This window comes from Dermochelys coriacea, chromosome 2 (genome assembly GCF_009764565.3).
Source record: "Dermochelys coriacea isolate rDerCor1 chromosome 2, rDerCor1.pri.v4, whole genome shotgun sequence".
Classification (NCBI taxonomy): Eukaryota; Metazoa; Chordata; order Testudines; family Dermochelyidae; genus Dermochelys; species Dermochelys coriacea.
Genome location: NC_050069.1, coordinates 215,025,848 through 215,314,205, shown reverse-complemented (window position 1 = coordinate 215,314,205; position 288,358 = coordinate 215,025,848). Strand labels below are relative to the sequence as shown.

The window sequence follows — 288,358 nt, the reverse complement described above, 5'->3', positions numbered from 1 at the left end:
ATTAAGCAATCAATTTGAAACATCTAGATCAGTGTTTCCCAAACTTGGGACGTTGCTTGTTCAGGGAAAGCCACTGGTGGGCTGGGCCAGTTTGTTTACCTGCTGTGTTCACAGGTTCTGCCACTCGGCCGAACCTGCAAATACGGCAGGTAAACAAACCAGCCCGGCCCGCCAGGGGCTTTCCCTGAACAAGCAACGTCCCAAGTTTGGGAAATACTGATCTAGAAGATAATAAGGTGATAGGTAATACTCAGCATGGATTTTTCAAAAACAAATCTTGTCAAACCAACCCGATAGCTTTCTTTGACAGGGTAACAAGCCTTGTGCATGGTGAGAGAAGCGCTACACCTGGTAGATCTTGACTTTAGTAAAGCTTTTGACACTATCTCACATGACTGTCTCATAAACAAGCTATGGAATGAAACCTAAATGGAAATGCAACATAAGGTGGGTGAAAAACTGGTTGGAAAACCATTCCCAGAGAATAGTTATAAGTGGTTCACAGTCATGCTGGAAGGGCATAACAAATGGGGTCCAATTCTGTTCAATATTTTCATCAATGATTTAGATAATGGCATACAGTGTACACTTATAAAGTTTGTGGATGATACCAAGCTGGGAGAAGTTGCAAGTCTTTTGGAGGATAGAATTAAAATTCAAAATGATCTAGACAAACAGGAGAAACTGTCTGAAGTAAATAGGATGAAATTCAATAAGGACAAATGCAAAGTACTCCATTTAGGAAGGAGCAATCAATTGCACACATACAAAATAGGAAATGACTGCCTAGGAAGGAGTACTGCGGAAAGGGATCTGGGGGTCATAGTGGACCACAGCTAAATATAGGTCAACAGTGTAACTCTGTTGCAAAAAAGCAAACATCATTCTGGGATGTATTAGCAAGAGTGGTGTAAGCAAGACACAAGAAGTAATTCTGCTCTACTCCACTCTGATTAGGCCTCAACTGGAGTATCGTGTCCAGTCTGGGCGCCACATTTCAGGAAGGATGTGGACAAATTGGAGAGAGTCCAGAGAAGAGTAACAAAAATGATTAAAGGTCTAGAAAACATGACCTACAACGGAAGATTGAAAAAACTGGTTTGTTTAGTGTGGAAAAGAGAAGACTGAGAGGGGACATGTTTTCAAGTATGTAAAAGGTTGTTACAAGGAGGAGGAAGAAAAATGTTTTTTCTTAACCTCTGAGGATTGAACAAGAAGCAATGGGCTTAAATTACAGCAAGGGAGGTTTAGGTTGGACATTAGGAAAAATCTTCCTAACTATCAGGGTGGGTAAGCACTGGAATAAATTGCCTAGGGAGGTTGTGGAGTCTCCATCATTGAAGATTTTTAAGAGTAGGTTAGACAAACACCTGTCAGGAATGGTCTCGATAATACTTAGTCCTGCCACTAGTGCAGGAGACTGGACTAGATGACCTCTTGAGGTCACTTCCAGTTCTATGATTTTATGCCTGTGATTTGTCATTGAGTTGTGGGTGGGATAAGGACCCATAGTTGCTATTGAAGCCAAGGGCTGCAGAAGCTGCCACTGGGCTGCTCTACAGCTTCTCTATTAGAGCTATGTGAATAAACAACAAAAAAGTGTGGGGGGGGGAGGGGAGAATTCATTTCGAGCTGACAAAATAAAAAATTTGTTTTTACTTTTTGGTTTGCAAAAATAAATATTAAAAAAATCTTTGGGGGTGAAAAGCTTTCATTCAACCAGAAATAAAAAATTTACTTTTCAGGAGACTTCAATAAAATAAGTAAAATTGAAAATTAAATGTCATTTTGAATTGGAAAAATCAAAATGTTTTGTTTAAAAATGTTGAAACAAAATATTTAGATTTTTTTCAGAATTGTTTTTTCTGACGAACAATTCACCAAATAATAACATGAATTCAGAAAGTGTCTTGGTAAACCTGGGTCTGCATTTTTCACCTGAAAAAAGTTTCATCTGGAAAATGTCACCCAGCTCTATTCTCTGTAGCTCTGGGCAAAGGCTTTCCACTATTTATGACAAGTGATAGAATAGTCCCATGTTGCCAAAAGTGTGCTAAGGTACTTTATTACAGCCTATTGTTAGTGACTAGATAACTAATCAAGAGATAAATCTCAGCACTTCATTTTTCTCTTCCTAGTAAAATAAACCTTTTCCCATTTGGCAAGAAGCAACAGAGCATTGATCCAGGCTTCTACATAAGGTGTTGATTTGCATTTCCAGGTCAATGAGTATTATTTTTTTAGCTGTCATTATGGCTTTTGGGAAGCATTTCTTTCTTCCTGTATTTAGAAAACGTAAAGCACTATTATTTCCAAGTTTAAGAGCAAACAAATCTCAAACCACGCTAATCCCTGAAGTCAAGAAAATTCTAACTTCTTAGAAAAAGTGCTAAGAATACCAATGACTTTCTTCCTCCGCTTAGAATGATGCAGATTGATAGACTGATGACAGTTGCTTCTGTTTTCTTTTGTGAGTGAATTAATGAGCATTATGCCAAAATTGAATTATGGGCTTAGCATTTTACTCTTTTTGTCAGTACATTTACATTTTTAAAAATAAAATATTTATGTACTTCTTGAACTAAGTAAAAAACAAGTCAACTGCAAGCCCTAGTAGGGTACTCTGTCTAACCAATCTACAATTTTCAAACTTTCATTAACTATATTTAAAGAAAGTCACTGCAAATACTCTGAGGTAGAATATGCTGATGAAATTGTTTCTGGAACTGAGTGAAAGGGTCTACAAACTTCCCATCATTTAGATAGGAAGACTATTAGAAAAGGGTTTGTGGATTAATATATTTTGGTTTCCAAGTACTCTCTAAAATGGGGCACAATCATCAAATGAGGGTGTTTCTTAGGGGGGCTCCACAGGGACTGGTGCTAGGGCTGATGCAATTCAACATTTTGATCAATGATTTGGAAGAAAATATAAAATGTGAGCTGACAGAAAATTTTGCAGAGTGGTCAATAATGATGAGGAGAGGGCAGTTATTTAGAGCAATCTGGATCACTTGGTAAATCGAAGCCAAAACACACAAAATGTGTTTTGAATGCAGTCAGACATAGAAACAAGGAATTTAGGCCATACTTGCAGAATGGGGATTGTATCCTGAAAAGCAGGGATTCTAGAGAATTTGGGAATCAGAGCGGACAAGCAACTCAACAAGCTCCCAGTGGGTTGTTGTGGCAAAAAGGGTTAATGTGATCCTTGGATGTATAAACAGATGAGTAGCAATAGGTGATTTTACCTCTGTACACACATACAGCATTGGTGAGACCCCTATTGGAAAACTAGGTATAATTCTGGTATCAACATTTCATAAAAAATGTTGAAAAACTGAGAGGGCACAGAATATTTTTTTTTTAAAAACAGTGAGGGTGATTAACCGACCATTCAAAACTGCCAAAGGAAGTGATATCTTCAGATCAAGATTGGATGCCTTTCTTGAGATATGCTTTAGCAAAACCACAAGTTATTGGGCTCAATACAAGAATGCATGGGTAGAGTAGTTCATAATCAATCAACTGTAATAACTTCATTCTCCAAAAAAAGTAAATTAAAAGAATCCATTTTACTAAATATGAATCACTGAGGAGTTCAGCAATATTGTAATGAAAAAGAACATTCCTCCCAACCCCTGCACACACTCCAGTGCTCTTGGCTACGAGTTGGGACTAAAACTGTTCATCACTTATTTATATTACAATCGCATCTACATGCTTCAACTGACATCAGGCCCCATTACACTAGGTGCTTTATATACATAGCCAGAGACATTCCCTGCCCCCAAACAGTTTACAATCTAAATAGATGAGACAACGAGTGGAAAGTAAACAGAGGCACACAGAAATTAAGTGACTTGCCTAAGGTCACACAGTGACAGTGGCCATAGCAGGAATAGAACCCAGGCCTCTTAACTCCCAGTCTAAGACCACACTGCCTAAAAATGAGCCTGTGATTAAGCGTAACTCCAGAAGCTATCTACCCCCGCCAGAGTGGAGAATAAGCAAAAAATTCTTCACTGTATTCCAGGATATCTTCACTTCCATCAGAGAGTAAATAAGATCCTTCTTACATTCACATTTGAAAGATTGTTGTACATCCAATGAAAACAGAAGTTGAAGCCTACTGAAGAGTACTTTTAATTTGAGAGAGTCTCTGAAATGTCTGGGGAAATCTGCTGTCTATGAATGACTGCATAAATCCTGCTGTTGCCTTTTACAGTACAGCAAAAAGAAAAAAGTTACCCAGCATCATTCACAGCAGGAAATACTTTCAACCTATTCCTACCCACAGCCAACAATTCATTAGTATCTGCCCCTCCAAGCATTTCAAATTGTATGCTTTATATGGTGGTCTGGTAAGAAATGTGTAACCTCCAGAAATGGACTGTGTGATCGGTACTATCTCTTCAGGAATTGTCTTCCTTTTTCTATTGATCTTGTTTACTGTATCATAGATGGATGTTTGGATTAAAAAAAATTCTATGTTATTATGGTTAAAGGAGATTTTCTTGAATCTCCTTTTTAACTTGATTTTTTTAACCAAGCAAAGACAGAAATATCCCATGTACCCACTAGCTTATCTCCACTCCAACCTTACTCAAATCCATCCCATCCACCCAGATTCAATCGTCAGACACCGATTCCAGTCATTGAATATGTCAATAGACATATTGGCTATAGAACATAGGGGCAGAATTTTCAAAAACTGACCACCACCCTAACTTTGTTCCCACTGAAGATTACCATGACTTCTCACTGGAGCTATTTATCAAATGTGCCATACAAGGTTGGGTTAAGGATACTCTTGTCCTAACCAAACATGAAATAGAAGGTGTACCAACATTCCACCAGTCATCTTCAGTTTCTCACAGGTGTATGATTAGTAGATAGTCAATGGGACCAATGTATATTTATATGGTGCGTGCGTATTAGATCCACACCCACACCCATACAGAGACATACATTTTACATATTTGGTTGTGAAAATTGCATTTATCATCCCCGTTTGACCACCTCACTTTCAATCTACCTAATGAGGATTTACCAGGCCTACTAACATAAATAGCCAAATCCTGAGGTGATTTAATGGAGCTATGACAGTTTACTCCAGCTGAGGGTCTGGCCCCAAATCTCTAAACAGTTCAAAAAGTTGTCATTTAAAACTTACCAGAAAGATATCCATGTGATAAGCATGAATATAATGAAAAACGCATTAGATAGTTTGTAAGTCCTTTTGGATTCTTTGGGATGAAATGTGCAATATAAATGACAGAAGATATTATTATAGTGCACTTTCTCTGTGAACTTTGTAAGACCTCTCAAAGACAACACAAAAACCACAGGCTAAAAGATAGAACACTTGATGCTATACATTTGAGTTGTTTGGACAATTATGCTAAAAATGACTCATTTGAAATACTGTCTTGTAGTTTACATTTTAACATTAGTTTAAGGATTACGCATTTCTGGAGCAGACAATATCCACTCAGGAAGAGATCACCATAAAAAGTCTTTTATATGAAAAACTGGAGAGAAGTATGAACGTTAAGCTCAAAGCTATGTCTATTTTAACCATGCTGACCCAATCTGTGCTTAGTGCATCTAGGTTGAAAGCCTTGTTGGATTTGAAAAATCAGAAAGTGTAGGGAGTTATTCTTTATGGACTGTTTTGTTGCTGTTGGATGTTTTATCATACAAACTAGACTTTGAAACTGCTCTAGCAAATAGACCTGAGAGTTTTAATATATAAAATCATATACTCTGACTTAAAAAAAAAAAAGTATCTCAATCTGTAATAGAACCCTCTAAGGATGATTTTCCCTTATTTGTTCGGATTTTGAGTAACTGCCTGTTTGATTCAGGCCAAGCAGCCACCACTCCCAGTTCCTGGGCCACAGCCAGAAGTCTCAGTCTCATTCACAATTCCAGCACTAACTTTCCACAATTATTTTATTTCCTTAATATTCTCAGTTGCTGGTTCTGCCCCAGGTGGGCCTCCCTTTACTCCAAGTTCAATAAGACTGAGTCTCTTAGTCCCTCAGGTCTCCATGTCCTCCAGTTCTGACTTTTGCTGGCTGCCTCATGGTATCTTTTCTCTTTCTTTCTCATGCACACACCCACCCACATCGGAAATATCACTATAATTTTCAAAAGATCAGCAAAAAAGACAGACAGTTCTCCCACAGCTAGCAAAGGGAGAGAAGTAAAACAGAAGATGCAGTAAAAAGGAGGTTTCAGGGAGAAGGCAAGAGCAAAAGAAGTGAAAAGTGGAGGCAAAAAAACGTAGAAGGGTGCAAATCCAGCAGCCAGTAAACATTAACAAAGCATTACCAAACAGACTGAGGAGGAGGAGGAGGATGGGAGCAAGGGATAATAGAAAGGGACAGAAAAATTAAAGGATGCATAAAAAAACCCCACTAGCTAGCTTTGTTATCTTGTAATTTAATAATTTTTGTCTACATATGAACTTACGATATTTTCTTTTCTGGTTGTTTCACAGTTTTGTAACACTCCAAAAAGTTAAGCATTGGGCTTTTTTCCCCACAATATGTAAACCTCAAATGTGATGTAATTATGCAAATATCCTGGTTAGTCTATCAGGCCTCAACTCAGCAAAATATTTAAGTAGGTGGCTTACTTGAAGCCAGTGGGACAAAATGTGTGCTAAAATTACACTCGCGCTCAAGTGCCTTGCTTGCTGAATCAGAGCCTTGATAAGAAAAAATTATAACCCCTCATAATATTTTGTGCATCTAACTTTTTACAATATTATCTATTTAAAAATTTGTAGTGGTAAGAGAAGCAATAATGTTGGATATTACAAGAAGAAGTAAGGTCACTTAATTTAAAAATAAAATGTTAATCTAATGTGTCATACTTAAAAGAGAATGGAATTACAACAAGAAAAAATGGTAAATGACACCTAGGACTGTTAATAACAGCAAGATCATTTATGTGCTCAAATCACCATTCACTGTGCTGGAAATGTATTCCTAGGTGTCACTAGTTTATGCACAGCCATCTGTATTTTGTCAACAATGGTAACTCACTTTTTAATGAACATTTAAACTCTCAACTCTCACAGGAGCAACAGCTATTGAGAAATCGCTATTACTGAAAGAACTAAAATTCAAGGAATAAACGAAATATTCCAGAGAGATAAACTGGAATCAGTGATCTCATTACTCTGGAAAATATCTCCTTTTGAACCAGAAGGAAATTTGACAAAGTGGAAAGATTTGATCTTGAACAATGGTGTTTCACAGAAATTCTGTTCTTAATTCTGTGCTTTGCTTTAGCTTGGTTGAATCTTTATTAGAAAAGGACCAGAAATAAAATACAAATATTAAAACATACCAGAACTTCTAAGACATTTGGGTCCAGATATGAAATGTGCAGCTCAAACCCATTACTAATATGTCTGGTTCTCGAAGTTGTACATATCTCCCCTTTCTCCTTGTCCTGGGGTCATTTTTTTAAAAAGGAAAATATTTAAAATGGCAAATAAAATTTCAGTCTTAAAATATTTATTCATTCACTGATTTTGTTTGCTTTTGTTTAAAAGAACAATGTGAAATAGGTTATCCCCCAAATTTTCCATCTTTAAAATTATTTTCTTAGCCATAATTATTCCTTTATCTGCCAAATAAAATCAATAAAAAATTTCGCACTATAGACTTTAGCACTCTATGGATACATGTTATGCTCTTGTCCTAAAGTGAAGGGATTTCCTTTTTTTGGGCATGAATTATAGTTTAGTGTCTTGCTATCAGACATTGTGAGCTGCACTGGATTACTGAGTTGTTGGACACAAAACTGTATAAAGCAGGAGATGTCATTATTCCAGCGACAGTGGAGGAGAAAATATCCAGTGCTGACAGGCCTACTCACTCACAAGTCCACTGGTGTCAACATGCAGAGCAGTAGAGTCAGATTAGCTTAGGAAAGGTTTGCTACATCTGGTAAAAAGGAAAATGTAAGAGCTAAAAGGGAACAATATACTGTATGTCAATATTTGCCCTACCTAGGAACAGCAGACTCACACTGGATCTGAAAGATACCATATATAAAGTAGTAACTAACCACATGTATTATTTCAGCCTTGTGCCCCAGCTGTAAAACATTATTTGAAGTTATAATGGTTGCACAGCTGTGGGAAGGGTGGGGGTCAGCCATTGTACATATTCTAATTAGGAATGCAGTACTCCTGGCCCAGAGCAGCCGCACAGCCGTGAAGTAAGCCTGAAAGAAAAGCCAGTCATGGGAACTAAGGGAGTGCCTTTCCTAATTACTCTTAACTTTTTAAGACACTTGATTACCCAGAGATTTTCACTCCTTAATTGGTGGGTCCTCAGTCTCTGCAGACGTAATTCTATATTGCATCCTGTTATGGTAGAGGAGACAACAGGAGGCACTAGAGGCCTTTAAAATGGTAAATACTACCTTAAAATAGGAGAGGGAGAAGAGAAAATTCAATATTGTCACATCAAAATTAACTGCAATTAATGAAGGATAGATTCTTCCACCCTTATGCAGGCTGAGCAGTCCCTTACTCATAAGTAGAAGTTTTCCCCTCCATTAAGATGTCATCGAGACTGCTTGGAGAGTAAAGGGCTACTCAGCCTGAGTAGTGGGACACAATCTGGTCTCTAATTTTTTATATTAAACTAACAGTGGGTCTTTTTGAAAAATAAGAATACATTAGAGAATCATGAACTTGGAGCTCCTGAGTCCAGTTTCAGAGAGGAAGCATTGGCAGTCATAGCCTTGTAAAAAGAAAAGGAAAGTTTTTTTGTTGCCTAAAGTAAACAGTCACTCAACAGTAAAATTGTGTGAGGTGTGATCCTTTCTGAACAGTTTTTATTGTAAAAGGTTATTGCTGGAGCATAGAGTTGTTACTTGTTCTAATGAGATGACAGGTGATGGTTCAAGCTTCACAATTCTCCTGGTAACTACCCTCTAATAGCTTTACTAAAGTTGGCAATTAACCTATGAAGTTACCTGGTGTTCATATTGACAAAACGTTTTACCACCTATAGAAAACGATAACACCTAGGACGAAGCAAAAGAAGTGGTCACTGAGATAACTTTTGGCTCTAGCCCATTCACCTTTGAAAATAAAAAAAACCTTGAAATTGACTCAGCTGATAACTGTATGTATAGTAAAATGCAAAGACCCCTGGAGATGCGCTCATATTGCTTAGAAGCTCATTTACCTGTGCAAATAGCTACATGTAAATGTATGACCTGTATGTACAATTCTATATACCTGTTCTTGCTAGATTCACAGCAAAATACTTCTATACTGGAAGGTGTTAATGGTTGCCATCAGTCGAGTCTTTGATCTATAGACAATCAAGGACCAATGCGTGTGCTAAACACTGTTCTTTCAGGCTAAATGGAAGGAGCAATTAAGCCTTCTTATGTAGTAAGATATCTGGAAATAGTGGAAGTCACCATCCAAGACAATGGGCCTCATAGCAAGACCTGATCAAAAACTAAGCCATGTGGTCTAAGGGATCCCTGAATGCCAACACAAGGATTGGCAGATTGACAAATTATGTGGGTTAGAGGCAGAAAAGCCTGAAGAAAGTCAGCAGATAACAAGAGAAGTAGTCATGACTGTGGCCCTGAGAGAGAACAGAGGGAGAAAGCACCTCAGAACACAGAGCTGACTGGAGGAGAAGACTTGGAGGCCATGAGCAAGGACTGCTGCTTTTCTACTGTGATCATGGAAACAGAACTTAATGTACAATCTTTAAAAATAATCAGGATTGCACCAAAATACACTTTATATTGGACATTTCTCTTCCTAATGGGAATAAACCTTCAAGGTCCCATGCTCCAATATTAGCTAACCACTCTGGACAACGAGGCAACAATACTGAAGATTTATGAGATTCAGACAACATAAATAAAGGGTGAAATCCAGGCCCACTATCCAGTCTTTTAGGTTCTTATCCCAAACAAAACTCCAAACTTTTTGAGGTTTGTCTATCTTATCCAGAATCACAAGAGATCGGAAAGGAAAGGTGGGCGAGATAATATTTTTTACTGGACCAACTTCTGTTGGTGAGAGAGACAAGCTTTCATGCTTATATAGAGCTCACCTTTGCAGGTTATTGTCAGGTAGGGAAGCCATACATAAAAAAGGAGAAAGGATTATGATTTTATGACCAATTAATTATATTTTATACAACCAGGTGGGAAATGGTTTTCCTGTCCTACAAAGGTCTCAAAAAATTTTCCTGTTTCACATTGGGATGAAGTCAAAACCTTTGAAAATTTTATTGTTTTTTGGGGGGGTTTGCACAAAAAGAGAGAGAGAGAGAAGTTAGGGATGTGGGAGGCCCAGGTTCAAGTCCTGGCTCTGCCATTCTCCCACATGTCAGATAGATGTCCTAATCACTAAGCTATTGGCTATTCTGAGGGGAAGAGGGATCTCTTTGTATAAATAGTTAAATATTCATTGGAGCAGGTACTTGCATCTGGGCTCCTACATCCCGGGTGAGTACCCTAAGCACTGGGTTACATAGTCAGTCAGTTTCCCTCTCTCAGGCTTTGTGAATATTAAATTACATATATATAGTGGAAGAGCTCCAGCAGGAGAGATTGAGCAAGACCGACTGTGATGCTATAGCCTGCTAGTTAGGACACTCATCTAAGTTGTGAGGGATGTACTGGCTGATTCAGAGCAGCGACTTGACACTTTTACATCCCAGCTGAGTGTTCTAACCACCTCTCTGTCAGTTATTCCGTGTGTGAGTTCTCTATCTCCTGTCCTCCAACCCAAGAAGATCCATACTGTACTTGAGAAAGCCACCCAATGAAATTCTGTCAAAATTCATACAGTCTGGTTAAAAGCTTGTTTTGTCAAAAAAAATTCTCCAACCCGTTCCAGTACGGTAAACAATAAACTGAAGTAACAGTCTCAGTTCAATCAGCTCATTGCTGCAGGAGCTAGAAACCAATCTCCCTTCCTACATCAAGTACATTATTGACTTGACCAGGGTACCCATCTTCTGTTTAGCACCTACCGGCAACCAGCTCCTCCCCTGCTCCCCCCTCCCAGGGCCTCCGACCCACCGCGATCAGCTGGGTGGGGAGGAGCGGGGAAGAGGCAGGCAGTTGGGGGGGGCGTTTGTGGGGGCGTTTGGGGGAAGGGGTGGGGCCTGAGGCGGAACAGGGTTTGAGCACCCTTGGGGCAAGGAGGAAGCCAGCACCTGTGTCTTCTGGGGTTATTTTTTAACCTTTTTCTGAAGCATGAAATTATAGACTACTACAAGAAAATATGCGGCAGGGCTGGTAGACTATTGATCCAATCTAGTATGGAAAATGTGGGTTTTTTAAACAATAAGGAGTTTGTCTGTTTTAATAAGCCCTGAAAGCCCAGGCTTCTGGTGAGTTTTTGCCATAAATGAAGAGTTTCATTTTATAAAGTGGGGGAAAAGAGCATCTTGCAAGACCAAAAAAAAAAATCTCTATTTTGAAAAATTAGTTGAAAAGTTTAAAAAAAAAAGAGAGGTTTCATTCATTAGGGTAGAATGTGTGTAAAGAGGTCACAGCTCTAACCAGCACTAGCCGTTAAGGCTAATGACTAGTACTTAGAGGCTCCTGAACTTACTGGAGTTTACATCATGGATTCAGTTTTCCTCCTGTGCGTGGAAATTCCTGTGGGGTTCAGAATGAAGAGCAAAGCAGGGGTTGGGGGAAGAAAATACAGAAAGCTGCGCTACCTGACCAGCACCCTCCCTCCTCCTGGCTCCCTCACTGCTGGGAGCCAGACACTTGGTGAGCAACGCCAGGTAGCTCAGCATCCTCCCCACCCTTGGAGTCTCTGGCACCCTCCCCCCACCGCTGGCCAGCAGGAAATTCAAAGTGCATCAATTGTAAGAGTCCAAAGAGCTGTTGAAATGTAAGATAAGATTCAGAAGGGGATTACTGTGTCCTGAATGTGATTTTTTTATTGAGAGGGCAGTGTTTAAATTACATTTTTATGAGCCAGCGTGGCATGCCATCACTTTTTCATTTTACTGGGAAGCTTGCTGGTATTTCTCTGGTTCACAGCTGCAGAGCAACTTAATTTTATCCTCTCTTAAATGAGAGGTTCAATCCTACCATGGCTTCTAACTGGAAAGCAGCTTGTTCCCGATGACTACATCATCAGATAGAGAGGAAGAGAAGAGTGGGCAAGAGTGGACCAAGCATTAAGGTGTTAATTCAGCAAAACAAACACTTAAGCATAGGTTTAACTTTAAGCATAGCTCTTCAGCCAAATACTAATGGAGAACCAGATTTACAATGGTGTAACTCCACTGACTTGCACCAAGGATGAATTTGGCTCTGTGTTTGGGCCCTGATTTAGCACAGCACTTAAGCATGTGTTAAAGATAAGCACATGCTTAAGTCCAATTAACTTCAATTGAAGTTAAGTATCCTTAAAGCTAAACATTTGCTTAACTTTAATTATGGTCGATGGGACTGTAAGCACAAGCTTAAGTGCATGATAAATCAGGGTTCAAACACAGCCAAATTCATCAGTGGTGCAACCTCATCACTGTAAAACTGTTCTATCCCCATAAATCTGGCCCTCTTATTTATTTTGGGTATGCATTACTAAAAAAGCATGTAAAGTAGTGTGTGAAGAGAGGTATGGGTTAAATGTGAATTGAGTCTTAAAAATAAACACTTTGTTTAACAGACATGTCTAACAGACTCAGTCTGTTTCAGTGTACAATCAGGGGCAATTACACTAAAGTCAAAGCCAATGTAATTAAGATCAATCAGGTCCTAGAGAAGGGAGTTTTCTAAAAGTACTGATAAAATGGAGGAAGGAATTAAAAATGGAGAACGAGTCCCCAAAGAATATGATAAATGATGATGAGTTAGAAAATCTAGACCTGCTTCCAAGAGAGACTTACTCCTCACTCAAGAGTAGATTTAATGCCATGAAATTAACTTATTTACTCAGAGCTTCAAGAGCATCAGATACTTAAAAGGAAAGGTCACATAGCCACTGAGGACTAATGACTACATCCCTTCCTGCAAACACAGAGAATCAGAAGAATGCTAGTGAAGCAACTAACAATGCAATGTTTCCAAAGTCAAATCCGTCTATAAGGTGTCTACAGTCACACCAGCTTTTTGAGCGTTTCCTTTCTATTCCAAATTACTCTCATTCAATCCCTGTGTCTCTGGTGCAGTTTTTCTATTGTGCTCAGCAGAAGAATCTCTATAACAAACCTGACCTTTGTGATAAGATCATCCCAAGCCAACTATGTCGTCTCAAACTACCAAAACCTGTGTGGTTACTGCAGAATTGTAGAAGGTGGCTATAATTTAAGAGCAGGGATTTTCCTCCCCTGCCCTCACTGTAGTGGTTCAATGTGTGTTGTATATGCACGTGTGCCTCAGTGCAGATGGAGATTCAGATGAATATCAGACTCTTTGGTGTGAGTTCAAATATCCTGAGGTGTTGGAATGTCTGTAAAACATCAGATGCCCTTTAGGTTGTTGTTGGGTTTTTTTTCTAAATACATTTGAAAAATGTGTTGGGGGAAAACATGACAGCATACTAAAAAAGCTATTGTGGAAAAAAGGCTGAGAGTCTCTGGCAGCTACCTACCTTTCTTAAATAAAGCCACCTAAGTTTTCTATAGCCATGAAAGAGCCAGGTTTTCTTTGTGCTCTCTCCAGAAAGTAAGTTCAAAATATGTACATTACTCCAAAGCGTTTTTCCTTTTATTTTTATTTTTTTTAAAAAACCCAAAGATTATTGATGGGAGTAGATGACCATTCTCATCTTTCTTAAGTTTACTCCTCATCTTCAGGAATCCTTTACATAAAGATTGAGGATAGTCTCTCTCTTCACCCCCTTTAATGACTAAAAAAGCAATTAGTTACCCTGTAACTGATTTGGTTTTGAATGAATTACATCCATTTTTGAAGAATAAAGGAAACCTTCCTGGCCTGTGGTCCTTATAGCAGTGCACAGCCTGCTTTGGTTGCTGTCAGCTGCCTTCATCCCAAACCTGAGGTGTAGTGTGTAGTTGACCAGTCAGCACCCTCCCTCCACCACTGGCCAACAGGTGCCAGAGACTCCCAGTGTGGGGAGGATGCTGAGCTACCTGGCTTTTCTCACCAAGTATCTGGCTTGAGCCAGTTCAAATCAGTTTAGATTATTTCAGTAATCAAAGTGAGATTTAAACTGGTGTACGTGAGTCTACATTGGAGTAGACAATCTTTTGTCAAGATTTATTTAAATCTAGTTAAACTAGTGTAGTTTTCTAAAGTAACCACCCCTAAAATGCTGCATTCCTGCTTGTTTCCAACAGATGCACAAATGAAAAAATAAAACATTTTATACATAATGTGAGCAAAACCAATGCTGAACAAACCTTTGTCTTAGATACATTCCTAAAAAATAGCAATAAATTCATCAATACATATATAAACCAAATGTATCTTTCTACAAAATATACTTCTAAACTCATTTTGTCTGAGAAAATACTCATTTTCAAATATCACATATTTCATTTGCTACAAAAAAGGATGGACTGTAATGTAAGGTGAGTGGCTTCTCTAGAAGAAAGAGAAGCAATTTAACATGGTAGATCTATCATCCCTCTGCAATACCAAATTTATCCCTAAATTTTCAAAAGGATGCATTGGAATTTAATCAGATGCTTCAATTAAAGCCACCAGTGCCTGCTCTCATGTGGTTCATGATGTCACCAGAACTTCTTGATGGACTTATACGTAGTGTTGCATGGTTGGTTATCTTTTATTTGCATCACACACAGCTGGAGCCTTATCCAAAGCCAGTCAAGTCAATAGGAGACTTTGCAATAATTTCAATCTGCTTTAGCCCAGGTCTTGATTGTGGATGTATAGATATTTGGATGGATGGATGGATACATGAAAATAAAATTACTAAATTGGTGCTAATTAAATGGCACATCTTGATTTTTAGTATACTTCATATTTCTGCATAGGTATCTCGATGGAAATAATTTCTTCCGTTGGCCTTGTTGGATGGGAAGAACACTAGGGAATGTTATTTGGAGAAAGAACAGGACTTGCTGTGAGAATGCAATCTCAAAGTAATTATTTAGAGTCCTAGACCTATTACACAGTGTATGATATACAGTATGCTTGAGAAATAAATGTTTTCTAGTGCACTATTATCTGTATATTTAGATTGTTTGTGTATTCACTGGGACAAATACTTGATGATCATCTGAAGAAAGGCACCCATTTTAAGAACATAAGAATGGCCATACTGGATCAGACCAAAGGTCCATCCAGCACAATATCCTGTCTTCTGACAGTGGCCAATGCCAGGTGCCCCAGAGGGAACGATCAGAACAGGTAATCATCAAGTGATCCATCCCCTGCCACCCGTTCCCAGCTTCTGGCAAACAGAGGCTAGGGACACCTTCCCTGACCAACCTGGCTAATATTTGATTAAATAAATTGAAAATGCCATATTTTAAAGTGATCTGTCATTGATACAACTGCCTGGCATATTGATTTTATTAACTATCTCTAGAGTTGCACTAGGAATACTACTAGTAATCTCTATAACTACCATGAATTTAAGTGCCCCCACGGTATGCTTATTAAACCTGGATTTATTAGACCCTTTCCTAAGTGACAAACAGCAATTTTAGTTATTAAAATAAGAAAATGATTTTCAGTACATTTCAGGGGGGGCGGGATGTGTGCGCACACACACTTGTTTGATTTTGAGCAAGTGTTTGAGTGGAGTTTCACCTGATGACACCTTGTGTGAACTGGGTGACAGACAAACCTAAATCTCTTGGAAAGCCATGTAGTTTAGTAATATGGAAGTGTAGTAGTTGACATTGAAGGATAATTTGCAAATGAGATGCAAATATATATTCCAGTCATATTTATATTCCAAGATCCTACTACTTAGCTGTTGTTCAGACACTTAAATACAAATCTTTGAATATTAAACATATGCAGTAATATATTACATTTTTCTCCTGATTTATAGACCAGAGAGATTCAAATAAGCACCAGAACTTTTTGATATTCTTCAAACATTCAAGCTTTCTTTGTATTGTTCTTTACAGAGGTTTACCTGTGACATCATTGTGAAGATTTAGTAACATACCATTATAGTTCTTTTTATGCAGACACATTTTTTCCATCAGTTCTGATTGGCTGAAATATCATATCATGTGATCCCCAAATAGTTTTCAGTAATACTTAGTGGCAGGGTGCGCAGTGTTTAACAAAAGAGGTATTTGATACTGTCAAGGTTCCTTCCCCACTCTGAACTCTAGGGTACAGATGTGGGGACCTGCATGAAAACCCCCTAAGATTATTTTTACCAGTTTAGGTTAAAACTTCCCCAAGGTACAAACTATTTTCATTTTCCCTTGGACTTTATTGCTGCCACCACCAAGCATCTAACAGATATATAACCGGGAAAGAGCCTGCTTGGAAACGTCTTTCCCCCAAAATCCTCCCCAGACCCTACACCCCCTTTCCTGGGGAAGGCTCGATAAAAATCCTCACCAATTTGCATAGGTGAGCACAGACCCAAACCCTTGGATCTTAAGAACAATGAAAAAGCAATCAGGTTCTTAAAAGAAGAATTTAAATTAAAGGAAAAAAGTAAAGAATCACCTCTGTAAAATCAGGATGGTAAATACCTTACAGAGTAATCAGATTCAAAACATAGAGAATCCCTCTAGGCAAAACCTTAAATTACAAAAAGACACAAAAACAGAAATCTATATTCTATTCAGCCCAGCTTATTTTCTCAGCCATTTAAACAAAACAGAATCTAACGCCTATCTAGCTAGATTACTTACTACGTTCTAAGAGACTCTATTCCTGTTCTGTTCCCTGCAAAAGCATCACACAGATAGAGAGACTTTGTTTCTCCCCCCCTCCAGCTTTTGAAAGTATCTTGTCTCCTCACTGGTCATTTTGGTCAGGTGCCAGCGAGGTTATCCTAGCTTTTTAACCCTTTACAGGTGAAAGGGTTTTTCCTCTGGCCAGGAGGGATTTTAAAGGTGTTTACCCTTCTCTTTATATTTATGACAGATACCCTTGACTGAAATGACATGTGACCAGCTAGAAATCTCACAAGTATAGAATTGGCTGAAACCAGGAGGCAAAGAGCTAAACAAGTATTAGCAGTTAGTAGATAGCTGGCTCTTATCCTTGCTGAGACCAATCACAAAAGGGAGACATGATCATTACTTTCTATTCTAGCCAGTGTGTATTACAACAGCAAGGGAAGTGACATAGGAAAGTGATATTTTTCTATATGTCACAGTCTACATGCACAGATATTTTTAAATTTTTTTGCTGAATGGTCCTGCTATAAATACAATATGGAATATATTAACAAACATCAATATGGAGGACAGGCTGATAACCATTCAACTAGAAATTGTTTTAGGAGCAAATCAACACTCAAACAATGAATCTTGTAGAAGAAGAACATGGAAATTCAAATCTCATTGCTGTGGTTATCACATTTTAGCTACTCAAAATGAACTTCAGTGTAAGATCTTCAGTTTGTAAATGCATGCAACCTACATGCTGAAAGAAAAATTACTCCATAACTTTCAAGAGGCCGAAAGAAGTAGAGATAAAAGACTCCTTTTCTATTATTCCAAATCCACGCTTCCCCATAAAATTCAGCTACTTTCTTCTTATTGAATATTTTTAGTTAATTGTGTTTCTGGTTAATTAGAAGCTCAGAGTAATGTGTATGTGGAAAAAGACACATATGATGTTTGGAAATGGGTTCCTAGAGAGAGTGAAAATAGAGCTGATTTTTACTAGTCAGTTTTAGAAAACTAGTGGAGAAAAAATATTATTCTTAAAAGTACTGTAGATGAGGGGAAACCATAGCCTAGATCTTTATATTAAGTTTGAATTTGTTCCATGGCATTTTGAACTTCTACACTATAGTAGTTATAGTGGGCTTTGATCCTGGAGAGGTTGACAGAAAAAAGCAGAGGAGTGAATTGAGAGGCATATAGTATCAAGCAATAGAATAATCCATTGTTATGGGTTTATTGATTGGAAATTCAAACCCCTAGAGAAAGGAAAGGAAGCAGGAAAGTGGAATCAGGAAATGGCAGGGATTGGTTCCAAATATTGTTTGATATTCCTACCTGGAGAGAAGCTTGTGATGATCTTCCTGTATCTGAGCCATAACCAATGTTCTAATAAAATTGATGTTTTGTTTTAAGATCAAGTTCTTTCGGTTTTCTCCCAGCACAACGAAGAACACAAACACCACTTGTAAGCTGGTTGAAAAGACTCAGGCTATTTATTAGCGTAACATCTTTCTCTATCACGTGTTTGCTGTACACCTCTACTGCCTTGGTCAGCTCTTTTGTAAGTTTATTCTCCTCAAATATACTAATCTGAAACAGACACTTGTAAGGCTTTTGAGTCCATAGATTAGCTAACATTTACTTTCAGGAGTTCTCCCCTCTGTCCTACCATCAATCACCAACAACTTGTTTCTCTGATTCTATTTTAAAAAGTATTAATAGCAATCATTCATAATATGTGGAATCGCAGTCTTCCTTATAGGAGAGCTGTTTACTAAACAAAAAACAGTGCAACTTCTACAGACACAAATAAAATTACTTCTGCACTCCTTGATTCTGAGCTTTGTCTCTTATTTATCAAATACCGCACCCTGTCTATATAACATACACCTAGTGACTGAGTAATACACTGTACACAAAAGATATGGTTAACCAAAAGGACAAAACATACATGACACAATGACAGTAGACTGAGAAGTAAAATAAATAATACCATAGTGTTTTTATGTCAAAAGAGCAAGCCCATTGATTTTCATACAGGTTTAAGAGTTGAGATGTTGGGGCAGGTGATGATATTTTCCCCTTTTGCTAGAACTGCAAAATATCTGAAAGATATACTTCATGTGATTGCATATAGAGTAAAGAAGAGGAGCTCTCCCCAGTCTTTCTGCAGCATATACAATAGAATTCATTGAAAACGCTTTTCAATATTGTGTAGTACTAGACAGTAAATCAACCTAATCTGCATTTCTGCAGTAGCAGGAAACTTTCAAATGATTACTGTAAATGGAGCACACTTTTTATGTATAGGTTACTATTTCTGGCAGTTCATCAAACCTCTTTGATCTGTACACAATGGGATTTTATCCAGTGAGGACAAGAATAAGAGGCCCAGATGCTCTCCAGTGCCAAGATCCATTCAGAACTGGAGAGAGGAAGCCAGTTACAGTCACCCAATTTCCTGGTTGCTCCAGTGTCAGCTTGAGCCCTGGCATAAGTTAAAGAAGTTTAGGGGATTTTGGCTACTCTAATTTATGCGAGCTAGTTATGGCTCCTGTCATAAATATAAAGGGAAGGCTAACCACCTTTAAATCCCTCCTGGCCAGAGGAAAAACCCCTTCACCTGTAAAGGGTTAAGAAGCTAAGATAACCTCAGTGGCACCTGACCAAAATGACCAATGAGGAGACAAGATACTTTCAAAGCCGGAGGGGAGGGGGAAGGGAAACAAAGGGTCCTCTCTGTGTGATGCTTTTGCCGGGACCAGAACAGGAATGCAGGTCAGAACTCCTCTAAAGAGTTAGTGAGCAATCTAGTTAGATATGCGTTAGATTCTGTTTTGTTTAACTGGCTGAGAAAATAAGCTGTGCTGAATGGAATGCATGTTCCTGTTTCTGTGTCTTTTTGTAACTTAAGGTTTTGCCTAGAGGGATTCTCTATGTTTTGAATCTGATTACCCTGTAAGGTATTTACCATCCTGATTTTACAGAGATGATTCTTTTATTTTTTCCTTTAATTAAAATTCTTCTTCTAAGAACCTGATTGTTTTTTCATTGTTCTTAAGATCCAAGGGTTTGGGTCTGTGTTCACCTATGCAAATTGGTGAGGATTTTTCTCAAGCCTTCCCCAGGAAAGGGGGTAGTGCTTGGGGGGGGGGATATTTTGAGGGGAAGACATTTCCAAGTGGGCATTTCCTCTGTTATTTTTGTTAGACACTTTGGTGGTGGCAGCATAAAGGTTCAAGTACAAAAAAAGGTAAAAGTTTGTACCTTGGGGAAATTTTAACCTAAGCTGGTAAGAATAAGGTTAGGGGGTCTTTCATGCAGGTCCCCACATCTGTACCCTAGAGTTCAGAGTGGGGAAGGAACCTTGACAGCTCCTGAGACACATCAGTTAAAATTCGCAGAGTGCAATTACACTCCATCCCACCTCCTAGCCATTCCCACATGCTTCTGACTGACCCCATGTGCCAGGGGAGGGGATCAGTTGGAGCAGGAGCTGTTTATGCCACTTTACACCATCTGAAAGGTTCCGTGAACAGGGAGAATTCTCAGTTGGCCAGTTAATCCCGCACTTTGCACCACCTCAGCAACACAAAGTGATGGAAGAGGAGGAGAGGCTCTGGTCTTCAAAATCGAGAGAGGGAGATGAAAAAAATGGAAAACCAGGTGGCACTCTAAGATTAAAAAGAAAAGACCAGAAAGAAAATCCATAAAATAGAGTAGGTAACTTCCTGGCTGCAATGGGAGCAGAATTCTAAAACTCTAGTTGGTTCAGAATACTGCTGAGCAAGATAGGCCAGGGAGAGCATTTCACCCAAGTGCCAGCTCTCTGAATACAAGGTTAAAGTCAAGAGCTGGGTCTTCATCTTCAAAACACTTTTGACGGCTTAAGTGAGACTTTCAGTCCATGGGCTAGCCTTCTAGAAAAGAGTACATTTCAGCCTCAGTGCACAAAAAGAATGACCACAGTTAGCTGCATTGCCATTTGAGGTAGCGCACTGGGATCCATAGGACTGGGTGCTCACATCCATAAAAAAATCAATTCAAATCACTTTCAATTCAGTCAATTTGAATTAGATATTCAAATATCTAATTTGCCTCCTAAGATATCATAGCAAAGTCACCTTTCTCGCTCTGAAATGCATTACATTTGTGGCATTTATAAAATGCCTTTTCATTAGCCCTCCTTCAAATTATTCAAACTCTGAAATCTCTCTGTTGTCCAGAGAGACACAGTAATGTTCAGCAATAACTATTGTAAAGGTGTCTGGCTGCTGTACATGAAAGTATGGGTGCTGTTTGCTGGCTGGCAGCTAGCCCAGCATTTAACCCTGCTGTTTTAGAAAGTCATAAAATAAGCACTGTTTAATCTTTTGAAACCTTTTGGTCAGGGACTGATTTCCACAGAAAAATGACTTCAAAGAAAAGACAGGCACTTTTGTTGATACCTTTTAAAGCAGTCATGCGTTCCAAAGTATTTTTTTAAAGGAAGCAGAAACCTCAAATTTTATAACACCTCCTTGGGGTTAGATGCTGAAGCAATATGTAGACAGGGCTTTAAAAACCACAAACCCATGATCCTGTACTAGTGATGAGCTCAGAGTGATAGAATTAAGAAATAATGTCAATGGAAAAGAACATCACCACAGGTAATGGTCTCCTGCTGCCACATAAATGCAAAGCCTTTATTTTATGAAAAAATACCAATATGAAACCAGGATATTTTCAAAGCAGGCTGTATGGAAAGCATTCAGTTACAGTTGCTGTATTTCCACTTTGTCAAGGGACAGACGTAGATTTAACATTTGTACCTTGATGTACCAGTGTAGTAAATAGGGGGTCAAAATGCCACTGTATATTTGATGAATCCTGTTTGAACTATTAAAAGACAGCTTGTCTGTGAGAGTGCTGTTCATTAAAAGTATATTAAACTTATTAATAAGCTGCAGGTTTATAACTTGCTGAAGAATTGCTGTTTGAAGTTTAATTTGTGGGCAACTGTCAGTCATCTGATGGTTTGACAGAGATTTCATTTGACCTAAATCAGGGACCATGGAAATATGTAGGTATCAGCGTGCCTAGGGAGAAAATGACTTCTTAGCTCTGTCAATTCCAATGGCATTATATCATATACGGTAGAACCTCAGTGTTATGAGCACCTTGGGAATGGAGGTTGTTGGTAACTGAAATTTTCGCAACTCTGAACAAACGTTATGGTTGTTCTTTCAAAAGTCAATGTTCCATTGTAAACTTAATACAGCTTTGAAACTTTACTATGCAGAAGAAAACTGCTGCTTTCCTTTCATTTTTTTAGTAGTTTATGTTTAGCACAGCACTGTACTGTACTTGCTTTTTATTTATTTATTTGTTTATTTATTTATTTATTTTGGTCTCTGCTGCTGCCTGACAGAGTATTTCCAGTTCCAAATGAGGTGTGTAGTTGACTGGTCAGTTTGTAACTCTGGTATTCGTAACTCTTGAGGTTCTACTGTAGCAAGAGATAATCATAGCCAGTTTTCCAAAATGGAATCAAGGAGAGGAAGATACTCTGAAAAATTTACAGTTGTTCCCATTTCTGGGAGCTGATTTAAAAAAAAAACGCACAATAAAACACATTAGAATGTCTCCTGTTTGTCTGAACTAGAAGACAGAAGACATGACAGCTTGGTTTGACACTGGCAAAACAAAGCAATATGAACTGAGATATAGATAAGCCCTCACATATCTTCCAATACTGCAAAGAACTGTTTGCATCTTTGTGGCAGAGTTTTTCTGTTGTTTCACAATAACATGAAATCTCAAATTATCTTTTGCTTCTGGGATTGTGGTCTCACTCTCTTTGAGCATTTGTAGGGTATTCCTTTGAATTCTGCCCTTTCACCCAAGCATTCTCTTGGTGGAGCTGTTGACAATGAGTGATTGGGAGGAAAGGATATAACTGCTAAATAAAGCAGCTCCCTAAAGAAATAATCAGGAGGCAGAGCTCAATATGTAACAATCTCATGTAACCATGAAACTGGGTTAGCCAAGTGGAATTTGTTTGCGGAAATTCCTTGAGAACAACAGATATGATGTTCTTCATTGAGAAAGGTTCACTGGGCCAGAATTTCAGCTGCTATAAATTGGGTAGCTCCTTTGAAATCAATAGAGAGTTACAACAACTGAGAATCTTGCCTGCTCTTTTTAAAGTTCATTCCAAACCTAGAAGAAACAATACCAAAAATATCACTCAAATAATATTGGTATTTACACCCTGGGATACTGGTTGTCATTATCACAGCTTCTGATATATTTAGTCACCATCACTTTCTGCTAGGTTAACCAATCACAAACTTAAAAGTAATTACTCGAATAGAAACCACAATAAAAATATCATTATTGTAGAATATTGTAATATTATTTGTAAGCAGACCTGTAATTCACTCAGACTCAATACAAAGCTCTTCATCCCACTCCTAGGGACAAATCCTGCTCTTAGCAGACCATCCGCACCTCCCTTTCCACTAAGGGCATGATCCAATTCCCATTGCAGTCAATAGACGGACTCACATAGACTTAAATGAGTTGGATCAGATGCTAAAATGAGAATCATGTGCATCCTTATGCAGAACAGCCACTAGTATTTATTTATAGGGCCTTCTAGTAATGTTCTTCCACTAGCACCACTAACTGACGAATAACATGCCTGATGGAGTCCTCTAGAACAGCTTAAAGTCCTCATCCAATCCTTCCTAACAGTTCTGCAAAGGCAATATTTACCACTGTGCAGAAGGCCAGCACAATTCTCATGCACCATTTAAGTAACTGAGCTGGTTATTTGGAAAGTCAATAGATTTCTGAGGGCTGATGGAAAGAATGACATTTTTAATATAGAATAAAAAGGACAACAGTAATTAGTAAAGTAATAAGGCTTTCAGGGTTCTGGTCATATTTTCTCGTTTCCTGGAATGAGGTCATGAAAGCAACTGGCATATTCATTACATTGCATCTATACACTTGTGGTGGTAGTTGGTGTCTAAACATTACTAATAAGCCTCTAAAAGTAGGAATGGGAAGCAGAGATCGTTGGTTATTAACTACTGGCTAACAATGCCTAGGGCATTATACAATTCTCAGATATACTGTCATGTATTTGAGTTTTTTTCCCACCCCCCTCTCTTTTAAAACAAAACTTTAAAATGAAAAAAATGTTACAATGTTCTATAGTAATAACAGTGTTACCGTAGATCATGGGACCAATAGCGTAGGATTTTGTTGAAAAATAAGTGCTATTACTTTTAAATATGTAGATTAGGAAACACACCAAGAAGCACTAATGACATGTGATGTGGTGACCACCTCGGTCTTCATGACAGACTGCCATAGCTGCAGTAAGCAGAGGAACTGAAGCCAGATCCCCCTTACTATAAAAGAGAGGAGAAGGCTGGCAAGGCATTCTTGGAGTGCACCTAGTCTCTGGAACTTTCTCCCTCCCCTTGTCCATAATAACCCAAATTTGGTGACCTTCTGGGCATGTTGCGAAAATGGTTAGAGAGGGGTTTTGGAGCGGGCCGAGGGTGTGCTTGCCACATTCATAAAGGGATAGGAAATGAGCTTCTGTAAGTGTCAAGCTGGCTGAGGTTCCTGTTGGAATGACATGTTTGGATTTCATTATATCGTTAGTGAAGGTATTGGGGTACCTAAAGCCTTTGATAGGTGCCTTTTTAATAGTTTTAAATCCAAATTAAAATGTTAAAAATAGTCATAGGTTTTAAGTAGAAAATATGGTTTGCATGGAGACAGTGTGGCCTACTGGTCTGAGACTCAAGAGACCTGGGTACTGTTCCCAGCTCTAACATGTGGGCCAGTCACTTCACTACTCTGTAAATCCCTGAGATCTATGGATGAAAAGCACTATTGCTAATGAGTAACCCTGTAACAATGTATATTGTGACGGTAACACTATATAAGAGCTAAGTATTATTATTATTTTGTACATACAAAAAGCCAAACCTCTGCTAAACTGGAGCCCAACCCAAAGTCTACTGAAATCCACTGAAAGATATCTACAAATGTACATGGACTTTGGATCAGGTACTTGATGACAGGAAACAGAAGATTACTTCTACACTAGAGTCTGTCCACTCTGAGTTTAGAAGAAGGGCTGTCCCTGCCTTTGGTTAAGTCCACTTTTTAATTTTAAAAAGGTTTCCCTTTTATTTTCCTAGTACAGGTTCTCCTCCCTACCCCCAATGTTTTACAAGAAAATACTGAATGTCCTTATTAGCTTTAGGTCATAAATGCCACAAAGCAGATTTGTACACTGAAATAAGCCCAACATAAATGCTTACTATTGGTGAATATAAGGCCATACAAAACAGAGCAGTAAAGTCACCATACAATATCAGGAAAACCATTAAAAAAAAATCTGGAAAAGCATCAATATGGCTGGCCTCTTTGTAGTTTCAGCCCAAAAATTGAGCCTTATTTCTAAATATTTTCCCTGGTGGTAAATAACAGCTTGAAAATAATCCCAGATGTATTCATTTGTGTAACATTTTGCGGCTTGCAACATATAGGCATGGAAAAATTATTGAAGGTTTCAATTCTGGACTTGTATTTTAAAAATGTCAAGCTTTTGAAAAAACAGCATATTTTTTTTTCTTTAAAAGCTATTCATTTACCTGGAATGTTGGCCAGAAGGCATACATTATGGACTTGGTTTAGCGAAGATTGAAAAATTGCCCAAGGCAAAAAAAATGAAGTAGGCAATTTTTGGGGATCAAGCTAAATACTAAATTCCAAATACAGCAGAGTAGATTTCTGCACTAGGGTATAAAACTATTCCACAAGAATGGAAGACTAAAAGTGGCCAAAGGTTATCTGAATTCTGTAAATAAAAAGATTGATTTTAAATAGGACAATAGAAACAAAATCTCTACCTTCAAATGCAAATAGTTAGCAAGCTTTTTTAAATGGCTACTGAAAACAAAACAAAGATACAATAAGTGCCTATAATATCTAAATAATAGTTTGCATACAGGGTCAGCTGAAATATGTTTCTATTTTCTTTATAGAGAAATTCTTTTCTAAAATGTTTGTTCTTTTGGATAAAAAAAATACTAAAAGCTGCAGGAAGATTTTTTGCTAAAGGAAGCATATTTTTCCTTTGCATCATACAGTCTTGACTGTGGGGCTTGAAAAGCTATTTGGCTGTCTGATATTTACAGTCCACTATTTTCCATGACTCATTTTCTATGATATACAGTAAGTAGTCTTATAATATAGGCTATTATAAATCACTTTAATGGGAAGGACCTATCAGTTTCTTTTCCTGCTGTGTGTGTGTGTGAAGTCTTTTAAATAAATAAATAAAACAAACAAATAAATAAATAAAAAATTAGAGCAAAATTCTGGCTTCGTAAGCCAGGGGCTTACTGGGAGTAAGCAGTTATAGTACCTAATTGTACACTGGCTCTAGAGGACTCAAAATCAGCAGGTTCACCAGTTGCCTTTCTACCCTTTGAGGTCCTGATTCAGCATTTAGGCACATGCTTAAGTCTGCCCCTGTTAAGAATAAGCACCTACCTATGTGCTTTGCTGAAGCTTGTGCTTAAGACCTATCGAAGGTTTTTGCTGAATTGGAGGACCTATTTCTGCTGCCACTGAGATCAATGGTAAAATATCCATTGATTTCAAATGGAACAGGATCAAGCCTTAACAAAAAACAAAAAAAACCTCAAACCCATACACACAATGTGCTCTCTCCTCTTGATATCTAGCATGCTTACAGATAGCAGGACCCTACTAATGCTCCTATGGTAGATGGTCATGCCCTCTTTGGGGTGTTGAGCACAGTTGGCCACACTATCCAGCACCCTCCTTGCACTCAGAGGGCTAACACAAGATCTAGGTGCTATTTAAGTTCTGGAAAGAGAGAGTGTATATAGGGCTTGAGTGGCTCATAGGGCTTTTGCTGGCCCTCTACAGAAGGGTAAATTTCGCCCAGACAGAACAGTCGTGTTCTGGCTGCCGACCGCTTTGGTGCGCAAGCTCTGTGTTCATTTAGGTGTGCATGTAATGACTCCCTGTCCTCTAACCCCCACATCACACCTGCATAGGGGCAGCCACAATTTTGCCCTGAAGGTTTTTAAAAGTTTCTGCCTTCTCTGTTCTCTAGTGAACAGGGCGTTAACTGCAGTTCAGCTTCCCCTTGACTCGCAAAGGGGCTTAGGAAGAGGTAGATAAGAAGTTGACTGCTTGTTAGACAAAGTAGGAAGGATGTCTTTAGGAACAGATGGTGCTACACTCCTAGGTATGACTACTTTTTCTGTTCATGCTAGACTATTTTATCTACTTAGTGGAAACATCACTTTTAAACCCTCAGGAATAAATCTTAGGAAGAGAGCTTGCTAGTTTCTTTTCTGCTGAACTATTCCTCTATCTTACATGCAATTAATTGGGGGGGAGGGGGAATGTAGTAAAATGATGTAGCTATTAAGGGATTGATCTAGTGGCCACCAAAGCCAATGGGAAGACTCCCACTGACTTCAGTGGGCTTTGGATCAGGCCACAAAGGCCTGATTTTTAGGGGGTGCTGAGCGTCCACAGTTCCCATTGATTTGAATGGAATATGCAAGTGATCAGTGCCTCTGAAAAATAAAAAAAAAAATAAAAAAAATCAGACCAATAAATGTTCTAGACAGTAAATTAAAAAATTGAATTTACAAAGTATTTTTGCCCCTCTGCTGAGCAGTGGCATATATCTGGGCTCTTGTACGTCAGTTTCTCAGGGCAAGAGAAGTCAGTTACACGAAGTCTGGCTATATTCTAAGCGTAATTCATTTCACTTAGATATAAAACACCAGCCCCAGAACAAAAGGTGATCAGACAGCATGCAGAAAATCCCTGCTTTCAGGAGTTTCAGCTCAACACCAGTACCTTGATCCTAGGGTGCAATTCTGCTTCAAAAATTGAATCTATTCAGACCAAGATACAGAGCAAATTCTCTTGTCAACGCACAAAACCTTGCATAGCCAAAACTATCAATAGCACACATTCTCCCAAGACAGAACACTGGCTTACATACTAAGAAGAACTTGGAAAACTCTAATAGTACCAAATGGTGCCACTTGGCATAACAACACAAGTGGATGCAGTCTGAGGTCTCTCTGATAATGAGGCTGCACTTCTTCTGACTTTACGTTGAGTAGGCCAATGTATGATAATAAAATTCTCCGAGAAAAAAGTAAAGCCTTGATTAGGCCAGCAATTTTTTCAATTCCGTTTACATTACTTGCCATGAAGATAGTGTAGAATGCAATGCAATTTGGTTTATGCTTGAAATTTCTGAATGAAGTTATATACGAGACTTTCCTTGCTCAAATTTATAGCTCAGACAATTGAGCTTACAAGTAAAAATTTATGGGGAAATAGCAATAAATTAGAATTGGATAGAAACATAATTTTAATCCTCCAGCTGCTTGTACAGTTAGATTTAACACAAAAAATTGAGTATAATACTAACTTGTTAATAAAGTGAGTACAGTGCTGACATGTAAAAACAGTTTTATAATTGGTTGGTCCACTCCGTTAGCCTTGTTGACAACAATAAATTTTCAAACCGCTACCTTGGTAACATTAAGCTAACATTATAAATGCAGAAAGCTCATAAATGCATACAACAGAAATTCATTTGGTCTTTGATTTTTGTGTGTCTGTCTTTAAAGTGAAAACTGTAAAATTACCACATCATAAAAGCCAGTACACTGAACACTAATTGCCCATTTATAAAAATCTCTTTTCCTACCATCAAGAAGGTGTGAGGCATAAACTTCTTGGATTTTACTGAGTTGCTATTTATATTTTCAGTTCTGCTTCTCTCCATTGCATTTCATCTTAAGCATATAAACTAAGAATTTGATTTTATTAATCTTCATCAGCATTCACCGGACATTAAGTCTATGAAGATCCCGGCAGGGTTTTAATTGTGACTGAATTGCCAACAATAATTGGGCCTCCTACTAGCCACCGAGACCAGCCCACCCTGACTGCTGGGCACAAATGCTAGTTTTAAAAAGCTAAACCCAGTCACGATAGCCCAGTTTGTCAGCTGCCTGGAGGGAAGTTGTCAAGTCTGGGATCCTGCTGCTTTATTCCTATAACTATGTTTTAGAAACACCTCACAAGTGGAATTGTGGTTGCCTCATCCAGAAAATGTGGAAAGGATTAATGTGGCATGTAAAACAAATCACTCCTGAGCTCAGCTGAGAAAGTGGGTATTAAAAGCACTCCAGTCAAAAGAGCTTTAGTGAAAGGGTCATGGTGATATACAGTCAGCACATGTTGTGCTGGTAAAGCTGCAGGGTGTTTGGAAATGGTAATGGTCCATGGGTGTAAATTCTTTCAAGAACTCTTAAAGACACATGTGTTTCTTGAGCATGTTCTCCAAACAAGGACCTGTTATGGGTTAGATTCACTGGAGCTTTTAAACTTTATTGATTGGTTTGTGGTATTCCAAGTTCACTTGCATTTTTTTTAAAAAAATGCTGTTGATAAACACAAGAAAAGATCCTGGTTGAGTCTAACTCTTATACAAAATTGATAAAGTATGTGGAATGTAGCCATATTTTTCCTTTATGGCAGTATTCACTAGAGTTAAGAATTTATCAATATTTCATTTATGAATGTAGGTTGAAACTTTTTTGCTTTTGAGGTTAAAAAAGTCAGATCCTTAACTTTAACATCATTGTTGGGTGTTTATGTTGATTTTAAACACACAACATTTTGTAGCATTGTTAAAAAGATGGTTTGAGGCAGCTTTTCTTATAAAGTTGAGATGACCTAAAGTGCTTAATTAAAAGCTTTATTTTACAAATTGCACTATTTCTTGCAAAACTATGCGGCACTCCACAGAATCATAGAATATCAGGGTTGGAAGGGACCTCAGGAGCTCATCTAGTTCAACCCCCTACTCAAAGCAGGGCCAATCCCCAACTAAATCATCCCAGCCAGGGCTTTGTCAAGCCTGACCTTAAAAACTTCTAAGGAAGAAGGAGATTCCACCACCTCCCTAGGTAACGCATTCCAGTGTTTCACCACCCTCCTAGTGAAAAAGTTTTTCCTAATATCCGACCTAAACCTCCCCCATTGCAATTTGAGACCATTACTCCTCGTTCTGTCATCTGCTACCACTGAGAACAGTCTAGATCCATCCTCTTTGGAACCCCCTTTCAGGTAGTTGAAAGCAGCTATCAAATCCCCCTCACTCTTCTCTTCCGCAGACTAAACAATCCCAGTTCCCTCAGCCTCTCCTCATAAGTCATGTGTTCCAGTCCCCTAATCATTTTTGTTGCCCTCCACTGGAAGCTTTCCAATTTTTCCACATCCTTCTTGTAGCGTGGGGCCCAAAACCGGACACAGTGCTCCAGATGAGGCCTCACCAATGTCAAATAGAGGGGAATGATCACGTTCCCCTCCATCTACTTTCTTCAGAAGGAACTTCATTGTTATTTAGTATTATTAATAAAAATATAACATTTGTATAGTGTATAGCTCCATTCTTCGCAAAGAAACCATTATGCACGGTGTTCACAATTATCAAAGATGCTGAGCAACTGCAGCTGTTATTGACTTTTATTGGAGTTGGGGGTACTCAATAATTTTGAAAACTAGACCCTGGATGTAGGGTGTGCTTTATCCAAAATTGAAATGCAGCCACTTCTGAGGAGAGCTGGTCATTTTTTTGTTTTGACCAAAACTCTCATTTCACTCTGTCAAATTAAGAGTTCTGCAGAAATGTTTTGCTTTCCACAAAAGTGGCATGGGGAAGTTCTCAGGTTCACAATAGAATTTCTGATCGAAACAAGAGTAAGGAGACCAGCTAATAGTTTGGTGGTTAGGGCATTTGCCTGGGAGGTAGATATCCCTGCTCCAAATCTGGCACAGCAGAACTTCAACTTGTCTCTTCCATTTTCCAGGCAAGTGTCCGAACAATCTGGCTGTTGGGGGAAGGGGTATCTCCCTTCCCCCTCCCACTTGTGATAAATTTGGAAAGGTCTCATTTTTGTTCCACATTGGAATGAAAACAAATTTCAAAACTGTGAAGTTGTTGTGAAACAGAACTGTTGTTTTCCAGCCACCCCTAATTCAGAAGCTGCATGCCAGGTGGTTAATGGCACACAGCAATAGTTTTGGCCCGGGGTTGAGAAGTGGAAGTGAAAAAAGAACACCGTGTCCAGTTATTCATTCTGTAAGGGCAAAAACTGTGAGGTTACATTATGGTTCCCCCCCCAAACCAGTTATTGAGAGAGAAAAATGCATCCCCATTACAACTGGCCCAAATTCTGATCCCACTGAAGTCAATGAGAGGTCTGGCACTAACTTCAGTGGGACAGGATTTGGCTCGGAGTGTGCAGCTCAGCTTAAACACATTACAGACCGATTTGATTTTTCAGCCTTATTTATGAGCATCTGTGGTACTGCATCTATACAATGCAGGTAAAAACCATTTACCCGGCCACTTAGATGTATGTTAATATGAGCATGAATTATATCAAGGACCTTGAGAAATTTGTACTAGGGAACGTGAAAGTACGAGCAAAGGCTGCAGTTAGATGAGGTATGCAGCAAATGTATTTGTATTTAAAATCACTGATGGGTTGTTTCTATTTTTGTTTTCCTATTTTGTAGACCCTCAGGACTGTCAAGCATTCAAGCTGCAGTTAAATGATAAAAAAAAAAAGTCTACTCAGCCATGTTAAAAACAAAAACAAACAAAAAAAAAATGTATGAACATGGAAAGGTTTGGGTTCTCTTTAGGTTCCAATTCAGTGCCTTGGAGTTTGGCTCCAACTACAACCATGACTACAAATATTTTTTTCACCAGCTTCAGCAATGACACCATTTGTTACCTCTGCTTTACTACAGTGCTGGCAAAAGTTTAAATCAATCATCACTGCATGGTGGAAATGCTGCAGGAGGAAGTTACAGTCAGAAAGGGATGGGACACATGGTAGATATGATGTCACTGTCTGGCACCTATATAAAATATCATAAAACATTGGAAATGCTGCATTTTAATCCTGAGCTTCCTGTCCTCTTCCTTCCAGGAAGGTAGAAAGCTGGTGTGTTTGTAATATTTTGTAACAGATGTCCTGTGGCTAGTTAGGTAAATGGCCAAGATACTTTTTAATGGACTGTGGAAAGATCTATACATGAAGTCTGAAAGGGACTCAAAAATGGGTGGAAGGCTAATAAGAGGTTTGTTGTTAGAATGTCATTGTTCCACTTTGCAAAAATGTACAGGAAACTGGATAACATTGTAATCTGTAAATCAAATGATTGGTTTTCTGCCCAAACATTTTAAACCAAAAACTATCTGATAGGACCAGCCAAATATGCTAAACAGAAGTTTAGTTGTCCCATTTTACTTTATTATTATTATTATTATTATTATTAATTCTGAGACCCAGGAGATGATTGAGTCCAACATGAAAAGATTTTGAAGAAAATTTAAATATTCCTATTAAGAACGTATAATTGCTCTTTTAATTTAAGCATAAAATGTTTTCTGACCTTGTTTCTACTTTGATTTTCATTTTGTAACAGAGTTATAGCCAACATTACTATTACAAATGTATTTGAGCATAAGCTTTCGTGAGCTACAGCTCACTTCGTTGGATGCATTCAGTGGAAAATACCTGAGGTGCCACAAGTACCCCTTTTCTTTTTGCAGATACAGACTAACACAAGCTGTTAGTCTGAAACCTGTTATTACTATTACAATGTCTTCTCAAATGGCCACTTGAAGCACCAGAGACAACTGGGTAAAAGTGAATTTAATTCAGGGCAGAATTTGCTCCCTTGTCATTTTAGTCAGAGAAAATTCTAACCTGATGCAGGAAAGCGGGCCTAGAAAGTCTAGATTCAGATTCAAAAAGTCATGCCAGTAAAAATCTGCTATGCCACTCAAAGGCTTAAACTGGGCTAAGAGATAAAGGATCCTAGCTTTCATTTTTTTAAATGATGCAAGAACCTGCATTACACTAATTTAACACAGTAACTTGATGGAGGCCATATGTATCTTTCTCTTGTGAGAAAGATAACCCTGAATATGTACAACTATAAACTGATATATACAGGTTAGTAGAGTTTAACATTTGTTGATTTTTCCCGTAGAAATCCTCTCTTATTCCTGGAGAACATATTACATTCATAACATCAATCAAACAGAGTTCTTAGCAGGGCAAGGCAGTCCAGATTAATCACTATACACTACCTAAGAGAATTCATTTGGACGGTTCCTCATTCACAACTCTTCTGTGCACCAGACTAGACACATGGCTGGGGAGCCCCGTGAATTCTGATGATTTTCTTTACAAGATTTTTTTCTGCACAGAAGAGGTCATGGCTAAACCTCAATGGGCATGTAGAGCAGAGTATGGCAAGGAGAAAGCTAGAGCCTCCTCTAATTTGTTTATATTGTGACATTGCTCAATAGACCCAATCAGGAATAGGGCCTCCCATTATGCTAATCACCATACAAACTCATAAGAAGCGGTCCCTGCATGGAAGAGCTTACAATTTTAATATCTAATAATATCAGTTAATGAGCTGATAGACCCTTAACTGGAAACGAAACTCAAATGAGGAGATCACACAATGTCATAGGGTTTGTTAGTCTCTTAAGCAACTAGCAGACGGACTGCAGCACTGTAAATGTAGAATGGCCCTTCTACTGCCTTGTACAAGATGAGGATCAGTGTACCAAGAGATTGAGCTCAGTTTCTGAAATATTCAGACAAGACCCCAGAATAAAGTTGAGTGGGTGGCTAGCCCAACAAGAGCTCTCAGAGCACAGAGGTGTATGGTATTCAGGGGGAGAAAGATATTGCAAGAAGAAATGAGAGAAGAAAGGAGACGAAAACTGTAAGGCTTCAGGCTGAGAACGTAACATGGGTGGGTGGGCCAGGGGAAGACATATTTAAGAAGGTGGGTGGAGAGAGAAGGAAAAAAAGAGTAGTGTTGCTCATATGTTTTCTGAATGAACAATTAAAAAAATGCTGATTTGCTGAAAATCAATACATCTCAAAAGGAACATAGATTTAGTGAAAGTTTTCAACCAAAAGTTATTGAAACCTTTCATTCTGATAAGATCAAAGTGCTTTGTTTCACTAAGGTCACAGCATGTCAGTTTGACTTTATATTATAATATACATTCAAAACAAAATTTAAGATTGTTTTTATTTTCTCCCCAACTCAATGTTCCTTTTCCCCAAGCAAAAAGGAAAAGGGAGAGGAAAAAGTGCAACACACCTCAAAACCTTAAATCTTCACAAAACTAAAACAAAATTAAAATGTTAACATTAAATAAAATTAAACAAATCTTTTCATTTATGTTGGTTAAATTTGTGGACAAAAAATGAAGATACCGTTTTGTTTCTTTTAAAATCTTTCATGAAATATCCTTACCACTTTCTGCCCAGTTTTCTTACAGAGTTAAGCAATCCAGGACACAGGAACATCATTGCCCAGTCTTTCTTCAGAGACCCCACATTTTCTTTAACATCTCTTGTTAAAAGCTGCCACATGATAGGACTGCAGCGTCAGGGTGCCTAATCTCAAGAGTAGTAATCTGCAAGGGCCACACAGAAAAATAATTGTAACTCCCCTTCTTTTATCTCCTCCACCACAAACCATCATACTTGGGTTGACAGTGAATGGTTGAACCACTGTCAGATAAATCAATGGACCACTCATACTTAGGACTGGGCATGTAAGTACCTTGCTGAATCAGTGCCTCAGTCATGACACTGGATGTGACAAACATTTTACAGACCTTGTTGGATTGTTTTTGGGGTGTTGGCTGGTAGTACTTTACTATTCTCACTAGTCCTAGAAAAGTTTGGGGGCAGGGACGAGTCTTGATTCTCCCATTCAAATCCAAAAAAACCCAACCACCACAAATTCAAGTCCTTTTTATAAATATGATTTTCATTGTTTTGTCATGAGAGAAGCACCACCAACCTCTGCTGCAGGGCTAGTGCAGAAAATGTAACATTTGGAATGCCCTCTAATGATAGCTCATTATAATTCTTCTTAGTACAAGAAATGTGTATTGGATTACATTATCCAGATTCCTTGAGATGGAGTAAGCGGTATCCATGTTTGGACATGGAACAATGGATTTTTAGCAACACCAAACTTACAGACTTTTTCCTTATTAAAAAAAAATAACCCATGTGTGTACAATATGCTACAATGGGGACTGTGAGGTGGGTGACACCAAAGATAAAAATCATACCAGACCCAAACATACCCAGCTGAGTTCAGAAATATTTCAGATTCAATGCTAGGGCTGTCTAAATCTCTATACCGTTTCATGAAGGATATGGACACTCATACTGGGCCGGATCCAAAACCCACTGAAATGAAAGGGAGTTCCCCTGGCGACTTTCATGGGCTTCCGGTCAGGAACAAAAAGGGCAAGGCACATCTTCATGTTCTTCTCCTCTCTGCCTTCTCTTTTGATACTGCTGTCACAGGTCACTTTCTGAACATTTTCATTGAGTGCTGCTCACCCAGGATCTCATGAAGAATACAAACACACATCATTTAATAAAATAATCACAGATCTACTCTTTTGTCTGCCTACTTTTGCCATACTGCTAATCTTCCGCATTCTTCCCTCCCCATCAGACTTCATGTTTACCTGACCAGTGCTCATATTTCTGAATATTCCCTACTAACAAGACCTAAGAATTTGACTAATCACAATCCAAATATGTGAATGAAATTCTCAAAATGGTATTCCCTACATCGCATTAGCTATGGATTTTCTCACTGTAAGGGCTAAATCATAATTAAGATTAAAATATAACAAAACAGAAGCATACTATACACAAAAATATTTTAAATTAGCACACTAATTGTAAAGTGCTCAGAATCACAATTTCTATTCTCCATTCCCAGTTTTATATTTAAAATCCTCTTTTATTAGATGGCTGTTATCAAGTAACCTGAACATGATATTCATCTTTAAAGGGCAAATCAATAATTTATTATTGGTCAGCTGTACTAATCTCCCTACAGTTCTAAAGCTAAAGCATCGATTCACAGAAACCTGGTAGATGAGATGGAAAGAAAGTGCAATATGTGCACACCTGTACAGCAGATGACTAAGTGATTAAGCAGAAACAAGCATTTATTCCTGCTTGTTTTACTTTTGCATCTTACTCCTTTATATGTCTGCTAGAAAATCTTTTGGGCCAGAATCTCACTATTCCTATTGATTTGCAGCAGTATACCTACTTCAAAATTTAGCAGTGATAATTATTAACTTCAAACACCACCTTTCTGATGAAGTGATCTGTAGCTCACGAAAGCTTATGCTCAAATGAATTTATTAGTCTCTAAGGTGCCACAAGTCCTCCTTTTCTTTTTTAGACTCCAGGCTATTCTTATCATAAAACTTCCCCCCAGTTTGTTCAAATGAGATCGAATATGAAAACACTGTGCTGGCTGATATTTAAACTACAGCCCAATGCAAATTGTGCTTGGGAGTGTAAATATTAGGATGAAATCTGTATTGTTAAATTGAGACAGAATCAGGTTTATAGCCTAAAGGCAAGTTGTGAATCCCATAAAGCATTGTTTAAGGGACCTGGTTAGTGTTCTGTACACCTGCTTTATGTTTTTTCCCCTCCTTAGTCACAAAATGTCAAACTGCTCAGTAACGCATTGGGGTTTGAATGACAGCCATGCACTAGAGCAGCAGTTATGTTTTTTCACTACCAAATTGGACCATAAATGATGAAAAAGAGGTTAGAAAGGAAGTATGGAAGAATACAAATTTGAAAGGGGAAACTGCTAATAGCCATAAACCCTGTGCAATCAAAGGACTGGCAAGTCATTGTGAATTACCAGCTCCATGAATTATTGAACTAACTGCATTATGATATGGAATTTTCTAACTCCTTTCATCTGTGGTACCATGTTTTTTTAACAACTCCCAGACCAAAAGCAAGGCTCTGCCAGCAAGATCGGGGGGAGTGGGGGAGGGTTAAATCCATTGAGTTACATTAAAATACCCTATTTGTTAAAAAATGTTATATACAGGATTTGTTATTTATTGATTGGATGTAATGTAAATATAGTGCTTATCAAAGTTGAAGTAACAAAATAAAATGTGTTGCTTTTGCATAAAAGTCAAAGAAGAAAGAATACTTACATGTACACATTGATGGCTTTAGATAGCTGCACAAGCAGTAAGATACAGAATAAACTTTGGAATTATATAAACAATTAAGTACTTTGGAAGTGGAAAATAGGTTATAAAGCATATACTGCTAGTGCTATTTATTGTATAAGGACAATAGGACAGTGTGTACTTAACAATAGTGCAAGATTAAAGACTATTCATTTCTAGGAGTATCCAGTATGTGCACCTGAGAACCGAATCTGGCCCATAGCTTCAATGTCACAACAAGTATTATTGTTTAACTGAACGCAGAAAATGTTGGCCAGAGCACCAAATATTAAAAGAAATTCTTACCACCAACCAAACTCTTGAAAAATATGGTTTTGTGGCTTTGTGGGGAAAAAAATTGAAGCCTCATTACTTTTGCAAAAATTAAATGCAGTTTTTGCAGGCAGATAACCATTTTTCTTTAAAAAGCAAGTTAAGTTCTATTTGGGACAGGATTATGATTTTGCTCAGAGGTGGAATTGTGAGCTCATTTCGATATGGTGACAGAATGAACAGTGAACATCTCCTCCATACCAGTCATAGATAAATGTAGTTAGAAATAAACATTATGTCTGATAGTTTGTAAATGCTCTGTAGACAATTAACCCCAAAGCAAAAGCTTATATGAAATTACCAGCCAGCGTATTGTTAACTTCACCTAAGCATCCCTCAGAGTTGCAACAGAAGGACTTAAATTTAACCTTCCAACTGAAAGACAGTGAGCCAAGTTCTTCCCTGGCTTATTGTCTATACAACAAACATGGGCTTAGACCGGGATGTTTGGGACACTGAAAATACCTGGTTTCTCTTGAAAATGGCCTATGTTTCTGCCAAGTTGGAGGAACAGCTACCATTTTAAAAATTTAGTATCTCATGAACCACCAGGGATAGAAGTGAATGCTAGGGACCATTGGAAAGTGAGGAATTCCAGTTTTGCTGGCTCTGGTGATTCACAAGATAGCAGACCTTAAAAATCAGATCAGGCATCACTTTGCCTTGTTCATTCCCACTTCAAATCCAATCTAGTTTTACCAACCATTATCTAGGCAACTATTAAAGCTAGAAACAAAGGTGAACACTGTTTCAAAGTGTGTCCTTCCAGTTTTCAAACAGAAGGAAGTATTAATCTTTGTCTTCAGAGGATAAATATTGGCAATTAGAACTGAAAGAGGGGAGGAAGATTTTATTCAGAATAGTCAATGTTTAAAAGTGGACATTATGAATTTGTTATGTTCATATTCAATAGTGTGCTAACATAATAAGAGGTTTCCATTTTCATTTTCCAGAGAAGCCACAACTAACTGTACAATGAAGTGAGAAAACGTTTTTACATACAAGAAAAAAGGAGTGAAATCCTCTTAAGTTCATTGGGCCACTGCAGGTCCACCTCTGTTTGGAAGCAGTTTATGATGCCCAAGCAGCACGGTCATGGGACCAAAATGATCTCTAATACTTTCCTGGGTGCAAGAGTCACCTATAGGACAAATGGTAAAGGGACAAAATCAACTTAAAATATCAATTCTCTGATATTCTCTGTGTGTGTATATCAATCTCCCCTCTGTTTTTTCCACCAAATGCATCCGATGAAGTGAGCTGTAGCTCACAAAAGCTTATGCTCTAATAAATTTGTTAGTCTCTAAGGTGCCACAAGTACTTCTTTTCTTTTTGCGAATACAGACTAACACGGCTGCTACTCTGAAAATGTTCATGAAGTGTGATACTAGTTAACATGGGAAAGAGCAGCGAGATTGGGCCCTAGATTATTCTTTTGATATTTGTTTATATTGCATGTTAATTATGCAAAAGACGGCTTTAATAGGTGTTTTGAGGTCCAAATGTGCTTTCTGGCTCTGTAAACTTTTTACTAAGTACTGATCCTAAATTCAGTGCTTATGGACCAGCAGTCCCACCCATCTGCATCCACAGAGCCGCACTAGACCTATAAAGCACACAGCAGTGACAGCTCTTACCACTATTACCCCTCTGCAGTGAGTACCACACACCACTGCCAGTTGATGAGGTGGGTGATCTGTCTGAAGGAAGGAGGAGAATGTTTAACCAGTCACCAGAGCATGTTGCATGGCTCACTGGCCAGCTTGCAAGTGGCTGGCTGGAACAAGGCGGTGGAGGGAATAAGGAAGAACAGAAAGGGGGATGAAAGGAGAGAGACTTGTAGAAAGTAAAGAGGGGAAAGAGGTAATGAAAAACACGGCGGGGAAAGGGATAAGTAGATGTAAGAGGAAATAGAAGACACCAGTGTAGAAAGAGCAGAAACAATATAGAGAACCGCAAAGCCCCCACAACACTGTATTATAGTAAAAGTTACAGAACCAAAGCAAAGCGGACTATCCCCTCCATCATCACAGAAGCTAGAGTTGGGCCTGAAATAAACCCCAAATTACCCGTGCCCAATGTTTGGGGGCAGTTGGATCTGAACTTTGTATCTGGCACTGGTGTCTCTGCTCAGGCACTTAGAGCAAATGTAAACACCCTCAGAACTACCTTTGACAGGAACACTGGGTGCCCGGCTCACCTCTTATTCACTGTCAGGTCTTCCAAGTACCTCTCAGCCTAAAACATTCTTATACAATATATCACATATATACACCATACAATGTCAAACATTTTGTACTGTGCAGGTTTTTTGTAACAATTTGGCACCAAGAATTTCATAAAACAATTTAAAAAGATTAACTTGACCTCTCCTGGTTTTTTTTGCTCTGCTCTTTATCTTTGCTTGCCTTTTCTACTTCTTTTTGGCTACTGGTCTCTTTTCAGCCCCTCCCCCCGCTGTTGTACAATCTCTTTTCCCTCTGATTAATGTTTCTTTTCCACTCTTCTCCCCTCTGTAAATCTCAGGAAAAATACTTTGGTCACTGACAAAAATATTCTAGTTCAGATTTCATAATAAATCTCAGGTAGCCTCACCTTTACACACACACACACTTTGGGGGTTTAAATGTTTTTAAAATAGTCTAAAATTCAGGAAACGACACATACTATTTTAAAGTTTCCCCAAGGGAGACCCCACAACCTAGTTCTCATGAATGATAGTGACACATGTATACATATGTGCCTCTCTATTTTGGCTTGGATATCTCTGTGCTTGAATCTATTGTGTGAGAGACTGTTCTTGGAAAGCAATATAAATTCACACATGCAAATAATTGTGCTAGAAGTGTCTGCACAATTATTCAATCAGGAAACAGAAATAACTTCTTGTGAGATTTATCTGACCAATCACAACTAAGAACTCCCTCATTTCCTTTGTTTTTTTTAAATTTAGTCTCTGCCTGTCTTTGTTTTCCACCCTTGACAAGCTCTCTCCTGATTCAGCGTTGCTTAGTGAGGAGTCATAGGGTACATCTAGCTGGAAGTTTAATTTCTGGCTTAGGTGATGTAGGTATGCTAAGTTAGATGGAACTAAAAATAGAGTACCCATGGTGGCACAGGCTAGCTGCCCGAGACTGCACCTAGGGTCCCAGGTGGGCTCGTATTTATTCGCTAGCGTAGGCCACAACTACACTTCTATTTTTTAGCCAACTAGCCAGGGCCAGATTTACACCTTACACACCCCTAGGCACAGCATCTTCAGCACCCCCACACTCTGCCTACAGTGGACCTTCATGTTGCACACAGTTTTAGAGAGCTAAGGAACCCCTAGGCATGCGCCTAATTGGAAATCCGGCCCTGCAACTAGCTCGATCAAAGTTAGCGCACAAATGCCTACCCAAGCTAGACTTTACACCTCCAGCTCAAGTGTACACAAACTCTATCTATAAGGGGAAGGTCAGAAGGGACCACCAGATCATTTAGTCTGATCCCCTACATATCAGACCATTAAATCCTATCAAGTTACCTCTGTATTGACCCCAAATAACTTGAATTAAACTAAAATATTACAGCCCTCAGGGGACTGAGCCAGCATGTACCACAGTTTAACAGTAATATTTATGTTAAATATTGAAGCTATGGGCCAAATTCTGTTCTCAGGTGGATATACTGGATACACACATCAATAGTCTTTAATCTTGCACCTATCGTTAAGTACACAGTGCTTTTCTTTGTAACCTTATATAAATGAATAGCACTATCAGTATATATTTAATTGTTTACAATGTAAAGTATTTTGGGTGACTTGAAGTCAAGGTCATACTACACAGAGGCAGCCATTTTGTAAATCTGAGGCGTTTGTGGAGCAGGTTGTATGGAGATGGCTGTGTGATCACCAATTTTGGCCATCCAGTTGTGCAAGCATCCAGCTGAAGGGCTTTGATGAAGAAGACCCTTATCTATGGGCAGCAGCCTCATCAACAGAGCATCCACTTTGCTCAAGCTGTTAGGAGTCTTTTCGGAGATGGGAATCTGCACTGGCTTGTGCATCTCTTAAGGCAGGGCCCATAACTTTTTTTATGTCATCCTGAGTATCTTTGTTGGTACTTAAAAATAAGAATAATTTTAAGTCACCGTGTCTATGCTGCCCTAGTATGATCACACAGGCTTCCTAAGTCCTGGCCTCGTTTGCTTAACAGTGAATTCTTCTGACTTGCTATAACAGGCACAAAAGACACATTTTTACACAGAGTGTCTGCTTCAACCTCCAGCAGTTAGTCTAATGATGCAGTTATGAGCAACACACCCCCCCCCCCAAGAAATGTGCTCACAAATATGAGGTGGCTTCTTTGCTTATGGCTTCACCAGTGTTTTGGTCAAGGGCGAAGAAAGCAGCATTTTGGCCTATGTCACAATGTTATCTAGCAAAAGCATGAAGTCTAGTAAACTTAAGTGAGACTTGGAACCCCTTCATAAGGAATACACAGGAAAACCAACACCAGCAACAACAACTTTAGCATCAACAAATGCAATTCATGAGAGCCATGTCCATCTCTGACCAAGCTCAAAAAAGGTATCATTTAAGGTGAGTTGCCACATTACATAGGCCAAGAGACCTCATACAGTAGGACAGACTTTGATTTTGCCAGCTGCAATTGAATGGTGAATAATTGTAGGGAAAACTGAGGCAAACAAGCTCAAACCCATACCACTCTCCAGCTACACAGTGAAGTGAAGGATTGAAAGGATAGCAGCAGATCAGGAAAACACACTGGGGGGGAGCATCTGAAAAACATAGATGCTTTTGCTTTTCAAGTTGAGGTGAGCACTTGGGATCATGATGCACATTTCTTGCTTTGTGAAATACACCCGAGAGGATGCAATTCTTCCCAAACATGAGACAGCATAATGGAATGGAATGTGAATGCATGGTGGGCTACTGCACACATGGAGCTTCATCTACCGAAGGCCACAACACCAGCCTGCGTGCCTTCATAAAGAAAGTTGCTTCATCCCCTTTGTGCACCCACTGCCTGATTTACAGAGAACAGTTGGCATCTAAAACTCAGAACTCGAAGTTTTGCAGCAGGTCTCATCTATGCAAACTACATAGAGACCCCGCCTCTTCACACAGTCATGACATGTTGTTCTACACTGAAGCTTGAGAGGAAACGTTCTGGGATGATCTTGGAAACCGAGAGACAACCTGCATGCCTATGCAGCAGACTGCAACGAGTGTGACTTCACTGATTTTCTATGTGGCCACAGGAAGATATGCCTTCTTGCGTAGGTGCCAACTCTGTGGGTGCTCTGGGGCTGGAGCACTCATGGGGAAAAAAATTGTGGGTGCTCAGCACCCAGCAGTTATAGCTGTTAGGTGGGGTTGCTGACCAGCTGTTTGGGGAGGGGGAAGGGCTTTGGGGAGGGTAGAGAGCAGCAAGTGGCAGGCAAGGACTTTGGGGAAGGGGTGGAGTGGGGGCATGGCCTTGGGGAGGGGTATGGACTATCCCCAGTGAAAAAGTACAACTCAACACTTATGCCTTCTTGCCTATGTCAGACATATCTGGGAAACCGAATACAAGCCTTCAAGGAAAGAACACCCACATCCTTCAGCAGAGTGGTCAAATCACAGGCTTCATGAAGAAAAATTGTTTTCTGGAAGAATAATCTATTGAAGACAAACTTTGAATCCTTCCCACAGCCTTGCAAATTCCTGGCTGACAAAGAAGTTATTCAGCCTCCCACACAGGTGATCTCAGCCAGCTGGAGGAACAGTTTGTCATGTCCAATTTGGGGGGAAAGGATACAAAGTATGATTGGGTGCAAAATCTCTAAGTGCAAGACTGATGCCATGGATTGGCCAGCAGCTGAAATCGAGCAATTCTTGCAAGAAACATCTGCCTAACTTTCTCTCCCAGAGTTCTGATTCATTCTAAAAAGAATGAATATCTTGCACTCTCAACACAAGCTTTGAAACTGATGGTGCCATTCATGAGCATGTACTTGTCTGAAGCTGGATTCAGTGCACTTTTGTCCATCAAGTCTTGGTATCAATGTACTGTTGATAGGGCTGGCCTTACCATGAAGCGAACTGAGGTGACCACCTCAGATGCCAGACTGTGGGGGGGGGGGTGCCACTAGTACTCAGAGTGTAGAAAATTGTGTCTGCTGTTGGTGCATATGTATTCTCTCTGTTCTAAATGCACAGAGATGGTGGAGTGCTGTGCTGGAGGAAGGAGGGCATGAGATATAACAGGCAGGCAGGAGAAAAGGTGAGAGGGAATAACGGAAAGCAGCAGGAGCTGCAGGGAGAGAGAGAGGAGGAGGAGCTGCCTTTTATGTACCTCTCTAGCACCCCCAAGAGCCTGGACTGATTAACACCAGCTTCTCAGGGAGCGTCCTGTTTCCTGCTGCTTCCCTGAACCCATTTGAGGGGAACAGGCAGTCAACTGAAGTAGAAGGAGCCAGGTAGGCCCTTAAGACTCTGATGTCTTCCCTCACTCAGGCCCCGCTACCAGCCTGTTTGTTTGTCCCCTTCAACTGAGTTTTGAGAGCCACTGTAGCTGGCACAGAACAGCAGTCATGAGTGAAAGAAGAAAACGCCCCTCTGGGGTAGCATTCAGAAAAAGCAAAGGAATGCTTTTCTATCTAAGCATGAAGGAGCTTTCCTGAGATACACAGACACAAATGTTCACGGTGAGCCTGCTGGCCCCAGTGAGGATGTGAGTGGTGAGGAGATGCCTGATCTTCCAGTTAGTCAGAGTGCAGGTGACCTGGCAGCACTGCAGCATCCATATCTCCATCTCAAATGGATGCAACCATGCACATTCCTGAAGAAAACTGTAGATCAGAGAAGAATGTGGTGGAAGCGCAAGAAAACAGCTGCTGCTGAGTTTAGTTTCTTAAGTCTAGATGATCCAAGACTGTGGACCCACTTATGCAGTAGCCTGACTGACTTCCTTGTACTGCGTGGGCCACAGCAAGTGAAAGACTTCTTGTTCCCCAAAGACAATGAAAATAGAAGTTTCCATCCAACACATTACTGGCGTGAAATTCCCAATGGTGACAAAGTGGAGAGGCCATGGCTAATGTTCTCAAAAACCCAGAATGCTGCATATTGTTTTTGTTGCAAACTCTTCCAGTCTAATGTTCCATCCACATTGGGTTCTACAGGAACAAGGGACTGGAAAAATCTGGCTAGAAATCCGGCATGCCATGAGAAGGCAGCAAATCCCGAGAGCATTCCATTGGTGGAAAGAGCTTGAGATGAGATTAAGGTTAAAGGCCATCATAGATGATCAGCATCAAGAGAAGATTGCATCAGAGTCCCTTTACTGGCAAAATGTTCTGAAAAGGCTTATTGCTGTTGTGAGAATGCTTGCTACCCAAAAATCTAGCATTGTGTGGCACTTCAGATCACCTTTATGTGCCAAATAATGGAAAATCTTAAAATTGTGGAGTTGATGGCTGAATTTGATGCTGTACTCCAGGAGCATCTAAGAAGAGTCACCACCCAAGAAATGTACATACACCACTGCCTTGGAAGAACAATTCAAAATGAGATCACACAGTTACTGGCAACAAAAGTCAAACAAGATTGTGGCAGATCTGAAGTCAGCAAAATATTACTCTGTTATTCTGGACTGCACACCTGACATCAGCCATACAGAACAAATGACTTTAATGGTGTGTTTTATAACAACAGAACCTAGTGAAAATGTCCCTGCAACGGTGACTGTCAGAGAGCATTTTTTAGAATTTATTGACATTGATGATACTACAGGAGCTGGTATGACAAACGTGCTTCTTAAAAAACTGGAAGATACGGGAATTGTGATAGCTGACATGAGAGGTCAGGGCTACAATAACGGTGCCAACATGAGAGGAAAGAACAAAGGAGTGCAGACGTGGATCCGAGAGTTAAACCCTCAAGCTTTTTTTGTCCCATGCAGTTCTCATTCATTGAACTTGGTGGTTCAGCTTCTAGTGAGGCTGCTGAATTTTGTAATGTAATTCAAAGCATTTACATATTTTTCTCTGCCATCAACCATTGATGGCAAATTTTAAAGCAACATCTGGGAACATCCTCTCTGAAATTGAAACCATTGAGCGCCACATGATGGGAAAGTCGAGTGGAGGCGATAAAGCCAAACACAGACTAAACTGGGAAGATAGATGATGGAGGATAATGTTATGACAGGAACTGTTCATGGGAAAACAGTGGCAGAGGGAAATGGAATCACCAGAAACATACATCACTTCAAATTTCTGTGTGGCTTAGTGTTGTGGCATCACATACTGTTTGAAATAAATGTTGTAAGCAAGAGAGACTCCAAGGTGTTGACCTTGATATATCTGGAGCAATGAAACAACTGGACAAAGCAAAGTCATACCTACAGTCTTACCGGTCAGATGAGGGATTTCAAAAACGTTCTGAAGAGTGCACAGAAGAAGTTGGCAGAGGAACTTGACACTGAAGCTATTTTCCCACCCATTCAAGAATACAAGAGTCACCGAAGACTATGACATTTTGATTACGAGGCATGGGATAATTCCATAAGAGATCCCCAAAACAATTCAAAGTTGAATTCTTTAGCCAGTGCTAGATTGTACAATACGGTCAGTTGAACGTTTCATGCAGTTTAAGAAACACAGCTGTATATTTGGGATGTTGTATGATATCCCCAAATTCCTCACCATACCTGAAGACGACCTACACCAGCAATGTAGGGCACTAGAGACAGTGTTGACACATGAGGACATGTGCGATATTGATGAGAGTGATTTAGGTGATGAACTGAAAGCCCTTTCAAGCAGGGCCAGCTCTACAGTTTTTGCCGCCCTAAGCAGTGAAAGACTGCCGCTGTGGATGGCAAAAGGGAGAAACTGCCACCGATTTGCCGCCGGGGCCAGCGGAATGGAAAAGCTGCCACCGAATTGCTGCTGCAGCCAGCGGGACAGAGGAGCTGCTGCCGAATTGCCACCGCCGCCCCTTTCTAACTGCAGCCCCAAGCACCTGCTTGGAACACTGGTGCCTGGAGCCAGCCCTGCTTTCAAGATATATTCCAGAACAGTCTTTGGAGTTGATCCTGCTGAAATGTATGTGGCAAATAAGATGACCACCCTCTTTCCAAATGCTTTTGTTTATGCTCCGGGCATAATTCTAACACTTCCTGTAACATTTGCCAGTGGAGAACACAGGTTCTCCAAGCTGAGGTTAATAAAAACACATCTATGCTCCACAATGACACAGGAGAGGCTAGTTGGCCTTGCAACCATCTCAGAGCATGAGCTGGCCCAGACTGTGGACCTTCAGGAAGCAGTTCAAATCTTTGTAACCAAGAAGGCATGTAAAGCACCACTTTGATTATTCGAACAGATAAAAACGCCAATGTTGACTACGCAGACAAGGGAAGTTACATTTGCTGTTCAGGTGTTTGAAAGTTAAGTGTTACTTACAATTTTTGAACAAGGCATTTGTAGTTGTTAGTTCTCCTTTATTGGTGTAGGTAGCAGAGCAGTGCCATGAGAGGAGAAGAACAGGAAGAAGGCAGAATCGAGACCTTTCAAAGTTTTGGCCCAAGTGAGGGGAAAAGGGGCGTCATTTGAGCTCCCCACCTCAGGTGCCAAAATGTTGTGGGCCAGCCCTGATTGTTGATATCACAGTGATTAGATGTGCACTGGACTTTTGAGAAGCTGTGTTGCAACACACAAGTCCATGTGTCACATTAGAGGACATTAAATGTACTTAATGTGTAAATTCCTTGGTCATTATGTTGATTTGTTGCTACCTGGAGTCACGGGAACTAAGTCTCAAAATGGGGTCAAGCATGCAAAAAGTTTGGGAACCCGTGAATTACACCCTGAACATATATGACCAAGACCCACCAACCAAGCATCTGAGATTATGGATATGTTATTTCTCAATTGCCACACAAAGACTTGGGATTCTAAGCTGTTGGAATGCTGTTTTGATACAAAAAGACCATGGAAATTGTTACATCTTATTATAAGCATTTCCCTTCTATGCAAATTCTAAAGAAGATACAGAGAAGAGCTATCAAAAGGAAGATCTCTGAATAAAAGAACAATAGGAAAATATGGACACTCCTAGAATAAAAAAAGTGAAACTGGCTAGACTCAAAAATAAGTCCACCTGTCAAAAGATGACTAACTAGAATTGCTCAGGGGAACTCAGTTACCACCCATACTGCAGAAAGCTGAAGGATCCAAGATGAACACATCAAAACAGACCTGACCATGACCTCCCAGTCCCAACACTCCCTTTGGCAGACTTCCTCTTCACCCTGCTCAACCACCATTTGCTATCTTACATGAATTCAGCCCCCCCAAAAGATCACATGACTATGGCCTTTTCAGTTTAATTCCACTTATGCAAGCACAATTTTAAAAAAAACATAAAATCAGGCCATTTTGATCAAGCAGAAGAATTAATCATCTGCTGGATTGTTCAACATTTCTTTTGTAGAAGTCATAGATCTCATACAGTACATATGCACACTTAAGGCAAAATTCTGATTTCTGTTATGCTGTGATAAGTCTGGAGTAACTCCATTTACCTTAATGGAGTTAATCCGTATTTACCTTGACAAATGAGAACAGAATATGGTCTCTAGCATGAGGTGTATCAGACCCTTCCAAGCACATTCCAATTAAGAGAACCCTGAGAAGATAACAAAAGAAGTTTAGCATGGTCTTTTAATCACTGTCACCAGAAAATCAAAAAAGAAAAAAGGAGTATTTGTGGCACCTTAGAGACTAACAAATTTGAGCAGAAGCTTTCGTGAGCTACAGCTCACTTCATCAGACGCATTCAATAAAGTGAGCTGTAGCTCAAGAAAGCTTCTGCTCAAATTTGTTAGTCTCTAAGGTGCCACAAGTACTCCTTTTCTTTTTGCGAATACAGACTAACACGGCTGCTACTCGGAAACCTGTCAGAAAATCCAAGTGTCTTTTCCATGTGCCTCTAGAAATTGGTGTGCATTTGCAAGTTCCATTTTAATGAGAGGTACTGGACCAAACTGTATACAGCCCTGTTATCTGCAAACACACACACACACACACACACACGAGAAAAATAATAGTGAAGTGAATACGCCTTGCACTCAAATTTACGAAGTGTTTTCATATTGCCTGTCACATATTTGATGTGTAGAAACAAATATATTATCCATGTTTTTCTAGCACAAACATTATTTTCCACATGAGACCAGACTTAAAAGTGCTTTTAAAAAGGAGATGCAATAATCAGTCTTGAAACTTTCACTTGAAATTCAAAACAGAACCTGGAATAAGTCTTCTGGGATATTCCTACATGCTAAGGAATGTGCACCTGCCGTTACCTAAAGCAGCCAATGAATGGCACCATTGCCTCACAGAAATACAACAGAAGTGCCTTTATTTTTTCTTAGCTGTAGTAAACTGGCCAAAAGTCTAATACTGCACTGGATTTGAAAAAAAAAAAAAAAAGCAAAAAACCAAAAAGCCCCTGTGCTTCCATTTCTTTCTTGAATCAAGTCCATGGACAACAGTAATGACCACACCTCTCAGCCATCCCTCTTCTCTAAGGATGTCACTCATTTTAGTCTCAAAGTTCCACACAAAATTTGGTGTCCCTTCATGCTTGTGGTTGAGGACTATTTACATCAGAAATACAGAATCATGAAACGGGGATTACAGAAAGCGTCACTTGGATTCCTTCCTTTAGTGTAACAACAATTTCCTACATGATTAATTTTTTCATTTCTCTCATTTTGGGCCTTTATCACACATTGCACTTCACAACTGGGCCTTAGTAGAACAAGAGGGACAGAGATGGCTAAGAAGTACTCATGTGGCCAATGAAGATAGAAGAGTTACTCAGCAGTACGGTGGGTTCTTCATTAGTTTTCCCATTGTATGTTGCCACTTGCATTACCACCTCATACCTCCCCATCTCTCACCTCCCTAACACTGGTGTCCTTTGGTTTATTAGAAGTTTCCCAGTCTCCATTGGGATCAAACAAGTACCTAGTCACAGCACTGGACCTTCAGAACATTCTACAATATCCCAGGGTCCTAAAGAGAGTTGAACTCCAATGAAGAGAGTAGGGCAAACAGGTAGTGTGAAAATGCAGAGGCAAAACTCTCAAAGAAGCACAGATACTAGTAACTTTTTGTTCTTTGATGTGGCCTTTGTATATTCCCATTGTGGAAGTCTGGTTAGCAGTATAACATACAGGGAGGTAAGCTGAGGAGTTCTAATTAAACCAGTCCTTGTATATCTGGGGTCCCAGATTGAAAGGAGCTAGGAGAAATATTTACCTACCACACTACTTGGACTGAGACACATCATTAGTCACCACCACAAGAGCACAAGACACCCACCTTGGTTCTTTATCTCATCAGATCGAGACAAAGGGGTAAGAAAAAGGAAGGGGAGAACATACATCAAGGGCTCCTTCACTATACCTTCCAAACAAGGAGTGAGTGCTTGCAAAAGTTTGTCTCTTAAAAACCTTCTTCTGCAGCATCGAGATGTTAAAAGTCATTGGGGATTGTTTTAGCAATGTGTCACAGCAAGGGCTCCGATAACAACCTGAACCTGCATGTGCCCCCATATTCCAGTGACCTCAATGGGAGACAAATTTGCTCAGCACTTTGGACATTCAGTCCCTAAGTGAGGTTGAATAGTTCCATCTGTATAAGTGTAGTCTCTATTAAACAAGCAATATTCATTGTGCTATGGTATTTGACTTCAGCGCAGTGTTTCCTATAGGAGTAGCAGAGCTGGGAACGTCTAGAGTGCTGTCAGTTCTCATTGTAGATCTTGATCCAGCAGAGCATTTAAGCACATACTTAACTTTAAGCATGGTTTTAGTCCCAGTGGGGTTAAGCATGTGCTTTAAAATTTGTCTACACCTAGTGACAGGTGCAGTTAAAGTAGAGTTAGAATGGTAGAAGAGTGACAAGAGAAATGCCTTGCTTAATTTTGATCTGCCCTCTCTCCCCCTAATTAATTATCTTGCAAAAGGAACAGTATTGCCCCAGACCCCCCTAAGCTCAAGCTATGTATAAAATAACCTCAATTTTTTGTTATGATTCATTTAGAGTGAAAATAAAATAATTCAGAGCTTAATGGGCCAGGTTCTGTCGTCACCTAAAGTGGTGCAAATCTAAATCCAAACTAACTCCCTTAGCCTCACCAGATTTGCACCAGCATGCATGAGATTAGAATTTAGTCCAAGGTTTACCAATTCTATTTTCATACATCTGTTATGCTGTAGCTGAACCCAAATTATGATTATTAAAGTATCATTATTGCATTCAAATAACTAAAAAAAATCTGGATAATCTTGACTATATTGAGATTGTTTCTTTCAAAACCCAAATGACCTACTTTTGCAGTCACCTTCATAGATCATTTGAATGTATGAACCAAGTGACAGTGCAGATTAAAAAGTAAAACAAGTTCCCATTGTGTATATATGGGTGTGTCACAACTACCACCACAGTTGGTCACCTTTTTGGCAGTTTCAATGGAGGAATGTCATGGAAACAAACCTCACAAGGCTGAGAGATTTGGTTTAGAGAAGTACATTATATAACATAATATTGCCATAACATTCCACCTTTGATCTCTCCATGTAGATATAGATTATAGGGGAATCTGGTAATACTACTTAAGGTGGCCCAACACTTTCCATTATCAAACCCTGTTTTCAGTTGCTTGTAATTCTGCCAACTGTTTGGGCTGAAATTTTCCATCTTGGGTGTTTTCCTCAGGCTGAATGTTTTTGGAAAATTTCAGTCAAAACAGTGCAGCTGTTTCTGAGAACAAAGCTAGAAAGAGATACATTGTTCTGCCCATGTTAAAAAATTCTTGTGACCTTCCTTTGAAAAAGCTCTAGCACTGGTGTGCTTTGAAGCAGGGGCTTGACATGTTGCAAGGGGTTGGACTTTGTGTCAGGGATCTGCCTATTCCTGCCTTCATGAAAATCTGCCCGAATTATAAAACGTTGTTCGGGGTGGGCGGGAAAATCATCTTGCACATGCTCAGTAGAGACTTAGATTATAGTAGCTAAATTCCCTGAATATTCCATTCCCACCAGGCATGCTCCAGTCTGGGGTGAAGCAAGGACACTATGTCCTGTGCTCTCAATGACACATGTATACACTGGGCCCAGGCAGCATGGAGGACGAAACTACCCAATTCAGCTGCACAGGGGACAAGAGCCAGAGGAAGTAGACTGGAACAAGGAGTCTGGAAGGGGCAGAGAATGAGAGTTGGAGGAGAGATTGGGACTGGCTGGTCAAGCAGACCAAGGCTTGGGGGAAATGAGGATTGACTGGGAAAGGAAGTTGGGGCTATCATTTGGTGGGGAAGACTGCAACTGGATGGGCAGGGAGTCAGAGTTTAAAGGCCAGAAGCGATCACTAGATTGTCTAGTCCTACCTCCTAGGGCCACCACCACCACCCACACATGAAACTCAACAACCAAAATAAGACTGGGACAAGGCAATTGCAATATAGCCACTGCAAGTAGTGCCATGAGTGGGGAAGAGATAGGAGTGGGACAAGGATAGGTTGGAGAGGATGAGGCAGAAGGGGCCACACTTGGAGGAATGGGCAGAATCATCACTTGAGTACACTGCCCTTTACAGCCTGGAACAGTGGGCTGTTATTTCCATAAAGAATATGAAGTATGCTTATACTATGGATATGACATAACAGATATACTTTATGCAAGATGGGTCTTGTAAGGTATCATTGGGAAGGTTATGATTTACTGAATGTGATTATCCAATTTGTATGCATGTGTCATTTCTGTATCTAAAAGTTAGGAATATGGACTATATAACAATTACAACTGGGTGTATATTGGGAAGACACCCACCAGATGACAGGCCATCAGATTTGACGGGCCATCAGGAAGGAACAACAAGACCATGAAGAGACTAATCTCTCTCTCTCTCTCTCCTGGGAGGTGTCCGATGTAGTTGTGATTACTACTAGGTCAGGTGGTCTTGTCACCTGATAATAAACATTATCCGGGACTTCTTGTAACTTTCCACTGGAAGAGAAGGAAGGGGGTCAAGTTTGGGAAACAAAGGATTTCCGCCTTATGTAAATATTACATATAGAGGAAGGCAAATGGGACTCCTCTCCATGTCTGTCTGCCCAAGAGAAAGATTGCTAAAGACACCTGAAGGGAAGGTAGGTGGGGAGTCCAGACTGAGACAGAGGTCTAGTCTGAAAAGGAATACAACCGGAACTCTAAACCACAGAAACTTTGCAATCTGCCTAAAATAATATTTAGAGTAAGAAATTATATTTTGTAACCTGTATCTTAAATATATACAACTCAGCTTGCGTATTTTATTTTGGTTGCTCAGTAATCTGCTTTGTGCTGTCTGTTATCGCTAATATTCACTTAAAATTCACCTTTCATAGTTAATAAACTTATTTCTTGTTTATAACATAACCCATGTGTACAATTCATAATTGTGGTGGGTTAAGAGGCTGTGCATACCTTCCTTCACATTGAGAGAGAAGGTGGATAACATAATACACCTTTGGGTCTGCACACAAAGGGAGGTGGACACCTGTGTGCTGGGGCAAGACCCTTAAGTTGAGCCTTCCCAGAACTGATCGCAGTTTCTATTTAGTTCTGCAGTTGGGTGTGGCCCTGCCTGTGTGTGTGCTGGAGGAGGCTTAATAGTTTGCTCAGCAAGACAGGTAAAAAGGGTGTCCAGGATGGCATAACTGACAGCCTCAGTGGTATCTCAACACATCAGGTGACGTCCTAAGGGGGGGGGGGGCAACCCATCACAAACAGAACCCAAGATTCCTGAAAAAAGAAAAGGAGGACTTGTGGCACCTTAGAGACTAACAAATTTATTTAAGCATAAGTTTTCATAAGCTACAGTTCACTTCATTGGATGCATTCAGTGGAAAATACAGTGGGGAGATTCCCAAGTCTCACCATTCCTCTGCTGTCAGCAAATATCTATGAAACCCACTGGCAAAAAGTGTCCCATCTCCTTCTTGTGCTGGTCCACACAGAGGATGACAACCTAGTATGGATAAAAGATCCTCTGAAAGTTCCAGTGGCAGAGGTCTGGGCTGTGAATGTAAAGATTCCAGTCCTGATAATGACCCATGTGAGTGCCAATGTGATGCCACATGATGAATTTCTGGGTGTTTTCAATTTGCTTTTTAAAAATTTCTGTGAAATTATGGACCAAAAACATTACTAAAGTTGCAAAGTCAAGTAGTAAAAAAATTAGTGCCAGAACTAAAATTTCTTGCACTTCACTGTCCAGTGCACTCAGTTCTGTGCTTTTCATGAGCACTAAATTCACAAACAAAAAAATATTCAAGAGACTAGAAAAAGTCATTTCACCAAAATCTCTAAGGTCTCTTCGTAAATATGGATAATAATGTAGGAGATTCAAGGACAGTGAAATATTCATAGCAGAAAGATAGCAGTAATGAAGGAGAAGAACAGTACTTCTCTTTTCCATTGTCTGTACATCTCTTGAATGAAAATGGACACATTTTGGGCCATTTTATGCATCTGATATTCCCATGAAGCAAATTAGGTCTCCTACCATTGGACATTCTACACTATGGAAGACAGGCATCCACTTTACTGCCCTGACCTCCCCAAACCACCACATTTTGACTGTCTAGACCCTTGCAGCCTTTCCCTAAACCAGCAATTAAAGCCTAATTTGAAGCTGCACTTGTGAAGTTGGAACTTCCATTTTATCATTTTTGAAATCAGAGAGGTGTAGAATTGTAAAAATTCTATTTTTGAGGCCATATAAAGCACATAAAACAATAAAAAACAATGACCATCCCTAGATAGAAACAGTGCCCCAAATTGGGATAAAACACAATCCACAAATATAAAGGAAGAAAGGAGAAGCAACAACAATTCACTCTTCTCTAGGAAGTTTGGCACTCTGGTTCTGAGCACACGGAATGAGCTGCAGAGGAAAACAAAACTAAACTAGAGAATATGGAAAGCAGGAGATGAGATCATCCCTCAACAACAATGCTTCAAATTCATAGACACTTGTGGATTCATGAGGTGAGAATGACCAGCACTGAGGACTGTAAAATTCATTTGTAGCTTTAGCATTTGTTAACATACTTTCACAATGTGTCCTTCTTATAGAAGGGAGACCAGGAGCTGCACTGGTAAACAGGGACTGAGCAAAGTAACCTTTCCAAAAACACTTCTTCAAAAGAGTGACACAATAGTTTGCATCCAGACATTCTCTTTCATAGCAATGTACACCAGGCTAGATAAAAGTTACCTCTATTTTTTAAACTTGTCACCAGTGTATTAGGATTTTGTAAAGACCAGATCCCGCAAATGGTTCCTCCCAGGTGTATCAATATTCACATGTGGAGCCCATTGAAGAGAATGGAATTCAGTACATGAGTAACTATTTGAAGGACTGAGCTCTTGAAAGGATTTCTGCACATGAGCGGGAGTTGTTCATTTGTGAATATATTTCACTTACATGTAGGCAGATCGTTTTATTCACACAAACAAAATGGAGAAAGGCCTATGCCAAGGTATCTGTAGAGAACACCCTGAACTTTGAAGATGCTTGAAAGTCAAACCCAGATCCAGACCAAGTTTTGCAAACGTGCTCTGTGTTTGTAAGTCCCACACCCAGAAATTGCCAGCTGTTTAAAATATGGCAGTGAATTTTGCCATTTGAACCATCCTAAATAAAAGCATTAGAAGAAATAGTTCAGTACGATACAGAGCAGCATTCCCCTCCACACCCACACCCACACACAAAAAGCCTGTCCTTGTACAAATAAACACCAAGAATTTGAAGAGTGACAAATGATTTTGGATACTTTGGTTTTTGGAAGCCCAACTTGTAACACCTTAAATAGGCCTAATTTTTAGAGAATGAATGCTATATGTTTTCTAAAAATCAGGCACATTTAAGATGTCTTGGGCATCATCCTGGTCCTCTCTCTTTTCTAACCACAAGCTACTAGGAGATCTTCTCCTGATCAAACCCCTCTTTTTTCACCCTGTTCTCCCCATCACCCTTACAAACTTGTACAACTCCATATTTACAATAGCATACACCTCTTAGCTCACCCCAAGGAGGGGAGAGAGAGAGTCGGTATCTTCCCCCTGAGAGATCTCTCCTGGCTCTGACTCTCAAAAGCCAGCCGGTCTCTCTTCCCCCAGCATTTCCTTCCTGTGCCTTTCTACTTTCTGGGCCAATGGGTTAGCCAGCCTTGTAACTTTCTCTAGCCTATCCCCAATCTATTAATTGGGTACAGCTTTGTCTCTCAGGTTTACTCCAGGGAAATTTAATAGGGGACCCAATGATCACAGTGCTGGTGCAGCAGCTGTTACCCAGCCATAACTACTTCGAGTGTACCAGGTTGTGGCTCCTCCAGAACCTTCTCCTCAGGTTCTGGTTGCACTTTTCCATGCAACTTCTGATTTATGCACACCCTGTCCATGGCCCCACAAAGTCATGAAACCTTCTCGTCATCCTCCTCCTGGCCATCTACCATACCAGAAGGAGGATGTTGGATGGTGAGGTGCTCTGCAATTGTGGGGGCTATTTCTGCTCCTCCCTTTGATCATGTATCCAGGCAGAGTTCCTCTGAGCCATGTCTGCTGGCTCCCTAGACACCTAGAAGAGCAATGGGCACTGTCTGGGGTTCTCTGCTTGGTGTCTTCCTGTGGCTCCCTGCTTATGACCCTCACTCCTGTCCCATCATTTGTTTCCCCCCAAACTTGCTTGAGGCCTGGGTTCAGAAGCTCCTCCCCTTAGGTTGGGGAGGAGCCTTCAGCTGAGGGCAGTCTTGTGCCTGCCTGCTCACCTCCCCCAGACATCAATAGGTGCTATTGCCCTGCACTCTGGCACACACCTCCCACCAAAGTTTTTTCTTATGCTACGCTTTCCCTCCCTTACTGAAGGTGCTTCTTTGTGGGGTTTTCCCTCCATCTCCAAGGTGATCATCTTGGCCCTTCTTATAGGGTCCACCCATTCTCCACAAATCATACTTTGTGGGTGGAGGTTGCCCCAATTCTGTTTTGGACTATAGGTTCTCACACTATGGGTATCTGGAACTGGTGATCTGTTCCCATGCTCCTGCTCACTTGGAGTTATTGATTCTCCTAACCATATGAGCAGTGCCTGAACTTCCCCCCCTTGATGCCAATGAGGGAGGGAGGAAATGCTTCTGAGGGCCACTCAACCCCCATTAACAAGTTCAGGTTATCCTTATTTTCCTTCCTCCCCCCCCCAGCCTCTCGGGGTTCTTCCCTTACATCTTGGCTTGGATTCTCCTGTCTAGTAGTATCCAAACCTTCTACCTCATTTTCCTTACTCTCCCAATCAGTACCTTGGGGAAATTCTTTTTCTTACTTCTCATTTGGCTTGTGTCTTCTTGTCTAGAGGCATCTACCTCAGGTTTGTCCCTTCCTTTCCCATTTTTCTTCACCTGAGGCCCCCAACACCAACTTGTTTTCCCAATGGGAAGGGCCTTTAGTTGGTGCCCAACACAAAGGAGTAGGGTAACCTATCCATTCCCCTTACCTGAGGGATTCCAAATGAACCTCCCCGGACGTCCCAGGTACCTCTGCCATAGGGTGGTGCTTTTTGTCTCCATAGACATATTCTAATTTCAAAATTGCTCCTGGAATCATCCAGTGGGGTTTTACCAATTCCCACTATACCAGAGAGCAAGCTGAGGTCATGTCTACCAAGCTCTTTGACACTTCCTCCTGCCATCAGAGAAATAGTAGACAGTTTCCTTTCTTTCCCCAGCCCACAAGTCCTGACCCAACTGATGACTTCAGCAAAACTCCACTCCATATAAGGACAGTCTCTATTTATGCATCCCTCTCACCCACACTGGTAGTCGGTAAGGGTAGAAGTCTCTGTTGGAGCTCCTTTTCCATATGCCCTTCCACTGTCTAGATTCCACCAATCTGCTGTCCTGAATGGTCAGCCCTCTTTCCTGAGAGGGTCCACCTATGGGAATGCCTCTGTCAGTTTAACTGGTGCACCTAGTTACATGGCTGATACCACCTGATCCATATGTTCTTGAGGAGGCTCTGGAGGAACCACTCCAGAGTCAAAGTTTAATAATCTTCCCCAGTTGGAGTGTCCAGTCTCAGCCACTAGGTGGCCAAATCTATCAGGTTTGGGGCAAATGTCCAGGACTGCAAACTCCTACTTCATCTCATGGCTCAGAACTTCTCTGTCTACACTGTTCAGTGGGCAGAATCACCTCATCCAGGATGGCCACCTTAACTGCCTGCTCATCATTTAGAGCCATATAAGCCACTTGGGCTTCACCAGTCAAATAGGCTAGCCACAGTGCCCAGGCTCCCCTGTCCCAGCCTGCAGTCATAGCCACCCTCTTGAAGGCGCCCAGGAATGCATCAGGGTTATCTGTAGGGCCTATCTTACAGAGGCCCAGACCCTGGGCCCAATTACCCTTCCCCTCCACGAGACTCACCACCCTTTGTAGTAACTGCTGCCGCATGTTTGCTTGTGCTCACAAAGTTCTGCAAACTCTTTTGCTGTGCCGCCTGCCAGGCATACAACTGCCAGTCCAGGTGGTGTTGCTGCTGGAAACGTTGCAGAGTCGTCTTGCTGTTTCACTGGTACTGCAGGTCTCCTCCATAGTCCAGGCCCCCAAACTCTTGCACCAGCTGTGATCCCAGACAAGCTCCCACATGCAGTTTGTTTACCTTTGCTCTTCCCATCAGCTTTCTGATCCATACACCATAATTATTTACAGTTTCAGTTTCTCCTCAGTCCTCTCAGGAAGGACGAGAAGTGATCACTCTATCCAGAGAGCTTTCCTGGTTCTGGCTCCACTAGCCTGCTTCTCTATCCCCTGCACTTCCTTCCTGCACCTTTTCTACTTTCTGGACTAATGGATTAATTAGCCTTGCAACTTCCTCCAGCCCATCCCCAATCTATCAGTTAGGCTTTGCCCTTCTGGTTTACTCTGGGCCAATTTAATTGGTGATCCAGTAATCCAGGTGCTGGTACAGCTGCTGCCCAGCTCTCTGTCACAGCATCCAAAAATTGAAGTATCCAAAATCACTAGTCACTTTTGAAAATCTTCGCCTAAAACAATATTTAAATAAAAACAAACCCAATGGTGCAGAAATCAGTTATTCTTACACAAACAAAGAAGGACAAAAAGGAAAACAAAAAAGCCAAAAGAGGATCATTTGGGGGAAAAGAGGTGAATATGGTCAGACAAATTCACCAGAATAGAACAATTGTGCCAGGCCTCGAAAACAACAAGTGGATTCTAGTGGGCACAGTAAGACAGTGAGGAAGTTCTTTATATAGAACTCATAAGTTAAAAAAAAATTCTGCCTATGCTAGATAGAACATCCTGATAATCAATCCAGTCTTCATTCTTCTTGGAAAAACATAAAGGAAGGGATTTGTCCAAGTGATTTGAATATTTCTTTTATACATTTCTAGAAGATAACTATGTAGTGGCTTAATCTTTCATTTTCATTTTCTTCAAATGAAATATTAATCAACATAAAAGATGAAAGTGCCATAGAGACAACACATGCATAAAGTATTTACAGTTTTACTCCTGGCAATGGCCAAACCCAAGGCTTCCTGGTTCTTCCAGTCTGGCTGAACTGTGTTCAGTGCATGATTGTGGGCAGAGAAGGGGCTTTATCCCATCTTTGTCTTTTCTCCATCCTGGGGCTAGCCACGGGGGATGATTTCAGACCCTTCTGTAGCTTCTGTCCAGCAGCTGAGGCTTATGGATATGTAGAGGGGCCTATGCTGTGCCTCCTTTTCCTTGAACAAGGACCCTAAACATATTCCAGCTACTACTCAGGAATTTCCCTCTATACGGTACTTTAAGAATTCTCAATGCATGGGTTAAGCCTCATTAACCCCTGTATCATCAGAGTATTAGGGTCAAAAGTCCGGTCCACACTCCAATAGGTTTAGACTTGGTCATATGCAGCTGGTCAATTTTTTTGCATCCACACAGAATGACACTAAATTGGATATTGCATGTAAAGGGTGGAAACCCAAGGGCTTGACCCAAAGTCCACTGAAGTTTGATGAATCTTACCACTGACATCAATAGGCTTTGGATCAAGTGATATGTAGCCCTTCTCCTCTCCCTCTTCCTATTCTTCTTCCACCAGCCCTTTCCCTTCCCTTTTTAAAAGTGGCTAATATTTCTCTCCCTTCCTTTTCTTTATATACAGGGCTAATTTTGGAGACAATGCTAATTTATACCAACTGAGGATTTGGGCCAATATTCCAAAAAGCATTTCAGGCTCTCCAGCAATAATATAATCCATAATCATTGTCTTTTCTTTCAACAAATAAATCGATTAAATACTGGGAAACAAAACTGCCTCAAGAAATACAGGTCTCTACGTAAAAGAATAAATGGACACAAATCAGATGTCAAATGAGTTCAAGGTCTCTTTAGGTGACCCCTTTGTAACCTGATGTCTCTGTGATACATCTTTGTAAGTTGGAGCATCAGGTTTTATCTTTGTCCGCAGGAGTCATGCTCTACAAAGGAAGACTATTTGCAGAACCTATTAATTCATTCTCATACTGACTGCAGAAGGCTGATGTCTCTACTGAGAAGGCATGTACTATTACTGGTTAGTTTATTTTTAAATTTGAAAGGGAACCCAAATAGACTTTTATAAAGCACAATTTGCTTTTACATTTTGGTGTTACGCCTACAACTGTTTATAAAATCATGCAAGGAAGTAATCTCTCTTAACCAATATGGTTCAGACATATTTGCAATGTTAATTACACTGTTGGTCTGACATTTCAAATGACAGTCCTTCATTGTAATCAGCTGAGAGATGGTTCTTTAACTTACTCAGTGCAGGTATAAACCCCTCCAAAGTGCATGTAACAAGTCTGGAAATTATAAACATAGCAAGCAGTCATTTCCCCAGAGATCTTGGATTCTGACTTTCACAATGAGCTCTCGCTTATAGTAATAAAATGCTGGAATTCTACAGGGCAATTATCACTAAATTATAATTACAATAATGGATGTGCTAGTCACTCTAGCAAGACCAATATCCTGAAAACAATCACCTAAAAGGACACAACGCAATTTTTGCTCTGACACACTGAAAATGTTCAAATATGCCTCTGATTTTTTTAAAACAGTAATATGCATTTTTGGTATTTTCTAGAGAAGCACTTGTTAACCCAATAATAACCAAATGCTTGTTATTCTATGAATATTTAGTATACTGCAGCATGGCCCTGTGCACTGGAATCTCATCTCTGAATTAGCTGCCTGGTGAGCAGTTGCATGAAGGCTTTTCAAAAATATATTTTTGGAAGTAAATTTCCCAACATGAAAAACAGCAGTCGTAAAATGTGTTGTGACAAAAATATCCCTACGTAATGCCTTTTTAATAAATATTCCAGGCAGCGTGGGAAGTAATGGAGCGATCAGTTTTAGTCTAGCCCGGGTCACATTGCAGTATATGTTCTTTATGTTTAGGATGTCCATGTGTAATTCATTTTTTCCTATTCCTGTGCATATTCTAGTTTTGTGCACATTTGAACCCTAGGGGCTCAATTCAGTACAAATAGTCTGTTCCAGACTCCTTGCCTATGCTATGGCAGATTCAATGGCGGATTTAACTGTTTAACCAAATCCCAGTTTGCCGGTGACCCCCTGCAGACAGCATTAAACAGTGTGCCATGCTGTGTCCCATGCACCTTCCACTCTGAAACCTATAAGGCTTCTCATCCAGCAGTTACTGAGGAATGAACCTGGAGAGTTACATCATATTCAGGGGCTGTCCTGAAATCCTTCCACCCTGGTGCAATCCCCTCTTGACCTTTCAAAGGAGACAGCGATGACAGTCAGCTGAGACAGTTTCAGAGAAAAAAAAAAGATGTCACAAAAATACTGAAATTAGACAGGAGAGAGACAGAGACAACTGGGCTGTTCTCAAACCATTCCAGGCATAAAGAGCCTTCTTCCAGATCTTCACATCTATCAACGTATTCTTCTCTAATTTAGACTTGTTTTAAGCAGGTGTAACTCCTTTGACTTCAAATGAGTTACATCTGTTTTATACCAGTGTGAGTCTAAAAGAGTCAGAGTCTGAAAATTGTAACAAAAGGCAAACAACCCTTCAACAGAGAGGAAAATGACCTCCTTGTGAAGAAGCAATGTTTGTTACTAAAAAAAAGATTTTGTATTTGGGCTGCCAAACCTAGACCCTGTTCTGGTAGCTGTACAGAGTAATTACCAGAGCTAAAAAAAATTTGATGCACTGCTCTGGAACATCCATTAAACTCTCTGTTGATTCAGGTATAATGCTAAACAGGCTAAGGTGATCTTATCATTCAGATTAATGCAACCCAGATTCACAACCCCACAAAAGTGTCTTCCGTAGGCTGGCCAATCTTGATACTAAAATACGTTTATTTGCAAGAAAGCAAAGATTTGAGAGCATTCGACACACACAGAAGTCCATGGCTATTTCTACTGGATTGAGTCACCCTGTAAGCATGTAACAAAATGGTTATCACCATTAAAAAGCAAGGAAAACTGCATGAATTTGTACCACCAAGATAATATCTTAGCAACATGATAAAAAGCTATATAGAGGTTGACCAGTTTTTGGTGACCACTTCTTAAAATTAGTTGCGGCTGTTGATGTAATCACCATCTGTTCTAATCAATGGGCATCTAAGCAACTAACTCTGTAATTGCCTGAAAAAAAAAAACACTACAGCTGTTTGCTACCTGAATTAATTAGCATACAGTCATAGTTTAAGGCCAAAAGCAACCACCAGCTCAACCAGTCTTCCCTCCTGTATATCACAAACCACTACCATCATTGAGCACCTGCACTCTAAACCCAACAAGTGAGGGTAGATCAAAGTATTACAGCCCTTGGGAGATTAATCAACAACTTCACTAGTATTGGCATTCAATTGACAAATGTTTAGCAAACATAAAAGTATTTTTAAAAAGTTGGGGTGAGTGTAGCTTTGCACAAAAATTAAAAGAAATCATCTCTTAGCTGAAGGATGTTGCAGATTTAAAGGGTATGCCTACACTGCACTCAGAGGTGTGACTGCGCCACATATAGACATAGCCACTTTTGACCTAATTAGCTCAAATAACAATAGCAGTGAAGCCGTGGCAGCATAGACAGAAACATGCGTTAGCTGCTCAAGTACATACCGAAGGTGTCTGATCAGTTTGTACAGCCCAGACTGCGTCTAGTGCTGCCGTGGATTCACTGCTATTGTTATTCGCTCTACATCAAAGCTAGCTACGGTATGCGTACACATGCTGCACTCACACCTCTGATTGCCGTGTGGACATACCCTAATAGAGTTTAAGGCCAGAAGGAAACTCTGGGACATCTAGCCTGATGGACATCATTTAGACAAAAAGAAGGGACCAAGACATTAACTAGTGTACATGCCAAAATGATTCCTTCTCCTCCAAAGAAACCAAAAACCTTAAAACTGAAATAAAAAGCTTTTCAATTTTAAGTTTTGCCCCATCCTTTACAGGCACCATAGTTGTGTAGTTGATAAAAACCTGAAGTGTCTGTCCGGATCACATTACAATGAATAGGGGTCTGTGTTATTCCATTACAAAGATCATTCAGGAAGGAAAAAGTCTGACAGTGCTATATAGTTATTAATTTTAGTTTGTAAATTAACTAACTAATTTTCTTGTAAATTCTCAGAAGATTCATTCTGTACTCCAAGAGTATGTGCTATCATTTTTGGGAGGATACACTGCATGCTTCATACTTAACCAAGGGTTGAATCACTACTTTAAGTTCAAAACTCATCTCAACCTAAACTCTTCAACCACCATTGGTGTAGTTCTGATGCACCATTCCAGGCTTCTGTTAGACTTACTTGCTCAACCCCTCCATGACATGTGGTGCATAATCCTGATAAGCTTAGCGAAATATGGGAACACATTTCACAGTGTTTCATCTCTATGTGACAGGCTATAGAACTAACATTTTCTTCAGGATTATTTTATGCTTGCTCTGAAGAATACAGTGGGATGTATTCTTACCCCTTTGCACCCAGTATTAACTGCTTCTCCCACTTCCCAGTATTTGAGAAAGACATCCAGACATGGGCATGTACTGTAGCTTATAATAAGTGCAAATTCAAATTCATACACCGGTAGTTTCAGTGCTACTTTATATCTTACTGTCAAATTCATATCTTAGAAACTATAAGTGTCATCTACATATAATGCTGCGAGTGTTGAGACAGTGAGGAAAAAAAACAACAAAAAACCTTACCCCTCTGCTAAAGAAAAAAACAAAACAAAAACAAAGACAAAAAACCAACCTAAACCAAACATGGCCATAGGCAGCAACAACCCCCAGTGGATATTCACTGCTAAGGACATCCATCAAACAAGCAGCAGTGAAGTATGTGAACAGATTGTTTTTATGACACGTCCTTTCCTGGCACCAAAAGTAAGAAGTCTTCATCAGATTGTTGAACTATTTGTTTTAAACTGCAGCTAAAATAGTTAAATTGAGTTTAAAGTGATAGGTCAAAAAAGAAAAAGAAAAAAAAAGGCTGCTGTGTGTGTGATTTGTAGGCTTAGCATAGTAAGGGGTAAACATAAAGGCCATTTGTCAACCAGCATGTGGAATCACTTACATGAAATCCAGTCATCTACTCTAAATGGGAAGCACTATCCTCACACTTTCTGAATTACACTCAAATTGCAAAAGCATGCACATGGAAGAAATAAATAGACAGCAGCAAAAACTAGACCTGTTCCTCTTTCATCAACTCCTACATTTACACCCACAGCTCCAGCAGAACACAAGGCTTCCCCAGTTACACAGCCACACCAGAGAGTCAAGAGTCAGGAATCAGAGGTCAGACTAAGAAACACCTATCTCTGTACTACAGTTGTTTCAGTGTCAGGGAACAGCAAGTTCCACTTTCCCAGTTGCCAGAAAACTGAGTGACCTCTCCTGATGGAAGTGATAGACAGAAATTTACAAGCCATTTTCTTTTAGCTAACAGTTTTGTTTCCAAACATCTTCTGCAGTTACTGACAATACTATCTTATTGCTTTGAACTAATTTCAGCCACAGTAAGTTCCCAATCATGTAGGAGAGGTTAGAAAAATTAAATCCAGCCTTTACCAGTAGTTAAAAAGTGGTTTGTTGCTGACAACTAGAGAAACATTAATATAGATACTTCATAGCTGCCCTTAAATAGGATGCTATCAGAAATAGATATTCAGGGTTCTCATGGATTGAGTTCCTGTCAGGAAAAGATTTGATACAATAAATTTTAATATATCTAAGAAGAGGACAGAAAAGGTGAATTCTCTCTGTTAGTTGTTTATTATTTGAGCCTATCAGATCTGTTGGTTCTTTCATATTTGAACATAGGATGTTTTGCTACATACTTCTGAATGTATCTAGTGGTGAATAAACAATTTTGCTTCTTAATAATGTTCTCTCTTAAAAATCTTCCACTTACAGACTTCAAGATTGTTGATCAACTATGCCCCATTATAATGACCTTTGCATATGTAACTCACTGGTCTCAAAAAGGAAAGGAGTTCTTTTGGCACCTTAGAGACTAACAAATTTATTTGAGCATAAGCTTTCGTGAGCTACAGCTCACTTCATCGGATGCATTTGGTGGAAAATACAGAGGGGAGATTTCTATACACACACAGAGAACATGAAACAATGGGTTTTATCATACACACTGTAAGGAGAGATCACTTAAGATGAGCCATCACCAGCAGCAGGGGGGGAGAAGGAGGAAAACCTTTCATGGTGACAAGCAAGGTAGGCTATTTCCAGCAGTTAACAAGAACATCTGAGGAACAGTGGGGGGTGGGGAGGGTGGGGGGGAGAAATAACATGGGGAAATAGTTTTACTTTGTGTAATGACTCATCCATTCCCAGTCTCTATTCAAGCCTAAGTTAATTGTATCCAGTTTGCAAATTAATTCCAATTCAGCAGTCCCTCTTTGGAATCTGTTTTTGAAGTTTTTTTGTTGAAGGATAGCCACCCTCAGGTCTGTAATCGAGTGACCGGAGAGATTGAAGAGTTCTCCGATTGGTTTTTGAATGTTATAATTGTTGACGTCTGATTTGTGTCCATTTATTCTTTTATGTAGAGACTGTCTCTCGTCTCCTAATGCCCCTACTTTACCTGCGCTACATTGATGACATCTTCATCATCTGGACCCATGGAAAAGAAGCCCTTGAGGAATTCCACCATGATTTCAACAATTTCCATCCCACCATCAACCTCAGCCTGGACCAGTCCACACAAGAGATCCACTTCCTGGACACTACAGTGCTAATACGCGATGGTCACATAAACACCACCTTATATCAGAAACCTACTGACTGCTATTCCTATCTACATGCCTCTAGCTTTCATCCAGATCATACCACACGATCCATTGTCTACAGCCAAGCTCTATGATATAACCGCATTTGCTCCAACCCCTCAGACAGAGACAAACACCTACAAGATCTCTGTCATGCATTCTTACAACTACAATACCCACCTGCTGAAGTGAAGAAACAGATTGACAGAGCCAGAAGAGTACCCAGAAGTCACCTACTACAGGACAGGCCCAACAAAGAAAATAACAGAACGCCACCAGCCATCACCTTCAGCCCCCAACTAAAACCTCTCCAACGCATCATCAAGGATCTACAACCTATCCTGAAGGATGACCCATCACTCTCACAGATCTTGGGAGACAGGCCAGTCCTTGCTTACAGACAGCCCCCCAATCTGAAGCAAATACTCACCAGCAACCACACACCACACAACAGAACCACTAACCCAGGAACCTATCCTTGCTACAAAGCCCATTGCCAACTCTGTCCACATATCTATTCAGGGGACACCATCATAGGGCCTAATCACATCAGCCACACTATCAGAGGCTCGTTCACCTGTGCATCTACCAATGTGATATATGCCATTATGTGCCAGCAATGCCCGTCTGCCATGTACATTGGTCAAACTGGACAGTCTCTATGTAAAAGAATAAATGGACACAAATCAGATGTCAAGAATTATAACATTCAAAAACCAGTCGGAGAACACTTCAGTCTCTCCGGTCACTCAATTACAGACCTGAGGGTGGCTATCCTTCAACAAAAAATCTTCAAAAAACAGACTCCAACGAGAGACTGCTGAATTGGAATTAATTTGCAAATTGGATACAATTAACTTAGGCTGGAATAGAGACTGGGAATGGATGAGTCATTACACAAAGTAAAACTATTTCCCCATGTTATTTCTCCCCCCCACCCCCCACTGTTCCTCAGATGTTCTTGTTAACTGCTGGAAATAGCCTACCTTGCTTGTCACCATGAAAGGTTTTCCTCCTTCTCCCCCCCTGCTGCTGCTGATGGCTCATCTTAAGTGATCACTCTCCTTACAGTGTGTATGATAAAACCCATTGTTTCATGTTCTCTGTGTGTGTATAAAAATCTCCCCTCTGTATTTTCCACCAAATGCATCCGATGAAGTGAGCTGTAGCTCACGAAAGCTTATGCTCAAATAAATTTGTTAGTCTCTAAGGTGCCACAAGAACTCCTTTCCTTTTTGCGAATACAGACTAACACGGCTGCTACTCTGAACACTGCTCTCAGTATGTATTATGTGTTCCCCTCTAATGGTTCAGCTAAATAATAAAGTAAGTACCTACTATTGCTACTAGCCAACAGAATTGCTCCTTGAGCTCAAATTGTTGAGGCCTTTCTTTTTAGTGCTGAAAGTCCAGGAGTCAATCCACACTGATGACCCATGATGGGGACCATCTATTTACAGTGTGTATAGTTTATAAGCATAGTGTTATATAATGCATGTAACCAAACTGAATGCTCTCTGGATGTCTTAAAAGTGTAATGTTTCACTAACAGTCACATTCTTGAAAATCACAACATATCATAGGTGCTAGAACTAGGGGTTCTGGGGATATTGCCAGATCCCCTGGCTTGAAGTGGTTTCCATCATATACAGGGTTTACAGTTTAATTCAGTGGCTCTCAGCAACCTCACTATACCAATTGTTCCACCAGCCCTCCAACATATAGTCGTATTCTGCAAGTACAGCAAGTGTCATTTGTCCACATTGTGTCTAAGTACTCAGGCAAGTCAATCAGAAACAAAGAAGATGCAGACTTCCTACAAAGCCCCTGCAAGAGGATGCCATGTCCTAAGTATTAACACCATTAATTTAAAGCATGTGCTGTGACATACATGTACCACCAAATAAGTTTTATTAAATACTACACCATCTGTTTTGGGATGCCAATGATGCAATACAAGGAAAAGAAATCAGATAGCTTGCTTGTTCCTTGAGACTTTTAGATGAGACAACCAGGAAGCCCAGGGCAATGTTAACTTATACCAAGAGTCTGCAACTGTACCAGAGTGGAATAATTCTAAAGCAGAATTATATGCCAAAAAATAGTGTCTATAAAATCCATGGTGTTTTTTAGCAGAAATACATTCAAACTACAGGTGTATTTTTCAAGCCCAAGTGCTATGTTATTGCCACACTGCTTGGCCATATTATTTACAATCTTTGCCTTAACTGAGGGTTTTTTTTAATATGTCATCTGAGGCCAGGAAATGATGGGCTAATAAATCAGAGAACTAAACAAAAGCAGCTAGAAGCATTTGATTTTTTGAGAAAGACACTGAAGCAAACTCATGTTTGCACCAGAACAACTCAATTAAAACCTATTTCAACCATTTTAAATAATTCAATATGCTACATTGTCAGTTTTCCTGAATGATCACATAGCTCCCCTCTTCTCACACTCCCATTTCATTGCTTTTTTTGGCGTTACCCCATCACTTTATCACATATGATATTAGATTGTGAGCAATTGGGGGGGGAAGAGATTTTTGTTGTGATTTTAATGTGCTGAGAAGTGCCCGGCACAATTCTGGCTGCTGTAAAATTAAAAGCTAAGTACTTTTCTGTTATTCAAATCATTAACTGATGAATGGATTATTTTTTCTTTTTTGGTGAGATTTTATTGTTCTTGCTCCCTCACTGCTCGGCATCTCTGCTTAGACTGCACATTAATGCTCACTCTGATGGTAACTTTTGTGATGCAGAGTAGGACCTGGACAGATTCCACCACCTTACTGCAAGAAGGCCTCTGAACAGCAATCAAATAGTAATGACATTTGGCTGCTGTTCATCTGAACTGGTGACGTAGAGATGAAATGGCTCTTGAGTCATCAAGTCCCTCGCCACTAAAAGATCTTAATCTAATTTTCCAAAACAATGCGTGTCTTTCCAAACACAAATTCATATCTACACAGAGTTACAGAACACTCTTGAACTACTAATACTGTAAGGACAGGCTCCTGCACTCCCACCGGCAATGCAGTAAACAAAGGGCCAGCCCCTTGTAGCATCCTCATTGAGTCCCGTTTGAATATTATTGCCAAGTTCCTTTTTTGTTACCCATCCAAATGCAAGTAAAAAAGAAGGTACCAACAAAAATTCAAAACATAATAAACAAGTTAAAAATACAATAAAACACTTGTTGGCATAAAAATAAACAAACTTAAATAAACTTGCTTTAATTTATCTAAATAATTGCAGTAAAATACTTAATTGCCAAATAGTTTTTAAACACTGTCCATTAATATCCTTGATCCCACTTGTACATACAAATTCCTCTTTAATGCTACTCTGCTGATGGAATTTCATCAGGGATGTATTTGTCCCCTGCTGTTTTCCTTTGGAGCAGTTTTACAGCTGGACACGAGGTCATAAAATTGTGTATGATTCTTAAAGTTATCACTCACTATTAATAATACTTAGTGATATATCAGTGCACATCTTCAAAGCACTCTGCAAATGATAGTCCTCACAGCGTCAGTATAAGGTGGGAATATATTACAGTATTAAGACCATGTTACAGCTGAGGCTGAGAGATTAAGTGAAATTACTCAAGATTACAGAGGAAGTCAGTTCTACTCTAGCTATGTGCATATATAACTTATTGCCATAGGATCTGACCCTATTGTAGCAGGGCATGTTCCGCTCCCACCTTTTAGCATTACAGAAGGCAGCTCAGACACTATTGGTTGGGTGAGCACACCATTCTGTTTGTTTATGTTCCCTCCACCCACACCTTTACCATTCCATACATCAATGCTACTTACAACATCCCTTGTATCCTCAGCCCTTCTGCCATGGTCAACAAGGAAAAGCTATCTCCCTTCCTGGAGATTGCTCTGTCTCTGAGCTCAACTAACCTTATTCCTCTACCTTGTGCTTCCTTTCTGTGCCTTTCTAATCAGTCCTCATTTGATGGGCTAATTAATCCTTTAGCTCACCCAGCCTGCTATCCTGATCAGCTGATTACATTTCATTCCCCAGTCAACCCTCTCTGGGGAAGCTAAGTAGTCAGAGTGATCAGAATGAATGCTCAACCTGTAACTCACTGCACTGTAAAAAGAAAAGGAGGACTTGTGGCACCTTAGAGACTAACAAATTTATTTGAGCATAAGCTTTCGTGAGCTACAGCTCACATCATCGGATTCATTCAGTGAAAAATACTGCACTGTGTCACAACCATATGTTAAAAATGGAGTTCTAATTCTCACATCACCTTAGTGTAACAGGGAAGTAGGATAGTCATTTTACAGATGGGAAACTGAGGCACCGGGTAAACTAAGTGATTTACCCAAGGTCATACAGAAAGTCTGCCTGAGCTAGGTACTGAACCTAGGTCTCCTTTGGCCTACTTCAGTGTTGGCCCAGAGTAGAACTCAAAAGTCGCTGACTTTTAAAAGTCCCATGCTGGTTGCTTACACCTGGCCCTCACAAAACTAGCTGGTTGTCCCTGGAGAGTTGTCTGGTCACATAGTGCCGACTCTGTGCCTTGCTTCCAGCTACTCAAAACTCTACAAATAAATCCTTTCTGAAATTATTTTTTCATAGAAGCAATTGTTGCCGTTTCCAGAGGGATGGTGTACAATTGCAAATGGGAGAAAAGGTAGTTTGTGTGGTTATGAATAGCAGAAGAAATAGTCCACAAGACAAGCTCTCTATTAAGTTGTGCTCCACACTATGATACAGTTTAAGAACCCACAGCTTTCTCACAGGATATTCCTAGTCATGGCTTTTGTTATTATAACGACATACAAACAGAGAAGTTAGATAGATCATAAAATACTTTTTCCAGAAGTATAGAGAGTAACACTGCTTTATTTCTTACACTCCAGAACCCTAACATACAAGAACCCCAAAGCAGAGAGGCTCAATTTACCCCATCTTGCTCTAAGCTGTCTCTTTTCAGAAAGGCTGCTGAAGAACCAGATTGCATCAATTTGCATGCTTCCCTACAGAGCCCCCTAACCTGCAAGCAGGACCCAGAAACTTCTTACACTTGAAGTGAAAGCTTGTAGTTTTAACACAGTTTTCAATACACCACACCTTTCAGTGTTATTATTTTCCAAAAGCCTCTGTTAATCATTATAGGACCCATGCTATCATGCATTTGAGAAATATAACATTATAGTACCACTACTTATGAATGCAGGTAGATCCCAACATGCAATTTTACCTGATCTGAATTTTACCCAGTTTGCCAGACAGCTCATTCTGGTTAGTCCTACAAACTGAGAGCTCTAAGGTGCCTCTCAGTGCTACCCCGTTTGTGATTTGTTTGCAGAGTTACAACTGGTTGCTGATGTGGCTGTTCTTCAAACAATAGCATGTGTGGAATCAAGCAGTGGGTTCCCTTGTCAACAGACTTTCATAATCAGTTTCTCTGATTGTGTCTCCCTTTTGTTCCATGCTTTATGCTCACTCTTGCAAGGTCCTGCATTCCAGCACGAGGCCTGCTCCACCAAAGCATTGCAGCATACAGGGGGAAAGGATGGTCTAAGGCACAAGGTACTGCACTGAGCTTGGGAGACCTCTGTTCAAGTCCCCCCTGCCAAAAACTTCCTGTATGACCTTGTGTACATCATTTACTCTCTCTCTCTCTGCCTCAGCTCCCCATTTGTAAATTGGGAAAATACTTCCTTACCTTCAGATGGTAATGGTGGATGAAAATCCATTAATGATTAGGAGGATCACATATGAATAGATAGTTCAATTTGATGGGAGTATTCATGTGCCTAAATACTGTGCTAGATTGGAGCCAAAGTGCTTAGCATTGTACAAGATCAAGCCATTAGATTCCTTTCAAGGGGTTCTAAATTTTCTTAAAGGGAGGCAAAGAGTTCTTTAATCCTCTGTTTCTGTGGTTTTCATGTAACTGCATTTCTGTTACATACTATCCACTTTTTGGGGGGAGCAGAACTCAAACTCCCCCTGCATTGCAAGCACTACCCAGAAGAAGCTAGAAATAGAAAATAGGGCTCTCTAAACTCGCAATGGAAGTGGCTAACCCATGTTTCCCATCTCTGTTGGCTTTCTCTTTCAGCCTTGCAGCATTTCTTTTTCATTTGTACCTCCCTAAAGCATGCAATAGAGAGAACAAATATTCTAATTATCCAGGAAAGGAGATGTAATGAATTACAAAGCTGTTCACTTTACAAGGAAAGTTCCCTGTAGTAAAAATGGTGTGCTTTTTAGATGTTATATCAAAATACATTCAGATCTGCTTTGTCAAAATATAGGGCCAAATCATTTCTTCCACCTTTAGGGGCAGAAACCACAAAAATCAAAGGCCTCTACATATTTGGGGTCACCTGGTCAGAGGCTGACCTACGAGCAGGAAGATCTAGGATTGATAAGTATTGACTTCCAACAAATCTTGCAAGAAACTTATGTGACAATCACTATTTTATTATGGGGGAAGGTAAACATCCAATATTCAATTTTCTATCTGTAAGGCATATATAGAAATAGATATACCTATATGTATTTCTATCCATAAGCCTCCTTTATTTGAAAGGTGAATTAGAAAAAAGCATTAATCCAGTTTATCTGCTGGAGGGAATACGTAGAAGCAGGAACGCATTTTCGTGCTCAGTGGGAATGTGATGTTGTCTAGTGCTTCTGGAATCATACTTTAAATGTGATAGAGCAGATGATTGGAGTGTCCCTAGAAACAGATCAAAGGTTCAGCTGATGGAACTGAATGGTGACCTGAAACAAGCTCTTTTAAGGAGAATCTAAATGTGGTTGCTCAGAAGGCCCACTCAGCATGACACACCATTGCTATAGTCTAGATATTGGTATCAGGGGACAATCGGTGGATTAGACAATTTTATTACTGTAAATGATATTTCTTCAATGGATAATGTCAATCTCTACTTGAATGGGGTTTTGGTCACATCACATTGGAACAGGCTTGAGTAACCAAAGGAACAGCAGAATGTTTGAGCAGCAACACAAATTGCCTCAAGGCCCCCATTGGCTTCCCAAACATGAATCCCACAGCACTTATTATAAAGGGAAATATTTACAAGCTGGGAGGTGGGAGACACCTGGGTGGAATGAAATTTGTAACAGGAATAAGAGCCTTAGCTTATAATCAAGCTTAGTTACAGTGAAAATCTTTTATCCAGAAAGTCCAAACAATAAGACATTAATAGAAACTGTGCTCAGGAGATTTCTCTCATAAGTATGACAGTATAATAAAGAAATAGCATCATTAATGCCAACTGGCAATAAAACAGAAAGACAAAGAATGGTAGAGTATTAGAGATTGATTTTGAAAAAATACCAATTACAAGTAAGAAATATTAGGTGAGATTCTCACACCTGCTCCAGCCCCTTTATATGGATATAAAGGCCAGAGAAGTTTAAAGGGGCTCTAAAAGCTCCAGATCTGACTAGGGGAGGATTCCCCTATGTAGGCACTGCAGAGACAGCCCAAGACTGTCCTTCCAAGGACCTCCTTAAAAGCCCAGATGTAAGGTATATACCAGAGGTATGGCAGCAGCACATAGCATTGTGAAAATCTGGGCAGTGCTGTGGCCCATAGACCAGGCAACCATTAGACAGGGTTCCAGGGCTGCGTAAATTAATCTGGATGCTGCTTCAATCCTTAGACTATCTTCAAATTGCAAGGGTGGAAAAGTGAATTAAAACAGCATTAGCTCCCCTCCCACTGTCACTGTCAGGACTGTCAGTTTGGTGCTGCAACTCTGAGAGTTAGGGGGGTCTCACCCACTGTTTATTCTCTGCACAGGCAAGATCAAGCTCTGATTAAATGGGGTCTATACAGGGAGTCCTCAGACTTACAACCCCCCAACTTACGTTGGACGCCGCTTACAACACTTTTCAATTGACTGCCCGTTTGGTCCTTACGATGCTCGATTTGCATTAAGTTCACTTGAAATCACTTCCTGGTTGCATTATACTGGTATGGAGCTGGAAGGGGTCGTTTCTGATTGGCTTCGAGGTAGCAGGGTAGCTTGTTGCCCAGTAAGGTTGTCACTTGTTTTTGACTGGCTCCCGGCCCCGGGCTCAGCCAATCAGAAAGCTTGAACAGTGATTGGCTGAGGCTTAGCATGTGCGGCGTTCTCCCTGGCTGTCTGAGTAGCATATGTTAGTTTATATGTTTATTTTAATGCTGTTTACTGTCGCTGTTAGCAGGCTGGCTTGCAGCACAACTGAGACAGTTGCTGGTAAAAGCATTTTATTTCTGATTATACAGTCATATATATATATATATATACGATAGTTGTTTATCCTTTTTACAATTCATTATCCAATGTCCTTATCTTAGTGTTTCATTATTCTGCTGTGCTGGAAACTAGAAGTCGCTTCTCATGCTATTAGCTTTGTAGTGTAGCCAAATTCCCAACCTGTATATAATCTTGTTTACTTCGTTACTCATGACCCGTGGGGTAGCTTTATGCTCTGCCAAATTCTGCTATCTTCCATTGACAAATTCTTCCTTAGAACATTTGATAGTCTCCATCTCCCACACCTCCCCCTTTTTGTTTTTTAAAGGCAGCAGAAACCATGTGAGATATAGCCCAACGCATACATTGGATTATACAAGGACCACATAAGCAAAAAATACAAATACAAAATCCCATTATTATTATAATATGCAACAACGAAGTTAGCCAGCCGGGCCATCCAAATTTAGACAACCAATCCCATAAGGGACTGGTTTCCTTTGCTAATTTATGAAGATTTTGTTCTAACCGTGCTAGTAATTCATGGATGGAATGAGAATGGTCAGACAAATTAAAGCAGCACATACCTTCAAAATCCTCACATCCATGCCCATGGGCTAACAGCAAAAAATCAATTGCAGCACGATTTTGTAATACCGCATGACGAATACTATCTACACCCATTAGTAAAGCAGTCAATATTTCTGAGGTTAGATTAAATTGCTTAATACTCCAACAAGCCAATTTCTCTAAATCAACTAAACTCTTTTCACTAGCAACACCAGGGGCAAGAAATGCCGCAAATATTTTTGAAGGAGTATCCCAAAAGGTTATTGTATCCTTACAATCAGGAGTAAAGTCCTCCAATGCTCGCCTAGTGCGATGGCTTTGGTGTTTAATCATATTACGGTTAGGTGCATACAGTGTCAAGCGGCCTAAATAACATGGCCCTCCCATGGGAAAACTAGGGATACCCTGCCATGCGCGATTTCCGCAAATAAGAAAAGTCCCTGGTGGTAATGCCTTTGCTGATCCATTATTCCATATACCCTTTTGCGGCAATTGTAAGCCTAGGTTGGCCCCTCCTTGCTGACAATAATTTCCCGCCACAAAGGAGGCAATTGGCGTAATATTTTGCATATTAGAAAACACAGAAGCATTCATTTTCCACCCATATTGAGAATACAATACATGGAATTGTCCACCTAATTCAATGCACCCCATTGAATGATTATGAGTATCGTTTATTGTTGCGGGTAAGGATCCTAATAATGTGAGTTCTTGGGGTGGGTTAAGCAGTGATTGATTTAATAAATTTATTAGCGTTCCTTGCCATAAACTCCAAGCAACCCCTGGGCACTGTTGCCCTGGTGTCCCATTATATAATCGATAACAAGTATTATTAATATTAGTATCATTAAAATCACTTGAGCGAAGAACACTATCATTGCTAACGTACTCTCGATATCCATTTAAATCTATACTCGGATAACCTATAAGGCACGTACTAAAAGGGTCCGCGGGTGTTGCCATAGATAAACAAAATGAAGATTGCCCTGTCTGATTCGTCCAGGTGACCCATACGTTCTGACGGGGATCAATGCGTGTAAGCAGAGAAGAGACTAGCCATAGCGGCCATAGGATTATCCATAGAAGCAGTAGTTTCATCCTTCGTTGATTCTGTAATACAGGGCCGGACCCACTTTGCGGGTATCCACCGAGGACCTGCGTCAAGGGAGACACAAGCATAACCCCGACCCCAGGTTAATAACGGTACCGGTCCTTTCCACTGTTAAGAGGCATAATCGAACCACTTTACCTTTGGTTTTTCCTGCTCCTTTTCCATCCCTGTTCCCCCTAAATGCTTTTGTATTGGAACATTATTACCGTTATCAACAGCGTTAATAGGTTGGAGCCAGTTCAATACATATATAGCCTTTGCTAGTCGCCCACCGGGAGTCTGCAGTATAGCATCCTCCCCACATCATGATTGCTTATCTAACATTCCTTTTAAAATAGCATGAGTGCACTCAACAATGGCCTGGCCTGTCGAATTCCCTGGCACCCCTGTTTTATGGTTTACTCCCCACAATTGCAAAAAGGCTTGCGTACGCCTAGCAAGATACCCAGCTCCATTGTCTGTTTTTATTGTTTTTGGCACACCTAGCGCTGCAAAACATGCCTGCCAATGTTTGATTACATCTTTGCTACTGGTGGAAGCATGGGGCATGGCCCAAATAGCCCCAGAGAAAGTATCTATAGATACATGAACATATTTCTGTTTTCCAAACGGATGATATTGAGTAACATCTGATTGCCATAATATTAATGCTTCTAAGCCTCGGGGATTGACCCCAATAGGAAAAGCAGGGGCTAGTTTGTTACATTCTGAGCATGAGGCCACAATACTCCGGGTCTGAGATATGGGTAGGGAAAATTGTCGAGTAAGAGCTCTTGCCGACTGATGGAAGAACTCATGAGATAGACAGGCTTGCTCAAATTGATTCGGTACCACCACGGATCCTACTAGTGTGTCTGCTTGCTCATTCCCTATACTTAAGTATCCCGGTAGGCCCGTGTGGCTTCTTAAATGCCCCACAAAATATCTGTCCCTTCTCCCATCAAGTCGATGCCAAAGGTGCAAAAGTATTTGTTGTAATCTAGGGTTGTGAATTCTTCCAAGCATCGCTCTCTCCAACTTATTCACCAAGCCCACAGCATACTTGGAATCACTTATAACATTGAGTGGTTCTTTGCTCCAATTTTCAAAGGCCATAGGTATGGCCAAAAGTTCTAGTATCTGCACTGATCCTTCACTAATAATCTTTTTATGGGCCCAAACACATCCATCCCACCATACCATCCCCGCGGTTCCCGTTCGTCCCGCCGCATCAGTGAACACCGTTATTCCTTTTACCGGTCTTTTCTGCTTCATAAGGTGTCTTTCTAGTTGCAGAGGGGAGGAAAAGAGACGGTGGGGCGGGTAGTGACAGCTCAATTGGCCTTGATAATCAGCTAAGGCAATGGCGAACATAGTATCATGCATCAACAACTGTGTAATAACCATTTTGGAAAAGGGTAACAAAATCTGGTGCGGATCAGTCCCTGTCATGGTAGTTACTCTTTTTCGTGCTTGCATTATTAACAAAGCTATAGCTTCAACTCTGGAAGTCACCGTCTGTATATTTTTACAGGGTGGAAATATCCATTCTAACCCTATCAACGAATCTCTATCCTTTTCATCCCATTGAAATAACAATGCTTCCAATACTGAATCCAAACTAAAAACTGCTACCACAAAGGGCAGATTTTCTTTGTATCTGCCCGAATAACCATTTCCAACCTTTTGACCAATTCGTTGTAATGCCTCCCGCTGTTGTGCTGATAATTGTCATTTATCCCCGGGACTTCTCCCCCCTTCTAATAGAGGAAGGAGAGGGGCTATATCATGATTTGTGATACCACAAAGTGGGCAGAGCCACTGAAGTTCACCCAGTAATTTCTGAGCATCATATAGTGTCTGGACTTGAGGTGAAAATGTTAAATGTTGAGAGCGTACTGTACGATCAGTAACCCGAAGACCCAAATATAAAAAGGGAGGTTGGGTTTGAACCTTTTCCGGGGCCACTACAAGACCTGCTTGCGCTAATTGGGAAGTAATCAATGTAATAACAGAGGGTTCAAAGGCTGTAGGAGCCGCAAACAAAAGATCATCCATATAATGATATATTTTCCAGTGGGGATACCTTGTTCGAATAGGGTGAATAGCCCATGCAACAAAAAGTTGACAGATTGTGGGTGAATTTTTCATTCCTTGAGGCAAAACCTTCCATTGGTATCGAAGGGCAGGAGCCTCATGGTTTACTGTCGGGACAGAGAAGACAAAATGTTCTCTGTCTTTTGGGTGCAAAGGAATGGTAAAATAACAATCCTTTAAGTCAATAACAAGTAACGGCCATTCAGATGGGAGCAAAGACGGGGCAGGTAGGCCAGGTTGTAAGGAGCCCATATCGACTATGATGGCGTTAATGGCACGTAAGTCCTGCAATAAATGCCATTTCCCTGATTTTTTTAGAATAGTGAATACAGGCGTATTCCATGGACTAACGGAGGGTTCCAGATGGCCGAGATTTACTTGTTCAGCCACCAATTCTGTTAACGCTGCAAGCTTAATTGTTGGCAGCGGCCACTGAGCAACCCAGATCGGCTCATCAGAACGCCAGGATAATGCAAGGGTTGGCCGCTCCTCAGTGGCCGCTACTAGAAAGGCGGAGAGCTAATCGTGACTCCCCACTGACTTAAACAATCTCTCCCCAATAACCAAATAGTTGTATCAACAAGATAAGGGCGAACCGACCCCATCAATGTATGGTCAGTGACATCAGTAATGTTAATAAAGAATTCACTCAACATGGGATTACGTTGCCCACTGATACCCTGAAGGAGTGTGTTTACTGGCTGCAGTGGCCATGCCGATGGCCATGCATGCAGGGGCAACACCGTAACATCCGCTCCTGTATCAATAAGAACTCGGTGCTCAAAGGAAAAGCCATCTTGGCCTCTGAATTGAACTACACGCGTAGGACGGTCCCTTCCGATTGATAGAACAAATGCTGTCGTCAGTGGTGTAGAGTCTGAGGACCCAAACCCACTGGTCCCTCTCACCTGAGGTAATGCAGAGGGAACAGTTGCACAGAAAGGTATTAGCTGTGCAATTTTCGTTCCGGCCATAATCGTAATGGGCGGGCAAAGTGCCCGTACCATAATCCCTATGTTCCCTGTGTAATTGGCATCAATCAGCCCAGGAAGCACAAAGAGCCCCCTAAGGGAAGAAGATGATCTGCCAATCAATAACGCACTTAGCCCATGCCCCAGCGGTCCAGAGGCCACAGAAGGGACAAGTTTTACCTCATCATTCTCTAATGTAAAGTCGGTGGCGGAGGCCAAATCAACTCCGGCACTGCCGGCGGTTGCCCCGCGGAGGCCATCCAAGCAGCCGGAGTATTGTTTGTCCTCACACCCTGCGGTTGGCGCTCCGCGAGGTGTTTCCCGCCCCCTGCAATGGGGTTCCATCCTTTTTAAACAGAGAGCGGCATTCCGTGGCCCTGTGGCCGACTTTTTCACATCGATTACAGGTCCCAGGAAAAGGGGCAGGGGGTGAGCCGCTTTGCGTTTGTGCCCTTTTCTTTGGGCAGTTTCGTTTTAAATGACCCATCATACCACATTGATAACACGCCCCCTCCCTTCCCTTTCGCCAATTCGGCTTGGAGGTGTTCAAGACTACCGCCAAGGCGCGTGCATAAATCTTTGCCTTATCCTCCTCCTCCACCAAGGGGGCACGAGTGCAGGCTTCAATCATATTGACAAGGGAGGCCGATTTTGGCAAAGTCACCAATATCTTCTTACATGTAGGATTAGCATTTTGAAGAGCTAAATCTAATCCTAGCGCCGATCGGGCTTCCGGTGTTAAATTAGGGGCCCTATCCAATGCCGTTCTTAGACGATCCAAGAAGAGGGCAAAGGATTCGCCCATACCCTGCGTGATTTTTAAATATGGGGGTGAAGGGGTGCCCAAATCAGGGAGCTCCTTAAATGCCTCCAATGCTAGAAGTTGAGACTGTTGTAATATTTGGGGTACCAATCGCGCCTGTACCTGAGGATCTTCAAATCGCCCCTCTCCCAACAGCATGTCTAATGTTGCTGCCTGGAGAGGGTCGCCTTGGGGTTTATCTAAATTAGTCACTACCGCATGCTAAGCCTTCTTTTTCCACAAATCTTTCCATAACAATTTCTGTGTGGGTGTTAATAGCATGTCAGCAAATTTTTGTGCATAAAAAGGACACATAGCCTGCCCCGAAAACATTTGCTCCAATAATGCTTGTACATAAGGATTTTTTAGCCCATATGCCATAATAGCCTTTTGGGCTTCCCTCATTAGTTTCCAATCTAATGGTACCCATGTTCTAGCCCCGGTCTGTGATACTGAAACTGGGAACGTAGCTGGCATAGCATCCAAGAACTCCCCTTCAATAATAGCATCCTTTATCAACCCATGCCACCTCTTAATCGGATCAGGGGATCCTTCTCTCCTTTCTCCCTCTGTTCTCCAAATCACCCCTCTCCCTCTGTCCCCTTGTTCTCGTTTGACCGGAGAGTACTCAGGCGGCGGAGGCTTTGCCTTTGGTCGGACCGGTCGCGTAATAGGATTCAAAAGTTTACAGTAGTCTTCCTCTGCTGTTGTCGTCAAGGCTCCTTCCTATGTGAGATGTTCCGTACAGTCATAATATCCGCATAATTTGCAAACATAAGGCCACTGCGAAGGATCTGGTATGCCTTGATCCCGTAGCAGTTTCAATAACTGTGACTGTGATGATCCCGCTGGTCTACCCTCCTTTCGATCCAGTTCATCCATTATCTGCTGAGCCTTACTGCCCTCCTTGTACAAACGGCGAATTATTTGTTCCTGCGTCAGGTCACCAAATTCTCCCCCTTCAGGCAAATCAGTAATCCGAACCGGTGCAACAGGGGCCGACGGTAAAACCGAAGGATGCTCTACTGAAGGATATAGCCCGGATCTCTCAGGCACAGAAACAACCTTGCCCTGGGGAGATTGTCCCTCTGAAACCGATTGATCCACTGCCATTGGTTCTTCATTACCGGAGCAATCGCCATCTCCAGGTAGTGGCACTTCACCAGCCTCTGGGGGTGCCAAGGGGATCGTGGGTGTTGTTTTCCCAAAAAAGTCTCGCGCCCGGCCGGGAACACCCTTTTAGGGGGCGACCCAAGACCTCACGTAGCGCGATATGGGCTCCAGCCTGAGCCGCCGCATTTGTAACGGCTCGATGAACTATTCGCCAGGTAGGGCTTAACGCAATAGCCTCTTTATTCCCAACACCCACTGAATCCCACATGTCCTCCCCCAACGCCTTCCATACCGAAAAATCAAATACATTCTTCGCAGTAACCAAAAAACCCTGTCGCCTTCCCCACCGAAGCAGTTTTTGAAGAGCTTCCGGGGAAAATTTTTCTTCCTGGTTACTGAGCAGATTGCTTAAGACCTTGAATACGGCCTTCTCATCTGCAGATGCTGCGACTCCCATTATGAGAGATGTCCCCCGCCGCTCACCTTTAATAGTGGGGAGCTCCCTCGCCTCAATTGGGTGTCCCGGTTCCTCCGTTAAATTGAGGACACCGGCAGCGGCGGTCCCTGCTGTTTCTTACTCCGGACGAGGTGCCGAACTCACGGAATTCCTATCACGTCGGGGTCACCATTTGTCACTGTTAGCAGGCTGGCTTGCAGCACAACTGAGACAGTTGCTGGTAAAAGCATTTTATTTCTGATTATACAGTCATATATATATATATATATATACGATAGTTGTTTATCCTTTTTACAATTCATTATCCAATGTCCTTATCTTAGTGTTTCATTATTCTGCTGTGCTGGAAACTAGAAGTCGCTTCTCATGCTATTAGCTTTGTAGTGTAGCCAAATTCCCAACCTGTATATAATCTTGTTTACTTCGTTACTCATGACCCGTGGGGTAGCTTTATGCTCTGCCAAATTCTGCTATCTTCCATTGACAAATTCTTCCTTAGAACATTTGATAGTCTCCATCTCCCACAGTTTACAAAATACAGTGTACAGTACATACATTGATGTTGCAACATTAGTCATCTATAATTCATTTAGTACAAAAATCTGGGTTATTGTGGTGAAAATAGTGTATCAAGCCTTGGTTCAGGAACCAAGCCCCTCTTCATACCATTGATTCCTATGGGAAAGGCAGTTTCAGCTTACAATGTTTCGACTTACAAATGCAATTCTGAGGAACGAACTGTGTCGTAAGTCTGAGGACTCCCTGTGTAGTGTTCCCTTTAAATTAAAGAGTGGGACTACTTCTTAAGAACAGAGACTAGAATAGTTGGGCCAGAAGCTACACATGCAAAGGAACGTGTGTCCATATTCTAACAGCCTGTGGAAGTGGAAGTGTTCAGGTGTGACTCATTGCTTAGTAGGGGTGTGTGTGTAAGTCTAACTAGAACTCAAAAGAGCTGCTTGGCCAGAGAAATGATGTTGACCAACAGTGTATGCTTACACCTCAGGGAACTGGTGTTGTCTTCAGCAAAACCTTGCTGGAAAACTAAGTCCTTAGAGAAAATTTGGTAGAACAGTAGAAATTCTTCTAGACCACTCTTCAACAGAAAAGGGATGTGGAAGAACCTCAGGATTTTAACCGAGTCTCCTGGAATGCAAACAGGGCCATTCTTTTGTTCTAGAATATTTATGTGAAACCATAACTCAGCAAACATTCCCATGTGCTCTACCACCAGACTGACTTGCATCTGTTGTTATAACAGTCCAGTGACACAAAGCTCCCCTTTAAATGATTCATATCTTGAAGCCACTATGACAGAAAGCTTTACTTAGAGAAGGATGCCTATCAGTTTGTCCAAGCTGGTTCTGAGATACTACAGTGATAAGCTCATTACTGTTGCCTAAAACAGAAAGAGAGGGAGATGGATTTGCTCTGGTTGACTCTCACTTGCAGAAAAAAGAGTTGTGAATCTGAAGCCAGAAGCAAGCCAAGGAGCGTACCTGGAAGCAGGATATAAGAAGACTAAGCAACTATATTTCCTGTAGGTCCTGAGCACTGGGGGATTTTCCCAAGGTGTATCTGCTGGAACAACATAACATAGTTATAGACTTCTTATATACCAGGTGAAAACAGAATATCACTTTAAAAGTTGTGCATACATTTTTTTCCCAAGGCATGTGTTGTTACTCTGTGTTGGAACAATTATTTTCCTGGAAAACTTAAGTTTAGCCTAATTCATCACAGGGGCAGCAGCCCCCTCAGCTTTAGCTCCTTTGTAGAAAGAGAGGGCATTAGCTTGAGCTGCTCAGTCACATTTCACTATGTCACAGTTAGATCTCTGAAAGTCAAATGCCTAGCCTCTTGCGGGCAGTCTGTTCTACATATTCAGGTTCATTTTGACCCATATTAGGAGCGGTAATTACAGATGAATGTGAGGTAACCAACAGGTCCAGGTTAGTGGTATATGGAAATCTCTCAGTGGGATGAATAAAGAGTTGATTTAAAGCATGAAGAAGTCAGTAAGAGCTTTTCCATGGACGTCAGTGGGCTTTGGATCAGGACCTCAAATTGTGGTTTATGATATTTATGGAAACAATAGAAGATAGAGGAATTATTTGTTTATTATTAATTAGCCCAGAAGCTGCAATTAGGATCAATATCCTGTTGTGCTAGCTGCTGTACAATGCTCCATATACTGAAGAACTTACAATTTAAAAAAGAAAAGTAGGAACAACTTTAGCTTTGACTGGTGGTGACAAACAGACTTTATCCTTTACTGTCATCTTCTTTTAATCAAATGCCTCCTTAAACTTTCACTTAAACTTTAAATGCCTCCCCCTTTCATCTAGATATGTTACACTTGGTGCTGGTATTACTTTTTCAGATAAGCCAGACAAGCCTATACTACTGAAGACCAGAGGCAGGCATGCAACATGTGCTGACAGGTTACCCCAATGATGATAATTATCACATCCACAATATTGATATGCTAGTGAGGTTAAGCTGACATTATCAAGGATAAGGAGTACCGGTGGCACCTTAGAGACTAACAAATTTATTAGAGCATAAGCTTTCGTGAGCTACAGCTCACTTCATCGGAAAGCTTATGCTCTAATAAATTTGTTAGTCTCTAAGGTGCCACCGGTACTCCTTTTCTTTTTGCGAATACAGACTAACACGGCTGCTACTCTGAAACCTGTGATTATCAAGGATAGTTTGTGTAGTGTTAATATGACATATAATCCAAGAGAATCATACCATATTATAAACTTTATGTATGAAGCACTTGGAAAACCTCTTTGCAACCTTCTGATCCAAGTTTACTATTAGTGTGGTGATCCTTTTCTCCAGAGTTATTTTATAGTATGAATATACTGTAGCAGCGGTAAGACTGATCTGGTATGATGTGTACTTGCATTTTGTTGGCTTGGATTTTTTTCTATTCATTTTGTAGGACAGGCTTTTGTATGTATTTAACAATAACACCACTTTTTAGATTTCTGCAGTGGCTGAGATAGTGTCTCAGGCAAAGACCTATAGGATTAAAACAAAAATAGCAAAGGGTTCAAAATGACATCATATTTTATGCATTCAAGACGTGACCACAAATAACCTACAATAACCTTTAAAATTAGTTTTTTCCTGACTTCATAAAACAATATTTTATTTGGCAGGCCCTTGCTGGCAAGCACTTTGAACAGTTCTATTTGTTTTCTGTAACCAGGAAGACACAACCAGTGTTTTCATATAGGCTTCCTTTAGAACTGTGGTTTTGCCATTTTCTGCCTCTTTATTACTGCCTGCTGCTGTTGAATGTTTTTCTTTGGGATGTTTATTAAGAACAAGACTCTGAATAAAAACACCCATCCATCCATATAACAATACTAGTGGGTTTTTCCCACTGTAATATTTCTATACTGAAAACACAGAAATAGATACTATGATCTAGAATGATCTAATTGCTTTATTCTGAAGTTATGTAACAACATACAACTGGGTACATGTATATTATGAGAAACTGGTGAAAATAGGGTCCTTTGATGCATTAACCAAAACCAAGATTTAGAAATCCAGAATAACTTACAATACTGTATGAACTGGAGAAAAAGATTATATCTAGTCACTGAAATGAAAGACAAAATAAATAATAAGAGCTTGATTTAAAGAAAATTAGGACTGTCACAAATAGCAAGAACCACACTTTGTTTCTAATGCAGTCCAATCTAGAATTTGTTAATATTTTGAATTGCCACCAGTGGTTGTCCTTATATTGAGAACCACAAATGGAAGGCTGTGTGTTTGATAGTGCCTCCTGTTAATAAACATGTTTGCATACCCATGAATGAGGATGCTCTGAATTTCATTGTTGTGGGCTCTGCTAGACTGAGGCTGAGGGGAATTTTACAATTAGCTGAGGAGGTGTCTCGCTTTCACGAGTGCTCTGGGTATTTTAATTTTTAAATTTCACACAATATTTTTATTCACTACATTTTGAGATATTAAATCATTAGCATTTCCCAGTATAAATACCATAATATAGCAAACATTTTCCCCAAATTATTATATTTATGAAAAGAGGGGATATATTTAGTAAGGAATATCAAATCCATCCATTTACTAAGGATGAAAATTTCAGCTACTGTACACAGTTCTGACTTCCTAGTAATTTCTCTTTCTGACGCACAGTATGCAGCTTGAGCGAAAAAGGAAAGTTCCAATAATTAAACTTGCTCTATTGACCTAACCAAAATTAACTGGTTATGCAACAATGTAGCTGTCCATGTAAAAACAGGAAGTCAGATTTCCCCAAGTAATCCTTATTCACCATGAGGAAAACAGCTGGTGCTCTCCCCTTACATGCAAGTCTGTAGGGCATGGATAAAAGGATGTATACTTCTGATATCCTCTTTTTTAAATGGGTGATTTTTTTCCAATGGAAGTTTTCCAGCACTCAGTTCCTGAGAGGTAGGGCCCCAAGACAGTCTGGTCAAAATAGTTGGAATTATATCATTTTAAGGAGAAGGCTGTGAAAATGAACAAAGAAGCTACATCAGTGTAACATGAATAACACTCCCCCACGTCCAAAAAGAAAAATAATAAAGGAAGCATATGCTTTTTTCCCCCTAAGAAGGATTTATAAGAAAAATACTCCCTAAAAAGCAACAATACCCACCATTTCAGAATCAGAGCTTTTGTGTCACCGTTTTTCAGTAGTTATGCTACATTTCCCCTGGTCCACTGTTGGGATTTTTTATTTTGCTACGCATGCTCGCACATCTGCTCCACATGTGTGATCAGCGACTAGATTTTTTGAGCTGAACGTCTTGTTAAATGGACAGAGTGGGCAGATCAGTCCTTTGAGAGCAGAGAATCTGCCTCTGGTGGGTTGCCGCCAAATGCAATGGTGTAATAAAGAAAAGAAATCTGCTTATTCAAATTGCTCTGAAATGAACTGTGTCCTCTCCTAAAATACCATATGGTTATGATCCCTAGAGGCATAGTCCATAACACCTAAGTCTGGCAGACTATGTCTGATGGCTGTAAATGTCTCTGCAGTCAGACTGTGGGGAAGGCAAGATAATTAAAGAGAATGAGAGGTGAAACAATTGCACTCTCCTAGTCTTTAACCAAGTGAAATCTCATTGTGATAGACAAGGAGATTGATCATTTTGTTGTAATTGACAAATACTCCTCTGCTATTATTTAAAAAAACTGTCTCAGGCATGAACTACAAAATAATATCTTGGTACCTGATCCTTGGCGGGTATAAATTGGCTGAGAGCCACTGAACTCAGTGGAGTTATGCTGAGTGCACCAGCTGAGGATCTGGCTCTTTGTGTTTTATTTTAAGTAGCAGGAAGAGATGCTTTGTAGTAAACTGTATAAAGAAGATGAAGTGTACTGTGCAGTACATATGCAAGGCAAAATACAGGTTCCTTAATCAAACCACACCAATGGTTGCTAACAGATGTATAAAGTCACAAGAGAAATTAACAGATGCTTCTCAGTTTTGGCCATTATCACCAATAAATATCATAATTTCATGTGGTCCATCGGCCATGCTAAAGAGTCTGTGCAGAAGAATAAGGTTATTTTATGGTGTTGCATTAAAAATATAAAATAATGTAATGTTTTTGTTAAGTGACATGCTACTATCCTGTTTTAGGCATAGAAGGGCAGGGCCAGCTCCAGGCACCAGCGTTCCAAGCAGGTGCTTGGGGCAGCAGTTCCTCCGGCCATGGTTGCAATTTGGCAGCAGCTTCTCCCTTTTGCCGTCCATGGCGGCAGTTTTTTTCACTGATTGGGGTGGCAAAAACTGTAGAGCCGGCCCTTTAGAAGGGGGAAAGTGAATAGCTAGTTTTATAAGCAAAAAGCACAGCATTGATATCACCAGTTTAATTCAATTCATCTCTCTTATTGTTCATCATAACTGTAAAGCAGCAAACACCACTAGTCAGCTCTAGCTAAACACAGCACTTCATTTTAATTTTCTTTTTAAACTTTCAAAAATATCTTTAACTGGGGACAGTTTGTTTGGACAGGTACAAATCCTACCACTTTCTGAGGCAGGGCTTTGTGGGGACCCTGCTTTTGGAAAATCGCTAGCATTTTTGAGTGGTACTAAAATAATAGGAATAACTGGTGATGATGATGATGATGATAAACATGAACTTCAGTCAGCTTGCATTCTAATATAAATATGGCTTCAATGAGCTTTGAAATTGACCTTGAATTTTGCAAATTCAGAATTGCCATAAAAGATACACTGACTAAAGTAATAATAGAGTGATGTACGTATGTATAACGCATTTTGCAGAGATTACCTGATTGAGACTGATAACAGCTCTGTGTGGTAGATATTTAGGTAAGTAATAATTACAGCTGTCTAGAGGATGACAGTTATGTTTCATGCAACTTTCAAGGTTTTGAAATTTGTTTTCATTCATTCAAAAACAAAATCTTTCAAATGTTTTCACAAAATGGTACTGTGTCAAAATGGCAATTTTTGGATCAAAAACCGAAGCTATTTGACTCTCTCTCACTCACCCTAGACCAAAAAATCATTACTGATGAACTTGCCAAAAACCCAAATTAGGAGTCAATATTAAACCTGGGATAAGAACTTGGGAACTTGCTGAACCTAGTTCTGTGCTTAGGCCATTTGATCCTGACTCTCTAAAACAATTCCCATTCCTCAGACCTTTTCATAAAACTTTTAATAACTGGGTCTTTTTGATGTACTCTTATCATAATGAATTGATAAGGGCCTGGATCCAAAAACCAATGAAGTCAATGGGAGTTTTCCACTATTTTCAGTGGGCTTTAGATCAGGCCCAAAATGAGACTAGATCGAACTGCAGATTCCTACTAGTGGAATAATGGTCTCCTGAATTGGTTGAGAATGATGGTATCTACCTTGAGAGTCCATTCAGTAGGTAAACTGGGTGTAATAAATAGCCGGCTAATGCGAGGAACAGAAGCTTTCTGAGAAACTCTGGACAGGAAGTTTTCAGTCTTGGTCTGAATCAGTGTTTTGTTAATAATAATGTAACTGGGTAATAACCACGGATGAGCAAAGCAGTTCAGATAAAGAACTGACTCAACTCACATCTTGAACTAAACCCACTTTAGTTGATGATTTTCATTATTTTCCATGTCTCTGGCTTGCATTCCTGTCTATGCTCAGTCCTCTCACCTGGGTAGGGGTACCCACATTTCTACCACTGCAGGAACATTCGTTCCCTTATTCCTGAGCCTCACTGTTAGTTGGTACACACTTGGTTCCTGCTGCTATGGAGACGCTGCAGTTCCACACACTCAGAAGCCACAACAGAGTCTGTTCGTAACATCCTCCTCCAAGTCCTGTCACAGCCTAAGCCAGAGGGTAAGGGAGGATTTTAAAAGGAAAAAAGAGGGTGTTAGAACATGTTGTTAATTAAGAGAGAAATGATCTTATTTGGATTCCCTGATTTAGCAAATCATAGTTGGGACTAGGCATGCTGATTATGTCAGTCCACAAGACCATGATATAACCCTACTTAATTCTAATTTTTTCAATGTTGAAAAAACACAAAACAAATGAAAACCACGTAATGCCTTCTACAGTGTGATTCGGGTCAGTTGCTTAATGCTAAATATTCTCACAGTTAAAAATCAGCTTCCATCTCTTCCATCCATGGACCTGGTGATTCAATGCCCATTGAAGTCAATGGGAGTCTTTCCATTGGGTTGAATGGAAACTTCAGCCTCATAAAGTTGCCTATAATTGAATTACTTGAATTTTCTTATTTCTTTTAAAATATATTTAATAATAATTAAATACTTAGCTCTGGGAGCTAAGTCATCTCTAATCTAACAGCACCTTAGCAAGCTGATCAATAAAATGTTACCCTCATTTCACAAATGGGAAAAATGACAGAGAGAGAGGTTAAGTGACCAAGCAAGGTAATGGCAGAGCCAGGAACAAAATCCATGTCTCTTGACTCTTAGTCTGTGCACTGCACGGTGATGTGCTGGTAGAGGCAGGCCCATGAAAGAAAGAGCTTTAGAAAAGGAGGTGGGAGGGGGAAGAAGAAAAGCCTAAATTGGTTTCTTAACTGCTCAGCAAATTTAGGTAAAAGACAACAGCTGAACAGACCTGGGGAGTGAAGACTTCTGTAAATCTGACCACAGAAAATATACAGCAAAGGAATCAATAGAGCAAGATTCTCCATATTGCTTGGGCAGTGTGACTCAGTCTTAACCTAGGGGACCTCTGCTTTAAGAAAGTTCAGTCTCCATGACCTTCCAGATCCTGGCCTCTGCACGTTTGTTCTTATCTCTGTGAATCTATCCTTCCCCTCTCCTTTGTGCTTCAACATCTGGCTTAATGAGACTTAGGCTACTGTTATTGTTTTGAACAGGTCTGGGGAAGCAGCATCTTTTGTAGCTCACCTGAAACCTGGTTTTAACTGTTAACATTTTAAAGAAAAAGTGAACGGATTTGTTTTTCAAACTAGAGAGAGAGAGAGAGAGAGAGAATAGAAACATATAAACACATATATGTGTTTAAGAGAGATCAGGCTGCAGATTCCAATATTCCTTTGGTTTTACATACCAGCTTTTACTAATTTATCATTACTGTAGGCTGAAGGGCAGAATGTTTCTCAGGAAATGCAGAAGACTTTTTTGCTCTCTTGGCCCTGGTCCACACTACGAATTTAGGTCGGATTTAGCAGCATTATATCGGTTTAGCCCTGCACCCGTGCACACCACGAAACCATTTTTTCCGACTTTAAGGGCTCTTAAAACCAGTTTCTGTACTCCTCCCTGATGAGTGGATTAGTGCTGAAATTGACCTTTCTGGGTCCAATTTGGGGTAGTGTGGACACAATTCGACGGTATTGGCCTCCGGGAGCTATCCCAGAGTGTTCCATTGTGACCGCTCTGGACAGCACTCTCAACTCAGATGCACTGGCCAGGTAGACAGGAAAAGCCCTGAGAACTTTTGAATCTCATTTCCTGTTTGGCCAGCATGGCAAACTGATCAGCACAGGTGACCATGCAGAGCTCTTCAGCAGAGGTGACCATGCAGTCCCAGAATCTCAAAAGAGCTCCAGCATGAACCAAATGGGAGGTACTGGATCTGATCGCTGTATGGGGAGACAAATCTGTGATATCAGAACTCTGTTCGAAAAGACGAAATGCCAAAATATTTGAAAAAAATCTCCAAGGGCATGAAGGACAGAGGCTATAACAGGGACCTGCAGCAGTGCCGCATGAAACTTAAGGAGCTCAGGCAAGCCTACCAAAGAACCAGAGAGGCAAATGGCCGCTTTGGGTCAGAGCCCCAGACACGCTGCTTCTATGATGAGCTGCATTCCATTTAAGGGGATGCTCCTACAACTACCCCAGCCCTGTGTGTGTGACTCCATCAATGGACTCTCATGCAACAGGGATGCGGATTTTGGGGACGAGGAAGATGATGATGAGGAGGAGGTTGAAGCACAGCAAGCAAGTGGAGAAACCGTTTTCCTCGACAGACAGGAACTGTTTCTCACCCTGGATCTAGTACCCTGCCAACCCGCTGAAGGCGGGCTCCCAGACCTAGAAGGCGGAGAAGGGACCTCTGGTGAGTGTACCTTTTGTAAATATAATACACGGTTTAAAAGCAAGCGTATTTAATGATTCATAGATTCATAGATACTAAGGTCAGAAGGGACCATTCTGATCATCTAGTCCGACCTCCTGCACAGCGCAGGCCACAGAATCTCACCCACCCACTCCTATGAAAAACCTCACCCATGTCTGAGCTATTGAAGTCCTTAAATCATGGTTCAAAACTTCAAGGAGCAGAGAAGCCTCCCTCTAGTCAACCATGCCCCATGCTACAGAGGAAGGCAAAAAAACCTCCAGGGCCTCTCCAATCTGCCCTGGAGGAAAATTCCTTCCCGACCCCAAATATGGCAATCAGCTAAACCCTGAGCACATGGGCAAGATTAACCAGCCAGATACCCAGGAAAGAATTTTCTATAGTAAATCAGATCCCATCCATCTAATATCCCATCTCAGGGGATTTAGCCTATTTACCCTGAATATTTAAAGATCAATTACTTACCAAAATCCCATTATCCCATCATACCATCTCCTCCATAAACTTATCGAGTAGAATCTTAAAACCAGATAGATCTTTTGCCCCCACTGCTTCCATTGGAAGGTTATTCCAAAACTTCACTCCTCTGATGGTTAAAAACCTTCATCTGATTTCAAGTCTAAACTTCCTGGTGGCCAGTTTATACCCATTTGTTCTTGTGTCCACATTGGTGCTGAGCTTAAATAATTCCTTTCCCTCTCCTATATTTATCCCTCTGATATATTTATAGAGAGCAATCATATCTCCCCTCAACCTTCTTTTAGTTAGGCTAAACAAGCCAAGGTCCTTGAGCCTCCTTTCATAAGACAAGTTTTCCATTCCTCGGATCATCCTAGTAGCCCTTCTCTGTACCTGCTCCAGTTTGAATTCATCCTTTTTAAACATGGGAGACCAGAACTGCACACAGTATTCTAGGTGAGGTCTCACCAGTGCCTTGTATAACGGTACTAAAACCTCCTTATCCCTACTGGAAATGCCTCTCCTGATGCATCTCAAAACCGCATTAGCTTTTTTCACAGCCATATCACATTGGCAGCTCATAGTCATCCTATGATCAACCAATACTCCAAGGTCCTTCTCCTCTTCCGTTACTTCTAATTGATGCGTCCCCAACTTATAACTAAAATTCTTGTTATTAATCCCTAAATGCATAACCTTACACTTCTCACTATTAAGTTTGATCCTATTACTATTACTCCAGTTTACAAGGTCATCCAGATCCTCCTATATAATATCCCGATCCTTCTCCGAATTGGCAATACCTCCCAGCTTTGTATCATCTGCAAACTTTATTAGCACACTCCCACTTTTTGTGCCAAGGTCAGTAATAAAAAGATTAAATAAGATTGGTCCCAAAACCGATCCCTGAGGAACTCTACTGGTAACCTCCCTCCAACCTGACAGTTCGCCTTTCAGTAGGACCCGTTGCAGTCTCCCCTTTAACCAATTCCTTATCCACCTTTTGATGTTCATATTGATCCCCATCTTCTCCAATTTAACTAATAATTCCCCATGTGGCACGGTATCAAATGCCTTATTGAAATCTAGGTAAATTAGATCCACTGCATTTCCTTTATCTAAAAAATCTGTTACTTTTTCAAAAAAGGAGATTAGGTTGGTTTGGCATGATCTACCTTTTGTAAAACCATGTTGTATTTTGTCCCATTTACCATTGACTTCAATGTCCTTAACTAATTTCTCCTTCAAAAATTTTTCCAGGACCTTGCATACTACAGATGTCAAACTAACTGGCCTGTAGTTACCCGGATCACTTTTTTTTCCTTTCTTAAAAATAGGAACTATATTAGCAATTCTCCAATCATTCGGTACTATTCCTGAGTTTACAGATTCATTAAAAATTCTTGCTAATGGGCTTGCAATTTCAGGTGCCAATTCCTTTAATATTCTTGGATGAAGATTATCTGGGCCCCCCGATTTAGTCCCATTAAGCTGTTTCAGTTTCGCTTCTACCTCTGATATGGTAATATCTACCTCTATATCCTCCTTCCCATTTGTCATGCTACCATTATCCCCAAGATCCTCTTTAGCCTTATTAAAGACTGAGGCAAAGTATTTGTTTAGATATTGGGCCATACCTAGATTATCTTTAACCTCCGCTCCATCTTCAATGTTAAGCGGCCCCACTTCTTCCTTCTTAGTTTTCTTCTTATTTATATGGCTATAGAACCTTTTACTATTGGTTTTAATTCCCTTTGCAAGGTCCAACTCTACTCGACTTTTAGCCTCTCTCACTTTATCCCTACATCTTCTGACCTCAATTAGGTAGCTTTCCTTGCTGATCCCTCCCATCTTCCACTCCCTGTATGCTTTCTGCTTCTTCATAATCACCTCTCTAAGATGCTTGCTCATCCAGCTTGGTCTACAACTCCTTCCTATGAATTTTTTCCTCTTTCTTGGGATACAGGCTTCCGATAGCTTCTGCAGTTTTGATTTAAAGTAATCCCAGGCCTCCTCTACCTTTAGATCCATAAGTTCTTCAGTCCAATCCACTTCCCTAACTAATTTCCTTAATTTTTGAAAGTCAGCCCTTTTGAAATCAAAAACCCTAGTTGCAGATTTATTTTTGTTAATCCTTCCATTTAGTTTGAACTGAATTAGCTCATGATCACTTGAGCCAAGATTGTCCCCTACAACCATTTCTTCTATGAGGTCCTCGCTACTCACCAAAATTAAATCTAAAATGGCATCCCCTCTAGTCGGTTCAGCAACTACTTGATGAAGGAATCTATCAGCTATCGCATCTAGGAAAATCTGAGCCCTATTATTATTACTAGCACTGGTCCTCCAGTCTATATCTGGGAAGTTAAAGTCTCCCATGATCACGCAGTTTCCATTAGTATTTACTTCATTAAAGACATTAAAAAGGGCTCTATCCAAATTAGATCCCGGAGGTCTATAGCACACCCCAAGCACTATTGTAGGAGAGGCTTTACTAGTTTTCTTCCCCAATGTAATTTTTGCCCAGACGGACTCTGTCTTATCCATTGCATCGCTTCTTATTTCTTTACATTCTACCTCATCATTGATATACAATGCTACTCCACCCCCTTTACCTTTGTTTCTGTCTTTCCTAAACAGCACATACCCTTCAATACCTGTAGTCCAGTCATGACTACTATTCCACCATGTTTCTGTTATCCCTATAATATCTGGTTTCACTTCCTGCACCAGTCGCTCTAGTTCCTCCATTTTGTTACCTAGACTCCTTGCATTGGTGTACAAACATCTTAATTTTTGCTGTTTGGACTCGCTCACATTTTGTACCCTATTAGGCACAGTCATTCTACAGCCAGTATAACCTATTAGACTAGTATCCACACCGCCCTCGCTCCTTATATACATTCTCCTACCCATGGCTGTATCCTTTCTTACTTCATCTTTTTCCCTCTCAATGCTAAAATCTGGCGTGGAGATTTTCTGGACATCTCCCATCCATCTCCCCCCAATTCCTAGTTTAAAGCTCTCTTTATCAGTTGTGCCAGCCTCGATCCTAGAAGTCTATTTCCTTCCCTACTCAGATGAAGTCCATCCCGAGAGAACTGACCTCTGTCTGTGAATGCCTCCCAGTGGCCATACATCCCAAAGCCCTCCTTATAGCACCACTGCCTAAACCATCTGTTGACAGTCATAATCTTGTCAGACCTTTGTTGCCCTTCTCTAGGAACAGGAAGGATCCCGCTAAAGATCACCTGAGCCTCAATTTCCTTAAGTGTCTTTCCCAGCCTAGCATAGTCTCCCTTGATACTTTCCAGCGAGAATCTGGCTGTATCATTTGTTCCCACATGAAGGATAATTAGGGGATTCTTTCCCGCTCCCTTTAGGATCCTTTTCAATCTCAGGTCTACATCCCGTATCTTAGCACCCGGAAGACAGCACACCCTTCTATTCTCAGGATCAGCTCTAGTTACAGGCCTGTCTATTCTTCTCAATAAAGAGTCCCCGATCACATAGACCTGCCTTTTCCTGGTGACAGTGCTATTCTCCAGTCTCTCCCCTGTTCCCTCTGGCTGCAAATTATTTCCATTCCTATTTTCCCTTACAATCCTCTTCAACCCATCCTGTATCCTCCTGGGGCTCATATTTGGTGTAGTCTCCCTTGACTCTTCCCCTTTTTCTATAGGACTAGCCTCTCTTCTCTTCTTCCTTACCCTTCCACCTTCAACAAGTACCTGCTGAGACCCTTCTTCATTTTCCAACTCTGCAAACCTGTTCCTAAGCTCTATTTCTCCTTCACTAGCCCGTCTTTTTCTCTGCCTGGTTCTTTGAGTCACATGTTTCCACTGACCACTTTCCTCATCCAGTCTCTCCTCAAAATTCCCCAGCCCTGCTTCCATCTGTGAGTCTGAGCTTTTCCCTTCAGATACCTCATATCTTTGCTCCATCATCTGCTCAAACCCCTTCCTAAACTCAACCAGACTTTCCACCTGCATCTCCAAACCTCGGATCTTTTCCTCCATCAGCTCTATCAGACGACATTTCATGCAGAAAAAACTCTTACCGGTTCCCCCCTCCAGGATCATGTACATACCACAGCTTCCACATCCAGTCATCCTCAATGTGTCTTTCACTACAGGAGTCACTCCCACAGCTGCCTCTGTATCTGTCATCTCCTTCCCACCTAAATCCTGTTAATCTGGGAAACACAAGCCACACCAAAAAGACCACACCCCCCCCAGCAAAAGCAAACCCCAAACAAGCACCACAAGCCAAATTAATTTGCCCTGAAGAATTGGGATGCATTCACGGCCAGTACAGCTACTGGAAAAGTCTGTTAACATGTATAGGGATAGAGCAGAAATCCTTCAGGGACATCTCAATGAAGCTCTCCTGGATGTACTCTCAAAGAGCTCTGCAAAAGGTTTCTGGGGAGGGCAGCCTTATTCCATCCTCCATGGTAGGACACTTTACCACAGCAGGCCAGCAGCACGTAATCTGGAATCATTGCATAACAAAGCATGGCAGCATATGGTCCCAGTGTTTGCTGTCATTCAAGCAACATCCGTTCTTTATCTCTCTGTGGATATCACCCTCAGGAGAGTGATATCATTCATGGTCACCTGGTTGAAATAGGGGAATTTTATTAATGGGGCATTCAGAGGTGGCCGTTCCTGCTGGGCTGTTTGCCTGTGGCTGAACAGAAATCTTCCCCACTGTTAGGCAAGCAGTAGGGGGAGAGATGAAGTGATCATCCCAGAGAATTGGGTGTGTGAGGGGGGTGGGGGGAAGCGCTAGTTGGGTTTGTGCTGACCATTAACCCGAAAACCGCAGCCCCTCCTTTTAAATGGCCTACCCATTTTAAAGGGCCACACCATACTGGCAGGCCCTTGATATAAAAGGTAAAATGTAAAGAAATCACACGTGCTATGTAATGTTAACAGCTTGGTTCACCGTGAAAGAGTCTACCCATTGTTCTCTAAAATGTCTCTTTTTAAAAACTAATCTCCCTTTTTTCCCTCCTGCAGCTGCAAATGTTTCATCACTCCATGTATCGTCTCCGTTCCAGAGGTTATCAAAGATTAGAAACTGAAAAAAACACACTTGTGATGAAATGTTCTCTAAGCTCATGCAGAGCTCCCATGCTGAAAGAGCCCAGCATAATGCGTGGAGGGAGACAATGTCAGAGTCTAAGAAAGCACAAAATGAATGCGAGGAGAGGAGGGATGAGCAAGAGGAGGGGTGGGGTCAGTGTGATGAGAGGAGGCAGGATGCAATGCTGAGGCTACTGGAGGATCAAACTGATATGCGCCGGCATGTGGTTGAGGTGCAGGAAAGGCAGCAGGAGCACAGACCGCCACTGCAGCCCCTGTGTAATGAACTGGCCTCCTCCCCAAGTTCCATAGCCTCCTCACCCAGACACCCAAGAATGCGGTGGAGGGGCCTCTGGGCACTCAACCACTCCACCCAGAGGACTGCCCAAGCAACAGAAAGCTGGCATTCAACAAGTTTTGAAATGTAGTGTGGCCTTGTCCTTCCATCTTCCCTTCCTCCATCACCCCACCTGATGCTTCCCTCCTCCCCTACCCCTCCCGGGCTACCTTGGCAGTTATCCCCCCATTTGTGTGACAAATTAATAAAGAATGCATGAATTTGAAACAACAATGACTTTATTGCCTCTGCAAGTGGTGATCAGAGGGGAGAGGGGAGGGCGGTTGGCTTACAAGGAAGTAGAGTAAACCAAGGAGGCAGGTTTTCATCAAGGAGAAACAAACAGAACTTTCACACTGTAGCCTGGCCAGTCACGAAACTGGTTTTCAAAGCTTCTCTGATGCACAGTGTGCCCTGCTGTGCTCTTCTAACCACCCTGGTATCTGGCTGTGCTTAATCAGTGGCCAGGCGATTTGCCTCAACCTCCCACCCCGCCATAAACGTCTCCCCCTTACTTTCACAGATATTGTGGAGCACACAGCAAGCAGTAATAACAGTGGGAATATTGGTTTCGCTGAGGTCTAACCGAGTCAGTAAATTGCGCCAGTGCACTTTTAAATGTCCAAATGCACATTTTACCACCATTCTGCACTTGCTCAGCCTATAGTTGAATAGCTCTTGACTACTGTGCAGGGTGCCTGCGTATGGCTTCATGAGCCATGGCATTAAGGGGTAGGCTGGGTCCCCAAGGGTAACTATAGGCATTTCAACATCCCCAGTGGTTATTTTCTGGTCTGGAAAGTAAGTTCCTTGCTGCAGCCATTCCCACAGACCAGAGTTCCTGAAGATGCGAGTGTCATGTACCTTTCCCGGCCATCCCATGCTGATGTTGGTGAAACATCCCTTGTGATCCACCAGTGCTTGCAGCACCATTGAAAAGTACTCCTTTCGATTTGTGTACTGGCTGCCTTGGTGGTCTGCTCCCAAGATAGGGATATGGGTTCCGTCTATCACCCCACCACAGTTAGGGAATCCCATTGCAGCAAAGCCATCCACTATGACCTGCACATTTCCCAGAGTCACTACCCTTGATAGCAGCCCATACTTTGAGAGAAGTCTGTGTCCATGTCCTCATCACTCTCCTCACCGCGCTGCCATCACCTACTCTCCTGCTTTTGCAGGTTCTGATTCTGGTTCTGTATATACTGCTGGATAAAGCGCATGGTGTTTAGAGCGGTCACAACTGCCACGGGCTCTGAGCGGGCTCCATGCTTGCCATGGTATGGTGTGAGCAGGAGAGCAGAGTGGCAGCGGAAGCGGTGGGTGGATGACGATGCTGATAGCAATGTGGTGCCTGCGCAGAAAAAGGCGCGAAACAATTGTCGACCGTTGATTTCATGGAGGGAAAGATGGGGGGCCTGATGACATGCACCCAGAACCACCCGCGACAATGTTTTTTGCCCCAGTAGGCATAGGGATCTCAACCTAGAATTCCAATGGGCAGCGGAGACTGCGGGAACTGTGGGATAGCTACCCACAGTGCAACACTCTGGAAGTCGATGCTATCCTCGGTACTGTGGATGCACTCCACTGACTTAATGGTCTTAAATAGGGACACACACAATTGACTGTATAAAATCGCTTTCTAAAAAATCCACTTCTATAAATTCGACCTAATTTCGTAGTGTAGATATGCCCTTGGAATTTAGTAGAAAGATTCAGAGCTTTGACAACAGTTTGCTCTTTCAGTAACCAGTAAGTACAAAAAGGACATGAATGCTGTGTTCTTTTATACCAGCTAAATATGGAGAAATCACATAGTCTTCAACACAGTCAACTCTAATTATTCCCTGGAGCAGCTGGGATAAACTTGACCTTGGATTTTTTAATGCTGCCCATTTCTAGTTAGGAACCTAAGACAATGCAGTTATAACAGTTCAAAACCAGAATGAGATCTTTACACAGTACACATGGAAGATAGATGCCAACCCATTAAAGAAGCTTCCTGGTGCTCCTTTACCAGGCCTCATTTAGCTGCAGATAAATGGATGTTAAAGAATGTCGGCTTTTTTTTTTGTCTGTCTGAAAAATGGGGATAACTGTCCTAAGCAACTTCTCAGGGTTGTTGTCACCATTAATTAACATTTGTAAAGTATTTTGGGATTATCAGATGAAAAATGTCACTTAAGTGCAATTGATAATTAAATATTTTATTATGTGCTTCTTTGAGCCAATACTAACAGTTAACTGTGGAAAACTTCAATCTCTGTGTCTCAGAAAGGTCAGAATAACTGGAAAGCAGGGAACTATCTGGCTAAAATATGTGAAATCTGAGAAAATAGTCTGAACAGTGTTGGGTGTCTTGAGAAATGGATGGGGAAGAGGAGCCTCTCTTTTCATCAACATTTACATTTCTATTTATCTATAATCTGATAGAATAAGAGCATTTTCAGCATTACCCACCTAAATGTAGGTAATGTTTATAGACGTAGGCATCTAAATTGGGCACAGATATATGTAGGTATCCAAATGAGGGATGTTGACATACGATTAAGGAGATACTTATGAAAATTGGGTTCCCTCTGAATTTGAAGGAGGCACAATTTATTACTTACTACATTGTTTTTTATACTGCTAACAGTCCAGTTTAAGACAAAGTACTACGAGTGTAATGAACAATATAGGGCAAGAGCATGGAAGAATAAGGACAACAGTGATAATTTAATGGTTCAAAGACATTACTTATAAACTATATATAGACACACACACACACACACACACAAGCGGGTATGCTGATTGGAACAGCAGGGTGTGGAGGAACCTTCCAGGGCTCTGTTACAGTTCCATAAGTTTCTGGCTAGTCCTGGCAGAGTTTCGAAACTGGTAACAGTTACCTAAGAACCAGCTGCAGTTGTGGGGATGGGTGCAAGAGGCATACCCTCGCTCTACATTGCTTGGCACTCACCTACGCCGGGGGGGAAGATGCTGCATGTTTCTGCTTCTTTTTTTGCAGCTTGAGTGACAAAAAGGGAAAGGTGAGGACTAGAGAATAAGCCCCAGAAACTATCAAATAAATATATATCAACAATCCCTGCTGGTCCTCTATTTAGCAATTAACCTGTGATTAAATGCCTTGTTTACATAGTATTACTATGAACTACATTTCAAAAAATCCATCTGATTAAAAATTGGCTGAACAGTGAATAGCCTTGTTCCTACAGACATTGAATTGCATACAGCTACTGTATCAACCCTAGATTCTGTTCCCCGCTAAATCCTTTAGTTAAGAATGCTATTGTTATAACGTGATAGGTCCAATTTTTACCTACACTGGGGGCCCAGATCCTTCATTTGGATAGGCAATGGCCATGCCTTAATTCTCCTCTTCACACAGTTTTACTATACATAATTGTTTCTTGCTCTCCAGGTTCCATCTCATTAACTAACTTTTATCATATATATGGGACAATTTGAGCACGTTGCTAAATGATTCAATAACATTAGAAAATGTATACTAGAGATATAAAAGGCACAAACTGTAAAACCTTCTGGAGTGCAAGGCTTTTAGCTGACTAGATTCCTGTTTCCAAGCACTAAGTGTCTGTTCAGCATGCATCATTTATAATAAGAAAAGGAGTACTTGTGGCACCTTAGAGACTAACAAATTTATTAGAGCATAAGCTTTCGTGAGCTACAGCTCACTTCATTGGATGCATCCAATGAAGTGAGCTGTAGCTCATGAAAGCTTATGCTCTAATAAATTTGTTAGTCTCTAAGGTGCCACAAGTACTCCTTTTCTTTTTGCGAATACAGACTAACACGGCTGCTACTCTGAAACCTATCATTTATAATGTTATACTCCCTCTGCTGGACAAACGGGAAACTGAAGCAGGCTTGGAAACTGAGAAATACTTTTAGAGATTCTTCATCTTTAGCCTTTTATTTTCTTGTAAATGTTTAAACTGAGTGAGGCTTTGCACTAATATTTAAAAAAAAACAAGTATCCACTGGAATTATTCTTCAACAAAGAAAAATACATTATAATCCCTCCCTCACTTTCTCTCGCTCACCTCCTCTTCACAGTACCAAATGTTCCCTCTTTCCTGGCAGTTTCCTGCTTCAGCGACTCCCTATCGACTGTTCCTAGAAGCAGAATCCTCCATATTCTGGGCGCCTGTTTTCTGAAATCCCCTTCTCTCCAGCCACCTCATGATCAGCTCCAGAATCTCCTGACCTATTTCCTCCTCCCTCATTTCACTAAGGGCTAAATTCACAAAAGGATTTAGGAGCCTAACTGCCACTTTAGGCACCTAAGTCCAACATTTAGGCAGCCCTGGCATTCACAAAAGCCCCCCCCCCCCCCGCCGAGCTGCTGCCTAATCCTAAATGTAGGTGCCTAAATTTCCGAGGTACTACATTTCCACCACCATAGTCCCCTAGGTCCCTACATTTCTACCGGTGGGCGTGCACACTGCCTCCCATATCCTGATACCCTGGAGCAGCTCAGTGCCTAGCTCATGTCTAAGCCCTGGCAGGATTCACAGACTAAGCATTTCTCAACCTATCTCACTGGCTGGGTCCAATCTGATAGGCCTGCTCTGAACATGCCTATCAGAAGACGAAGGTTTCTAACCATCAGAGGAGTGAAGTTTTGGAATAGCCTTCCAAGGGAAGCAGTGGGGGCAAAAGATCTATCTGACTTTAAGATTCTACTTGATAAGTTTATGGAGGAGATGGTATGATGAGGGATAATGTGATTTTGGTAAGTAATTCATCTTTAAATATTCAGGGTAAATAGGACTAATCCCCTGAGATGGGATATTAGATGGATGGGATCTGAGTTACCCAGGAAAGAACTTTCTGTAGTATCTGGCTGGTGAATCTTGCCCATATGCTCAGGGTTTAGCTGATTGCCATATTTGGGGTCGAGAAGGAATTTTCCTCCACGGCAGATTGGAGAGGCCCTGGAGGTTTTTCGCCTTCCTCTGTAGCATGGGGCATGGGTCACTTGACGGAGGCTTCTCTGCTCCTTGAAGTCTTTAAACCACGATTTGAGGACTTCAATAGCTCAGACATAGGTGAGGTTTTTTGTAGGAGTGGGTGGGTGAGATTCTGTGGCCTGCGCTGTGCAGGAGGTCGGACTAGATGATCAGAATGGTCCCTTCTGACCTTAGTATCTATGAATCTATGATTCTATAAGACAACAGATGTGACACTCCTGTGATTAGAGCACTCACCCAGCCTGTGGGAGACCTAGGTTCAAATCTCCTCTGTCCTAAGTTAGAGCAGGGATTTGAATCCTGGTCTCTCACCACAGAGCCATATAGTCACTGTCTGGTCTAATGATTTTATAATTATTTATACACAATGGAACTGTTACAACAGGAGAGCTTGACACAGCCCCACCCCAGAATAACCCTATAGCTGACTGGTTAGGGCCCTTTGCTGGGAGAGGTCAAATCAGGCAAAGAGGGGATTTGAACTTGGGTCTTCTATATCCTAGGTGAGGGCTCTGATCACTGGAGTGTTATGAGTAAGGCAGGGTTCCGTCTCTGGCTTTGTGAAACACTGACTGACCTGGCTTAGATGCCCACATTCCTTTGAGGGGCAGGATTTTGGACACACCCCATCCTTTGCATTTCCTACCAGCTAGAGAAGAAGTCTCCTCACTCAGCTTGCTGCCTTCTCTGAAGCCCTAGTTTAGGTACCCAACTCTCCCGATGCACTGCATGGGGAGCCTGGCTGCTGTACTTGGGGCTGAGGATTTCATGAAGTGGCAGGGTGCCTAAAAGTTGGATGCTGCCAGTGATGAGCTGCCAGAAGCTAAAGAACTGGTTCCTTCAGCCGCTCCAGGTCTTCGGCGGCACTGAAGGACCTGACGCTGAAGTGCCGCCGAAGGCCCGGAGTGAGTGAAAGACCTGCTGCTGAAGTACCGCGGAAGGCCAAGAGCGAGTGAAGGACCTGCCACAGAAATGCCGCCGAGGGCCGCTGGGTGAGTAAAAATTCTCAGGGGAGCTTCCCCACCCGAGAGCTCAGGCGGGACGGAAAGGATGGTCCTGCAGGCTGCATGTGGTCCACGGGCCACAAATTTCCCACCCCTTTAACAACGGGTTCTAAACCGGCTTCAAAATTTAACAACCGGGTTGCGTGAACCGGCTCCAGCTCACCACTGGATGATGCAACACCTAAGTCCCCCTTGTGAATCTAGCCCTCTAGGAATCTAACTTTCTATCTCATCCCCAGGGAAGGACAGTGAATTAGAGAGGGAGTCACAGCAAGCAAGCCATTTCACTCCCACTCTGTGGGAGAACAACAGGCAAGGGGTGGAGCAGTGCAAGTGTAATGTGATGCCCCTGAGCAGATCACTGACAGTGGGGATGGCAGGGGCCTCTCTCATCCTAAAAGCCTGAGCATCTACTCCCTGAGTTAAAACACCTCAGCTTAGGCTCTAGCAGGCTCATTAATCTCAGTCAGTAGCCCAGCTGGGGAATGAATACCACCCTGAGTGGGTGTGGGTTATACACAAAATGGCAGGGATTGTTCCAGTCCAGAACTGGGGAGATGGATGAGCAAAGATAATGGGGGGAGGGGGAGTGCTGTGAATCAGCGTTTGCTGACTATCCATGCTAACTATTGGATAAATACTGAAACTTTATCCCTTAAATTATGGTATGTTTCTAATCTGTTGTGTTTTCTCAACTACTGGTTTCTTTTTGACACATTTCAGAGTGGTAAACTTAACATTCATACAAATCGGTTTGAACAAAATGTTCAACGCTGTTTTACACACACAATGTGCCAGCTCTTTGCCATTGTCTTCAAAGGCTTCCACAATTTAGCTACTGCCTACTTTTCTGCTTTAACCTCTTATGCTTCCCCATATGCTCTGACCAAGACATCCAATTGTCAGAAATATTTATACAGCACAAATCGGAAGTCTATTTTCTTTGAAGAATGTTTTCAAGAAAATATACTTGCCAACAGCAATGGAGTTAGTACGAATGATTGTGGGCCTGTCCAAGAGTGTTATCCTTTCAGTTCAGTTCATGTTCTTAGTGCAGAACACAACTATGAACATACCTCCACTAACCTATTGCATTGTACAGTCATGTAAAAGACACCATTGGATAATTTTAACATGTTGACAAAACAACCAATTTACAAGCACTGCTAATATTCCAGATATATGAGTCATATCATCTACTTTCTCTACAATCACTGAAAAGCAAAATCAATACCAGAAGGGATTCAGCTAGGAATTCAAGGAGTTTCCAATATACTATTGAATTGTTTTCTGCACCGAGGTATGTTGTAAATAATACTAAAGGTATCTACTGAGTGATGATATAGTCCCATTTGAAACAGTACTATGTTAACATGCCCAAGGAACCTTTTAGAGTGTGGCAGCAGGGTCTAACAAGGCAGTTCGAGCACTATACAATTGACACCCCTCTGGTGCACATTGTGGCACAGTGTAGAAAAACCCTACCTTGCCAAAAAAACAACAGGGAGTCTGGTGGCACCTTAAAGACAGATTTATTAACAGATTTATTAGGGCATAAGCTTTCGTGGGTAAAACCCCACTTCTTCAGATGCATGGAGTGAAAATTACAGATGCAGGCATTATATAATCACACATGAAGTGAAGGGAGTTACCTCACAAGTGGAGAACCAGTGTTGACAGGGGCAATTCGATCAGGGTGGATGTAGTTCACTCCCAATAATAGATGAGGAGGTGTCAATTCCAGGAGAGGCAAAGCTGCTTTTGTAATGAGCCAGCCACTCCCAGTCCCTATTAAAGCCCAAATTGAAGCCCTACCTTGCCAAGAGTCACAAAATTGATCTTTAGCAGAGTTGGGAGGAGAGCCCAGGACGCCTGGTTCACAATCCTGTGCTTTAAATACCAGATCATGCTTCCTCACCTCATCACAGAGAAACTGCACCTTGTTGACTCCTGTAGAGAAACCAAACCAATATTCATACAGAAGGAGACAGTGTAGGCTAGGTGCTGGACTTTGATTTGGGAGACCTAGGTTCTGGTCACAGTGCTGTCACTGACTTGCTCTGTGATTCTGGTCAAGTCATTGCCTTTCTCTATGGTTCTGTTTCCACCTCCACCCTGTGCCTCTCATGTCTATTTAGAGTGTAAGCTCTTTGGGACAGAGACAATCTCTTATTCTGTGTTTGGACGGTGCCTGGCACAATGGAGCCCTGATCTTGGTTAGGGCCTCTACTGCTACCATACTGCAAAATAATTAATAATTATTCATCAATTTTTATTTATCTTAAAATTATTTGTAATAATGTAGCACCTGGAGTCCCCAACAGAGTTTGTGTCCTCATTACAATAGGCCAGAGGTCGGCAACCTTTGGCACGCGGCCCATCAGGGTAATCTGCTAGCGGGCTGCAAGACATTTAGTTTACATTGACCATCCACAGGCACGGCCCCCTGCAGCTCCCAGTGGCTGCAGTTTGTCTTTCTTGACCCCTGGGAGCTGCGGTGGGCTGTTCCTGCAGACAGTCAATGTAAACAAAATGTCTCATGGCCCTACAGCGGATTACTCTGATGGCTCCACATGGTGAAGGTTGCCAACCCCTGAAACAGGCACTGTACACACACAATAGTAAGAAACCATGCCTGCTCTCAAAGAGCATGCCAGACAAAATTGGCAAGGGGCATGAGAAAGAAAGTTTTATTATTTCCATTGTACAGATGGGAAACTGAGGCAAAGACTAAGTATCCTGTGAAGGTAACACAGAAAGTCTGTAACAGAGTCAAGATTTAAACCCCAGTCTCCTGAATCACAATCCAGTGCCTTACACTTGAGACCCTCTCCTTCTACTATGTGGTCCCACATGCCTGGAACCCTCTTCCTGGCCTGATCTGCATGCTGCTACCATCTCTGGCACTGTACAAACATACTGAAAAATCTATTTCCAAGATTTTACAGTCTGTGGTCTAATCCAGCAAAGCAAACAAATAGTCAAGATGGACTGCTCCCATGCTTTTAGTTAGATATACACTTAAATCTTTGCTGGATTAGGGCCTGAAATCATTTTCATATTCCCATTATTGTCATTTATTATTCTACTTCCAAGGGACCATTCTTATTTTTAATCTTTAGCCTTGCTTAGCTTCTAAAATTAATGATTAAAGAACTTCCTCTTAATTCATACACAAGCAATTTATAGTAATTTAGATTATTAATTTAATGATACTTTTATTTGTGTGAATGTGAGCAGCAATAATTGAATCTGGCACACATTTTTAAAACTGATTGTTAGTAAAATGAAATTTATAATAGCAGCTCTACCCATAACCCTACTTATTTCAAAGCAGTTTGGACAGTCATCTATATTCAAGATCTGCAATTTTCATTTAGCTTTGAATACTGCAGTGAATGTTAACCAGTGCACAGATAATTGCATGTGAAGTGACGTGCAAACTTGTGAAAAGTTAGTCATGCCATCAAACAATACATGCAATAATGTGCTTGCATTTCAGTGCTCTGAACTAATTCTATGAATTAGACTATGTACAGTTCAACCTTATTCTACTCTGTAGCATTTGCTTGTCAGTGGCGGGTGTGAGTAACAGAAGCCACAACAGCATTACCCTCCTGATGTACTGGTATTTACCCTAGATAAATTGCATTAGCAGGAAAAACAACAGATCTTAATTTGACTGCACATACACAAGAAATAGACTTAACTGCAGAGGGCATGAAAGAGCTGCTGAACTATTATGTGTCTTACTTATAAAACATTCTTTCAAGTGTAGCAGCTTCTACAATAAAGTTTAAATAAGACTGATTTCTTTTGTACTGTCTACCTAACATTCTACATTAGTTCCAAGTGATCCTCCAAGGAACAATATCCAATCTGGTTTTCTGTGTTTTCTTGAAAAAAACAAAACAAAACACACACACTGATAAATGTGATTCCAAAGAACACAAAGCACCAGATTTACACAATGACATTCGTAACAGTCATTTCTTAATGATAATCATGGTAGAAAATTCAAATTAATTTTTTGCATAGAGTTGAGTCTAATAAATATCTCACTTTGTGGAAAATCTGCCCTTGTGGAGATTTTTTTTCTCCCATAGACCAAAACTTTTTGCATCAATTAAGTACAATTGTGTTAATTTAATATCAACTGATATGAATCGATTTCTCATTTAATGTCAATTTGAAAATCACCAGTTTCTTGTGTTAAATAGCATGGAATACCATTTCACTGCATGGAGCACTGTGCATTGCAAGCTGTGTTTCTAAAGGCTCTCTGCAGTTCAGAAACCTTTCAGTGAACTCAGGCTCAGTTTCAAGAAAGCCCAGGCAGATTTTTGCAAGAAATGATACTTATTTAAGCTGTTGGCTGTAAACCATGCAGAACTCTATGGTTTCAACCCACATTCAGGCAAAACTTTGGCCAAGTTTTGGCGGTTTGTTCAAGCCTGAAAAAAAATGAAACTCGGGGTCTGTACTGACAGAAACTGAAAAAAGTCTGAATGAAACCCTGGGAACTGCAGAGAAACTGGCTCAAAGACTATACATGTCCGCTGTGATTATCCATTGTATCCTAGCCAATAGATATTGCATTTACCTTGCCCACCCACATGGACTGTTTGATTAACTGTCTGACAGCTTGTCACTACCCAATGGGCTAATAATATTAATGAGCATATTTTCCAGCACTCTCTGTAAACTATAGTTTACATTAATGATTGTACTTTTCCTTTTTACATTTTAGTAACTGTGAATGATGCTGGATTGACAGCTCTGGAGCCAAATGCTTTCTGTATATTTTCAGTCTTGCCACATTGTTCGAACAGGTACCCCATTTCTCACTAGTCACTGAGTTGTGTTGCTAGGAAAGAGATTGGGAATCAGTGATATTTGAGATCAAGGTGATGATTTAAAATCCTAGTGAGGTTGTCCTAGTGAGCAATCATTGCACTGCCAAGCTATTCATCAGTAGTACAGGCTTTCTGATCAACTTGAGAAAGGCTTTTTTTGCTACAAATTCATAAGGCACCACCACTAGGTGGTGCTTTGCTGCCACTGTATTTTGTCTTCTTTGGCGTGGGAAGTAATCGTACTCCAGTACTGTGAAGCTTTGAACAAACCCTGCACCTTCAGTTTCTGTGTAGCTGCCTACACAAAGATACACATTAAATACGTGGGATGAAACAACGAAGGCTGATGTTTTTTAAACAATAAGAGACTGTCTTTTGTTTTGAGCACTCAAGGCATTTGGAAGTTTTTGTTTAAATACACATCATAACAAAACTTCTTTGATCTGGTGTTAAACAACCACTCCCAAAATGGTTTACAGACATTTTCCATCCCCCCATCCACCCCCGCCATATTAGAACACAGTTCAGACTCTGAGCATTTTTAGAGAGATCATTTTCACAGAAGACTTTCATTTCAGTATACACAGGGAATGGATAATTTCAGTGCCTATGTTTTAAATGTTGCACATGTAGCCAAGATCCTCCAGTTCAATAAATGTACATGAATTCACTACTTCTTTACTTACACACAGAAGCCATTCTGAAGGTCTGCATCAAAAAATATAAATATATTTATAAGCGTCCTCCCCAACAAATGGTGAAGTATGTGGGTGCTGCATACACACACACCTCACAATATAGAATAAGTGAAAACAGCCTAAACTAAGCAGTGTGGTTACGTGTAATGTTAACAAAACATGGCAGGAGAGAGTATATGCAATACTACTTAAGGACCCAGGAAGCAGTGATTTCAGTGGGTTTTGGATCAGGCCCTAGATGGAGTTTTGCTGTGAAAAAGGGACTAACACGGTACTGATTTATTGTCTCACAGTGACTCCAAATCTGCTGTTTTTATACACAAACATTTTTCCAGTCGCCAGAGTCCTGGAAGCAGTCCCTGAATTCTGAGAGTCAAGCTGGGTTCTTTCTGACTCATGCAATCCGGCTGCTTATTTGTCTGACTTTATTCACCCAAATTTGCTTATTTTGGCCTATCTGACCTGGAAGGAGATCAATTTCCATGTGACAGGGAGCTTGAGGCTTTATTCAGTTAACTTTTGGGGCTCAGTGTTGCTCTTAGCAGCTATCCATGTAGGAAGTCTGTCCCTTCAGGCAGCTATTGCTTAAATGTGCTCAGCTACCAATGGAGCACAATGGAAGGGGAGAAGGTCTTTGGATGCTAATTCATGTCAAGTTTTCACAGTAGCTTAATATACGAGGAATTACAGGTAGTTACCTGCATCTAACTCAGTAGAACCACAGGTTGTAACTATAGAAGTGACAGCCGCTCTCAATCCCAGCTTTGAAGCAGAAGATTGACTGCCTTAGTTCTTGATCCAGGCCGGCAAGGAAGGCTTTCTTGTGCAAGCCCACAGTCTGGCTTTGGGGAGGAGGGAGTGGATTGTCTCCTTTGACCATTACTGTCCGGGAGGAAAAGAAGGATATTGACAAATAGGTTAGAGACAGAAGAGAGACAGGGGAGGAGGAGAAGACAAAAGGAGGGAGAAGGGGGAAATAAATGTAACCCACACACCTCCTGGGTGTGGCATTCTGTCCCCTCTAGTGGCGCGAAGGCCACTTAGAGATTAATGAGTCTGCTCTACAACCTTAGCTAAGGGCCCTATGCCTTTTAGCTCATGCCCTAGAGGCTCATGCATTTAGCTCTATTGGTCCCAGGTTTGATCCCACCTGCACCAACAGACCCTGGGAGGTGTGTGGAAAGATAAGATTCAAAATGTGACAGAGCTGAGATATGATGATATAAAATAGAAGGAAAGAGGAAGTGCCATGAAAGAGGAAGAGATGAAGTGATGTGAAGAAGGAACAAGTAATTAAGAGAGATAAAATTAATTACCAGGAAAGGGGAAACAGCTGCCGCCTGTGGCTCTACTGAGTCGGATACAGGTAATTAACCATAATCCCTCGCATATTAAGCTACTGTAAAAACTGTTTTATACTGTAAAAACTTGACATGAATTAGCATCCAAAGACCTTCTCCTCTGTAGCTCCTGCCATCTGGAGGAGCTTTCCTATATCTCAGTCTCACTGCCTCTTGCTCATAGCCATTTGCTCCTATCTATGCCTCTTCATTTCTCTCTCCCTATGCATTTATTTCTCTCTGTAACAGTGTTATTTAACTCTGTGAAGCATTCTGATACTGAAAGTATGTGACAGATGATGTAGAAAATAAAGTTGTGTTCTATGGTTTAATTCATGTGGGGGATAAATGCGTCAAGGAATGCCACATCTCCTCAGGCCGGCATATGTAATCAAACAGTCAACACTGCCATAAACTTATTTGTGAAACAGGGACTCTGGACTCAGCACTGGTACAGAAATTGCATTTTGCAGGCTCCAAATCAATTTACAAACATTATCATTTATTAATTAGCGTTAACATTCATATTGTAGGAGTGCCTAGAAGCCAACAAGGTTGAGGCCCTATTGTGCGAGGTAATGTACAAATTTAAAGTAAATCACAGTCCCAGCCCCAAAGAGCTAACACTCTAAGGGACAGAACAAGTGGGCTGAGGTGGGGGTTGAGGACATGGGGTAATAAAAATAATAGTAAGTTACAAGCCTAAAGATGGAGTCACAGCTCCAATATTGTCCACATGGATATCCATGCACAAGGACCGTACTGACCACCTAAAAATCAGGTAGTTACATATCTAACTGAGCTGTTGCAAGAGCAAGTTAATTTTTTTTAAATAATAAAGCTACAATATGTCATAATTTGGACTTACCACGAGGTAAAAAAAAACCTGAGTGATCAAATGAATGGGCCAGTAGTCAAGTTTTGTTTTGGGATATCTCATTGCTGACTTATCTAGTTACTGTACCAAGACTAGTATCTAAATAACAGATTTTATAGTGGAGTCTTTTGCATCACAGCAAATATCAACATCTGAGCATTTCATAACTAATTACCCTAAGGGGGGCACTTAAATATTCTTTCTTTTTACAAGTCTCAGCATCTCTCCAAGTTTAAGCGAACAGTCAAAGAGTTAATTGTGGCTTTTATAAGTGATTCTTGAGACAAACAAGAGGAAATGCCTTTGAATAGCATTCTTTCACTACCAAGTCATACACAAAATCTTCCATTTAGTGAACCTTGTATTTGAATTCCCAAGTTGGAAAGATCCCAATAACACATTATAAAAAAATAAGATGGGGATTAGGGGTAGTGATTTCCTTGTCAAAAAGTGCATAGAACAATCAGGTAGGTATCTTTAAAAGGATGAGCAAACAAAATCACTCTGAACTCCTACGTGAATCTCTGCAACAAATTTTGTTTCACAACTGTTTGTCCCCTTCACTGGGCCAAATCATGGCTCTACTGAATTTAGTGGAAGTTTTATCTATCAATAGAATTCATTTAAATTCACTCATTTAAATGTCAGGTTTCAGAGTAGCAGCCGTGTTAGTCTGTATTCGCAAAAAGAAAAGGAGTACCCGTGGCACCTTAGAGACTAACAAATTTATTAGAGCATAAGCTTTCGTGAGCTACAGCTCACTTCATCGGATGCATTTGGTGGAAAAAGCAGAGGAGAGATTTATACACACACACACACACACACACACACAGAGAGAGAGAGAGAACATGAAACAATGGGTTTATCATACACACTGTAAGGAAAGTGATCACTTAAGATAAGCCATCACCAGCAGCGGGGGGGGGGGGTGGGAAAGGAGGAAAACCTTTCATGGTGACAAGCAAGGTAGGCTAATTCCAGCAGTTAATAGCAGTCCGAGTATGAACAAGAGGCTACTAGGCACCTCTCCAACACCACTTTCTACAAGCCATTACCCTCTGATCCCACTGAGAGTTACCAAAAGAAACTACAGCATTTGCTCAAGAAACTCCCTGAAAAAGCACAAGAACAAATCCGCACAGACACACCCCTGGAGCCCCGACCTGGGGTATTCTATCTGCTACCCAAGATCCATAAACCTGGAAATCCTGGACGCCCCATCATCTCAGGCATTGGCACCCTGACAGCAGGATTGTCTGGCTATGTAGACTCCCTCCTCAGGCCCTTCGTTACCAGCACTCACAGCTATCTTCGAGACACCACTGACTTCCTGAGGAAACTACAGTCCATTGGTGATCTTCCTAAAAACACCATCCTAGCCACTATGGATGTAGAAGCCCTCTACACCAACATTCCGCACAAAGATGGACTACAAGCCGTCAGGAACAGTATCCCCGATACTGTCACGGCTAACCTGGTGGCTGAACTTTGTGACTTTGTCCTCACCCATAACTATTTCACATTTGGGGACAATGTATACCTTCAAATCAGCGGCACTGCGATGGGTACCCGCATGGCCCCACAGTATGCCAACATTTTTATGGCTGACTTAGAACAACGCTTCCTCAGCTCTCGTCCCCTAATGCCCCTACTCTATTTGCGCTACATTGATGACATCTTCATCATCTGGACCCATGGAAAAGAAGCTCTTGAGGAATTCCACCATGATTTCAACAATTTCCATCCCACCATCAACCTCAGCCTGGACCAGTCCACACAAGAGATCCACTTCCTGGACACTACGGTGCTAATAAGCGATGGTCACATAAACACCACCCTATATCGGAAACCTACTGACCGCTATTCCTACCTACATGCCTCTAGCTTTCATCCAGATCATACCACTCGATCCATTGTCTACAGCCAAGCGCTACGATATAACCGCATTTGCTCCAACCCCTCAGACAGAGACAAACACCTACAAGATCTCTATCATGCATTCCTACAACTACAATACCCACCTGCTGAAGTGAAGAAACAGATTGACAGAGCCAGAAGAGTACCCAGAAGTCACCTACAACAGGACAGGCCCAACAAAGAAAATAACAGAACGCCACTAGCCATCACCTTCAGCCCCCAACTAAAACCTCTCCAACGCATCATCAAGGATCTACAACCTATCCTGAAGAACGAGCCATCGCTCTCTCAGATCTTGGGAGACAGACCAGTCCTTGCTTACAGACAGCCCCCCAATCTGAAGCAAATACTCACCAGCAACCACACACCACACAACAGAACCACTAACCCAGGAACCGATCCTTGCAACAAAGCCCGTTGCCAACTCTGTCCACATATCTATTCAGGGGATACCATCATAGGGCCTAATCACATCAGCCACACTATCAGAGGCTCGTTCACCTGCGCATCTACCAATGTGATATATGCCATCATGCGCCAGCAATGCCCCTCTGCCATGTACATTGGCCAAACTGGACAGTCTCTACATAAAAGAATGAATGGACACAAATCAGACGTCAAGAATTATAACATTCAAAAACCAGTTGGAGAACACTTCAATCTCTCTGGTCACTCGATCACAGACCTAAGAGTGGCTATCCTTCAACAAAAAAGCTTCAAAAACAGACTCCAACGATTTCAGAGTAGCAGCCATGTTAGTCTGTATTCGCAAAAAGAAAAGGAGTACCGGTGGCACCTTAGAGACTAACAAATTTATTAGAGCATAAGCTTTCGTGAGCTACAGCTCACTTCATCAGATGCTGCTGAATTGGAATTAATTTGCAAACTGGATACAATTAACTTAGGCTTGAATAGAGACTGGGAATGGATGAGTCATTACACAAAGTAAAACTATTTCCCCATGGTATTTCTCCCTCCCACCCCACCCCCCACTGTTCCTCTGATATTCTTGTTAACTGCTGGAATTAGCCTACCTTGCTTGTCACCATGAAAGGTTTTCCTCCTTCCCCCCTCCCCCCCTGCTGCTGGTGATGGCTTATCTTAAGTGATCACTCTCCTTACAGTGTGTATGATAAACCCATTGTTTCATGTTCTCTCTGTGTGTGTGTGTGTGTGTATATAAATCTCTCCTCTGCTTTTTCCACCAAATGCATCCGATGAAGTGAGCTGTAGCTCACGAAAGCTTATGCTCTAATAAATTTGTTAGTCTCTAAGGTGCCACGGGTACTCCTTTTCTTTTCATTTAAATGTGTGTTCAATCCATCTAGATTCAGCGCCTTCCACTTCTAATTCAAAGCATCCTTAATCACAGATAAAATATGATGTGAATTTTTCAAATCACTTGTTTTAAAAAAACAATTTTCAGTAAGAGGTGACACACAATAGGAGAGCACTAATTAGCAACAGGGAACCTCAAATGATTTTTGAAGCTTCTGTTTGGATAAGCACCAAAAAGTCTATTTTCATGTGGCTATAACTTAAAGGCTTTGGATACAGAGTTTTGTTGTTCAGTCCATTATACTGAAAGGGTCAGCCGCAACCTTCATGGGTGAAATCCTGGCCCCTGAGGCCAAAATGAGAGTTTTGCCATTGATTTCAACAGGGCTAGAATTCCATCCCCTACCTGGATGTTTCTTTATTATGTTGCCTTCTGTGCTTTTCATTCATGTAATTTTTTTCAGTGAAACAACCAAATGTAATTTTCAAGTCAGATTGCCTGGAAATATAATGACGATCAGGGTAGAAATTTTTCTATCCATGACCTAGCAGACTTCAAGTTTTTACTTTATTTTCAATTGTGACAAGCAGGTTTGATTCTCTGTACAGGTATATATATTACAATTATTCCGTCAACTTTGCAATCATTATAATAATTACTAGGGTCAGATTCTGAAACCCTTATTCACATTAAATAGCATTTTACTCAAGAAATATTATTGGTTATTACTTGAGGGGTAAGGTGAGTAGGAGTGGCTGAATCTGGTTAGTGTATTATCTCTGTCTAGATATTCAAAGCAATATGGCTTGTGACTGATTACTAGTTAAACTCAAACAGCATGTATACATATGCCAATTTTTTCATTTGTATAACCATTTGTGAGCTGCTGTACGTAGATAAAAAACAATCAACCAGTTTCTTATTTTCACCTTACCTATTTATTCATACTTTAGATATTAACATTAATGAAAAAGGCATCACTTAGATTTGGTTGGGACACTCAAATATCATTAATTCTATTTTGTTTCATTCATTCCTACAGAAGCTTATTATTTTACCATGTCTCAATAGCTTTGCTTTTGTAATTTTTACTTTCTCCATGCTAGTTTACTGGCTGTTTATGGATTGTTTAAAGAGAAACAACAGCAATGATATATTAATAGCACATCAAGGAAACTGTTATTTTATCCTGCATTTCAATTTAAATAAACATTAAAAATATACTGAGAACCTGAAACTTAATTTACATTGTTTATTTTCTTTTCAAATGCTGCTCCCAGATAGCCCATAGAAAATCATTTTTCATTATACAAGTTTATTGCATGAGAAATTTTCAGTTGTATCAAAACCTGTTCAAAATAAATAATTAGGTAAAAATTACAACTCAATATAAGTGAAATTGACATAACTGACAATTTTATGATAAATCAGTTTGCTTACTACAATGCTTGAATTTAAGTACAGTGGCTATAATTACTGTAGATGTAAAACAAAGGATTTTTTTTTTGCTTGCTTGTCAGTCCTGGGGAAACGCATCATATATTTTGTGTTAGAGCCTTTCTACATATTATAGCAGTGAAGCAGCAGCAAAATAAGAAGACACTAATAATCTAGGTGTTTGAAATCCAATTAATAACTTACATCACATCTTTTGCAAGCCTGAGAGATGAATTACTGCATCAAACTCAATCTATTAGTGTCAGATAAAAGTGAATTTGAAAAGCTTATTCATAAGTAAATGCAAATAATGCAAACTCTCAAGTTTCTCATTTGTCTAACTAAACTGTATAGGTATTCTATAGCCATATATGGTGCTAACACAAATGTATTTGTTGTATAATGTCAAAGGACAAATGATTCATTTGTGATAATTATAGAGAGGGAAGAGGAGCAAAGGAAAAAACAGCTTATACTGACTGCATGAGAAGCTTATAGCTCTTTTATACAGGTTTCTGTATTTAATGAAAATGTCTGCTCTGGATGAAAAACAGGCAGTCATAACTATTTGTTGTATCTTGTAATAGAGGAAAATTTGGATCAACATCAGTTTCTTAGCAGGATTTTAAAGCAGAGACACAGGTAGTTCATCCGGTGTCTAAGAGTACTCATTAGCAGAGCGAACCCAAAGTAGATTCAGATTCTTATAAGACCTTATCTAATGCACCAGATGAGATCTTCCGGAGCACCTAAGCCTCAGAATACTGTGCTTGGGACTTCACATTAGGCCAATCTTCTCTTGCACCAGGTTTATTGCAAGGGCAAAATAACCAACCATCAACCCATGCTCCATGGTCAGGAGTGCACATCTAGCAGGTGAGCAGAAAGAAGTATGAAGATTTTACCTGCTGAGACATGAAGATTGTATTGAACATCCACCTTCCCCATGCAAGACTGCATCCTCTTCTCGACCAAACCTTCTCCCACTCACAGGGGGCCATGCAGGCAGTTGAATTTATTACAGCCTTAAGACTGCATTAGGCTCCTTATCTGGCATAGCTGGGAATCCGCAGGGAGAGAGGAAGAAGGGTAGCAGGCAGGGATTGTTTTATTTTTTGCAAACAACCGTGTTGGCTATCTTTCAATGGACTTTTGCGCTGGGGAAGGGAGACATCCAGCAGTCAGTGATGGAGGTTTGGGAGGGCTCTTTTTTTTATCAAAATTGGGGGTCCTCCTCTTCACAGGAATTTTGTGAGGTTTGCCTAATAGAGAAGGGGAGATCACTACTCTTCCCACCTGAATGCCACTGAGACAGGGAAATCTTTGACACAACGGGGTCTCCTGTCTCCTTTTTCTGGCTGAGACCCTTGAAAAAATTCCCCATATGCCCGTAAGCCAGGGAACAATCTTCCCCCTTCTATGACCTCAGAGGTGCAGTGCATGTAACTGTGCATTCTCCAGCATTATGCCAAGGCCCAATTTTCATGCTGACAGACTTCATCCCTGGGAAGATTGCAGTGACAAGTCAGCAGCAAAATGCATTGCATGGCTGGTTTCAAGGGGAAATTTCCCCTTGGAATAGGAGCCATCTCTAAACCTGGAGATGGTGGGAGGTTCCTGGGAGGACATGTGGGATAGCTACTTATGCGCTGAATATTTCACAAAGTTCTTGTTCCAATTACAATGAAGTCAACAAGAGTTCCTAAGAATGTAATCTAACCTATTCACAAATTGGGGAAACACAGTACCAAAGAAACATTAAGACTGCAGGGGGTTACATGCTGCCAGAGGCAGTAGAGAACTGTATATTTTAACCTAGTAGAACACTTGAAAATATTCAACGCAGATAAGTGAAAACTTCTTATTCTACCTTCCTCCCTAAGCCATTTTCATTTAAATGTCAAAACACCCTCCATGCATTAGCAATTATGATACTGTCTTCCAGATGATGGTCTAACAAACACATATATCAAACAGAAAATCAGAGTGACACAAAAACTAAAGAGGTAGCTCAATTACTGAAGAAGAGAGTCTTTCTTCTGTCTTATTTCTCCACTACCATTAGAACTGATAACGTTTCAAGCTTTAAAAAGAATTAGTTCCCACCACAATGAATGCCTAATTCTGCACTCCCCGGATAGGCTATTACATCTCATACGGTATGCACAAATGTATTTTTAAAATTTAATCTTCATTCTCTGGGGAATGAGGACCAGATCCTGAAAACACTACCAGAATACTTTCATTAAAGTCAAAGGGACTATGTTTTGTATTAAAGAGCACCAGTTGTGCTTTAATATCATATATGTTATCTGGTTGAAAAGAAATTTGTGCTTAGATCAAGTGCTTTGGACATGAAAGACTAAATAGCACCTCTCAGTTGTAGTTTTTGAAATGATTAGTACCTCACATATAATGCTTCAATATAAACACTTCAAAGTATAATACCTGGTGCACCTCACAACATCTTCTATTTCATTTACACTTGCATCTCAACACAAGATCAGACTTACATTTTATGTTGATAAAATATCCTAATAGCAAACTTTGTAAGTCTAGTGGTTTTATCACAGAGTAAAATGTTTCAAGAACACTGGTAAACACATGATGAAAAAGAAATACTTCTGTTAGCTACAAATGATTTAGTTATTTATGCTACCAACAGCTGGCCAATCAGCTCCGGGTTTCTGTCCTTTATTAATGCAGAGATAATGGCAGCAGCAGAATTTATTGTCTCCTGAAGCTTGGGATCATCCTGAAAGAAAAAAGGAATAGCCTGTGAGCAATTATGAAAAAAGTTAATCGCACTTAACACTCTTTTAAAAATATGCACTATCAGTTTATGACTTCTGACACAAATTCAAAATGTGTTGCATTTACCAGTACAAAAACCTTCCAAAAATGTTGATTGTTTATAAAAGAAAATGTCATACTAATGTCAGTTCTTCAATCTATGCCATAAAAAAAATTTGTAGACAGAAATAGAATGTAAACAAATGGTAATGGAATGTATTTTAATTGTTTCAGGTTAATAACATGAGATTGCCTCAATTAAGAGATGATCCAAAATGAAACCTTTTTTCCAGATTCCCTCTCCCCAACTTGTGTTTGAAAGTGAATACAACTTCAAATTCCATAAGCAGCTTCCCAGGCAGAAGCAAAACCCAGAATCCTAACACTCTCACATTTTAGGGTTTGGAAAATCTGGATCCAAATTAAGGTCCAAACTAAACAAAGCATTTAAGCACATACTTAACTTTAAGCATATGCTTAAATCCAGTCCTATTCAGTAAAGCACTGAAACATGTGACTTCAATGAGATTTAAACATTGGGACCTTAGTGATTTGAGCCTATCTTGGTTCAAACAATCAAAGAAGTTAGTCTGTTCTTGCTAGGCAAGTATAAAGGCCAATAAGGGATGGTACAACATTACTGGCACTCTAGTACCATATGATGCTCCTTAACAGGCAGTGGAGATCAGTTTTTCAAAGGGAATTCAATCTGGCTTCCAAATTTTCCTAATTATATGCAGATAAAAAGTCAAATCTGTATGGACAATTAGTATCTCCACCTGCACACTGATTAGATGTCAATAGATGTAGCCAGCAGTAAGTCATTGGTGGGAGTAATATGCATGCAGCCAAGACTAGCCCTAGACCAAATGGCGCCCCAGGTGAGGAGCGTGTTCAGCGCCACCCCTCCATTTATTAAACTTTTGAATATCTTATTTTTATTGGATTTGTAGTCCATTTCATGACTTTTATTTACGATTTGCATGCATGATTTATCCCTGTCATACAAGGCAATAAATTTGCATGCTAGGATCTGTAAATCTGTATTTATTCATGCCATATATGCCATGCAAATAAAAAAAACTGTTAGTGAAAAATGAATCCATATACAGAATACCTGAACACGTTACTTATATTTTCCCTTTTGTTACTAACGTTCTATTTTCCCTTTTGTTGCTGAAAACAAAAACAGCATCCTGAGCCTGGTGCCACCCAAGCCCAGCACCCCAGGCAGTCACCTGGGTTGCCTGCCCCTAAACCCAGCCTTGTGTGCAGCAGTGGAACAAAAGTCAGATTTCTAAAGCGGAATCAGAAAAGAAGATGCTGAGCCAATGATTATAGATGGCATGTTCAAGAAACCTGGGTTAATGGATAAAGGGAAATGATATAAAGGTGAAGACTGACTCAATTGCTGGCTTTTTAAGCAGAGGGGCTACTGCATGGGGGAAGGCAGAATAAGTATACAAGTACAGGAGTTAGAAGTTAAGAGTAAGAGGCCTTGAAGTCTAACTGGGAGTGAAAGGAAAATGGATATTGGGCAGGGAGGCATTGGAGAAGTTCACTGTCTTATGTTCATTTTTAAGAAAATGATGAGAACCAGGGCAGAAAGGGAAGTTGGAAGAACTAGAAGAGAGGGTTTAAATAGAAGACTGAAGTTAGAGAAGGAGTACTGGGGGTTTTAGTTTTAAGTAGGGCTGTCAAGCGATTAAAAAAATTAATCATGATTAATCACATGACTAAAAAAATTAATCACAATTAATTGCACTGTTAAACAACAATAGAATACCATTTTTGAATATTTTCGATGTTTTCTACATTTTCAGATATATTGAGTTCAATTACCACACAGAATACAAAGTGTATAGTGCTCACTTTATACCATTATTTTTATTACAAATATTTGCACAAGAAAAAAAACAAAGAAATAGTATTTTTCAATTAATCTAATACAAATAATATAGTGCAATCTCTTTATCATGAAAGCTGAACTTACACATGTAGAATTATGTACAAAAAAAATAACCACTCAAAAATAAAACAATGTAAAACTTTAGAGCCTACACGTCTACTTAGGCCTACTTCCTGTTCAGCCGATTGCTCAAACAAGTTTGTTTACATTTGCAGGAGATAATGCTACCCTCTTCTTGTTTACAATGTCACCTGAAAGTGACAATAGGTGTTTGCATGGCACTGATGGAGCCGGTGCCACAAGATATTTAGATGCCAAATGCGCTAAAATTCATATGTTCCTTCATGCTTCAACCACCATTCCAAAGGACATGCATCCATTACGATGATGGGTTCTACTTGATAACGATCCAAAGCAGTGAAGCAAAACACATATTCATTTTCATCATCTGAGTCAGATGCCACCAGCAGAGGGCTGATTTTCCTTTTTGGAGGTTCAATTCTGTAGTTTCCGCATGGGAGTGTTGCTCTTTTAAGACTTCTGAAAGCATGCTCCATACCTCATCTCACTCAGATTTTGGAAGGCACTTCTGATTCTTAAACTATGGGTCAAATGCTGTAGCTATCTTTAGAAATCTCACACTGGTACCTTCTTTGCATTTTGTCAAATCTGCAGTGAAAGCGTTCTTAAAATGAACAACATGTGCTGGGTCATCATCCAAGATTGCTATAACATGAAATATATGGCAAAATGTGGGTAAAACGGAGCAGGAAACATACAATTCTCCCCCAAGAAGTTCAGTCACAAATTTAATTAACACATTTTTTTAACGAGCATCGTCAGCATGGAACCACGTCCTCTGGAATGATGGCCGAAGCAAGGGGTACGCGAATGTTTAGCATATCTGGCACGTAAATACCTTGCAATGCTGGCTACAAAAGTACCATGCAAATGCCTGTTCTCACTTTCAGGTGATGTTGTAAATAAGAAACGGTAGCATTTACCTCCTGTAAATGTAAACAAACTAATTTGTCTTAGCAATTGACTGAACAAGAAGTAAGATTGAGTGGACTTGCAGGCTCTAAAGTTTTACATTCTTTTGTTTTTTGAGTGCAGTTTATGCAACAAAAAACAATCTACATTTGTAAGTTGCACTTTCATGATAAAGAGATTGCACTACAGAACCTGTATGAGATGAATTGAAAAATACTATTTCTTTTGTTTATTTTTACAGTGCAAATATTTGTAATCCAAAATAACAATATGAGTGAGCATTGTATATTTTGTATCCTGTGTTGTAATTGAAATCAATATATTTGAAAATGTAGAAAAACATTCAAAATATTTAATTAATTTCAATTGGTATTATATTGTTTAAAAGTTAATCGTGATTAATTTTTTAAATCGTGATTAATTTTTTTGAGTTAATCACGTGAGATAACTGTGATTAATCAACAGCCCTAGTTTTAAGATAAGGGAATAAAGCAGAGCTATTCTGTTGCACATTGGCTCATCCCAGGTAAGTCACATGAGCCTTTAGTTGATAGTTTGGAAATATGAATGATTGGGTCAGACTAGAATTTTGCCCTAAAATTCCATTTTTGGAAACAGTTATCATGTATACAGAGAAAACATGAATCCGATGAAGTGAGCTGTAGCTCACGAAAGCTTATGCTCTAATAAATTTGTTAGTCTCTAAGGTGCCACAAGTACTCCTTTTCTTTTTGCGAATACAGACTAACACGGCTGCTACTCTGAAACCAGAGAAAACATGGTAATTCCTAGATATAGTAACCATTTCACGTATTTTTGATACCTAGGAGGATTAGTCAATGTTATTTACTAGTAGCCTGCAAAATTCTCTGAGTTAAAAATAACAATCAACACAGATGTTTTTAATGTTCACTTATGGTTAAATCCTGTATTTCTTATTCAGACAAAACTCCCAATTAGCGCATGGGATAAACAAGGAGTGCAGAATTGGGCCCCATGAGGGGCCTAATTCTGCATTGTCTTTCATCTTGTGTAGATGTTTACACACTTGTGCAAAGTGGCTGTCAGAAGATGCCATTCTGGTTTTAGCCCATGTTGCACAGGTGTAAATGACGGCACAAGGTGCAACGGATGGGGAATCAGGCCCATAGGGTGATAAAAACATTTTAATTGTTTTCAAGATTTAGTAACACACTTTTTGAAATTCAGCAGGAACAACCTCCAGTCTCCACTTTTGTTTAGTTTGTGGCTGCAGTGTGGAGAAGGGTTTCACAATTACAGACATTACGTTTTCTAAATAGGCTTCCAGCCATATCTGAAGTTGGCCAAAGTTGTATTTTTTTTTTAAAGGAGAAAAAAATATACACCTGGCCAGGAATGCTCTTAATGTTTCTCGTAATAAATCTTTCCACATCCTCTGTTGGTTACTGGATTCTATACACATTCCTTTGTTGCAATGAATTATTTCAGTTTTTGAACATGAAAGGAAGCAAGAGAGGAAAATTTAGCTTCCACTATTTTAAAGCAAGGGACTTAAAGTGTCATTTTGAGATCCAATTTGACTGAAAAATTAGCTTTAATAAAAGCTTTTACCAAATGTACAGCCAACTTAGTGATTTTTATGATATTTTAAAATTCCAAGGGAAAGATTTGAAAAAGAAAATCCTCTGGGGTATTTGCAACCTGCACACTGCAGCAGTGTGCTGTGTAGAGGAAGCTGAAACAAGAACCTGATTAGAAATGAAGTAGTCTATTTTTCTTTGTGTAGGAGGAAAGAAATACAAAACATACACAGCATAAATAATTAAAAGTAATATTGATTTTTAAAATTATTTCACTCTTAATAACCTAAGCTGGAACACAGTTAAGGAAATCTGTTGGTTCCTTTTTAATATGTTTAGCCTCACAATTTCTTTTTAAAATCAATCTTTGAGAACTACGGGAACATCTGAGCATCATTCAGACCATCATTCCATCCAGTCTGGTATCCTTTCTTTGACAGTGACCAGCAGCAGATGCATTACAAGAATATGTAATGCTCAGTGATAAGTCTGGGTATATTCTAATATAACTTGTTTTATTTACACACCTATACCAGTTCTGTAATGAGATGGTCAAACAGCATGCAGAACAATATTTTCTTCCCAGAATTTTAGACCGACACCACGGACAAACTCTGCCTCAAGAATAGACTCTAATCAGAGCCAAAGGCAGAAAAAACTCTCCTGCTGTTTGCACAGCTCCCACTTTCCTAAAGCTGTCTCTATATAGAAACTCAAATAGCTCAAAACTAACAACAACACAGTATTCTTTTCCAAAACTCAAAACTAGCTTGCACATGAAGATACAGTACTGTGGTATCTGACTGTCATGGTATCTCCAGGAATATTCCTTTCTATTGCTCTTCCCTGGGCCTTTTCTATTTCTGCTATATCTTTTTTATATTTACAATGGTTAACTTTTTGGAAGCCAACCCTGAATATGGTATTCATAACATTGACTTGTGGAATCATAGGACTGGAAGGGACCTCGAGAGGTCATCTAGTCCAGTCCCCTGCACTCATGGCAGGACTAAGTGTTATCTAGACCAGGCTAGCCTGCTCTTAAAAATCTCCAATGATGGAGATTCCACAACCTCCTAGGCAATTTATTCCAGTGTTTAACCACCCTGACAGTTAGGAAGATTTTCCTCATGTCCAACCTAAACCACCCTTGTTGCAATTTAAGCCCATTGCTTCTTCTCCCATCAAAGGTTAATGAGAACATTTTTTCTCCCTCCTCCTTGTATTTGTATTATATAATTAAAAACTGTTACCATGTCCCCTCTCAGTCTTCTCTTCTCCAGACTAAACAAACACAATTTTTTAAATCTTCCCTTCCAGATTGTGTTTTCTAGTCCTTTAATCATTTTTGTTGCTCTTCTCTGGACTTTCTCCAATTTGTCCATATCTTTCCTAAAATGTGGTGCCCAGAACTGAATACAATACTCCAGTTGAGGCCTAATCAGCATGGAGTAGAGTGGAAGAATTACTTCTTGTATCTTGCTTACAACACTTGTGCTATTACATCCCAGAATGATGTTTGCTTTTTTTTCAACAGTGTTACACAGTTGACTCATATTTAGCTTGTAATCCACTATGACCCACAGATCCCTTTCTGCAGTACTCCTTCCTAGGCACTCATTTCCCATTTTGTATGTGTGCAACTGATTGTTCTTTCCTAAGTGAAGGAATGATAATGTTATGGTATTAATGGTAATGTTATATTTTCAGTGTTCTGTTCTATCTTTTCCTCAGTGTAGCCTGATGATTTTATTGCTTTTCAGTCCATTGGTGTTTACTGAGTTGATATTTGCATTGAGCCTTAATGATACCTCACTTTTTCCCAAGTGGCTACAGTTAATTTGGAATCCATCATTGTTTACACAGAACACAAACTAGAATTCAGAATACAAAAAATGAAAAGTTTAAGAGCCCTCCTAATTTAGAGAGGATCTAGTAAGTGAACATATGAAACCCCACAGGTATACCTGGAGAACTCCCAAGTTTTGGATACTTGCAATGTTATTCTTGGAATTAGTGCTGTATAAAATGGGTAGTGCATCCAGGGAGGCCTCAATAAGGATGTCAGGATCAAGCTAATCTACTACCCTACTCCCATCCTACACACAGGCCCCCAAGCATCCTTTGTATTCAGTGGTCCAGTACTGAATCTTTCAAAAATCTCATTACTGGTTGCAGAAAGCTAAATAATCAAGTAGAGCAAGGGCTTCACATGGCTAGTTACTTGAGAAGTTTAGATGCAATGTAAACCATGGCAGAGAATAGGATGTAAGAACAAAATGCTCTATAGAGATCTCGTATGCAGCCCTCAACAGTTATCTCACATTATTGCCCACCTACTGTTCAGTTCAGTACTTTTAGAGGATAAAATGTACTGTAGTATCCTACTCACTCAATGCTTATAGATTAAGCAAGACTAGTTCTTTTACTTAACAACAGCCTTCAAAGTCTGATTCATAGCAGAAATACCTTTATGAATTAATATGTTTAAATTTCCCCAGGCTCATCTGGCATGACCCAAAAACATCTTGTCTTATCCACTGTCTACTCATAGATTAGTTACTGGGACAACGGGGCCTGTGCCCAGGGGCCCCAGGCAACAGGGGGGCCTACCGGAAAAAATCTGCCACTGCTAGAAGGCCGGAGACCTGGCCAGTGGGGCAAGGAAGCCCCCCTCGCCCTGACCCTGCTCAGCAGCAGCAGCTGCCAGATGGGGGAAGTTCCCCCAGAGTGGTCCTCCATCCCCAGCAGCCCCCTATCCTGTCAGCAGCCTCAGGATGGGGGAAGTCCCTGCCCAGTAGTCCCCGAGCCTGTCCCCAGTAGAAGCTACAGGACAGGGACCCCACCTCTGGCAGAAGCTGCAGGGCAAGCCCCTCCCCTCAGTGACCCCTGCCCCTATTCCCGGCAGAAGCCGCGGGGTGGCAGGGCAAGCCCCTATGCCGGACCCACCCTCTGGCAGAAGTGCCTAGCGGGTGGGGAGGGAGAAGCCCCAGTACCCCAACCCTGGTCCCCTGCAGAACTGCAGGGTGTGGCAGAGGAAACCCCAGTACCTGGATCCCTGTGCAGCACTGGGACTGGAAGACCTCTCACTCCCTGCTGCGGCCTCAGAGCTGTGGTGTGGGGAAAGAGCCTCTCTGGCCTTGGGGCCGCAGTGGCGGGGTGGGGACAGGAAGGAGAAAAAGGGGTTGCAGTGCTGCAGTGAGAGAGAGATCCTGGGTGGAAGAGAATCAGCCCCAGGGAAGGGGCAGAAAGGGATGGGGCTTTGTGCAGGGCCACAGGCGGAAGGGGCAAAATGGGGGCAGGGCTGCAGGCAGAAGGGGTGGGGAGTGCACCACTTGCACCAGCCCAGGGCCCAGGAAACCTTAATCTGCATTTGTCCTACACATTTCATCCAGTTGATTTAAGTGAGTCTCTTATATAAACCCTTTTCTTGGCCGTTAAGGATTTTTTTATTGTTGAAATGGATATGCCAAGAACAAAACTTTTACCTCTTTATTTTTTAGTACATTGAAACGAAAGTACTTAAAACATTACTAACTTTATAAATAATAAATCCATATAACAAAACTTTGATTCCAAAATAAAATATCCACTTTCTGTCCATTATTAAATAGTAAAAAATTCCAAACATAGTAGTATCATATGATTGTCATTCACATTCATAATGTACATGAGGTAGAGTTGTTAGGTTTAAGCAGTTTTCCGGTCTACAGGATGAGGCTGGTAAGGGATACAGGAGCGGAGTTAAAAGCAGTGTTTGGAACGTGCAATGAGATATTTCCCCCGTGTCTATTTATTTAAGAAACTGGGAAGATATTATAAAATTTATTGACATTCTCCTGTTTATTCACATACTTTAACATGTTTAGGACTTTTTTTTTAACTGGAAAACTGCTTGATATGCATATATTTCATATGAATATTAACTAGCTTAATTTAAAGCATAGCTTGAGAAATGTATTTGACACCCATAAACCTGCTATCCCCAGGGGAAAATACCTGTGCAGGTATCCTCCTTGCCTCTTAAAACCACAGACCTTTTAATATGACAGAAGTTCTCAAATTTCATTGCATCGCAACCCCCTTCTGATAACAAAGTTACTACATGATCCCAGGAGGGGAGGGGGCTGCAGCTCAAGCCCAGCCGCCCTGAGTTGGGGAGGGGGGCCGCAGCCTGAGTCCCAAGTAGGATTGTAGCTCGGGCTTCAGCTTCAGCCCTGGGTCCCAGTAAGTCTAATGCTGGCCCTGAAGACCCCATTAAAATGGGGTTGCAACTCATTTTGGAGTCCCAACCCACAGTTTGAGAACCACTGATCCAATCTGATGGCCTACCTCTCCTTAAGATGCTTCCATGCTACATTTTTATTGAAGCCACTTGCCAAAGATCCTACTGAGAAATGACATTTCAGACATAATACCAATGCAATTGTTTACCTCAATAAGAAGATATTTAAGCAGATAATTTAAAGAGAGAAGAAAATTATCACTTAACATCTTTAGTTTTCCTTTCAAATAATAAACAAAAAAATAATGTAGCATTTGGGTTCAAATACAAAGTACAATGTAGTTGGATCACAACACAAATAGTACACAGGAAACAGACTGCAGGCAATGAACTTTCAGTCCAATCGAGTACTTCTTCACTTTTAAACTAACATTCGATCATTATTCACTATATCATAACTTGATACTTATCTTACACTAACTACAGTGCATACAGGTATTGTCTGTCATGAGTAATGGGAAAGCCATCAACTTTTGAACTTAATGACTGTTTACAAAGTAGCAGAAAATAAAACTAAGCAGGACAATAATTCAATTTACTGATTCTTGGAAGCTTCTGGAGTTGATGGTAATACAAGAGAAAATATTGTGCAACCCCAAAGCTTCAATACTGCTTATCCTGGCAAGGTCTACGTGACTTCCCTGCCCTCATTCTTTTCACGTCTCTCTAGTTTTTGTAAAAACGTTGTTATAGTAATTACTTTAAAAAACAGTTCTATGGCAAACAAAACACATCTTCCACAACAACAATAAAGGAGTGTCTTGTAAAGTCCTGTCTCCTAATGCCCACTCTTTGTGGTTTAGACACAGGGAATGAGAGTCAGCAGAGTTTGGGGCTTTTGTTCCCCATTTATTATCCTCAGCTCTACGCATTTGGCTTCACCAACTGTGCTAGCAATCATACCAGGAGCTACCGTCCATTCATCTTCCTGTGTTCAATAAAGTGACCTTATGCTTGAACTGACAGCCAATTCTCCCTCTTGTATGTGACTAGTACAAAAATATTGGCAAAAATCAGTTGTTTACAGACATGGTCATTTAATAAAAGTGGAAGAATATTGTATACTGTACATTTGAGGAGTCTCTGGGTGGATTCTTAGTATCAGATATTACCTATTATTAAAAGTGTTATGGTAGTGCATACAGGCTGCACCCAAAATCAGGGTCCCACTGTGCTAGGCACTGTGAAACCATACTGTAAGCTTTTTAGGAGCAAGGACTGTTTCTTATTATCAAAATAGACAAGACGAGGGTTGAAAAAAAAGGTATAAATCTGAGGCACAGCAGAGTCACTTTCTTCTCCCCATGAGGTATGAATGTTATCTCAACAGTGCTCCAAATCTTTAAAAACTGAGCCTGGGACAAAGCCTATAGAAATTAATGAGTCTTTCCACTGACTTCAGTGGGCACTGGGTCAGGCCGATAGGCACTCCCAAATTCACATGGGATTTCAATACAGGTCTCCCACAGAGTAGTGCATAGTAGTGTTTCCTTCTGCATGTAAGTGTGGTAGACCTTCTGTTGACTGATGGACTCTGGTAGTCTGTAAATGATTTCAATGGCTGGGATGTTATGTTTTGTGGGAGGCCAAGAATGCCTCACAGACCCACCACACATATGCATTCAGAGAAACCTGCTACTCATTCCTGGCCTCTCACTACACATAAACACCCCAGTCATCCAAATCATTTACAGACTACTACAGTACAACTGGCCCCATCAGAAGCCTGAGTTACTGTGTGGCTCATGTAAGGAAGTTCCTGATACATGGAGCTAGCAGCACGGTGAAATCTGCTTAACACTGTCCTAGGCAGTTTCCCTTTATAGGTAAAACCATGTGTAAAGGGCATCCGGGATCAGCATTACTTGATGACTGTAGCTCTCCCTACTAGACAGACAGAGAGAGCCAGCGGAACATAGGATGGAGAAAGTGGGAAGAAGTGGGGACAGAGAGAGATTACCAGAGAAAGAAGAAAATGTAGATGCAACAGAAGCATTCTAACATTGTTTTACTCAGACAGTATTTTGAAAAAAGGTGAACAAAACTTACATTTTGGTACCCTCTATATAATAAAACATTTCCCCCCATTCCTGCTAAGTAATCTAAGGGGATATCAAGGGGAGAGTTATTTTATTTTTAAAAATCCTGGGACTGAGAGAGAGAAATATTCCTACTTCCTACTTATTTTCTAGTGGCCAGGATGATATTCGCAAAAAGAAAAGGAGTACCCGTGGCACCTTAGAGACTAACAAATTTATTAGAGCATAAGCTTTCGTGAGCTACAGCTCACTTCATCTAATGCATCCGATGAAGTGAGCTGTAGCTCACGAAAGCTTATGCTCTAATAAATTTGTTAGTCTCTAAGGTGCCACGGGTACTCCTTTTCTTTTTGCGAATACAGACTAACACGGCTGCTACTCTGAAACCTGTCAGGATGATATTGACTCCCACTCCCACACTATTTAAAATCAATTGGGAATCTTTTCTATGTAACCAAACTAGCCAGTATGTTCTCTAATATATGATTTAATTTCATATTCACCATCTTTCAGCTTGTTCTAAACAATTATTTCTGCTACTGAGTGAGATCACAAAGATATTATTGTGGTAGTCAAATACACCCTATAGTAACAACAGACTAATATACAAGGAGTGAACAGACATATATGAACTTCACACTTCTTAAGCAGGTACTGTTCCTAGATTCTACAAGAGAAGGGACCATTGTGATCATCTAGTCTGACCTCTTGTACAACACAAGCCATAGAACATCCCCAAAAGAATTCCTGGAGCAGATCTTTTAGGAAAAAAAATCCAATCATAATTTAAAAATTGTCAGTAAGGGAGAATCCATCACTACCTTTGGTAAATTGTTCCAGTGGTTAATTACTCTCACCATAAAAAAACTGAGACTTATTTTCAGTCTGAATTTGTTTACTTTCAACTTTCAGCCATCAGGTCATACTATACCTTTCTCTGCTAGACTGAAGAGCCCATTATTAAATATTTGTTCCCATGTAGGTAATATAGACTGAAATCAAGTCACCCCTTAACCTTCTCTTTGTTAAGCTAAACAGATTGAGCTCCTTCAGTCTATCACTATAAGGTGTGTTTTCTAGTAGTTTAATGATTCTCATGGCTTTTCTCTGAACCCGCTCCAATTTATCAACACCCTTCTTGAATTGTGGGCACCAAAACTGAACACAGTATTCCAGCAGCAGTCACAACAGTTCCCAATAGAGAAGTAAAACAATCTCTCTAGTCCTATTCAAGATTCCCGTTTATGTATCCCAGAAACCATTAGCTCTTTTGGCCACAACTCACCCTGGAAGCTCATGTTTAGCTGATTATCCACCACAACCCCCAAATCTTTTTTCATTTACATTTAGGCATATTAAAATGCATATTCATTTTTGCGCAGTATACCAAGCAATCCAGATCGCCCTAAATCAGTGACCTGTCCTTTTCATTATTTTCTACTTCCCCAATTTTTGAATCATCTGCACACAAAAAATCAGTGATGGGTTTATATTTTCTTCCAGGTCATTGATAAAAATGTTAAATAGAGTAGGGCCAAGAACCAATCCTTGCAGGACCCCACTGAAAAGAACCAATCCTTGCAGGACCCCATCATCACCTCACTAGATGATGATTCCCCATTTACAGTTACATATGAGACTATCAATTAAACGAGTTTTTAATCCATGTTAACTTTATATCAGTCTAGATTTTTCATCGGAATGTTGTGTAGTATCTAGTCAAATGCATTATAGATGTCTAAGTATATTACATCAACACTATTACCTTGTAATAATAATCAATCTCTTGTTCTTATATCTACGGTAGAAGGATCCTTATAAAGACTTGTCATTAGGAAATGCTATACAAATAGGAATATTTAATTTTTAGACCAATTTGTAAGAAAACCATAACTTGCATAATGTGTGCAAAATGCCAAAATATGAAACAGTAGTCTTCTAATATAAATGGACCAGAATTGTACTTGGGAGTCAGGGTCTTAATGCAGGAGAGTACCTAAATAAAGGAGTTCAGACTAGATGATCACAATGGTCCCTTCTGGCCTTATAATCTATGAATGAAAAGGCATTTTTAGTTTATGGTGATTATAACAGAAACAAATTATATTAATTGTAGCAATTTAAAATACATGAGTTTGATTTTTCACTTTTATTTTCATACATATACTGAAAATGTGGGTTGTTCTGTCACCAGTTTCAAGAAAATTTGACCATAATGGAGTGCAAAGAACTAGAATCAAGTTGCTAAAACAAAAAAGTACAGACCATGAAATGCTTTAGTTATTGTGGATGATAAACTCTGGCATATAAAGGTATAAGCTCTGTTTTATACTGAAAAATGATGAACTTTTGTTTTGTGATCTTCATATTATCAGCAGTAAGCAGGAAAGCTGAGCAACATTTAATTACTATTATTATTATTGTATCAAAATGGAAAGGTCTTTGCTGAGAGGGAGCAATGCATTAGAATCTCTTGTGGGGCACTGAAAAACAGTGCAGAGGAAATGTTAGCATTTTTTCCATTCCCTCAGCCTAATGCAAACTTCTTTGGTTTCCTGAATGTACTGATTTCATAAAGAATAATCTAAATGTTAAAACAGAATTCCTTCCCCTCCAAAAATAGAAAGGAAAAGAAGGCTACAAACTTATATACATTTTAATTTACTTATTTCTGATTAGTTGTTAGAATCTGCATTAAATACAACTCCTATCGGCTGTAAGTAATTTGAAATACTAGCATAAGGTTGCAATAATTACTTAATTAATTAGAAACATTCCCCTTGATTATAGGTAATTTGTTTAAGATGGTTTACAGGAAATGCTTTAACAAAACAAAATGAAAAAATCTCCTCTGGGGAGAATAATAAACTGAACACAAGAGACTCTGAGGGGTAAACCACACGTGAATGCATTCTCTGGGCTATTGTTTATGTTGCCCTTTGCTGTTTTGCTCAATCGTTTTTGGGCAACAATGCCAATTTAGTAGATTAGAGGCCAGATTCCAATCTCAGTTATACCAGAGTTGCCATCAGCAGAGCTACTCTGGTATTACACCGAGAATGGGTCTGACCCAAGTTCTCAATTACACGCACATGCTTGCTGCACATTACACTATGTGCTCTAATTTCTTGTGGTGTGATTGCTCTCTCATGATGTCAAGACCAAGCTTTGGAGCAGCCCAAGATTTACTGTGTGCTTGTGTGCAGAAAACAATGAGACGTGGGCAGTTGCCGCACACAATATATTCTACACTGCAGCTGGGAGTAAGCCTTCCAGCCCGGGGGGACAGACTTGTGCCAGTGGTGCTTGAGCTAGCGAGCTAAAAATAGAAGTAGATGTTACTGTTCGGGCTATCAAGCCCACCTGACCTCTGAGTCTGAGCTTAGGTGGCTAGCCTGAATCTCTGCTGGAGCTGAAATGTCTACACTATTCCTTTTATCCCGGCTGCAGTGTAGAGATACCACAGAAGCTCACTGTTAAGGGTTTGGTGCTGCAAGATGCCCTACACAGATAGCTTCAATGGGAGTTGACTTCCCTGAGTACAGTTCTCTGCACTTTGCATCATCAGGCCCGAATGTAAAAAGGGACAGCCCGGTGAACAAGTCATAAAACTTTAATTGCATTTTGAAGTCAATGGAGCTACTTTGACTTACTCCAGCCGAATTGCAGCTTAATATTTAAAATTAAACATCTAGCCAAGTAACTTTCATCTTATCATTCACATCCCACTTTAATGATAATATAAAAGTATGAAGCACCATATATTTATTTTAAATTTTGAAAAAGTATGAAAAAATAAGCTCCAGTTACCAGTATTTACTATAAGATATAATATCTGATTATTGCCATGTTCGTAGGCTCCCATACCATCACGTTAGCTGGCAAACAAAGGAAGAGAGAGGAATTAAAAAGGCATATAGCATATTTGGTTTAGGTTAGTGTTTCTGTGGCACCTCACTGTCATACAGCCGTTCCCTCCCATCCTACCAACAGGAACAGTCAAGGACATTCAGTATTATGGCTCCATCTACTGGAAAGCAAGTAAGCAAGACAATAAAGGCAAAGTCAAGAGCTGTATGTAGGGTGGCCTACTTTCCAACAGAATGAGAAAACTTCCAGAGTGATGAAGAAGTTAATGAGTTGAGAAATGGGATAAAGAGATGTAAAGATGTAAGGTGGTACCTCTCCACAAGAGGAAAGGGGATGTTGAATGGAAGAAGGGAGAACTACAATGAAAGAAATTAACAGTAAGTAATCTTCCTGTCCATGTCCCTCTTATACCAATAGGATGCTAATTTTAAAATTTATTAATATTATGGTAGTGCTGAGAGGCTCTGATTGTGCTTAGGGCCCCATTGTGGTAGACATTGTACAAACAGCTGTAGACATAATCCCTGCCCCAAAGAGCTTACAACCCAAGATGTGCATTGAATGTAGATAGCGGGAAGGGGCCAGCCTTTACTGTGAGAGTTGAACTCTGTGACCAGAGGAGGCATCCACCAATGTAGATAGATCCAAATGATAGAAACTGTGGGTGGGAATGACTACACTGCAGCCTTACACACTTTGGAAGGCCCAGGGAGCTATGACCTCTTTGGCAGAATGACATTTGACCATCTGTGAATGCAGGCCCTTATTTCTCATAGGTAAGTAAGATGCAATCCTTTACTCATCTGGTATTCCTCAAAACAGACTGACTGCATAATGTTTCTGAGCTCTTGTGAACAAGAAAGAACTTCAATACATGTTTATCCTCTAGAAAGGGAATAGAGAATAACAGGTTTGTTGATGAATTCTGGCAGGAGAGGGAAGTCCACATTTTCAGGAAAGAACTGAAGATTCAGGCATGTGTATACAACAAAGTTCATTTCTCTCACCCATCTGGTGATGTCACAGAAACTAAAAAAGGTTTTAAAGACAGTGGTTTGAGGGGACCTCTCTGAGGGATTTGAAGAATAAACCTGTGAGCACTTGCAAAATGAGAAACAGGTCTCATTGAGGAATCACTGGATGATGTCAGACTCTCAAACAAAATAAATGAACGAGATCTCTGGGATCTCTGCTCCCAGTATGACTCCTTGTAAGTTACCTTATTGTGATTGTTACGTAACACTCCTGGATCCTTTTCTGTGTTCCAAGCTAAAGTATTTGAGGCTGGCAGAGTACGTTTCCATATGGTACCGTATCTCTGACTTGAACATCACATGGATGTTATGCAAACAAATATACGATATCCATGGAATAGTAGCTGCTTGCAAATTAAATAGCATTTAATAGCATTAAATAGCATTTCCAACATCCTTAAATTTAAAAGGTCAAATATCCTTTTTTGAGAATAATAAATTTTATTATCCTTAAGGGGAAAGATATCCTTATTTTTACATTCAAGTTCTCTTCTAGACTGTGTTAGTTCAGTCAGATAAATATGGATGTCACTGATGTTCTCTTAAATAAAATCTATAGTTTGTCAAGATGGGTAATTCATGTCTTTCTGCTAGCTAATATCAATCATCAATCCAAAACCTTTAATACAATAGTCTGTTCCTATACAAACACCCACACTCAAACTAAAATTAACGTCAAAAGATAAAACACTTGTAAAATAACCAGGACTTTTCTAAAAAGCTAAAGCTATTTGAAATAACAAATTAAAGGAAAAGGTAATGAAGAACCAATTATAAAAATTAAAGGAACAACAAACTAATTTTGCATTAACGGTTTAAGGATGAATTAACTGCACTCAATAATTAGAGTATTTTAATGAAAATGAAAACAGATGAGTAATTGATGACCTATGAAGGCATCCACAACTCTTTGTTAACATTAGTACTCAATACTAACCTACACCTTCAGATATGTTATACGTTAAGCTGGATAATAAAAGCAGCAAAAATGCCTACCCCTGAGAAGTTTCCATGCTGCATAGTCTTTAACTACTATTTAATTGTTACCACAGTCTCCTTTCAAAATATCTTCAAAACCCCAGTCACTTTCCTATGGATACTTGCAGTTTTATACGTCCCCAAAGACCAAAACTTTCCTGTAATAGGAATTCAAATAAGGAAATGATTCTTAGAAAAATCAAAATACATTTCCCATTATTATGATTAAAACAAGTTCTATTATAAGAGTGAAATTCACTCAAGCACTGAGTGCTTCACAGCATTTAGCATTTGGTTTGATCCAAAGTCATTTGAAATCAATGGGAACCAAAGACTTCCACTGATTTGAATGAGTGTTGGCTCACACCCTCTGTGAGCAGCTCTACCACCTACATGAATTGTGGAAGGTCACCCCATGCTAGCCTCAAAGCTACTGGAGCTATTCTTATACAAATCCAATGGCCCTAACTCCAGCCATAAAGGAGCAGTGGCCAATATTTTAACCCAGGGGTGGGCAAACTTTTTGACCTGAGAGCCACATCTGGGTATGGAAATTGTATGGCGGGCCATGAATGTGCACGAAATTAGGGTTGGAGCGCAGGAGTGGGTGAGGGCTCTGGCTGGGGGTGTGGGCTCTGGGGTGGGACCAGAAATGAGGAGTTCAGGGTGCAGGAGGGGGCTCTGGGCTGGGGCTGAGGGTTGGAATGCAGAGGGTGGTGAGGGTTCTGGCTGGAGGTGCAGACTCTGGGCTGAGGCTGGGGAGTTCAGGGTGCAGGAGGGGTCTCTGGGCTGGGACCAAGGAGTTCAGAGTATGGGAGGGGGCTCCGGGCTGGGGCAGGGGATTGTGATATGTGGGGGGTTTGAGGGCTCTGGCTGGGGGGTGTAGGCTCTGGGGTGGGGTTGGGGATGAGGGGTGCAGGAGGGTGCTCCAGGCTGGGATCAAGGGTTCAGAGGGCAGGATGGGGATATGGGCTGGGGCAGGGGATTAGGGCACAGAAGAGGTCAGGGGTGCAGGCTCCAGGCAGTGCTTACCTCAAGCAGTTCCCAGAAGCAGCACCATGTCCCCTCTCTGGCTCCTACGCGGAGGTGCGGCCAGGTGGCTTTGCGTGCTGCCCTGTCTGCTAGCGCCGTCTTGCAGCTCCCATTGGCTGCAGTTCCTGGCCAATAGGAGCTGCGGGGGTGGCACTTCGGGCAGGGGCAGCATGCAGAGCCCCCTGGCTGCCCCTACACTGGGCAAGTCCCAGACCCCGCTCCCTGGCGGGAGCTTGAGGGCTGGATTAAATCAGCTGGCGGGCCAGATGTGGCCCACGGGCCGTAGTGTGCCCACCCCTGTTCTAACCCATAAGCTAGAAGAATTGCCAGGAAGAGGCTACGTTTTTTGCCCTACAGCCTGACTGCAGGTTGGTGGGGGTGACTTCCCCCTCAGATTCTTCTCTCCTTCCACAGAGTTTCCCACACAATGTTCAGTTACTTGGGTGTGGTGCAAGGAGTGAATTGGACTCTAAATAAACACTGCCTAACTCCCTTATGACATATTTTGGATGTTTCTTAAAAATAAAGATGAACTGAACATAAAATTGCAAATAGGCGCACAAATAATTTATAAGATTCAACCTATTTCTTGAGGTTATTTGCTGGCTATAACTGTCAAAAATGAAAGAATAAGCAAAATCCTCTATTTTCCCCATTTCCTGGCAATTTTTTACGTCATAGAAATGAGACACAATTTTTAGACCTGTGGAAAAAGCTTAAGTTGTACCCTTTAATACAAACTGTCTTACAATTACAGATGTGTGAATGACCTATTTTTCAGTTCAGTGGCAATTCTGAAAAATGAAATGGTCTGACCTGTATCAAAAAAATCTGAAAAATGTCAGCAAATCAAAAAAGTCGACAAATTTAGTTTGAAGTCAAATGGAATATTTCATTCAATCTACAATGAACTGCTTTGATTTGTTGCCAGGCACTTTTTAACATAAAAGCAAAGGAAATGATGAGCTAGACTCACACAAAGGGAGGAGGAGGAAGTAGTGGTGAATAATGAGCCAGAGAAAGCAAGTAAGAGTGACTCTATAGCCAGGTGATTAGGGCACTCCCTGGGAGGTGAGAAGATCCAAGTTCATGTCCCTGATCCACAAACTATTTTTTATACGCAGTGGAACATATTCAGCAGGAGAGATTGAGAAAGACTCACAACACAATTTCCTGCAGCCTAGTGGCTAGGGCACTCTCCTGCACTTGGAGAGATCCCTGTTCAAATCCCTACTCCACACTAGGCAGAGCAGGGAATAAACTTGGGTCTCCCACATCACAGGTGAATGCCCTAACCTCTGGATCAACAGTTGAAAGACAGGCAATGGGACCACCTCTTTTTCCTCCTGTAGATATCCTAAATATTCCCTGCCTCCCCCTCAAAAAAAAAAACACCAAAAAAAACCCCCAAACAATTTGGCCTAAACTATTCAGCAAATTAATGTCAAATTTGCAAATAGATTCTCATTGACTGAAACTGAATTTTTCGGCAAATAAACTATTTGTCTGAGAAATTTCACACAGTTGTAGTTGGGCATTTCAGGGTGATAACATTGCTGGCTTTTGGGTTGATTTTCACAGCAACAGAAGTTGCCACTTATTTATTTAGGTGTCTTACTCTGGAATTAGGTGATGGTCAAGGATGAATATTCTTGTGCTAACGTTTAAAGGGCTGGTTTTTTTACCTCTTCTTTGATATTTATTCTCACTCATCTTTTTTCAAGTTTAGGTTTAAGCTTCTACTTTCACAATTACTCTTAAATGCAACATCTTTTGACAGTCTAATGACTCTACATTATCCACCCTCTCAGCCTATATTGATAATGAAAATTTATAGTTTGTCTTTATGATTTTCAGCCAGGCCTCAAAAACCAAAAAGCATTCTGTGGGCAAAAAGAGCAATCTGGAGTACAACTTCATTTCCACAAACTCCCTTCCTGACTCAAAACTCTCCTTTATCTACAGTAAATTTCACTCTCCTATGTCCATAATCTTGACCTCATTTTACACCCTCAACTCTCCTCCTAGTTCTGTAAATCTGCTGCCTATCCAATAATTATTACTATGTCTATAATATTGCTATGTACATGCCACGGCCTTCACTTTAGCACTTCCAATTATCCTCAGTCATACTGTCAAGCTGTCTAGGCTGGCTCACGACTGTGAGTGTCAACCTCAGGGCAGAAACAGGGCACAAACCTCAAACTGGTTGTGAGTTCTATACTTTGATTTCACCAACCAAGTAACAAGTCTTGAAGAACTCTTCAAGCACCATCACAACCTTAATATGGAGTCACGACAGTTCCCTTGGGAATGCCACTCTATCTTGCCACCCAGGCAAGCCTGCCTTTGGGATAAATGGTGCCTTACATCACAAATCACAACAATATTCAGGTTACTCCCAGTCTCAAAATACCAGTCATTTACCCCAAGTCAATTGTACCTCAAATCTCAAAACAAAGACAATGCTTGTAGCTAGTCCTAACTAACTAAATATTTATTAACTAGGAAAAAGAAATTAGAGTTAAAGCAGGTAAAAATACACACCCAAATGAGTTTACAGCCCTAGGTTCCAAAAGATAAAAGTGGCTGCTATAACATACAAGCGCTCTCTCTCTCTCTCTCTCTCTCTATATGTATGTCCTTTAGGGCTAACCCAAACAAAGTAGCCTAGGGATCCCTTGCTTATGCTTAGAAATATTGTCCTCTATGAATTCCAAGCAACATAGTGATAACAATTTTCTTCTGGAAAGGCATTTTTATTCCCTTCCCCCAGAGTTCAAACTGTGATGGGACAAGGGCTTCTGCATGTACCCTCTTCCTGAGCATGGGAGAAGCAATCAACAAAGTTTTTTGTCCACAGATGTTCTACAATGGCTTGCCTGATGTCTGTAGGCCTTTTATTGAGCAGGAGATGACACCTCTTGCAGTGAACTAGTATTTCATACTGGGTAATGCTTTTCTCCTGAATGTGGAGATTTCTAGTTTCATATTTTCTAGTTTCACTTTTATAGTTACAGAGCAAATATTTAAATATTACCTTATAACATATTATACAGATGTTATAAATGAGATTAACGCATGCAGCAACTTACAAGCATTTCATAATGTCTAAACTTATTCTTATAACTCTAATATCTATTTTAACAATACCAACACACAGGTGAGTTAGACTGGCATTTCTGAGTGTTCAGTGAAGTCTAGGGGCCTTGGCATGAGCTGGCAACTGGTCTCCCAGAATGACACATATCTTCTCCTCCTACCTTGACTACTGATGTCCCCTTTTCTATGGTCTTCTCAAGATTTACCCTTTAGCGTGTGTACAATGCTACTGAATGCCTTCTCATATATACATAGAAGTGGGACCACATCAGACCCCTCATCAAACAATTCATTGTTGCAGTTCTCCATTCCCTTCAAGATCCAATTCCAAAACACCCACCACCTTTTATTTTAAGCTCACAGTGGACTAGTTCCCACCTACAGGTGCGCTTTGTAAACACATACATTTGCTCTCTCTGCTCCCCTCCCCGCCCATCTATCAATAGTTTCCACGTGGCTTTTTCTTCAACACAGTCTGGTTCTGCCTTGACTCTCCATCTCAGTTCAAACCTCAGCTGAAAAAGTAGCTTTTCTTTCTTTCCTAAGCCTCACTTCTCTCTTATTGTGTTATTTATTACTGTAATGTCATTACTGAACTCCGCAAATCACTTTTTTCATACAAAGTATATGCATGACATTCCACAAATTAAAATTCTACTGTAAAAATATTTGCTTTCTTCCACTTTCTGAAGGTTTTGGAAGTTTTCCGAGACTGAGTTCTCACCCTTTCCCAACCTCCTTAACAATCGACTAGCAATATTCTTCCCAGAGGACCACATCTGGTGTCTCCCTCAGAACTGGGGACTTTTAATTCTTGTTTTCCTTCAAAAAAGCAGAACCACAAATTTTCCAGATTCAGATTTGTTTTAAATAAGTAGAATCATGCCCTTTAAATAGCAAGTGAAGTAATTCTTACTGGCTGTGCTGATCGGTATATCACCAAGTATACTAGCTAATCTGACTGTGACAGATTAAAGATCAAAGTGGCAATCTTTTTAATTACTTATTTTATAAATACAAATAAATACAAAATCGTAATATCAAAAAACTGTTCAAACAACTTTGGATTTCTATGCTGCTGAAATGCACAAACATACATTTTATTCTGGGGTTATTTTATGACCAGTCCCACAATTCTATGGAGGAAATTCAAACATGAATCATTTTATTTAACCACAATTAAAAATAAAAAGTGGTTCCACCAGCTTGATAAGAGGTCTGTTTACATTCATGTATCATAAACTTCAGTGAGGAACAATTTAAATAAAACTGTAATTGTCCTTAAAATAAAGACAAATTAAAAATGTTTTCAGACACCAAAACACAGACAAAAGAAAAAGAAAATGTCACTTTTTAATTGCACAGAGACATTTACCAAAGCAAATGTAGCTTCAGGCAAATTCTTCTTTTCTTAAGCATTGTTAGTTTAATAAAATACATGCCATCTCATTGGAACTCTCTTTGGAAGCTCAGTATTTTAAACAGTTTTTATAAGAAGCTTTGTTTTTACAGCTATTATTATCATGGGGTAAGTGGAAGTGGAAGCCAACTATAGTTGTGCAACCCATATTCTGCAGTCTGCAAACACTCGGCACTCCAGAACCAAGTCAATCAAAAGAAACAATCCCTTAATATGGATTTACTTGATAATAGTTCTGAGGGAGCCGTCACAGACAACTGCATAAATGATCTACAATTTTGAAAGTCCTGGTATAGGCATGTAATACACAATGTTGCTCACTGAGGCTATTAACATCTACTGTGTCAATAATATACATTTTAAGTGATTAAATTCATAGTTACACAATAGATAGTATTTAAGGCATAATAAGTAATGACAGGCAGTGTATTTCAAGGCAATTATAACTTGCCTCAGGTAGCATTATAAGGCATGAGACTAATACCTACTGAGTTTAACCACCCAAGAAGTGCTGTGAGTCTTGAACTTGAAGTATCTGCATTGTATTACCATTATAAAATACAAAACAAACATGAAAATAGGTCCATGTATTTAATGGGCATCATGTATTTGGGAATAACATAATTAATAGTCAGTCTCAGAGCACTCATTTTATACAGAGCTGTGAAACTATTTTATAATGACAGTTGCAGTCTATCAGATCAGTTCCTGTTTCTTAACCTATTGGAGAAAGAAAAACACAATTCAGACAGAAACAAATGTAAAAGATATTAAGGTTTCTTAACCAATATTATGAATTACAGGTATTGTGAGATTCCTCCAGTATATGATACATGCTGCAATACCTATGCTTTCATTGGCCGTTTAAGAGTGATATGTTAACCTTCACTCTGAATTTTCTGATGTGTGTGTTAACTTTATGCTTGTGACGTTGTTTCCAATAGGCTTTTGTGTGTGTACATGTGTTCTGAGCAACTAAAAATTAAAAACTTGAAATCAGGATTGTAAAGAGGTCAAATTAATACATTAAAATAGTGTTAATTCATGTCAAAAGGCTCACATATCATGTGAGTTCATATCAAAAGGGTCAAAATTCATGACCTCTGTATGTACACATCCGTAAGAATAATCCTTAAATTCCTTGCATTTAGGAGAGGATTAATATGCAAACTGTGTGCAGAACTTCATGCTTTATAGTTACAGTATATGAAACATTATTTGTGAGACTAAGTCTATTCTGGATTTGGTTCTTCCTTTTACCCAAAAAGTAGATAATTATCACAGCCTGTTTTCTTCATTAGGTAAAATAAATTTAAATTAAAACAATGTCACTTAAAACTGTCTGAGGTCACAGAAATGAAGTTTGTAATTTTGAACCCAGAGTGTAAAAACTTACAGATTGCAAAAGCCTTGCAACGCCCCAGTAAACCATGTTGTGACAAATCAGTTTCCCCATGAAAAGCCACAAACATTTCTTACTTCAGTGCTAGCCTATCATGAAAAAATATTTCCATGCTTTTTAAAAACTTGGCTATAAAAATAACAATCAGTTTATCTCTAAGGCATGAGAGTGTCATTTGTCAAATGTATGCACTTATCATTTTATTGTGACCTTTAAAAACACTCTTTACAATGTTTAGAACTCATATCTTCAGTTGCCTGGTAAAACAATCTATATGCCAGCTCCAAACATGGATTATCAAAGGCACATGTAAGCAAGTGCCTGTCCAAAATGTGATTTGTTCACCATTTTTCTAAATTCTTTACTCTGCTCACTCACTGCTTCTCCAAAATGAGGGTATTCTCTTTTGCTTGTCTTAACTCCTATGCCATTCTGGGTTGTGAGATCAGATGTTAAGTAGAGGCCAGAACAACAGAAGTTGTACCAGTTTGCACCAGTGAGGTGTAGAAACCAGTTTATGGAGCTAAATTATCCATAGGTTCTGTGTGGCACATTCAAATGTGAGAAATTTGGCAGGCTTGCGATTAAACAGTTTTCTTTCATATGTTATCTATCCTGACAGAAGTTGAAAGTTATAATGGAAAATTATTGCCTCACAGGATATATATCACTATTATCTGACAGTAAAAGACAACTACTGACTGCGAGGGATATGTGTGCATATGCGTGCAACTACTTTATAATTTGTATATAGGGTACTTTTCAATACTAAGTGTATTTGCACACAACAAAAATTATTTCAGAAGGATTCATTTGTTCCTGAAGTGTATTCTGTACCTGTAATCCTAATTGCTCATTTACTAGCAAGCAACTGTAGTGTTATAGACAGAGAATTATGATTTTTGGTGGATATAAAAAGAAATGTATTGACACTTAAGGAACAAAGATCCTGCACAAATCCTTTGGAACAAAAAACTTGAGATGAGAACTACATGACATATACTATACACAGAACTGTTTCTAAATAAAATGTTTTTCCAAGTTTTCCATAAAGCATCAGCAACTCACAGGGACATGCCAGCCATGTTAAATTTTTAATCACACATCGCGAGTCTGGACCTGAATGGATCTAAATAGCTCAAAGTCAGGAAGAAGGGAAAGAGAGAAGCAGCTGAGAACCTACAACTAGTCATGATTCCTGGATTTTTTTGCCTCAGATCAGGTTAGAACAACCTGGGGGCTGCTCTAATTTGCATAATCTAATTTGCACAATCCCCTATTGACTACATAACAGATAGGAATAACCACAGTACAGAACTTTCAATCTACTCATCGTCCTTGCCTCCTAAGCCAGGAGGATTTGGGGAAGAAGGCTCAGGAGCCGTCTCTGCTGGTGCCATGCCCACTCGGGAGTCCCCCACACCACAGGAAGCCAAACAGGGAGCAAATGGATGGTTTCTGCTCCCTTTGCACCACCTGAGCTACACAGATGGAGCAAATGGTGCAGGAAATTTGCCCCAGAATACTGACCCTTTGGACCTTATTGAAATAATGTTTGGCACTCAGAGCAAAGGTGTCTAATCTTTCCAATTTATGCTATATACAGAGCCATGGCTTAAGTGAATGGCCAAGAGGTAGGGAGAGAAGAAAGAATGGAGAGTAACCAGAGACTGAGGGCACGTCTTCACTGGCAACATTAAAGCACTGCTGCAGCAGCGCTTTAATGTGGCTTGTGTAGTCATAGCAGAGCACTGGGAGAGAAAAACCACCTCCATGAGGGAAGTACCTACCAGCGCTGGGAGCTGTGCACTGTCTACACTGGCACGTTACAACGCTGAAACTTGCAGCCCTCAGGGAAGTATTTTTTCAAACCCCTGAGTGAGAAATTTTCAGCACTGTAAAGTGCTGATGTAGACAAGCCCTTAGTTCTCCTACTGTTGACTGTCCGGCTAGCTGTTTCAGCTTTGTTTCCTCTATTTTTCTTTTAAGTTGCAGGTCTGTGTTTGTCCCTGTAATAATGGTTGTAATTATGGTAACTACTTTTAATTGAGGAGGATTTGATTGTAGTAACACTGTGAAAAGCAGAGAACTTGGGTATTCAGGTGAGGTTTTAATATCACAATAAGCTGTGCACAGGGCATATTAAAAAGCACTATTTGCTCCATGTTATGATTTAAAATACAGTCAACCAACATGACAAGACTCATATGCCATCTATCCATTATAAAACTAGTTAATGAAAAGACAGCACATAAAATAGAAACTAAAATTCACTCATAAGATCATTCAAAAGTCATCTGACAAAAGTATACAAGACTAACTCCCTATTTCTGATCCTTCTACTGCCACTTTGCCAAGAGACATCTGTTCTATCTATTACATCAACCATAGGGCCTGTGCATTCTTTTTTTTTTTTTTAAGGGGGATTCTGCACTATTGATATACCTTCATGTGAAGGCCTTCCTTAGCCTAAAATAGGGAGCTTCATTTTACCCTTTGCAATGGCAAAGATCCATAAAAAAAAATATGAATCGATAACTGAAGGTTGGTCTGCACTTAAAAGTTATATTGGCATAGTCATGTCGGGTGGGAGTGTGAAAAAACCCCACAGCCCTGACTGGCATAGCAATGACAACAAACCTCCAGTGTAGATACAGCTATGTTGATGGAAGAGCACTTCTGTTAATGTAACGAACTTCATTCAGAGAAAGAAAAGGAGTTCTTGTGGCACCTTAGAGACTAACAAATTTATTAGAGCATAAGCTTTCGTGAGCTACAGCTCACTTCAGCGGATGCATTTGGTGGAAAAAACAGAGGAGAGATTTATATACACACACACAGAGAACATGAAACAATGGGTTTATCATACACACTGTAAGGAGAGTGATCACTTAAGATAAGCCATCACCAACAGCAGGGGGGGGAAAGGAGGAAAACCTTTCATGGTGACAAGCAAGGTAGGCTAATTCCAGCAGTTAACAAGAATATCAGAGGAACAGTGGGGGGTGGGATGGGAGGGAGAAATACCAACCAGAGACTGCTGAATTGGAATTAATTTGCAAACTGGATACAATTAACTTAGGCTTGAATAGAGACTGGGAATGGATGAGTCATTACACAAAGTAAAACTATTTCTCCATGTTTCAGAGTAGCAGCCGTGTTAGTCTGTATTCGCAAAAAGAAAAGGAGTACTTGTGGCACCTTAGAGACTAACAAATTTATTAGAGCATAAGCTTTCGTGAAGCAAAAAGAAAAGGAGTACTTGTGGCACCTTAGAGACTAACAAATTTATTAGAGCATAAGCTTTCGTGAAGTGAGCTGTAGCTCACGAAAGCTTATGCTCTAATAAATTTGTTAGTCTCTAAGGTGCCACAAGTACTCCTTTTCTTTTTATTTCTCCATGGTATTTCTCCCTCCCACCCCACCCCCCACTGTTCCTCTGATATTCTTGTTAACTGCTGGAATTAGCCTACCTTGCTTGTCACCATGAAAGGTTTTCCTCCTTTCCCCGCCCTGCTGTTGGTGATGGCTTATCTTAAGTGATCACTCTCCTTACAGTGTGTATGATAAACCCATTGTTTCATGTTCTCTGTGTGTGTGTATATAAATCTCTCCTCTGTTTTTTCCACCAAATGCATCCGCTGAAGTGAGCTGTAGCTCACGAAAGCTTATGCTCTAATAAATTTGTTAGTCTCTAAGGTGCCACAAGTACTCCTTTTCTTTTTGCGAATACAGACTAACACGGCTGCTACTCTAAAACCTTTCATTCAGAGAGGTGGTTCTAATATATCAAAAGAAAAACTCTTCTATAGGTGTAGGCTGGCTACACTTAGAGGGGTGCGCTAACACCACTATTCTCCATAGTGCAGACATAGCCTGTGGCTGGTGATTTTAGCAAGGACAAAAAATAAAGACTTGAATCCTGTATGTTGAGAAACCCAAAACAACAAATAGATAAACCTTTAAACCAGTTAAATAGTTGACAAGGAGAATGATGTGTGGGGATACAGAATATCCATGTAATTTGGATAAAATGGAAATTCTAATATTGCTCAAAGAGGAAATGCATGCTATAATGTGATTAAACTGGAAAAGCTACAGGATCTGATGGTTTTAAATATTTCAGACACTTCCCTTTTTTGTCCAATTCCATTTCTTTGTACTAAATTGCATACCTCTGCACCACTTAGTGGGCATGGAACTCTTTCTGTGCATCTGTGCATCCTACTGTGCGGGAGTCCGGGGCCTACACGCCCCTTCCTGGGATTCACTGTGACTCTCGGCCAGCCAGTAAAACGGAAGGTTTATTGGACAATAGGAACACAGTCTAAAACAGAGCTTGTGGGTACAACCAGGACCCCTCAGTCAAGTCCTTCTGGGGGAGCAGGGAGCTTAGACCCCAGCCCTGGAGTTCCCTGCATTCCACCACCCAGCACCAGCCTGAAACCAACCCCCCCCAGCAGGCTGTCTCCTGCAGCCTTTGTCCACATTCCTGGGCAGAGGTGTTACCTCCCACTCCTGGCTCAGGTTACAGGCTCTCAGGTATCCCATCCCCATTGAAACTCCCCTGCCACATTCCCAGGTCAACACTTCCCCCTCCCTGCTGCGTCACAGCATCTTTACAAGAAAAGGTGAGGGTATAGCTTCAGTGAAAATAGATCTTTTATGCAGAAAAGATGAGCATCATACTTTTGCACTATTACTGGAGCTCCTCAAATGAAACTTATCCTTCATGTCTCAGTTTCTATTTATTTCCAATAAAACATCTGTTATACCAGTCATGTGAGGCATAATGAATTGCCTTGGGCTATGGAAACTATATGCACCTATCATTTTCACTTTTTTATTGGTTATTATGTGAGCAGTAGCAAATTCAAACAACTTTGCAGCAAACAACCATTGGTTAATACCCAACCATTTGATAGCCAACCATTGTTAAAATAATAAATAAGGTGCCCATAAGCAGCTTTGGGTAAAGTGGTAATGATGTATGATTGAAATATGATCATTTATATCATTAACATTGCCATTGTTAGACAACTGCAACAAATCTTATAGAAGTATGTCATGTAAGGTATCGATGGAAAAGTTACAATCTATCAAATATGATTATTTGTATGCTAGTACCATCTTTGTATCTAAAGTTATGAATAGTGCCTATGTACCAGTATTTCGAATGTGTTTGCTCCTGGGGTAACACTCCCAAGGTAATTTACATCCAGTCTGGCCAGCACATTTGTGAATGAACTATTCAAGTTGATGACCCATGAAAGAATACTTAGCTCTCAAATGGGTCATAGAAGAAGCTTGTCCCCATCCGGTGAGTCTTTCTCTGCGAACTTTAGCCAAAATGGCTACTCCTATGAGTCATCAAAGCATGAAGGGCCTGTAACTTGCTCATGTGTCCCTGGACTCCATCTTGTGCCTGTAATTTTCCACAAACTAAGACTGAGAGCAATCTCTCCATATGTGAAATGGTATACAAGTCCCTGAAGCATCTCCATTTTGCCTCTTTCCTGATCTGATCTCTGGGCTATGGACTTAGACCAATGGACCTAGAACCTTCCAATCTTTTTGGAAGTTACCAGAGACTTTACAGCCAGCAGTTTATCGCTACTACAAACCTGATCCAAGAACTTTGCAATGATGGTATATGATTTCTTTGATGATTTTTGCTCTCTCCTCCTTCTTTTTTTGTCTAAATAAACCTTTAGATATTAGATACAAAAGCACTAGCAACAACGTGATTATTGGGTAAGAGCTGAGTTATATATTGACCTGGCTATGTGGGTGACCTCTTGGGATTAGAAAGACCCTTTGTTTGATGAAATTGGCTTTAATTAACCACACATTGTAAGTCTAGGTGGCTGGGTGGTGAAATGAGTGCTGGAATGCCAAAGGAGACTGCATTTTTGACTTTTTGTTAACCAGTGTGGCGAGACAGAAGTTTCCTTTTACTATTGGCTAGGTATATCTTATGATAGAATAACCACCAGTTTGGGGTGAGTGTGTCCTATTTCTCAGCTGTTTGTTCTGAATCTGGTGTTCTCCGCTGTGATCCATTGAGGCATGGTGACTGAAGTGCAGACATTTTCTTAGAGCTCTACAACCAAAATGGTCTTCTCACATTTAATCTGCTACATACAAGGCTTGTGTACTCTGCAATTATGAGTAAATTCTGCAACAAGGCCTCTCTGGTTTCTGAAACACTCCAGTGTAGAGCTGGCCAGAAAACAAGAATTCTGTTTCACAAAAAAAGAGGTTTGTTTTACACTGGGATGAACCAGACACCTTTGAAAAAATTTTGAGAATTTTTTTTTTCACAAGAATTTGAGATACTTTATAGCCTGGGGGTGATAAGGCACTGACCTACTCTCCGGTTACTGGCTATTCTGGGGTCTCTCTCTTATTTTGACAAGAATCTCCATCCTAGACCATCCATCCATTGCAACAAAAGTTATCGCAAAAAGAAAAGGAGTACTTGTGGCACCTTAGAGACTAACAAATTTATTAGAGCATAAGCTTTCGTGAGCTACAGCTCACTTTATCAGATGCATTTGGTGGAAGTACTCCTTTTCTTTTTGCGAATACAGACTAACACGGCTGCTACTCTGAAACCTAACAAAAGTTATGTTTCCGCAAACCAATGTGTTTCCACATACTGATGTTTCAACGAATCTGCACTTTCCAACAAAACATTTTATTGAAAAATTCCCCACCAGCTCAATTCTAGGGTGTCAAACTGGAAATTTTACAGTTCTTGAAATTCATTCTGGGTGCGAGCATGTGGGATTTGAATGACAAAGTTGAGGCAAAGTGGAAGTCCTATTGAGTAAAGATGCTTTGTTGAGGGATTTGAGTACAGATTGAGCAAGAACACATTTGTTCAATAACAGTATAGTCTTTCCTTCATTGAGTGGGTGAGACAGGTGTGGCTTGTGACCAGAATATACACATGTGGTTACAGCTAATACAACAGAAACATTGTTCAGAGTTCTATTGTTAATTATGTTAAAATGAACCTTCAAGTAAACATGTCTGGTAGTTTCCAGGTGTACAACATACAGTTTGATTTATTTACTGTTTCACTGTTTACCTTGCATGAATTAAGTAACTCTACCTTCCCGTAGTATGGCATTTTTGTGATGTGCTGTGTAACATGATACAGTTTGTCCTCCATATATTAAATCAAAGTATTTAATAAATGAAAATATGGCATGTGAAAAAGTCTCAAAGTGAAAGCTGAAACTGTATTACAACCTTTTAATTAAGGCCTGAACATTCTCCAGGAACAACAGGAGAGAATGAAAGTTAGATGCTCTGCAGCTATTTCTTCAAGAATATAATATTTGACTACTTTTGAATCTATAAATAAACATAAATATATAGAGAAATGAAAGGCCAACAATATGGGCCTGATCTCTAGCAGTGGAAAGTCTGCCAAGAGGGGTGCAGCTGCATAGGTCTCCTACAATATCTTTTCCACCCTTGGAACCAGAAATGGCAGCAAAGTGGACAGGGCTAGCTGAGGAGTGGGTGGGACTAAGACACACAGGAGATGCACTGATTTAGTTGAGTATCCACTGCAGATTGAGAGGAAGTGTGGACCTATATGTAGAAGTTGAAAGAGAGCTATGAACTATGGAAAAGCTTATTAGTGGCATGAATACCTTCTGCACAGTTAGAAGGGTCAAGTATTGTCTTCAATTCTGACATCCTAAAATGTATTAGAGAACCTAGCTGGATGCAGAATAATGTAGTAGAAACAAAGGTGTCATTTTAAAAACAGTTTCTAGCCACCGCAGTTATAAATAAATAATTCCAAATGCAAACTGAATGTAAATCTATGCAGTGTTGTCTTTCTGCATTTGCAAACCAACAGCTTGAATCAATATGTCTTAGATGTAGGAACTGTTCCATTCTGCAGCCCAGCATCTCCCATAATTCTGAAACATATGATTCCCCTCCTGTCTGCAGGTTCTGAAAGTGGTTGGGGTGTTGGAGGGGTGCAGGCTCCTGCTGAGAGGCACTTACCTCAGGCAGCAGCACAAAAATATATCCCTGCTTTCCTGGGGTGTACTACTTCCTCTAATCTAACAATATCTGAGTAATAGAACTTGCTTGGGCCCTCTAGTCTTCTCTGTCATTCAGCAGTGTGACTTTCCTTATTACCTGACAACTTTCTATCATCAGTGATTTAAATAACCAAATAATACTCGTTATTTTTATTACAAATAATTTGATTCAAAAATTATTTGATCAAATTAGTCAGGGAACAAATTAACTGAATGGCATTGAATGTAAACTGTTTAAAACTGTTTTCACTTAGATTAAATTTTACATTTGAGTACAATAACTTTAAAGATTATCTAGTAGTACATTTTAATATTCAAATAATATAAAATATATTTAAAAGAGAGACAGCAACAAGATATTTGAATGGCAGGAAAGACAGTACCAAATGCAAATATTTAAAAATTTGAAGATTTAAAGGAGGTAAGCAAAGGAAAAAGAGACAGCAATTTCAAGGATCCATAGACGTAGCAACATCAACGCCACAAACATGGACAGTTTGCGAAGGCAAATACCCTGGGCACATGACAGTGAAGACACACACAAATCAGTGAATGAAAAAAAAAAAGATTTGAACAGGCAGCTTCTCTATTAAATGAAATTAAATTAGACAGCCCAGAAGGCAGAACTCATAGCAGCTTCTAAAAGGTGGAAGGTGACAGATCCCTTCTGAGGTGCAGATTGAGCAGGAATGTGGCCATCTTTGTCCCTTCACTGCAGTGTTAGCTTGAGTTATAACTCAAATGTCCTTAACCGATCCCAGTGTACACAGGTGAGTCTCTAGCTCTAGTTAAGTGGCACTTTAAACTTGAGCTAGCTAGCCCATCGGGGATGGAGCCAATTAGGGCAGTGAGGAATCAGTTATTTTGTACTACTACTACAAAAACTCTGGGTTGCTACTACAAACACTATGTGCTGTTCAGTGTTTTGTAGTGTGACTTGTCTTATATGAACCATTCTGAGAAGATTTCAGAGTAGCAGCCGTGTTAGTCTGTATTCGCAAAAAGAAAAGGAGTACAAGTACTCCCATTCTGAGAAGAGTTAATTCAAGTGTAGATTGATCAAACAACACTCCAGTGAAGACATGCCCTAAGGCTAATTCCTGAGCATGAGGGAGACAGCTGGGATTTGGCAATGGCAGTCTGCTTTTGTGAAGTGGTGAATTCCACTAACTAGTAGGAAAATTCCATGCAGCAGCCTCCTCAATTTCCTGTAATATCAAGCAGTTCCTATAAACAAAGAGGCTACCTCTCTGTTGATCAGTATAATGTTCAGTGCTAAATTGGTGAAGAGGCATGAGTTCTAGGATATAATTTAAAAAATTAATTTCAGTGTCTGAAATCCATGCAAAGTGAAATGGTTGACAAAAATCTTACCCAATTACCATTATATGGTCACACATTATGCTCTTTTTGCTTGAAACAAATTGGCTAGTGCATCCATCTGCTACTAAAGATGTAAAATTCAGAAAAGTCCCTATTAATGCACTGCTGGCTGAAATATACTTGTGTGGAGAACAAAATTAGAATGTTTCAGAAATATCAAAGCTGCCTTCATACAAAATTATATAGATTAACCCCCATGAAAGCCAGAAGACATAAATTCTTAATAGCCTTTGAGACTATGAAATGTGTATCATCACAAAACCAAAATGTTTAAGAAGCTGACACTGAATGAAGAGCTGTATTAAAAAAAACAGCAGAAAAAAGTAGTAACATATATAAAGCACAACTATGAAAATGTTGAAGATTAACACTTTAAATAAAGGTTTCTCACCAAGGTAAATTTTACCATAAAACTGCCAAGAAATCTGGTAAAGAATAAAAACACTGTACAAGCTTCATTACTTTACATATTATTTTAAAAAAAGTTGGATATTTGAAATGCGGGTGTTTTTTCTGATCATGTAAATTGCACATTTCAGCATGAAATTTAATTAAATTTTAAAAAACATATTGATAAAGAATGATTCAGGAAAACAATATAATTTATTTCTTTTAAAATAACAATCACCTCATATTTCCTGGTAAACAAGGAACTACTGGTCATAGTTCATTCGTAGTTTTTAACATATTCAAAGCTTTCTGGTATATATTCACATATTTTTTCCTAATGAGATAACTTGTGCTGTACTAAATAAGATTTCTATTAACTTTCATAATATCAGGTAGGTATTACTCCAGGTAGATTAAGCTGATATCTCCTATCTTACCCTAAACATTCCTTTCTATGTGGTCTGTTATAAATTCCTTCATTCAAGGAGTCCAGACACATTAGGGAATAATGATGCTAAGGTCTGAACAGATATGGTAATTACTATGCCAGCAATGTTACTTATAGTACTATAACTAAAATACGGCAGTATCAATAGTAAGGGTGAAATCTTGTATAATTGAATCCAGAGGATATTTTCCCATTATATACACTATTACTTGACAGCAAAATTACATGATCAAGCATTGTGACTACAGACATCTATACATATGCTGAAATCCTGGTCCCATTGAAAGAGGCCAAGATTCCATCCCTAAATTCTGACACACTTTATCATGTAGGAGAGTGCATTACTTACAAATTTAACTACGGCTTGGTACTGAAAGACACTTAGTTATATTTACTCAAAACAACACTAAACTACATTAACGTCCTTGATGATAAGAATGAAATGTCTTGGACAGATGGCGAGGAAGGAGTATAAAGATATTGCTCGAGCATACAGGAAAGTAATCAGGAAAGCCAAAACACAACTGGAATTGCAGTTAGCAAGGGATGTGAAGAAGTGTTTCTACAGGTATGTTAGCAACAAGTAAAACATCAGGGAAAGTGTGGGACCTTTAATGAATGGGGGAGACAACCTAGTGGCAGATGATGTAGAAAAAGATGAAGTACTCAATGCTTTTTTTGCCTCGGTTTTCACAGACAAGGTCAGCTCCCACACTGCTGTCCTAGGCAACACAGTATGGGGAGGAGGTAAGCAGCCCTCAATGGTTAAAGAACAGGTTAAGAACTATTTAGAAAAGCTGGACATGCACAAGTCCATGGGTCCAGATCTAATGCATCCAAGGGTGCTGAGGGATTTGGCTGATATGACTGCAGAGCCATTGGCCATTATCTCTGAAAACTCGTGGTGATCGGGGAAGGTCCCGGAAGATTGGAAAAGGCAAACATAGTGCCTATCTTTAAAAAAGGGAAGAAGGAGAACCTGGGGAACTACAGACTGGCCAGCCTTACCTCAGTCCCTGGAAAAATCATGAAGCAGGTCCTCAAGCCCATTTTGAAGCCCTTGGAGGAGAGGAAGGTGATCAGGAACAGTCAACATGTATTCACCAAGGACAAGTCATGCCTGACCAACCTGATTGCCTTCCATGATGAGATAACTGGCTCTGTGGATATGGGGAAAGCAGTGCACATGACATATCTTGACTTTTGCAAAGCTCCCACAGTATTCTTGCCAGAAAGTTAAAAAAATATGGATTGGATGAATGGACTATAAAGTGGATAGAAAGCTGGCTAGATTGTCAGGCTCAATGGGTAGTGATCAATGGCTCGATGTCTAGTTGGCAGCCAGTATCAAGCGGAGTACCCCAGGGGTCAATCCTGGGGCCGGTTTTGTTCAACATCTTTATTAATGATCTAGATGATGGATGGATTGCACACTCAGCAAGTTCTCAGATGACACTAACTGGGGGGAGAGGTAGATATGCTGGAGGGTAGGGCGAGGGTCCAGAGTGACCTAGACAAATTGAAGGATTGAGCCAAAAAGAAATCTGATGAGGTTCAACAAGGACAAGAGCAGAATCCTGCACTTAGGATGAAAGAATCCCATGCACTGCTACAGGTTGGGGACCGACTGGCTAAGCAGCAGTTCTGCAGAAAAGAACCAGGGGATTATAGTGGATGAGAAGCTGGATATGAGTCAGCAGTGTGCCCTTGTTGCCAAGAAGGTCAACGGCATATTGGGCTGCATTAGTAGGAACATTGCCGGCAGATCGAGGGAAGTGATTATTCCCCTCTATTCTGCACTGGTGAGGCCAAATCTGGAGTACTGCATCCAGTTTCCCCCCACCCCCCAGTACAGAAAGGATGTGGACAAATTGGAGAGAGTCCAGTGGAGGGCAACAAAAATGATCAGGGGGCTGGGGCACATGACTCACGAGGAGAGGCTAAGGGAACTGGGCTTGTTTAATCTGCAGAAGAGAAGAGTGAGGTGGAATTTGCCAGCAGACCTTCAACTACCTGAATGGGGGTTCCAAAGAGGATGAAGCTCGGCTGTTCTCAGTGGTGACAGATGACAAAACAAGGAGCAATGGTCTCAAATTCCAGTGGGGGAGGTTTAGGTTGGATGTAAGGAAACAGTATTTCACTAGCAGGGTGGTAAAGCACTGGATTGGGTTACCTAGGTAGGTAAAGGAATCTCCATCCTTAGAGGTTTTTAAGACCTGACTTGATCAAGTCCTGGCTGGGCTGATTTAGTTGGTATTGGTCCTGCTTTCAGCAGAGGATTGGACTAGATGACCTCCAGAGGTCTCTTCCAACCCTAATCTTCTATGATTCTATGATATACTGAAAATGTAAATAAATCTAAGAAAATAAATAACAATAATCCAAAAGATTATTCCTGCTTGTAAAGATGAATTCTTACCATATGGGTAATCACAAAGGGCTATTTACTATGCTCAGTTTCATGTGCCCAACTGAAGGAAAATCTAATAGGACTAAAGGATGGAAAATGTTGAAGGAGTAAAAACTAGCATAGTGTAGCGGGCTGGTTACCCTGCTCCTAAAATAGAAGGGGTTAAAAGCAGCCCTGGAGAGGGCTGTGGCTGGGGATGGCTGATTGGGGAAGCAGCCGCAGCTGGGCCACACACCAATCAAGCCCCAGCTGGCCTATATAAAAAAGCTGTGAGCCAGAGGCCCAAGGTGTCTCTCTCCAGGCTGGGAGAGAGCAGGGCCTGCCTGACAGGGTACTGAGGATGGTACAGTGCTAGAGAAGGAGCAGCCTGAGTGGGGAACTCCACAGGCTGTAGGGCCTGGTCCAAGGCCCACAGAGGTACTGGAAGGCAACAGGTCCAAACCCCCTTGCCTATGATGAATGGCCTTTACACTGCAGTCTGCCCCAGCGGGGGCAGGGAGCGGGGGCTTGGTGATGAATGGCAGTAGCCCAGACTGAGGCAAGGTGGGCATAGGGGGTTCCCCAGGAAGGGAAGACCCAGAGGCAGAGTGTAGGGGTACTGGCAGGGGGCAGAATCCCAGAGAAAGGGGCACCAGGATCTGTGAGGGACATGGTGGCCAGAGCAGTGTGGATCACTGGCCTGCAGAGGGTGCTCTCCACTGGAAAGAGCTAATTCCCCAATGACCCGCAGGAGGTGCTGCAGGGGTGATTCTGCTCCTTTACACATAGACACATGAGATGCACCTAAGAGGTATAAAATATCAGTGAAGCAGAGATGCCAATTCAGATACATTTTGGGAGGGTGAGGGTTACAAATTAAGTGGTTCACCTTTAATTAATATTGTTAATTTCTTAATAAACAAACATTGTAACTGTACAAAATAATAGCTGAAAAGTGAGAGGGGGTTCATTTGTATCATATTTCTTCTGTGGACATTCCAAGTCCACAATAACCTTCTATATGTATGTGCATTCACAAGCATGCATCGATATAAAAATTAGAAACTTGGGCAATATGTTTATAATCACCAAGATAAAACCAGGCTCTGTTGCTTGCTACTGTAATTACATTAATAAAAGCACTGCTGAATGATGAAGAAATATGATATTTATTCTTGAGGGATTAAAAATCACCATTCATTTACAGCCCAGCAGTTGATAAATCCAGTCTTTCACCACACATAACAGTTATTAAAATATATTTTAAACATAGGCAAAACAATGCCTCAGTATGTTAGATTGACTATATTCAAACATGCCCACAAAGCTCAATCCTCAAACTTCAAATCTCATTTTGAAATCATGTCTTTAATCTTACTTTGCTCAGTATATCCCCAGTGTGCATATTAAAAGAGGCCAATTTTACTACAGCCAAATGGGAATTCATCAAATTTTAATTTCAGATTCTTTAGATGTTCTAGAAAGATAGGTAAAAATGTGACTGGTGTTTTAATCTATATTTATGAACTGATTGTTGATATAGAGTTTCCAAATTCTGCCAATGAGGTTGGACCTCATAGGTTGGTCAGAATTCGATTTTATATATATATATATATATATATATATATATAAAGCAGCATTGCTATTATCCTTTTAAATTATAAACTTTTTTATTTTTATTAATATTTTCATGGTTGAGGGAAATTATGTGGGGAGGATCAGACAACGAATGGATGGGCTCAGGCAGTTATTTAATGGCAGTAGACGTTGAGATTCAAAAAGTTAAAGCTTTATAAACGTTAAAACAAACTGCAAACATCAGATAGCAAAATATATGAAGTAAATAACTGTAAATCAAACTCCATAAGTTCCTAAGCAGCATTTTATCTTACTTTTACTATCTGCAAATTTTGATTATTATCAATGGAAATATTTTCCCATCAGTTTGTGTGCGCGTGATGAAATTGACATTTACCCATAAAAACCTAATCCTTCCAAACCTACTCTTGGATAAGAGAGCCAAAATGGACACAGAAATCCAGTGTGGATATAGAGATACATGACCATCTTTCCCACATTTAGTAGTAAAGTTATGGGGAATGGTCAGCTGTTAATTGAAAAACTTCCTCTAGAATTATGAGAATTTAATTTCACTTTAGGTTTACTTTTAAACTCTTAAAAACAAGCATGGAGAAGTACTGTTTATTCAGATTACACATACAAAAGACTATGTTAAAGAATGATAGATTTGCAAAGCCTAATATCAAAAGTTAGGAAATGTCAGAAATAAGATTGTCCATAAAACCTTAATTTGGCCCCCTTGTGCACTTGCACTATGATACAGTGCAAATACAAGTTCACCTACTTTTTTCCCCCTCACTAGATCCTAGCTTCATTCAGTGAATGGGTAGTTTATTCCCATCCTGTGTATGGCCCAGATCTTTATCCAAACCTTGCACTGAATACAGAATTACTCATTTCCCCATGGGTGTTTCTCTGTTGCTCTCACCATAGTTTCTGAGCACTTCACAAACATTAAAGAATGTATCCTCAAAACAATCTAGTGACATTAAGTTTTACATTTTTCAGCTGGGGAACTGAGGTACACAGAGATTTAGGCCAAAATAGTCAAAAGCGTCCACTAATTTTGGACACCAACTGGAAACACCTAGAATCTGATTTTTCAAAGTACTTAGCATTTTTATCAAACTTTTATCTGTTCTAAATGCAACTCTAACTGACTTCATTTGCAATTAGAGATAAGGTGGGTGAGGTAATATCTTCTATTGGACCAATTTTTGTTGGTGAGAGACTAGCTTTCACACATATACAAAGCTCTTCTTCAGGTCAGTTACAGTTGTGAGTGCTCAACACTCCTGCAAAAAAGACCCCAGGTGTCTCACACGGGGCACCCAGAAAATAAGGAACGCACAATTAGTGGCAAAGGTGAACATTTTGGGTTAAGTGACTTGCCCGGTATCATATAGGAACTCTGGCAGAGGAAGGAAAAAATCCAGTTCTCCCGGGCAACATTCAAGTCTCTTAACCAGTGACAATTCTCCCTCTTCCTGCAATCTCCTGCCTCATTCTCTACTCACCTTCCAACTTCTACCACAAATGAAGCCAGGATCCTATAGACAATAGCCTCCTTTACTACACAGCCTTGATTCACCCCCAGAGCACGGTCCATCGGGTGCACTCAATGAAGCAGATGCCCTGTGCACTTGTCCAGTCCCCTCCAAAGCTGGCTCTTGCACCCCCCCCCCATCTCCTGAAACACCTATCAAGCACCCTCCATTCCTTACCCCTCTGCATTCAAATCAGGTTGCTTCCTCCTCCTTGCTTCCTTCCTGGTCACCATCAAGGGGAACACCAAGTATACAGGACAGCCAGACTCCCTATATTCAGTTCCTGTGCCTGGTGTCACAATGGCCCCCCCATCAGTTGGGAGGAGTAATTGCAGGGGAAGTCCTGCTAAATCCCTGGCAAACTGTGCTGGAGCTTGCTGGCTTGCTTTGCAGGGATGACACATACACAATCTGGTCACACATAGGAGCTGAGAGAAGGTGAAGCATGCTTAGTGCAGACAGAATCTTTGGATTATAACTGCAGTGCCAAACTCTAGCAAGTTTCTACTGAGCATGCAAGAACTGTGATTTTTAAGAGGCTCATAACTTGACCAAATTTGGGTGAATATTCATAGGGATGGGGAAAGACTTAACTTGTAACCCATTTATTTTCACATGGGCAAAACCAACGTGTTTTCCCCGAATCTTGTTCTTGGAAATGGCTGATCTTATTTTTTCTGAAACTTTCCAAAAAAATTCAGCCTGAGGCAGGCAACTTGCATCATCACAAATTCAAGTCTAGAAAGTTAAATTCTGGCAAAGTTATAAGCCACTGACAACAGGAAGTGTCAAGCAACCTTAATTTTAGGTGATGCTAACAGCTCCACTTATAAACTAGATTTGGACTTTGGCCAAATTGAAGTCTATGACAAAACTCCCATTGATTGCAAAGGGGCTGGGTTTCATCCTTTGTCTAGTCCTGTCTAAGGTAGCTTCACTGGCACAGGAGGAGCCCAGGGAAAAATTTGTGACTTAGTAAGGTATGGCTGGTTTTTACAGGCTGCAGTTTACTTCCTGCCTTGTGTCCGTTCAGCTAGCCATGCATTTGTGGAAAAAGAAGCCACAGGGGTGCAAACAAAGCTCCATTCATTCACTGTCCCTCTCCAACCCCTTCCTGTCCTCCTGCTCATGTAGGGCGGTAGTGGTACCATGGACCCTATTCTCCCTCTACACCTGGACTCTATTAAGATAGACAGTTGCAGGGGACAAGATCCCCTTCTTCCATGTGGGCTGCAGAGGCCTAGGTTATAATCTTGCCTTTAAAGAGTATTAAATAATATAAGAATTGGATTATGTTCAGCTTTCATGAAAAAAAAACAGGGCAAAACAAAAATATCTGTTAAGTCAGTATAAAAAGCCACCCAAGTAGCCACTGAATAAAAGCACATTGTGTACTACAGGAAATTCTACTGTCATCTGCCTGAAGCTACACAGATGAGAACATTCTTTTCTTATGTGTAGTACCACTTTAATATCTCTCTGTAATATTATTCCTATTCTGTCTTCATAAATGATGTGTTGTGGTCAATTACAGCTTCACAAGTATCTATGAATATCTTTTGGGGCTTTTTTGTAGTAGAGCCTAATATTATTTAGTAGACAAAAATATCTTCACAACCAGCGAAGGAACATAATATTACATACATGCAAAGAAGTAATTCTTCCACTGTACTCTGCGCTGATTAGCTCTCAATTAGAGTATTGTGTCCAGTTTTGGGCACCATATTTCAGGAAAGATGTGGAGACTTGGAGGAAGTCCAGAGAAGAGCAACAAAAATGATTAAAGGTCTAGGAAACATGACCAATGAGGGAAAATTGAAAAAATTGGGTTTGTTTAGTTTGGAGAAGAGAAGACGGGGCGGGGGGGGGGGAAATCAATAACATTTTCCAAGTACATAAAGGATTGTTACAAGGAGGAGGGAGAAAAAGTTGTTCTCTTTAACCTCTGAGGATAGGACAAGAAGCAATGGGCCTAAATTGCAGCCAGGGAGATTTAGGTTGGAAAGTAGAAAAAACTTCCTGTCAGTTTTTCCTTTATTCCTGACACTGGAATAAATTGTGTAGGGAGGTTGTGGAATCTCCATCATTGGAGATTCCTTAAGAGCAGGTTAGACAAACCTGTCAGGGATGGTCTAGATCGGGGTAGCCAACCTATGGCTCCGAAGCCACATGCAGCTCTTCAGAAGTTAATACGTGGCTCCTTGAGTAGGCACCGACTCCAGGGCTGGAGCTACAGGCACCAACTTTCCAATGTGCTGGGGGTGCTCGCTGCTCAACTGCTGGCTCTTCCACAGGCCTTGCCCTCATTTCACCCCTTCCCACACCCTTCCCTGAGCCTGCCATGCCCTCACTCCTCCCCCTCACTTCCAGAGCCTCCTGCACGCTACAAAACAGCTGATCAGAAGGTGCAGGGAGGGAGAGGGAGGTGCTGATTGGCAGGGCTGCTGGTGGGTGGGAGGTGCTGGGAGTGGGGTGGGAGAACTGATGCGGGCTGCTGACATATTACTGTGGCTCTTTGGCAATGGACTTGGATAAATTCTAGCTCCTTCTTACGCTCAGGTTGGCCACCCCTGGTCTAGATAATAGTCTAGTCCCCTCCACTCAAGGCAGGACTAAGTAAGTGACCTCTCAAGGTTCCTTACAGTCCTATGATTCTATCAAGTCTTTCCAGCTATTCCCTTTTTATCTTGCAAATTCCGAATCACCTCCATCATTGTTGGCATATTTTATCATTGTTTAATAAATAATCATAATCATGATGATAATCCATTGTGTCATATGGTTTCCAATGTGGGCAAAAGAAGATAGAACATTCTTTATCACAGGCACTCTGGAATTAATGCCCTACAGAAATACACTTAAGCACACATCTAACCACTTTTAGAAAAAGTTGCAAAGATGCATTTTTTTCTCAGATCATCTCAAATTATTAGACTCCAAGTTGGCCTAGCTAAAAGTTGTTCACAGCACTGTGTTTACTCTGTTATCAAAATTGCCAGTATCTCCATGTAACCTGCATAAGAGGTATCCAGATACTATAATTATGGGAACCTATAATGGATTCACAGTGTTCTTCTGTTTACACACCTCATTGGCAGGTGCTGGAACCACTGGTTGATTCCTGCTGTCTCACTGTGGCAGGTGGGGTTTAAGTCCACCCCTCTATAAGAGAAATAGTTGCTCTTTGATCTAAGAAAGAATGGTCTTTTCAGGAAACTACTAGGAAAAACTAAGTTTAAAGGGAAAAATTAAGGTGTACACATTTATCCTTATCATTATTTGAGATACTAGACAAATCTCAGGAAAGGCATAAGTCTGGACTAAATACAATGTGTAGTTTCTGTTCAGAGCAGGGTTAGACCTTCACCTGTACTATAAATGCCTGTAGTAATAATGATGATGATAATCATAATAAAATGAGCATGTTTGGAGAGTCATCATAGATTTGTACTATCCTAGGCTGATTAACACCAGTCAAAGTACTGGATGGTAAGTATATGCTATGTTAAATAAGTACTTTTGCTAACTTCCTCAAGTGCATTTTCTCCTCCTGTCTTCTAGTACCTAGGTCAAGTTTTGAACACTGGTATAACTTCTTTGAAAAGGGTGATTATGGGGTTGGAGCAGTGCTCTAGTACTTTTTCCTTAGGTACAATGCTGTTCTGAATCCACACCTGACCCTATCTCTGCCTGTGATGTGAGAGAGTTATTCAAGCTACTTCCAGGTCTGCTCCAGTAGAACTCCCTCTATTTTGTTTTTTATTTCTCACTATACCTGCAGAATGCACTGATCACAGAATGGTGCACAGATCCAATGAACATCTGGAGGAATGAATTAGTATTCTGGGAACGGCATGAAGAACATTCCTAACAATGTGAACTAGTATCCTGTGTATGGCTGGGGCAGAGGACTGTACAGCAAATGGGAGACTCACTCGCAGGCATCATAAATATTTTTTGCAAGTTTGTGTGTCCTTTGTTGGGAAGGAGATGGAATGGATGACTTATTAAGGTTTTTCCATCTCTGACTTCTGTGATTCAGTGTACAAGGAAGGAGGTGTGTCCATCACAGAAATATCAAAATCTGACTATTCTACAAATAGACAGGCTCTAACAAGACAGAATCTATTTAATAGTCTAACAATAAGGTGGTGTCCGTGGTGCGATTATTTCTTAAGAACAGATGCTACTGGTCCTCCAGAATGCCTCACCCCTCTCCACTCACCCACATTGCTGAGGAAGAAATGCACCAAGGTCATCAGGTCTCTTTTTTTAAAGATATCTAAAAATGAATTAATGGTGGCTGATTAATTTCTAGTTATTGGAATGCGCTCTTTTCCATCACTGGGTTAAACAAATATAAGCTTTACATCATCTAAGATTTCACTAGAGATACATGCAAGTTAAGATGTAACATCTGCACATAAAATATTGTTTTCTAGCTACTGCAGAAGGTATCATCAATTAAACTATAACACTTGTCTCCTTTTCCCAGGATATAACAATATCAGTTACCGTTGATTCAAGCATCAAATTCTGATGTCAAGAAATGTTTAAGTACAGCATTTACACAAAGATTTGATATTTGATCACAAAGTAACAATGTGATTTAAATTATTTTTGTCATGAGTTTCAATAAGTAAGGGTCTGACATAGCAAACATGTTTACTAAGCTCTAGAAACTCCAACAATACAAAAGCACAATCAATACATTTTGGAACCTTCTGCACCAATCAGAAATCAGATTCTTCTTACAGAATCAGGAAACAAGGAGATTCAGAACAAGAGTTTCACATTAATTCCATGTAACATATTTAATTTAAATGTTATTCCATCAAAACAAACACTTGAATATTATTTCATTGGGATAGGCATGAGGGGAGCAGAAGTAGTTGAAATAGCAACAAATCTTTAATTAATCATAACATTCATATTAAGTCTCCCAATGGAGAAATGGGAATTTTATTTTTAAATTACCATTTGGAGTGCCCTTATGAAGAAGGACTGTACATTCCTCTTGAAATGGACTGTATTTCAAGGCATGTCAGGGCAAACAGCAAAAATGCTTTTGCGAGGCCCAGGCTTGGCACAGAAGGCATTGAAGCAATTAATTTTTTAGGAGATATTTTAGAGTCCTTCCTCCACTGGATGTTTGATGTTTAGAGGCTCTTAAATTGGTTCAGTCTTTCAAACAATATCACTTTTAAACCACTTAAGTCCCTAAAATATTTCAAATGTAAAGCAACTGAGCATTTATATTTAGTTCAATAGTAGACAAACACCTTCATATCATCAGTTGCACTGGCTGTAATTACTTAAATGTGTTCATCAGAGTTATAGTTATCTTCATTAAAATTGAAGTTATTTTCAGTAAAATTAAAAGGTTTATTTGTTTCTAACTTGCACACGATGGTAATTAATCTATCAGAGCAATTAAATTACAAACCTCTGCACTGCTTTAGTACGTGTAAGTTATTATACAAGTAAAATGCTGCAACAGAATCTTATTATTTATCATCTTATTTGCCACTTCCCTATTCAGGATGGCCAATATTTATAATCTTTATCCAAAACTCATGATCATTCAGAGAGGTATGCAAATCAGCCTTCTTGAGGTACTGAGTCTTTTGTCTCTCCCTTGTTCATCTTCCATCCACAATCGTTCCAAGAGACATCCTAATGATATGGCTCTCCCTCAACTTGTCTTCAATTGGAGCACCCGCATTACATCCTATACAGCCTCTTTTTGTTTCCTATCACAGAGTGTTCAACCATTTGACCATCTCAACATCTTCGTTTCTGTGGTGGAGAGCATATTTATTTCCTTTCCTGGCCAAGTCTCTGCTCTGTATATTAAGATGGGTCAAATTTCAATTTTATGTACTGAACCAGAATCTGAATAATTTTATTTCTCTTGAAGCATACTGACTCTGAAGAATTAGCATTCTGAGAGCCAGAAACAACTCTGATAGAGGAATATATCCAAGGCTTGCAGGAAGGTTACTGGCAGTCAGGAGATGGGTCAGGCACAAGTTCTCAATCTAGAGGTTGCAACCAACCTGCTTCTCTCATATTGCTAAAGGGGAAGGAGGTCTCAACTAGATGAGACGGGGGTTCTGATCTGAATAAAGGGGTTTCGATATGAAAAAATTGAGGACCACCACACCTAAGGCAAGCTAGCTGCTGGAAATCTTCCCTACTCCCTAAGACAGGGTTCTCATTTTTTTTTCCAATATCAGAACCTCTTTACTCAGATCAGAATCCACCTTCCCATCTAGCTGGGACCTCCTTCCCCTATAGCAATATGGGGAAAACAGGTTGGTTGCAACCTCCAGGTTGCAAACCCATGCATTAGATCATGAAACCAGAACCTCTCACCCTTTTCCCTAAACAGGTACCAAAAGGGAAGGGGGTGAATTTTGGCAACTGAAAGACCAGCTTAAGTGGAAGGATAATCAGATCACAGACTATTTCTGGAAGAAAGCAGTGGAGAATACTGACAAATAGCAACATCCAAAAGCTCAAGGTTCAAACTCATGAATGTAAGTCTTCTTAAAACCAAAACCTTCATCTCTCTTAACCAAAATGAGGATGAAGCTTCCTCTTGAGTACTATGCCCTATCCTCTTGTCTCTCACGCAAATCAATACATGTACCAAAAGCTGTGGGGAAGATGGGGGTGCCTAATGTGAAAGGTCAGTTGTTTCCTCCTCACCATACAGAAACTGGGTAATGAAAGGTTCTGGACAAATGGGATCCAGTTTTCAGACTCTTCTGTTCCCCTCTAAAGTATGATCATTGAGGGCTTGTCTATACTTATAGCGCCGCTGTGGGGCTTAGTGAAGACGCTACCTCCACCAACAGGAGAGTGTCTCCCACTGATGTAAGGCAATACACTCTACACTCTGTATTAGGTGAGATTTTCCACATCCCTAAGTGATGCAGTTATACCGACCTAAGTCTGTAGTGTAGACCAAGGATCAGTGAAATAGGAGCCACTGATCTCCCTTGCAGGACAAGAAGAGGAACTATTGCTACCTCCATCACTCTCTTCTGCTCCAAGAGGTGCCACTGCATTGGATGAGAAGGTATTACACATCAAATAATAGTAGTCCTCAAAACTTTTTCATTGATAGTAAATATGTGGAAGCTAATATAACTTTACAATACACAGTTTAACACAATGAGTAACATTTTCAAAGGAGTCTCTGTCCCATTTTCAAATGTGACAGGCCCTTAAGAGCATAAATCCCATTGACCTGCAGCAAGACTTAGGTATGTCTTCACTACAAGCACTACAGACACTTGCTACTGCAACAGAAAGGGTTTTTCCACCACTGTAGTAAATCCACCCCCTTGAGAGGTGGGAGCTAGGTCGATGGAAGAATTCTTCCATCAATCTATCATTGTCTACACTGGGGCTTAGATCAGTGTAACCATCTCTCTCGGGGATGTGATCTTTCCACACCCATGAGCAATATAGTTAGGTTGATCTAAATTTTACATGTAAAGCAGGCCTTAGGCTCCTAAGTTGCTTCTGAAAATGGGACTTAGGTGCTTTTCAAAAATTTAACCTGAATCGCTAATATGTCTCCTGCAGTTTATGTTCTATAAATGTTTCATGATTTTTGGTACTTCATTATAAATAAACCTATCATTATCCATAAGTTTCATACATTATTTACTACTAAAAATTCAAGTTTCAAGAAGTCAAGGCAATTTAGCAGCACACAATGTGTGCATAGACTTTACTTATATCCTTTGTCAGTAGATAGTAAAAAACAATTTAAAATATTTTAGGTATTCTTACACTTCACCATGTCAGTTACTACAATAAATCCTTTTCTATGAAAATATGGTTCAGAAACACTTTTACGTTTTGTTTTAAGGAACATTCATTTATTCTCCAGAAAAGATTGTATAACTATTTGTATAAAAGAAGACAAAAAGGAAAAAATCACTCCTTTTTAAATTTCACAAAAGATAATCTCATAAGAACATAAAGAATGGCCATACTGGGTTTGACCAACAGTCCATCTAGCACAGTATCCTGTCTTCCGACAGTGGCGAGCGCCACGTTTTAGAAGGTGTGACGTTGCACTCCATATTAATTTATGAAAATATGCTAATGAGTGTGAATATAATGTAACTGGAATAAGCTTCATGCAAAGAGTCTCTTGTAAAGTATCATTACAAAGTTTATAATCTACTGAGTGTGTTCATCCTATTTGTATGAATGTATCGTTCTTGTATCTGAAACTAGAAATATGAAATATAACTCTGAGGTCCTATTGTAATTATGCAAAGTGTGGTTCATTAATGGTGGTTTGGAATCTTGATGGTTCCCATTAACCAGGACAATTGACTGTAGATGGCTCTGTTTACTTGCAAGCCTTTCTCTGAGTCAGGCTGGGAAGAATGAAGGCTTGGGGTCTCACAGGACATGTGACCATGTCACTGGTACTGGAATCTATCTTAAACCTGGTGCTTTTCCATTAGAAGGATGGGTGGGGACCCAGAGAGACAAAAGGTTCCTGACTTGTGCCAAAGCTATATAATGGGGTGGAACAGAACAAAGGGCCTGCAGTCATGTGAAATCCCCAGCTACCAACTGAGCTGGAACAAGGACTGTACCAAGGGAAAGGATTGGGCCCAGACTAGAAAGGAGTCTAGTCTGTGAAAGAAGCTTATTGGAACATCTCTGAGGGTGAGATAGTATCTGTATTCAGTTTCCTACTGTACTAGGCTTAGACTTGCATGTTTTTGTTTTATTTTGCTTGGTAACTTACTTTGTTCTGTCTGTTATTACTTGGAACCACTTAAATCCTACTTTTTATACTTAATAACTTTTTGCTTATTACTAAACCCAGAGATAATGACTAATACCTCGGGGCGCAAACAGCTGTGCATATCTCTCTATCAGTGTTAAAGAGGACGGTCAATTTATGAGTTTACCCTGTATAAGCTTTATACAGAGTAAAAACTGATTTATTGGGGTTTGGATCCCATTGTGAACTGGATATCTGGGTGCTAGAGACAGGAGCACTTCTTAAGCTGTTTTCAGTTAAGTCTGCAGCTTTTGGGGGACGTGTGTCAGACCTGGGTCTGTGTTTGCAGCAGGCTAGCATGTCTGGCTCAAGAAGGCACGGTTCTGAAGTCCCAAGCTACCAGGGAAAATGGGCTCAGAGGTAGTCTCAGCACATCAGGTGGCATTCCTAAGGGTGTTTCTGTGACCAACCAGTCACAAAGGGAATAACAGAACAGGACAATTATTGAGTGATCCATCCTCTGCCATGCAGTCCCAGCTTCTGGCACTCAGAGGTTTAAGGACACCTGGAACATGGGGTTGTGTCCCTGATCATTTTGGCTAATAGACACTGATGGACCTCTCCTCTAGGAACTTGTCTAATTAGTTTTTTAACCCATTTGTATTTTTGGCCTTCACAACATCCCCTGGAAACAAGTTCCACAGGTTGATGGTGTATGTGTGAAGAAATAATTCCTTCTGTTTGTTTTAAACCTGCTCCCTATTAAATTAATTGGGTGACCCTGGTTCCTGTATTATGTGAAGGGGTAAATAACACTTCTCTATTCATCTTCTCAAACCATTCATGATTATATAGACCTCTATCATACCCCTTATTAGTTGTGTCTTTTCTAAACTGAGCAATCCCAGTCTTTTTAATCTCTCCACATATGGAACCTGCTGTTGCATACCCCTAATCATTTTTGTTGCCCTTCTCATATGTTTTCCAATTCTAATACATCTTTTTTGAGATGGGGCAACCAGAACTGCATGGCAATATTCAAGGTGTGGGCATACCATGGCTATATATAGTTGTATTATGATGTTTTCTGTCTTATTATCTATTTCTTTCCTAACGGTTCCTAACATTGTTAGATTTTTTGACTGCTGCTTCACATTGAGCAGATGTTTTCAGAGAACTATCCACAAAGACTCCAAGATCTGTCTTGAGTGGTAACAGTTCATTTAGACCCTATCATTTTGTATATACAGTTGGTATTATGTTTTCCAATGTGCATTATTTTGCATTTATCAACATTTAATTTCATCCACCATTTTGTTGCCCACTCACCCAGTTTTGTGAGATCTCTTTGCAACTCTTCAGTCAGCTTTGGACTTGACTATTTTGAGTAATTTAGTATTGTCTCAACACTTTTTCACCTCACAGTTTACCCCCTTTTCTAGATCATTTTTGAATGTGTTGAACAGCAAAGATTCCAGTACAAATCCTTGGGGGACCGCACACTTCACCTCTCTTCATTGTGAATTTATTTCTACTCTTTACAGTTCTTCTTCTTTTTGGCATAAAGGATCTTTTATTAGCATTTCACTTTAGCAAACTAATCCAGACTAGTGTAGGTATTGTAGCAATGCAAACATAGGAAATGAGGAATTTCCGTCTGTCCTTTTCAAGCATCATTCTCTGTTTATGTAAGACATACTAAAATCTCATTACTTATTATATTTGTACTGTGACCCATGTATTCATATTGCTGTCTCCCCTTAAGATTATGCAGCACAATAGCTCTACAAACAGGAAGACTTGTATATTCACTCTTTTCATTAACAAGAACAAATATTAGTTGTCATCAGTATCTTGTCAACAATTTAAAAAGGACCATTAACTTGTACAAATTAATATTTAATTTATAGAAATGGAAGCTTTTTTAAAATGCATACAGAAAGTTTTTGTTCTACATAGCGGTGAGGAACAGTCTTAAGTTACATTCTTTGCTAATTCAGTTTGGAAAATAGTACTATAATGTTGGCAACCTCTGGAACGTTTTCTATTTTGATTTGACACAAGAATGCAGTACCATACCTCAACATAGATTCATAGATACTAAGGTCAGAAGGGACCATTATGATCATCTAGTCCGACCTATTGCAAAACGCAGGCCACAGAATCTCACCCACCCACTCCTGCGAAAAACCTCTCACCTACGTCTGAGCTATTGAAGTCCTCAAATCGTGGTTTAAAGACTTCAAGGAGCAGAGAATCCTCCAGCAAGTGACCCGTGCCCCATGCTACAGAGGAAGGTAAAAAACCTCCAGGGCCTCTTCCAATCTGTCCTGGAGGAAAATTCCTTCCTGACCCCAAATATGGTGATCAGCTAAACCCTGAGCATATGGGCAAGATTCACCAGCCAGATACTACAGAAAATTCTTTCCTGGATAGCTCAGATCCCACCCCATCTAACATCCCATCACAGGCCATTATGCCTATTTACCATGAATATTTAAAGATCAATTAATTATCAAAATCATGTTATCCCATCATACCATCTTCTCCATACACTTATCGAGTTTAATCTTAAAGCCAGATAGATCTTTTGCCCCCACTGCTTCCCTTGGAAGGCTATTCCGAAACTTCACTCCTCTTCACTCCTCCTTCATCTAATTTCAAGTCTAAACTTCCCAATGACCAGTTTATATCCATTTGTTCTTGTGTCCACATTGGTACTGAGCTTAACTAATTCCTCTCTCTCTCCGGTATTTATCCCTCTGATATATTTATAGAGAGCAATCATATCTCCCCTCAACCTTCTTTTAGTTAGGCTAAACAAGCCAAGGTCCTTGAGCCTCCTTTCATAAGACAAGTTTTCCGTTCCTCGGATCATCCTAGTAGCGCTTCTCTGTACCTGTTCCAGTTTGAATTCATCCTTCTTAAACATGGGAGACCAGAACTGCACACAGTATTCCAGGTGAGGTCTCACCAGTGTCTTGTATAACGGTACTAAAACCTCCTTATCTCTACTGGAAATACCTCTCCTGATGCATCCCAAGACCGCATTAGCTTTTTTTTCACGGCCATATCACATTGGCGGTTCAGAGTCATCCTATGATCAACCAATACTCCAAGGTCCTTCTCCTCCTCCATTACATCTAATTGATGCGTCCCCAGCTTATAACTAAAATTCTTGTTATTAATCCCTAAATGCATAACCTTACACTCCTCACTATTAAATTTCATCCTATTACTATTACTCCAGTTTACAAGGTCATCCAGATCCTCCTGTATGATATCCCGGTCCTTCTCTAAATTGGCAATACCTCCCATCTTTGTATCATCCGCAAACTTTATTAGCACACTCCCACTTTTTGTGCCGAGGTCAGTAATAAAAAGATTAAATAAGTTTGGTCCCAAAACTGATCCTTGAGTAATTCCACTGGTAACCTCCCTCCAGCCTGACAGTTCACTTTTCAGAAGGACCCGTTGCAGTCTCCCCTTTAACCAATTCCTTATCCACCTTCCAATTTTCATATTGATCCCCATCTTTTCCAATTAAACTAATAATTCCCCATGTGGCACGGTATCAAATGCCCTACTGAAATCTAGGTAAATTAGATCCACTGCGTTTCCTTTGTCTAAAAAATCTGTTACTTTCTCAAAGAAGGAGATCAGGTTGGTTTGGCACGATCTACCTTTTGTAAAACCATGTTATATTTTGTCCCATTTACCATTGACTTCAATGTCCTTAACTACTTTCTCCTTCAAAATTTTTTCCAAGACCTTGCATACTACAGATGTCAAACTAACAAGCCTGTAGTTACCCGGATCACTTTTTTTTACCTTACTTAAAAATAGGAACTATGTTAGCAATTGTCAAGGTTCCTTTCCCACTCTGAACTCTAGGGTACAGATGTGGGGACCTGCATGAAAATCTCCTAAGCTTACTTTTACCAGCTTAGGTTAAAACTTCCCCAAGGTACAAACTATTTTATCTTTTGCCCTTGGACTTTCGCTGCCAGCACCACACGTCTAACCGGTATTATTTTATTAGGAAAGAGCTCGTTTGGAAATGTCTTTGCCCTCCAAAATCCTCCCAAATCTTAACCCCCTTTTCCTGGGGAAGGTTTGATAAAAATCCTCACCAATTTTCATAGGTGACCACAGACCCAAACACTTGGATCTTAAGAATAATGAAAAAAACATTCAGTTTCTTAAAAGAAGAATTTTAACAGAAAAAAAAGTAAAAAGAATCACTTCTGTAAAATCAGGATTGTAAATACCTTCCAGGGTGATTAGATTCAAAACTTAGAGAATCCCTCTAGGCAAAACCTTAAGTTAAAAAAAGGCACAAAGACAGGAATATCCATTCCATTCAGCACAGCTTATTTTCTCAGCCATTTAAACGAAGAGAATCTAACGCATATCTAGCTAGATTATTTACTAAGTTCTAAGACTCCATTCCTGTTCTGTCCCCGGCAAGAGCATCACACAGACAGCCACAGACCCTTTGTTTCTTCCTCTTCCAATACTCTTCCAAGATACTTTGAAAGTATCTTGTCTCCTCATTGGTCATTGTGGTCAGGTGCCAGTAAGGTTATCCTAGCTTCTTAACCCTTTACAGGTGAAAGGGCTTTTCCCCTGGCCAGGAGGGATTTTAAAGGTGTTTACCCTTCCCTTTATATATACGACATGCCCCCAAATCATAGATAGGGTGAAACGCTGGCTGGGATTTCTTCCTGGAGCTCTATGAAAAAACAGAGTTAATAAGACACATGCACCTCTACATATACTACCAAGTATATAAAGACTAACAATATTTTCCACATCTCAAGGACGATTTTAACCAGTTGATTCTGGGAAACTTTCATGGAAGAATGCATCAGCCACTTTGTTAGACGCTCCTGAGATGTGCTGGATGTTGAAATCAAAATCTTGGAGAGCTAAACTCCACCGAATAAGTTTTTTGTTATTTCCCGTGGCGGTATGTCGTCACTGAAGCGCAGCACGGTCTGTTTGCAGGTGGAAATGCCGTCCCAAAACATGGGCGTAGCTTTTCCAGAGCATAGACAATGGCGCAACATTCTTTTTCAGCAACTGACCAGTTGCTTTCCCTCTCAGACAGCTTCTTGGTGAGAAACACTACAGGGTGGAATTCTTGATCCGGTCCTTCCTGCATTAAAACTGCTCTCACACCATACTTGGACGCATCACTGGTTACTAGGAACGGTTTGTCAAAGTCTGGGGCCCTTAGTACAGGGTCAGACATGAGTGTCGCTTTAAGCTGGTTAAAGGCCTTCTGACACTCTTCGGTCCACTGAACAGCATTTGGCTGTTTCTTTTTGATTAGGTCTGTCAGTGTGGCGGCGATTTGGCTGTACTGCGGTACAAATCACCTGTAATAACCGGCCACGCCTAAGAAGGATTGAACCTGTTTCTTTGACCATGGGACAGGCCACTTTTGGATAGCATCCACTTTGGCCTGTAGGGAGTTGATAGTTCCTTGACCCACCTGGTGTCCAAGGTAAGTCACTCTGTTTAGGCCTATTTGACACTTCTTAGCCTTAACAGTTAGTCCTGCCTCCCTTATGTGCTCAAAGACTTTTTGTAGATGTTCCAGGTGTTCTGCCCAGGAATCCGAAAATATGGCCACATCGTCAAGGTAGGCGACTGCATATTCTCCTAATCCTGCTAGGAGACCACCTACAAGTCTTTGGAAGGTGGCGGGTGCATTCCGCAGCTTGAAAGGGAGTACAATGAATTCATACAGCCTGACATGTGTGGTGAAGGCTGACCTTTCCTTAGCGGATTCATCTAGCGGTACCTGCCAGTACCCCTTGGTTAAGTCCAAGGTAGAGATGAACTCGACCCATCCCAGTTTCTCTAATAGTTCATCTCTGCGTGGCACTGGATAATTGTCTGGGCAAGTTACAGCATTTATCTTATGGTAGTCCATGCAAAAACGTATCTCCCCATCTGGTTTGGGAACTAGAACCACTGGAGATGCCCATGCACCGCCAAAGGGGCGGATTACACCCATCTGTAACATATCCTGGATCTCCCATTCTATAACAGTTTTAGCTTCAGGAGACACCTGGTAAGGTTGGACTTTAATTAGGTGAGCATTACCAGTGTCAATGGAGTGGTATGCCCGTTCAGTCAGTCCTGGGGTGGCTGAGAATGTCAGTGCGTAGCTAGCGCACAGCTCCTGGATCTGCTGTTGCTGCATACGCCCAAGGGTCATGGAGAGGTTCACCTCTTTCACGCCACCAGCACTTTTCCCTTCATAATAGACACCTTCAGGCCACTCAGCGTCATCTCCTCCCTGGGCTGTAAACTGACAAATCTTTAATTCTCTGGAATAAAAGGGCTTTAGAGAATTAATATGGTATACCTTAGGCTTTCGGTTGGAGGTGGGGAATGCTATGAGATAATTAACAGCTCCCAGGCGCTCCTGGACCGTGAATGGCCCTTCCCACAACGCTTCCATTTTATGGGCCTGGAGAGCCTTTAAGACCATGACCTGGTCTCCAACTTTGAAGGAACGCTCTCTGGCATGTTTATCATACCAGGCTTTTTGCTCTTTTTGAGCATCTTTTAGGTTTTCTTCAGCAAGGGCTAGAGAGGTTCGGAGGGTGTTTTGTAGGTTGGTTACAAAGTCCAGAATGTTAGTTCCTGGAGAAGGTGTAAATCCCTCCCATTGCTGCTTCACCAACTGTAATGGCCCCATAACCTCACGGCCATATACAAGTTCAAATGGCAAAAACCATAAACTGGGATGTGGTACAGCTCTGTAGGCAAAAAGCAACTGCTGCAGGACTAGGTCCCAATCATTGGAGTTCTTATTTACGAATTTACGTATCATGGCCCCCAAAGTTCCATTAAACTTCTCCACCATGCCATTTGTTTGATGGTGGTAAGGAGTGGCAACCAAATGATTTACCCCATGAGCTTCCCAAAGGCTTTCCATAGGTCCTGCCAGGAATTTAGTTCCTGCATCTGTGAGGATGTCGGAGGGCCAACCTACCCTGGCAAAAATGTCTGCTAGTGCCCGTCACACACTTTTAGCCCTGGTTTTGCTTTGCGCTACTGCTTCCGGCCATCTGGTGGCAAAATCCATGAAAGTCAGTATGTACTGCTTTCTTCTGGGTGTCTTTTTTGGAAAAGGACCCAGAATATCCACAGCTACTCGATAAAATGGAACTTCAATGATGGGGAGTGGCTGGAGAGGGGCTTTGACCTGGTCTTGGGGTTTTCCCACTTTTTGGCATACCTCACAAGACCGAACATAGGTAGAAACATCCTTGCCCATTCCCTCCCAGTGGAATGACCTCCCCAACTGGTCTTTGGTCCTGTTCACCCCAGCATGGCCACTAGGATGATCCTGGGCTAAGTTCAAGAGCTTGACCCAGTACTTAGTTGGAACTACCAACTGTCTCTGAGAATGCCAATCTTCCTGGTGTCCACCAGAAAGAGTTTCCTTGTATAAAAGTCCTCTTTCTACAACAAACCTGGATCGATTAGAAGAGCTGAGAGGTGGTGGGATGCTCCGTGCCGCCATCCAAGCTCTCTGGAGGCTTTCATCTACTTCCTGTTTCATCTGGAACTGTTCCCTTGATGCTGGAGACATGATTTCCTCATTGGATTGTGGACCTATGCTTGGTCCCTCTGGAAGCAATGTAGGGGATGGGGCTGTTTCCGTTGACTGTGAACCACTCTCCGCTGGTGCACTATGTTGGGGTTCAGGCTCCAGCTGAGCCTCTTGTGTAGGGTTATCGGCTGCTGCCGGTTCAGGTTCGGTGCGGCCCTCTGGTGTTGGGGTTGCAAGTACTGGGTTCAGTGCTGGCAATGGGTCTGGTGATAGTTGTTCTGCCGGTTCCAGTTCTGGGACTGGCTCTGTCTGGGTCTCAGGGACTGGATCCACTACTGCTGTTGCAGACATTGGCCTGGGGTCTGGGTCCATCACCTCTGACCGGGTCCTGGTAGAAGTTTCCAGAATAGAACTAGGCGTGATGGCTGGTTTAGCCTGGCTGCAGGTGACCATTCCCATGCTCTTGGCTGACTTCACACGATTGGCCAAGTCTTCCCCCAACAGCATGGGGATGGGATAATCATCATACACTGCAAAAGTCCACGTTCCTGACCAGCCCTTGTACTGGACAGGCAACTTGGCTGTAGGCAAATTGAAAGAGTTGGACATGAAAGGTTGAATTATCACTTGGATCTCTGGGTTGATTAAATTGGGGTCCACTAAGGAAGCATGGATAGCTGACACTTTTGCTCCGGTGTCCCTCCTCGCGGTGACCTTCTTCCCGCCCACACTCACAGATTCCCTCCGCTCCAAGGATATCTGGGAGGTATCTGGGCCTCAGGACCTCTGGTGTGATTCCAGTGCAATGAACTATAATCTGTTGGGGTTCTTGGGGCAGTTGACCTTTACATGCCCAGTCTTGTTGCATTTAAAACATTGTCCAGCTGACGGGTCACTGGGGCAAGGTGGGTTGCTGGAGGACAGTGTGGAGGGACGATAAGGTGTGTGGAGGGTTCCTTGGGTTGTAGATTGGGCCTTGGGCAGCCCTCGGTAGTAGGGGGTGGTCTGAGGTTGTCCCTTCTGGTATCCGCTCCAACTGTGACCAGTTTTTTTCTTTTCTACCACCTCCACCCATTTGGCTCCAATCTCCCCCGCCTCGATTACAGTTTTGGGCTTCCCATCTAGGATGCATCTTTCTATTTCCTCAGGAACACCCTCTAGGAACTGCTCCATTTGCATTAGGAAGGGCAAATCTTCTGGAGATTTAACACTTACTCCTGATATCTAGGCATCCCAATGTTTCACAATGTGGTAGGCATGTCAGGTAAATGACACGTCTGGTTTCCACCTTAGGGTTCTGAACCGCCGACGGGAATGCTCGGGTCTTAGCCCCATTCTGACTCTCGCCTTGGTTTTAAACAGTTCATACTGGTTCATGTGTTCCTTAGGCATTTCAGCCACCACCTCAGCTAAGGGTCCACTGAGCTGTGGCCTCAGCTCTACCATGTATTGGTCTGTAGAGATGCTGTACCCAAGGCAGACCCTTTCGAAGTTTTCTAAGAAGACCTTGGTATCATTGCCTGCCTTGTAGGTGGGGAACTTTCTGGGATGGGATGTGGTACCTGGAGAAGGATTGCTTGGGTTTGTTGGTATAGTCTGTTGAGCCTTTGCCTTCTCCATCTCCCGTGCATGCTTCCTCTCTTTTTCCTTCTCCTCCATCTCCATCCATCTGAGTTCTACCTGTCTTTCATGTTCCTTTTGTTTTTCCTCAGCCTCAAATCTGGCTAATTCCAGCTTTTGTTGAACCGTGGAGTCTGTCATCCTAACCTCTCTGTTTTTAACTAACTTCACACCCTAGAGTTAGAAAGAAAACAAAAAAAAAACCTTGGCTTGTAAAATTTTGCTGTGCTGTAATATGATACCTATATTCTCTGATAGTGATTGTCAGCCTATAGAGAAATCCTTAAAAAAAAAAACAAAAAAAAACCTAACACCTTTATCTCCAGGCAAATAGACAGAAAACCCTTCTAGTTGCTCTTAGGTTAAAAAAAAAAAAAAAAAAAACTTCAGGTCTGTGAAGACCTGTGAATTTCCCTGCAGGAGGTTAACTACCCTGCCTTTAGGTAGAGAAAACTCCAGTTCACAAAAGACAATGCCCTTTTGTCTCTGCTCTGGCCCCAAAGCAGAGAAAAGAAACCTCTAACGGCTTTCAGTTTAACCTGCTTTCCAGCAGCCCAAAGGAAAAAAAAATATTTCCTTTTAAAATCTGTGCTTCTGGTTCAAAAAAAATCTCAAAATGATTTCAAGTTGATCCCACCGCTCTGCCACCATGTCAAGGTTCCTTCCCCATTCTGAACTCTAGGGTACAGATGTGGGGACCTGCATGGAAACCTCCTAAGCTTACTTTTACCAGCTTAGGTTAAAACTTCCCCAAGGTACAAACTATTTTATCTTTTGCCCTTGGACTTTCGCTGCCACCACCAAACGTCTAACTGGTATTATTTTATTAGGAAAGACCTCATTTGGAAACGTCTTTCCCCCCAAAATCCTCACCAAAACCTTGCACCCCCTACCTGGGTCTTTCCCCCCAAAATCCTCACCAATTTGCATAGGTGACCACAGACCCAAACCCTTGAATCTTAAGAACAATGAAAAAGCATTCAATTTCTTAAAAGAAGAATTTTAATAGAAGTAAAAAGAATCACCTCTGTAAAATCAGGATGGTAAATACCTTACAGGGTGATTAGATTCAAAACTTAGAGAATCCCTCTAGGCAAAACCTTAAGTTAAAAAAAGGCACAAAGACAGGAATATCCATTCTATTCAGCACAGCTTATTTTCTCAGCCATTTAAACAAAGAGAATCTAATGCATATCTAGCTAGATTATTTACTAAATTCTAAGACTCCATTCCTGTTCTATCCCCGGCAAGAGCATCACACAGACAGATACAGACCCTTTGTTTCTTCCCTCTCCAGCTTTGAAAGTATCTTGTCTCCTCATTGCTCATTGTGGTCAGGTGCCAGCGAGGTTATCCTAGCTTCTTAACCCTTTACAGGAGAAAGGGTTTTTCCTCTGGCCAGGAGGAATTTTAAAGGCATTTACTCTTCCCTTTATATTTATGACAGCAATTCTCCAATCATATGGTACAACCCCTGAGTTTACAGATCAATTAAAAATTCTTGCTAATGGGCTTGCAATTTCGGGTGCCAATTCCTTTAATATTCTTGGATGAAGATTATCTGGGCCCCCCAATTTAGTCCCATTAAGCTGTTTGAGTTTTGCTTCTACCTCAGATATGGTAATATCTACCTCTATATCCTCATTCTCATTTGTCATGCTACCATTATCCCTAAGATCCTCTTTAGCCTTATTAAAGACTGAGGCAAAGTATTTGTTTAGATATTGGGCCTTGCCTAGATTATCCTTGACCTCCACTCCATCCTCAGTGTTTGGCGGTCCCACTTCTTCTTTCTTTGTTTTCTTCTTATTTATATGGCTATAGAACCTTTTACTATTGGTTTTAATTCCCTTTGTAAGGTCCAACTCTACTTGACTTTTAGCCTGTCTCACTTTATCCCTACACATTTTGACCTCAATAAGATAGATGATCCATCCTGGTCTACAATTCCTGCCTATGAATTTTTTCCCTTTTCTTGGGATACAGGCTTCCGATAGCTTCTGCAGCTTTGATTTAAAGTTATCCCAGGCCTCCTCTGCCTTTAGATCCATAATTTCTTCAGTCCAATACACTTCCCTAACTAATTTCCTTTATTTTTGAAATCAAAAACCCTAGTTGCAGATTTATTTTTGTTAATCCTTCCGTTCAGTTTGAACTGAATTAGCTCATGATCACTTGAACCAAGATTATCCCCTACAACCATTTCTTCTATGAGGTCCTCACTACTCACCAAAACTAAATCTAAAATGGCATCCCCTCTAGTCGGTTCAGCAATTACTTGATGAAGGAATCCATCAGCTATCACATCTAGGAAAAACTGAGCCCTATTATTATTACTAGCACTCGTCCTCCAGTCTACAAAGGAGATAAACAAATACTTTGCCCTTAACTATTACTCTGTCCATGAACCAGCACTACTGACCTTGGCTCAAGTGCCTTTAATAAATATAAACAAGCCAAAAAAACCCCCAAAACTATGAGATCCTTGGAGCAACCCAGGGCATGATTCTACAAACCTTCACTCCTGTGAATCATTTTATTTACTTCACTGACTCCACTGGGACCACTTATGAGAATATGGATTTACCAGACTGGGCCCCAAACATCGTCATCCTCTAATCTCTTCCTTCGGTCTCCTGAAAATGTACATGTGAAACTAATTCTTGAGATATTAATCTCTTTCTTATACCGTATTTGCAAGCCTATATAACAATAAATAAAAGTTTGGGGGAAGATGCATTTTCCTGAACTATTTTTGTTCCTGATTTCTAATACAGCCCTCTTAACATTCATAGTATGACACATTTACCTACCACAGAGATGTGTTCAATAAATTCACCACCAGAAAGTAGCTGGAGTATAATTTGCACCACTTCAGTCATTCTGAAGTTATTTACACTAAGCTTTTCATTAGAAACTACTTCTATTAATATTTTCAGGTCAATAGAATCTTCACACTGACTATTGGTAAATTCAGTTTGCTGAACTTTGAGCACCACAACACACATTCATAATTTCCAATATTTATTTGAAAATGTATATATTTACTTGAACTTTGTATTTTAATCTCACTGAGGAAGTACTACAGGTCAAAATCATTTTCAGTGTCCCATCTATCCCTGATAAAACAATAATTGTCCCATTCATCATGCCGAGATCTTATTATGGTTGGTTCTAAAAATCTTTAAAAAAAAAAAAAAAAAAAAAAAAAAAAAAAGCAGTGCTGACTCTATTTTAAAAATAGATGCAGTGGTGCAGTGAATAATGACCATTCAGCCAACTGAGGACTGATAGTGACAAACTCCAAAAAGAATCCTGCTATTATGGACTGGGAAGTAGGGAAGTCAGAGCAGGAGTCAGCTCTAGTGGGCAGAGCACGCAGCCAGGTTGGGGAACAAAGCCAAGGGTAAGATAGTGTAGATAATCTTCTGTAGAGATGCAGAGTAGACCCTATTCATTCAGTAATTCATTGAAACTACAATACAGAAACATATCTCCTGCATCCCTCAGAAGCAGTGCAAAGGCTTGGGGAAGTCAAGGGTAACAGAACAGCTGAGGGAGAGGGACGGAGCTTGGGAGTGAACCTGGAGGGTTGTTGGGTATGGGTAGGAGAAGTATGGAACAGGTGTTTTTTGTTTTGTTTTTTTTTGGGGGGGGGAGGGATGGTTGAGTAAGAGATACTGTGCTGGCACATGCATATGCATGGAAACATTGAATAAGTAACAAAGTCAAAGGCAAAAGCTCTGCCAAAAAATGAATATGCATGCTGTTGCCAGTACCACACAGGTTGAATCAAATTCCAATGTAAACAATTTACTTTTATTCTTTTACAAAAAAAAAGATATTCTGCTTGGTGGAAATTCAAAGATCAAAACACAGTCACAGTTATAAATCAAGTATATTTACTTAGCACATTGCAAAGTAATGAGTCTGTGCCTCTTAATTCTAGAAAGAATGACTTTTCTGAACTGGTGGGAAATTACATTGCACGGAATAATATATAGTAAACATTATTTAAAAGTATGGATAAAAGTGGCCAAAACAAATATCAGTTCATAAGAATGTTTTAAAATCAGTATAATTAGTTCAGACTGTGAACATTGGAAATTCTATGAATGATAACGAAGTATTTCCATTTTTTTTTTAATCTAAGCATCTGGTAGGAAATACCTTAAAGTATTCCTTAAAGTGTTCATATTGAAATGTAACTGAAAATATCCTAACCAATATCCTTTTCTTCTATAAAAACTATACAGAAGTTTCTGAACATGGAAGTAATTTTAAATTACATTTTTGTTACAAATGTAACAATACATATTTTATACCTAATAATATAGCAAGGCTGTCTAAATTACGGCAGCGCATCCCTCCCTGCTTACGGACAGCAGCACTCCTCAGAATCTCCAAAGTGCTACAAGCTGCAGCCCGGCTCCCACCATACCCTTCCCGCCCCCCAAGGAGTGTCCTGTATGCCAGAGCTTGTAAGGGAGTCTCCTGAGGACAACCTAATGCTCTCCTTCAGTTTCCAGAGGTAAGAGTTGACAAAAGCCAGGTGGAACTGCTACAGTGTAAATCTGATGGCCCCTGTCCTCTATGCAGGAGTTTCAAGAGCCACCATAGACTTACGGCTGCAGTAACAGCCACACTGCCATTACTGTTGTTTGATGGGGGATTTGTCCCTGTCCATTTAAATGGTTGAAGCATTTCATAAGCTCTGCAGTTAAACACAGGAACCGTGACAACAGAAACCTTCATGATAAAAACTCAGAAATATGTATCAGAAAAAGAGGTTTAATGGTACAACCTCTTGTTGTTTAAAATAGTATAAACTTTTAAAACCTATTTAATACATTTAGTGTTTGGTACAATGAAATTAATGGAGAATTATTACGAATGCTGCCTGAAACAAATCAAGATTGCATAGGCATGCTACAGTAAAATCGGTGCAGAAATTCAACTGCATCCAGAAGGAAACAGAAAAATTTCCCTAAAAATTTGCATTAAGACTCACATTCACGAAAACTCAATTTTAAAATGACTAGAGTGGTAAAAATTTACCAGTTATGGATTAAACAGGGTATCATCTATAATATTCTCTCCCTAGCTATGCTCAGATTTTAGAGATTGATGGGTTTATTAGCAAAAGGATGTTTAGATGATATGTCACATACATTGAGCCTGACTATCTCAACATAACTAACCATTGCTTTTCACCATGGAGCTGATCGTGAACTCCCCCTGCAACTGAGAAAAATCGTCATTGTTAGGAATAGTATTTTTATCTGTAACCAGTTGGTGAGGCGATAAAGTTACTAAAATACTCTGAACTGTGAATATAAATTTCAATTTCAATACAGTTTAATGTGCAATCTATAGGGTTGAGAATTTAAGTACTGGAAACCAAATAAAGCTTTATAATTTGATCAAAATGTTAACTGCTATATAAAAGCAGAGAAAAAGAGTGATTCATCTCAAACTAGTGAGGAAAAAATGTGTTACAACTAGCTCTTTTTCATTTATGCGGATACAAAAAAAAGACACTCAGTACAAGACAGATTTCAGTAATAGTCTATAAAGAAAAAATACAGACAGTAAAGATAAATATACCATATCCAAAAATGAGGATTCTTCCCACTTACTGTACATATTTACATAAAGATATAAATAACATAAAGAAATCTGTATGTTGTATTAGTTTAAGTACTTGGTTCAGTGTATACAGCTATTTATTGGTTTAAAAAAAAGTCTGCCACAACAATATAGTTCACCTGTAAATTCAGTTTGGGTTCAATGAACTGATTTGTTTTTAATCTTCCTGGTCTGGTCCCCATGTATCTCCAGTACTGAAGGAGCACAAATGAAGGTTTAAACCAAACACTACAGCACCAACAATCTGAAGTGAAAGTGCCCATGAACAAGTGAGACTGACACATCACTGGATTCCGTTGTTCATGCTGAGTAAAAGGCAAAAAAACAACACAGGTAAAAATAATTTGTTGGCAATAGGTGATTTTTTTCTATGAATCTGTTATTTTAAATATCTATATATTTCTGTTATTAAGAGGTAACAGTCCAATACTAAAACCTTTCAGTGTATTGAAAATATTTCAGAGTAACTAGTTACAGATTTGAAGATGAAACAGCTCAAATTTGATACTCTCCTTATTTGTTTTCACAAACTGTTCCAATTCAGTGTTTATTTCCTATCTCATTAAACTATCAAACATAATTACAACAGACACATTTTTGCAGCTTGCCATCTTTATGTGCTGTATATTTTTCTTCTATTTATCCTGGAATTACAGCTCTCAAAAGCATTTTTTTCCACATTTCCTTCTCTAAAAAAAAAATCACAAGATTCAGAACAATGCACACTATAAAAAAAAATCTAGGTAGCATAACCTTGTTTAAACTTCATGTGTAAGAAAGCAAGTTTATAAACTGGTTAGTCACAACATTATTTTTATGACAAGTCTATATGCCTTGATCATTTTGGCTGACAAGGTGGTGGGAGAATTCTCAATCGGCAATTAAAAGTTTGATAGTTGAAACAAGTCTAAAAAGGTCATGTGTAGAGACAAAAAATAATAATCTCATCATTTTCTATAGAGCTTGTTAAACTCCTAGAAACACTAATAGTGGAGACAAATTGACCAATTCTCTGACCTTTCCAAGACAAAAAAAAATTGGATAATTATTTAGTGAAAACCTAAAAGATTACCAATTATTTCTCTCAACAGCTCATCTTACTCAGATTGGCAATTCACAATCACAGTGGAAAGTTTGTGGGATGCTTCATCTGAGCACTTGCGTTCCTTTATTAAGATTCCGCAGTTGCAATACACAAGGTAATTTATTGTCTGCTGTGTAACATTTACAGATTTAGAGTTCTCGATAGACACACTAATTAATACCCATCAGGGAAAGGAAACAATGCTTAACTAGCAGGGTGATGGGCAAGCTGATCTAAAGCCAGTCCTTATAATTTCTATTATTCTGCAGGAGTACAGACATTTAGCTAAAAGAAAAGGAGTACTTGTGGCACCTTAGAGACTAACAAATTTATTAGAGCATAAGCTTTCGTGAGCTACAGCTCACTTCATCGGATGCTCTAATAAATTTGTTAGTCTCTAAGGTGCCACAAGTACTCCTTTTCTTTTTGCGAATACAGACTAACACGGCTGCTACTCTGAAACCAGACATTTAGCTGTAAACCCTCTTGTGACACCCAGCTGAACTCATTAGTGTAACACTCAGATCCAGAACTGCCAAAAAAAATCCTGAGTCAGACCCAGAGCATAATGAGAGGTGGCCCAAAAATCAAGAGGTTTATTTTTAAAAAGAACATTGTGTAGTTTGGTGTGTCTTTATTTTTGACCTCATCAACCTCACCTCTCTGAGTGTGTGTATGTGACAATTAGTGTCACTAACTCTCTCAAATGCATATAAAGTGATTATGGTCCCTGCTGCAGGAGGTCTCACCCCCACATCTGCCTGCTAAATCAATCCTGTCCCCACAGCTCCCATATCAGTTCTGCTCCACACTCACCTGCCCCCACATCAGTTCTGTCCTTCCTGCCTCACCTCTGCTCCAGGGGCAGGACCGGCTCTAGGCACCCGCAAAGCAAGCATGTGCTTGGGGCGGCACGTTTCCAGGGGCGGCATTCCGGCCATCCTTTTTTTTCAGGGCAGTTGCGCTCTCAGAGCTGCGCCACTTAGATGGGGCGAGGACGCCACACCCCCGGCTGCAGCAGGAAGGGGAAGCCCCAGCCCCGGGATGCTGAACTGCCAGGGCTCAGCCGCTACCTGGAGAAGAGAGGGCGAGTCCTGCCAGGGAGCAGGGGCTGCGCCATTTCATCTGCACACTGGCTGCTGCGCTGCCTTGTGCCACCCCTTATATCGGGACTTCTCTGCACAGTTGGGCGGGAGTGGGGGGAAAGCCCCTGCAAGTGCTGGGAGAAGGTGACATCACTCCCTCCACTTCCCACGTCGCCTGCAGGCCCCACCCCCACCTGAGCTTGGGGCAGCAAATTTTTTGCTTGGGGCAGCAAAAAAAACTAGAACCGGCCCTGCCCGGGGTGTTGCAAGGAGGGAAAAGGAAGGTGGGAGAAGCTGTCTTGTCGTTCACAGGAGGAGAAGGGAACAGTGCCATCCTAACTTAACTCTTTAGCTTACCCCTCCTTCTCGGAGAATGGTGTTGGTTTCTGAGGGGAGGGAACAGAAGCTCTACCTGCTTCCTGCAGCAGCTCTGATTGGCTGCTCTTCATTTGTAAGGCCCCTCAGGTCTAGAACCCAAGCTGCAATCACCGGGGAGCTGGCATCTCCATGCTGGAACCCCGTGGTAGCTGTAATCAGCTTCCATTCCACTGCCCATGACCCGCGGTGGACACAGACCTGGGAAACATCACCTCAGGAGGTCTGATAGCCAGCAGCCTCATGGCTTCTGATAGGTTTATATAGGGCAGTGAGCCAAAGGGGCATTCCAAGAAGTTTCCAAGCAACTGTGTGGATCTCCTATAGCTGCCAGGACCATTCCTGCTCCTTGTTCTGACCTCGGCTTGATTTGGATTTTGTCTCCTGACTTGGACCCTGAAACCTTCAAAGGAGTCCAAGAGAGTTAAGTGCCTTTGACCATTGGTATAAATCCTGGCCTGGAACCTGACCATGCACTCATCCACTACTCCCAGCCTCAGGTTTGCCCCTGCTCTGACCCTTGGTCCCGACTGCTCTTGTTAGGATCCTGACATCCCCAGGAGTGAAGGAAAGCACCCAATCAGAGGTTGTTTTCCCCAAGGCAGGGCTGAAATTCATGAGAGGGTTAGAACCCACATCATTGCAAAACTGGCTCCAGCCCTGGCTAAAATCTTGTCATTTGTGGGGGGGAAAAAATTTTGAGAGCTAGCAACAAACTCTCCAATGCTTCCTTTAAGCAACATTAAAAGCAAAGGACTTAAGCACATACCTATGTGCCTTGATCAGTAATTTCAAGCATAGTAACAATTACAGATAAATTCATAAATTCATAATTTAATCCTAACCATTCCTTTTTTTCTTAATCTCCCTGCAACAACTACACATTCTTAAATATACTTAGTGCTCTAACTATTTGCAAACAACAACATGCTTTGTTCAGAAAGCGTACTATCACAAAAATGAAGTTGTGTGGCAAGGCATCTCCTTTGCCTTGCTGGGCTCAGTGTTTCCCTCTCTGGTAGTGAGGAGGGAGGGGGGCAGGGATGCCTGGAGTAAATCAGTCCCACTCCGGAGAGTTTCATAGGGATGTGCTGGCTGCTGCTTCCCGCAGTTCCCATTGGCCAGGAATGTCAAACCGTGGCCATTGGGAGCTGTGGGGGGCCATGCCTGCGGACGGTCAGCGTCCGCAAAATGTTTCGCAGCCGCAGTCAGCTTACTAAGGTGTCACTAAGGGCAAACTTTGCCTTAATGTCAACATACAAAACAGTTCTTAGCGATTTTTTGCTGAAAAAAGAAGCTATTGTACCTTTGCTGCTTTTCTAAATAAGGAACTATTTTTCCCTATTAGTATAGGATATTTCTCCAGCAGGGAAGGTCAGTTTTGATTGAACTCTCTCTTCTTCAAAAAGCACAGAAGACCAATTGCAGAAATCTGGATAATTTTAGCATTCCAAGTTAGATGCCACAGCACTAAAGTTTCAGAAACGTTATTGATGTAAACCATTCTTCAGGGAAATGGGAAATTCTGCTCCCTAGTTTCAGCCCTGAGCAGAGGTCTATGCGATCTTTGTCATAAAGTGACTTTTATGGGTAGGAGCAGAGCTCCCTCTGGGCTTTCTCCCCAAACCTCGCATCCATGACTTTCTTTTGGATAATCTATTGTCCCTTCACTGGTACTTCTGTGAGGATGAGGCCCGAAAGGAGCTGTATTCTCTCCTGAGGGCACTTCATGACAATGGGAGGGACTGCTCAGATTTTGCAGCATTATCAGCCACTACCTTGTCTAGCTTTTCTCTGAAAAGGAGGGAACCTGTAAACTTGACAAAGAATAGGACCTGCTTAGAATGAGTATCAACTTCCAAGATCGGAACCATAGATGACACCTGGTTTCTGAGCTGGAAGCCAGGGCCTTGGCTGAGAACTTCATTGCATTCATTGACGCATCAGCAGTGAATGCTCTTGCTAGGTAAATTTTCTTTAAAATGGAGTCAAAAGTCAGGATGATCCCTGTCCTTTAGGGCTTTGAGATCTTCCAGTCAGGAAAGAGATGCCCTTGCAAAGAAGGTAGATGCTACAGACACTCTGAGGGAGACCGAGGAGGACTCAGAGTCCTTCTTGAGAGTGGTCTCTACTTCTCTGTCTATTGGGTCCTTAGGATAGCATTCCCCTTCTGAGAGAATGACTATATCCCTTGCTAGAAATACTACAGTGGCATCTACTTGAGGTACCTCAGCAATAGAGACCTTTGGTTCCTTTATAGAACCTGAGGTCATTTTTATTAATGTGCTTGCCCTAATCAGGCTTGTTCCATTCATCCCTGACCATGTCCACAAAGGCAGACTGCAGGGAATTGTAGTCTCAGGGAAGGATTTTGAGGGGCAAAATTTACCCTGAGGCTTGCTCTCAAGAACCTATTCAGGTTGGATCTGAATTGTGGAGACAGCCCTTCTGAACATGGCCTCAAATTTCTCAGGGGGGAAAAAGCTCATGTTTTCCCCCCATACCCTCCCCAGTCCTGTTTGGATTAAGAGTCCCATAGTTCGCCTTCCTCAATGGAGGAGAAGAAAGAGGAGCCAGAGGGCTCATACCACCAAGATTTTTTGCAATTTTTCTTCCCCTTTTTTGATTTCTTTGCTCTTTGCACGCTTTGCAGGTGTAGGAGCTCTGCTGTGGCTTTGAGGCCTTTTGCGGCTTGCCATCTATAGAGCCTAAAGCCCTCAGGAAAGTCCTCTCTCTGATTCCTCCCCCTTCTTGGTCCCATTCCCATGCGGGTAGGACTCATTACCAAAGCCCTTCTGTTCAAATTGGGAAGGATGGGGGCTGTTTAAGAGCCCTGCAACTTTTCCCAGAGCACTCAGGCCCCATTCTAAGACTTGGATGGTCTGTGGTCCCGCAAGCCCTCCTCTTTGTTCCCTAGGGACTTACCCCCTGAGTTGGGTAACTGGTGTCCTTCTCTTTATAGCCTTTCACTGATCTGTTCTTCCTGGTCCATTTTTTCCATGTTGGAGCTGTGGCTGCTTTCGTGAGTATGTAATCCCACCTACCTATCCCTCTCATAGCCCAGAGACCTAAAGCTGGCTGGGTGCAGGCTGGGCACAACTCATCATCTTCTGAGCTTGGGAAGGCTGCCTGACAAATGGAGCACTTCTTAGATCTGACTTGGTGCTTTCTTGGTTGCTCTGCCATGCCAGTACAGGGGCAGGGGAGCCGACAGAAGATGCTGCAGTGGAGGCTCAGAGAGAATTGAACCATCAGGCTGCTTAAGTCCGACCCAGGGAAGAAGAAGAAATAGAGAAACTGATCACCACTTCCCCCCCGGAAAGGGAGAAAAATAAGGATAGAAATAAAAAAAGTAGGAACAGTGTAACCGCCAACTGACCACTGCCGCAGAGAATGGGGGAAGTGGAAGCAAAAGGAGTGTGGCCAGACTGTGAAATACCAAATCTCTGATCGCCTCTGTGAGCTGCAGAGTAGAGGGGACGAAACTAGACATGCAGAATTGAGGGAGACACTGGGGAGCAGAAAAGAGAGACTCAGGGAACCATGTTCCGCTATGAGGAAATGTGAAGAATTGTCTCTCCATACATCTCTCCAAATTCTGCTGAGTTCCAATTCCTTGGGCTCTGAGGATTACTAGCCATGTCCCTGTCCTACACCAAGAACCTGCAAACAACGCTAAATATTTGACCCTAAGTATAAAATGTATAAAAAAGTATAAAATTTACTAATTAACAATGACTTTTTTTAACTTCTTTCCTTGGGGGTGGAGGGTTTGAATTAAACATGATATTGTGGATTTCAGTAAACAAGATTTAATTTGTGTTTGCCCATGTTCCACAAGACTGTGTCTTGGAAAATATGTGTTTGGTAAGTAGTGAAGGAATAAATTCCATGTAATCACTCAGAACACAAACAAACAAGAGATGTTGCTAAATGAATCCAACCTTTGTATCAATATTATTATTTTAGAATTTCATGCATAGTTATATTGATAGGTCACCCTTTGTTTACAAGCACATGCTGTTTTTGAATGCCTGACACAGTATTTACAGGATATAGTACAGATCATTTGTACCAGTTATAGAGGCCTTTAGTTTTGCTTCACTGTTTCTGAGTAACTCCCTAGAAACCTTTGGTCCATAAAAAATATAACTCTTTAGTAAATCAAAAAAATTCTCAGCATCACTTTATAATTAGCGAACAAAAACTATACTTAAAACATGCAGGATACAGTCCATCCATCCCAAACCCTGTTCAGCAGCTGTTCAACTCTCTGGGCTTAAAATCAATTCAGATATTTTGTGGTTATAATCTTTGCCTTTAGCAGACATAATACAACTATTCTTAACTTTAAAAGGATACACTTGGTATGCTCATGTCCCATATTTGATCCATATATATACAAAAAAGGGCACTCTGATATATCCTCTAACAGGAAACTATAACCTGCACTTGAAGGATGATGGTCTAATAGGTCCATATTAGACTTATTAATTTTTTTGTGCCTACTGCCTGCTTGAACTCCTCCAAATGACATTTCAGCAGTAATATCAATGTTTCCTGACCCAAGGATGCCAAAGTCTACTCTGAAAGAAGCACTGCCTAGGTAAGAACAGGAGGTATTTAGAAAGCTTTATGACACCTGATCTCCCCCTCCCTCTGATCTCCCCCGCCCCATTAAAAGTGTGCTCCCACAACAAAGCAGAATGTGGTTATCTGCAACCACCCATATTCTGTCCCCTCATTCTCCTTAATCCATAGGGCTAGAAGTAAAACTAAATTTCTTGCCCCTTAATAGTTACATTTATTTAAAAATCATTCAGAAAGAGTTTAGGAGTTGCCACAAACAACTATATGACTGTAAAAGCTGGTACATTACACTGTAATTTATAAACTTCTTAAAATGAAGATCTGCTGCACTGTTTTGGCTCTATAGGACCCATTATGATCATTCATGTAAATGTAAGTTAAATTATTTTAAAATTCCCTTATGTTATAAGTAGTAACAGATTAACAGAGCTATTACGTTTTATTATTTAATACAGATTTAGGGATTTCTTAATATGAGGATTAGTGATTTGAGACCTTTCTGGATCTCGAGGTCCTCAAGGAAACCATTTTGAAGCACTTGGAGGAGAGGAAAGTGATCAGGAACAGTCAACATGGATTCACCAAGGGAAAATAATGCCTGACCAACCTGATTGCCTTCTATGATGAGATAAGTGGCTCTATGGAAATAGGAAAAGCAGTGGACGTGATATATCTTGACTTTAACAAAGCTTTTGGTACGGTCTCCCGCAGTATTCTTACCAGCAAGTTAAAAAAGTATGGATTGGATGAATGGACTATAAGGTGGATAGAAAGCTAGATAGATGGTCGGGTTCAACAGGTAGTGATCAATGGCTCAATGTTTAGTTGGCAGCCGGTATCAAGCGGAGTACTCCAGGGATCGGTCTTGGGGCCGGTTTTGTTCAACATCTTTATTAATGATCTGGATGATGGGATGGATTGCACCCTCAGCAAGTTCGCAGATGACACTAAACTGGAGAGAGAGGTAGATATGCTGGAGGGTAGGACTAGGATCCAGGGTGACCTAGACAAATTGGAGGATTGGGCTAAAAGAAATCTGATTAGGTTCAACAAGGACAAGTGCAGAGTCCTACACTCAGGACGGAAGAATCCCATGCACCGCTACAGGCTCGGGACTGACTGGCTAAGCAACAGTTTTGCAGAAAAGGACCTGGGGATTACAGGCGGATGAGAAGCTGGATATGAGTCAGCAGTGTGCCCTTGTTGCCAAGAAGGCTAACGGCATATTGGGCTGCATTAGTAGGAGCACTGCCGCAGATTGAGGGAAGTGATTATTCCCCTCTATTCTGCACTGGTGAGGCCACATCTGGAGTATTACATCCAGTTTTGGGCCCTCACTACAGAAAAGATGTGGACAAATTGGAGAGAGTCCAATGGAGGGCAACAAAAATGATCGGGGGTTGGGGCACATGACTCACGATGAGGGAATGGGGCTTGTTTTGTCTGCAGAAGAGAAAAATGAGGGGGGATTTGATTGCAGCCTTCAACTACCTGAATGGGGTGTCCAAGGAGGATGGAGTTCAGCTATTCTCAGTGGTGGCAGATGACAGAATAAGGAACAATGATCTCAAGGTGCAGTGGGGGAGGTCTAGGTTGGATATTAGGAAATACTATTTCACTAGGAGGGTGGTGAAGCATTGGAATGGGTTACCTAGGGAGGTAGTGAAATCTCCTTCCTTAGAGGTTTTTAAGGCCCAGCTTGACAATGCCCTGGCTGGGATGATTTAGTTGGCATTGGTCCTGGTTTGAGCAGGGGCTTGGACTAGATGACCTCCTGAGGTCTCTTCCTACCCTAATCTTCTAAGATTCTAGGATCTGTTTCAGTAAGTTTATGTAAATCCTTTCATCTTGTGAATTACAGAACCAGTAGACAGAAAAGATCTTACAGACCTATCTTGCCTATATAGCTTCGATGTACAGAATGAATGATAGGGAAGTTTATAATTTCTGGGGGAGAAAAAAATCACTCAAAGCTTAAACATAGCATTTAAGTTATGCAAGTAATATAGCTGGTTTACAATAGATGAGTCAGTGCACACACACATCAAAACAAGATTTAATCTTTGAGAGTCTGCTAAATATTTTTAACTTTTCAGTTAAAAAAGTAATACACAGTAGTTACTTTCTAAGCAAAATAGTTTATGTGATTAAATTTTTATTTGCCAGCATATTTAAAGATACCCTGTCATATTACATTTTGAAAACCTAAGTCATTCTGAAGCCCTACGTGCAAAAGGTGTTTGAAACCACTAAATTATTCTATTTGTGGTTGTACAATTTAATAAGGGCCATCTTGATTTTTTCACCCCAAATTTTATTTCAAAATAACTTTTGACCTTCATCTGAGACTCTGAATTTTAAATTTCATCTTAGAAAGATTATATAATCTGAAAATATACTTCTGAATAAAATACATCCTTCTACAGAGGGGTTGATAATAGAAGTTAACAGAGGAGAATTAGAGTTATTTATAACAGTATTCCTATAATAACATTAATAAGTCTTTAAATATAAGTGACCTGATTTTCAAAGATATTAAGTATCCACAACTCTCATTAAAAACAAAGGGATTTTTGAGGCCTCAGCACTTTTGGAAAAAAAAAAAGGCTAAAATGTTATGAACTATAGTTGTGAGTAGTCAGCCACATGTAACTCTAAATAACTACCATATTCCAAAAATTCAGTGAAAAATACATTTATTCCACTTCTTTAAACATCAGTCAAATATTGAATATTTGTGTCTCTTTACTGGTGGCTCTATGAAGCTATAAAGCTGCCAGTACAATGAAAACTATATATGCACTAGTGGCAAAGTAGCCTACCTTGTTTTGTAAGTGGAACATATCCCCAAACAAAAAGGTTAATTTTAAATACCTTTTCTAAGTACAAAGATGCTGTAGATTGCCTTGGCAATCTACTACTACTGGAGATATGGATACTGTTTGTTCCACCAGTTATATGCCATGCCCTTTTTGTTACCTGAATACCAAACATTGTTTTGATGCAAGAACGGAACACACTTGAAAAATCAATTTTGATTACAAATACTTCTAATATTTTCCATTTTAAATAGCTGCAAATGCCAAGTTTTAAAAGTTAACAACAGGAAAAGAAAGGCTCAAGCATGGTCACGATTTATTTATTTATTTATTTACCATTTTTTTCTCTCTAATCAAATCACTTACATTTTTGCCTGTAACCAGAGGCTCTACTGAATATCGAACATGAACAGGCAAGAATCTTTTCAACAAAACTTTACCTTGTCATATTTATTTCCCTTTGATTTTTTTAAATGAAGAAGATTCTTATAATTAATCATATAGTTTACAAAAGTATATAATTTGCAGGTATAAAGAGAATTACATACCTTATTGTAATGGATTAGAAGACCATAAACCAAAATATTTTTCTTTTTCACTTCCCTTGCAAATTCCTTTATCCAAGCCAGTTCTTCCATTCCATTGCTGAAAGACATATTTTCTGAAACATTCAAATGGACCTGCAAAGGCGTGCAAAAAGCAAACCATTACTACATTATATTACAAAATATATTCCGTTAGATCTCCAGATTTTTTTAAAAAATTGTTAGATAAACACAAAAATAATATAAGGTGGCAAGGGATTTATTTATAAATTTGTATTAATGTCATGCTCCATGACTCAATTATTTAATAAGAGGAAAACTTTTTCAAAATCTAGATAAATCAACTTGCCAGAAGTGATGGAATTTTTAAGAATTTATTCATTAAAAAATAATCTCTAATCTCTGACCCATCTTTCATGCAATTGTTTAGTATCAATGGATTCACAAATCAAATCCTCATCTGAAGAAATCAGAGAAGAGTACAGATATTTTCCTTTAACATCTTTTAGTTTTTCAATGTGGAATCACATTCTCAACAATATGTGCTGTGTCTGTTCTCTGTCTGGGACATTGCATTTGTAAGGGCTTGTATACATTACCCACTGGGTCGATGGGCAGCTCTCGATCCAGCGGGGGTTGATTTATTGCGTCTAGTCTAGATGTGATAAATTGACCACCGAGTGCTCTCCCGTCTCCTCTGGTAGTCCACCAGGACAAGAGGCGCAGGTGGAGTTGACAGGAGAGTGTCAGGCATTGACTTACCATAGTGAAGACACCAAGATAAGTAGATCTAAGTACGTTGAATTCAGCTACATGAATAATGTAGCTGAAGTTGTGTAACTTAGATCGATCCCCCTGCAGTGTAGACCCCTAAGTTGCATTCTATACAATATTGCACTTCAGCATTCTAAAGAGAAGTAACTAGTTCTCAAACTTTGACTCAGGCTTGACAACAATCCAACTATTTTGATCTTTACCTCTTCACAAAGTTTCTATTAAGCACAGAAAAACCAAGATTAAAGAAGGACATTTCTTCATATAATGTTTTTCATATGATGCCACGGCTATGCTACTGGATAGTTAAAATGTGTGTCATAAAAAACAAAAATAAAAAGCTATTTAGCTGAAAATTCAAGTCCCTAAAATCTTAATGGGATTTTGTGTTGTTGAAATACTTTGACTTGAGATTGAGTTTTGTAATTACCAGTCCTGCCTACCTTTCCTGATGGAGACGAGCTAGTGAGTGATGCCTTGACAACACTTGTGCCTTTCTTCTGCTCCACTTCAAGCCTTACAGAAACCCCATTACTGCTTCAAAAATATATTGTGTGTCTATATCGATGTCCATCAACATGACATGTTTAAGAAAAGCTAAAGTAATATTTTTAACAAGCAGAAACTCACAACTACAAGGCACCTTACACTAAAGGGAAAAATTGTTATGAATATTATTTTGAAATAGGATGCAACATCCTCTACCTGCCATCAGGGAAAGGACCTGATTGTTAAAGATTATGACAATGCATATTACATGAAAAAAATGTGCTAGTGTGGCACTGAGTCTTCACATTCACATACATTATCAAATCATGAAATTCAAGAGTTAATATTGGTGATGGAATCTTATCTTCTTGACATTGCACATCCTGCATACTTTATTATATGCATTTTACATCATAAACAGAATTATATTCTATTATATATTTAATAATCAGAACATTAAGAATAGAAAATACCATTACTGATTATTATAGCACCCAGCTTTTATATAGCACTTTTCAGCAGTAGATCTCAAAGCACTCTACAAAGGAAATCAGTATCATAATCTCCATTTTACAGATGGGGAAACTGAAGTACAGGAAGGTGAAGCAACTCGCCCAAGGTTACCCAACAGGCAATGGCAGAGCCAAGAATAGAACTCAGGTCTCCATCGCAGTCCAGTGCTCTATCCACCACTTCAAGCAGATATCGTGGGGGTCACTAATGGGCATTGGCCAGGTACACGATGAACATGGGTTAAAGCCTGGGGAAATTCCATAGCGAAGTCCCAGACAGGAGTCTAACTACTAAAACGATTATCTAACACTTAACTTAATGATCCATACCTAACAACTAACTACAAAGGAGACAGAACAATGGGTCTGAAAGAACTGCTAACGCTCTTGCGATGCAAGACAAGGCGCTCCAACCAACTGCCACGGATGGTAAGAAGGAGCTGAGAGGGCGTAGGGTTGGTGGCACTCAAGGAGGCACCAAGCCAACCTTACAGATATGACTAATACAGAAGTCTCTGAATGTGCATGTGGGCGCGCACACACCTAGAATGCAATCAACATGAGCAAGCATTCGAAGAAGAATCTGTGCCATTGTAAACTATTGCAGCTCCCCATGTACCTGCCTGCAGCTCTCAACTTACTGTTCCAACTGGAACAATCAAGCCAACAGTCTGTGGTGAGTAACTACCTCTTAACATGTCTTTAAAAATTAACACTTTCCAAACTGTGCATGCATGTCCAGCACAGATATGTGGAAATGTGCATTAGAACACAATGTTTTGTTGTGCATGCTAAGAATGCAATTTTCAAACCACTCATAATTTGTTAAATATAAATCAATTCTTTTAAAAATTTAGCTGAGGCACTACTCCTTAATGACAATTTACAAGCAAATTTTAAAACTTCTGCTTTTTTGAGAGACTCAAGTCAAGATAATGTGTAGTCAAAAGCTATATATTTTAGTCGCATTCACAAAATTCGTAAGATGCTGAAGTGATTTTCCTCAACTTACCTTTGAACTAAGAGCAAATATTGGACATTTCAGCCCCAAAGTCCCCCACTCTCCTTCCTCAGCCCCCTCCCCCCCCCAAAAAAAGTTGTGAGAGTGAAAATTGAGTTAAAATAGCAATCTTAACCACAGCTTTTGATAGTGGCAAAGGCTATAATGCATTAATAGTGAAAATGCAGGAAATGCATTATAACAGGTTTAAGCACAATACATATACCTACAAGTTTATACAGAGTTTAGAGCAGCTGTGTTAGTGTGGGAATAGAGATTCTGGGTCCAAAGCTGGAGTTTAGCTGTTCAGCAGAGAGCTCATGTTGGGTGTAGGAGAGGTGGAAAAACTGTGTAAAGTTTACCTTTGTGCTCCCCTATTCCTACTCTAACCCCACCCTTCCCTTCCTTGTTGTACTGGGTTATAGCAGGCCAATCAGTGTTCACTTATGCTGGTTACAAAAGGGTCCAATGGGCCAAAAATGTACTCAGGTATCAGTATGATATAGTGACATCCTAGCCACACCCTGCTACAGTATCAGTAAGGAGGGCAAGTGATGTAGGAGTCCCTATGCTGGCTGTACGCCACTAAAGGGTCACCCTTATACTGCTAAAAGAAAAGGAGTACTTGTGGCACCTTAGAGACTAACAAATTTATTTGAGCATAAGCTTTCATGAGCTACAGCTCACTTCATCAGATCATGCAGTGGAAAATACAGTGGGGAGATTTATATACACAGAGAACATGAAACAATGGATGTTACCATACAGACTGTAACAAGAGTGATCAGGTAAGGTGAGCTATTACCAGCAGGCGAGCCGGAGGGAAAAAACCTGTTGTAGTGATAATCAAAGTAGACCATTTCCAGCAGTTGACAAGAACATGTGAGGAACAGTGGGGGCGGGGGGGAATAAACATGGGGAAACAGTTTTACTTTGTGTAATGACACACCCACTTCCAGTCTTTATTCAAGCCTAAGTTAATTGTATCCAGTTTGCAAATTAATTCCAATTCAGCAGTCTCTCGTTGGACTGCCAAGCTCTACGATACAACCGCATTTGCTCCAACCCCTCAGACAGAGACAAATACCTACAAGATCTCTATCAAGCATTCTTACAACTACAATACCCACCTGCTGAAGTGAAGAAACAGATTGACAGAGCCAGAAAAGTACCTAGAAGTTACCTACTACAGGACAGGCCCAACAAAGAAAATAACAGAACCCCACTAGCCATCACCTTCAGCCCCCAACTAAAACCTATTCAACTCATCATCAAGGATCTACAACCTATCCTGAAGGACAACCCATCACTCTCACAGATCTTGGGAGACAGGTCAGTCCTTGCTTACAGACAGCCCCCGCAACCTGAAGCAAATACTCACTAGCAACCACACAACAAAAACAGTAACCCAGGAACCTATCCTTGCAACAAAGCCCATTGCCAACTCTGTCCACATATCTATTCAGGGTAACACCATCATAGGGCCTAATCACATCAGCCACACTATCAGAGGCTCGTTCACATGCACATCTACCAATGTGATATATGCCATCATGTGCCAGCAATGCCCCTCTGCCTTTTACATTGGCCAAACTGGACAGTCTCTGCGTAAAAGAATAAATGGACACAAATCAGACGTTAAGAATTATAACATTCAAAAACCAGTCGGAGAACACTTCAATCTCTTTGGTCAGTCGATTACAGACCTAAAAGTGGCAATTCTTCAACAAAAAAACTCCAAAAACAGACTCCAACGAGAGACTGCTGAATTGGAATTAATTTGCAAACTAGATACTATTAACTTAGGCTTGAATAAAGACTGGGAGTGAGTGTGCCATTACACAAAGTAAAATTATTTCCCCATGTTTATCCCCCCCCACCCCAAACTGTTCCTCACATGTTCTTATCAACTGCTGGAAATGGCCCACCTTGATTATCACTACAAAAGGTTTTTTTCCTCCCGCTCTCCTGCTGGTAATAGCTCACCTTACCTGATCACTCTTGTTACAGTCTGTATGGTAACACCATTGTTTCATGTTCTCTGTGTATATAAATCTCCCCACCATATTTTCCACTGCATGTCTCCGATGAGCTGTAGCTCACAAAAGCTTATGCTCAAATAAATTTGTTAGTCTCTAAGGTGCCACAAGTCCTCCTTTTATTTTTGCGGATACAGACTAACACGGCTGCTACTCTAAAACCTTATATTGCGGTGATCCTCCCCTCGCTAGCTAAATTGGTGGTTTGGTGCTAAGCAGTGCAATGCACCAAAGAATCAAAAAAGTTAAACACTAAAAAAAAAGCAAAATAATACAAAACAGATTCTGCCAGTGATCGGATTCTTTTTTTTTTTTTTATCAGAGAAGGTGTTCTGAAATAAGTGCAGAGTGTGTGAGAACTTTCTATTTATACAAAAAAGGAAATAAAAAGCTTGTATGAACGAAAAACCCTTAATACAGGTTTTTCTATGTTAGATTAGAGGAAGTCTGCTGCTTCTTTTCACCTATCCCTTCCTGGCTCCATCGCAAGGGATAAGTTTACTTCTGGACTCAAAAAGGGAAATGTTTCTCAGTCAACCAGTACCTAAAAAAACATAATGACCAATTGTGCCAACAGCCTCATAATACCGTAAGTTTTGACATTTATTTGTCTGAGAAAGACAAATCATCAAAAGAGCAATGTTATACAATAGTTTTCTAACAATTCATTCAGGTTCTGTACGTTAAATTTATTTATTTTTAAAAATAAAAATATCAAACTGAAAAGAATTCCACTATAGTTGCCATTATTTAGGAGTACACCCAACACTGAATAATTAAAGACTGATGAAAGAAATTTCTATCCCCCAGCTATACCATCTGTAGTGAATTTTAGGGATCAGAAGTTTAAAGGATTTAAATAATTCCCAGTGATTAATATGAGAAAATGATTTGTTTAGCTAACTCTTTAATTAATTAATTAAGAACATATTTTTCAGACCTCTTTCCATTTTCTGTTTCTGAAAATAATGTAGAAGCTCCATAAACCGAGAATATGAATAGGTAGCAATAAGAATTCTGGACAAAGAATTCTACACAAACCTTTTTTTAAGCACAAGGTCTTTTTAGGACATTGCTCTATTTTGAAGAGAGACTTTGTGTGCATCAAAACTATGTTTTATAAACAGGCAATTTTGTGTATCTGTTATTAAGGCTATTCCCAGGCTATCTAGGCCAGGGATATTAGAATGTACTGTGAGACTAACTTAACACATGAATCAGATCCCATAGTTTAAAATGTATCTTATTCTTCTTAGAAGGTATTAACAGTTTAACAATTTGGGATTGGGAGGCAGGGCAGAGAATCAGAGCTTCTGCAAAGATGGTGCTACACTGCAGGCAGATGTCAGTATCTATGTAGTTTGAGGGCAGAACCCTGACAGAAGTTTCCTTAGTGAGTTCTTGTAAGGAATTTATGTTCTCAAATATTTTTCTTCAAACATTGACATGAGTCTGGTATGTTTTATTATTGCTACTATCAATCCTTAGCCCTTTCATTTTACACCCCAGACAAGAAAGAATTTAATACCCATCTGATAACAGACAACAGCCAGGACATCAACTGCAAAAGATTTTAAAGTTATCGTATTATCTGGCTGATTGATAATTCTATAAAGATTCACTCATCATGCTCCTCCTTGGGCTTTATATGTAGAGAAAGCGATTAAAGCAGTTATTCAAGGGATAATGCAAACAATATTCTGCCCCAGAGGGAAAGTATTTTGTGTTACCACATAGCTGAATAGTTGGCAAGAAAGAAGAGCCTTTTATGGAGGCCCCTAAATACTGGGTGCAGGAGTGAGAGATCTGGATTTTCTCTATTTCTCATAGGTAAACAGAGGAAGCCACCTAAAACTTAAGAGGCTGGTACACATGGAGATCCCTACTGAATTTCCTCATAAATGTCCATAAGCAAGTAAAGACTAAATTCTCAGATGCCAAGGATCAGCATTCACACTAGCCCACTGTGCGCAGCGAACACTTGGGTCAGATAAGGATGTAGTACCTGTGATGTGCTATTCACTTGGAAAGTGTTTTATAAACATTAACTAATGAATCTTCACATCACCTCTGTTAGTTGGTAAAGGATAAGTGATACAAAGAAAGTGACTATCAGGGTTGAGACTAGAACTCAGGAGTTCTTGACTCCTAGCCTTACCCTTAGACAATGCAATCCTCTCTGACTAGCTGAGATTTTACTGCCAGTGGCTTCATGTATAACATCAATCTATATGTTGACAAGTACCTTACTCAAAGAATGATATTTAAAGTAACAGTCAGTTGCGATGAACTATTTCTACCAAAAGCTTTAAGTACAACACAGCAGCATAATCCTTGGGACTAGGTAAAACTGGTAACTCCCCTTTCTCCATTCTCTCAGCAAGGCAGAAAACTAGTACAGAGAATTATGCATAGCTGTTCAGCAGAAGCAGAGGCTTGCAGAGCTGCTCAGTTGAATGGAAAATGCTTGTCTCACATTTTGTGTGGATATGAACCCCTCTTCCCCTCTAGAAGTAGCATTCAGCCCAAACTCTGAAGTTATCCTCAGCAGCAGTAGCAAATGACCCATGTAACCAGAATGTAAGCCACATACAGATTGATAATATATACACATAGAAAGACTGATACTTAATGAAAGTTTACGCATAGCTGAATCTATTAGGTCTTAAGAGATCCAGGTAGGTAAATGACATTTTTAAATTATATTGTACACAGTTTTTCAAATTTCCCTGTAATACATGTGGCAGAAAATTAACATAATTTTAAAACTTTGATAAATCCACACAACATAACTAAAAATGCCATTTATCTGACACCTGATTGGCTGGTTCCACACTCTTACAGAGCTCTATGCAATCTGCAGCATCGCCAGAATGAATGGGGCATAATAAAGCAGTGAGAACTAAAAATCCAACTAGGACTAGACACCATGAAACCTTCAAGAAAATAAAGTAAATTTTCAACTAATGCTGTACCTTTTATCTGCCTCAGCTTGGCACCTGGCAGCATTAAGTACATATTGCTGAAGAGCAATGACTTTTTATAATCTCATTTACAGTTCACCATTTAAAAACACTTAAAATCCCAGGATGCATCACATGAAATATTTTATAAATTATACAGATTCTAACAAAACCATTTTATATTTGATTAGAGGTTTATTATATTAAACTTATATAAGTTAACCTACCAAAATGAGAACAACTGGATGTAAAACAAAAATTCTTGCTTTTTCAAGTTTATCCACTAGTTGCTGGGTTTCCTTAATGTCCGATTTTTTAGCCTAAATAAAAGCAAATTTTAAAGTTACCAAAAGAAAATAAAGCAAAGCCTAATTCACAAAGTGCAGCAAAAGTTTCTTTTATCCACTGGAAAGGGAAATACACCCTTAATATACCTCTTATATTTGTAATGCTTTGGATTGGTGAAATTATAGCCATATACAGTGCACTGTCACAAATTCTGCTACATTCTAAGGCATATAAGTGACAAAACTGGAATCTAGACGTGGTTCAAATTAAATCCTTCCTGCTCCAATACAGGATCCTAGCCAGAGGTTTAGTAGAATGGATTTGTCAGAGCCAGTAGGTACCAGCACAGACGGTGGATTCTGAGTTTGATGGCCACAACAACATTCTGAACCAGTCACATAACCACGAGGCAATCTCAGTGGACTACAATCTCTGTGGAAGCATGCATTATAGCAGTGGTTCCCAAACTTTAAAAGCCTGTGAACCCCTTTCACTAAATTGTGAAATCTCGTGAATTCCCTCCTAAAAATGAATATTTCCAGGGATTTAACTTTAAATTTCCTACACTCTCCCCAGGACTCCTGCTGCTGGACCCCATTGACAACCCTGGTCAACTGAGCTCGGGCTGCAGGTCCTGCTGCCAGCCTCAACTGCCCAGCCGCGCTCTCCCTGGGGCTCAGGCTGTCAGCCCCACACAGAGCGCTGGGGTTTGGGCGGCCAGCTCCCCTGCTGATGGGGGCAGGGTTTAGGCTGCCAGCCCCAACTGCCCTGCCCCGCTCTCCCTGGGGCTTGCGGCTGTCTGCCTTGCAACTGGGTCCCACCTATTGCCTCCAATGCCCGGGGTCCTCTGGCAGCCATTAGTGAAATTTTTCTGGCGAACCCCCAGGGGTTTGGGAACCACTGCATTACAGGGAGTCTCAAATTTACTCCTGACATAATTCTGTGCTAGGGTGACCAGATGTCCCAATTTTATAGGGACAATCCCGATTTTTGGGTCTTTTTCTTATATAGGCACCTATTACCCCTCACCCCCGGCCTGATTTTTCACACTTGCTGTCTGGTCACCCTATTCTGCACCTCTGTAGCAGCCTGCCTACATAGTAACATTGTTAATGTTCCTATTGTTAGTTAACTGTTCCCATTTTCAGTCAATTACTCCAAGAGCATAAAACCTGGACAAATCCATTATGCACTTCACATAACGTCTGTGCTGGTACCTACTGGCTCTGACAAATCCAGTCTGAGTACTCTGTTGTTGAGATAGCACAACAAGAATCAAATAAATACACTATCAACCCTATGATCCTTTACAGTTTATTTTTTCAACTGGTGATTTATAAGAACTCTTTATCCCTCCTATGCAATAACTCACTGGCTGGTTTACAAGGTGCTTGTGATTGGAATGAGTTCAAGAATGCAGGGTAGGCCAGGCACATATTCCACTACAAGTGTCTCAATGGTCTATGACTTGAAATATAAGAGAATTTCTGGGCCTATCATACACTAGAAATACAAACCTCAGGAGTGAGATTCCTATGTGGCAATATTGATTTTACTATTGTTCAGAACACATTACCCACAAAAACTTATTGTGAGTTATTGATTTATTTTAAAAAATCAATACATATTTTAAATGTGAAGTGCATATTTGTCCATAATACTCACATTTATGCAAATAAAATTGTAGCATTGTCCTAAAAAGATGTTCTGTAGACGACTATCATTTTTACCTAGAAACACTGATATACCTTTCATCTGCTGAAAAAGCAAACATATATTGTGTCACTATAAACACTCAGAATAGTATTACTACTCTCTCTTTTAAAGTCACCACCCCTCAATGTCTGTGAGCATTTTACATGGCTTAAAATTCACAGTTGACATTCTAAATATGCAACTCAATAACTCCCTGCTGCTTAAAAGAGAGGGCAGAGCCAGATCGGCTGAGACAACTAAAAACTAGGACACCGTATCAGTTGAAAAAACCTGGACAAATAGGTGTATCCTTCAAATCTTTATCATCATGGCCAGATTCACATTTAAGTGCTATTGCTGGAAAGAGCAAGTCTAAAGATATAGGCCTGCTACTGAGAATACCCTGCCTCCAGCCTCTGTAAGCTTCAACCCTGGAATGGCAAGTTCCATTGTTTCCAATAGACAGATGGAGCGCTGGAGATGGAGAGGCTGTTTTTAGGGTCGAGAACTTTTAAGTTTCTATATACAGTGATTAACACTTTGAATTTCTCCTGAGGACCATTTGTTCAATAAATACTTTAAAATAGTCTCTAACTGTATTACGGCTAATAAATAATGATTTCTGCATACTATAAGTTAAGAAGTGCTCTCATCCTAACAAAAATGACTCCAATACAATATCAACTTCAGGCTTGCTTTATGTTAAGATAAAGCTTCTAATTACGTATCAGAGGGGAAAATGTTTGCTAACATAAGACATTAATTTGGAATAAATAAAAGGCCAGTGAGAAATAGCTTCATGATTCCTTTTGTTTTGCCTGGAAACTTACTCTCAAACTTTAATGTAAGAAGAGACCGTCATCATCTAGTCTGACCTCCAGCACATTGCAGGCTACAAACCCTCACCCCCCACTCCTGTAATAGACCCCTAACCTCTGGCTGAGTTGCTGAAGTCTTCAAATCATGGTTTAAAGACTTCAAGTTACAGAGAATCCACCATTTACACTAGTTTAAACCTGCAAGTGACCCATGTCCCATGCTGGGAAAGAATTTCCCCACAGGTCAGATTGGCAGAGACCCTGGGGATTTTTCACCTTCCTGTCTGGAAAATAATTTATAAAGTAGATCATTTTAAACAAGTTATACCGTTATCTTCCAATATTTTCCTTACATTTAAAGAAACAGTAATCTGCCAGTACAATAAACTCAAAAGAAGTTATTTTTTTTAATAGTGCACCACATCCCACTAGGAGTTCTTCATGGTATTCATTGTCAATTTGTTTGGAACACCATATACTCTGGAGTGCTGATCAGCTGAACTCTTCATATATTTGCTGGGGAAGACAACACCTGATTCCAAAATGCTGTGCCCCAGGGAATGATGCATCCGATGAAGTGAGCTGTAGCTCACGAAAGCTTATGCTCTAATAAATTTGTTAGTCTCTAAGGTGCCACAAGTACTCCTTTTCTTTTTGCGAATACAGACTAACACGGCTGCTACTCTGAAACCAGGGAATGATAACATTTGTTAATGATAACATTGGTGTTTCGGTTTCTCATGCAATCCACCAATGCAGATCTGTCTCTCTATCTTTTCCTTACAATCTGCAGTATCTAGTATGTTTAGTGTAAAATTTTGAAAGCTGTAAGTCAGACTATTATCATTCTTTGTTTCCATTCTATGGCATTCCAGGCTTCTTGCGCAATCATCTACATATTCTTGGAGAAATACTGGGCATTCGCACTGTAGGAGACACAATGTCAGAAATTATAAGCAAGTATCAATCCCACTTTAGTTCTGGTTTAATAAGGAAAGAGGATACTTTTAAACAATGACTTGACAATTATTAGAGTGGGTCATAAAGGTCTCCAGAGTTTTAGCAATCTGAACTTTCAGCTTTCTCGTCATTATTTTATATCTGCATTCTACAATTCTTTTTTCCTTCCCCTCGCCCCCGCCCCGCAATTCATGACCAAGACAGCACTCACTCTTTGGGACAGGCAGGAAAGATGAGACAAACTGAGCATCGAACCTTGGAGACTGAGAACATTACATTAGGAATCCCATAGCGTTCAGTTCTTGTGCAACTTTATTTAACATTTTTATTGATGATCTGGAAGAAATCATTACTGATAAAGTTTTCTATGACCCAAAGATTGGTTAGGTGATAGATAAGAACAGGTCAGTTACAGACATTCTGAATATTGGTAAGCTGTACGTGATCAAACAACATGTAGTTCAACATGGACAAATATAGGATCATACATCTATGAACAAATAATGCCAGCCAACCACATGTGATGGGGAACTGTATCCTGGAAAGCAGTTATTCTGAAAAGGATTTGGGGGTTAAAGTGGCTAAACAAGACAATATGAGCTCCCAGGGAGATACTTTTTCCAAAAGAGCTGTTGTGATACTTGAGTGTATGAATGTGAACATCAAATAGCAGTAGGCAGGTTACATTACTGCTGTATATGTGGAAGAGAATGGGGCCCGTCCTATAAAGTCCTCTTCCTGCTGGACCCTGGGTTGCTCATGCTGAACCAGTGCCCTCCCGGGGGAATTCTGCCTGGAACCTTCTCACCAAGCCCAGATAACGTAGTTTCCAGTCTTCTCAACAACGAGATCAAAACTTCCCTAAGTCTGTCTCTCATTCCCCATAAGTTCCTCAACCCAAAGTTCCTGGCTCTTACCTCAGAGCCTTTTTGATAACAGGATTTCCCACAGTCTCCCTTCTGTCCATTTTTTATTTCTGGGAACAGTTCCTCATACCAGTAGCTCCAGCCTATGGCAGTTCCCACTCTCCATTTCCTGTTCCTCCTTTTATTAGGATCAGCCAGTTAAGCTGCAGGTCTTTCTTTTCCCAGGTGCAACAGCCAGCTGCTGGCCTTTCACCTCAGTCGAAAGGTATCCCTTATACCTTCACAATATGACACTGTTGAAACTACTATTGAAATATCATGTCCAATTTTGATGTCCACACTTCAAAAAAAGGAATCTGAAAAATTGAGAGGGCTCAGAGAAGAGCCACAAGAATGATTTATAAACTGGAAAACATATCTGAAAATGAGAATTAGGAGATCAATCTATTTAGCTTATCAAAAAGAAGGTTAAGAGGTTACCTGATTACAACCTAAACACTTACATAAAGAGAAATTATGTGATAGAAAAGCATGTGTCAGCCTAGCAGACAAGAGCATAACAAGATCCAGTGGCTGGATATTGAGGTTAGACTTTCAAAATAGAAAACCATGTTTTAACAGTAGATAATTAACCATCAGAACAAATTATCACAAGATGTGATGGATTCTCCATCTTTGAAATCTTTATATCAAGACAGGATGCCTTTCTAAAAGATATGCTACCGTTCACCCACAAATTACTGAACTATCCACAAAAGCAGGAATCTAAGTGTCATTGACCCTTAGGTTTCTAGTTCAGCAGCAAATAAGAAATGCAGCAGCCAGATTTTCAGTCTGTGTGCCAGTATTTTGAATAAAAATGTTTTTTAAAATTCTGAAGGATACGAGCTAGTGTTTTCAATTAAGCTTTGATAACACTTGGTGAGTAAACAACATGCAGAAATAACACCTGATGATTAGAGTATGCTTATGTAACTAAATGGATGGAGATAAGAGGTCTTGCCAAATCATTACTGGATTTAGGAGCAATTAGCTTTCAGTTATAAAAAATGGTCACAAACATGCCATTTGAATTCATAAGATGGAAATTTTAAACAACCTTGACATTTTGTAATATAACATAAAAATATTGTATAGAAAACACTATTTTTAAAGAAAATACATTTTTCCTACTTACCTTGCCACCTATGTTACGATTTCAACTTTCTTTTATTTCCATTTTTATAAAAACAATTAATACCCATGCTGCAGGCATCCATAAATAATGTTAAAATATTACAGTTGAACTTTATTAAATATATACATAATTAATACCATTCCAGGGGACTAAATAGTGCTGTGATTAATGCACTGAAAGGCATGAGTGAACCTGGCCTACATCCCAACTGAAATGAATTTAATAGTTTCAATCTAGTCCCTTGTGGATATTTATTTAATCACAAAACTAGTACAAAACTTAGCCAATTCATCACAATTGGCAATCTTTGGATAGGAGAGATCTGGGACCTGAGGAACCAGTGGTCCATAATTTTCGAGCACAAAGAAGGAAACATCTTTAATCTCCTTATAAATGTACTTATTTTAACAAGGCAATGAATAAATTAACAATTGCAATGAATAGGAAAGGTTGTTGACCTAGTTCTTTTACAGTAATAGATATGTGAGTTGTGAAAAGTATCTTTCAGTAACAACATTAATTTATTAGTCACGTATTTTATTATAAAGTTCTGGTTAAAAATCATTGTGAGAGGTGCTACTTTGCATGAGATGAGGTAAGTGCTGGAATTCTCTCAGAAAAGTTGTTGTTTGCATTTCCTTCAGTTCACTGATACAATTTTTGAGGGTTTTTTTTCTGTTGGTATTGGCTTTTGGAATCTCTCATCACAATCTGTCCTCTGGAGAGGTGAATTAATTGAATAATCAGAGAAATCTATCTAACAATAGTGTAGCCAATGATTCTTCAGACTTTGCACGAATACTTAATGAATCCTAACATGTTTGCTTTTATGGACTAGAGTGGCAAAGCTGTCTCAAACAAATTGAGGATATATTTCTCAAGGGCTAAGAGCCAGTAACTCACTTTTCAAAGTTTTGGCAAGACACATGTATGAAACTGGATGCAGAATAGTTGATTAGTTTCCTTTTCCCTTTTAAATTATTCTAGTGGCACAGAGGGCCTTGGACACTATCTTTAACACAATGGTGAAATTTGGTCCATTTCCTTAAGAGTTGATGGCAACCAGAAACAGACTATTAGTAATATTACTAACACATATTCTATGTACTAGTACTTACTTTTACTTCGTTTTTCAGAATTTCTTGAAGGAGAAAACCTAACTGCACAGCATCTTCTTTCATATCAGTGGTAACACAAACTTGTTGTGATAGACTGTCTGTGATCAAGAGAAAACAAGAACTGAATGTTTCATATGAAGTATATATCAAACAAAATTATTCATCTGCTGAACTCTACTTTCAACTTCTTCAGCTGTTGTTTTTCGATATAACCTTTTCAACAGCTGAAAATCTAATTTTAAGAGGCCCTACTCCAAGGCAAGTCAGCACAATTAACATAAATCAAAAAATCAAATTAACAGTTTATTTCCTATTTCTGCAGAATTTTGTAAAAATCTCATACACAGGACCTGATCTAAAGCTCACTGAAATCAATGGACAGATTCCTAATTGACTTTAATGAGTTTTGGATGAACCCCACATATTACATTTAATGACTATCAAGAGAGTACAATAATTTCCTGGTATACGGATTTCATACAAGCTTAATTCTTCCCCACCCCAACTTCCAACTGGACACTAAATACATTATTAGCAATGCTGCAAAAGGTATATTATCAAATGGGCAAGAAGCATATGGGACAAAGATGCAGCCAGATAAACTAAGTCCTGAACCAAACAACCTGCTCCAGCTGGTGTTTGCTCACATAGAGCTCTATTGAAATCAATGAGGTTTTGGGCACAGGGAGCTACCCACATGGAGCAAGCTGTAGAATCAGGTCAAAGGTTGCAATCCATCTGATTATGAGACAACAACCTCACAACTGGGAACTCATTACTACCACATTGGTCTAGATGAGAATAACAAATTTACTACTACTAATAAAAATAATGCAGTTAATGCCCAGTCAGTTCCATAATACCAACATTTCAAAGCAGGAACTCTGTCTCTAATTTTAAGATTCAACAAGGTTTTTCCTGATAGGTTGTTCCTGTTGTTGTTATTTTTTAACAACATTTTTTAATCCAACTCTTATTTAATGCAGTTTTTATCTTTTTGATGCCCAATTAACATGCATATTGACATGTACAGTTTGTACTGTCTTCTGGGTGCCCATTCTACAAGCATCTAAAAGATAATAAATGTGCAGTATAATTATACTGAAAACAGATCTGTACCACACTTCAAGGACAAAAATAAACAAACCTAAAAAATTAAATTAGCATTGAGGGATTTAAAAGAAAGAAAAATATGACCTGAATGCTCATCAAAACAACATTGGATATAAAAATATATACTAGCTTCATGTGGAAAGGTTTTAAATATTTAAACACCAAATGATAAATTCATTCAGATGTCTTTAACATTGTCTAAGAAAACTTTCCCTCCTTCTCTATGGCATATGATCAAGCACCTCTGTATAAAGGGTAACAAATACAGAACAAAAATAAATTTAAAAACTGCTTATTGCTGGAGTTAGTGTTCTTGGAAAATGAATGAGATCTGTGATAATTTTCAAGCAATTTTTTTATTAACATTAAAACTGAATTAATCGCTAAAAGCTCTAAAGAAGAGGTGGAAGGGTGCTACTATACATTACATTATTTACGATGCCACCAAAGTACAATTTCACAGCAAAGAGAATGGTGGTGAAGTTATTTGACAGTGAAGAGAATGGTGGTGAAGTTTTTTGGATTAGGCTACAAAGAAAGAAAAATAAATGAGAAACAAGAAGCATCTTCTTACAGACTACAAGGACCAGATGAAAGTGAGAATGAAAAATGTATGGCCCAATTCTCAGGCAACTGGAAACTATGGGATACCATCCTTACGGGAGAATTTATATTCCTATAGATTTGTTGGGCAGAAAATGAAGCCAAACATGCATCAAAGCTGTCTTCTACATAAAAAGGAACAATTTTATGATGTAAAAAGTGGGACCTACGTGTACAGGAGAAGCATCCTGAATTTACTTCTTACCAGCAGAGAGGAACTCGTTGAGAACAGTAGAGAAGCTTGAAATCAGAAACCATGAATCACATCAATTTAGCATCGTAAAAAAATGAAGCAGTACAAGATATGTGTACATAATGGAGCAATTCAAGGGTAGCAGATTTCAAAAAATGAAGTGTTGAGGAACTAAGTATTTTAGTAAAGTCATATTAGAGCAATTATAAAAATCAACGTGTGGAATACGGCTGTGGAGTCCTAAAAGGCAGCAGAACTAAGACACAATACACAATTTCTCTGAAAGAGGAGTCTGCAAACAAATAGCATCCAATGTAACTTCACAAGGGGCTGTTCAAGGATCTCAGTTTAAAAAGTCAACTCCCCGTCCCTCAAAAATCTCCTATCCCCTGGATTTTAAGGGGTAAAGGGAGAAAAATACAAAAAGGCAATTAAAATTTGCATCCGATGAAGTGAGCTGTAGCTCACGAAAGCTTATGCTCTAATAAATTTGTTAGTCTCTAAGGTGCCACAAGTACTCCTTTTCTTTTTAAGATTTGTAGGTTAACCTTAATAGAGAAGAGCAAAACATCGTAATGCTATCAAAAACAGTTAGAAGGAATAACAAGTCATTTTATTAAAAATAGCAGGTGAGGGAGTAATATTACAGAGCAAGTCCATAAGTGAGAAGAGTAATAAAATTAATGATAATTCAAACACCAATGGGATATTGAAATCATTTTTAAAAGATGGCTTCAAGAAGAAAAATAAAGAAAAGATGTTTGGACAATTAGAAACAGCTAAAGAAGAGGTACTGGATTGTTGGAAAACTTGATGATATGCAAAGTCAATTGGTTTGATTATCTGCATCTCTTCACATTAAGAAAATCTGCATACAAACTTATTGTACCACAAACGATGCCTCCTGACTGCCTCTCCTCTCACCATGCCCTATCTTCCCCTTCAACTGCCAGTTGGGCTGCTTTTCTTCCCTTTTCCTGATCACTGTTGTATTGTCTCCCTCCACCTTTCTACTGCTTTGGCTTCCCCTTCCCTGTGCTCACATGACACTCCTCATTATCTCTCTGGCACACTACCCAGCCTCTCTCCCATCTACCCTTGACTTCCCCCGCTTTGTCCCTGAACATGGAGTAAAATGTAGCTGTGGTGGGATTAAACCTCCAAGTGCTGCTTCCTTTTTAACCTGTACTCCTAACAGAAAGTCTCTGTCCATTCCATAACCACAGCTAAAGCTCTCCATGCTGTCAGAATATAATGGGCCAAATCCTGAGGTCCTTAAATCAGTGAAGTCAGGGAGTTTGTTAGACTAAAATTTAAAAAAAAAACAAACACTTTACTGGGGACTTGCTCTGGTATGTTTAACCCTTCTCTACAACATAGTAAGGTCCTTTGTTTGAATCCTAAGGCAGCCCAGAGGTCACCCCAACCCATTTTCTGAATCTTGCCATGTCCCAGTTATATCATTGCCTAGTTTTGCCACATCCCAATTTTGTCAAGCTTCATACAAGCAACTGCCCTGACAGTTTCTGACACGGGGTGTTTTCTTAGACACTTGCCAATTAATCCAACATGTTACCTGCATTGGACTGTCTTCTGCACCAGACTTAACACTTCGCTGGGACATTATTTTTTTTTCCACTCACAGTAACATGTACTAAAGGAAAGCTTCACGTCTTCCTCAATTTTGCCTTAGTACCATTTCTGTTTAGTAAGGCATTCTTACTTCAAATTAAAAATTTCTTATCACTGCTATTGAGAAAGATATAGCAATTTCCTGCAATATCCTTGGGAGACCTAATTGAATTAAATTTTTAAGTATCTTTGGGGTCCATTGTATTAAATGAATGGTCTATTATTGTCTGGATATAACAAAAGAAGGACAGCAGACACGTGATATAGAATTTAATCAGGCCACAACTTTATTATATAGATGTCTGGTACTACCGAGCAGATTAAGTGTACAGTGCAGACAAATCCACTTTTATTCAAATCATTATCTGGGGCTTCCACCAGCCCCGCTTCATTTTCCATCCCAGTCCCCCCAGCCAACCTATGGCTTGGAACTTACCATCCACCAACCCTCGTAGGAGAGTTAAGGTGGCTATGAGAATGGGGGGAGGGGCTGGCTCCCTGCCATATCAATCATAGGAGTCCCCAACTTCCCTCCCCCATTCTGTTCCTTTATTTAGCACCTCCTTTTAAGTCCTTTACCAGACCATTTATCTGGTCACTGGATGCCTTCCTTATGGAGAACCTGCACTGGACATCTGCCAGAAGGAGGTGCCAGCAATTTGCTTGGCAGCCTCCCCCAACCCAGTCAGATTCCCTGACATCTCCCAATGGCCTCTTGTATAGCAACCCCAATAGGTGAAGCCCCATTCTCCCACAAGAACCCATTGTCCCTTGCACCATGCCAGCATCATCAAGGGGTGCCAGCAGCTGAGTTGTCCTCAACCAGGTACCGCAACAACTGCCTCCTGCGGTGGGCAGTATAGGTGACCAGCACTCTGGATCCTTAAATTGAAAGAACTCATTAAAAAACAATGTCTTGCACAGTTCAGCTGTGTTCCTGGAGCCAAGAATTTCCATGCCACCGACTACATCATATGCCAAGGTTCGATAGAGCCATCTGCTCAGATTTGTTCCTAGCTCCTGGTGCATGCTCACAAAATCTGTCAAACTGGAAACAAGACAAGGCGTCTGCTATGCCATTATCCACACCCGGCACACGCTTGTGAGAAAAACAGATGCTGAGGTATAAACATTGTAGAACAAATGCCCTCACCGACTTCATAATCCTGTGCGATATGGAAATTTTTGATTGATAACCTGTACCACTGCCATGTTGTCACACCAGAAGCACACCCTTTTTAGCCAGCTCCGTCCCCAAATAACCACCGCAATTAAAATGGGAAAAAATTCCAAGGAAGTCATATCACGCACCACCACGTTTTGTGTACAAATGGGCAGACTGTTTCTGGGCACACCACCTGCCTTGATAAAACACCCCAAAACCTGTACCCCCTGCAGCATCCGAATGGATTTTTAAACCCCCTTGTAATAGCCATTCCTCCCTCCACAATGATACTCCATTAAAGTGACTTAAAAAAACGTTCCCACACCTTCAAATCCTCCTTCATCTCTCTAGTGACTCGTATGTAATGGTGTGGCCTGGCTACACCCGCTCTTGCCACTGCCATCCAGGCACAAAATGCACTCCCCGGGGCAACAAACCTGCAGGCAAAGTTCATGTTCCCCAGAACAGATTGCAGGTCTCACAGTGTGAGTTTTTTGGCTCCTACTGTTCTCCTGAACAATCCCAATAGCTTCTGAAGCTTATCCTGAGGGAGTCACGATATGCCCTCCCTGGTGTCCAGCTCGATCCCCAGGTAGGTCAATGTAGTCTGTTTTTCATTCCATTAGGGTACCCCCCAACTGTTTAGTCAGGACCTGAAATGTGTCCAATAGGTGAACACAGTAATTTGACCCAGTTCGTCCTGCAAACAAAAAATCATCCAAATAATGCACTGCTTGGCATGGTCCCACTGCCCGCACCACTGCCCAGTGCAACATTGTACTACATTTTTCAAATGCTGAACAGGATACCGCACAACCCATGGGCATAGCCTTGTCACAATAAAATTGTCCCTCAAAAAAGACCAAACTCAGGGGAAAAATCCTCAAGTTTTCTATAGGTAATTGGTCAAATGGCTCAGCCACCCTGCCCTGCTTTAATTCCTGTGTAATCTTCTGTTCAACAATATGTTCCATCCCAGTTCTGACTTAAATTTTTTTGACATCACGAGTCCTACTCCTCACAAAGGGTATCCGAAATCCCACAGTAAACCCCTCCCACAAATATGCCCCATCTGCCTTGTTAGGGTAATCCCATAGGAGAACCCTTAATACCTCCAGCCTAACTAGTGTCGGTGCCAGTGTCCATTGCACTGCCCCCAGTTTGTCACCCTCCCCAGCTTGTGTTCTGTCCCCTAGACCCTGCTTCAACCGAGCCAGACCTGCAGTTGGCACTTGAGCTACTCCCAGTCCTGTTTCCTCCTTGTGATCATCCCTTACCGCTCTGGCAAGAATGGGCTGAATGGGTCCCAAAACATACCTCACAAACGTGCCTGAATTTACAGGTGCTGTCAAAACAACCACAATCATTAAATGCCCAGAAAATATTATTATGTGACTCAGGCCCCTCCCGAGCTTGCTGTGGTATGAACAAGCCACTGTCTGTGTGAACTCCTTGGAGTCATCCACTCCAACCACAGTGTGTGATGATGTATGTCCCACTGGATCCGGCAACACCAACTGAGGGTGTTTCGATTAAGGAAATTGCTCATCCCACCTTAAATGTGGTGCAGTCATTAATGTGGGCCTGGATTGTATGTAATCTCTTGATGGGGAATATGTGACATATGTGACACCTGGGGTTTCAAAGGACTATATTGAACAATGTGCCAGGCAACAATGGACTTTTGAAACAAACACTATTGGGTTTTCCTGAGGAATATTTCGGGAGAGGTGAATGCAAATTCCCCACCTCTGGTTATGCAAAAACTCAGTCTTTTGAAGCTACATCCTGAGAAGTGGGGCTGTGCCTGCTGATCACCTATTACAAGAGGCCCAGCTCAAAGGCCCAAGCTGTACAAAGGAAAGACTGAACTATTCCTGGTTGTTCTGATTCTGAGACAGTTATGAACTTGTAACCACAGGAAAAAACGACTTGTGAATTTTGAAAGATTGACACCTACTGTTTTTAATATGTTTTCTCTATAATATTTTCACCTTAAGAATAAATGTGCTTGCTTATAAGTAGCTGTGTGGTAACTTATAACTGCAGGCAATATACTGGACATAGCCTCTGGAGAGAAAGCTAAATGCAGATGATGGCCTTTTAGGCAGTCTGGCTTGCTGGGGATATCGCAATGTGGGTAGGAAAAACCCCAGTCAGGAGGGAGAGAGACACGGGTCTCCGCCCAAGAGAGGTAATGTCTGAGAGACAAAAGCCTAAAAGTGCATGCCCTTGGTGGACCATAGGGAAACAATACAGGTGCAATTTCCCTAAACTGTGAAAGCTACAAAGTACAGTACAAAGGTATCATTATAAATGCAAAGAAAACAAATTTGCAGCACTATGATTCACCTGTCTACAATGTATTAGGGATAGAACTGAATAAAATAGTAAAAAAATTGTATACAAATATATGATTCACTCAAAATAAAGGGCAGTTCCACTCCCACATTCTTCTACCAGTAACTGTAAGTAAAATAAGAATTCACAGAAATACACTTGCATTTATACAGGAGTATTTAAACATATCAAGAATGACAATTTCCCCTACCAGGCAAAGATGAATTAACAGCGACTTTTGTTTGTATTACACAAATACTGAGAAATCTGAGCTGCAAACTTCCTAGTTTCACTGCCATAGACGTATCAACATTACGAGAATTCATAGTTCATGCTGGAACAGTATGTACTACAGCATATTAGGCATTTAAGATCATTCAGTGTTCAATTAACTTCAGGGCAAATAGAATTGATCGGATTTATTTTTAAAACTTGCTGTGAAAATAAATGAAATCTGTTTTCACCAAAAAATGATGCTTTCAGAAACTTGAAAGAACATCTTGTGAAGTGTTTAGGAAAGTGTGAAAAAAATATGGAAATTATAGCCTGCAGACTGAGGTATCTGAAGTCTGAAAAATTAAAAAGGAGGGAAAAATTAAACAATCTACAAAGGCAAGAAATCTACAAAAGCAAAAAAATCTAGGTTAAAACTGAGAATTTATTCTTAACCTGACCGCTTTGTGCTGAGATACTGTAATTCACAGAATGCTTCAGATCAGATTATTCAGTTCCTCTCTAGAATTATACCCAATCTTTTAAATTAAATGTGTGTGTATATATATATATTATTATTATGTGTATATATACACACACACACACACACACCTACCAACCCACGGCACTCTATCATTTGAGCAATGGATAAATAAAGCATAAAGGTAAAGTTGGTAAAAAACTAGTCAGATTCTTGCAAATCTACAAATAAACAAAAAAATCTATAAAGCTTTTTTTCTGGCTTCATTACCTGAATAGAGATTAATACCTTATCATGGTCTTAGAAAATTAATTGCAAACAGCAGTCTTCAGCATAACATTTTTTTAATTACACACAGAGACACACAGACACACACACACACACACACACACTTTCTTTTGTAAAATATTTGCATGACATGGCCCCCTCAAGCCATCACTGAAATGCTTGCCCTTTATAAGCACCTGTTTAGTTTAGTTGACCTGTGTTCTACCTCAATTCTACAATGAATTCAACAGAATGTCCATGCTGTGGCTGCAACATGTCAAGCTAATTTTTTATGATTTTACTGTCCCTTACCACAGAAAAGCACACAAGAGTGGATAAACTACTCTGGAAACTTGATATGGTTCATCCTGCAGAACTTCTAAGGTATCACTCTCTCACAGAAGAAGGGTTTCTATCTGTGCAGACGCGGGGGGGAAAGGGGGGTGGGGATTGACCGCCATTAGGTGTCCAGTCTGTGGGTATAAACTTTTTTCAAAGCTCCATAATTCTTCATAGAACACAACAAATCTAACCAAACCTATGATTGCCCACTGAACAAACACATAACTCTATGAACACAAAAACAACTATCAAACTCAACATTGTGCATACTATCATTAGCATATAAAGAAGGAAGGGAGCAATATTTGTGGTGGCAGAGAAGGAAGAGTTTACTTCCATTCAGCACTGATTATTATAGGCACCCATTGCCACATAGTGGAAACATGCCATTGGTTAGGGTCTGGCCTGCCTTCCTAGCCCTGACTGAAAATCCTGCATCATCTACATATGCCCCTTGATAAACACGGAACTCATAGAAGTGTTTTTCAGAACCTTTCACACGTGCTCTCCATATAATATGGAATATAATTCCTGGTTTCCATAAACTGAGGTTGAAAGTCTGTCACTACATTTGTACATGCCTCCAAAATTGGGATTTGTCCCCACACATGGATAAGCAGGTATCTATCCAGACAACTATGCATGCAAAATGCCCATTGTGCATGTGTACATTGATACGCACACATGTTAAAGTAGTTACAGAAGCAGGGATCTGCTCATTAAAAAAGTTCAGGCTCTAAATTACAAAATTCTTGTTGATAAGCTACTTTTAAAGTTTACATGTTTGAACTCGAGTTCAAAGATACTTACCCTAGGGGCAGTAGTCCTAATAGAGATTTTTTAGGATATTTTGTATTATCCAGATCTCATTTCCAAATGAGTCAGCCTGTCTACAAGACAAGGTTTCCTTACTTATAGGCTATTAAAAAATAGACATGTGCCACCTTGTCTGCATACTCTGCAAGTTCATACCTGCTGAACTAAAGAAAAGCATTGTTACTGTTTATAAAATGAATGGTGCTGGGGTTTTGTGACTTAAGGAAGTGAGAAAATAAATAAGTATGTTTTAAGAAAACAGTTTCAGAAGATAGTGACTCATGAAGCTATTTATATATTACACTGCACTGCTCTGAAAATGAATGTTATATTTGTGTTGTCCTTACCTACATCAGAGTTCAGTTTAGTGGGCTGGAATTTGTCTATCATCGGGTCTCATTTAGCCAGCAGCTGAAAACCTAGTTCTGCTCTTCTGAAGCATTTGGGACTTGTTAGCTTTTCTTGCATAGGTAGAATTACAATTGTAACGTGGATGACTAAGGAATAAGTCACCTAATTACTGTCATATGATGAATTGTGACTTCTTTCACACACTATTCTACAGCCAAGTACTTATCTTTACTACAATTTTTCTTTTATTTAATTATATTAAATTACAATTAGGCAATTAATCAAATAAAAATGATAGAAATGCAAGAGTATCCCGTAATAAATAAAACAGCAAAATAAGTCATTGTTCAGAAAGTCCATGAGACCATCACTGGAAAAAGGTAGTAAAAAGAAAACTATTCCTTAGCCAAGCTGTGCACAGCCATAAGTATACATTTGACATTTTGGCTCATAAAGAATAAACTCTTTAAATATTTGTTTATCCAAGATCATAACTCAAAGCAAAAGATACCATCTGTAGTCAGAAAGTGAAGACTTCTCAAAATTGTTCTCATCAGAACGCACACCTTTGCCGTAACTTAAATGTATTTCCTTACTGCCTGAGTTAAAAGAAAAGCATTAGTATTGCTTAAAGTTCAAGGATGTCATCTGTGACAAACAACGTGCATTACAGAACTTTTAGTGTGTACGCAAATGATGGCCTGTTTTGAACAGGGGCCAAAAGGAGTAAGGAGGCACCAACTATCTGTAGTTTGAGTAGCAGCAGGAAAGGGGAAACAGGCTCTGAAGAGCCACTACACCATAAGAGGCTCCCATCCCGGATGTGCATGACAGCAGAGCTGCACCAGTGTGCCAGGTGGTGTGCGTTGCACTGGATCTGGATCAGATGCAGTTTGCTCCCTCCCAGAGCAGTGGAGAAACCACAGAAAATCATAGTCTCCTTCTTGGTTGCTCAATAGTGTGCTGCCTCTTATTCTGGGCTTATGGTAAAGCCATGATTTAGCACAAAATTATTAAATATTCTTTACCCACAAATCACAAAACATCACAAAAGTCGCTGAAAGAAAATTAATGCTATATTTTATAATTCAATAGGGTTATATTTTTAACTGTATTAAAAAAAACTCTGAAACATACAAAACATTGATAGATCCTGAAAACCCTCACTCAAACTAGTAGCTCTTAGTCATTCAAGTAGCCCCATTGATGCAGTACAACATGCTGGCCCTACATGTGCAATGCAAAAAATAAAGCATATGTCTCTTTAAAATTATGTTAAAGGCAGTAAAAATGAAGGCAGTAAAAATAAAGAAATAATTTAAGGTAATAGTTATTGGATAAATTGCCATTTACATTTGTGATAGATGGGATAGTTAAGGGTGAAATGGTGCAGGATGAGTGGAAAATGAGAAAAACATATATAGAAACTTGGGTATGGGTGGGTTTTTAAAAATAAATATTGATCCTTTAGCCAAGATATGGTCAGCCTATTAAATTAAGTATGGTTTTTGACTATTTGTATTGTTTATGTAAATCTAGTTCAGCTATGTTACTCTTGGCATTTCTAACCACTTAAATAATTTATGTCAGTTTGAGCATGCAGATGAGCCTTGGGTGGGCTCAATAAGTTTGAGTGACAAAATAAAATGGTGCTTTGTTAAGTGGACATTTATAAATTCAGTATCAAAACAAAACATGTTAAGATAAAAATCACGAGCCCTGTACTATACACACTCTATTGATTTTAATGTGAATTCCTCTCATGGAGGGCTTGGATCTGTCTGTGGCTAGCTTCTCAGCTGGCATAAATTCGCATAGCTCCATTCACATCAATGGAACTCTGCCACCTTATGCCAGTTGAAGATGTGATCACTGATTATATAATCTTTAACTACTGTTCTGTTATCAGTTTATTGCCCCAGTTTAACTTTGATCCCCCAAACACATATGTTCTTAACTGCAAGCATATGAGAACTCCCGCTAAAGTCAGTGGGCGTACTCATGTACTTAAAGTTAAGCACATGCACAAGGGCTTGTGGGATTTGGACCTATATTATTCAAACTGAAAAAAAAATCTAATTATTTTTCAGTATTATATCATCTAGTTAATTTTTGCATTTCTGTTAGAATAGATACCTCATTTTTATTACTTTCTATCTCTGAATTTATGGTATTAGGATAAACGTAATACCTAGCCAAATACAGGAATTAGAAGGAGTATTGTTATCTAGTTATATTATCTGATCTTCCTCCTGATTTTACCAGGTCACAAATTCCGGTTAATTTCACGTTAGAGTTCTCATGCACTAATACAGTGCAGCAATATTTTACCCGTAAACCATACATTGTTTTTCAAAAACAAACTTTTAAACAAAATTTGTGGAACCATTCCTAATGGACTTAGATTTTTCAAATTCTTGTTTTTACAAAATCTGAGTTTCATATTAAATGTTACCTGTCTGTTTTTCTTTAAATATTAGTGGCAAGAAAGAGGAGGAAAAATGCAGTAATCGTAGAAGAGTCAAGCAGGGCAATTTGTACTACTAATAATGTTTTGGAATAAGTTTGTACAGTATAAAGCACTAAATATACAAAATATGTGCCAAAATTGCATACATTTTTAAACTGACCTTTGTGTGCACCAATATAGAATGGTTATAATTTAACTATCTTGTTAGTATAATAAATAGCCATATCTTTTTACAACATTTTCACCTCTAAAGTCACAAATATTCCACATTTTCTTTATAGTCTAAATATTCTTTAATCTTTACACATATGAGTAAAATATATACAAACATTACAACTATATAAATAATAAATAACAAAGTTGGTATTTTTAAAAGAATTAACCAAAGCAGTTGTATGGTTATTGTTTCTTCTGGTGATAAATTTAAAACAGTGTCATACTAAATTCTGGGTTTGATTTAAGAATTATATGAACTGATGGTCACAAAGACAAACACATACCCTTAATAACTGATTCAGCAGCATACAGATCCCGCTTGTAGGTCACCTAAAGGACAGATAAACCTCATTAGATTTAACAGAGCAGGAAGGAATGTAAAACCAATAAAATAGTGCCCTGGAGGCAATTCTTTACATTTGAAATACCACAAACAAATGATATAGTCAATTTCTTAATTATAGTAAATACTACTGGCAAATGTGAGAACATAAGTTACAAAAATCACAAGAGATGCTATAGAACCACACTTTGTTGTTAAATATTTAGATCTGTTTCGAGATAATTTAAAACTATCACGTTTTGTAACTCTTTAGGGAGCTTGTTATCCTCTAGATCAGGGGTCGGCAACCTTTCAGAAGTGATGTGCCAAGTCTTCATTTATTCACTCTAATTTAAGGTTTCTCATGCCAGTAATACATTTTAACATTTTTAGAAGGTCTCTTTCTATAAGTCTATAATATATAACTAAACTATTGTAGTATGTAAAGTAAATAAGGTTTTTAAAATGTTTAAGAAGCTTCATTTAAAATTAAATTAAGGTACAGAGCCCCCCGGACCGGTGGCCAGGACCCGGGCAGTATGAGTGCCACTGAAAATCAGCACACGTGCCATAGGTTGCCTACCCCTGCTCCAGATATTTCACTATGATTTCATACTGGAATTTTCATAATCTAGACTAGATGATAGTACTGCTGAAAAGGACCAGGGAGTTATTTAGTGGATCACAAACTGAATATGAGTCAACAATATGATGCAGCTGTGAAAAAAACTAATATAATTCTGGGGTATATATTAACAGTAGTGTCGTATGTAAGATATGGGAGGTTATTGTCCTGCTCTACTAGGCACGGGTGAGACCTCAGCTGCAGTACTGTGTCCAATTATGGGCCACACTTTAGGAAAGATGTGGACAAATTGGAGAGAGTCCAGAGGACAGAAACAAAGATGATAAAAGGTTTAGAAAACCTGACTTGGAATGACTGGAAGATAGCTAATGTAACTCCAATATTTAAAAAGTGCTTGTAGCAGGGTGCTGGTGCAAATGCACCTAATTAGCCCCTGCCCAGTCAGCTCCAATCAGGGGAAACAGATTGGGGCTGATGGAAAAGGCCTGATGCTGGCCTGAGGATTGGCAACACCTGCTGGCCTGACAAGCCAAGGGCTATAAAGGCTGGGAGGGAGCCAGACGCCAGGGGGGAAAGCCAGAGAGAAGTCAGTCAGTCAGTCAGGGAGGGAGGGAACTGGAGGCCTCCTAGCTGAAGGCTGACTCTGGCTGTAAAGGATGTGACTAATCCTGCAGGACTTGTATATAGATAGACGCTGGTGGTGTGAGACCCTTATGTAAATAAAGACGCAGGTGTTGCACAATCCTGAAGCCTATCTGAGCCTTACTGGGGCAGCAAGCAGGCCCCAGGAAGAGGGGTGGGTCACGGATCCTGTTACTGGGCTCTAGAAGTGATCCTGGCAATTGCAGACCAGTAAGTCTAACGTCCATGCCAGGCAAATTAGTTGAAACCATAGTAAAGAATAAAATTGTCAGACACATAGAAGAACATAAATTGTTGGGCAAAAGTCAATATGGTTTCTGTAAAGGGAAATCATGTCTTACTAATCTATTAGAGTTCTTTGAAGGGGTCAACAAACAAGGACAAGGGGGATCCAGTGGACATAGTGCAGGATTTCCAGAAAGCCTTTGACAAGGTCTCTTACCAAAGGCTCTTACGTAAATTAAGTTGTCTTGGGATAAGAAGGAAGATCCTTTCATAGATTGAGAACTGGTTAAAAGACAGGGAACAAAGGGTAGGAATAAATGGTAAATTTTCAGAATGGAGAGGGGTAACTAGTGGTGTTCTCCAAGGGTCAGTCCTAGGACCAATATTATTCATAAATGATCTGGAGAAAGCAGTAAACAGTGAGGTGGCAAAGTGTGCAGATGATAATAGTTAAGACCTAAACTTTGTGAATGATTCTCACTCCAAAAATGAGTATGTTACAACTTGAAAATAAAATTAATAATACATAACGCATTCATAGAACAAAGGTAGCAAAAAGGAGTGCTCACACTTAAAAGTGTTGCCAAGAGTAGTTATTAAACATAAGCAATCATGACATAGAGAACAGTTAGGTGAAACGACCTGAAGTAATTAAAAGGAACAGTAATATGCACATAAAAATCACCTTTTCAGTGATTGCATCAGGTTAAGCCATACTTAATAGGCTGCAGATAGCATTCCAAATAATTAAAGGGTGGTGGCAAGATGGCAGAACTGCTCTGAGGCAACATCAGTTAAGGAATCTTCCTAAAACAGGGCTTTTAGATTCAGTCACCCTGATCTCAAGAGGTGGGATGAAAGAGATGGCTTACTAATGAATCTCTCTCTGTTAGTAGCATCTGTTTAGTGTAGCAGCCTTTGGGTGAGTACCTTGAAACTGGCCCACACTACTACAAATGCCTTGGAAACAATTCAATGAATTGAAAAAGGACAATTTCTCTTAGACAGAATCCAAAGGTAGATTCTGAAGATTATGGGCAAAAGAAAGGTGTTCTGAAGGACTATCAGTTGATGGATTGTAGCTTACTAAGGACCTAGAAACCTCCACAAAAATATGTGCAATAGAGAGAGAGAGACTGCTTCAGCATTTTTAATTACTTTAAAAACTGTTTCCCATCAAATAAGACATAATAGGCTGAAGATATTCTATTCCAGATTCTCTGAAATTTCAAGAACCCTTTGAAGCATCATTATTGTGTCAGTTCTCTTTCATTAGAGTGGAGTTCTTTTCCTCTGTTGGAAGTAAGAAGACTGATGTTGATCTCTCTGGAGACATATCAGTTCTTGGCACATGTAGTATAACTCATCAAAGCACCAAACAGCTTCACAGAAAATCCAGTAACCATAATACATTATACATTCACTGTGTGTAACAGGCTAATATAGAGCTTAATATATAGCTGAGGACAATTCTGCAAGATGATGAGCACAATGCAGGATTGAGCCTGAAGACTTCAACTCCTCTGCTAGAGGCATTAGTGATATCTGAAAATGTTATAAAAAGGATTGAATGAACATTCAGCGCCATATTCTGTCACCTTACTTTACAAGTAATCCCACTGAAACCAGGGGTGTTTACTCAAGGAATAAGGTACTTTTCAATATGAGGAAGCATGGCAGAATCTGTTCTTTATGGAGGATTAATAAGAAAATAGATGGTAGAGATTTTTGTGCTTCTGAAAAAATATTCTCCCTAAAAAATTATTTTAATATTTTTGTTTTATGTAGCCAATGCATAAGGAATGTCTTAAATTCTACTCTAACAATGATAGCGTTTTACAAGTAGTGCTGAAGGTTCAATAAATCACCTCTTCATCTAAGACTTACTACTGTCTTATTAGAAATAACATTGGGTGGAAATTTACTGTGCAAGATGGATGATGTGTTTTGAACTGAAAAACTAGAAGAAAATGGGGGAACTTAAACAAAAGGATACGGAATGATCAAAAAAGAAAAGGAGTACTTGTGGCACCTTAGAGACTAACCAATTTATTTGAGCATAAGCTTTTGTGAGCTACAGCTCACTTCATCGGATGCATTCGGGGGAAAATACAGAGGGGAGATTTATATACACACATAGAGAACATGAAACAATGGGTTTTATCATGCACACTGTAAGGAGAGTGATCACTTAAGATGAGCTATTACCAGCAATATGGAGCGGGGGAAGGAGGAAAACCTTTTGTGGTGATAATCAAGGTGGGCCATTTCCAGCAGTTAACAAGAACTTCTGAGGAACAGTGGGGGGTAGGGTGCGGGGAGAAATAACATGGGGAAATAGTTTTACTTTATGTAATGACCCATCCTCTCTCAGTCTCAAGTCTAAGCCCATTCAAGCCTAAGTTAATTGTATCCACAAAAAGAAAAGGAGTACTTGTGGCACCTTAGAGAGTAACACATTTATTTGAGCATAAGCTTTTGTGAGCTACAGCTCACTTCATCGGATGCATTTGGTGGAAATGCAAATTTCCGGGGGGCTCTGATAGTGTGGCTGATGTGATTAGGCCCTATGATGGTGTCCCCTGAATAGATATGTGGACAGAGTTGGCAACGGGCTTTGTTGCAAGGATAGGTTCCTGGGTTAGTGGTTCTGTTGTGTGGTTGCTGGTGAGTATTTGCTTCAGACTGGGGGGCTGTCTGTAAGCAAGGACTGGCCTGTCTCCCAAGATCTGTGAGAGTGATGGGTTGTCCTTCAGAATAGGTTGTAGATCCTTAATGATGCGTTGGAGAGGTTTTAGTTGGGGGCTGAAGGTGATGGCTAGTGGCGTTCTGTTGTTTTCTTTGTTGGGCCTGTCCTGTAGTAGGTGACTTCTGGGTACTCTTCTGGCTCTTTCTTCACTTCAGCAGGTGGGTATTGTAGTTGTAGGAATGCATGATAGAGATCTTGTAGGTGTTTGTCTCTGTCTGAGGGGTTGGAGCAAATGCGGTTATATCATAGAGCTTGGCTGTAGACAATGGATTGTGTGGTATGATCTGGATGAAAGCTAGAAGCATGTAGGTAGGAATAGCGGTCAGTAGGTTTCCGATATAGGGTGGTGTTTATGTGACCATCGCTTATTAGCACAGTAGTGTCCAGGAAGTGGATCTCTTGTGTGGACTGGTCCAGGCTGAGGTTGATGGTGGGATGGAAATTGTTGAAATCATGGTGGAATTCCTCAAGGGCTTCTTTTCCATGGGTCCAGATGATGAAGATGTCATCAATGTAGCGCAAGTAGAGTAGGGGCATTAGGGGACGAGAGCTGAGGGTTGTTCTAAGTCAGCCATAAAAATGTTGGCATACTGTGGGGCCATGCGGGTACCCATCGCAGTGCCGCTGATTTGAAGGTATACATTGTCCCCAAATGTGAAATAGTTATGGGTGAGGACAAAGTCACAAAGTTCAGCCACCAGGTTAGCCGTGACATTATCGGGGATACTGTTCCTGATGGCTTGTAGTCCATCTTTGTGTGGAATGTTGGTGTAGAGGGCTTCTACATCCATAGTGACTAGGATGGTGTTTTTAGGAAGATCACCAATGGATTGTAGTTTCCTCAGGAAGTCAGTGGTGTCTCGAAGATAGTTGGGAGTGCTGGTAACGTAGGGCCTGAGGTGGGAGTCTACATAGCCAGACAATCCTGCTCTCAGGGTGCCAATGCCTGAGATGATGGGGCATCCAGGATTTCCAGGTTTATGGATCTTGGGTAGCAGATAGAATACCCCAGGTCAGGGTTCTAGGGGTGTGTCTGTGCGGATTTGTTCTTGTGCTTTTTCAGGGAGTTTCTTGAGCAAATGCTGTAGTTTCTTTTGGCAACTCTCAGTGGGATCAAAGGGTGATGGCTTGTAGAAAGTGGTGTTGGAGAGCTGCCTAGTAGCCTCTTGTTCATACTCCGACCTATTCAATAACTTAGGCTTGAATAGAGACTGGGAATGGATGAGTCATTACACAAAGTAAAACTATTTCCCCATGTTATTTCTCCCCCCATCCCACCCCCCACTGTTCCTCAGATGTTCTTGTTAACTGCTGGAAATAGCCTACCTTGCTTGTCACCATGAAAAGTTTTCGTCCTTTCCCGTCCCTTCTGCTGGTGATGGCTCATCTTAAGTGATCACTCTCCTTACAGTGTGTATGATAAAACCCATAGTTTCATGTTCTCTGCGTGTGTATATAAAGCTCCCCTCTGTATTTTCCACCAAATGCATCCGATGAAGTGAGCTGTAGCTCAAGAAAGCTTATGCTCAAATAAATGTGTTAGTCTCTAAGGAGCCACAAGTACTCCTTTTCTTTTTGCGAATACAGACTAACACGGCTGCTACTCTGAAACCTGTCATTAATTATATCCAGTTTGCAAATTAATTCCAATTCAGCAGTCTCTCACTGGAGTCTGTTTTTGAAGTTTTTTTGTTGAAGGATAGCCACTCTCAGGTCTGATCAAAAAATGATCAAATGATTAAAAAAAAGGAATGATCAAAAAACATCAAGTAATAATTATGTTTATTATGAAGATGGTTTCGGTGGAAATAATAAGATGACAACATAAGACTCATTCGAGTATCAACAGAGAACAAATCTTCACTATTAAGTTTGTAGAGTGGTTTCTAACAAGTCAATCAACTTGGATGTTAAAAGGTCCCTATAAATTACACAGGACGCAAGTTGGTGATTCAGAAGAACAGGTACACCATGCCATTACCTCTTTTAAGTTGTCATCTTGTTCTCCAGATTCTCAGATTTCATTTTAAAAAACCTAAATCTTTAATCTTTATGGTTGCCAGGAAACCTCCAAAAAGCAACCCACATGCAGGATGGATAAAAATCAATTATTTAAAAAAAAATTAAATCTTTTTTAATTAAATCGGATTTTTTTGATAAAATGCTTTTTGAGGAGAAAACTTACCTAAAAATAGTTTTAATTAAGATACATTATAGCTCAAAGATATCGCATCATGGAATATGGATTATAAATTCTAATTCTATCATATAAGACAATATGTTCAAGTAATGTTTAAGAAAGGTTTTTGTAAATGAGTTCCAATAGTTCATGGATTAGGGACCCAATTTTATGGGGTTTCAGGTGCTTCTGTATAGATTACTTAGGTTAATCTTTCTATCTACCCAATGGGACTCAGTGCTCAGTCTAGAAGATACCATCAGAGACGCTTAATTTTGCAGTTTTCAAACTGTGGATTTGTCTCTCCAGAGAATCATAGAATCATAGAATATCCGGGTTGGAAGTGACCTCAGGAGCTCATCTAGTCCAACCCCCTGCTCAAAGCAGGACCAATCCCTAACTAAATCATCCCATCCAGCATTTTGTCAAGTATGACCTTAGAAACTTCAAAGGAAGGAGATTCCACTACCTCCTTAGGTAACGCAGAGAGGTATCACCTCCCAGAGATAACATGCTTGTTAACAGCAAAAATGTTTTTAAATAAACATTTAACCCTATTGTCCCTCTGCCAATTTGTGTACACAAAGTCAATTCCTTACCTCTCTCTAAAAGTGCAAAATTTCAAAAAAGTTCAATGAATAGAAGATTGTTGGGGGTAGAATAGATCTGGACAAGGAGAAGAAGTCTGGAGATAAATGTGAGAAGGAAGGGACAGGCAGTAGAAACAAAAGTGAAACTCTTTGAGCAGCATATTCCAGAAATCTTGAGGTCTTTCTGAGTGTCACCTTAATTGATTTGAGATCTACCATACCATTCTCTCACTAGAAGGGAAAACCTATAAAGGCAGCAGGCCGTAAAAGAGACCCAGTTTGGGAATATTTGAATAAAGTTCCTCTACCGGTGGGTAAGACAGGCACGTGTGCAAAATGCAAACAGTGCAAGAAAGAAATGCACGGCCTGATTGCCCGAATGAAACAACATTATGAGAAGTGTTCCTTCTCAGGAAGAAGCTGTGTTGAAGATGATCAAAGGAACATGTCTGAACATGCAGGATCTTCAGGTTGGTAAATTTTTTTATTTCAGACTTCTTTCTTAAGGACTGCCAGTCTTCCTTCTGGATTATTCTTGAATTCTCATTTTTGAGCAAATAATATAGGTACTATGGTACTATCATTTTAGATGCAGTTGTGATAAAAAATAGATAGATAAAATAGGCAGATCCTCCTTTTACAATTTCACCTTTAAAGTAGTTCTGAGTGTCAGTGAATGCAATGAGTAATACTAAATTAGCAGTATGGGAATAATAATTAAATAACTGCATTGACTTATTTTGTTTAGGAGAATCCATCCTCAACATACAGGATTCTGAAGACTATCCACCTTCAAGATCATCATCATTTTCTATAGTTTCAGAGTTATCTGCCAATGATAGTGTTTCAGTCACATCATGTATGTCACATAGCCACAGTTTATTACCTGCAGCAAAAAGAAAAAAAAAAACCTCCAACATCCAGAAACAACCATAGATAAGTTTGTAATAAAACCCAGCAAATTACAAAAAGAGGTAATTGACGAAAAAATTGCACAGTTTCTTTATGCAACAAACTCTCCCTTCTATATGATTGAGAACCCACACTTCATTAACTTGGTTCAGCCATTAAGACCAGGATACAATCCATCCAACAGAGCAGATGTCGCAGGCAAATTGCTGGATAAAGTGTATGAAAGAGAAATTGAGCAGTGTGCAAAAGGTCTAGAGCATTAAATTGTTAACCTGAGTCTTGATGGGTGGAGTAATGTCCACAATGAGACTGTTGTATGTGCTTGTGTGACAACAGAAGAAGGGAATGGCTTCCTTACAGAAACAACTGATACATCAGGAACTGCACACACAGCAGAATACTTACAAGAAGTAGCAGTAAAAGCTATTACAAACTGTGAAAAAAAAATGCAAATGTCTAGTATGCAGCTTGGTCAAATGTGCTGCAAATGTATCTAAGATGAGAAGAAATTATTTAGAAGAGAGTCCCCAACTAATAACATACAGTTGCAATGCTCATTTGATGCACCTCTTAGCCAAAGACTTCAGTATTCCAGAAATAAAGGCTAATGTTGCTGAAATTTCAAAATACTTCCGTAACAACCACTTTTCAGCAGCTCTCTGAACAAAGTGGGAGGAACCAAGCTAACTCTTCCACAAGACGTGCAATGGAGCTCAGTAGTGGTCTGGTTTGAGAACTCTCTCACAAACTGGCCTAATCTGATGACAGTTTGTGAAAAAAAATCGTGAAAAAAATAGATGGCGTTGTCACAGTCAAAGTTCTCAACATTGGGCTTAAGAGAAATGTTGAACACATGCTGAGTACCCTGAAGCCTATTTCTGTAGCCTTGAACAAAATGCAGGGAAATAGCGGTTTTATTGCTGACGCTGTTGAAATTTGCAAGGAACCGAGTAAGATCTTAAAAAGAGAAATATGCAATGACAGAGTTAAATTACAAGCATTAAAAAACCGAATGGGACAAGCACTATCTCCAGCTCATTTTCTTGCAAATATTCTCAATACTTGTTACCAGGGTCAAACTTTAACTGCTGAAGAAGAGGAGTTGGCTATGACATGGACAATCAACCCTCCATAATGACAACTATAATAAACTTCAGAGCTTAGTGTGAACCATTCAAGAAATATATGTTTGCTGCTGATGTTTTAAAGAAAGCCATAAACAGTGAACTGATGGAAGTCACTTAAGCATTTGGATTCAGAAACCATTTAAATGATAATCTCACTTTTAACAGCAGTAGTTTCTTCTGCCGATGTGAAAGAATATTTTCTTCTTTTGGACAAAATCATTCCAAATTGAGAAATCGTTTGGGGTCTGAAAAAAGCAGGAAAGCTTGTTTTTTCTCTTCCAGATTACGAACAAACAGGAAAATGAGTTAGCTACAGAAGCCAATATTTTAAGTTCCTCATGTTGACCTGTCTGACACAGTCGATTTAATTTTTGTGTTTTTTTTAAATGTCATTTAACTATTTTAGTTTAAAACAATTTTAACAAAAGCAAACCTGATTTTATAAAATTTAAATGTTTAACTAAAATCAAAAATTCATTTGCTTGTTTTGTTAAAATATTATGTTTGCTGTTAAAGAAAAAAATCCAGAATACATAACACTGTTTTAGTTAAAAAAAACAATTTAAATGTCTGTCTGGTGATGTTCTCCTTCTAATACAGCATGGCAAGAAAATCTTCCAAATATTAATGATTAACCTGTTGAACTGGACATAGTTCACCTCCCAATGACTTCATAAATATCTGCTTCAATTACCTTTGGTAAATGAAATAACCAAACAATCATTCATTTTCTGACATAGCTGTAAAACTAATATGAAAAGTTTTCAAAATAAATCACTTTAAAAATGTATAGTGTGTACCTTCTAAAACTGAAACCTACATCTATCTCTGAATTGTGAAGAATATGTACTAAGGCGATAACAACCAACAAGCATGCACTTTTATGTAGAAATCCATGATTAAATCGAGGCTTCCTAACTAATGACTTAAATCATGATTTGAATCAATTTGGTTTAAATCAACTCTACCCTGCCCATGTGTCACCAAAGCAGTGACATCTGCCAGAGATTGTAGGGAGCCTAAAACAATAGCGCCAAACAGCATGATTTGCTCCTCTTCAACTCAAGGAGATATTAACTCAATATATGCCAAATAATAATAATTTGAAGGTCAGAATTATTTACCTTCGCACTGCTGGTTAAAATATGTATGAAAGGAGAGGGACGACCATATTATGAATATGTACTATGAGTGACCTCTCTTTTTGGCACCATAAATGGATGGTGTGCTTGGGCAAGTTCCCCTAGTCAAAATGAAGTCAAGACCAAGGAGCCTAGAAGGGCATCTGAGCTCCTTCAGTGTGGAACCAAGCCCAATGAGCCCATATTATCTATGAATACTAACTGCACCTGTTCAAAATTTTAAAAAATGACAAAAATCTGAGGCCTCCTAAGTTTTCATAAATCTATTGCTTTTTTGGTACTTTGTGGCAGCTAAGGCTTCTCTTTCCCATGTATACCTTGCTTGTGTCAATCATTTCTTGGTGACTTTAAGACTAGATTAGAATGGTATACTTGGGACTGCATCTTAACTCTATTCGGAAAGTGACAGAATGCATGTTTAAGCAGGGAATCTTGATGTTAACATATTGTATTGGTGTCTGTGATCTGCATTGGTTGCCTGTTGGTTTCTGATTGAGTTTAAGCAGTTTGCATTTACCTATAAAGCCTTAAATGGCCTGCTATTTGTCTAAGAGACAAACTCTCTCCCCATGCTACACTGCCAAGGTTGTGATCGATTGAGGCAGTCAAAATTGAGTCCCTTTGATATGAAAGAAAGGAAGTTGCTGTCCAAGAGTTATCCAAAAGACCCTATAGCCTTGGAACTTGTTTCTCACTTATGTGAAATAGCTCAAATGTGTTGACCTTCGGTGTCTTTTTATTGGGGTTTTTGTGGATAAAGAACTTTTTTGGGGGATCGTATTTAAGGAGCTGAGATACTTTTTCCTCATCTTGCTGTACTGTTTAATTAGTAACTACTATATATTATAGGGCTGCTACATTTTAAATAGCTGTTAAGAACACCTAGAGTTTGGGATAGCTACCATTTTATTCCACCTATATACCCAAATAAACGTAGAGAGCCGTGACCTGGAGCTCAATCCACATCATTATGCAGCTTTGCTCTCTTAATATGGTTTCCAAATCTGATGCTTGCTTCAGGAGACCAGTTCCAGTTACTGTTCAGTACCCATTGAAGTCAACTGGACTCTCTCCTCTGAGTTTAATGGGCACTGGATCAGGCCCCAAGTTTCCTCCTCAAAACCAGCTTCTTAGAAAGTTATTTCTTTTATCAATTTCCTAAGGATGGGAATCTGTACTGGCAATACTGTAAGCAGAAAGAAGCAACCCATCTTAAATGGAACTCTTCGAAGTTCCTTGTTGGCACAAATGCACACTCACCAGCATCCATCTCCACTCTTATGGAGTCTACTCAAGATTCTGAGAAATTAAAAAGACCCAAGGCTGCATGTGGGGGTCACACCTCTTGATATGACCTCTCATGGAATGTTGCAAAGCTTAAGGTGAACTCCACGAAGCCTCACAATATTCAGAACTTTCCAAAGGGTTCCAAGCCAGCAGACCTCAAGAGTGTGAATCTGTACTGACAATCTACATGAAGAACTGCAAATACAGGAATAATTTCTTTATTCAACCCTTAATTGGGTAAGAATTAGTTCTTTAAATACCTCCAATCTTTATTATACATTACCCCTCAACCGTTGTAAACCATTCCCAAGTTTTTAGAATTTTTAAACTTGTAAAACAAAGGCATAATTACTGTAACATCTTAAGGAGTTTTATTGTTTTGTAATTATCTGATATTTTAGTTGGTGTGGTGTTTTTACTAAACAAATAAATAAAAGAAAATCAATATTGCTCTTACCTTCCAGAGATCAGGCGATCCTTCAATAAGTTTGGCATTTGTTTTACAGTATTTTAGAGCCAAGTGCAAACATTCTGTCCCATAATCCAGGTCATAATCAGTACACTGTAGCAATTAAAACAAGAACAAATTTGTTATTATATTTAAGAGTATAATTACCATATTAATGGTCTAAATGACAAAATATTTTTTTGTCTAGTTTAACCACATTTTGTGTCCCTATCCAGAGCACTGGCGCCTTAACAGTTGTATAGGTTAGGACTGAGGCGCTTTGGCACAGTTATGCCGGGAAGCCTCCCCTGTTCACACTATGCCAGACTCTAGTAATTTATGGACTTTCATGAGTCTAGATAGACTTGCCACACCATTAGGTACTGAACTTTGATGATCAGAAGTTACAGTTATGAAAAGCTGATGATGAGGCCTTGATTTCTAAAGGGAATCATGGAAATAGTTTAACAGTAAACTTCACAAGGATGTGGAGCTGGACAGCTAGCCATGGAAGAATGGGCATTTTCATTTAAATACATTGTCCATTTTGTCTTTTGAAGTGTGGGAGATGGAGGCTAAGCGAGTTAAATGAGATTTTCCACATCCTTACAGATCTGTGCATCTGCCATTTATTTGTTCCTATTTTTACACATATACAGAACCCTAGAGTAACAAGTCTCCATGTTATAGCCACAAGTTTTCAGATGAAAACAAGTGGCTGGAATTCCATTTGCTTTTCTATCAGCATGAAAGGGCACTCTCCCAAAATACCCTCCTTCTTCTCCCCTCACACCCTTCAAGCAGCTGAGCACATCTAATTATTGAGGACTTGAAAGGCAAGAATATTGGGACTGGAAAGCAAAATTAGGGGACAGATTCTCCCCTGAGCCAAGCTACACTCATCACAAAGCATGCACTGAGGTACATGACTCCCTTAATCTCAAACTCTGTTGGCCCTGATGCAAGTTAAGCAGCCCTTAGGCTACATTACACTCCCTAAAGGATCACAAACCAGCTCAGAATTGTGTTAGAACTCTGCACCCTTCATCTCCCAGCACAGGGATGTAAGGGGTGAGGATGGCATAGGCGACTGCACTGCAGGGGAAATTCCCTAGATTATGTTCTATTTGTACTGCTCAGGCAGTGCAAAGTGTCCAAACCTCTAGAATCTAGCAGGTTTCCTATACACAAATTTCACTATTAAATTCTTCTTCCTTGGATTTGGTGGGCACTGCAAAGGTGCCAGGCTCAGTGTAGATAAGTTATTTATCATGTTCAGTTTAGGAACACATAGTTAACATAAATAGTTCTAAATTCTGATTTAGGGTACACCACTCAGATATATCTGCAAATGCTCCGGAATAACTGCAGATATTATTTAAAAATAAGAGTTCACATCAGAGCACAGGGAAAATACATAGGAAAAAGTTTTCTTCTTCCAAGCTCTGAGTAATTAAAATATGGCATGACTACACAATTAAATGTAGCAGACAGCAATTTAGAAGAGGAAAATCAAACCAGAACTCTTTAACACAGCAGTGGGCAGCGGGTGAACCCAAGCTATATATAGTCATATACTTCAGTCCTGACATATAAGCAGGGAGTATGAAATTGAGAATTTTATGGAGTAACAGAGAAAGTAACTTGATACAGTTATTATAGATTCCTCCCCCACCTTCCTTTTCTCTCTTGTTCCATTTAGGAAAGGGAAAACAACAACAAACCCTAACATGTCAGCTGGGAGTTTCTTTAAAGTCTATTAGGCTGACTACAGAAGGTAGGAGAAACAATGCTATAATGTGACTCACAATAGTCTTGTATTTCCTCAGTAAGTTTAAGTGTAAGGGTATGTCTACATTTAAAATGGCACAGCTACAGCAGCTTCATTGTAGACATTCACTACAGCAACCGAAGCGTTCTCCCATTGCTGTAGATAACCCACTTCCCTGAGAGGCAATAGCTAGGTTGATGAAATCCACAGGCCTAGCACTGTCTACATTGGGGGTTAAGTCAGCATAGCTATGTCTCTGCAGCTGAGGATTTTTCACACCCCTCAGAGACATAACTAGGCCAATGTAAGTTCCCAGTGTAGAACAGCCCTCTGACAAATAACAATGTGATGTAAGATTCCCTTTGTTCCTGTCTATCTCTTGCAAGGTATCTGTGAAATGCATGAAGGAATATATCAGATAAAGAAAACAGAACTGTATGAAATTCTAATGGTCTCTTAGTGTAGTACTTAAATGAATAATAATTGGTTTTCCAGTCCGTCATCATCTTGCAACCAGCAAGAAAAGTTTTTTATCCCTCCAATTTTTTTAAAAAAGCTGAATTTTAGCAGTATATTTCCATTGCCATTTTTAATAACTTTAGGTAAGAAAATAAAACTAGAGCATGAATTAAGGTATAACCCACCTAAAAAGAAAGGGAACTTGTTTCAGGAAACTATTCATACAATCATAACGAGCGATGAAAAAAATTTCACAATTTTATTTAAATTACACAAAGCTGTTATATGCCATACACTAAAGAACTAAATCACATCCGCAACAAATATACTGCAGCGTGGAATCAGGCTTTCTGATATATATAATATGGGATTGTAAATTACGCACACATTTGGATTTAGGGACAAAATATTCAAAACCACCAGTAATATCGGTGGTATTTCAAGTGGGTCTCAATCCCAATCAATCATTTATTATTAAAAACTTTCCCTCCTTAAGAGATTCGTCAGGTATGTATACACAAATTATTTTCTAGTAACATAGACTCACAGACTTTAAGGACAGAAGGAACCATCACGATCATCCAGTCTGATTTCCTGCACATTGCAGGTCACACAACCCCATCCAGAACTCCTGCAGTAGTGGGTCTATAAACGCTGGCTGAGTTACTGATGTCCTCAAATCTTGATTTAAAAACTTCAAGTTACAGAGAATCCACCATCTACTCTAATTCAAACCATCAAGTGACTTGTGCCCCATGTTACAAAGGCAGGTGAAAACCCCCCAGGAACTCTGCCAATCTGACATGAAGGAAAATTTCTTTTCAACCCCAAATATGGCAATCAGTTAGACCCTGAGCATGTGGGCAAGACACACCAGTCAGATGCCTTGGAAAGAATTCTCTGTAGTAACTCAGAGCCCACCCTGTCCTATAATCCTGTCCTATCTATGGTCACTGGAGATATTTGCTATAACAGTCACAGATGGGCCACATGCCATTGTAGGCAACCTCATCATACCATCCCCTCCATAAACTTATCAAACTCAGTCTTGAAACAAGTTAGGATTTTGTCCCATTACTCTCTTGGGAAGGCTGTTCCAAAACTTCACGCCTCTAACGGTTAGAAACCTTCTTCTAATTTCAAGCCTAAACATATCGATGGCTAGTTTATATCTACTTGTTCTTGTGCCAACATTGATCCATAACTTAAATAACTCTTCTCCTTCCCTGGTGTTTATCCTTCTGATATATTTATAGAAAGCAATCATGTCTCCCGTCAACCTTCATTTTGTTAGGCTAAACAAGCCAAGTACCTTAAGTCTCCTCTTGTATGGTAAGTTCTCCATTCTTCTGATCATTCTAGTAGCCCTTCTCTGCACCTGTCCCATTTTGAGTTCATTTTTCGTATATACTGAAGACCAGAATTGCACACAGTATTCCATATTAGGTCTCACCAGTTCCTTGGAAAGTGGTAATAACACTTTTCCATCTCTTCCAGAAATACATCACCTGATACATCCTAGGACTGCATTCACCTTTTTCTTGTTGCTAGTCCCTAAGTGCATGAGCTTTCACTTTGCAGTAATAAATTTCATCCCATTTCTATTACTCCAGTTTTCAATGTCATCCAAATTTTCTTGTATGATATCCCAGTCCTGCTTTGTTATTAGCAGTACCTCCCAATTTTGTGTCATCCACAAATTTTATTTGCACACTCCCACCTTTTGTGCCAAGATCATTAATGAAAATATTCAATAAGATTGGTCCCAAGACTGATCCTTGAGGAACTCCATTGGTAATCTCCCTCCAGTCTGACAGTTCACCTTTTAGTATGACCCATCACAGTCTCCCCTTTAACCAGTTCCTTACCTACTTTTCACTTCTTGTATTAAATCCCCATCTTCTCCAATTTCACTAATAATTTCCCATGTGGAACTGTATCAAATGCTTTATTGAAATCCAGGTAGATTAGATCTACTAAGGGCTTGACTACACTTGCAAATTAGAGCGCATTAAAGCAGCCCCGGGCACCCTACCCGTCCACACTGGCAAGGCACGTAGAGAGCTCTGACTCCACAGCAACAGCGCTCCTGGTACTCCACATCGGCGAGTGGAATAACGTTTGCTGTACCTTGGCTACAACGCCCGGGCGTCAGTGTGAATAACGTGTTGCATTACTGCACTCTGATCTGCCTCCAGAAACATCCCATAATCCCCTCTTGTCATTGTTTTTGAATCACTGTAGGAATACGGATATGCCCTTTGAAAGCTCCGTTTCTGACAGCCGGCTGCTTATCTGCTCCGAGACAAAGCAACCATTAGTGTGGAATGCTAGTGTGTGAGAGAGAGAGAGAGGTGGGGGAAGGAGGGGTGTCTGCTGCTGTCTGAACTTACAAGACAGCATGCTGACATGCTCTCAGCCCCCCAAAAACCCACTCTCTCTCTCCCCCCACATACACACAACACACTCCCTGTCACAGTCCACCCCATTCCACCCCCATTTGAAAAGCGTTGTAGTCACTTGCATGCTGGGATAGCTGCCCATAATGCACCATGCCCAATGCTGCTGCAAGTACTGCAAATGTGCACATGCCAGTGCACTTGAAGCTCTCAGTGTGGACAGATTGCAGCGCTTTCCCTACTGTGCTCTCCAAAGGCTGGTTTAACTCAAAGCACTCTACATCTGCAAGTGTAGCCATACCATAAATTTCCATTCGCTGATTTTCTAATCTGGACAATCTTTTCAAAGAAAGAGATCAGGTTAGTCTGATGTGTTCTTCCATAAAATCATGCTGCATTTTATCCCAATTACTGTTCACCTCTATGTCTTTAATTACTCTCTCTTTCACGATTTGTTCTAAGACTTTGCATACAATCGAGGTCAAGCTAACAGGCCTGTAGTTTCCCAGATCACTTTTTTTTCCTTTCTTAAATATAGATACTATATATTTGCAGTTCTCCAGTCATAGGACTTCAAAGTTCTGACTTTAAAGATTCATTAAAAAAAATCGGTATTGGCCATATTCTTGTTCCCATTAGTCATACCAGGATTATATTTTATCTCTACCTCATCTTCAATCCTTACTGGTCCCACTTTTCTTTCCCCATTTTCTTTTTATTTATCTGGTTAAATAACCTTTTACTATTGGTTTTAATTTCCTTTGTAAAAGCCAACTCTGCTTGGCTTTTGGCAGTTCTCACTTTATCCCTTAATATTCTGCCCTCCAAGAGGTAGCTTTCCTTGCTGATCCATCCCTTGTAGGCTTTCTGCTTTCTCTTAATAACCTGTTTGAGTTGCTTGTTTATCCAATTTTTTTCTGTAACCCTTCCCTACAAATTGTTTCCCCTTCCTTGGGATAGAGGCTTCAGATAGTTTCTGCAAGTTTGACAAAGTAATTTCAAGTCTCCTCCATATTCAGATCCTGGATTTCTTCAGTCCATTTCCATTAGGGATTTCTTCCCTAGTTCCCTTAATTTTTTTTTAAGTTTGCCCTGTTTGCAGACCTACTTTTGTTTATCCTTTCATTTAGTTTAAACTGAACTAACTCATGATCATTCTATCCAGGATTGTCCTCTACAACCATTTGTTCTATGAGGTCCTTGCTACTTACCAACACTAAATCACTTTGTTAGTCCAGTGACTATTTGGTGAATAAATCCATCATATCCAGGAATATCTGGGCCCTATCATTATTAGGAGCACTTGCGCTCCAATCTGTATCTGGGAAATTAAAGTTTCTCATAATCACACAATTCCCAGTAGTCTTTATTTCATTACAAATATGAAAAAGTTCTCTCTATATATCCAAATAGGATCCTGGAGATCTGTAGCAGATCCCAAGCACTGTCCCAGTGGAGCCTCTGTAACCATTCTTCCCCATAGTGATTTGACCCAAATAGATTCCATTTTATCCATTCCATCACTTCTCATTTCTTTACAGTCTACTTTGTCATTAATATACAATGCTAGTCCATCATCTTTACCTGTATTTCTGTCTTTCCTGAACAGTACATATCCATCAAAACCCGTATTCCAGTCACAACTACTATTCCACCATGTTTCCCTTATCCCTATCATATCTAGTTTCACTTCCTGCATCAGTTGTTCTAGTTCTTCTGTTTTGTTACCCAGGCTCCTTGCATTGGTGTACAGACATCTCAGTTGTTTCTTCTTGGCTTCAACCATATTCCTTGCCCAATTACGTACAATCATTTCACTGCCAGTATCGCCTACCTGTTACTGCCAGTGGTATTGGCACAATCATTCCTCTTGTTGTCCATTCTCCTACACTCTTTTGTTCCTTTCTCCATTGCTATATCCTCTTTACTTGATTTTCCTCCTGTTCAATATTTGAATCAGGCATGGAGATTTCATGAGCGTCTCCCAACTGTCTCCCCCAAACTCCTAGTTTAAGGCTCTTTTAATCAATTGTACCAACCTCTATCCCAGAAGTGTATTACCCTCCTTATTCAAGTGCAGTCCACGCTATGACAACAGTCCTCTGTCCATGAATGCCTCCCAGTGGTCAAACATCCTTATAAACACCACTGCCTGAGCCATCTGTTGATAGTCATAATCTTGTTTTACCTTCGCTCTCCTCTATACAATCACAGACCAGAAAGATGTAAACCTTACTATTGTCTTAGAATAGATGAAGGAGTTTGAGGAAGGAACATCTTTGAAATCACTAGCTTACAATTAAAATTAAAATTTTATTTTTATTTTAGTAGTATATTAATTATACATCATTATGGGGGAATTTAATCTATGGGATAAACCATCTTTACGGTATGGCTGAATTCAAGAAATTAAATATGACACAAGTATAGTAATAATTAAAAACATATTTCACTAACACTTGTACTCCATGACATTTACCACTCTGTTCACTAGCTGTAATTGTTTAAACATAAAAACAGGGTGGTTTTTTTTGTTTTTTTACAATAGACTCCTTTGCAAGTCTATGGAGATGATGCACTGATGCCAAGTGAGAAACAGTGAAATGAAAGGAACATAGTTCAAGGACAGCTCAGATTCATTTTGCATACAAGTGAATTTTTAAGTCTGTTTTTAATGTGCTGCTTTTGGAAGCTTTGCTACTTCTTTGAGAAATTCAGATAATGAAATTCAGCCCTAACTATGAAATGTCTGTGATTCATAAAAGCAGGATATTTATAAACAAAATTCTTAGTGACCCATGTATCCCAAATACCATTATTCTAATTCCTACATGTTTCTTGCCCTGAATAGCCAGAACCTCAAAAAGACAGGCTGTCCAGACAGATAATAATATAATTTCAGTTTGATCAAAACTTTTCACATAATGCGACATAGTACAGTTGGCCATAACAGTTATGGATGCCAACCTCAATGAAATTATTGGCAGAGTTTAAATTTTGGAGCAGAGATTTGAGTTGGTGGAAACACAGCTGTGAACTCTGGCGTCAAATACATCCACAACAGAAAGAAACCAGATGAGTTTGACATCATGAATAATAAAGAGGAAAAAACAGTTATTTAAAGATGCTTTTGAGCTGTTGGATAATCAAGAAAGTAAAATGTGTATATTTGGGGTTTTCAGAATGGCTTGAAGATGATCGCACCCTATATTTGTATTTTATTGTATTCTATGTCAAGATACAAACACAGCTCAGCAACAGTGAACAGACTAAAGTTTACTAAATTTTGTATGTTCTTTATCGTGTTTTGACACAGATCCACAGTTTTGTAGTGATTCATTCCCAGATGGTTTGCAACAAATTTCAGTATGGAACATTAAAGTCTCGTCCTCATGCTAGCAAAAAGTTAAGCAATTTTCAAATTCTGTTTAATCCATATACCCAAGTTAAATGAAATCATGTTTGCAACAATTATAGGGCATCCACCCTATTACTATAGAAACCTAGTGAGATGTGCTTTGCAAGATGAGACAAGGAATGGTATTGTAGTATCACAGGGTTGCTGACTATTTACACCAACATGCAACATGTCCGAATAAGGTGTAATCAGCTGAGTAGTATCCAGACCTTATCATTTTCATTTGTAAATTACATACACCAACTCTGGAGTTTTTTATGCACGTTTTTTTCCTTTGGATTTGTCTGAAAACAGAGCACAAATGAGTGTTGTAGCCTAAAAAATTAGCTCTACTGAGATTCCCTAACATAAAAACTAGGAAACTGAGTTTCTCCGCAACAACAGCTGCAGGTTACACCTTACCATCTTTCTCCTCTGCATATTGCTATTTGCTGAAAACCATAAAGTTGTTTCTGATATATCTCTTCTAACAATTCAAGAGAGAAAAGCTTTGAATTTATTCTTATTTGTATGTTAATAGCCATTAACTCTTGTGGTCCCTATTGCTGATTTTGAATGCAGCTGTCAGATGACATTTCATGGGTAACTAGAACAGTAAGTCTATTACATTTACAGTATCAGAAATTCTCAGCTGTTTATTGTTTCATTATCCTTGAAATAGGATATTTATTGTTTTTCACAATAGGTTATGTTTTTTTGTTCTTGTCCCTTGCAAACTGAGCAAGTTTCCATTGTTGATGTGCCAGAGACAATAATTACCAAAGACAGTTACTCAGTGTCAAAAACAGATTAATAATTTCAAAAAAATCAATGTATCCACCCAGGTTCTTGCCATGTGGCTTATACTTCCTTTGTCCCAAAGACAAACCTACAGTATGTGGGCATGGTAAAGCATTTGCAGTCCCCTGTCCACAGACATGTCCCTACATCTCCTGCTGATTTATAGATGAAACCCTTGGCTTCTCCAATGGGTTCATTGCTAGTTGATTGTCTTTGATAGGCCATCAAGCAGGCTGGATAGTGCTTGATACTAATCTGTCTGGGGTGTCACCGAGATATACAACACAAGTTTGAAATACAAATATACCACACAGATTTATAACTCACAATACAAAGATTATACATACATATAACCATGTTTATCATATTTAGCCACTGATACCTTACATGGCATATCTTGTAAGATTCTTTGCAATTTCTACAATATTGGTATCAATATTATAATAAATGGTCATCCATAGTCCATACAGCGTCACAACCTGTTCTTCACACAGGCTGCACAAAAGAGAACATCTTACAGAATAATTATTTTCTGTGGTTCCATTCCATCAGAGCAGAATGAGAGATAACTCCTCAGCCAATAGGAAACAATTAAACAGCTCTGCTCCCTTGCCCGTGCAGTTTCATTCACTTTCTGGGCCAGCCAGTTTTAGTACTTCCCAAAATGTATACTATCATAACAGAGTTAAACTTCTCAAACTGAAGGAAATAGTGTTGCCGAGTCTCGTAATATTTGGTGTTACACTTACTCATTCTTGTGGCATACATGGCTAAATAAAATAAACAGAAACCATAACTTAAAAAAAGGTAAGGTTCCAGTTAAATGAATCTTCAAGACCTTTATACAGTTATCCATTTTTGATTGGAGTGGGTACCCAATTTTCAGGATCTAATGGGTTGTTTCCATTTGAAGGAAAGATTGGTGATGGAGTCGAGTATTTCTTTTGTACATTCCTGTTTATTTACAAAGAATGTTCAAAGTCTTCTTTCCCTCAACACAATAAAACTCAAACAACAGGAGATAGTTTCTTTGCTCACAGTTTAAAGCCTCTTTCCCTTTATCCAACAGCTCTCTCTCTCTCTCAGCTTCTTTTTCCTCAAGGTCAGGCTACTCAGGCTTCTCTGGCTGTGTCTGGAACTTTCTTTGTTCTTTCTCTGTGTTCTGTGTGTTTCTGCTGCTTCTCTCACACTGAGATTACAGCTATACTAACAACTATACATGTGTCCATGCATGCGGTTGTGCCATAACCCCCGTTGTCTACATCTAAACTCCAGAAGCACATGTCTGAAAGCAAGCAGAGGACAAGTAAATTAGCACATCTGAGGGATGTAGGTAAGTACACACCATTTAGTGTGGGCAGGGGTAAGGGATGTGTACCAGGTCTCAAGTTTCAGTAGTCCTTCCCCCATTCCCACAATGCCCTGAATGCTTTTCTTCCTGACCTTTACCCAATACATAAAGATCCCTGTCCCCATTTTCACCGATAGTAATGAGCTGTACTACTTCTTTCATATGGCTTGGATAGGTAGCAATGATTACAAATTTGTATCTAGATTTGATAGCTAGCATGTTCCTGCCACAGTGAGCTGGTGAATGTCCTTCAAGCTTCTGGTGAAAGAATGAAGGGGATACTCAGATATGATGTACTCAATCATTTATGCCGTAGAACGTACCAAGACTATTGTTGCAGTTTGAAGGATCCATGGTCTGGAGCCCCATGATGTTTCATTATAAGTGACACGAGACCTAACCTTATCGTGCGTGGTGTTTATGAGATATTGTTGAAAGCTCAAGTGTAATGCCGAGATACTTTGGGTTAGCCTCATTGCTGACACGCTCATCACAGAACTGCACATTAAGTTTGATACTAGCCATTTTATTGTTCAGATGAAAAGCAGTCAACTGTGAATTTTTTTCAGGTTAGCCCTAAGTTTCAGCATTGGAAATAATCAGCCATTTTGCTAAGATCTTGGGTTAGGGTGCAGCTGATCGTATGGAAACTTGTGTGCTGAGCAGCTAGGGCAATGTCATCAGTATACACAAATTTCCTCAACTCTGTCACTGGTATATACGTGGTGTATAGATTAAAAAGTATTGGGGCCAGGACAGTGCCCTGAGGGGTGCCTAAGTTAAGAGTTCTTGGTCTACTGATCTGGCCATTAAGGTGTACCTTAAAGTGGCGGTCCCTGGTCATCGCCACCAAGAGACAGATTGTTCGCCAGCAGTGAATGACATGGGAGATCTTGAGGAGGAGGCCGTGTCTCCAGACAGTATCACATGCTGAGGACAAATCAACAAAGGCAAACTCTGTCTTCAATTTATGTTGGAATCCTGCCTCAATGTGGTCGGTGAGTGAAACTATTTGGTCACAGCAGTTCCTCATCAGGCAAAATCCTTCCTGTCCACTGGGAGGATATCTTTGATAATGTCAGACAGACGGCGGAGCAGTGCGCCTTCCATGAGCTTGCTGGTGGTTGAGAGGAGAGAGATGAGACGGTAGCTGGCTGCATCCTCTGGGAGTTTCCTAGACATCAGCAGGGCAACTGTTGCCTGTCGCCAGCTTGTTGGCACTTGGTGGTAAGGTGCACTGACTACGTCAGAACAGCTTTCAGCTGCATGAATCCTGCTCTGAGAGCAGCTGCTTGGCTTCCTGACCCAGGTACTGATCAATGTGTGGTTGGAGTACATCACTCTCCATGACCTCACACGGAGCAGCAGAAAAACAGCTCTAACAGGAAATTTCACAAAGACTAAAGCAGTCATTCAGCACACTCCAGCCCAGTGCCAGAAACACATCAAAACACTTGAGGCTCTTATATAGGAGGACAAAAGACTCCAACAGTCAGGAGAGCTTGTTGTACATGCCCCTTCTACAAGATGGACAAGATGCAGTCAAGGGGGGCCCAGTAGAGAGCCTGAAGTGGCTCACAACCCCTTCCTCACGCCTACCAGCTTTCAGGATGCTGATGAGGGTCAAGACAATTAGGCAGTAGGGACTATGGAGGATGTTCTGGAAGACTTGGTGGATGAAGAGCATGTGACTCTGCACTGCTACTCAGAAGATCAGTTGAGAAAGCCCCCTCAATGAACCCAAGGATGAACATTGAAAAAATACCGGCACAGAACATGATTTTATCGATTCTGAGATCTGGCAAACTCGTACCAGCATAGGGCTGCTTTTAGCTGCCTCTTTCTGGTCTAGGGTTGCCAGCCCTCCAGGGTTGTCCTGGAATCTCTAGGAATTAAAGATTCATATTTATTTAAATTTGTCATGTGATGAAACCTCCAGGAATACATCCAACCAAAATTGGGGACCCTATTCTAGTTACAGACTTACAGCAGTGTTGTAAAATATACAGTCTTGGATGACTAAGTCAGACTCTTATTAGAGAGAAGGAAAAAGGAGAAGAAATAAGGTGGATCAGGAAAAGAACACACAAAAGCATTTGTGACAAAGTCTTACATCCCAAGTGATGTTTGGGATTCCACTGGACCTGGTAGAGATTGCAGTGTCATCTTAGTCCCTTTGTGTGGCCTGCTCTGGTACAGCCATCTGTCAAGGATAACAAATGACTGGTGTCCCAAGAGACAGTGTGGATGGCAGCCATAATGGTAAAGCTCATGCCAGTAGTCAGCTTTAGTTCCCAAAGCCTTTTTAAGGACCCACAAAGGGAATGGTGGATGGAATAGTCCATCCCCTCATTATTTTATCTATCAATTAGGCCTAGTTTCTGACATACTGATTTTGGTTCATTGATTTCTGGTTCCACACTTCTCTTGTTTACCAAGCATGATTTTAACACAATCCTTGAGTTATATTAGTAGGCATTTTTGTGTGGACTAATTCAGTCTGTCTCCCTTTATACTTTTTGCCATTAACATTTTGTATTAGAATCATAGAATATCAGGGTTGGAAGGGACCTCAGGAGGTCATCTAGTCCAACCCCCTGCTCAAAGCAGGACCAATCCCCAATTTTTGCTCCAGATCCCTAAATGGCCCCCTCAAGGATTGAACTCACAACCCTGGGTTTAGAAGGCCAATGCTCAAACCACTGAGCAATCCCTCCTCCTAATTATTATACATTATTGTGCCATCTCATGAACTTTCATGTACTTTATACAGTTGAGCTCACAATTAGAATAAATTTGTAGGCCCAGTTATCACAACAGTACCAGGACTATATATTTTTCCTGTGATCCTCCACACTTGGAAAGATTGGCATCCAGCGTGATACAGATACTGTATGCAACCCGAATGGGAAAGTTTCCTCTTATCCAGCCACCAGATAAGAGATTCCTTGACTAGCTAAGGAACGAGAGAAGATATGGGGTTTACAGATTGTCATCATCTACCCCTGATCTAAGGAAAAATTGCTGCAAGAGTTTAAGGTTGAAGTAGGATCAGGAGACCAGATCCTAATATAACACTGTGATAGACCAAGGATACTTGGAGAGCACTCTAAGAACTGAGAGAGACTCTGGATAATATAAATACAGATCTCATTTTAGGATTCTTTTCAGAGAGTGGAATACAATCCTTTGCTGTGCTTCTGAGTATCCAAGGGGGGTGAATACATTCTTGTCCAAAAATCTTAGCCTTAACCTGGCTGCTTCTTGTTCTGTCTCTGCAAAGGAAGTGGTCCAGACAAACCAGTCATCAAGATAAAGAAAAACACCACATTCCCTCTTGCTTAAAGATGCCACATCCACCAATATTATCTTTGTGGAAGTCCAGAGGGCTATTGCATAGCTAAAGAGAGACCTCTGACTCCTGCATACCCAGAATATCCACAGATCAACACCTCCACAATGAAATACCAATTCTGTGTCTTTCCAGTCCAAATCATTGCTGTACTGTGGAAAGGAAAAGAAATGGGTATGACTTCACTGCTAAAGAGCTGCCACATGATACTGAGTGACTGGGGCAGTCTAACATAGCAAAGGGTGGTAGTGGTCACCATAAAAGCCAGGGAGCTCAATGTGGCTGCAGATAGGGCTGAGAGGAGGCTTTCTGCAGACTGACTGACATAATGAAAGTCAGAATGCAAACTGGTTGGCATAAGATATGAATTTGGGTATAATTTGTAGATGGTCTTCTGCCTTACATAGGAGGAGGAGTAGTTACCCATCAGTTGTCCCTGGTAAAAATGGAATTCAAAACAATCTACTACTGATCTTTGAAGGACTTAAGAGACATGTTGTCTTTAAAAAGGATGTTGACAAATTGGAAAAGGTTCAGAATAGAGGTACAAGAATGATTCAAGATCTGAAAGCCTGCCTTCCAGTGAGAGACTAAAGAAGCTCAATCTGTTTAGGTTTATCTAAGAAAAGGTTAAGATGTGAATTGATTACAGTCTACAAGTGCCAAAATGGGGAATCAATTTCTGAAAATAGAGGGCTCATTAATTTAGCAATCAAAAGCATAACAAGAGGCAATGGTTGGAAGCTGAAGCCAGACAAATTCAAATCAGAACAAAGGTGCACATTTTTAACAGTAAAAAGAAAAGGAGTACTTGTGGCACCTTAGAGACTAACAAATTTATTAGAGCATAAGCTTTCGTGAGCTACAGCTCACTTCATCGGATGCATTTGGTGGAAAAAACAGAGGGGAGATTGATATACACACACAGAGAACATGAAACAATGGGTTTATCATACACACTGTAAGGAGAGTGATCACTTAAGATAAGCCATCACCAGCAGCAGGAGGGGGAAAGGCGGAAAACCTTTCATGTGACAAGCAAGGTAGGCTATTTCCAGCAGTTAACAAGAATATCTGAGGAACAGTGGGGGGGGTGGAGGGGGGAGAAATAACATGGGGAAATAGTTTTACTTTGTGTAATGACTCATCCATTCCCAGTCTCTATTCAAGCCTAAGTTAATTGTATCCAGGTTGCAAATTAATTCCAATTCAGCAGTCTCTCATTGGAGTCTGTTTTTGAAGCTTTTTTGTTGAAGAATAGCCACCCTCAGGTCTGTAATCGAGTGACCAGAGAGATTGAAGTGTTCTCCGACTGGTTTTTGAATGTTATAATTCTTGACGTCTGATTTGTGTCCATTCATTCTTTTACGTAGAGACTGTCCAGTTTGACCAATGTACATGGCAGAGGGGCATTGCTGGCACATGATGGCATATATCACATTGGTAGATGCGCAGGTGAACGAGCCTCTGATAGTGTGGCTGATGTGATTAGGCCCTATGATGGTGTCCCCTGAATAGATATGTGGACAGAGTTGGCAACAGGCTTTGTTGCAAGGATAGGTTCCTGGGTTGGTGGTTCTGTTGTGTTGTGTATGGTTGCTGGTGAGTATTTGCTTCAGATTGGGGGGCTGTCTGTAAGCAAGGACTGGTCTGTCTCCCAAGATCTGTGAGAGTGATGGGTCGTCCTTCAGGATAGGTTGTAGATCCTTGATGATGCGTTGGAGAGGTTTTAGTTGGGGGGCTGAAGGTGATGGCTAGTGGCGTTCTGTTATTTTCTTTGTTGGGCCTGTTCTGTAGTAGGTGACTTCTGGGTACTCTTCTGGCTCTGTCAATCTGTTTCTTCACTTCAGCAGGTGGGTATTGTAGTTGTAGGAATGCATGATAGAGATCTTGTAGGTGTCTGTCTCTGTCTGAGGGGTTGGAGCAAATGCGGTTATATCGTAGAGCTTGGCTGTAGATAATGGATCGTGTGGTATGATCTGGATGAAAGCTAGAGGCATGTAGGTAGGAATAGCGGTCAGTAGGTTTCCGATATAGGGTGGTGTTTATGTGACCATCGCTTATTAGCACCGTAGTGTCCAGGAAGTGGATCTCTTGTGTGGACTGGTCCAGGCTGAGGTTGATGGTGGGATGGAATCATGGTGGAATTCCTCAAGGGCTTCTTTTCCATGGGTCCAGATGATGAAGATGTCATCAATGTAGCGCAAGTAGAGTAGGGGCATTAGGAGACGAGAGCTGAGGAAGCGTTGTTCTAAGTCAGCCATAAAAATGTTGGCATACTGTGGGGCCATGCGGGTACCCATCGCAGTGCCGCTGACTTGAAGGTATACATTGTCCCCAAATGTGAAATAGTTATGGGTGAGGACAAAGTCACAAAGTTCAGCCACCAGGTTAGCCGTGACATTATCGGGGATACTGTTCCTGATGGCTTGTAGTCCATCTTTGTGTGGAATGTTGATATAGAGGGCTTCTACATCCATAGTGGCTAGGATGGTGTTTTTAGAAAGATCACCAATGGACTGTAGTTTCCTCAGGAAGTCAGTGGTGTCTCGAAGATAGCTGGGAGTGCTGGTAACGTAGGGCCTGAGGTGGGAGTCTACATAGCCAGACAATCCTGCTGTCAGGGTGCCAATGCCTGAGATGATGGGGCGTCCAGGATTTCCAGGTTTATGGATCTTGGGTAGCAGATAGAATACCCCAGGTCGGGGTTCTAGGGGTGTGTCTGTGTGGATTTGTTCTTGTGCTTTTTCAGGGAGTTTCTTGAGCAAATGCTGTAGTTTCTTTTGGTAACTCTCAGTGGGATCAGAGGGTAATGGCTTTTAGAAAGTGGTGTTGGAGAGCTGTCTAGTAGCCTCTTGTTCATATTCCGACCTATTCATGATGACGACAGCACCTCCTTTGTCAGCCTTTTTGATTATGATGTCAGAGTTGTTTCTGAGGCTGTGGATGGCATTGTGTTCTGCATGGATGAGGTTATGGGGCAAGCGATGCTGCTTTTCCACAATTTCAGCTCGTGCATGTCGGCGGAAGCACTCTATGTAGAAGTCCAGGCTGCTGTTTCGACCTTCAGGAGGAGTCCACCCAGAATTCTTCTTTTTGTAGTGTTGGTAGGAAGGTCTCTCTGGGTTAATATGTTGGTCAGAGGTGTGTTGGAAATATTCCTTGAGTCGGAGACGTCGAAAATAGGATTCTAGGTCACCACAGAACTGTATCATGTTCGTGGGGGTGGAGGGGCAAAAGGAGAGGCCCCAAGATAGGACAGATTCTTCTGCTGGGCTAAGCGTATAGTTGGATAGATTAACAATATTGCTGGGTGGGTTACGGGAACCACTGTTGTGGCCCCTTGTGGCATGTAGTAGTTTAGATAGCTTAGTGTCCTTTTTCTTTTGTAGAGAAGCAAAGTGTGTGTTGTAAATGGCTTGTCTAGTTTTTGTAAAGTCCAGCCAGGAGGAAGTTTGTGTGGAAGGTGAAGATAATTCACCATTGGAACAATTTACCTAGGGAAGCATTTAGTGAAATTCTATGGCCTGTGATATGCAAGAGAAAAGGTTAGAATAGATGATCATAATAGTCCCTTCTGTCCTTAAAATCTATTAATCTATTAATTGATGGATTTGAACTACGGACCAAAAAGTGAAAAGCTCATTGTTCTGGGAGCATCTCAGATCTCAGAAGCTAAGCAGTATAACCAGAACAGAATTTGTATGAGGGGAGGATTCCTGCATGAATTGATGTGGATTCAACGGCTAGCATTCTTCCCTCTGAGTTAGTACCAAAAAACAATGGTTATGAGAGGCACTATGATGTTGGAGGTACAGTCAACTTGTGACTTCTCAGAACAGATCCCTCCGTACTTGTGAAAAGTGTGCCAGTTTCCAAGTGCATAATTATAGTATGTCTTCCTAAATTATCACCCACCAAGTGCCACTTGAATACAGTACTTCTCTTCAAATCCTGCCCTAAACGAAGTGTGCTATTAAGCAGCTGCCAAGTTTCATACAAGATGTGGTGTCTTTTCAATCGGGAGCAATATTGGCACAAATAAAAGAGTTAGTACAGTGTTTTGGGATCCTACAAGATGAGGAGTGCCATAAAATGTGAGTAATTATTCCATTACCAAAATGGTTTATTTTATTTTATTTTTTTTGTAAACGGCTCATACAACTTCTCTGAAAAATTCCCCAACTTATCCTAATTAATTTTCATCACAGGATTCACACAATATCCTGGGTCTACTACTGTGCCAAAGAACTAACTAAGTACAGAACTTTCGAAAATAATCAAGGTTACTCAACAGACCATCAATCTTGCTTCAGATTTTGAATAAATTAAAACATTATTGAACTAACGCCAGATTAAAATGTAGTTCTTCTGAAAACAGATTAGCAACTCAATTGATTTCCGGATGAGAAAAATCCTATTACTCAATAGCCCAGGACGATTGAAAAGCTGTGTGGGCAAAACATGTAAGGGGAGGCAACTGTAAAATCTCTTAGGAAAGTGTCAAAAATGCATCCTAAAAGTTAGATTTATTATCAAGCCTGCCGATGGACTATATTTGAGCAGGAGTCAGTGTGTATCAGACAAGAACTGGATGGAGAAAAACCTGTTTTGTGAAGGATTCTGGTTGTTCAACATCTGGTTTTATTCTGATTTGGAATGAAAAACAAAAATTTCAAAATTCTCCATGAAAAAGAACAGAACCTGGGGCAGTCCTAACAGAGAAGTCTGTGTGAGTAGCATTAAACACACACAAAAACAAGAAAACCCTGAACACAAACAGAACAAACAGAATACAGAAAATGGTTTTAGATAAATCAGTAATCCTATTTCATATGAGAGAATGAGCCTTACAGCCCTGAAACAGAAAAACTATGTTTTCTTGTCAAACAATCATATCTGAAGTCCTAGCTGTCCATGGACATATGATCACAGAACTAAAAATTAATTGTAGTTTAGGTATAAGTGATCATTCTTGATCACATTTATAAAGTGCAAGTAGAATAAAGCCCAAACCAGTAATATATATCCTAGGCCAATTTCACAAAGCAGAAAACAATTATGAGCAAATTAGCTGGGAAGAAGTATTTAATCAGAAAAATGCAAATGATAATTGGGAATCATTTAAGAACACCTTACTAGATGCTCAAAAAGTGGAAGAAGGCTATGCTGGTTAAAACACGACCTGGGCTTCAAGGGTAGTGATGGCAGCTGTAAAATAAAATAAAATAATTAAATGAAAGAACGGGGAAGTTGTTAGTAATTAACATAAATTAGAAGTTAGAAATTGTAGAAAATTGATTAGGGAAGCCAAGGGACACAAGGAGAAATTTATGGCCAGTAGAGTTAAAAACAATAAAAAGGAGTTTTTTAAAAATATATTAGGAACAAAAGGAATCTTGACAATAGTACTGGTCTATTACTATATGGAAATGGTATAATTATCAATAATAATCCAGAAAAGGCAGAAGTGTTCAATAAATATTTCTGTTCTGTATTGGGGGGGGAAAAACAGATGCTATAGTTTCATCATATAGTGATGATAACATTCTTTCCCTCTCATTAGTATCCCTGGAGGATGTTAAACAGAAGCTACTAAAGATAGACAATTTAAAATCAGATAATTTGCATTCAAGAGTTTTATAAGAGCTGGTTGAGGAGCTCACGGGACCATTAATGTTGATTTTCAATAAGTTTTGGAGCATTGGGAAAGTTCCAGAAGACTGGAAGAAAGCTAATGTGGTGACAGTTTTTAAAAGGGTAAACAGGGTGACCCATATGGGACCCAGGTAATTACAGACCTGGCAGTCTGACATCAATCCCAGGCAAGATAATTGAGCAGCTGATATGATATTTGAATAATAAATAACTAAATAAGGGTCACGTAATTAATGCAAATCAACATGGGTTTATGGAAAACAGATCCTTAAGACTAACTTGATATCTATTTTTGATGAGATTACAAGTTTGATTGATTAAAGGTAGTCGTGTTTACATCATATACTTAGACCTCTGTAGGCAGACGACTTGGTACCACATGACATTTTGATTAAAATACTGAAACGATATAAAATTAACATAGCACACACTAAATCGATTAAAAACTTTCTAACTGATAGGTCTCAAAATGCAACTATAAACAGGGAATCATCCAGGAGCAGGTCTGTTTCTAGTGATGTCTTGCAGGGACTGGTTCTTGGCCCTATGCTATTTAACTGTTTTATAAATGACCTGGAAGAAAATAAAAATCATCACTGATAAAGTTTGCAGAAGACTCAAAAATTGGTGGAGTAGTAAATAATGATTCAGAGTGATCTGAATTGCTTGGTCAACTGGGCACAAGCAAACAATGTGTGTTTTAATATGGTTAAATGTAAATGTATATATCTAGGAACAAAGAATGTATACCATTCTTACAGGATAGAGGTTCTATCAAGGAATTACTCTGAAAAAGATTTGGGAGTTATGGGGTGGATAATCAGCAGAACATGAGCTCCCAGTGTAACTCTACAGCCAAAAGAGCTAATGTGATGCATAAACATGGGAATTTGGAGGAGGAGGAGGAGAGGTTATTCTACCTCTTTATTTGGCACTCATGCGATCACTGCTAGAATACTGTGTCTGGTTCTAGTGTCCACAAATCAAGAAGTATGTTAATAAATTGGAAAGAGAAGAGCCACAAGAATGATTAAAGGATTAGAAAACATGCCTTTTAGTGACAGACTCAAGGAGCTCAATCTATTTAATAACACAGAGAGTAAAGGGCAACAATTTCAGTCTATAAGTACCTCACAGGGAAGAAGTATTTAGTAGTGAGCTCTTCAAACTAATAGAGAAAGGTGCAACAAGATCCCGTGGCTGGAAGTTGAAGCTAGACAAATTCAGACTGGAAATAAGGCATACATTTTTAACGGTAAGAGTAATTAACCACTCGAACAGTTTACCAGGCATCATGGTGGATTGTCCATGACTGACAATTTTAAAATCAAGATTGGATGTTTTTCTAAAAGATAAAAGAGCGTAGAATCTATGAACTGATCAGAATTTTCTTACCCTATTCAAGTTGGTTTTATGTTTAGATTACACATAGAAAAATTTAAAATCGTTCAAGAATACATATTCCCTAACTTTACATGATCATGCCACTAAATATTATAATCTATACAGATTCTCATGTTTGTAGAAGATCCAGTGATGTGGGATTTTACAAACTAAAATGAACTCATGCTACTTTAATATACCACTAAATATCAATGCTTCTGTTTTAGAGAGAGAATGAGTACTTCCATATTCTAAAAACACTTTTGAGAGAGCAAGGATTAAAATCCAGCACTTTATTAACCTAAGAGGCAGGTCAAAAAGTGTTACACAAATAAATAACCCTCTGGGATGCTTCAGAAAACTTGAAAAGCAGCCAGGAACTTAGCACACAAATATAAGTACAGCAATAAAAATAAAGTTAAGTTTTTCAAACATAACAGTATAATTACTGATTATATTTTGTAGGCAGGTGGAAGTAGTCTACATCGCGGACTCCATGTTAGAAAGAATCCAGCATTGCTCTCTTTGTTATTTAGTTGGCTTGTACAACTCTATTGAGTATATTTCTAAAAATATTAGGTTTCATTATTATTATTAATTCATTATTAATTTTGTGATGCACTATCATTGTGAGGCAGAACAGCCCACACACACATATTAGTGTAGTAAAAGAAAAGTGCAATTATCATCTAAATTTTGAGCTACAGGTGTAAATTCCTGCTCAAGGAGACAAACCCACACTAGCTCTCATTAAGACAGCACACTAAAAGTAGTGTGTGGCTACGGGAGCATGAGCGGCATATGTATTTGACATCACTACTGTAGCAGATCATCCTTTTGGAGGCAATATGTTTGCTATAAATATTTCTCCAAGTCCTCCTTGAAAAAAAAATCAAAGGGTTTGTATCATGACTCATTATGGACTGGTTAGATCTGTCCATCTACCTCACCTTAATGTATAACAATGTGATTCAACACTACTTCCAGTGCTTTTACAAACATCTATACTCCACACAATCAATTCATAACCAAAGGATTTCAAGCAAAGATTTAAGTATCTTTTTTGTCCGAATGGATGTCAACCTCCAGCCCAATGGATCACATTTGAACAAGCATGAGTGACCAACGGAGCTACAGAATGTCTGAAATGTGAATCTGGAACACCATTTAGCACCACAATCTCACAAAAAGTGTGAGCAGCACTGACTTCTGAGCTTCCACATACCCTTTCCAGAATTTTTCTTAGCTTGCTTTTCCTAGTTTAGTTACACCATTCCTATTTCTTTTAAAAAAAGGAACAACAAAAACAAATAGAAAAAGACTAAGAAGAAAATCAATAACTGCTTCCCATGATGATGCAGTGTAACCTGGCCTTGTTAGTCTGTCATTTATGCCAAGTCTCTGAACCATTATCTGCAACAGTTTGACATGTTACAATCCTTAGCTACTCCACAGCCACAACTTCAGGTGACAAGGAGAATGTCAGCAGTCCAAGATTCCTCAGAAAGGCCACAATGAATTACAAAATGTGTACATACAGGGAAGTGGGTTTCCCCATTATCCACAACCTCAATTCTGTCATACTCCACCTCCTTACTGACCACAACTGGATGTTACTACCTCCCTTCCAGACAGCTACATTAAAAACAACAAAGAGAGTTTATTATGTCTGCCATCAAGCTTCCCTTCTGTCGTGATTAAATATATTTCCACTTACTTCAGCTCCTACTGATAGCATTACCCTAAATGTAATGGCCTTTTGGAGTACCTAAGTACCAATGTCTTAGTTAACAATTAGTTTACTACTTTCACTTAATCTCAATTGTTGCAAGCAATGATAATTTAACAGACATTCATTTCTTCAGCAAAGATGGCACCCACATAAAGTCCCAGAATCAATCTAGATATTTTGCCTGAAAGAAAAACCCTAATGATGCTATTCACCTTCAAGATGTACTACAGAAGTTTACAAATCACACATATGTAGCTTCCTATACTCATGTACATGCTGAAAAGGCAAATCTATGAGTAACTACTATTACAGTGGACCTTCCATATTTCCAGCCAACTCTTCCCTGCATAATCCCCCAGAGATCTGCTATACAAGAAAATTGTTAGTCTTTGAAAAGAATGTTTGAGTTAGAGCCCTGATTGAACAGTTTGAAGAATTTCTCTTCTCTCCATCCCATCCTCCAATTCTGTGGATACTCTTTAATGGTTCCAGAAGAACATCTGCTTCTCAGGATATGGCATTTAAGTATTTGCATGATTCTTCCTGACTTTATATTATTTTGTCTGCTTATAATTAGAGGTCCTCATCTATGCAGGCAGGTTTTGCAAACTCCCCTCACCAGGTGTGTTTGCCACCACTGCCCGAAAAGTTGGTTGTGCTGGCTGGAGGAGGGGCATGAACAGGAGACGTATTAATTTAGTACATCCCTGATGAAGCCTCCACACAAGAGACAGCACACAATCTGACCTCTCTAGGGCTGAATCCTGGAACTGATTTTGCTGCTGTTTACAAGGGTCTTGGGGGCAGGCTTGAGAGCAATACTCCTAAACAGGCTCAGGGCTAACCCCTTCTCAGTGCACATGCCTACCTCTTGGTTGGTCTATTTCAACTTCACTTTCAGCTTTGCTGTTGTGATCACTGTTAAAAACCCTCTTGCAGTGCCAGGGGAAGGTCCACCATAAACAAAACTGTCAAATTGACTACACATGCAGTAGAGTCAAATGAACTAAGTATAAACACCAAAAAATAGAGAAGCTGTTTTTACTTTAAGCTTTTTCGGGTATAGTAAATAATAGAGGTTACTTATAAAACAGATATAACCTTTTCATATGGAAGTGTGATTTTCAAATAGAAATTGCCCCCTTAAAAAAGGAACATGTTATTTAACCTCCACTACTCCCTTTTAATGGAGAGCAGAGATTTCTCTGTACAAAAAACATGGCAGTGTTCTTACACTACAACCCTCTGAAATCTACTGTTCCCCATCATCTGCATGAACTTGCTGCCTTCTAGAAGGCATTCAGCTAGTCAATGCTCGTCCACTAGCAGTTAGCTGTGTCTTCTCCCAATTTCGTATTGCGGACACCTCTCTAGATTCTGTTCAGGCTCTCCTGCTATTCCACTTCTGTTCATAGCTGTCCACTTGCCAGGAAAGCAAGGCTCTGTAACTGTTTACAACTATCCTACCTTGATAAATATACCTAGATAATGAATACCTAACCTTGACACAGCATACAGTATGAAATGTGTATTTCAGCCTTTTCTACATAATGTTCTGCTACTTTGTTACAATAATGTGACAAGACATAATATGATGTTTTGTATTACTGCTAAATACAAAGGGCTTCTATGCATTGCACAATCTGTCAGGATCAGGTCTGTATAGAAATCAGCCGGAGCATAATATGATGGAATGAAACAGATAGTCTACTTGACTTCCTGATACTCTAATTCCTCTTAAGATATTGCTCTGGGGAATGCCTAACTTCCACGAAATGATGTACCCTGTCTTTCTTTTCAGACTTCAGGAGGATTCTTGGGATATAGGCTCCTAGTTTAATTTAAAAATCTGAACGGAAAACTGAAACTTCCTTAGGCAAAAAACAACAAGTCTGGTCTAAGAAATAAGATTTTTTTAGCTATTCTTGGAAAGGGTGGATTTATAATTAACACTTCTAGTTTTCTGATTTCCCTGGGGGCTGATATGGATAGAATGGATAGAAACATCTGTTCCTAAAAACAGGAATTCCATTTATATGAACCTAATAAGTTAGAAAATGCCAAAGTTAAGGTTGCCTATGCAACAATAATTCAGTCCCCTTGCATGTATGCATTACAGTACAGTGTCTTACCCAGCATCACAGAGAATGTCTAAGGCAGAGCAAAGAATTTAACCCAGTTGGTCCTGAGTCCCTGTCCAGTGCTGCAAACACAAAAGAAAGTTCTTTCTCTTTTTCTAATTCTCTGCCTCAAGTCACTGACCTCTAAGGGCACTGAATGAAAAAAAAGTATATGATACTGTAGCTAACGACTGTATGTAGTAATATGGAAAGGGTACGAGAACCTATGATCTAGTCCATGGGGATAATGCACTTGGAGGGGAGGTTTCAGAGTAGCAGCCGTGTTAGTCTGTATTCGCAAAAAGAAAAGGAGTACTTGTGGCACCTTAGAGACTAACAAATTTATTAGAGCATAAGCTTTCGTGAAGTGAGCTGTAGCTCACGAAAGCTTATGCTCTAATAAATTTGTTAGTCTCTAAGGTGCCACAAGTACTCCTTTTCTTTTTGGAGGAGAGGAAGTCATTGTGTTTCTGCCCCATCTAGAACTCTAACTCTGCACCATGCAGAAAGCTGAGAGAGGCCTGGGAGCATACCCAATGCAGTGGGCATACTAGGGCTGGACCAAAAAGCTCCACTGACTACATGCACATGGTGATATAAAGAGGCTTCTAATTTAGCGAAATCTCAATGGATTTTCATTAGGGCAGCAAAAGGTACCTCCCTGACAAATTTCAAGTTCCAGCTATAGGAGATGGCGATATTAGAACACTTCAATAAAGCAGATGAAATTTTTTAAACAAATAAAACATACACATTTTCCCCTAACCTTGTTTTCAGAAATGGCTAAGCTATTTTTGCTGAAACTTTGCAAAATAAATTAATTCTGAGGCAGACAGCTAACATGTAAAATTTCAGACCAAATGGCTAACACTTGGCAAAGCTATAAACAACTGAAAATAGAGGCTTATACTGGAAAATGTTAGGCAATCTTAATTGTAGCTGTTGCTGCCTCTTTCACTAAAATATATGAATAGATATAATGGGATTATGACAAAATATTGTATATAACTCAGTTATGTCAAATCTGTGGCCTTTGAGGGCAACTGTGTTAAAAAGAAATATATAATTATGATTTGAAAATTTGTCCTCTGTGATTTTTAAATTGAAGTGTCTGAATCAGCCCCATCATTGTGGGAAGAGGTATAGTCATTCTCTGATCAACTGACTCCAACTGCTTCCCCTGAAGCCCTAGGCGCTGCTCGCATGTGAGCTGGGAGCGCTCTGAACAGCTGTCACTTCCTTGCTGCATGTCCATTGGCTCCTTGCTGTATTACAGGAAAGGGATAAGAGAGAGTTCTTCTGGTGCCAGTTTTCCTGATGGACAGTAGGAACGTCAGGGAAAACAGGATAGGAGCTGACTGGCTCTGCCTAAGCCTGAGAAGTATCTATCCAAGGATGACTCTCCTCCCCAGGACAAGGCAGAACAAGCGGAAAGGGTGCAAAGGGAGAAGAATAGGACAGAAAATATGCCCCAAAGCATTGATTGTAACCTTTTGACCTTTTAGAAATATGTTTTGCCCAGCTCAAAAATTTGGACACCGCTGATATAGCTGTTTGTATTGTCATAATTTTTAAAAGAAATGTTTACATTATTTTCCCAGGAGACTAAGCAGTTCTTTTTCAATCATTTGCATTCCTCTAGTAAAAATGTGAAAGACTCAAATGTCTTCTCTCTTTGAGATGTGGGTGCAGACGTGTATTCCACGATCCACCCTCCACCTGTCTGTATGGTAGTCTCTACTCTTGACATTCAGTGCAAAGGACCTGAAGGTGGGGGGGAGGGAGATGTCACTGCAGCCACTTTAAATAGCCATGGGAGGAGCTAAGGGCCATAGGGCACAAGCGGTGTCCCTACAGATACTGCTAAGCAAAAGTTTTCCAGCTTCGGTAAGCACTGGGCATGCACACATCTGAGTGGAATGCACATCTGCAGCCACGTGAAGAAGAATAGCTCTTTTTTTCAAAACAAATTAAATATCTGAAACTCTATCATACCTATAAATGTTCAATAGCCAGTCAAATTACTGTTTGTTGGCATTTCTATTTATTTATTTTGTTTCAAATATATTTATTTCTTTAGGGATTAGTGGGTTAGATCCAATCTCATTTATTATCTTCATTAATGATCTAGAAGGACAAGTAAAACAGCCTACTAATGAGATTCACATGTTCCAAGTTAAGAGAAGATACAAACACCTCTGTGGACAGAACGGTAATAGAAAACGGACATAGAGAAATGAGAGATATAAGCAAACACTAAAATGAGATCCTACATGCAAAAATGTGATGAACAATATCAGACAAAAAATAAAACAGCACACATATATTCAACTGGAAAACCTGGGGAACCAGTAAAGGTGAAAGTGGCCTTCAACTCGTCTCCAGTGTTATGTCATAAAGGTCACTATTGTGTTTTCTACACAGAATAAGAGCACAGTCTAGTATGCAGGTCACAGAAGAGCTGGACTCCATTCCCAGCTTTGCCATCTGACCTGCTGTGTGATCTTGGACAAGACATTTAACTTCTCTTTCTTTATCTGTAAAATGGTGTAATGATATCTATGTTTTTCATGAGATTTTTGAAGATTAGTTAAGGCTTGCAAAGCACTTTTAACTATCTTCTTCCACCTCCATCTCCAGTCATAGAATCAGGCCCTAGTATCATAGAATATCAGAGTTGGAAGGGAACACAGGAGGTCATCTCAAAGCAGGACCCAATTTTTGCCCCAAATCCCTAAATAGCCACCTCAAGGATTTAACTCACAACCCTAGGTTTAGCAGGGCAATGCTCAAACCACTGAGCCTATCCCTCCCCTACACAAAGCTTCTTCGACAGTTAGATTTTAAGGTCTTCAGGGCAGCAGCTATCTTTTTGTTATTTGTTTGTATAGTTCCTTGCACAAACAAGGCCCTGATCCTTGATTGGAGCCCTTAGGTGCTATTGCAGTACAAATAAATAACAACCACCACTACCACCTGCAACCAGAAATATTTAAGAAGTTTTAGTGAAGGGTATTCTTTTCCGAAGCTCCAAAGCATAGAGTATTTGTGCATGTTGCACCATCCCTTCGGATGAACAGCATGTAGTCAATGCAATGGGTGTGGGGAAGGGACCATAGCCCTGGTCCCTCAATACCTCCTTTTGGAGTTTTGCTCCTGCAAGTGGAGAGAAGTGCACACTGTAGGTGGGAGCGTTCCAGTACTCAGAGGAACACAGAGATTGCAAATATGGCTGGCCATTGAACAATGCAGTGGAGGGACAGCAAAGCTCCTTTACGCCCTTCCCAGCTCTCTAGTGTACCTGCATATGGGGTATCCACAAACTAATCCTAGAAAAACGGAATACAATATAATACAGTATGTTTTGAGAAATAGTATATGACCATGTAATTAAAACCAGTCACAACAGATACTCATGAAGGGGGGAGGAACATCTCCTGAATTTTGAGAGTTTACCAATGCAATGGTAACATCCTTTTCATTTAGATTTCATGTGGAATAAATACTTTATTTCAGTGATTCCCAAACTTTTGTATTGGTGACTCCTTTCAAATAGAAAGCCTCTGAGTGCGACCCCCCTTATAAATTAAAAACACTTAGTTTAACCATTATAGTTAACACCATTATAAATGCTGGATGCAAAGCAGGGTTTGGGGTGGAGGCTGACAACTCACGACCCCCCCATGTAATAACCTCACAACCCCCTGAGGGGTCCTGACCCCTAGTTTGAGAACCCCTGCTTTATTTCATTCATAGTAGATAAACAGGAGTGATGATATAGAGGGTACGCTTCATCTAAGACTCAAAATATTTCATAGATTCATAGATATTAAGGTCAGAAGGGACCATTATGATCATCTAGTCTGACCTCCTGCACAACGCAGGCCACAGAATCTCACCCACCCACTCCTGCAATAAACCTCTCACCTATGTCTGAGCTATTGAAGTCCTCAAATCATGGTTTAAAGACTTCAAGGAGCAGAGAATCCTCCAGCAAGTGACCTGTGCCCCATGCTACAGAGGAAGGTGAAAAATCTCCAGGGCCTCTTCCAATTTGCCCTGGAGGAAAATTCCTTCCCAACCCCAAATATGGCGATCAGCTAAACCCTGAGCATATGGGCAAGATTCACCAGCCAGATACACAGGAAAGAATTCTCTGTAGTATCTCAGATCCCACCCCATCTAACATCCCATCATAAGCCATTGGGCCTATTTACCATGAATATTTAAAGATCAATTAATTGCTAAAATCATGTTATCCCATCATACCATCTCCTCCATAAACTTATCGAGTTTAATCTTAAAGCCAGATAGGTCTTTTGCCCCCACAACACAGGTTGTTATTCTTGCAAAAGATTTGTAACAGATTCTTTTTTCAACCATGGGGTACCATGCTTTACACATTAGTGCACTGAAAGAATTCCTGCCAATTGAAGTGGCAAGTGAAGAAATCTCATGCTTCCAGGCACCAACTTTGGAGATCCCTGGATGATAGGCAACTCTCCACAAGTTGATGTGTGAAGAGGAAGTGAAGCCTGGAGATTAGAGTTTGGAGTGCTTCCAGTAAGCTCTGAGTGTAGGGTGAGGCAAATGAAAGAAAACATCAAAGGGGATAATGGTGAAATAATTAAGGTTTCATTAGAATCTCCTGCCCCAAATTTTTCAGTTCAATCAAGACGGTGTTAATGCAATACAGTTAATTAATGGAAAGTTAAAACAGAGATTGTATTCACATATATATCATGATCAGTCATTAATCAATGTGAATCTAGTGAATCTAATAATTTACTATGATGCATGGAATATTTTATAGTTTCACATACATTAACTGATATTTGAAAAATTAATATCTTCCAATATTTTAGCATATCCCACTATCCATTATTACACTACTCACACACAGGATTGCCTCCACAAAGTCCTGCCACTTACTCCACTGATTCATTAAGATACTTAACATATATCTAACTTTAAGCATGTTAGTTCACTAGCTTATGTACTTTGTTGAATCAAGACCTAAACTCTAAATCAATGGGAATCTTTCCAATGGGCTCTGGATCAGGCCCTTAATCCTCGAGTAGAGGAGTGCTTTGCTTGAATCATCTTCACTCATGAAGTGGAAGAGGTCAATGTGTCATGGGAAAAGAGGAGAATAAGGGACAAAGATTACCGCAAAGATAGAGAGAAAGTAAGAGGAAGTGTAATTGCTAAATTTCTGACTTTTGTGAGTTTTCTGGGTTACTGGAATCTTAAGTCAAAGTCAGGCTTGTAGCATTAATTTTAACAGGTATAATGAGACATTAATGCACAAAGGAAGAGAGATACATTGGTAAAATACATGAATATCTGAATTCTCTCTGGTATAATTCCATTGACTATAATGGAATTACACCATCAGAAAATATGGCTCATAATATACAAAATACATATTTTGTCACGTACCATTAGGATTAGATAATGATTTTCTTTGCCATCTAAAACCCAGGAATCACATTTGTATTTGGCAGTTTGATAACAGTATAAATGGAACAGATCATAAGTACACAGATCATAGTAAAAAGTTATAAAATATTATTATAAAACATTGTCATTAGGAGACTACACTGAAATGATTTACATGCAATCTCATATAATCTGTGATAGATTTATAGACATTTCAAATATAATTTTCAGAAAAACCAAACAAGGTGACTTAGTTTCCTTTAACATACAGTACATTGAGGGGGGAAAAGTAAGCTTCTGTTTTGAAAAGCCCAGATTCTTACCTGATGATATGCTTGATAGATTATATCAAATAAGAAAGCCTGAGGCATTTCACTTGCTCTGTACCTGGAACGTTCTAGTGAATGGTCTAAGGAACCATCTGCAGAGGAAGCAACAACAGTAGAGACAAGAGGACGGATTGCTCCTGCTGCCTAGGGAACAAAAAAAACAAACTTAAATATATACTTGGATGTTTATCTTAGCTAATTTCTGCACAGAGAACAAGCCAAAACAAATTTAATACATTAACCTCTATACACTATTGGGCCCAAGGCGGCCAGGTGTTAAGCTCTTCTTGAGACATACTGAGCATTCCCCATTCCCAGTGACTTCAGAGCAGAGCTGGTGCAGTTTTGCTCTGCAGAGGTGGAATAACCTATTATTGAAACAATAGTGATATTTGCCTTCATCTCCTTGACCTTCCATTACCAAAATCTGCTCTTGGTTGTGCGAGAGTGTCTCTCTTTGACTTCAGCTGGAACCTCACCTGGGCATCTAATAGGATAGTACAACACAAAGCAGGTTTTGAAAGATTTTTGTTTATTTTAGAAGAAATCAATTAATATTGCTGCTTTACCTTTCCTCCTCCAAACCACCTAATAATGAAGCAGGGAGAAGACAGCAAGTACTATAAGTATATAGTTAGATAAAATTCAATAAGCTGAACCTTTTATAAGTTATCATGAAGAAATTTACTTAGTACACAATTTTATGTGCATGGAGGGAAGACACATAATTGCGGTGAACTCCCGTGCATAAGATTACAAGGGGTAGCTCAAGGGGAGAGGACCGGAGGATCCAAATGACAGAAAGGATCTGAACAATTTTCTTGTGTGAAGAGCTTCTCTTCTTCATAAGAACGGGGAAGACAGGGCCCACAAAATTCTGCCTGGAGTAAAAGAAAGCCATTTTCTCATATCCCAGGGCAGAATATGTCACCAGAAAGTCAGTAAATTAGCGATTTTCATTCTTAATCAATAGGCTAGCAAATCAACTAAGAAATAAAGCATTAGCAGATGTACTGCAGGGAATAATCTTATTGAGATAGATGGACTAGATCAGTGGTTCTTAAAGCTGGTCCGCCGCTTGTTCAGGGAAAGCCCCCGGCAGGCAGGACTGGTTTGTTTACCTGCCGAGTCCACAGGTTCGGCTGATTGCGGCTCCCACTAGCCGTGGTTCACCGCTCAGGCCAATGGGGGCTGTGGGAAGGAAGGCCAGTACGTTCCTTGGCCCGCGTCGCTTCCTGCAGCCCCCATTGGCCTGGAGCAGCGTACCGCGGCCAGTGGGAGCCACAATCGGCCAAACCTGAGTGGCAGGTAAACAAAACCGGTCCGGCCTGCCGGGGGCTTTCCCTGAACAAGCAGCAGACCAACTTTGAGAACCACCGGACTAGATGATCTATGGCATTGGGTCTTTTCCATCTCTAATTTCAGATTCTAGGGTGCTGGATCATTATTCCTATATCCCAGCTTCTGGACTTTTGGATAATGTTATATGTTTTGTCATGTTTTAATTGGCCACATACAAAAAAAAAAAGATGAAATTCAAAGGTCATGGGGAAAGAGTAATATGCAACCCATAACTTTTCCATAATTAGTTACGTCTATTTAAATGTCTAATACAAGTTTTTCTGAAACAGTAATACCAGAAAAAAACATTTTGTCAAATAAGATTTCCCAGGCTTATGCAATATTATGTTATAATCTCTTTGTCAATCATGCAAGATTACATTCTAACCATAGGAACATAGGACTGGAAGGGATCTCATGGGTCACTGAATCCAGTCTCCTGCTAGTGTAGGCAACCCCATCATACAATGCTGTTCATAAACGTATCAAGCTCTACCTTGACCAGTTAAGCAGATGCCCCCACTACTCCTATTGAAAGGCCATTCCAGAACCTTATTCCTCTCAGGCTAGAAACTTTGTTCTAACTTCCAGTCTATATTTGTTCGTGGACAGTTTGTGTCAACAGTGTCCATTACCTCAAATAGCTCTTCTTCTCTTACTCCTTATCCTCCCAAGATATTTATATTTATAGCATTCACATCCCCTCTCAGCTTTCATTTTGCTAGGCTAAATGAGCCAAGCTTTTTTAGTTTCCTCTCATAAAACAGGCTTTCCATTTCCCTGATCATCCAAGCAGCTCTTCTCTATACCTGCTCCATTTGAATTCATTTTTCTTGAATATGGGTGTCCAGGATTACACACAGGTTTTACCAGTGCTTTGGACAATGGGATTAATTCTTCCCTATCTCAACTGGAAACACCTTGACTAACACATCCTGGGACTGCATTTGCCTTCAGCATCATTACAAAACCAGACCAATGTAATGCAATGTGGTTTACATAATCAGATCTCATAAATCAGACACATTGAAAAAAAGACAACTGCTCAAGAAATTAAAACTGTATTCTTAAAAGCACTTTGAAACACTATTTTAACAACTGTTTTGTACACAGTATAAATTCATATTTAGTGTCTGTATCTGACAGTCTTATTCGTTGATTCTAAAACCAAAAAATACCAATATGATCATGTAGTCCGATCTCCTGAATAGCAGAAGCCAAAAAAACTTCTCCAAAATAATTCAACAGTGAACCACATCTACCATGGTATTTGCCAAGTACCTAAGTGGAACTGCTGTAGGTGGACAGTCTAATGGATTCAAATTATTTTCACTCAGCTACAGAGCCAAGTATTATTCCCCTCAAGGAATTTTCAAGTTCTTGTGTGGATACAAATGCTCAGATCTAGACTGCCTCCATATCAGCAAGGAAAAAAACATGAATTTCAGCTGGCATTCTCACTGCAGTTCTAGAAGCTCTCCAGTAATGTGAACTGGACTCATGTTCTTCCTGGCTGAAGATCAGTTAAGAAGCACAGGTCTGCACTTTGTGGAAACCGTCAACACTTACCTTCAGGAGGACAGGCTGCCTGCTACCCTTAAGAAATCCATTATAAAGTTTCTGCTCAGGATGACTGTCTCGAGGCTAACAGCCTTGCTAATTATAAATATGTCTATCCCCTCTTGTTGGGGAAAGATGGTGAAGAAGGTTGCAGTGGGGCAACTGAACAAGTGTCTTGACCCCAGCCCACTGGATTTCAGATCTGAGTACATTCCAGTACATCAACTGCAATGGTAGTGTTGGTTTGGAGATGGAAGACGATAATGGAGTCTTCTATGTCTGTCAATTGCTTACAATATTATTAATCAAAATGTATTGTGGACATATTTTTGATCCCTAAAAGGGTTTGGTGGAGTCACTCAAAGTTCTTTTCTTCGCCAGAGATCCTAGAGGTAGTTTGGGCATTGCTCATCTGCTTCAAGAGTTCTTTCATGTGCTTCACATATCCTGCTTCACACAGACAAGAAACTAATAGGAGGGGCTATAAAAGATATACTGAGGACACCCAGCTCACATCTTTAACTTGTCTCTGACCCAGATGGTGCAGTTGAGCAATTCATCCCAACAGTTGACTCAAATTGGGGCATGTTTAAGACTTAGTCTATGCAAAAATGACGTAGTGTTAGTAGACAGAACAAAAGCAACTAGAAGTGCTGACAGAAACCATATCAGCACCTCTGATTTGCTACTTCGGTTACCAATTTGTGGGTATTTGGCCTGGCTGCTTAGGTAGTAGGTTTGGCCAAGAGCACGTTAAATAAATAAGTAAACAAATAATGGTCTTGGTGAAAATAGTGTGACATTTACTTTTAGGGGGGAACCTGGATACAGTTTCCCAAGTCTTTTTAGTAGTCTAAAGTTGTAGCCATAAATAGGCAGCCACTAGGTTTAAAACGGAGAGAGATCTTGTGCCAGCATGTTTTCTGTGCAGGGTCATTAACTCAAACTCATAATCCCCTTGGATCCAACGAAGCCTGAATTTATTAACCTTTAGAACACTATGCAACCCTGATCTACATTCTTGGGCTTTTAATGAAGGAAGAGTTTGAGTTTGAGGTGGTTAGTTATACACATTATTAATTATTATTAGTCAAGTACTGTTTTCTAGTTGAGTTGACTTGTATGGGAAGTTTGCTTGATTTTCTTTAGCTTTTATTCTTTGTTTTTTATGTATTTAAAATATTTGTTAAAGCGCTTAGAGTTACCAGGGGCCGGCACTTGAAAATAATCTAAATAAATAGATGTCCTGGTTTCACACAAGTATTGTTGTTCCTTTACATTAATTAGGTACCACTAAGAAGTTTTTCTTGGTCAAATCAATAGTTAAAAAAAAAAAATGAAGCCTGTCCCTTTCATTTCTCTTAGATCCAACAATTCACTTGGAATAATTCTAAATGTGCAGAGCACCTGCAATTTTCACCGACTTCAGTGGGAGCGAGTACTCAGTCTCTCTCAGCATCAAGCCCTATTTGTCTTCATAACAGTGCATCTGTTGACTAAACTAAGCATCAATCTGTCTTTGGGTACTTCTATAATTAATCGGCTCATACCCATAACTCATTTAAAATTTGCACTAATCCAAAACATTTATGGTCAAACCTTAAGGTCCGTATTCAGTATTTACTTAGTGGGAGTTTGAGTGAAAACAGAAGACATTAGCACATCTTCAATATTCAAAGATACAATGATGATTTAAGGGAGGGTAGGGAAGGATATGTACATAAGATAGTCCAATGTAAACAAGGTACTACTGTAAGTATTCTCACTGATTCACACTACCTCCTTCCATGAAATTACCACACAGTATCTGTCTCATTTTAATGTTGTTATACTGCATGCCAGAGCAGCTGATCATTTAGATATGCGTATTCAACAAATAAATAATTATATGCATGGATTTCATATTATCTTGAAATGTTATTCAATTCATGCACCAAATTAACATAGGGTTCAGGTGAGTGTACCATAAAGTCTTCCATCTTCCTAACATCAATTTCAAACCGTGGGCCTCAATCTTAGGCCAACCCCAGGTTTACGTAGTTCTGCAGTGGTATCAACGTTCAGTACAGGCAATATTTTGGATACATTTGTTTTTCTGGTATCTCATCTCCCAGCAAATACATAGTTCTGCCTTGCTATCTTTCTCCAGATTTCCCCCAGTATTTGCACAATGTTTCTAAGCTTCCTTTCTTATTTCAAGCAGTACAAGTGGAATACTGATCATATTCCACAAGAGCTACAGCCTGAAAGAACATAACATTAACACAATCAGTTTAAAACATCAAAACTTGAAGCAAATACAAGGCTTTTGCTCTCCTGAGCGATAACACTATATACTAAGAAAGTGAAACAAAAGGAAGGAAAGGAATTTGTGACACAATACAAAATAACTTATATTATATTATAAAATATACATATTGAAAAGACATATATTATTTTTTTAAAAGAATTAATCTACACCTAATAGCCTGGTCTGCTTACCTGTATGAGTAACTACTTTAAATAAGGTTTCAGAGTAGCAGCCATGTTAGTCTGTATTCACAAAAAGAAAAGTAGTACTTGTGGCACCTTAGAGACTAACAAATTTGTCTCTAAGGTGCCACAGGTACTCCTTTTCTTTTTACTTTAAATAAGTATTCATTTATTTATTTGGATGTATACTATGAAAAAAAATTAAAAAAGAGAAAAAGAGAGAGAAAGAGAGATCAGCCATCCATCCCAGGCTGTGGGTGCCCTCGACACTCTGTACACATTAAACACAGATTCCCAGACATAGCTGATCTCAGAAAAATGTACCCTAGCCACAGCAAGTTATCAAAAAAAAAAAAAAAAAAATCCTCCCCCCCAAAAAAAACAAAAAAAACCAACAACATCCAAACGGCCAGTCCCCTCTACTACCCTGCCTCACAAGTCTGTCTCTTCCTCATAGCCAGAGTAAAAATGGAACCTTTCAGCACATCCTGAAGCTTAACTACTTTGAGTGATATGAACCAAGGAAGGAGTGAATTCCAAAGGCACAAAAGCCCAAACAAAAGACACCAACTGCCAGGCCCAGAATAAAGAATTTTGGGTGCACGGTGCACAATGCTTTAAAGAGGGTGACCCCACACCATCTTTAAAGCATCTCCGACCAATATATATCCCACCCCACACAGACCTCCGAATGCCCCTCCACCCCACATATACCTCAAAAACTCTCCACCACCCCCAATTATCCTGACAGCCCACACACACAATCTAGCACCCGGACATACACCCTGCTCACTGCAGCCCGCAACACCTCAACCCCACTGGCCACAGCCCTGCAAATCCCCCACTCAAACTGAACATCCTGGTCCCCAACCCCATCACCTCCTATGCCCCCACAGCTCTCACAACTCACCCTGCAACCTCCAACACCACATTCTCCTCCAGCCCCTCAACTCCCCCCCCCAGTACTCTCCACTCACCTCATAGCCCAACAACTTTCCCCAGTCCCCCTCCCTGCCACAAAGACCTTCCTGGCCACTCACTGGCAACCTTCCCTCCCCACCTACCCCAGCTCAGCTCAGTTCTTCACTCCCATTCTGGGCTAGGGTGGCTCCTCTCAATCCTGGCTGCCCACCTCCACTTTATCCTATCGCCCGCCCTGCACTCACATGGCCCTACGTTGCTCAGGTTTGGCCCATCTGCCCCTCCATCATGATAGAGGGGCTGCTGGGCCAAATCTGAGTGAATGGTATTACAACCTGGTGCTAGGGGTCGCAGCACCACTCAGGTTTTATTTTGTTTTTTGCCAGTGGTCAGAGGTCCTCCTGAGATAGGGGCCCTGTGCAAGTGCATTGAGTGCACATAGTTTAATCCAAGCCTGACAGCTGCAGCAGCTTGGCCTCCGAAAAGAGGCAGTATGTTAGGCCCTGATCCTGCAAGTGGACCATAGATGCCCATGCAGAGTCCCACTGAAGTCCACCTGTACAAATCAGCTTGTTGTATTGGGGCCTTAGATAGGTGGCTCACGGACCATTTAGGCCCATTAGTTTGCAGCATCAGACCCTAAAGTGAGGACTCTTCTGATTCTCTATTCTGACACCTCTTCTCTCCTTTTTTCCTGCTAGCAATATTTTTCACTCTACTACTTAGCTTCATATATCCTAGCACTCATTCTCCTTCCACTTTGAATCTCCCTCAGCTAGATCTACCAACCTAAAGAATATCTTATATATATTTTAATCGTTTTAATATTTAATAATAGGCTCTTCAATCTACCAGAGAAAGTATAACATGATTCAATGGCCAGAAGTTGAAGCTAGACAAATTCAGACTAGAAATAAAGTGCATATTTTTAACAGTGAAAGTAGTTAACCTTTGGAACAAATTTACCAAGGGTTGCGGTAGATTCTTCCTCATTCATAATTTTAAAATCCAGATTGGATGTTTTGCCAAAAGATCTGCTCTAGGAATTATTCTAGAGAAGTTCTATGGCCTGTGTTATACGGAAGATCAATCTAGATGATCACAAAGGTGCCTTCTGGCCTTGGAATCCATAAATCTATGAAAAGAAAAGGAGTACTTGTGGCACCTTAGAGACTAACAAATTTAAATTTAAATTTGTTAGTCTCTAAGGTGCCACAAGTACTCCTTTTCTTTTTGCGAATACAGACTAACACGGCTGCTACTCTGAAACCCATAAATCTATGTTAATAGATGAGTTTCAGATTTTTAATACACAGAGTAGGTCTGATGTCAGATTCATGTATATCACGGTTATGAATGACAATTTAACAGTAGGAAAAGTTTAACCATCTCTACATTTCTTAGTGTTAAAATGTTAATATTAAGATATGTTATCAGAACATGCTGATTTCTTTAATCAGAGAGTTATTCTCTGCTCTGACAAGTGCTGCAACATGGAAACAGAGTTCTGAAAATTTTGCATTACATTGCCTTAAAAAGAAATAAAATTTCTGTCTTCATACATACAGACCCAGAATTTAGAAGTATATTTAAATCACTTAAAATGAGATAATCTCTTTGAAGCTTTATACTGAAATCAGTTGGGACAGTCAGACACCATAAGACAAATAAATTCCTGGTGCATTGTCATTGAAGTCAATGGAATTGTGTGGAGGATGAATTTGGCCCAGTATGTCCACTAAGCTTAAAAAAGCTTAATTTAGTAGAAATGCAAGTGACTTTATTTTTGTCTTCAATGAATATAAGAGTCACATAAAAGTGCTGTTCAAATAAACAGCTCAGACTAATAACATACATGAATGTAGACAGGCTAGATATATATCCAACAATTTACAAAGCTGTGATGGAATTTTTGATTATGTGAAAGATTATTTGCAAATTATCAAATACTTCTGTCTCTTTGGGAGTTAGCCTAAATTAGCTCTGGATATGAGCCAGACGAAACTGCTCAAAATCACTGTGATTAATTTCTTCTCAACCTAATCTATCAAACTGTTTCCACGTGTTAATACATGGAAAATATTCTTTTACACAAATCAAATGACTTGCAATGGCGGGCATTCACAGCTACATACACTTTCAAAAACAGAAATGAAAGCAGTATCTGTGGATCTATGCATGACACAGGTAAAAACATGCACATCTATTCAGACATCTGCACTCAAGCTAATTATATCTGTAGTAATCAACATGCTTCAGCCACATACAGTAATTACTATTCCAGTTAGAGGGCTGTCTTCAGTGAATGACTGCTTACTCCAAACTTATAGAATAGCATCTTCAAAGCTGAACTAACCACTCGTAATTATGAGATTAAAATATTTCACATATTTAATGGAATATTCCTTTTAAACCTTCAGCGTTTGTGAACCTGAAATGGAGAATGTATTAATGAAACAGAGTCCTATAACTAGCTTTGGAAGAACTCCTCTAATCACTTTATTACACACAACTGGTTTACAGTAATTTAAGATATCGGGTGCCACTGTATCGTTTTTTATGCTTCTTTCTTATTTAGCCATTTTTCTTAAAAGCACTTTCCCCAAATTCTATCCAGTTGTTATTAAGGGTAACATCCTACTTCATCTGCAGACTCAAGACCATGAGCTGGCAGAAATGGCCCGGTTCCACAGCAGAAAAGTAGAAGAGCATGATTTCGGGAACCCTACTGAAGGGATCCTGGCTCTTGTGCCATTGCAACTCCATGTACCCCAGTGTACAGGTGAGGTTAGAGAATATGGTTCGGGTAGAAGATATGACTGCACAAACTCTCCCAGCCATTCTTGAAGTGCACCAGCTCCTGGGGCTGCAGAAGTTGCTATGGAACAGATGATTAGAGCCGTGCAAATAACTGACTTTTTGGTTTGCTGGCAGTTCTGAATTTTTTTAATTGTTTCAGGTCAAACTAAACATTTAATTCAATCCAAAATGAAATGTTTCACTTCAGTTTCAAGCATTTAACTTTTTCAATATTTTAAATAAAACTGAAGACATTTTTTGAAATAGTCATTTTGAATTAAAAAATTCTAAACATTTTGTTTCAAAAACATCAAAATGAAACATTCTGACTTTTTCCTGAAAATTATTTTTGCTCCCTCCCTTTTTTCCTCAGACATGAACAATTCAATGAAACCAACACAAATTAGCAACACACTTCAGTTTTGCTGAATCGGCATTTTTAGTCAAAAAACATTTGCTGAAAAGTTTTGCCCTGCTCTAAATATTCTTTTCCCTGCAGAGAAGTCTAATGCCATGCCAGGTTAAGGATTCAATTTTAATAAAGATTTGACCGAGAGAAGCCACAAGCTTCATTTTTATTTTAAAAACAGAAGAAAAATATCTTAATTACCTTCTGTTAAATCTGCAAGTTTCTAACTGAAACTTATCTTGAGAATGTAGAGCAGAATATCAATTATTCACATTAATGACTGGAAAACCCACTGTTAATTTCAGAATTTGATGAAACAGTGTGGCATGTCCAATTCTAGTTTTACTTGATGTATGTGTATTGACCCTTTAATCTATTAATCTGGAACCCAGGGACTGGACTGTTAGAAAAACTGGCATGAAACTGGGTTTGAAACATTGAGTGTGCTCCGAGAAAGACACTAAACATACTCTTTAGTCAGACAAAGAAAGGATCCATTAGAATATGTACAAGGAGTTCTGAACGGTAGGCGAATAATTTGTATGTTAAAATTTACTTAATTTCCTTAAGGTCTGTTTACCCAGCTGGGTAAGGACAATGGTGGAACTCACTGAAACTGGACATACGTGAATCTTAAAGCAACATCAGGAAGGAAGTTATAATTGTGTTTATTCCTAACTGCAGAAGAGGGCTGTTTAATCAGAAACTTAATATACACTTTGATCCAATACTAACCAGCTGACACCAGGTTGTATATTGAATGGACTTTAAAAAGACAGGATGGCTTAAAGAAATTTAATATAAGTTTATGACCATAACTCTTCTAACGAGAACACCTTTATCACAGCAGTAAGTTGAGTAATTGAGGCAAGGACACCTAGAGCAAGAAATGTCAGAACCAACATTAGTTCTGAAAAGCTGGAAATAGAGAAGACTCTAGCAGAAACTGTTGATCCTTAATTGAGGTCATCTGGGTTTCCTTAGCTTTCTTCTTGTACACAGTTAAATATTAAAGTCTCAAGAATAAAAACTAACATTTCTTATTATCTCTCTCTGTAAAATGCCAGTAAATACCACTATGATTTATTCTAAAATGCACTGGATTCTGAATGTTTAATCTGAGAAAAGTACTAATAATGGTGTGAAAATGGGGGTGCAGGGGATCTGTCTGTACAACTTATAAATTCTGCTTGATATTATGAAATTGTTACTATGAAAATTGCTATAACTTAATAACCTATGTAAATGTGGAATCCACCATTGTTGGCAGGACTGGCAACAGGTACACATCAGGCTGAGGACAATGGGGAGTACTTAACTTTAACAATTGTGCTTTGACCTGACAATAGCTATGCTAAGGGAGTTTGCTCCAGCTGGGAGCACTTTAGGGTGTCTCTCTGAGAGTCCATTTATAACCTTTGGCTTTGGTCATCTGACTCTTTGTTAATGTTCTCCATTCCTCCTCCTGTCTTAAGGGTGAGCTGGGGAGGAATCAGAAGGCTAACACTTTTGGGCATAGTTCTTGGAGATGGTGTGTTTAAGCTACCAGAGGAGCAGGAGGGGCAGAGGTAAGGTTGCCAACTCTCCGGGATTGGCCTGGAGTCTCCCGGAATCACCATTGATCTCCCGGTGACTGTTGAAAGCAATCCAGGAGATTTTAATAGGATATTTAAAGAAAATGACATTACATCAAGTTGGGGGAAAAAATCTCCCGGAATAGCTTCAGCCACAGCTGGCAACCCTAGGCAGAGGGAGAAGTGTCAGCACTGTTCCAAGGGCTGGGCAAGAGATTGCATGACTGCTGCTGTCAGTACAAGATGCTGCATGGGGGATCTGCACCCAGAGAGTGTACCTAGGGACCCTAAAACGGTAAGTAGGCTCTGTTCAGATGCCAAAGGCTTAAAACCCAGGGATTCAACGACTGGATCACCTCACTGCAGTCTGGTGAGCTGCATCTGTGACAAAGGGTTTTCAAAGAAAATGGAAATCTGCATTCAAAAAAGGCATTGAAAGGAGAGAGTGAGTGCCAGCGAGTGCGTGTGTGTGTCAAAACCATGGAAAGGCTGAAATTTTTCAAATGAGCAGCATCCAAAGAGGGGCTGAGGATACCAGTGCAGGCAGAGGATCAAATAACCAAAGGGAATGATATGGCTGGAATGCTAAATATCACCTAGTAATTTGTGCATTTTCTATCTTTCAGGTTATTCTTCCAAGTGAGTTGATGGTGCTTGGCAATTAGCACAAAATCTCATTTTAGAAGACATCAGAAAACCCCCTCAAAAAGCCATTTCATAAACAGGGATCCCTGCCATACCGTGGAGTATTCTCTTTTCCTTGGGAACAGCTTTCTACTCTTACTGTTTCACATCTTCAGATCTGTTCTTGACCCAGTCTTGCACCTATTTGCAGTTTAGAAAAGAGGTACCTGTTTGAAAATAAATAGTTTCCAAAAGCCCAGATTCTATACAATAGGGGAAGAACAGAAGCACTTCTTCATTTCTATAAAATTCTGAGTTTCCTACCTTATCATGAAAAGAAAAGGAGTACTTGTGGCACCTTAGAGACTAACAAATTTATTAGAGCATAAGCTTTCGTGAGCTACAGCTCACTTCATCGGATGCATTTGGTGGAAAAAACAGAGGAGAGATTTATATACACACACACACAGAGAACATGAAACAATGGGTTTATCATACACACTGTAAGGAGAGTGATCACTTAAGATAAGCCATCACCAACAGCAGGGGGGGGAAGGAGGAAAACCTTTCATGGTGACAAGCAAGGTAGGCTAATTCCAGCAGTTAACAAGAATATCAGAGGAACAGTGGGGGGTGGGGTGGGAGGGAGAAATACCATGGGGAAATAGTTTTACTTTGTGTAATGACTCATCCATTCCCAGTCTCTATTCAAGCCTAAGTTAATTGTATCCAGTTTGCAAATTAATTCCAATTCAGCAGTCTCTCGTTGGAGTCTGTTTTTGAAGCTTTTTTGTTGAAGTATAGCCACTCTTAGGTCTGTGATCGAGTGACCAGAGAGATTGAAGTGTTCTCCAACTGGTTTTTGAATGTTATAATTCTTGACGTCTGATTTGTGTCCATTCATTCTTTTACGTAGAGACTGTCCAGTTTGGCCAATGTACATGGCAGAGGGGCATTGCTGGCACATGATGGCATATATCACATTGGTAGATGCGCAGGTGAACGAGCCTCTGATAGTGTGGCTGATGTGATTAGGCCCTATGATGGTATCCCCTGAATAGATATGTGGACAGAGTTGGCAACGGGCTTTGTTGCAAGGATAGGTTCCTGGGTTAGTGGTTCTGTTGTGTGGTGTGTGGTTGCTGGTGAGTATTTGCTTCAGATTGGGGGGCTGTCTGTAAGCAAGGACTGGTCTGTCTCCCAAGATCTGAGAGAGCGATGGCTCGTCCTTCAGGATAGGTTGTAGATCCTTGATGATGCGTTGGAGGGGTTTAGTTGGAGGGGTTTTAGTTGGGGCTGAAGGTGATGGCTATCCAATGGCTATCCGATGGCTACCCCAATCTACCAATGTGATATATGCCATCATGTGCCAGCAATGCCCCCTCTGTTTTGCTTAACCTGAACTCTGAATTTCTTCGGTGAGTGATTTTTAAAAATTATGTTCTTGTAACAACTATTATTATTATTTAAAACCATTAGGTTATTGATATATATTCTCCTCAACTCCAGTTCAAGACTTTTTTTGCCTATACAATATACAAATATTTAGAATTTTACACCATGATCCTACCATCTGTTATACACATGAGGTCAGTGAGGCTCCACCTGAATACAGCAGTCTACCCATGTGCAATGAGTTGCAGGTCTAGGCCCTTAATCTGGTAAAGAAAAAGGCCTGTGCTGTGTTAAGTGCTGAAATCAATGGCAGTTGAGATCACTGAGCACCTCTCAGAATCAGTGATCAAAAGAATAAAGCGATGACCAAGATGGTTAAATATAGAGGTATGTAAACATGCATTTTAATTTTCCCCAAGTGTAACACTTAAACCACAGACCATGTAAAAATCAGTTAATACAGAAGGTTACACTATGCTAATAATCCCATATTAAGTATATGGTACATAAGTGAAACAAATCATAGCAGTGTATGATGGGGCACTCACTCTCACACTGACAGAGAGGAGATTAACAAACTCCTCTGGGCCTGTTCAATTCCAATGTGGGGCACCTGCAAGGCTGGTGGAGATGGGAGGGGCTTAAAGGCTTAAACTGCCACAGGAAGGGGTGGTGAACAGGAAGAGGCCTACCTTAGATAGGTTTGCTGAAAGTGAGATAGCAACAATCCTCTCTGCTCCCGAAGTGGCAAGACCCAGCCACAGAGCAGTACACCCCACAAGGAGAGGCTAGACCCCATTTAGACTAAGACCAAAGAGTAGATTCAAGAAGACTCCATGAGTTCCAAGCCACCCTTACCTCTCTTTATTTTCCCATCAACTCTCTTCTCTCATATGGGAAGAGAGGGGAGAGGATTCTTCTTTTGTGTGTATGCTCCAAGAACCCGCTTGGGGGAAGGACAAAAAGACAGCATAAAGACCTGAAATGGAGCCTGAGGGGACTTGAGGGGACCCATGCCCACCCAGACAAGTGAAATAAAATGTGTTCACATGTAGAACTTTATGTAGCAATGCAGAAAATATAAAACTTTAATACTTTTCAGATGCATAACTAAACATAAGTTTTACTATATGACTATTGAATAAAAATGTTAGGAGTTCCCTTAAAAATACAGGGCCAAATCCTGCTCACTTTACTCACAGTCATAGTCCCCAATAATTTCATTGAGATTATTTAGCAAATTACAGATCACATCCTCCATGCTTTGTCTGTGCAACAGATTAAAATTTGTCATATTTTAATTCCATTTAACTGATATTTATAAGGATGTCTCCTATAAATCCTAACAGCATTCAGCAATATCCTGTTTTTAATGTACCAATGATTAGTGACTAGGAAAACACAGGTACTGCAAACAAAAACTGTATCAACAGCATCAGACAAATCTTAAGACAACAAACACAAAAACTATTTTATAAAGGAAAACAATAGAAATAATGATCTCCAAAACAGGCATTTCCTGGCAATTAATGACCAGGTGTGTTTAGGGCTTGCGGCTGATCAATAACTAACTGTTAGCTAACCTCCCTGCCATTTATTGCTTAAAGAAAAGGAGTACTTGTGGTACCTTAGAGACTAACACATTTATTTGAGCATAAGCTCTCGTGAGCTACAGCTCACTTACTTCATAGGATCCTTAATTATTCTCATCAGCATAAGATCACAATTTCATTGTATCCACACAAAACAGCAAACGCTGATCTACAAGACTTATATGTAATTCTACATAATATGTCAATGTTTAAGAGTTTTAAGGAAATCAGGTAATGTAATAGAAACAGTACTTTTGCCACTTACTTTGTGAAGGAATTCATGATGAAGGGTGAGATGGAAAAGTATAATAGGCAAAGCTCTTTGTTATGCCACAAAAATATTACTCTCTCTTCTAGATAACTATAAACTATGTATCACTGGAGTATCTAGGTATTGGTCAACAGAATTTTGCATTCTAAAGGCCAGCTGGATCAAGCATACACAGTAAATTCTCATCAGGTTGGTAACTTCCTACCTTACAAGTTGCAAATTAATTCCATATCCTAGTTGTATATTATTCTGTATGGCAAATAAGGCCCTTATCCTGTAAGCACATCCACCCAAGATGACCTGCTTATATGACTGGGTCCTATATTTGTTCCATTTAAAATATATGGTACTATGTTGAGGTATTAATACAGTTCCTATTTTACTTTGTACCATGTAAGAGTTTACAGAATTCAGTTGTTGTGCTGTACATACCCCATGTTCTTTAGCAGCCAAAACCACTTTAAGAAGAATATCTTCCTCGACAAATGGCCTCACAGCATCATGGATAATCACTACTTCTGGTTTCTGGAGTGGACAGCTGGAAAGCTTGCTCTCTGGAAAGATTTTCAGTCCATTGAAAATTGACCGGTGGCGAGTCATTCCACCTTCTACAACCGTAATTCGTTTGTGGCCATATTTTTCAATGATAGACTTCATTGTTTCAATGTTCTCTAGAGACACCACCACCACAATATCCGATATCCAGTTTATTCTGTAAAAAATTGTGGAGAAGCATAAATATTGTTTGCATGCATTCTTAAATAAAACTTTGAGCACCTGGATTAGGATTAGAAATTAATACATTCTTGTTGCAGGAAACTTTATTATCAGTAAAAATAGTAACATAATGAAGCACTTCCCAACATTTTAAAGTTGCTATCAGTTTGCTACTTTAAGGTTCTGATCCTGAAAAAAAAGCCACATGGGTGGACCCTTCCATCCAGATGGAGCCCCAGTGAAGTCAATGGGATTCTGTGCAGGAGTCTGCCCACACACAACAAGTTGCAGGACTAGGGAGTAAGACTTCAGATATACCAGCCGGAAATCTCCTCGTCAACCAACCTTATCAACTAATTGAGTCCGATCCCATTCTGGGTCCCAATGACCTGTCACTTCCTTTTCAAATGTGTGTGCACTCTACCCAACAGTTATAGTCTCGCTGCTCTTAACGTCAATCTCATATCATTTGGTACCTAGAAGTTTGGACTATTCCAAGTTCTACTGTGTGTCAGAGCACATACAACTGAATGAGAGTCAGACAGCAAAGAAACTCTGGACAGATGCTAGAAAGTGAATCACTGTCAGGGTAGAGACGAACAGTAATATGGAGGATACTATGTGAGTCAAACAACAGTGGTAGAAATTAGATGTTAAAACATTGTTATAATGTAGTATTGTAACAGTGATCTGGAAATAGTGGTATTCTGCATATATATTTACCTTTTTATAAAGCTACTTTCACAAAATGTACAAATATTCAAGTCCGACAACATTGTTTTGACCATGAAGACAATAATCTGATGGTTCTTAACAGCATCATTATTTAGATAAACTTTTTTTTTGGGGTGGTGGTAGTGACGGGGGGGGAGTTTGTTAAATGTACTGACCCCAAAAATAGCACTGTGATGGACACAGGGAAGAACCTACCTATATTAGATTAAAAAAATACACTAATTTGAACTGGTTGAAGTGCTGACTGAAGTAACATTATTTATATCTTGGTTATGTTCGACATATGCATCAGAAAATAAAGATCATGTTCATGTACTGCATTTCAAAATATTTAACAGCATAGTCCAAGTTCATTCATTTCCATGTTTGTTTCCTAAAATTCTATGCAGGCAGTACCTAAAAAAACCCAACCAAATAAAATCAGTATATTATTTCCATATGTACAACAATTATTTTTAAAAATGGAAAAAATACATGAATCTAGCAAACTGTGGAATGCAAAGGAATTTCCTCCAGCACCCTCCTTACACAAACATAGGTAAACCCAAAAAATAGCCCCACTGAAACTATGCAATAACGGGGTGGTTCCAGGGGGAATTTGAGGCAGCAGGGAGCACAGTGGCCAGAGCAACTGCCCAGGCTCTGATCTACTGCTCTCTCCTGCTGAATTTGAGCATACTCAACACAAATAACAAGTTAACGACACTTTTAGTTGGGACCATGTATTTTGTCATATCTAATTCTTTGGATTGTTAAGAACAGCCATACTGGGTCAGACCAAAGGTCCATCTAGCCCAGTGTCCTGTCTTCCGACAGTGGCCAATGCCAGGTGCCCCAGAGGGAATGAACAGAACAGGTAGTCATCAAGTGATCCATCCCCTGTCACCCATTCCCAGCTTCTGGCAAACAGAGGCTAGGGACACCATCCCTTCCCATCCTGGCTAATAGCCATTGATGGACCTATCCTCCATAAATTAATCTAGTTCTTTTCTGAACCCTGTTATAGCTTGGCCTTCACAACATCCTCTGGCAAAGAGTTCCACAGGCTGACGGAGTGTTGTGTGAAGAAATACTTCCTTTTGTTTGTTTTAAACTTGCTGCCTATTCATTTCGTTTGGTGGCCCCTAGTTCTTGTGTTATGAGAAGGAGTAAACAACATTTTCTTATTTATTTTCTCCACACCAGTCATGATTTTTTGACCTCTATCATATCCCCCTTTAGTCGTCTTTTTTTCCAAGCTGAAAAGTCCCAGTCTTATTCATCTCTCCTCGTACGGCAGCCATTCCATACCCCTAATAATTTTTGTTGCCATTTTCTGAACTTTTTCCAATTCCAATATATCTTTTTTGAGATGGGGTGACCACATCAGCATGCAGTATTTAAGATGTGGGCGTACCACGGATTTATATAGAGACAATATATTTTCTGTCTTATAGTCTATCCCTTTCTTAATGATTCCCAACATTCTGTTAGCTTTTTTGACTGCTGCTGCACACTGAGTGAATGTTTTCAGAGAACTATCCCACTGACTCCAAGAACTCTTTCCAGAGTGTTCACAACTAATTTAGACTCCATAATTTTATACGTATAGTTAGAATTATGTTTTCCCATGTGCACTCCTTTGTATTTATCAACACTGAATTTCATCTGCCATTTTGTTGCCCAGTCACCCAGTTTTGAGAGATCCTTTTGTTGCTCTTCACAGTCTGCCTGGGACTTAACTATCTGGAAAAGTTTTGTATCATCTGCAAATTTTGCTACCTCACTATTTATTTACCCCTTTTTCCAGATCATGTATTAATATGTTGAATAGGACTGGGCCCAATACAGAACCCTGGGGACACCACTATTTACCTCTCTCCATTCTGAAAACTGACCATTTATTCCTGCCCTTTGTTTCCTATCTTTCAACCAGTTACCAATTCATGAAAGGCTCTTCCCTCTTATTCCATGACTGCTTACTTTCCTTAATAGCCTTTGGTGAGGGACCTTGTCAAAGGCTTTCTAAAAATCTAAATACACTATATCCACTGGATCCCCCTTGTCCACATGCTTGTTGACCCCCTCAAAGAATTCTAGTAGATTGGTGAGGCACGATTTCCCTTTACAGAAACCATGTTGACTCTTCCCCAACAAATTATGTTCATCTATGTGCCTGACAATTTTGTTCTTGATTATAGTTTCAATCAGTTTGCCCAGCTCTGTGCAAAAATTGTTACAAAGTCTGAAATCATCTGACACCTTGGTTTCCCGTTTCATTCCATGTGAATCCTTCAAGTATACTTCAGTACAGTCATACATCTAGCCATAAAAATCTTCCACTTTTGCATGATTTTGACTCAAACCTAGGGCAAACTAACTGAACTCAACTCAACTCTTCTTTGCATGTTTCAAGTTAAAATTAAAGCAAAACTCAGGGAGAAAGGCATACTCACATTAATAGAAACTAAAGAAGAGATCTGTGCTATCCCTTGCTAAACTGCAGAACTCCACACAGTTGTGAAATGGTGCAAAAGCAGAATCTGGTCTGCATTTTCACTAGTGACAGATTGATACATGAACAGCATTCAAATTCCTTGTTCTGAAGCCAAATAACACTGACCACACTGCAGCTATCATATGCACAGTGTCTTGTGGAGAGGTAGGGAAAGTGGTATCTTAATTATCTTTTGTACCATCTAACGATAAAAGATCAAACTCAATAAAGGCAAGTGAAAGGTACTTCACGTAAGAAGGAAAAATCAAATGCACAACTACAGAATAGGGAATAATTCTCTAGGTGGTAGTACTACTGAAAAAGATCTGGGGGCTTTAGTGGATCACAAATTGATTATGAGTCAACAATGTAATACAGCTGCAAAAAAGAAAACAAAAAACCTAACAACATTCTGGAGTGTATTAACAGGAATGCCATATGTAAAAAATGGGGATTATTGTCTCATTTACTCAGCACAGGTGAGGCCTCATCAGGAGTACTGTGTCCTATTCCGGATGCTACACTTTAGGAAAGATGCGGACAAGTTGGAGAGAGTCCAGAAGAGAGCAACAAAAATGATAAAAGGTTTAGAAAACCTGACATATAAGGAAAGGTTAAAAAAATGGGTATGTTTAGTCTGAGGGGGGGATCTGATAACAGTCTTCAAATATGTTAAGGGCTGCTATAAAGAGAACATTCTCCATGTCCATGAAGTAATGGACTTAATATGCAGCCAGGGAGATTTAGGTTAGATATAAGGTAAAACTTTCTAACTACAAGAGTAGTTAAGCTCTGGAACAGGCTTCTAAGGTTGGGAAGGTTTTAAATATATGTTGGACAAACATGTCAGGCATGGTCTAGGTTTACTTGGTCCTGCCACAGCGCAGGGGGCTGAACTAGATGACCTCTCGAGGTCCTTTCCAGCCCTACATTTCTATGATTCTTTGATAATGGTAGAGAAGAGGGACAGTATCAGGGCAGACTATGATCAGCCATTGCCTGTACGGTATAGAAAGGCTCAATGCCTCCACTGGTGGCTAAGTGTCAGGGAGGAGTCACAGCTGCACCCTACCTCTGCACAAACCTTGTAAAAGGCTGAGTGCACCCCTCTCCACTGAGATCAGGGACAATTCCTTCTTGAGCTTACTCTGGGATGGTGTGGCTCCACTTAGGGTAGGGTAGCCAATTTTGGTTGGACATATTCCTGGAGGTTTCATCACATAACATAAAATTTAATTAAAGATTACTCTTTAATTCCTGGAGACTCCAGGACAATCCTGGAGGCTTGGCAATCCTAATTTAGGGCTGTGCCTTAAGGACACAGTCTAGTCCTATAAAAGCATGGATGGCCCAGAATGATTAGAAAGGAAAGAATCCATGCTTTGATCCATACAATGGCACTATATCCAAGTTATTATAAGAATGATGAAAAATATTAATATAGTATTGTTTTAGTACACTGCAGATTTCTCATTAACAGGAATTCCATGTCACACAGCTGCACTGACTGTTGAGGATCTGATTATAGACACATTTCAAAATTATTTAGTGACTCTATATGGAATGTCAACAGTCAATATAGCAGCAGAGCGATTAATTCTTTCCTGAAACTGTTCAACTTCTACCTTTTGATGGTAAACTTCACCAATTTAAAAAAAAATTCAAAATCAGCTTGAAAATTTTGTTTTAAAATGTCAAATATCATTCTTTCCCTTTTTCAACTATAAAGAATAAACTCGCTTGCTTAGAAAGAGCTGGGTGGTACCTTTAAAACAGTAGGCAATTACACTGGTTATAGCCTCGGAGAAGAAAAGCAAAGCAGGCCTGCTTAGGTAGTCTGAATTGCTGGGGCACTAACTAAATAGGGAACTGTGCAGCCTTGAAAAATCCCAGACAGGAAAGAAAGAGATGCAGGTATCTGCCCAAAAAAGGTGATGGCAGGAAGAATGAAGCCTAAAAGTTTCCTTGCTCAACCAGGGAGGGAGAATACAGGTGCAGTAGTTCTGAACTGTGGCAAGTGTCCTTAGGAAACTATCCTAGTGCAGGAAAGCAGCGAGGTCTATCTATCAGAGTATATATGAAGCTAGGAGTTAGGGCTTCTGGGCTTTATTCCTCAGCTCTTTTCATTGGCTTGCTCTGAGACCTATGGCAAGTCACTTAATTGCATTGTATCTGCATTTATTCATTTAGAAAAGGGGAACAGTAGCAGTTAACCTTAAGCCTGTTACGAGGCTTAATAACTCAGAGTTAGTCAGTTGTCCATATTCACATTGAACAGTGATAACACCTGACTCCACACACAACTGCAGTGAAATCAGTGGGGCTATACTGATAAAGTAAGGTATGGTTAACATCAGGATAACAATTTGGCCCTTAACGCTGTTTAAAAAAACACAGATATTCAGTTAATATATATCACTTTTGAAATAGTCTTATATGATACCAATAAACAAGTTTGCCAATGGAATTTGGCATGTGAGATTTCAAGTCAAGTAAGAATACGTTACAGGAAGCCAGAATATAATATGTGAAGGACATAACTGACAAGCCTCAAAAGGAATTTATTGTAGCAGATTCTTGGCAGCATGAAATCCTTTGACATACCTGTTCATGTTTAAACCGAGTAACTAGCTGGAGTTCAGCTTCCTAATCTTTGACAACACAGGTTTTTCTGCAAGATTGAAAATGTATAGAAGGGTATATTCCCACCTTTCTTTAGAATTGGAAAGTCTGCCTCCTGCCACTAGGCATATGTCAACAGGCGAGACACTTTGGAGGCATTGGAACCAGAAGGTCTTGGGTCATTGCAAAGTCCCTTCAAGGAAAGTATTTTTTTCTGTATACTTTGAATATTGAATTCATAAATCAAATGGGTGATCAAAATCAAATGAGAAAAAAAGTGTGCAATTTTTCTTTTGGATAATACATAGCAGATATTGGTCCACTAACTATATTCTGTTGCATTTGCCGCTGAACAGAATGATGGCCAATGAGTTTGTTAGCCCAGGACAGGGGTGGGCAAACTTTTTGGCCTGAGGGCCACATCTGGGAATAGAAATTGTATGGCAGGCCATGAATGCTCACAAAATTGGGGTTGGGGTGCAGGAGTGGGTGAGGACTCTGGTTGAGGGTGTGGGCTCCATGGTAGGGCCAGAAATGAGGAGTTCAGGATGTGGGAGGGGCTCCGGGCTGGGGTAAAGGCTCCAGCTGGGGGTGCGGGCTCTGGGGTGGGGCTGGGGATGAGGAGTTTGGGGTGTAGGACGGTGCTCTGGGCTGTGATCAAGGAGTGCAGGAGGGGGATCAGGGCTGGGGCAGGAAGTTGTGGTGTGGGGGGGAGGCTCAGGGGTGCAGGCAGCCCTTAGCTCAGGCAGCTCCCAGAAGCAGCAGCATGTCCCATCTCTGGTTCCTACGAGAGGCGTGGCTTGGCAGCTCTGCACACTGCCCTGTCCGCAGGCACCGCCCCCATTGGCTGTGATTCCCAGCTTGGGGCGGGGGGCAGCAGGCAGAGCAGAGGCCCCTGGTTGCCTCTACTTCTGGAAGCTGTGTGGAGTGGCCCCACCACCACGCTCCCCATTTGGAGCTAGATTAAAACAACTGGCAGGCCAAAGTTTGCTCATGCCTGGTTTATAGTATGTGTCTCTCACATTTTAAATTACCCAAGGTCCAGGCCTGTGTATTATGTTAACATTTGAGACTATAATTAAAGATTTATTATACATCCACAGACAGTCACATGTCTAAAATCCAGCAACCTTGTAAAATGGAAAAAATATTAACTGCTGAAGTGTCCTGACACATGAATTGTTTGCTTCAGCAGAAACAAAGAAGAGGCACAGATGCAGCCTTGCATTATGTTAGTTATCAATTTACAATTCAACTGAACTTTAATTAATTCCACAAGATACTTCATGTTTTCTATTAAGGCAAGGTATTAATGCATATGTGATGCCAGGGGCAGGCATAAAGGAGGCCTGTAGTGATTTCTGATAGAGAGCACTGCATTTCACCCACACCCAAAACTGGAGGATGTGATTTCTCGTCTCTCTCAGGCATGTCAATCAGCACTAAACCCACTTTCATTGCCAAAAGCTTTGGCTATGGGCAGAAAAGTAAACTCAGGAGAATCATATTAGGAACAGTCAGAAGTGACTTCTTTAAATTTAACTGGATTTGATTAATAGATAAATATTTTGATGATCTGAGAGAGAAATACTTGCTTATCCGAAGTATGTCATTCTAACACTAGCTATATTGTTGTAGAAACAGAGCCAAATTCATCATCATACAAGTGGAGGCAGCTCACGCTCACCACATCAGGAGTTGCACTTGTTTACTCCAGTCCTCAGAAAAACGCATGGATTTTTTTCAGGAGTAGAAATAGAATTGGTTATGATTCGGAGTACCGGTGGGGTGGGGGGTTCCCAACTTTGCCAAGTGTATTTGGGAGCGGGCATGCAACAAGTGACGGCAGCTCCAGGGATATGAAGCAGAGGACAGACAAGCCCAGGGGAGAAGAGATACAGAAAGGGGCAGCAAAGGAGCGGAGTCCGCAAGAGCTGGGGGAGCGGGAAGCCAGCAGGGGACGAGTCCTGGAGCGTGAAGCCGGCGGCAAAGCGCCTCCGAACGCGGGGCGGCAGCAGGAGACTAGCGGGTGCCAGGACCCCACGGAGGGATCCGGGGCTCAGAGGGTGGCCGCGGGGCTGGGGGAGGGGGTGAAAGGGGCAGAGCCCCCCCAGGCTGCACAGGGCAGGGTGCGGCAGGCTCGAGGGGAAGGCAGAAGGGAGCCATTGGGAGTTGAATCCCAGAGGGTGGGGTGCCCAGTCCCGGGGGCAGGGACAGGAGGGAGGAAGGGGGTAGAGGCGGGGCCGTGTCCCGAGGCGTAGGAGGGGCTGGACTATGGGGCGGAAGGGAGGCGGCAGACAAAACTGTGGGGAGAGCGGGGTTTAGGGGAGCCATGTCCGGGGGGGATGCCTGGAGGGGGTGAGGCGGCTCTTTACCTCTCCAGCGCCCGCACCGTGTAGCTGATGAGCGGCCTGCCCAGCAGGGCGCAAAACTGCTTCGGGGTGGCGCCCCCCAGGCGCTCCCCGCTCCCGCCCGCTGGCAGCACCGCGGCCACCGAGGCTCCGCCGCTCAGGACATTCCCTGGCTCCATAACAGGCCTAGGCCTGGAGCGTCCGCTCCCGAGCTCCAGCGGGAGCCCCCCAGACCCGGGGCTCCGGGAGGGGGGGCGCAGAGACCGGGAGCAGGGGCAAGCGGCCAATTCCCTCGCCCACCCGCGTCGCTTATCTCCCCTGCAAGGTCCGCGACTCAGAGAATCCAGCCTCCCCCCACCCCGGGACTGGCCCTACTCGCCCAGACTGAGTGGGCGGCCGCCCCCCGCATGGGCCTAGCGCGTCACTCCCGCCTGCCCTGGGGCGACCGGCTCCTTGCCCTGCAAGCGGATGGGACCGTGGGGGCAGCCCGGCAGCTGGCCCTTTAAATCCCCGAAGGCGGGGGCGGGGGGCGCAGAGAAGGCTTCCGCAATGCGCTTGCGCAGCCCGGCTGCGCGCGGGCGATCTCGCTCTTTACCGCTTGTCCCCGCCTGTGGAGCGCGGTGCGGCCCCAGCTCCCGGACTCCCCCCCCCCCCCCGCATCCGCCCCTGGCAAGCCACAGAGCCGCCGTTTGCAGCTCCCCATCCCCGGGGTCCACGCTGGCCTGTCCCTGCGTGTAATTTAGCGCAGCCCTAGGGCTAGTGTAATCCTTGGCGCCCGACTGGGGCCTGAAGAGGCCAGTGTGCAGCAGTGCCTGGCTCCTGGCCCCCGCGGGCTACTAGCCCTGTGCCAGGTGATGCGTTGCTGGCCTGGTCTTGCAGTTAGGAAGGGGGGCAGGTCCGATCTGGGCCACAAGTACAGGATAGTGGAGAATTCGCCCCAGCCAACTGGTTCTAGCCCACTGAGGTGATAGATGCCCTAGAAAAGCAAGTCCCAGTGCTTAGCTCATTTTTTCATCTTCAGATAGGGTTGCCAGGTGTCCAGTTTTTGACCGAAACGCACGGTTGAAAAGGGTCCGTGGCGGCTCCGGTCAGCACCGCTGTCTGGGCCACTAAAAGTCCAGTGGGCAGCGCAGTGGGGCTAAGGCAGGCTCCCTGGCTTGGCACGGCTCCTGGAAGCAACTGGCATATCCAGCTCCTAGGCACAGGAGTGGCCATGGGTGCTCCACTCGCTGCTTCCACCTCTGCAGCTCCCATGGGCCAGGAACCGCAACCAATGGGAGCTGTGCAGGCAGTGCCTGCCTGCAAGGGGTGGTGTCTGCTAGCATGGGCATTGCACAGAGCCACCTGGCCGCTCCACCTAGGAGCCAGACATGCTGGCCGCTTCCGGGAGCCTCCTGAGGTAAGCACTGCCCAGCTAGTGCCACACCCTGAACCCCCTCCCATACCCCAACCCTCTGCCTGAGGCCAGAACTCCCTCTCACACCCTAACTTCCTCCCAGAGCTGGCATCCCACCCCACCCCAAGCCCTGACCCCCTTCCTGCACCCCAAACCCTTCATCCCTGTCCCCACCCCAGACCCACACCCCCAGCCGGGAGCCTGCACCTCCTCCCACATCCTGAACCTCTTGGCCCCAGCCCTGAGCCCCCTTCCCACCCTGAACCCCTCATCCCAGAGCCCACACCCACTCCCAACCCCTGGCCCCAGCCTGGTGAAAGTGAGTGAGGGTGGGAGAGAGCAAGCAATGCCGGGGGGATAGAGTGAGCCAGGGGATGGGCCTCTGGGCGGTGGTGTTCAATTTTGTGTGATTAGAAAGTTGGCAACCCTATCTTCAAAGCACTTTTTAACTATAGTCTTCACAGCATTCAGCATGGTAAGATTGGCATTTCTTTATCTAACACACTTATCTCAGTTACGTGATTCAGCATTTACGAAATAAATAATTTACTGTTTGTAAAAGGATGAAACCTGGTACTTTGAGATCTGTCATTTAGATCCAAATTTCCCGGCATAAATGGAGCAGAAGGAAGGACTTAAAATTCGCCTGCTAACTGGAAAGTCAGCCATTGATAACCTCTATGGCAGGGTGGGAAAACTTACTGCCTTCTCAGCCACATATAACAATTTTCAGAAGTTCAAGAGCAGGGGCATTTCTGCTAGAGCTTGGGGCTTCAGCCCCACAAGGATACCTGCCAGGGCTCAAGGCTTCAGTCCTGCTATTGCTGAAGCCCCAAGTCCGAGCAGGCATGCCCTACAGGGATGAAGCCCTGAGATCCTCCTTGCCACTTGGCAGAAGCCCCTACCCCACCACCCCGCTGCAAGGCAGAGGTCCCACCCCACCCACCCCAGTCTGATAGGTGGCGGGGGGGGGGGCCTCCGTGAGCCACACTTTAACTAAAAGAGCTGCATGTGACTCATGAGCCACAGTTTGGCTGCCCCTGCTCTATGGTTTGGAGAACAGACAGAATTTGGCAGCATTGCATCCTAATGTGAACAGAGGCTTACTACAGTGGGAGAAAGAATATCACTTTTAGCACCTCTTTTTGGTCCACAAAAGTATTGGTTCATTCTCACTGACCCCAGGAGAGAGATGCTGGAAGAGCAGCCATGGCATGAAGATACAATTGTAGCTGATACAGTTTATCCTTATGAATTTATAGGACCATGTTCTGGCTTCCATGAGGTTACATGAGGAAAAGTGAATGAAGTAAAGGGGAGCTGGGCCGTATGTAAATGTCGCATCTGGGTAAATAGACAAAATGAGGCATAAATTGATGTGCATAATTTCTTTACTCAAACACCCTGCCATGTAGTCAAGGTGGCTTTAAGTCTGGGTGGATTTGAGTTAAATCATGATTTAAAGTCAGGAAGATTCGATTTAATCATGGATTTCTACATAAAAGTGCATTCTTGTTGGTTATCACCTTAGTACATATTCTTCACAACTCAGTGATAGATACAGATTTCATTTTTAGAATGTACACACTATTCATTTTTAAAGTGATTTATTTTGAAAACTTTTCAGAATAGTTTTACAGCTATATCAAAAAATGAAAGATTGTTTGGTTATTTCATTTACCAAAGGTAATTGAAGCAGATATTTATGAAATCATTGGGAGGTGAACTATCTCCAGTTCAACAGGTTAATCATTAATATTTGGAAGATTTTCTTGCCATGCTGTATTAGAAGGAGAACATCACCAGACAGACATTTAAATTGTTTTATTTAACTAAAACAACGTTATGTATTCTGGATTTTTTTCTTTAACAGCAAACATATAATATTTAAACAAAACAAGCATATGAATTTTTGAGTTCTTTGTAGCAAACTAAAGCTCTTTTCCTCCCTTCATTGCTCCTGCATATCACTCTGCTCTCTGGTTAGGGGTTTGTTTGGTGGGTTTTTTTCACTCTCGAACACAAATTTCCAAAGTACTAGGCTTGCTTCCTAACAACAGAACCCTGCTTTCTCTCCCTCACTGATCTTAGGATAATGGAACCACAAAGGTGGTGTGAAGCTACTTTTGCCTCTCCACCTCTGGCAATGCTCCAAGTGCAGCACATGGATGGTTATGGATAGGACTGTGTTCTGTACGCAGGGCCGGCTCAAGCTTTTTTGCCGCCCCAAGGAAAAAAAAAAACGCCACCCGAACTGCCGAAGCAAAAAAAACAAAAAAAAAGCGGCCAGAGAGCCGCCAAAGCGCCTGCCCCAATATTGGCCGAAATGCCGCCCTTCA

General features: G+C 40.3%; 1 protein-coding gene and 1 long non-coding RNA gene across 8 annotated transcripts; both read right to left on the bottom strand.

Moving 5' to 3' along the window:
- Positions 1-74,022: 74,022 nt before the first annotated feature.
- Positions 74,023-81,908, bottom strand: LOC122458537. Its single transcript, XR_006278579.1, has 3 exons — positions 81,723-81,908; positions 80,568-80,573; positions 74,023-74,042 (listed from the first exon to the last, which is right to left on the bottom strand). It is a non-coding gene; the product is annotated as an uncharacterized LOC122458537 (long non-coding RNA).
- Positions 81,909-114,601: 32,693 nt separating this feature from the next.
- On the bottom strand, positions 114,602-285,186 carry CRPPA (CDP-L-ribitol pyrophosphorylase A). Of its 7 annotated transcripts, XM_043509224.1 has the most exons (11): positions 284,648-285,180; positions 276,155-276,434; positions 260,759-260,908; positions 230,580-230,684; positions 218,646-218,691; positions 206,160-206,257; positions 201,191-201,283; positions 199,465-199,557; positions 191,464-191,595; positions 164,302-164,417; positions 114,602-117,870 (listed from the first exon to the last, which is right to left on the bottom strand). In XM_043509224.1, the coding sequence occupies exons 1-11, from the start codon at positions 284,800-284,802 to the stop codon at positions 117,843-117,845; spliced, it is 1,296 nt and encodes a 431-aa protein (XP_043365159.1). In that variant the 5' UTR covers positions 284,803-285,180; the 3' UTR covers positions 114,602-117,842. The 7 variants fall into 7 exon arrangements, with proteins under 7 accessions (XP_043365159.1, XP_038248885.1, XP_043365161.1 ...); XM_038392957.2 differs by lacking the exon at positions 164,302-164,417 and having other exon boundaries at positions 284,648-285,167; XM_038392958.2 differs by lacking the exons at positions 114,602-117,870; positions 164,302-164,417 and adding an exon at positions 140,710-140,852 and having other exon boundaries at positions 284,648-285,174.
- Positions 285,187-288,358: the final 3,172 nt, after the last annotated feature.

What these genes read in the sequence shown, in the direction of transcription:
- CRPPA (XM_038392956.2), bottom strand. Translation starts at nt 284,802, where the DNA reads ATGGAGCCAGGGAATGTCCTGAGCGGCGGAGCCTCGGTGGCCGCGGTG. An exon ending in ACGGTGCGGGCGCTGGAGAG is followed by an intron (nt 276,435 to 284,647) that starts GTAAAGAGCCGC and finishes AATTTTTTACAG; the next exon opens with AATAAACTGGATATCGGATA. An exon ending in TTCTGAAAAACGAAGTAAAA is followed by an intron (nt 201,284 to 206,159) that starts GTAAGTACTAGT and finishes TTGCTTTTTCAG; the next exon opens with CAGATGAAAGGTATATCAGT.